This window comes from Trichoplusia ni, chromosome 1, assembly GCF_003590095.1.
Source record: "Trichoplusia ni isolate ovarian cell line Hi5 chromosome 1, tn1, whole genome shotgun sequence".
NCBI classification, from domain to species: Eukaryota; Metazoa; Arthropoda; class Insecta; order Lepidoptera; family Noctuidae; genus Trichoplusia; species Trichoplusia ni.
Genome location: NC_039478.1, coordinates 12,079,238 through 12,341,101, shown reverse-complemented (window position 1 = coordinate 12,341,101; position 261,864 = coordinate 12,079,238). Strand labels below are relative to the sequence as shown.

The 261,864-nt window shown below is 34.7% G+C and overlaps 7 protein-coding genes across 17 annotated transcripts; 3 read left to right on the top strand and 4 right to left on the bottom strand.

The window, feature by feature from the left end:
* Positions 1-82,172: 82,172 nt before the first annotated feature.
* On the bottom strand, positions 82,173-130,716 carry LOC113494973 (sex peptide receptor). Its single transcript, XM_026873525.1, has 7 exons — positions 130,557-130,716; positions 95,138-95,527; positions 94,568-94,726; positions 93,581-93,717; positions 90,836-90,938; positions 84,230-84,617; positions 82,173-82,719 (listed from the first exon to the last, which is right to left on the bottom strand). Exons 2-7 carry the CDS (start codon positions 95,405-95,407, stop codon positions 82,496-82,498), a joined length of 1,281 nt encoding a protein of 426 aa, XP_026729326.1. The 5' UTR covers positions 95,408-95,527; positions 130,557-130,716; the 3' UTR covers positions 82,173-82,495.
* A 14,802-nt stretch (positions 130,717-145,518) lies between these two features.
* LOC113494943 (tyrosine-protein kinase Src42A) lies at positions 145,519-190,796 on the top strand. 3 transcript variants are annotated; one of them, XM_026873492.1, is made up of 8 exons: positions 145,519-146,103; positions 173,022-173,143; positions 178,000-178,163; positions 184,439-184,766; positions 185,564-185,742; positions 186,637-186,793; positions 186,987-187,240; positions 187,353-190,796. In XM_026873492.1, exons 1-7 carry the CDS (start codon positions 145,739-145,741, stop codon positions 187,193-187,195), a joined length of 1,524 nt encoding a protein of 507 aa, XP_026729293.1. In that variant the 5' UTR covers positions 145,519-145,738; the 3' UTR covers positions 187,196-187,240; positions 187,353-190,796. The 3 variants fall into 3 exon arrangements, with proteins under 3 accessions (XP_026729293.1, XP_026729286.1, XP_026729302.1); XM_026873485.1 differs by lacking the exon at positions 145,519-146,103 and adding an exon at positions 159,296-164,934; XM_026873501.1 differs by lacking the exon at positions 145,519-146,103 and adding an exon at positions 167,148-167,631.
* LOC113494964 (uncharacterized protein C1orf112 homolog) lies at positions 189,922-197,709 on the bottom strand. Its single transcript, XM_026873513.1, has 12 exons — positions 197,336-197,709; positions 197,106-197,243; positions 196,800-197,014; positions 196,381-196,538; positions 195,843-196,033; positions 195,239-195,384; positions 194,499-194,628; positions 193,722-193,890; positions 193,148-193,373; positions 192,580-192,916; positions 192,060-192,287; positions 189,922-191,498 (listed from the first exon to the last, which is right to left on the bottom strand). Exons 1-12 carry the CDS (start codon positions 197,411-197,413, stop codon positions 190,833-190,835), a joined length of 2,682 nt encoding a protein of 893 aa, XP_026729314.1. The 5' UTR covers positions 197,414-197,709; the 3' UTR covers positions 189,922-190,832.
* Positions 197,710-198,410: 701 nt separating this feature from the next.
* On the top strand, positions 198,411-228,886 carry LOC113494871 (midasin). Of its 2 annotated transcripts, XM_026873378.1 has the most exons (42): positions 198,411-198,682; positions 199,622-199,878; positions 200,113-200,361; positions 200,805-201,100; positions 201,408-201,610; positions 202,138-202,301; positions 202,377-203,887; positions 203,965-204,130; positions 204,206-206,507; positions 206,581-208,315; positions 208,633-210,265; positions 210,498-210,709; positions 210,829-210,961; positions 211,047-211,671; positions 211,839-212,341; positions 212,614-212,790; positions 213,100-213,515; positions 213,763-213,899; positions 214,104-214,330; positions 214,752-214,951; positions 215,319-215,536; positions 216,013-216,186; positions 216,635-216,643; positions 217,225-217,425; positions 218,036-218,253; positions 218,689-218,851; positions 219,239-220,374; positions 220,746-220,875; positions 221,294-221,423; positions 221,827-221,905; positions 222,144-222,372; positions 222,570-222,671; positions 222,984-223,172; positions 223,384-223,743; positions 224,084-224,261; positions 224,528-224,676; positions 225,123-225,248; positions 225,688-225,872; positions 226,216-226,421; positions 226,682-226,887; positions 227,258-227,611; positions 227,915-228,886. In XM_026873378.1, the coding sequence occupies exons 1-42, from the start codon at positions 198,593-198,595 to the stop codon at positions 228,101-228,103; spliced, it is 16,167 nt and encodes a 5,388-aa protein (XP_026729179.1). In that variant the 5' UTR covers positions 198,411-198,592; the 3' UTR covers positions 228,104-228,886. The 2 variants fall into 2 exon arrangements, with proteins under 2 accessions (XP_026729179.1, XP_026729188.1); XM_026873387.1 differs by lacking the exon at positions 216,635-216,643.
* A 155-nt stretch (positions 228,887-229,041) lies between these two features.
* On the bottom strand, positions 229,042-237,980 carry LOC113494918 (pleckstrin homology domain-containing family F member 2). Of its 3 annotated transcripts, XM_026873461.1 has the most exons (9): positions 237,886-237,980; positions 237,629-237,693; positions 236,705-236,906; positions 235,035-235,169; positions 234,659-234,765; positions 233,817-233,988; positions 232,867-232,964; positions 232,268-232,343; positions 231,225-231,292 (listed from the first exon to the last, which is right to left on the bottom strand). In XM_026873461.1, exons 1-8 carry the CDS (start codon positions 237,899-237,901, stop codon positions 232,284-232,286), a joined length of 855 nt encoding a protein of 284 aa, XP_026729262.1. In that variant the 5' UTR covers positions 237,902-237,980; the 3' UTR covers positions 231,225-231,292; positions 232,268-232,283. The 3 variants fall into 3 exon arrangements, with proteins under 3 accessions (XP_026729243.1, XP_026729253.1, XP_026729262.1); XM_026873442.1 differs by lacking the exon at positions 232,268-232,343 and having other exon boundaries at positions 229,042-231,292; XM_026873452.1 differs by lacking the exon at positions 232,268-232,343 and having other exon boundaries at positions 229,042-231,292; positions 235,035-235,160.
* Positions 237,981-238,414: 434 nt separating this feature from the next.
* Positions 238,415-240,583, top strand: LOC113494932 (ribonuclease kappa-like). The gene is made up of 3 exons (XM_026873474.1): positions 238,415-238,574; positions 238,648-238,773; positions 239,680-240,583. Exons 1-3 carry the CDS (start codon positions 238,500-238,502, stop codon positions 239,779-239,781), a joined length of 303 nt encoding a protein of 100 aa, XP_026729275.1. The 5' UTR covers positions 238,415-238,499; the 3' UTR covers positions 239,782-240,583.
* Positions 240,584-242,805: 2,222 nt separating this feature from the next.
* Positions 242,806-245,834, bottom strand: LOC113494882 (testis-specific serine/threonine-protein kinase 3-like). 6 transcript variants are annotated; one of them, XR_003400687.1, is made up of 8 exons: positions 245,498-245,833; positions 245,213-245,299; positions 244,767-244,936; positions 244,387-244,536; positions 244,015-244,288; positions 243,661-243,837; positions 243,535-243,601; positions 242,853-242,920 (listed from the first exon to the last, which is right to left on the bottom strand). XR_003400687.1 is itself a non-coding variant. In XM_026873415.1 (8 exons), exons 1-7 carry the CDS (start codon positions 245,672-245,674, stop codon positions 243,576-243,578), a joined length of 1,044 nt encoding a protein of 347 aa, XP_026729216.1. In that variant the 5' UTR covers positions 245,675-245,833; the 3' UTR covers positions 242,853-242,920; positions 243,535-243,575. The 6 variants fall into 6 exon arrangements, 5 of the variants coding, with proteins under 5 accessions (XP_026729200.1, XP_026729231.1, XP_026729208.1 ...); XM_026873415.1 differs by having other exon boundaries at positions 243,535-243,584; XM_026873423.1 differs by lacking the exon at positions 242,853-242,920 and adding an exon at positions 243,123-243,141 and having other exon boundaries at positions 243,535-243,584.
* Between the last annotated feature and the right edge of the window lie 16,030 nt (positions 245,835-261,864).

Sequence of the window (261,864 nt, the reverse complement as noted above, 5' to 3'; positions counted from 1 at the left end):
CGTTATGCTTGCAGCATCGCCACAGAATGTCTGCACGTGGCTAATATTATGGTTTCATGCGCAACGACCCTAAGTTTGAAGAAGCTTCGGAGATTAAATTTCGACCGCGAATATCTAGCATTTTAGTTTGTATTATACAAGATTTAAAATATTTCCAAGTTTATTAGAGGAATTTTGCAATAAGGAGATTTTCACAACCCCACAATAAAAATACTTGCAAAATATCCTACTGATTTTATTTCTTTTCTTTAAAGCTCGGCCTCTGAAGGTTACTTGTAAAACTTTAAATTTGACCGGGACTACCTTGTATTTCCTGCTTTAAAAACAAAAATTATCATAGCGAAAGTTTGTTTTGCCTCTCACTCTTATAGGCTTTCTCAGTTTCAACAAAAGCACTCAACCGGTTTATTTTCGGTATGATTCTGAATTTTCAGATTTCGTGTGACTAAATCTAGAACAGTTTAAAAAATCCGAAGCTATTCGGTTGGTATGAAGTTCTTAAATAATTAAGTCAAAGCATTGCAACTTATTTTAAAGGAATGTAATTATCATACATTTTAGCGATTCAATTAACGCTAACGATTCTTTTTAGTTTTCTATAACTTTAACATTTTCTACTACAAAGTTAAATATTTTACTATTCCATGTTACCTATAGAATAACCATACTGGCATTTGTACATCCAGTGTCAGATAAACGTCGATGTGTCAAGAATAATCTCTTAAGAGATACCTCTTTGCTTTCCTAACAGTATTTTACTCAGGTGAATAAAATAGGAAAATAGGCTAAGGGCGAACATCAAGTTAATATTTGCAAATTGAAATCATATTCGATGCAATTCTATTACGTAACCGTTCATGTAAACGACCGCATTGTATGTGCAAAACCGAATCGATTTTTTTTAAAGAGACTTTTTTGCAATTTGCCGTAAATTGCACCGTGGTGACCGCAACCACTCGGCTATTTGTACAGTCAAATTTTGCAATAATTGTGCATGTTTTGCTATGACATTGTTTTTGCACGATACTTAAAACTGCCGCTGTTGAAATCAACGTACACTTACTTAGCGAGAAAACTCTGGCACGTGCCAAGAATCACTGCATAAATATAAGAATGATGCATTATTTTCATTAAATACTTATTTTATCGTACTGTTAACTAAATATAAATTATAATGTACAATTTATTTGGCTGCCATCATTTGTTCAGTCTTTAAATTCTTGGAAGGGATTACTATTTGCCCACATGAGTCATTGAAAAACAGCTGAATTTGTTGATAAAATAAAAGAACTGGAGAAAAAATCTGATACACGAGGCAAGGTTAAAAACCATTCGTACATGAGGTTACACGAGTATTCGATATGCAACAATTTAAATCTCCAAGTGAATCCCAGCTCTAATCTGAAACAATCGCCCAGCTACGCGTCATTGAACTCGGAGTGTTTCGTTCCCTCGTGTAAGTCTATCATACTCAGAAGAAGTAGATAGAAGTCGTACTACTGACTATGAACAACAATCTTTAACTTTAATCTGAGCCAACGTATAATATTCGAAAGAAAATTATAGTGCATACTAGTGTACGTGTGAAAAAAAAGGTTAAGTGAGTGTCAAACTCATGACACTGAAGATTCCGCAGTAAAACTGTTCATAAAGGACATGGCCAATTTATACAAGGACCTCTGCCTAGCTTGTAAAAGTTCATGTACATTAACGAAATTTTGCTTTTTGGAATTAAGTTTGTCCTAAAAAATATAATATATATGTTACATATTCCATATACTTCAGATTTTTTAGATATTTACATAAAAGGATGTTATGTTTTAATCCTTCTTATTCAATGAGTTGCAAACTGATTGGCTTTCATAAAAACTATAGGCGTTCGGAGCACTGAAAAGGTATTAAATTGATACATAATAATAAATATTCACACAAAAACGCAAGCGTAAATAATACACAGAGTAGGTACTTTTGTATAAATAATACAACGTGCGCAAAATGCCAACTATAAGAAGTGACAGATCCGCTGTCATGATCACATAGCATTACGTTTTGTTTAGCAATTACAAAGAAGTATAATTATTATGAAATAATAGTAATCATTTTTAATATTTTTATATATGTCCATATGTATCATTACTATATTGATTTTTAATCTTTAGTACTATTTTGAACCAACGTAATTATTTTTACATATTTACGCTGTTTTTATTAGTAAACATTATAACTTTTACTGGAAACACGTTTTCTCAAAATGACGCAGAGCCTGAAAGTATAGGAAATAAAAGAAAAAACTCTTTAATCTTGTGTTAACACTCGGAAGTTAGACAGAAATATGAAGGATGCCATTATTTATATATTTTTTTATCATTAGGCTGTTATTAATGTACATGCTACCAAAAACTAGGCAGAAACTGGTCATGTCCTTTGCGGTAACCTTTAATTTTTTGACACTAAGTATCGGTGCTTAGCCTCAATATTCACTAATAATGCATCAATTGTGAAAGTGTCACACTGTTTAGCTATCACAGTTCATGAGGTGTACCGCTACTAGGCTAGTTGGGTTCCAGTTTATCCCTCTGGGTAAAGAACCATAAAAATATTTATTTTGATTAGTTTTTATATAGATTTCGTTTCAAATCTATCTAAATGTCTGTAAGTCTAGGTCTCTGCATGTCCACAATAAGTGAGTTTGACGGCATTGGTTTCAAGCCTCTCATTTTCTTCATGTGCCATTTGCCTACCAAGTATAAAGCAAAAATAAGAAATTCTGTACCTCTGCCTCAAGATTAAATTACCTTCCTAGATAAGTACATTGGCCACCTGTAGCGCTTTGTTCATAAATATATTTAGATTGGATAGTTTAACAGGTAACAGTTTTGTATAAATCCCATTCATAGTTTCTGTGAAATATCCTCTCGGTTTAGCAGAGATTCTGGTACCTAATGGATTGTACCTGAGAAGATTTATTTTGACATCTCGACAGATGACATGTACAAAGGATAGAGCCAGGTACTGACTTGGGAAACTTGTGAGAATTAAGTGGTCAAGGTAGAAGTAAGGGGAAATTTGCAAATTATTAATATATTATATGTTCTGTTATAGAAATTGCATGTGACTTTTGACAAGGCACTTTGCTCAAAGCGTACTTAGGTGACCGCGTATAGTGTATGCATAAAAAAATAAACACCCTTAATTTAGATATTGCCTTACGCACAACGAAATGTTAAAAAAAATACCTACCTACGTTTTTAGCAAAATATTAAAACCTGTTTATTATTTTTAACATCGCCTAATTTACTTGTTCTTAAACGACTTCAAACAACTCGAATATTTTTAACGATGATCTATTTAATATTAATGTCTATTGCAATTAATTTAAAACTGTAAACTTAAATTTTATTTGAGACCAAGTCTTTTCATAAATCTTGCAGCAATCCCCAAGAGTCAGAATCCACAGCGAAAGGCAAAGCAATCGATTTTATGGAAGCACGAAATTTCGTCTCGTTAACTGTTTCACTGAACGCTTGTACACACAAACAATTCAATTAAAACGTAGTTAACAACAAACAGCAATTTCGTTAACTAAACACAGTAAACACTCGTCGATCGACTCTCTTTCCCTTCTGTTTTAAGTCAAGTGTATTTATCTCTTAGAAAATAAATATAAAACGTCATCTAGTAATTGCTATTTCTGCAAATCAAAGCAACTACGTTTTTGAAGACCTCGATAAACAATAGAATATCTGTCTTAATCAGTCAATAAAATTTAGATCAATATTTTTACACTCAAATGAGTAAAAAATTATGAAGGTAAATTGCATCAAAAATTCTTTAATGTATAGAAGTGGTTTATGACGTCCATGTAAAAAGTGTACTGGTAAATGACATCTTACGAGATTTCAACTTAATCTCTCATTTTGATACCTTGGTTACTCTATTAAAGAGAAAATACGTAGCCAATATTTTTTGTTAATCTGTCTAAGGGATTATTTATTTTTAGTAAAATGATCTATTCCCCAAAATAAATATTTAAATAAACATTTGTAGCAGAGTACAAAAATTGATTAATCAGAATAATTGCGTGGATCCAAATGCCATTGTTTACTAATTGAAATGGAAAAGAACCGGCAACAAATTCAAAAGTAACTCTTTTAAACAGATACACAATGTGTCATATATATTATCATTTATGGGTATCTACTCAACAACACAGCTACACAGGTCGAACGTCTTAAATTTCCTTATGACAAAGGGCAAACACCTGCATTTGTCTTTATTTTTCGTTGCCACTTTATATGTCTACGTTAGCCCATAATTCAGTACGACTGAAATACTGAGCTACTTGTCCGGTAGCCACGACGGGTGGTGTTCCGACTGCTTTAATGTCGCATTACTTATACGCGGGACACACAGAGAAACAGTGTGATAATGGATGAGCTTGTCCGACATAGATAAATAAAGTGATTCGATTGTTAGACCACTTAAAGGAACATGGAAGAATGGGTAAACAAATCGTTCCTGAGAGTGGGATAAAACACATTAGTGTACAGTTAATAAAAGAGTTCATGAGTATCTTAATTATTTTTGATACGCGAAAAGTGTGGCGATGGAGATATTATTTGCAATTGAATATAAATAATAAGACGTGTCACGATGCAATAAACAAATCAAAGTTTTAGCGACTATCTATCGTAATCGTATAGCCACGAGTTGCAAGCACGGGTCCAGTCTAAGATTTGGTACTAAATTGAAAAAAAGTTCACGAGTATTATTTGATTCGTAAAATTCTGTACACTAGTTCTTTTAGAAATATGTCAGACTAAAAAGATTTAGCCAAATACCCTATTCGATCATAACCCAATATTTTTATCAACCTGCGTTGCTGACCTTACCTATTATAAAAGTTTTGTGGGATAGTAATACTATGATTAGGTTAATGTTACGTTCTGGCACTCCCAAATTTGACGTAAGCCAAAGAGCCATTATAAAAGGAAGTTGTATAGATATACCACTCATCACACACGTCACCATCGACGGCTGCGGTGGGCGGCGATGGCAATTACATAAAGAATTTCAACACATTAGCATGGACGGACATAAAAACGTGGATTACGTTGCAAGAGGGTTCAGGTTTAATAAGTAACAGACGGATACGGCTATCCAGTATAGTATATTTCCTGCCCTGAGATCACCTTAACCAAAAAAAAAATAGTTCTGATAGCAAACAAAACAAGAAAACAAAAAAAATATCAAAGAGAAAAACAAAAAGATTGATCACGCACGATTGCTTGTATACTTGTGTTGGATATATTACCTACATGGATCCCTATGCAAAACTAGATCTATCTCTTACTACGGCGTTGCGTAGTGTCGTGTGTAAATCGCCTTAAACTTATACATTTAAGACAAGATAATACATGATTCGACAGTCGTCGATCACAAAATGAATTTCTGAAATTCCTTTAAGGGGCTCGGAATCTCATTTGTTGTCAAACATTTCATATTGCACAGTATATAAAGTCATGCGTACTTAATAAGGCTGTCAAATACGTATTTGGGGCATAAATTGCGTAACGTTTATAATTTGTTGCTCTCTTAGTATAATTATTTGAATTATTTTTAAATTCCTCTTGTTGTCCTTTACCTCATCTAAACTTTTGACTCAACAATCTTGCAAACCATTTGTTAACTAAATGGTTTCCAATACAGTATTTTTTACACCAAGATGAAGCATCTGGGTTGTATTAATAGTCGATCGTTGCTTAATTGAGAGGCTATATGTGGCAACAGACAAAAGCCCCTTATAGTTCTTAAAGTCTATCCTTTTTGGTAATTACGGTTTATGAGCATATAAATAAGTATATAAATAATAGCTTTACAAGTATTAACAGTTTTTTTTTTTTTTTTTTTTTTTTTTTTTTTTTTTTTCAGCTATTACAGACAGAGTGGAAGAACCTAGGGGAGGCCTTTGCCCTGCAGTGGGAAAGTAATTAACAGTTAACAAATAAAAATACTTTGAAAACATATATGTTATGAAATTGTACCGTCTCTGTTATGAAGTCTGAAATACTGCCTCGGGTACACCGGACGAACAAGGTTCGCTCATTCAAAGAGGCTATATAAATTAAATAATAAACAACGAAACTGTCGTCTGATGAACAAAACTAGCACAATTTATTTCAAAACTGTCGCTGCAATATCGCACTTAACATTCTGCCCGCAAGCGTCCACGCGAATAACTTGATCTCTCTAGAAATTTATTGTTGTTTTAGCTTCACGTTTGCTTGTTTAGATATATATTTAGCTTTATATTCAGCTAGACTTTACACGACAACTTTACTTGCAATTTTCAGGCAGTAAACACGTCATGCACTACCATGAAATATAGGTTCAGTGCATAAATGTTATCTTTATTCAAAACAGTTAGGAAAAACTTAAAAATTTCGGTTCACGGATTGACAACGAGTATAAGGTCTTCAGCCAAACCCACTGTGCGCGACGTTTTCCGGTTTTAATCCTCGCATATTTACAAACATGTTTTGTGAAACACGAATGTTTTTTTGGAGACTGGGCCTCTTGTAAATGCAAGACAAAGATTTAGTGCAAGGGCCGCATTTTCAAAAAAAATAATGAAAATACATTTTATTTTAAGTGTATTAGAAAATAGAGTAACGCCGCACTCTGTTGACTGCCAATATCAATTTGATCTATCGCGGCTTTCCAGGTAGACTAAGCAGCACTTTTGTACTCATTCTGTTTGAAGTTCTATTTTTTTTTACTACATATTTTACGAGTTCATGAAGTATTAAATAAACAAATTTTCATAAATGATCAAAATATGAACAAAAGAAATGTTTTTTTTGTGAATGCCTCAAGGCTTGAATAAAAAAAAAGTAGTTAGTTATTAAGAAAGAAGCGTTGTTTAAACGACGGGATCTGTTTGAATTCAAGTCTTTATTTTCCTTGACCTTGTTTGATGCAATTTTCAGGCAATACATGACATGTATGAACAAGCTTATTGCCCCGTGGCCTTGCTCGTTCGCTGCGAACGGCAATCTATCCTGGTTTCATATTCGATGAGCGCTTTCAATCATGTCGCTTAATGTCGCGCAAATATTGTTCTATCGATTTGCCGTTCGATTTAAATTTATTTATTTATAGCCAATGCAATTGTGTAAGTAGTATTTAGACTGCAATGCGCAGGATTAAATCCAAACACGTATTGGTAGGTATAAGAATTTTCGAAATTTTAAAAAGTTACGTTTGTACTAATCAAACAATTTTATTTAATCAAGTCCGCTCTACATTTTCAAAATTTGACTTTAGTCACGTTTTTTAAGACACTACTACACTACTACCCTTGCCAAGTTACATGCCTTTAGCCTTAAAAAAGAAGCGCATATATATAAAAATGACAAGAATAAGTCACGTGACTGTAATTTTCTGTTAACGCTATCAATTATCGATTGTTACTTGGCTAAAGGGGCTGCCAAAAAAATAAACAAACTACTACTGGACAAGAATGGTGTTCACTTCACGGTTCTTCAGAAGAGATCTTTTGTTTCTTTACCCTGAAATGGATTACGCGGGTTGAGCATTAAATTATTTCAAAGCTGACGTCCATTTATCAGCTATCTACAGCGATGCAGCGACCACTAAACCGACAGTTGTGACATTACTCTACTATAGTTAGATTAAATCACACGGCTAAGAACTCTGAAATCCTGTGCTTTAGAATAATTTACCTACTCATAATTAAGATTGTCTATCCTATTTCAATGCAAATGTTAATTAACGAGACATGTTTACTAATCAATCTTATTTAATTGTATTTCTATAACGTCTGCCGGCAAAGTTCTGGCAGGTTTGTAGCCAAGTTCAATGCATGACCTTGAGCGTAAACAAATATTGCCTGTTATTTTGTCTGTTCGTTTGTTTTGGATTGTTAATTAATAGTTTTGCTTATCATTAGGCGCCTTTCGTACACAGTTGAAAGGAAATGAGTAAAGCAAGGAAATTGTTAATTAATGAGATGATTTGCGTCGCGAATATTGTTTGTAATGTTTTTATTACTTTAATAATTAAGTAGGTGTAGGTTCTTTATAAGTAAGTAAAGTATTGTGTTTATAACATACTGATGTTTATTTTTTGTTATAATGTAGGTACTGCAGTTGCCTACCTATTTTTGAACAAAATGTAAAACACATAAGTATTATCATATTTTACGCTTAAACTTTTTTCAAGCAACATGATCATTTACAAAGACATAAAGCCTTAGACTTTTATTTAAGCAATATAAAAACAATGTCATAAAAAATTATAAAAAAAGATGAATTTTTGGTCATCATTGCTAACAGTATTTTCTGAGCCCTAAAACGCAAGATCCCCAAACTTGTCGGCCAGCCATACTTGAGTACACAAAAATGTTTCGTTAAGTACATTTTTGCCATTAAATACTGGTCGTTACCAACTTTATTGGCCATTCCTAACAACATCTGTTCTCATCGATCCATACAACATCCTGTATAACACTGAGCGCTAACATTTTCAGCCATTACCTAGGTATTTTACCAATGTTATTTATTTTATACTCTTTGAATCGATTTTTAAAGTAATTGCAACTCTATACCGGTTTGATAGAGTTTAATTTGGAGTGATGATTGTGTATCTGGTATTTTTCAGAGTTGCAGACATGAAAACAATGTATATACGTGTGCTTAGAAAAATATTGCATTTCACACTTGTATCTGAACTCGCAGAATAGAAGAAGATATGTACAAACTTACTTATAAATTCTTCTCTACATTTCTAAAGACTTATCAACACTTTGCAACAGCCAAAATACGTTGTGTACAACACATTTTAGCGGCAATTAGTCTATCTGTAATAATAATTCAAGATCACATTGTTTTAGTCCTTATAAGAGCATCAAAAAAATCTGAACTAAAAAGAAATTGAAAAAAGGTCGATAATAACTCAGTGATGCCTATAAAACATAGTACAAATCTAAAGTTATTGTTTTCTTTGGAGTGTTGACTTTTGCTGTCTGATTATCTTTTTGAATTGTAATCCTGATTTAAACATTCCTATTTTTACATGCTTTTAATAGGGACTTATAGTATTTTAGAATGTAAGTCAATCTAGTCGAGCAAATCAAAATTTTACGAAGAAGAGGGAAAAGATGATTTGAAATAAGATGTCTTTTATTATTTTTTAATTACATTCATTTGTTTATGTATAAACGACATAATTAATTTACGTTCTTTGAGGTACCTATTATTCGTAACATTGTCCTGTAGCGAATAACTGCAAAGAAGTACAAGTTTCAAAAATTTCATTAAAAAAAACATATCCTAAGAACTTGAAGAATTCGTAAGAATGCCTTTGTTTATCTTGGTATAAGATATCTCTTGAAGGCAGGTGTCTCGAAAGTATTCGTTGTTATTTCAATAAAAAGCTATTACATTTTTATGTTATTCTAACTAAAATCAACGGATTTACTCCAGTTTTTCTTTCTTTTTGAGTTAAAGCTCTAGCATAAATATTAAAAAATATCTATGCCAGGGCGATTTTCTTCGGTTTAAATAAGTTACGTAGTGATACAGCTAAGTATAAGTAGACCAAACCAATGTGGCAAAACTATATGAGGATATAAAAAGTAAAAAAAAAATAACAAAGTCTATGGCGATAAAATCAGCCATTAAAGGATTTGTGGCATTTTTTTTGTGTCTAATTAACCAATCGCCACTTGAAAAATCGAACTAGAAAAATTCGTCCCACAAAAAGTAATGCGGAGTAAGTACTGATGTGATTTTAATATATGGGGATACCTACATACTGTTACATTATGCACTTTTGATAATTTAGTTTAAATAAAAAGAGAAACGTTATTTTCAGAATGTAATAAAAGTCTTATTCTGCTGTTCTATAACTGTAATTCTTTTATTTTACGATCATTTTAGGTTATTTTAGACATTAACAATAAAAGTCACATGGTGCGCTCGTAAAATGCAACAACTGTGACAATAGTGGCAATTTTATAAAAGTAAATAAAGCTAGGGTATAACGAAAGCTACGTGTCTACTATGATCTAGTCAAGAAAGTTCCGCTATGCAAGCGAGACGCCACGACATGTAATATGGAGCGCTATCTCTTTTTAACAGTGGCACTAATTATTCGTTCGCCTTGTAATCCTTCATTGTTTAGAAAAATATCTTTCATCTCTATAATTCTACCCAGAAATATATTATATATAATTATATCAATATAGTATTTTTTGCAATTCTTAGTTCTTCTTTCTTAATTTACTTTTCTCTGAACTTTAACGGCGACGAATCAAAATAAAAAATCAGTCTTGTTGCACCGCAACCTTACTTCTACAAGATTCTTTTATGCAAGTGCGATAAGAATTATACCTAAGATAAACGTCTTAATACTAGTTCCCTGAACTTTGAGTTGGATCAATTAGGCCTCCCCGAAGTTGCGCCACAACAGCCACTTTTGCCTTTTTATTTAAAGACCTTAAAAAAGCTTTCATACCTATCATAAATTTATATATTAAACTAAGCCTTCTTCAACTGATGGAAATTACCTTTACCCAACGAATAGAAACTAAAACATTGAAACAAGATACTTTAAAGTAGCAAAACTAAAGTAGCAATGTACATACAAAGTGCTTCGTAACGTTCAAACAGAGCCAATACCTATACAAAAACAAGTCTGTCGTTGATGTGGCAGGGAGACAACGCTACGACCTGCATAACAGCTTCTCGCTCCCGCTAATACAAGAAACTTGCTTTAAGAGCTCAGTACGAGCGCAGGTGTGGTGAAGTGAAGAATAAATAAAGCTATCTACTCGCGTGAATCAACGAGACGATAGAACTTAAACCTTTTCACAAACGTTATCTGTGTAGCACTAAATCTGATAGCAGATAGGTGGTAATAGAAACTATTCGCATTATGACGGTGCTACACTTGAGCATTCGCTTGTAACGACGAGCTCGTTGAATTGTTATAGTGTTTTACCCTTTCACGAAGCGAACGTTTCGTCAAGCTTTTGTGTGAGAAGTTTCATAGATAACCTCTAAAGAGACGGAAGGATAGTCAAGTGGTTGAGATTATCATGCCAAACTCATACCTGTCGCGGGTGTGGTTCTCACGTTAAGTGTTTGTGTGATTCTTGAAGTCTGGGTTTCCTTGTGCCTGTGACTTGAATGTTTGTAAAACCATCCGCAACACAAAGATTGAATTACATTGTGAGGAAGACTTTTTTGATGTCACAACCATCTTAAAATTCTATGGAGCCGGCTGCACGCATCAAAACATGCGGCGTTACCTCGCTCAGGGACGTTTCACTATAATTTTCCAATGCATGAATGCAACCATTCCATCAGTATTTTCTAATAACGTTGTCACGTTCAACTATCGTCAGTAAACCGACTTTATAGATAACGGATTTTTTTGATTACGCTGTGAGCATTTTCGAACATCATGGGCAATTATTATGTATGTTTATTAATCCTCAGTGTATCACCACCATTAAACAAACCTACAATTGGTTAACTTAGGTATAGGTTACTTTTTCAAGGTCATGACGATCTAATTTACATGTTACATGAACAAGTAGGTACTTGAGTAAGTCTAGCAATTTACATCCTCTTATGCTTAATATTTTACAAAATATGCTTTTTACTCAGTCTTAAGTATAGCTTTGTGAAAGTAAGTGGAAAAAGTCCCTTTTTCCTCATTAGACACGAGGAGATTATTAATTATGTCTAACAAAGTCTGTTTCATTCCATATTCCGGGAAGATTCCTAGTCTCCTAACTAATAAGGTGTTGCCATTGAATTTACTTAACAGTGTTTATTCCTAGAAATGTCACTGCAATCTCCCAACCATGACTAATGTTGAAATGCTTCACACGCGCGTGCCTGACGATAGTTTTGCTTGCACAGTTTTTCCCGCGCACTGAATACTGACCGTTTTATTAATACAACTGCAAGCTTGGAATTACGGAATTATATTATTACTATTAAAAAAGAAACGACTCTCGACTAGCTGCATTAAGGAATTGTAATCCTTGTGTCGTTCACAAACATTCAATTCACATGGACAAAGACACCCAGACTCAAGACAAGCATACGTGCATCAAAAGCTTCTCCTACGTGAAGAATAAAGTCGCGAGATATCGCGCTCTGCAAGTTTAGCGTGGTAACCTTAAACATACGGCTATCCGTGCAGTTGTTAAGTTTACGACCCCATTAGAGATTGAAGTTAACGGGTTTCGACAACTTCAAGTTAAATGACTATTGTATTTTAAATCCGCAAAATAAGTCTAAACCGTTAGTCAAAATGATATAAAAAAGGACCCGGATCAAAAGCTTTGCCGGACGATTATACCTATCAATGATCGATAAAAAATAATTGAATTGCAAATGAACGAGAAAATGTGCCCTTTTCCATTTTCCGGCTTAATTGCGGCTGGTAACATTTATAAATGATTGATGGATATAATTATACTATGGTTAAAGTCCAACGTTTTTCCAAAAATAAATTTTAAATTCATTTTATCGTTCATTCCAAAATTTATATTGTTATCTCTGAGGTACCCTAAATAAAGTCACCCAAAGGTGGGTGACTCCATCAAATGGATTGGCAATATGACTGAAACTGACTTTGTTCAGTACCCTTTGGTGGTCTCATCAGAAACTAGACTAAGACAAGCATGATCAAAGAAATCACAAATCACTTAGTCGAAAAAACAAAAGAGGTCGAATGGAAAATGACAAAAAAAGCCTTTACCTACATCCATCTAGTGTCATTAATTTCATCATAGGTACGTACTGAAAGACTGAAACGGTAGCCATTTTGTTTTAGCTTGACCTTTTCATGCTTCATTAAATAAATCTTTATTTCAAACGTGAATGTCTAAATGGTACTTATTGTTTACAAGCGACCTACAACGTTTACTAGGTTGAGTAGCTGCTTACGACTTTTTGAGTAAAAAACCTGACTTAATACTCTATTTATAGCTGACAGAAACTTGAAGAAATTTCTTTATATTTAACATTTATTTATTATAGATTCTAACCATTTCATGATATTCAATTTTATCAATACTTGAGTCAATGAGAGAATAATAAAAGCCTGTATATATATTATTTAAAAAATATTTTTCTGGGCATTAACTCTGTCAAGTCGCTTAAAATTATTGCAATGTGCAGAAAACACGTCTCAACAATACAGTCATTCCTGTACAAGTAACACTTTATAACTCCTCAACTTAGCAAAAACAGTTAAATATTACTAACTGACAAGAATACAAAAAACAATATAAGAAATGTTACATCTTAAAAGCCTACAAAATTTCCACTCTTAGACTATTCCCTATATTTTCCACGATAAATGTCTGAACAAACAGTAAATAACTTAATGTGTAAAAGGATGTGGCGCCATACGTTCGTGCTTAACGTAAAAACAAAGCTAAATAAATAAAGAATTGTAGTAGAGCTTGATAAAAATACGTATATCGAGAGATGATCTTAACACAAGGAGAAAAAGTTCACACATTCCTTAAGTGTTAAAATTAGCCTATAGACTCGAACCTCCCACTGTTGGGCACAAGCCCCTTCATATATAGGTAAGGTTTGAGCATTGATCATCTTGAGCGTTGATTTATCTCTTTACGTTGAGATAAATGAATTGAGTGCGATCGATCTTAGTCTGTCATGTCCACATTGTACTAAAAATGTCCACTCAATATTTTTTGGGCTAAAAGTGTTGTTGAGATTTATTTGATAAATATCTCGTAGACGTGTTTAGCACTACGTGGCAAAATATAGAGAGGGTAATGCAATTAAAAATGTTGGAAGTTTCTATTTTATTAAAGAAGAGGTTTTTGGTTGCAGTGGGAAATTTAAAGGATTATTATGTAAAATGGCTACAAGAATATAATTCGTATTGTTGCCGTAACAAGAAATAATAAAATAAATATCCAATTTAAGCTACGCATGATAGCATTTTACATTTGATCTCATTTTGGGGATGTTTGATTGTACGGAATCAAAAGTGACGCGAGTCCAACTTGCAAGGGGCAAGTATTATTTGTCTTTGGTTTACGAATGCAATTAAAACGTCAAACTAATTTAGTATCATTTAAATGGTATAGAAAATAAAGCTGCAATAAAAATCAATGCCCAACGTCAGGCCTAAGACCTTCACTGTAAGACAGTCTTACTTAATTAAGGGCATTAGACCCATTGATGTATAACCAATAACGTTTGAAATAAACAATTCATAGGAATATCGCATTTATTGGTAGCGTCTACCGAATCATAGCATTCTAAATTGCCATCCATCCATTAAATATGGGCTGTGCTAGTCAAGTAAATGTCAAATCGATCAATTCTGAACATAAATTCCTGGTAATCACAAAACGGAACGTCAGCAAAAAGGTGTGTTGTTACTTACTCAATTTAATACGTATTTTATCCCCCGACTTCAGGGAGGAGGAAGTTCTGAATTCGTAGTTTTTTTTATAAATAGGTGCAGATATATATAGATGCAATACAAATATAATCAATGTTTAATTTATCATATTAATATTGATATTACCAACATATCAGTGACCCGTCTCTGAACACAGGCTTCTTGCCATTCTGCTTTTGAGTTTTGATATGGGCGCTTGCTAAGGGCTAACGACTTTACCACGACTTAAATTTTGCAGAGTCTGGACTTATTGTTAAAATTGCTTCTATACTCGAGATAGGTAACTTTAAGACTTTTGCACAGATAGCCGAGTGGTTGAGATCACCACGCACCATGGTCCTGGGTAGGACAAGCATTTGTGTGACCTACAACTGCCCGCCTGCCTTGAGTCGCGATGTCTTTGGGCATGTGACTTTTTTATTTATTTACACTTCTATACATTAAATGTACAATGGCGGACTTAATGCCTGAGACATTCTCCACCAGTCAACCATAGGGTGATGCAGAGATATCTAGAGGTAGGTGTGCCTATAAATAAAGGTAAGGTAATATATATATCCTAATTAAACATACATAATGTGCAATATGTAAACTTACTTATTTACATACTAAGGAAAATAATACTAATACATAAGATATAGTACATACACATACTTAGATTTAAGAATTAGGACGATGAAGGTTGTAGGGACAACTCAGCTAGACTTTCCAGTAACAGTTTACGAACCCTCACTTTAAATGCCAAACGGTTGGTGGACATCCTGATTTAAGGGGGAAGAGAGTTCCAAAGTGAAACGGCTTGTTCAAAGAAGAAATGTAAATGTTTGTGAAACGACCCGTCACAAACATTTAAGCCGATGCTACTACTTTCAGATGCAATAAAAGTAAGTAGTAAGTATGTATTATTAGCGATGAGGGGGTGTAGGGCGCTGTCACTCTTCGCAACTTCAAAATATTACTGTGGCTACAGAACTCTTGACTTCTAACCCATTTCACACCAATTTCTTAAGAAGCGATTGATATCATCCTTTCACAATTTCTCCAGGCTTGTTTATTTACAAGTTCGTGCTTTTGGAGTCTTTACATATACAAAACATAGTGCAAGTAGGCAAGCGAGTAATGATCTATCCTTTAAAGTATATTTTCCTTTCTGTACGGGTACCGTTTTTTTTTGTTTCGATCAGGTTATGACGTGTTTGGTTTACGCAACAGGTTTCTGGAAAATGTTTTTCCTATTTCAAAACCATAATTTTTCGAATACAAAATATTTGTTGGTACACTTCAGGGAAAAAGCAACTTTACTCAGAAACGTTGTCAGGACCACAGTAACATTATTTTTTCCTTTTTGATGTATGTTCACATCCTTTTTTCAAGGTTTTGATTTTCGTTTCCCGTAATACATAGTACAGTAAAAGGCATTTATCTCTTTTGGCTAAAATTAGAAAATCATTTTTTGGACCAGAGCGTGTAAATTTACACTTTGACTGGCTCAAATGCATTCAAGTGTCAAGTCATAGTCGCTTCTCTGAAATAGTACCTACTAGCCTATAAAGGTCGTACGGAGATGCACAGGCCTCTTTCCATACATGTAAGGTTTCAGAAATACGGATTGGCGATTTCAGATTCTACTATTTGGAAGTCAGGTTTCTTCACGATGTTTATGTGGCATGTTTTTAGAATCTTGTTCAACTATACCTGTGTATTAAAAAAATAGAACCCTTACTATCTTGCTATCAAATTATTGTTATTATTATAAAGATATGAATGGTGGAACATTTTTGTTTGTGCTAAAGTTTCGCTTCCTTTAAGAAAGTTGTTTGTTTATTTTATCCAAAAGCAGCGGCAGAGACAAAAGAAAGACAAGACGAAGACGCGACGACGAAGACGCCGTTCAGTCTGTATCTAAACGCAACCTACAAGCAATTGTCAATTGATGTTGTTGAATTACGTACACCATAAACACGTCATATTCTATTATTAAATTCAATAAACCTGTCTATCTAGTACACGAAAGCTTAAATCGTTCGAAAGTATGTTTGAACTCCTACCACAAAGGATGTTTCGCTGCCGAAGCTGCGTAGGCGTAGGATTTACCGGAGACGTGCAAGAGACGACCCAATTCCTCTGTTCCCGATGACATACGAATGTGTTGAGGTTGTAGTAAAATTGTTGTATCGTACACTCACTATAAGCGTTTTTTTTTAATCTGCCCCAAGCTCAGCTCATTTTCAGCGCTCTTTATTGTATTGTCTTGTCAAGCGATTTTCTTCTTTTGCAATTAGAGTAGGTGAAACGCGAAGATTTACAAAATATTTATGTTTTTCTTTTAAAGATTTTCGCAATATTCAATTTTATCCTTGTGTGGGAGTTTTTACAAACATTCAAGTCACATGCACAAAGACACCTAGACTCATAACTTCTATTCTAAGATTAATACAAGCGTGTAGCCTTGTTTGGCAGTAGTACACAGCGGAACGTCTTACATCAAATACCTATAAATGTAAATCTCAATAATTGATTCCCTCCCTTTTAATTAGTTACTCAATATACAAAGGTCTCTAAAACAATGAAAAACGATCGTTATATCGCAGTCTAGACGGCGAATTTTATTTAAATACAAATGAGTTTTTTCTATAACCTAATAATCCAATTTGAACTACACAAAAATAACTTGAAATTATAGAAACCGTAACTGGAGAGCTTTGTTTTCATATTTTCAATTAATGTATTTTCAAGCCATAGGAACGAAAGTTGATCGAAATGGGGTCTGGGAACTTTAAATGCTCATTCAGAATAAGCTGCTCAAAACGAGTAAGCCCAACTTAGTTTTAATTAAGATGTTTAATATTTATCTCATTAAAATTCTGTTAGCGTTGCGATTTTACCCAGAAATTATCAGCGTATGCATATAACTACAAGTACAGATTGTACAGATTAATAATTTATGAGAGTTAGATTTCACAATAAATACAGACAACGTTTGTATGTAACGCAAAATGAGACTCGAATATTCTAGAAATAATTGATTAATATTAGTCATTTCATGAATTTCCTCTTGCAAATCCTTGGGGCCTGGCCACCATGATGGTATAGTAATCTATACCAAGGGTTTACAGCCATTTTCCTTCATTTGCGAGTTGGTGATATCAGATACCCAATTTATTAATTTATTTCTGTTTAAGAGGCCAACAATAAAATTTTCAAGGAATTCGCAGGAAAATCGAAGTCTATTCTACAAAACCGTATTTACAGATTAATTGATTCGATTAACCGAACACTAATGCCTCAAATAGCCCCTTTACTTAAGTGGCACTTAGCTACTGCTCCATTACCCCGTCATATAGGTATCTAACGCTATCTTACAATGTCAACGTAGGAAGTTCATTGCAATACTTAAAACATTTGTCACGGTTCCTTTAAAATTAAACCGGTAAAGTGCGAGTCGGACGCGCGACACTAGAGCCTCCGTACAGAACATATCAAAACTTGATTACTCATTATCAACCGAGCAGATTAGATGTTTACTTTACCTGTAAAAGTTTCTATTGTCTTGCCATAACGGTCCGTGATATATGTCATTGACTGATTTCCGTTTTTACGTTATGAGGATGGAACGTCAAAAATGTTCAACAAGTTAGGGAGGAATAAACTAATCGTGTTGGTCAAACATTGTCAACAAGTGGTTATTTTACTGCATCTAAGTATAACAATACTAGATGCTCTCAGATCAGGCTCATTTACTTTTTAATATGTCTTCTTTTTTAGCATATTGATTTTTTAAAACCTAATGAATATAATATCCAACGTTGTGTATAAGGCTCCAAGACAAATACCATTCGAAAATTATTTTTTAATCGTTTAAAAATAAACACTTGGCATTGGCATTATGACAATCCACAATTTAAAAAACGAATTTCGCGAAACTGTTGCCATCAAAAGCCATGATTCTGTGACTGGTACATTTTACTGGCTTTTTTCACACAAAAGCTTTTGCAATTCTCACGTAATTGCTGACACGGTGGAAGAAAGGACCATGGCAGTCGCTTCACCATTGTTACTTGCCAGAAATGAGGTCTTTGTTGTACATTTTAATATGAAACCGGATTTATAACATAATATGCTAGCTTGACCTTGATTTTTGCTATTCTAATGTCGTCGTATTATTGTATGTCATTGTCATTACTCGGCTAGCTGAGTTTTCTTCGAAATCAGAGATATGAGAAAACGAGGTGAATAGAGGCATTTTTGGGATCTCTAGAAACTCATTTTGTAAAAGGACTTGAATTTGGACACAATGTGAACTTAGGTAGGTACATAAGGATATACTTAGCTTTGGAGCATTGTGGATTCTGTCGAGAATAACAAAAATAAAAGTTAAGGAGGAGGGCTATTATAGGTTCAGGCTAGGGAATCCTCGCGATCCGCTCCAAATGGGAGGAAGTGGTTAGTCTTAGACGCTTACTGACTATCTTGCGTTTTTTTGATGTTTAGCAATGAGTTGTAATTTGTCTAGGCTAGAGTTATGTACTGAATTATTGTAAAACCTCACCTATCGGATTTGAACCCATCGGAACTCTATTTAGATTGTTATTGTTCTCGACTATCAAAATACATTGGAAACGAATATGATCTGAGGGAAATAGAATTTATAAATTATGTTATTCACCTGTAAATGCGATTTAAGAGGTAAATCGTAACGGATATTATGACTTATAAAATTTCCAATAAATTTTAATTATATAGAATATCGATGTTTGACTACCGGTGTAGTATCGATATTTTGAAGGATAAAGTTGTGATAGCCTAGTGGCGAGACTGCAGGACTGCCAAATCCAAAGTTACCAGTTTGACCTCAAGGCACTGACTTCTTGAGTGTTGTGTGCTTTGCACCTGCACCTAATCTCTCTCCAGTCATACCAGATTGCTGTCTTATCGGGGTATGAGGTTAAGGGTACAGTAAGTGAGGAGCACCTGCTTGTGCACTATAATATTATATGTCCTCAGCTGGCTGTTGTCTTGCGGAACAAGCTGTTGTGACCAAAACCAACAAGTAAGGACATTATTATTATTTACGATACACAAATTTTGCTTATTCCTTAAATTGAGGTTTTCCTACGATGCCTCTACAAGCGCAATTTTTTGAATAGTATGTGGTCATATAAGGTGGCAGGTTCAAGCTCATATAGATAATTGAATAATTAAATACTTATCAAAGTATTTAAAATAATCGCATCAAAAATATTTAAATGAACTCGTCCTAATAATAGCTTGAGATAAAGTTACGGGCATTTCTTACGTACGCATGCATGCCAAACTTTAGAAGGTATAAGCTATTCAAAGTATGAACCATCTACCATCAGTTGTATGAGCGAACAAGTTTTATTGCAAACTTAAATTGGAAGCCTGCTTCTGTGCCCTGGGGTCATGAAAAATTCTTTCATATGAATAAATTCATATTTGACCTGTTGTTGCGTCACTTTTAACTCGGATTAAAATTAGATATAATTTAAGTTAGATACAACATTCAAATTGAACTATGTCTTTATCGTATGGAAATAATGTTAGGTAGATTTTACTTGATTATTTTAAGTATTCTATATTATATCTGCGTCTCATGAAGTGATTATGATGATGATATGATTCATCAATGCTATTAATCTGTATAAATTAGCAAGAACAACAAGCCTTTCTAACGTCTTAAAAAGCAGTCTAACCATAAATAAGTCAAAACTGTTCAAGTATTATTGTATAGTCAGTCTAACTATCACGTAGCATGAGATATAGCCTGGTATAGACGGATAGACAGACCGACAAACCTTTTAATAGAGACACAGCTGTGCTTCAGTGATGGTAATCCGTCTGAACGTTTCGTTTTTATAAAATTTCTAAAAATGTTACGCAGCCATCTATAAACTCATCACTACAGCTATTTCTCTCTCAAAATCTCAATTATTTCTGACCCAGTTTTAAAAACGAACTCCATCCAATACAAGCCCGTTCGTAGCGGAAAAACCAGGAAAACCGTTAATCTATTTTCATTGCACAGTAATAAATGCAATTAACCCTTTACACAAAGTTTCAGGGATTAAATGGACTATGTATTGGTGATTTAATCTGATTGGACAAACTTCAACAGCCTGACAGTAGCTTCAAAGTGCGATGGAGACAGTAATATCTCTCTTCCACAAATGCAATATCTGAAATCATTGAGTGTTTTATACAAAAAAATAGTTGTAATATTCTGATCTTTAGCTTATCTAAGGAAATTTCAAATGTGTAGCTATCGCAGTTCATGAGATATAACTTGGTGACAGACGGACGGACGGCAGCGGAGCCTCAAGGTTCTATTTTTACCTTTGGGGTATAGAATCCCAAAAAAGGAGCTACGGAATTTCAAAGGTTGTGTTCTAACTAACTACAAATACCATCAAGAGGCATCACCACTTTCCAAAGCAATATCATTGCAGTTGTGGGAGGGAGACGCAGCCATATACCGTGTCGTGTGCTGTCACTCTTAACTAGGCCTCCAAAACCTCAATTTGTCACTATACATATGTATGAACATTTCTCACAATCTTATTATCTGTTCGAATGCGGATCGAATTATTGGAACCCTTCATCGACCTTGTTGAGAGGTCAAACAGGATGTGCTACTGAAATTACCGAGAAAATACTGGCTATTTGTGTTGTATACATCTTGAGTTATATGTATACAACTGGGACAGATTGTTTTGATGTAGGTATACGTACCTGCTTGTTGCTTAGTACCGTCGACAACAGAAGTATGTCAACACATTGAGATATACAAAGCATTATAATTTTTCAGTGGCGTGTAGGAGAGTAATTTTTACCAGTTCTCGGTAATTTTCTTTTTTTTAATACAATTAAATGTGGTTATGTAGGTATGAATGTAGTTGTGTTAGTTAGGTGTGATGGTGCAACCGAATACAACTTACAAAAAATACTCATTAAATTTGAGTAGCTTGTTTTGAAAATCTCAAATGTGTTAACTATTTTTTACTGATTTGTATAATTGCATACGTATTTTGAAATATTAGGTAAATACACATTTTATATTATTTTTATTTTATTTAATAAAATCATAATATAAACACAAAAATAATGACATCAAGAGCTTGTAATAACAATTAACACATTTATTTTTGTTACATAAAATACAATTTTAAACACCAACAAATAACCTAATTCTTATCTCTGCCAGACTAAAATGTTAAGATAGCTTATTAATTTCGACTAAATGGAACGTTAACGATAATGGCCTTACCGTTAAAATTAACTGGAATTCTTTGACCTCATTTAGCCTCAGTAATTAAAGCCGTTCAACTACGTGATCTATACAATTTTAAGTTAACAAGTAATTGTTTGAGAAGATTACAATGTTATTAGATATATTTTCGGGATCCATTGACAAGGAAACCCTTTATAAATATTTTCTCTGATTGGTAGGAAGAACATTCATATAAAACTAGGTAATAAGGATGAAGATAGGGCATGAAAAATTAAATTTATTTTGTCAGTTATATAGGTTATTAAAATAAAAAATCTACGCACGTATTTTTGCCTTGAAATATTATAAATAATATCAGAATATTGATGACCCACTGCTGGCTTTCTCCTTAGGAAAGTCATGAATACGTATCATAAGCACGTAGCTAACTGAGGATACCCTTAAAATATTTGAAATCAAGGCTTTTTTTAAATTTTTCGTTTTTATTTTTTTTCTGTAAATGTTTTTATATTTTAGGTATCTTAATGGTTTTGACAGTCATCAAAATCGATTATATTAAAAAAGGTTTTACAGAGTTAAATAAATATTAACAAGTTAAAAAACAAAAAATTATTAAATTAAATTAAAGCATCAAAAAATTCATCGGCGTCGCTGCCAGCTGGGAGTGTTTTATACTTTTTTTTATTTATTTTTTTTCGTTTTTATTTATATTACATATAAAGTGTTATAGAGACTTATCTTACAAAGAATGTTTAACAAATCCGGGTCGTTCTTATTTGATACTGATACTTTACGTAAAGTGAAATAGGTTAGATAACATAAGCGCTTTAGTATTTGACTGCCCACATCCTAAGCAAATGAAAACTTTTCAGGAATACAGCTTGACCGAATATAACTTTCGCCTATAGTCGTCAATGTTAGATCTCAGCATGTGTGTCATACGTGTTTTATTATCGTCGAAAATATTGTAGTGTCCAGCCACAGTTTCACCCGACATATGTAGTAAATGGGAAAACCGATTGCGACGAATTGATGATAGCTGTCTCGTAACTTCTGCAAGGAACCTTGCTCACGTATAAAATTATATCGATATCGTAGTATTTCGATCATGGATGTATCCATCCATGCGAGAAGTGCTACTACAAACAAACTTGAATATAACTTAAAGCACCTTCTTTTTTGGATTACAATTACTAGCAAATAATAACATTCAATTCCAATTAAACTATTAAAAATATAAATCATATTTTATTTAATATCACTGAAAGTTACGTAGCAATGTAAAATGCTATTAATTTGCTGTTTGCGAAACAATACTTATATTGAATAATTATTAAGTTTCTGCTGGCATAGTCAAATTTGTCATTATTATTAAATCACTATTACTATTATATCAATATTATTTTCATGAGAACTTTAATAAACATCCAAATCAAAATTAATTTATTCAAACCAGGCATTTTGATATTCAAAAGTGCTATTTTTTTAAAATATCAAAATACAATTAACAGCACCTTTCACCTCGCAACCAACGCAATAAAAACTGAAACCAAAATCTTTAAATGTGGGTACAATTTTTACAGTCAATTTGCAGTCGCCCTATACTTAAGACTTAGCAGCATTAACATAGTAAAACACTAATTATAAAACAGTGTCACACTTCATATCAACACTCAATAACTGACAAAATCACATCATACTTTAAAACTTGAGTACTACCATGTTTCCCGCAGGTTATCAGGTATGCAGAAAAATATCAGATAAGTATTATATATTCTGTGCCCATCATAAAAAGATCAATGCACAAGCAGTCACTTTAAAATAAAAAACAAAACAATATAAACTTGTGACAATATATACATTTGAAAATACCTTCCTAAAGCACAAGATTTTCTTTCATTCATAATAATTTGTGAATCGGCTGAAGCAGTTAAAACTAACAGTGGATTTTATACTTGTGACATTTTGTTATAAATGAATTCTGAATACCTACAATTACAGCATGAAGACGCATAACATAGTGGCAGGAGACGTTCCACGGTGGTTCAGATTTAGTCAGTAAGAATCTTAAACTACCCAATTCCTCCCCCGAGGGAGTGAGTGTCCATGAGGATTCACCCGGCTTACCAAAAATAAAGGCCTTTTGGGCAGTCGAATAATAACAACTTACCTTCTCTAGAAACATAATTTCTTGCTAATTTCAAGGAAAACGGTGGGAAATAAAAAAGAGAAAGATAATATTTGTTTGTGTAATTTATAGGGTGTCAGCGACTTCCATAAAATCTAATCAAAATTGTTACTTTGTGAGAATTATTCGAAATTGCGAAACTATTTACCGAAGTCCTTAATCATGAACTGACTATCAAAATAGGTTGAACTTAAGGCTTGCTTGAACTTAAAGAATTTAAAACTGAAGGCCTGATACACATAAACGTTTCCTTTTATAATATTCGTGTGATAGCTTATTTATCTCTGTAATTTACAAAAGCTGTTAGTATGGAAACGATCAACTCTATCTGGTTCCTTATCTTGGTATTCCAATAATAAAGATAACACTTCGTAATAATATAGGATCGTGAAATCAGTCGGTTTGCTAAACTTATTGACAATGACTCGTTTTTACCTTTATTTGCTACATTTGTCGCAGCTAGGCTACAACTGCATAAGTTGAAAGATCACAGGATTAGCTACGGTTAATACGGCGGTCAATGGATGGACAACCACCTATGACAACGAGTTCCACCGTGTTTAGGAAGGCACGTTAAATTGTGGGTCCCAGCTGTTATTTAAGCATCTTTGCCAGTAGGTACTGATGGTCAGAAGCTAGAAAGTCTGACAACTAGTCTAGACTTTATCAACAGTCTAACTAGACTTTATCAAACTTGCATCAGGGTATCGTGTTGTCAAGGTTGAGGAAGTCAGATAGGCAGTTGGTCCTAGTTAAAAACTGGTACTTAGCTGCATCTGGTTATCTTGGAAGCTGACCCCGACATAGTTGGGAAAATTCTAGAATGCAAAGACGTCATACATGCAACTGAACAACGATCCGCCTGCGGAAAAGTTTTGGTGTTTTAATCTTTCACGAACCGAATAATTTGTTGAGCTTTTGCACGAGCGCAAGCGATGCGCTGTGAGATACGCAAGGTTCGATATTTAAACAAAAACGAGAAACGTTTCAGGTATCTGCTCCGTGTAAGCATTTAACCGAAGATCAAGCATTTTGTACGAACGCAACAATACAAAGAAATGGCATAGTTTATCACATGAAAGTTTGTGTTTGAAACGCATAACAATTAATGCATAATTTTAAATAAGTTATTGCTTATGAAAAGAGAACTTGATTAATATTTACTTTTATATATTTCAAAACTCTTTATAATCATTCACTCATTATAATACAGAACCGCCTCTAAAAAAATATTATAAAGAGTTCATCAATACCAAAGCTTAATAAAAAAGATACAAACAAATGTACCTACATATTGAATACTTTACTTTCAAGTAATTAATTATTTTTCCACTAAAAGACCATAACAAAAACGAAGAATAATTGTTCCTAATGTTTAAAATTCTGAGGATGTATATAGACTATTACTTTTTCTTCCTGCCTTTTAAAAGTAACCGAAAGAATATATTGTTTTAAAGAAAAATGAAAAAAACCTTTTAAAAAGCTTCATCTGCCTAATATTTATCTTTCTTTATATTTTTTTGTACACATAATAAATATTGTCACACGGTTGTTAAACAATGTTGTTATGTAAAAAGTTAATTATGTCAACTAAAACAATGTACATTAATTAATTAATAATGTCATTTATTTAAACAAATAAATTCCTCTTCTAACAATAATTATTATGATTTATTTAAATAATAGTAATTTCACGTAATCAAATATTTTGCAAAGCATTATAAAGTAAACAGTAAATTGTTCGCTAAAAAAGTACTCCATTATTTATCTATTGAAAATGAATTTGTTGTTGAAATTAAATAACATCATAGTATCTCATCTATAATACATAACTTTTACAATGATTTGAATGAACAAATTACATATAACAAATAAGCACATTATAATACTGTAATATTTAATGCCCAATAAATATTAAAAAAACATTTTAATTAAAAGTTAAACAAGTAAAAAGATAGACAAAACATTTTTAAAACTTACCAAAAAATCACTTAAAAAAACAATCACATCACAAAAACGCACATCTTCATTGTCAGTTCACAATAAATGATAAATCAAGTATTGTTTATAAGTTTCATAGCGGAAAACAGTCGACCGATACAGTCGGCGCGGTCGCGAGTTGCCGGCAAACTGAGAATACGAGAGTCTGGCCCGGTACATTTCTATTATTGATATATAACTGCCGTGTTATATTGCGTTTTCTTTTATTTTTTTTATTGTTATATTCAATATAACAATTAATTCAGAATAGATATAGATTTTGATTATAGAATGGTAGGTTTTATTTGTATTTTTATTTCACGTAGATCTTTTACTGTGATGTTTTATGGGACCAAAAAAAGGCCTATTTGGAATTTAACTTTTAATTTGTGATTATCATTGTATAACGTGTCGGTTTCATTAACTTAATGCTACTACAGGGTCCAACAACACATCTTGTGCTTATCTGTATTGTGTCCTATGTGCGATATGAGTCATGGCGGCAAATAAATGCTTTTTCTGTCTTTCTCCTAAAAGTATTTTTTTTTGTTTGCGGAAGCTAGACAAAGCAATACACGTAGACGGCATCTCTCTTTCACACCTGCCATAATAGAGATACACAGACTTACCTACTTTATATATATAGTTCCTTGCTTACATAACACCCACGCCATCCTAAGGTGGTAATTAGACCACGTTATACTGAAGTAGACTCGCTAAAAATAACAAAGTTAATTATCTTTTCACACATCCTGGCTTAAGATAAGATTTATAACCGTGTTGGTTAAGCTTAACTTGATATGCAACTTAACCGTTAGTTTAATTAACTAGCTGAGTTTGCAGAAGAGTTTATGAAAATTTAACGCAAGTTATGAATGAATTATGGTAAGTGATAACGTGACAAAACCCCTCATATGTACCCCTTGAAGATAAATACAATGTCTGTCAAGACTAAAAAATATAATAATATGATTTTGTTTTAAGAGGTAGATGTCTTAGTAAAATGCATTCTTTTTCATAAAAATTATAGTTAAAAGCTCCAAAAAGTTTTAAATAAACTTAAGAACTCATATTTAATACTTACTTACCTGAAATACTTGTATACTTGTAACGTGCCGTGTTATATATTTTAAGAATATTATTCGATATAAAAGGTGAAAATAAATAAATAACAAAGACGATGATTGTGGTAATTTCTATAAAACATACAAAATCATGCCATCAAACATGTAACTCATAATAACATTGTCGTAATAACAAAAACTTATAACCGAGTTCAAAATAAAACTACTGGGCCAAACCTGATGAAATTTTAATGGGATAAACTGAAAAATATCAAAATCTTTCCAACCAGGCCAAAGTTTTGTGATAAAATTTTTTAAAAATACAGACAAATTGATAACCTCCTCATTTTTGCAGTCGATTGAAAAGGCCAATATTCATAACACACTCACAATAAAGATGACGACTGGGTATAGAAATAAAAAATCTAATTAGTCCCTCAGATAATTGAAAAGTATGAGACACGTGTTTTTTCCTTTTTCAGAAAAACTAGAATTGACAAAGATTTAACTGCTTTAAAGTTTAGGAGAGGGCTTGTGACGTAACGATATGGTTAAATTTATACTCAATCGTGACGTCACGCGTAAGTTTCATTCACTGTAATTTGGTCAATTTATGTTTGCGGGACAAATTTTAAAAATACGTATCCATTATTATACAAAAAACTACGGACGGAGAGAGAGAGACGGACACTGCAAAAAAAATTGTCGTCATCCATATTAACAAAATGTCATCCATTTTGAAAATTCCATATTCAAAAGTTCAACTAATAAAAGAGTCGAGGCATATCTTTTAAATGATAGCTAACATTCTACGACATTGCAGTCTACGCGAAGTCTAGAAGCCCCTTAACAAAGAAGGTCGGAAATCGTTACCTCGCTTATAACATTTAATAAAACCTTTCCCGTGAAATAAAACCTCTTTATTCTTCTCTGTAATAAATAGAAGGTGAATTTATGTTTGCTTTGATTTTCAGTAATGAAAATGGGATGTTTTAAGTTATGAGTTGTATAGGTATACTAGCTGTTGCCCGCGACTTCGTCTGCGTGCTTAGAAGATATAAGTTATTATTTATACCTGCCCTACTTTTTTCACATTTTCCAGTGTATCTTCGCTCTTATTAGTCGCAGCGTGATGGTATAACCTTCCTCGATGAATGGTCTATTCAACACAAAAATAATTTTTCAATTCGGACCAGTAGTTCCTGAGATTAGCGCGTTCAAACAAACAAACTCTTCAGCTTTATATATTAGTATAGAGTATAGATTTGTTTTAATGTTATCAAGAAAATTGTTTTTCTTTCTTTGTTTTTTTTTTATATTAAAATCTGTTTTTTACTGTTTACATTATGAAGCTTTTTTAAGAGTTTTAAAAATGCAGGTTATTGTTTACGTTGTTTAACTCACATTCGTAAAACCGTTTAAACAACTCTGAAGGTCTATATCTTGAAATAGTTGGGTCGATTAATATAAATACGGTATACGAAAAAGTAGTACATGACAGTATAAGTTTCAAAAGGTTAAAAATTCAAATTTAAACTTTAAAATCATATCTTAAGCCACCCAGATTCAGAACAAGCCTTAGTGGAATGCGATTACTGGCTTCAGCCTATTGCCTGGGCAGTCCATTCAATCGAAATAAACGTAAAAGAAACTAGAAATATTTTCTAAGTTGAATGTACCAAATGTAAAAAAAAAAACATTTTTTATCATAAAAGCAATTTTAATTACAGTGCCACACCACACTACCACCTTTACTATATATTTGACTACGTTACGATACTCCGCAGGAAGCTTTTACATAATTAATGACACTTAAGTTCATTCATCCGTTGGATCATAAGACAGCACTTAAATTTGCTCTTCATCAATCATAAAAGCTAAGAGTATTAACGACCGTAGGTATATACGACCATGCCTTGTGAAAAATTCACGTAATTTTTCTCATAGTTCCGCCAGAGGGCCTGAACAATGTAGTGACTAAGTATATCTTCGTTTTTTGACGAGTGACGTCTGATTCACATAGGTAGAGGTTTGTTTTATCAAGGTTAAGGTTATATAGATTTATAATGTAATTCAAACGAGATTATTCATTTATTTACTACGTGAAAGTGTTAAAATAGCTATAAAAAACGTACTTTGTAAGTTTCTTATGTTTACTCAGTCAGTATCTATACATATAATAAAATTGTAGAAAAGGGAAAACTGTACATTGAATATTTTTTTAAAAGAATAATTGCAGGGTGGTCTACGAACGATTCCGAAGCCGAAAATATATTTTTTTGAATTTTTGTCTGTTTGTCTGTATGTATGTCCGGAAAGATCTCGGAAAGTACTGGATAGATTTGATTCAAATTTTCAGAGAATATCAACAAGAGGTCCGGTCAACATACTTTTTACTTATTATCTCGCTTTCCGTTACAGGGGGTGAGTAGGAGCCTTTTATATCTATCAACAAATATCAAATTATCTCATAAACTACTGAATAGATTTCATTCAAATTTAGCATGAACATTGTCGAACGCTTGATTCAACATATATATAAAAACCATAACGCTACTATGCGGGGGGCATGAGCAGTAAACTTTTAAAATTTTGGTCCCACCCGTAACATTGTGTAATATAATTATGAGGTGTATTTTCACCCGATTTGGTAGTGGGTAGTACGGTCATCAATTTACACAAAAAAATATCACGCTATTTATCTTAAGACTTTTGGCAGAGCAATAATATACTTTTTCGAAAATTAATCTTTTTCACAAAATTAGTCATTTTATTCTCTTTTAAGTCTATTATAGGCCTAGCGCGACTAAATCACGAGTAAAATAAAATAAACATAAACTATTCATACTTTTTTTATGCAATTGCTACTTTGTAATACATTCTTGAAACATTGGAACTTAAATTATTTTTATTTTTATTGAGCTACTAAAATTACTCAAGTTCAAACGTGAAATGCTGTAATACTGATTTTGTATTTATTTACGATAGGCAGACTCTTAACTTTTACTTTTACCTATATATTATGTTTAACTCAGCGATGTTGGCGATGCTACTTCAAGATCAAAACATTCGTATTCACACTCAACCCAAAGTCGCATGTATCACATTGATCTCATCTATACCTGTGCATAACAATAAATTAATGAACAACATAGTTATTACCTTGGTTTATCTGTAATAACTAGCAAAAATATAGGAACTCATTGCCTTTCAAAAAATAAAATCATGTTTTCTTAAATTAGCAACATTACATGGGCCAAAAGTATTCAGGATAAAAAACCCACAAAATAAAAATTTGCAAAAAAATCTGCATATGAATATGAAAGATATATATCTATAATAACGCTATCATTGAATAAGACGGTACGCTAGACGGTTTTTGACATGTGTATCTATTGAATTTCGTTAATTATATCAAAAACACACAGACATCAATAGAACAATGTCTACTGATAGGTATCTGGGTTTTTTCAATGTCTTACGGAGTTTATCAGTTTACTATATCCGCCATTATAGAGACCGTACACATGGTCCTTCCAAATATCCTATCCGTCATACACTGTCTGGAAAATACTTTTGGCTGTCTGTATCGGCAATCTTCGTGCGGTCAGCGTAACTTCATCACCAACCTCATGGAATAAACCAGACAAGTGAGGGGCTAAATAAGCTGAAAAGTTGAAGCTTGGTTAGTGTTAGCAATTCCAACAATTTTTTATATAATATATGAAACTCATTTTTACAGATCGATCGAAAGGCAACAACCTCTCAATATCTAGAAATGCTAGGAATATTATACTTGCATAAACTGCTAACCCTCTTTTTTTCGTATAGTTCTTTATTTTAATTCCATTTATGCAATAGGGATTTCGATAATGCACTTCAATGATCGTCAGGTAGGTTAACTTATAAAATACGTAATTTCTCTTCGTAAATCGGTACAGTAAATGGAACTCATGCATGAAGTCACTTTTATGTTCATATTTTGCTTAGTCCTAACATTCCACATCTCCTATTCTTCAGAATTTTGTCCCTGTCAATTTCAAAAAATGCGTGTCTTATATTTTTTTATTATCACGCTATTTATTTATCATGCTATTTAAGGGCAAGTCATGATCAGAACACCAGAGGGCCAAGATAATACGTGTAACAACTTTTCTATTTTGTAAATATTCCTCATGTTTGTTTGGAAGATCAGTTTTAATATTAAAAGGACTGTCAAACATAAAGTGTTTCACTTCACCAGTTCCGTACACAAAAATAATTTGACATCCCCTTTATATCGTCAGAACACATCGTGTGTAGAAATTACAACTGTCTGACTATCACCGTTCCTGAGATGCAGCCAGGTGACAGAAGAATAGACAACGGGGCCTCAGTAATATGGTTCCGGTTTACCTCTTTGGTTACAGAACATAAAAATTGAACGATACCTCAACTGTCATAATCCGTCCAGCCATTTGAGGTGTAGGGCGGGCCAAAGTACAGACGTGCTCGAAAATCATAACCCACCCTTGTACAGCTGTTGGGTAAATAAGAAAAAAATAAGAAATGGAAATCCCTGGAAAGTAAAAAATTTTTAGCAGAAGCGCTTATAATCTAGCTTGACAATCTGAGTTCCAAATCCATTTTTCTACCACCAATGTTATCATCCAACGAAACAAAGAACTCGCTTGATTAAGTCTTCAATATTCTATTTCTGTTATTCTTTCCTAATTACAGCATCAATTTTTAAAAAACTCGATTATTTCAAATATGTCTGAGAAAACTCGCTTTTAAAACCAAATGAACTAAATAAAAATTGCTCAATAGGTTCGAAAGCAAAGTTATAAACCCCTCTTTTTGACAGAGAAAAAAAAATCATTAAAACGCTGTAAAATATTTGACACCAGGATAGTATCGTAAACGATGAAACGTGTTTGATTCAAACATCTGTATTAAATAGTGTTTGGGGCTCTAGATTCATACAAATTTAGAAATAAAAAAGCAAGCTTAAAATGTAAAAAAAGATGTTGTCAATATTGCGTTACATTTTATTAAACTTCATTGTTTTCACATCTTGAAAATCACGCAGACAAAGTCGCGGGCAACAGCTAGTATTAGATAATGACTAGACCGTATAACATCTAGCTTTATATCAAATTGGATCAAAAGTAATTAATAACATTAAAGTAACAGGAAAACTTGACTTGAACGAACATATATTATTGCGGTATGAAAGCAACGCACGGTTAATGCGTGCGCATCAATCGCTGTTCTCAAGGACAGAATACCTTCAATCTCATATTAACCTTAGGCAAAGTAGATCTTCTCAAATGCGAATCGGAATCGCTTCCGAAGATCCGAACAAATTTTAATAAGTCACATAATTCGCTGGAGACTGGGCTTTACCTAAACCGTTATAAGACAGAGAGATATTAATTATTCATCATTTTTTTTAATCTAGCCCACTATGTCCCACTTCTGGGCAAAGGCCTCCCCAAATCCTTCCACGATTCTCTATTCTGGCCGTCATGAAACCAGCCCGCGCGGGTTATCATTCATCATTAGCCAATAGAAAATTAAAGCGTTTGAATCACAACCTAAACAACAAACAATAATTCGAAACAATATTTATAACTTTACTTATCAGTAAAGCTGCAATTTGACTACAATGTTGGAACACAGTCTATAGGATTGCGGAACATTTTCAATGTATTTTTTGTCAGACATTAAGAGAGATATTTTAATTCCGAGCTTTCGGTACAGTTTTAAACAACTGGGTTGCTGTATTGTTTTAAAGAGTTCTGAGTAACATCCCCTTTTATAGCTTTTTATTTTGGTTGCTGCAAATTCAAATTCTTTTAAAGTAATGAGGAAGCAAAGTTCGATTTAAGTCCGATTTCTGCGGACATTGGTGCTAAGTAAAGATACGCTGAAAACTCAATTAAACGTACCTACGCGTAGTTAAAGACATAACTTCTTTTCTTTACTTTTTTAAACACGCTCATCCCTGTTTCGTGACCTACTCGCATAATCTCCTATTTTCCCTTTCAGTGCATTCTTAATCTTCCCCTATCTTACCAAATACAAATTAGATAGGATTATTATTCTTCCGACCCAAAAATAAAGAGCAACTATTCTCCAAAAACAAAACCTACATTGATGCGGCTTGCCTTTCATAAAAACAACAACGGATTTTTGTACAATGCAACCGAGACCTACTTTCATGGAGGCGAATACAATTCAACATTAGCAACAAGATATTTATACAGTAGATGGAGTATTTACTCTAGAAATGCATTATATCTGCATACGTATTCGGTTACGTCGTCAACCCGGCGCCTCTGTTCCTATAATCATATAAATTAATGTGTTATGTACTGAAGGTTGTTACGACATGTGAGTGAACATGACAGTGGCATGGGGTTGTCGAGAATATAAGGCGATTAACACATTGCCACGCGTAATGCAATACCAAATACAACACAAAAAATATGTAATTGAGTTTGGAACGTAAAACGAATCATCCACTACATTTTTGATTGAATATATTATTATATTTTGGTAATAAAATGAGTCAGTCGTATATACTAAATAAAACATTAATTAAACCTACCCACCGCCAAAATGATTTCATGACTTTCAAGTTTTTTCGATCCCTTGGATACGCTAAGCTCTCTCATTCTATGTTGACCCTCTTGTTATAAATATTTATAAACTTTGGTGTCAACTTGATTTAGTGCACGTTAAGCTATGAAGGTCAGACATCAGGGTCCATAGCCACTGATTAAACAACGTTGTCAATATTGATGGAAGCTTAAGTTCTTACCAAATAAAATGACATTGACAAGGACAAACAAAAATAGGCATATTGTCCCTTAATCTATATTACCTAACTTACAATAGCTACGCGACAGCGAAAATTTTGCAGTATCGCGGTCAAAATGAAAATTGATGAACCTTTTTTTACCCGGAGAAATTTTAATAGGCTTTTTCTGCCCTGGGAAAGGCGACTCTTATCGGCTTAAACCGACGGAATGATTCATCCTTCCCTTGCACCTGAGACGGGAATGCAGTGCAAAGTAACGCGATCCCCGTCAAAATTAAACAACCTGTGCTAACTTAGGAGGTATAAAGGATTGCCAAGTCATTGTTATCAACTGACTTTTCAGATGTCTAACGTTTTAGAAATTTGTATCATAGCTTTATATTCTGGAAGACGTAAAAATTTAGCTCCTCTTGATCCCTCTTTGTTCGTGCCACGTGACCGACCCATCTGGCTAGGAGATAAAATCAACAGAGAGTGCACCAGCGTTGGCTCTTGAGCACTATACTAATACGTCCTGCGCGGCTGGCTGGTAACTTGCAACGCTAGCCGCCGTAGCTGAAAAAGGTATAACACAAATTATTATTATGAATGTAAATTTCACAAAGATATCGCTACTTTTTTGCCCTTGAATTGCTTTCGCAAATTATCTACTATCGCCAGCGGTTATCCAATCTAGCGTTAAATCTTAAATTGTCTTTAAAAGCCGGTAGAAAAAAATCGATTTCACTTGTTAAACATCACCGGTAGTCAATACCAAATGTGAACTCATTTTAAGTTTAACGAACACAACGTTTGAGATAAAGAGCTTTCAAGTTTTTCAAGGACAGTAATTTTTTAGGCCTTTCGCTTGTTTTGTGAAGTTTTAATAACGCCCATAGGAATATTATACACAAAGAAGAAATAACAAAGTTAGACGGAGCAGAGTAGATTTATTTACTTAGTTTGAAATAGTTACAAGTATTTGTTTCCAAAAACGGGTAGTTAGCGTTTCTTTTTGATTAAAAGAGATAAATAATAATCAGTTTATATTATTTTATGAGTCTAGCCTCCGTTGTTGTTGGTTGTTGACGTAAGGTATAATCGTGTTGTTTAAGACAGATAAAACCATGTCTCGTCCAGGATCGTGATCATGATCATGCTGGAAGGCGCGTTCTTATTCAATGGCTGAGAGAAATATCAGCAAACTTAGGGGGGCAATACTTGCCGGGGTTGTGGAATTGTCCGTGAGAATTATTTAGGCAAAGATTCACATATGTTTCTACCTTCCCATGTGGAAGGTAGGAACATAAGTGGGTTTTAGTAAGTAAAGTTTGACTCTTCCTCGAGCTGTGTCGCATGCAATGCATGTTAATGATTGCCCATCCGGGAAAAGATTAATTATATAATCTATCTCCTTCCAAATCACTAACATCCTCACAAACTTTTGCGCGTATAATTTAAGAAGTTTTTTAAATTAAATTAATTAAAGACTTTTATTTTCAGTTATAAACCCATAGTTACAGGTAATGACATACAATTATTGATGAAAAAAGAGGTTTTCTTTATTTACGCACAGTTTTCGTGTATTGTGTGCCGTGGTTTATGATTTGGGTATTATATGATACGCTTTTGACAGAATATATATTATCTTTTAACGTATAGCGCTTATAGAACTGTCAATCGACTCATGTCAGTCATACTTCTTTTATATTTTTCCGTTTGGAAGGAATATTACAATTTTCTATCCATGGTTGCGAAAAATAATTGGATTTTATACGAAATATATTAACGATCGCGTTTTTTACTCACAATAGTTTCTTCAAAACTACCAGCCAAGTGCGCCTAGCATAAACCGAATAAAAAGTCATTTTGAAAATCATTAATACTGTTTTTCTTCTCTCTGTTGCTATAGCAGCAATAGAAATATATATTTGAGAACTTTAACAGTGTAACCATTATGATCCACGAGATAAAGCCACGGAATCTTAGTAGAATCTAATTTGACGCTTGTTTTACAAAAGTCTAAAAAATAGGTTCCTGCTGTATTTAACACCGGTCCGCAACAGACCAGTTCATTGACCGCAGTTTCTCAACTCTCTAAGTCATATATCACACCCTATAACATACCGCAAGTGAATTATCCCTTTTCGTATTCAGCAAGTTTTGTGAAAGGCAAGGGTAGCACGCCTAGCGACAAGTGTAACTTGGTTTGTTGGTTCAAGGTCATGTTACATTTCGCGGCAGTCTGTGAAAGTATTCCCGTTAGGCACCCGACTTAAGAAGCAGACCTCCTCGCCTTCGGCCTTCGGCCAAAGAAATCCATAATAATCCACCATTCCACCGGGAAAAAAATAGTACATTAGATGATATGCAATATCTGTCTACCTATCAGTCGATCTAGTTGCCACATTATTTCAGTGCACTGCAGGTTCAATCCTCGCGTAGGACATGTGTTCGTGTGATCCGCAAATACTTGTTTTGAAAGGGGTTGTTGCCCACGTCACAAGGATTAAATACCGAGAGTCGTTTTTACATAAAATAAAAGAAAGTCTGGTAAGGTAATTTATCAAGCTCATGTAAATAACATGTAAATTTAAAATCAACTTTTACTTAACTTTCCATGGAACAGTGAACGGTATTTCCTAATGGCGTCGGTATCTCGGAATTTATCAATTGTTGTTATTACCAAGTAGTGCCATTAAAAGTTTCTGTTACTTCGAGTTTTGGTAACATAGGAATTGATACATTTCTTAGGTATTTTTTTTGGAAGAAGTTAATGATTGTTACGGACTATAATTATTTATGGATTATGTCTTAAACATCCCTTGCTGCCAACGAAAACTGCCTTCAAAATCAAAATCAAAAAGTTTTTATTTCAAATAGGCCGTATCTCAGGCACTTTTAAAACGTTATATTACTGACTCTAGTTGCACGGTTCCAAAGTGGCATTCTTATGGAGAAGAACCGGCAAGAAACTCCATAAGTTACTCTTTTCGAAATAAAATTTTACAGTAGCATTTTACATTAAAGTGAATGTCTGCAAAAACAGCGTAAATTAGCAAAACAAGTATCAAATAGCAAAATGTTAATGATTTTCTAAAGATTTTCAGACAGGAATGTCAAGGCATGTCATAGCTTCTATGAATAGAGCTGTGGCTAAACTAATAGTAGATAACAAGGAAAATAAGATAATGATCTAGTAGACCGCCAGGGAGACCACATGTACAGAGATAATACTAAGTCCACGCGCGCTTATCATTTATATAATCACTAATTTTATAATTCTCCTAGATCTACAATATGGGTTTGTCTTAGAACTCTCTACCTTTTCAATATTCCAAATAATTCCGTCTAGCAACAATGTATAAAAAATTATATTTTAAACTAGACACGGTCGATAATCATTTTTTGTAATTTAGACTTTAATTTGTTTTAGTTTGAAGCTTAATAGCTACAAATATAACAACAGAATGTTTTTAAAAGTGTTACATTTTAAAGCGCTCGTGTTACGAGATGCTACGACTAACTTAATTATGTTAATAGCTCTATAAGTTCTTCTTCATGAGTACGGAGTTAAGCAAATGTTATTACGTTGTAGGTCCTCCGAAACATCTGAATAAACTCCGTATGACGTCATTTCTAGTTAGGTAATAAACGAAATACTATTCGCTAGTCGCGGTGCCACCATGCTTTCAGCTCCCAGGATACAATGATGATACAATAATTCTCAGATGACAGCCGGAATATAATGAGTGGTTACTTCTAACAACCGAAACTGAGAGGCAAAAGTCACGTGACTTATCGAAAAGGTATTTTCGCTTATAGAAATGTCTGATTTGTTTCCTATTGAATTTCTTTTTTAAATGAAAGGCATTAAACCTAGTCACAGGACATCTTAATTTTTAAGAATAATGTAGGACCAACTGATGTTTGTTAAGATAATAATATCTAGACTATTCCCAGTAACATAACAAAATTTGGAAATGTTGTATAATACAAAGACTTAAATACAACGTCACGAAATAGAAATATTCTCTTTCTTTTGTTAAATATGAGTAAACAATGGACAAAATTTACAATGAAGCTGTAAGCCTAAAGAAACGAGGGATGAAACAAACAATTATCATAATCTAGATTTACATTCAGCATTTCTTTATTATGTAGGCCTCTTTCCCCATTTTCTACAGAAAGCTATATTTCAGAACCTTCCCAGTTTGCAAGAGACAGTTATGTGTGGGTTATCTATTCATATTATTTTATCTCTATTTGATTTTGCTAGACACGCCTTTTAACCCATTTGCATGATTTTCCAGAAAGGACGCAAGTTAAGTTTTTCGTAACGTGCGTTGGTACTACTCATACAAACATTCGAGTATCTTTTTTCCACCATACTATGCAGGTATGGTGGAAAAAAGATGCATGCATGAATTCCCGACTCAAATGGTATTGAACTGGCTCTAAAATACCCATATTTTTATTTTTAAGACTGCAAAAGTAGACAAGACTTAGAAACTTTAACACTACTTTTCAGAAAAAAAAAATACAAACGCAAGTGATTGAAAACAAAGAACAGGAGAACTAAAAAAACAAACTTTCATTGGTTTACTAAAATGTTGAGTTTCAATTCAACCATACATTTTCAAGGCCACTATAGATGCAAGTAGGTACCTATAAACCTAGAACATTAATAAAAAGAAACTTCTTTTGAAAATTCTCCGTTCAAGTTCAAAGACAAACCAAAAAAACTATCATTCAAAAATAGAATTTTAAACACAATCGCGAAAACTGTTTGATAAAAACGTAAACAGTTTCCAACCAGTATTTTTATCGTTTGTGTAGACTGACGTGTGGGTAAACAGTTCGGCTACCAAAGAGTATTAATTTATTAATAGATAGACTATTTGCTAGATTTATGATGTGTGCTCTTGTTCATGAAAAACTTCGTTATTTGTGTTTTGTTTAGGCACACGTAACTGATTGGATTTCCGTTGGGCGAGGCGGGTATGATTCAATGCGAGCTTTTTGCTATGAAATGTTTTTTTTTAGGATAAGGATAAAATTATGTAGATTGAAAAAGTGGACCAGTGAAGGCGAATTTCTGACATTATTGAAAATCAGGTTATCAATGTATTGCAATTTATTTCTCAATATTGTGCTTTCCTTCTTTAAAAGACTCATACAGTTTGACATTTGACTTCGATTGATGAATGAAGATTTCGATTTGAAATTTGAATTTAAAACTGATTTCACTCAAGGGGCTTCAAAAACGCAAAACAATCGAATGAATACATTTCACGGGTTACTGGTGATAAATGCTAGAATTATCTGCGGGGGAACATTCTCTGATCCAATCTTACTGAGTGAATGGGATTAGAGCAACAAGTCCCAAATATCTTAGACATGCCTGTTCAATGATGTTTGACTCCTTTTGGGATAAAAATAGATGTCATATTGATCTTTGCATACATATACCTAGGTAGGGTTAACCAAGAAAGTGGTTTATGACTTTGTTTCAAACTCATTTGTGTTTCTCAGAACAAGAATTATTTTATTTTATTTATTTAATTTTCGCTGAATCACTAACAATATTTAAGTAATCAAAAGGTCATCAAAGTAATCAAATATGATTGATGACCACCGTAGAGCATGCTAAAACTTATTTAAATAAATAAATAGATAAATGCGGACAACATCACATACATTGCTCTGAACCCAAAGTAAGTTGCTAAAGCACTTGTGTTATGGCATCCAGATATCACGAAGCTACCACAAACACCCAGACCCGAGACAATGTAGAAATGTGAATCTTTACATTGACCCGACCGGGGATCGAACCCGGGACCTCAGAGCTAGCGACACGTTGAAACCGGTGCGTACGCCACTCGACCACGGAGGTTGTCAATTAAAATAACTTATGACTGAAATTACTTTATCTTGCCGTCAACAATTGGTGTCAACAGTTATTTAATTTCCCAAAATATGAAAACTATATAAGTACAGTTCATTTTTATAAGCTAGATATGAATATGTATATCCATCATACCGATAACAAAGACTAACCCGAATTTCAAAGGATAAAAATATTAAGCTTGTCAAAGACTTCCTCAAGTCCTTTACTTTATAGTTTAATCGGGGAGCCTGTCCCGACCGGTAAACCATTCTGTCCAAGATACAAACATTTCCAAGAAGGACCTGAATCTCGAAGCAATTGAATTGTTTTCAATTACTGAATGAAATTAGACTCTTTGTCCCAAGGAAAAGAAACATACACCCCCGTACTATACGTTCTTAAGCCTGATAAGTCTTCGTAGTAGAGGGAGATGCCACTATATACATCATACGTGCTCCGTTACATTTCATTGTGAATAGAGTTATTTTGCTATGCCTTCTTATAAACTAATTTCCCCAGATACTTGAGACACTACTGTACGCCACAAAGCTTTGTATAAACAAATACATACTACATATACTTAACTAGAATATTGTGTTCGTTTGTGTAGGTTCATATATATATGGGTATGTATCAAAAAGGAAACCTATTTATTATCAAATCTCAGCCGGCAATCTGTATTCCATCTGTCCGTATGTCACCAGTCTGTCTCTTGAACCGTCACTGCTTAATTTCACACATGATGATTTTTTGTGTCAAAAACAATTAATAGAAGAGGCTTGAGGCTAAACCGTCGACGGGTTCATATTTTCATATGAAAACTTGTTTTTCTTTATCTATTTCTACGGAACTTGTATCACTTCTCAATTGCGCATTTTACCAATTGTTGTTCATGACTCCACTGGTGTGTTATGAGCGTTGACATAATTCCAATCTGTCTGTTTAGCGTCAACGGTAGTCAGACGCGACTTTATGTCGCGAGCTTGCCGGAGTAACAAAATTCCATTAAGGTACTTTCAAAATGTGAGACTAATTTTGACGGGCATTTTTACTTCCATCGAAGTCTGTTGTTGCTGTAAAAAGTATTTAATTATACACGTATGCTTTGACTCGGATTGTCAGCTACTTTTGTTACCTTTACCTGTGTCATCTGTATTAGTTCAGTTGTTTGAGTATGAAGGACTACCTAATACCAAAATATTTTTATTTTTAAGGTGAATAATAGCAAAACGGAACCTAATAGCAAAGGCTTTGCTATCTATTGTCAAATGTCAACAATGTCTGTTCGTTACCTTCCATCAGGCAGATCAAAAGCCAGGTTAACCAACGCTAGGAACGATCATAAATTTTACGTGATGGGTATAAAATAAAATGGTACTCTCCTTCGTTTTATTCGCAAGTACGGAACACCGTGTCGTGAGACCGAGTCGTACTTGATAATTTTTTGTATATTTCGATGGGCAACATAACATTTCTGATAGTTCCTCGCTACGATGATTTCAGAGAGTACAAACTCATATAAAAGGAAATGTTTCAATGGATAATGCTTTAAAAGCTTTTGGAAACCTTTCATTATTTGTGAACTATTTTAAAATCCGTGAACGTTTAACAGTGCAACTGTACAGAAAATCGTTTCGTTGGACGGTGTCACCTGAGATTAACTTTTATTTTTATAAAATGAATGAGTTTAAATCTGTAATCGTCCTACACGACCATGAGCAATTTTGAGAAATTTTTCTCTTGTTAAAAAAAATATGCTGTCTAAAAGTTGGATAAACATTTTTTACGACACTTTGACATATTTATATTTTCTATTACTGAAAATCGGGATACTCTATCATTTTATTTTGACAGTTGATGATAACTAACAAATGAATTTTGAAAACAAAGGGTTTCAACCTACCTCCCACAGATCTGTATTCATCTGTTATACGTTTAACGGCACCTAAGTGTGAAATGGGACCCTAGTACTAAAACTTGGCCGTCTGTCCATCTGTTAACTTAATTATTGAACGCCAAATAATAATGAACGAATCAAATGACTTCAAACTACGAAGAGATTAAGGAGTTTTAGAAGGATTGGAATCTTTTTGGAACATCGCAGCTTTGGAAAAGAGTACTGCCTCACCAACAACAATACTACTTAAAGACGTGGTGGTATGATGGCCCCGGTACATATAGGGCAAAGGAAGGAACATGTGTGGGTTTCAGTAATTGCAATAAAATTTGTCAGTAAATGGTTGATACTCTCTCCTCTCAATCCAAAGCGGGAGGAGTAATTTGATGTTGTCCACAAAACGTGGTGGGAGGCCATCAGGTCATTGACACTTGAAGAAGACAAACAAGTAATTTACACATCCCTCAGTTTTATGATGTTTTTTCTATAAACATACAAAATCAAACTTGTTATTACAAACAGATCCATTCAATATCTCTCTACCCGTGCTCTGAGTTTATTGTTGTTATAAATTGAAATGAACAACCTAATAACAGTTAGATTACATTTTTTATAACTATATAGTTATTTATTAGAAAGTAGATCTCATAAAGATATTGAAAGAAATATTCGTGTTTATTTATGACTATTTTGTTAGTCATAATATTCATAGCAAAGTATAAAAAAATACTTTCGAGAAGCGGATGCATATTTTTTAAAAAATGTTTACTCACATGGTTGTCAAGATCAGGATCACCCGACTAGTTTTGGACCAAACCGGAATCGTCAATGATGAGATGACATATCGGCGGGACCGCGAGTCTGATAAACGATCCCGATAACATCAACTTCCTAATACTGTTACATTTTTAAAGTGTGAGAGACAATGAGAAAATGACAACTGGTATTTTAACTAGATAAACGTTTGTGAAACACGTGTTTATCAGAAATCATTTTTTACCAAGACTACTATGTTCAACTAACCTTCCAAAGACCTCCATCAAATCCTTCCACAATTATCTATGATGCGGCTGCGCAATTCATCTCGCCACCGCTGCCTAGGCGGCCGAAAAATAACTTAAACTTTTTAATTCGACTGGACGGATAACCAAGTGGTATGGGTCATCAAATCCACTGTGGATGACGACTCAGTGGTTCGATCCCCACTTAGGACAAGGATTTGTGTGATCCCAAAATGCTTGATGTGAATGTTCATATCTTTGTATTGTACCTATGTATATGGCTTGAATTTTCGTGAAACTACATAACGAAACAAGGTTCAATTTCGTGTGCGGGAGCCATATTTTTAAAGATTCTTCTTTCAAAAATATATACACAAAACCAAATAAACAAAACATAGTTTTGCATTTAATACGTGCCACCTAAATAATATAGCCTACTTTAAACTTCACTGTAGCACCCTCATCCAATATAATATTTTGTTGTTATCACGGTCGAGCAACTCGGCTAGAGGTTACAGCTTAAGTCTCGTTTAGATGAATGGGAAATATCGTGCAAGTTGCAATCCATTGCCGGCGATGTTCTATCGTTTTTAGCAAGAGAGCCGCTCGGCTCCGCAATGTATGGCAATCCACGGTCTGTTCCCTTCAACGTTTAAATGAGGCTTCGGTCTTAATAATTCTGTTATCCAAGTAATTTAATTTAGAAAACTTGACGCTTCGTGTATACTTGAGATTAAGTAAGCAGCTCATAAACGTATTAAGTTGAAAGTCTTAAGAACTTAAGTGGTTAACATTTTTAAAACGCTGCGGTTTTATTTTTAATAGTAAAGAAAATATTAAATAATTAATGCGAAAAGGTTGCATAGTATTTTTTAAGTCTCCAAAGAAAAAGTCATTTGCCCTTTACGTGAGATTGAAGATTTCTGCTCACTCAGTATATTATAGTAATGTGTTTTATAACGGCACTGTATCATGCTTTGAATACTTTACCGGGACAAGAACCGAAGATGGAAAAAAAACTCGTAATCTCAGCGATAGCCCTTTCCATCTCAAAATAATTAAATTTTACGCAAACACTTTATTTGTTTAATCCTGTTTCCAGGTTGACAATTTAATATAGAGAAGAATTGTAGTTGCCATGCAAAACAACATTAATCTAGACCGAAAATAAAAATAGGTCGACAAAAGGAAAAATTACATCTAATAAAATGGTAGGAGGTTTCCACTGGCTTATCAAGTGGGGATAAGTTTACTTATTATACAGGCGCTGTGTTAATTTATCCTGGGCTGGTACTGAGAGATTCTGAATATGAATAACTACCGCTGCGGAAACGAGACAAAGCTACCGGTTATCAATAGCGCTGTCCCTTTTTCACAATGGCTATCGTCCTGCTTCATGAGCTCATAGTACAGGCACTGAAGTACTCACTAAAAGATGTTTATGTTCATTAATTTGTTATAATAACTGAACCCAGACTCAGTCACGTCTTAGTGAAGTTTCAAATATCTTCACAGTTTGACTCAGTCTTGTCCGTAAATTAACACGTTTAAAATTCAAATATGTATTAGAAACTACGAGTAGTTTGACAGGTCGTGAATAGTTAATTGAAGTAATTTATAGAGAAATAATTTTGTCTGGACTACGTTACCTAAGTGACGGACGGACGGTCAAATTGTTACAGGCACTTCTACTTGCAAAAAATATTTACCAGTGTACTCACACTGCTTGTTAACCATACTATAAAGATTCAATCTCTACAACTAAAGACATTACTCGACAAGATTTTACGATATATTAAAGGGTCGTAAGATTAATCTGCGGATAATGTCCCATAAAGCGACGGCAAAGGAGGGTTAAGTAATATCGTTAGACGTTACCTTAACATTATAGTTACGAGTGACGAGACTACCAGCGATTTGAGGGTTAAGATTATTGTTATGACTAGTGCAGACAATTTGCGTGGCATTACAGGGTTATAGGTATCGTTTTTGTTAGAGACAATTGGAGGATGGTTTATATTAGTAGTCATGATGGTGGTACTTGGAGAGAAGCGAGAAGTAGGAAGTTATTGAGGTCGATATTGGGATATCGATGTTGCGGCGATAGATAGAGAGACGCGATTGGCGTAAGTACATTTTTTTTGTATACTTGTCAGCATTGTAATCATCGATTGTAAGGCGGTAAGAGGTTGAACATTGAAGGTAGTAATAATACAAGACAAGTATATTTTTTATATCATACTGCAGCTATGATACCAAAAGGTATATGCATATTTTTTCAATTTTTCAGATCCCAGAACTATGTCGTGTAGTTGTTTGTTTGTTGTTAAAATAAGCTAAAAATAAATCAAGGAAGACAACAAACTTTTGTCTGAACAAATAGGCCGTGAAACGAAAATGTTTATTCACATCGAAACGAAGTCAAAATAATTTCAAACCACGTCTATGATTTCGATCACGAACAAAGTGAATTGAAAATGGTCGTAAAGAATACATGAATACTAAATCGAAATACACAAATTACAATAATTGGAAGCAATTTTCATGAATCTTGACGTCTTCTTAAGATTTATTATCTCTCGTTTGAAGATTTAACAAATTACAGGCTGAATTTTATCTTTATTCTCAGTAACATAAACCAGACTTTAATAAATATTATTAGCGAAGCGGTAATCTTATTTTTTCTAAGCAATTACCTCATCTTAGCCTCAAGCTAATTAGCGCGATTAACTGACTTAATTTCCTCTCCTGTATAAGATAAAAATTTGACAGACTAATTTGATATTTCGTGTTATTTTAGTATATTTACGTAGACGAATTATCAAGACTTTTATGTATCTTTTATACGATATTAGTGGTTAACTCTACAACAGTTAGTAAATCCCTAAACAAAATTACCCATACAAATTCAAGGTCGTAAGTTCAAACCGCTAATCATTTATGTGCTTATTGAAAAGTTAATATCATTTTCAAAAAATAGTAAAAAATCTTCGTGAAAGAACCATTACACCTGGGAATTTTCAGAGGTAGGTATAGTTAGCCACGTGGGCCTATGGGCGGTTACAAACTGTGACCCTAGGTTGTATGCAAACCATTGTATACGTCAACCACATTTTAATTTACAACTTCAAACTAAGCTTGTATAGTGATTACTAAACAACTGATAGACAGACTTATATATATCTAAATACATACACAATATAGATAAATTACTCCCAGACACAGAACGAATAATCGTGCTCATCACACAAACATTTGTCCTGGGTGAGAATGGAACCCACGACCCCTATATAGCAGTCGGAGTCACTAACAAATAGACTAACAAGCCAGTCTCTTTAGTAATAGGGTTTTGACTCTAGCCTAAAAGGAATAGGATAATATCTGCCATCAATCAAACTCTAAACTATCCCACAACATATTAACTATCATCATGTTACTAGGCTTCACAAGCTCGTACGTAAGTCACGCCGACGTCCACATGGCATAGAGTTATTAAATCCAGACAGCTTCACAAATAATACCTCTGATTTATGAGCTAACTCTCCAAACAACAAAAGGATTACAAACAGTTGAACAGATTTACAATCGTTACTCAAAGCAGTCAAAGCTGACTCGTAAATAAACAAATGAATAGCCATGCCTGACCACGCATACCTACATTGGAAGTTAAACTCCACTAGATATAGAAAAACACAGCCTATTCCGAATATATTTTTATACAAACATTGTTTTTAACAAATCGGTCGACTGTATTTTGTTTTGTTATACAAACATTTACGAAACAAGCTTTTATTTGTTTAAACGTTTAATTTTTACCTGTGCACTTATTATGTAGAATCGGACAGGACTGTTGGGATTGTGGAAGCGAGACAGAGTGCTGCTTGCATAGCGGCATCTCGCTTTAACAATAAGAGCTACCCTGATTAGCGAGATGGTACGGGGTACTGACGAGCGGTTGCTAAGCGCCTTCGGTGAGTAACTCACCGGTTAATTCCCTCAAAGGAGTATTAATACAAGTTAAAAAAGTTAGAGCTTTATAAATTACTGGGAGGTTTTTGCGTGGTTAAATTATTTTCATCATCAAAGTAGACGTACCTATTCAATTTTCCGTACACCTAATGTGAGTCTATGTCCTTCAGAATATTGTTTTAGTCTGCTACGAAATATATTTTGTGTCCAAAAATTAAGGCACATTTATTTATACAGGTCGTAAATTTTATGAATTCTTAGTATTTATTAAGCTGCGATAATATTTACAATATAATTAAAAAACGTTAATGGGAAAATTCAAACCACAGATCAATGTCTCCCATTACCCGTGTCACGATGTAACGACCTAGTTCGGATTTTGGTCAGTGGCTCCTCTTGACAGATTGATTGCAGCGTTCAGCTAAGTGTCGTAAGTTCGATCATGTCTAAGGTTTAAAATTAATTTATTTCTAATTTGTTAATAATTGAAAATTGTTAAAGACCTAATTTTCTTATTTCTGAAATATTGATGAACTCTGTCTTTATTAAGTAATGTGAAACGCAAACCACCGCCTTTACGGAGATACCATGCTAAAATTACTGCTGATTATTCCATTATGTTGATATAACTGGAGTTAATTCAATTATTTCGTTTGAAGAACTCGAAGCTCCTATTTCTATGAAAATCCGAGAGTTGAAAGAAAAACAAAGGCTGTGTACTCAACGCTAAGAGCTGCTAATTATAAATGTAAATTTTTCGTAAAAATTTTAACAGTTATTTAACAGTTGGTATGTTGTTTTAAGGTAATACTTACATAAGCAGGTACCTATATAATAATGTAAAACAATATTTAATAAAAACATTTGGAGGTAGGCAGATGATTGTTATACAACAATGTGTTATGACAACAATTTATCTAAAAGATATGTTTCGTAATATCAAAAATAGGCCAAAAATCGTATTTAAAAAACTCTTTAATGTCTTAATTATGTCGCGCATTACACTAGTGTTCTAGAGTTTGGTGTTGAAAATCGAATAGCAACTTTAAATATATCCAACGTTTTACTCCAGAAACAGGTACGTAATAAGCTAATTTGAAGCGACTGAAAGTTCCATCTTCCAAACGATTTGTTTGATAACAGAGCAATGAAGAACTTAAACGCCTAAACACTTTAAAATAAAGTAACTCCTCCCTCACACCAAATTCTTAAAATTGTTTCAAATAGTTATGCAAAGTCTTACCACTTGAAAAGCTGTAAAACTTTCTGAACAAAATACAAAACTACAAAAAAGGTTTAATAAGAGAAGATATTGCAAACTGTTTCTATTACTTTGCGGTTTACATTTGTCTGTTAAGTGAGATGGGAACACAAAATTGGATATAACACTACCACGTCTGCAAATGTTTGAAAACACTAGACATTCTGTGAACTGAAATAGCAAGGAATTGTCCTTTGTTGTCTCTCAGTAGGGGGTAAAACAAAACACTTTCGCGCGGTGACGTCATAGGACTGTAACTTTATTTGTACAAGCAGGAGGTAGATGTGCTTTGTAATGTTTTCTTGACAAACTATGTTTATCCTCTTTTTCGTCTTTGCAAGACTGGTGTAAAGTCTTCGGACGGGTTTAAACTCCTAGGCCTTTGACTCGGTTTACCATATCAACCAAACAATCAAATCATCATTTAAGAATTATTTATGTATCCATCATTTATAAATGTTATATTTATCGGTTTTGCCCGACTAGTGTCGGAGCAAACTGAAGTCCTTAATCATGAGCTGACGTAAATCATCCTCAAGAAACTTATTATAAAGCTATTCAAGATGTATCATTTACTCATGTACTCATATTAAAAAAGGTACCAAACACCCAAAAACAATCGCAACTAATTTACCTTAGAAGAAAAGAACATTTCAAAATTGGGTTATCCATTTGTGAACTAAGATGCCACAGACACTCAAATAAACCTACAACTGTCACTGAAAACTTTATTAGGTCGAGGGTTAAAAAAGTAAGTCGAAAGTACGTTCTAAATATACCGAAATAATCTAGCATTTAACCGTTTTCACTACTTAACATTTGCACAGTTAGACAATAACGTTACGTTAAGTGGACCGCAGTATGGCACAGGACACTAATACTCCATTACAACCCTGCAATGTGGACACGTGAACAAATCACGGCTCTTTTGTAATGCAAATTCAGGCCTATTTTGCAGGCCCCCGTTTGATACAACCGGTAATGACGGTTTTGATGTAGTAAACAAACCCTTTGTGATGTGTTTTAAAAAGGTACGTCTTTAACGCAGTTATAACCTTTTCAAAACACACATTTTTAGGATCTCGTATCGGTGGGTAAAATCGGAATCTGAATTGCTGTATGTCACCACCCGTGATAGCTAGAAAGCTGAGATTTGAATAACTTCAAATTGTTTTCGAACAGCCGAATATCCCATCCCCCCATCCCAATATTTGATTTGATACATATTTTCCAGTTTATTTGAAGTCCGCTTCATAAAATCATAATTATAACGGTCATTCTGTTCTTATAAAGTACTTAAATAACTTACTACTTATTTGGTTTCGTTGAAATAATCAGTCATTCAATATCGCTTTCAAAGTTGCATTTTTTGGTCTTCTCTTCAAAGTACTATTTTTATCAAATACGGAATGAATGTAGGTCAGTAAATAACGGTCCTTTTATGATATGCCAGCTTCAGAATCTTGCCCGGGGCGTGATGAGCAAGTGTACCCGCCTATCTGTCAGAACCACATCAGCGGTCAGCCTGAGGGTTAAAACCTTTTTGGTGCTACACCTGAACCTCTTTTCCACATTGTCTTAACATACAGCTCTGAAGGTAACTTGCTACCGTTAAAGTCAGACTGTTGAAAAAGAGTATTTGACTGAATAAAGCTAATAAGTCATTCGAAACATAGAATATTAAAATTTATAGGTCGTACGTTTGTTTCATTAAATCAATCGAATTATGAAGGTGAAACTCATCAAAGGTGGATTGACCTCATTTGTAGGTAAAATCTGTAATGGTGAATGACGTCACGAGATTTCATCTTACTGATTCATATGCAGTGTTGGTTGGCAAATTAAAAATTCGGGTCTGATGCTACTATACGCCGTTTAGAAAGCTTTCTCACTTCCAATAGTATACCTTCAAGAGGACAGGTGACTGCTAGTTCATTTTACCTAATAGGCATAGGTCCTGGATAAAGCTTCTACATTGCCGTTTTTATAATTGTCAATTGCATTGTCATCGGGGTTGAAGCTACCCTGTAAATTTCAGCCTGCTTACCTCAAAAGAAAAGTGCCTCAAAATTGAGTTACAAATATCCAACCGGAACGACCAACGATTATACAAACGACAAATAAGAAAGTGAGTTTACAAAAACTTGGGAAGAAAATAGAATTTTCTTTACTGTTAAGTCAATTAAATCTAAGTGTGATAACAATGTTAATAGCATTAAACGATTTAAATTCAAAAGGGTAACTATAAATATTTCACACGTGGATATTGCCAATTTGACACATGTCAAACACTCGATACGCAGAATCTGAAAGTTTAATTAAAATGTATACACGTGTTACATCCATTAAATTAATTGTGGTTTACAATATCATCGGTTCATTTTATTTTAACGATTACCTTTATTAGCTACGGAAATTAACAATAATCTCAATAAGACTGACTACCGATGATTGAATGATTTCAGCCTATAGATGGCCCAGTGCTGGGCTGTGGTCACAGAGCATATAGGAAAGGTTTGAAGGCATTGATCACTACGCCTGCTAACTGCGATTTCTGTTGCCAATTTTGAAATCCAGTTTACTCCACGATGATTCTCCATTACTGTTTTTAATGGTGTCTTAAAATATTAAGGATGGTTTGTATAACTTTAAAAGTCAAATGTGTACTTGCCTTCGTCAGGATCACATCAGTACTTCGTGGTAAAAACCATTATATTTATCTCCAAAATTACTACGATCTGGGCCTCAATTCCGCTATTAACAATACCAGATGAATGATTGAAAATAAGATTAAAATGTCACTACCTATTCGTATTCTCTGAAGCATTTTTACACCACAATAATTTGTAATTCAATACGGGGCTGAACACTTACGGTCAATACAATGAATTTCCAATTATTCCATCGGCGAAATTCTTAGAAGAATACGAATAGCTTCGAATTTAATCAAATTGCCATTGTAAATAGCAGAATTTGGGCCATGTTTTTATGTGTATTAAGTAAATTGCCAAAGAAAAAATGTTTACCTACTTAATTTATCTCTTTTTTCGTAAACAAACAGGCTGAACACTCATTGATTTAATACGTCACATGACGCCATGATTTTGTACTTTTGCAACGAGTTCGTGATGTCATTAACCCTGCCGAGTCCTGAATTTTGATTCACTTTATCTACTTACGAAGGGAAAAATAGAATAGTGGTGAAATGAAGTAATAAAAATGTAATTTCATTTTTGCTACTTGTATTTGTGTATAAAAAGAGCTTCGTATTATTTGTTAAGGAGTTAAGCGACCTCAAAATGTCGTGGAAAACATGGTAAAATCCTCACGAAAATTGTTTTCATTCATTCTATTATATCGAAACAAATAATCTAAGAATTTAAGTAGGTTTGTACTTTTCCTACCCAGTAAAGGTTACTTCTATATCTTTACCTGGAAAAACAGTCTATTGTTCATAAAACAACGAAATGGGAACAATACAAAAAACAAATGAGTACCGAATAATAAAGATTTATCAAAACATCCAGCTTCATTCACCTCTGGTTGACCGGCACGACGACACGAGTAATCCCGGGTGACAAAGCTCGTATAAGCTTTTATGACTAGCAACGATTACGGCCTACGCAATTCCTTTTATTAAAATGTAATGTGAAAATATCGGTGTGGGATTTCAAGCCTCCATTTCTATACCATTTGAAACAAGGTTATTACTCAAAGTGGCAACGATATGACATTACATTAAACACGAGGCCTCCTCATAGTATTAGAAAACATACTATTATATAGATATATATTATATTATATTGTCTTCCTGCCCGACTATGATTTAATTATTGTGTGCCTAAGGTCCAGTTTCACCATACTCTGTTTGTTAAATCATAATCGGTCATTTACTAATGGATTGTTAATAGTTAACGGTCTGTTATGTCGGCATGTGTCCCACGGCAAAAATTTAACAAGGCATTAGTAAATCTGCCATTTAACTGAATGACGGGCAAGTCATTCGCTCTTATTTTAAGCAACCAGATTGAAGTGCTCGCTTCCGACGTGTATTTATATGGAATTGGACGACATTTTACATAGTCGTATAATACGTCGTTTGATATGCTATGCGATCAATTTCAAACGTCGTTTGCTCCAAGAGGTTTCAATGAAAGCAACCTCTCTTGATTTTAGCCGAATGAAATGTCAAGGTATCTAGGTGTTGTTTACGTTTTGATTAGTTGTGTTCGGTTTGTTGCGGTGTAATTTTTTCGCGATTTTTTGAAATAAAAAAATGTCGAAGAAGACACGTGGACCGAATTTTACCACACACGAAAAAGAACTCCTGATAGAATTAATTTCACGGCATAAGGATATCGTGGAAAATAAAAAAACGGATGCCGTGACCAGTGCAACGAAAAATGAAGGGTGGAAGAAACTGGCAGAAGAATTTAATTGTTTAAGTTCTTTTCACGTGCGTCACGTTGAGCAATTAAAAACCTGCTGGGACAACATCAAACGCACCACACGGAAAGACAAAGCCGCTGCCAAAAAAAATATTTTTTTAACTGGTAGGTGACACAGCTATTTGTTTTAAAACATGAACTAGCTAGGCCTGAAAACAAGAAGAACACAATATGCTACAGCTAGGCACATCCAATGCTTGTACGGTATAGCCGAGTGGTTAAGGTCATCACGCCAAACCCACTGTGCGCCGCGTGTCGTGGGTTCGATTCCCGCGTAGTACAAGCATTATTTTGAGTGATTCACAAATGCTTGTTCTGAGTCTGGGTGTCTTTTTGCATGTGAATTGTATGTTTGTGAAACCCAACGACACAGGGATTAAATTCCTTAGAGCAATAGTCGTTTTTAAAAAGAAAAGTGTATAGATTTATTCCGAGAAGTCGTGCTAAGTATTGTGTTTCTTTGCAGGAGGAGGCAAGCCTGACATTCCACCACCAGGACCACTTCAAGGACAAGTGGAAATGTTACTTGGCCCAACTTTGGATGGACTTGATAATCCTTATGACTCTGATATACATTTCTCAGATCAGGAACTTCGTAATTCAAATACTGAAATTGAAGTTCTTAATAAAAAAGTATATTTATGTGTTATATTTTTATAGTAACTTTAATTAACATAATATTATACGAGGTAATTTTTTTATTTATTTACCAGGATGATATCGAGTCTGGGGTCGTTCTGGGATCACAGACAGTACTCAATGCCAATGCGCCTTCTTCACCAATATTTAAAGATTCCAGTATGTCTCAGAAAAACAAAGGCATTATTCCAACTGAGGTGGGTAAAAATATTTATGTAGGTACTGGCAGACAAGTGGCTTTTATGGCCATTATAATTATGAAATAATTAATTACAATAATTTTTCTATTTTTTTTTAGAAAGTGGAAAATAAAAAGTGGAGCAGTTGGACTCCAAGAGATTTGAAAACTAAAGTGTCGACTACACTTTCCGGCAATAAAGAACTTTCGACATCAACATGGCTGCACCGAAGAAGGCCAAAGACTTCTTTGCAGGACAAAGTCCTGCAAAGCAAATTATTACTTATTGAGAACATGTTGAAAAATACCCAAAAAGAAGCTGCCCTAAAGGAAGAAATTTTACGAGAACAGTTAAAACAAGAAAAAATTAGAACGGAGAAATTGGAAATGGAACTTGAAATGTTAAAAAAATATATATGATTTTCGACTTTTTATTTTATTTTACAAACGAATTTAATTAAACTAATACACCACATTATGTTTTTATTCTTTAGTTACATTTATGAATCATGTTTTTATTTGTACTTAAGATTTTTTCATTTGTACTTAAGGTACTAACTGTTTTCGGTCTATAAAATTTAATGCAGTTAAAATAAAGACATCATAACAACTAATAATTATAAATCAATTATGAGATGCATTTAAATGTAAACTTTTAAAATAATTATTTATTAGCTCTCTTCGCTTAGGATTTATATCTCTCATAACTCCATTATTTCTTTGTTCCCTGATATGGCCCTGACGGAACAAATCTTCCCATGGCATAATTAACTCAAGTTCAGGATCATCTGGTGGTAACTCTTCCTTTCCCTTTATTGCAATATTGTGCAGTATTCCCGTTGCAACAATAACAGCAAGACATTTTTTCACTTGTATCTGCATCCCCAAGGCAAGTACAGGGAATCTTCGTTTCCACACCCCAAACATGCGTTCAACAGGATTTCTGCTTCTGATTTGAGCCTCATTATATAGTATATCCTCTGGGGTTTGTGGATTGTCCAGTGGCATCATGATATAAGGCCGATTCATGTACCCACTATCAGCCAATAATACAGCATCCCTATACTTGCCGCTTTCGAACAAAGCATTCCTGTAGGAAGCGTTCCAAATAGTTTGGTCTTGGCTACTGCCAGGCCATCTTGCCACCAAATCTAAAATTTCTAAATTTGCACTGCAAATCGCTTGCACATTTATGGACATGTAGCCTTTCCGGTTCCTAAAATATTCTGCATTTACCCCACCAGGGGAACGAATCCGTACATGTGTACAATCTAGAGCACCCAAAGCTTTTGGAAATTTTGCAATATTATAAAAATTCAACTGAGTTTTCCTTATCTCTTCCACTGTGTCTGGGAACTTGATACAATTGCGGCTTAATGAGGCTATTGCAGCAGTGACTCTGTGTATGATTCTGTGAGATGACGATTTACTTATACCGCAATAATCACCAACTGATATTTGTTGGGAGCCAGTCGCATAGTATCTCAAAGTCAAAAGAAGCTGATTTATGGGTGAAATTGATTCGTTTCTGAAACAAAATAAATGATTAATTTTATAAAACATTCATGTATTGAATAAGCCTTATAAATCTTACCTGTATTATGTAAATCTGTGTTCGTAAAGTTATAAGGTTGTAGGTGGATATAATCAAAATATCACAATGATAAGATGGGTTGTATAAGTGCATAAAAATACTACTCAATGATTTCTTGCATTTCATAACGTACATGATGGTCTTAATTAATTAATAGACGACTTACCGATCTGATGGATATTCTAATTTATCTTCGATCAACTGGAGAATATCAAGGGTCATATCTTTTGATAAACGAAACCTGGTACAAAAATCGACATCATCGTATTCTTCGAAATAGCAATGACGATCTTTAAAAATTCTGGGACGTCGTACAATTCCATCTAAGCAATCTAAATTTTCTAAAATGTTATTTGCAAAAATAAAATTATATGCAGCGTCCATTTTGACGTGACTTTGACAATCTGTTAGTGTCTAACAGACGTCTTGACCGGTGATTAGATTTAATGCCTTGTTAAGCGAAGTTAACAGACGTTTAGTCGTGGTGGGACACTCGATAACTTTAACAGTCCGTTATCTGTCTTAACAGACCGTTAAATATTTAACAGAGTATGGTGAAACTGGACTAATAGGCTAATTGTAGTACTGGATTATTATTATTTAACACCTGTAACCTACTCAATCAATACAATAAAGATACTTTGACTTTGAATATAATTAGATGGTTCATGGTTTTCTATCAAGATAAAAACTACTTTATAATGGTATCAAATATTTGAAATCGGCAGTGAAAAGGACTATAAACATGTTATGAAAAAAAACACAACTAATCTTCCGAAGGTTGGAAAATAGCATCGTAGGGTAACCAGTGTTACTCAAACAAGTACAATGAAATTTTTTGCTGATTTCACGCCCATTAAACTTCTTTAGGCAAGTTATAATTACTTTGATTTTGATTCACATGAATACTATCGCAAATGAATTATATAAGTCAGGCTTGATGCTTAAGAGCCTTTGCACACGGCGTATTTTTAACGCGCCGACGACGCGCGTTGTACGCAACGCTCTATGGCAGCCAATATCTTGCGAACACTCGTAAAACTGCAACAAACAAAGTTTAAACTTGTATCAACAGACACAACTAACAGTACCAGATGTGGCCTCAACATTCTCCAGTCTCAGTGTTTTCTCCAACTTTCAAATCGCAGCCGAAATAACCACATCTGTTGGGAAACTAAAACTTTTGTTACAATACCGTAAACAGTTGAATTATATTATAATGTTATTTCGTTATAACGACTGCGCGAATAGCCAAGTGTTCACCGGTCACATTTTTATCCCCGTGTCCACCAAGCGCTTGTATGATTGACGAATGCTTGTCCTATGTCTGGGTAGCTTTGCGCAAGTGACTTGAATGTTTGTGGAATCCACGCGACAGAAAGATGATTCATTCGTTAATTGCCGAAATCGCTTTTTTAATAAATAGTGTAAGTATTTCGTGATAGTAACCCATTTATTTATCTAGGTACTAGCTGCTGCCCGCGACCTCGTCCCCGTGGGTAGAAGATATAAGTTATGTTTTTTTCACATTTTCCATTGTATCTTCGCTCCTATTCGTCGCAGCGTGATGGTTTATAGCCTAAAGCCTTCCTCAATGAATGGTCTATTCAACACAAAAAGATTTTTTCAATTTGGACCAGTAGTTCCTGAGATTAGCGTGTTATACAAACAAAAAAACAAACTCTTCAGCTTTATATATTAGTATAGATTATCATCATATGGAACAAAGAACGTAATGACACGGGGACAAAAAAATATTTTACGGAGTAGAATTCAAACTTAATCGATACACCTAGCTCTAAAACTTAGGCAGACTAAACAAATACAGAATTTATAACAAGTTCTGTTTTTGTTTAGACAGACCGTGCCTAGTTTTTAACTCGCTGTGAAAACTAAGTATTCTGATAGATATTACTAATTAATGTATGCATTTATGAATAGACATATTCATAAATGAATTAGAATTTGAAAGAAAAAAAAGGTAAACCAGGGAAAAAAAATCTCCACTAAAGTTACTAAGAATAAAGCATACATATTTTAATATTAAACAAACCAAGGGCAATGAAAACCTATCGTAAAAAAGCACACACTCGGCAATACATTCTCATTTAAAAAAATCCTTCAAGATGATATTTTCTTTTTAAATAGCAATGAGCCATAATTATAATCGGCCTGTCTTTAACATGCCACAAATTATGAACTCGCTTGGAATGATGAACTCTACTGAAAAACTCAGAAGTCGCTTATTCAGAATTTAATCAGAAGCAGTTTATTGCTTCATACAAGATTTTAGTATTTATTTCAAGAAAATAAGGTTTTAATATACGTTATTTGGCTTCAAGCGGTGTTTTCTTGTGTTGGAAATGTTTACTTAACACTGCTTCGAATTGTTATTAAAATTTATAAGACATGACTTATTAATATTTGGCCTGGTTTTTGAGTTTCCAGAGAATCATTTTTATTTTCTCTTTATATTGAATGAATTAAAACATACGACGAAACGGTCAGAAACCTTGTGTTAAAGTAAATCGTAGATACATTTGTGTCGATCCGTATATAACAATCAAAAATCATTTACATCAATTCACTTTACTTTCCGATAACATTCCGTATTCACAAGAACTCTCCATATTACATACACATAGTATATTAGATGTAAGATCTAAATTGTGCATGTTTTACAAAATTTATTTTGACATCTGAAAGTGAAGTATGGTTGCGAGAGCTTTGCAAAGTTGCAGACGACTGAATTTTTGTTGTCTTTACAAAACTGTACCGTTATTTACTGCTTATCCATAATTCATAAGTTTCCTGAGACAATTCGAAGTGGTTAGCATTATTTGCTAGAAAGGAGAACTAACAACATTTGTGTTATTTGAGTTATTTAAATATGGAAAAAAGTCATTCAACCATCAAACGACCTTTGACTTCTAATCTGAGGTAATTTAATCTTTGTGTCGCGGGGTTTTCACAACCATTCTAGTCACATGCCCAAAGATACCGAGACGCAGAACAGGATCACATAAATGCTTGTCCTACGCGGGGATCGATCCCGCGACACATCGCGCTCAGGGGGTTTGGCGTAGTAAACTATGTCCGGTACGCTGACCTGCGTTGATTTTATTATCACCAACCAACCAATGGACATCCGTCTCTATTCGTCTTTCCGATCCACGATATAAAATTTGATACGTTTTCATTTCGTTTCTCACGATACGGGTTTAGATAACTAAACAATAATGCCTGTACTAGTAGCTTTTAAAGCATTGATGCTGCCATTGTGAAAAAGAGACACCGATACTGGGAATATAATACGTTGTCTTGTTCTCACATCGGCTAAAATCCCGTCTTGGGATATCCTAGTACTGGTACAGTATTAAGTCCCTTGAACCGTGCTGCATTGTCCAATATAGTGCAAATCCTAAAACAGTGTTGAAGCGTATTTTCGAGAATCCATGTCTGGATAGAGCTCGGAATTTCGAACTAGATAAATAAAAATCTTACCGGATTTTTGTTCCTTGATACTTACCTACACGTTCTATATGTAACACAGTGATACAATTTTAAAGCATTAGGAATTTAAAAACCGTACTATTTAGGATGAAATTTTAAAGTGCCACTTGGAAAGAAAGTATGCTAACTATACAATCGCATCAAACGGACAAGAATTAGTGAAAATATCTGTACTATAATAACAAAGACAAGCGTCAATCATGGCGAAATAAATGAAAGAAAAATTAAAAAACCTGATATAAATTCGTTTACAAGGATCACTGCACTCCGGTGTAAAAAATAACTTCAATATTTACAGAAATGTAGAAGACCAAGAAGTTCAAACAGCATATGTATACCATGCAGCTACGAAAATGACAGAAATTTTCTTTTGTTTCCCGAAAGGTATACACCAATGAAGTCGGTTAAGTTTAGAATAGATTTCAGACGCATATACTGCTTATTTTTACCATTACTAATGTTTATTCGCTCGCACAACTTATGTCACAGTCTGAGACTTCGGAAGAATGGTAAAAATAATCGTATTCCTGGAGTAAATATGATTCACATCGTGAATTTTATGTAATTACAACATATTTTGAAAAAGAATAATAAAAAAAGAAAACAAAAATGGCAAAGAGGTTTGTGACAAAACGGCTTCCTTTTCGAACTTGTAGTTACCGTTGATCTGGCGTCATAATATATGATGACTTCCACAATTTTGAATTGAAGACTCAAAAAACAACGCTAAAGGCGACAACTGACAACATAAAATTTTGAATATTGTTTTCAACAAAGATTTTATACTTACTCATAACGTTTAAATTCCGCCATTATTGTGTTATTATTGAATTTACAGCGGCCATAAAATTATACTGACTTTTCTTACGTTGGGTAATAATTTAAATAATTTAATTCATAGCTCGTAAACTCATAAGGAGAAAGGTCGTAAGATTTCATGGCGTTTTCAATAATGGGAGTGAAAAACAAACGAAAAAAAAATCTTTATTTATTTTTACCACACTACTGTGATCGAATTTCCTTTTGGGCTTATTCAAAGTCTTTTGTCAGTTGTTGAATATATTCGGCAAAATACTAACCTATACCTAACTATACATTTACCACCGAACCATACGTCACAAACCAGGCCCCTTTAATAATTTTCAGTATTACAGCTAGCAGTATAGGTATGATACGACCCCCTGAAACAAAAACACTATTTTCTATTCACCCCTTGTAACACACCCTTTAGTACCTTATACGGTACTGAAGTTAAGAGGCCTGTGTCCAGCTGCGGTTCATATAGGTATATTGTTTAAATATAAAACAGATTTTGACCAACACCATGTATACATTTAAAGCTGACTTAAAACTGATATTATGTTTTTTAGTTAATGTACATTTCTCTCATTTTAATGTCTGAAGAACGTGATCTAAAACTAGTTTGCGAGCAGCGTAGGCATGATATTTGCACACTTACATGTAATTCTCGCTAACTCCTTAACTAACCGGCTAAGTTTGATCAAAGCTGAAAGTTCTTGAAATTCCATTTAAGCTACTTAGTGATTTGTGTGGAGATTTTAAGCATAATTATGATGCTTTGAGGTTGTACATTTTTATACCTTTTCATTTATTTGCAACAATAATGGTTAAAAAGTTTACATTTGTATTTCATTGCTGTAAGTAACAACATCCAAAACCTTGAGACAATCAAGTGTAATTAAAAAATGACGATAAACCTCTTAGGCAAACTATATACAATAACGTTAAAAACTGTGACTCTGAAATGAAATCGAAAATCATTAATTAGCAAGAGGGAAAGCAATACCTAAGGCAGGCAATTTATATTCAAATTGAATAATCAAAATTATTAATTATAATTAAGTCTAAGAAAGTAGTACATTTTGAAGGTCAAAAGACATTGGACAGCAAAAATAATAACCATATTATTCACTAAAATATACGACAATCGCTTAGAACACAACTTTCATAAAGAAAAACATTAGTTCAGCGATTTTAAAAGTATAACAAACAAAAGCACATTCAAAACAAACGACCTATTTTGTACTATACAAAAAAAACTTTCCTCGGTTTATTCAAATTGCCAGTCCATTTAACAGGCCCTGCTATAAAGCCGACCTAAGTAATGATATTTCACAATAGTCCTACATTTCGGCGACGATCCGTGACTGTGGCTTATAGTGCACCCATTCAACTCCCCCTTATAATCCCATTACGTACAAGATGAAAAGGTTTAACCAACATACATGGGGTTTACATATTAAAAAGTTACAAGAAAATGCTGCGGAAAATGGGAATGTTTTTTTATGGCGCTGGAATTTTTATTTTGACGTTCTAAGGCTACGTAACCAAAAGATAACAGTCACCATGCTTTTGCCATCGACTTATATAGCCCATAATAATGAGACGAAGAAAAAGAAAAGCAATGTTTACTTCTGTTTCTTTTTTTTTTATATAGAGGATATTCCTATATTTATTTTTTAACCGATCTATGCAATAGGCCTCAGTGAAGTAAAGTTCGTATTACGAGTTGCAAACAGTCGATGAACGTCCTTATATATTTCTAAATAGAAACATATCACACTAATGAATTACGTCCAGACACAAAATCAATGATGGACGGATTACACAAACATTTGTCCTGGCTGGGAATCAAAACCACGACCTCCGGGAGAGCAGTCAGAGAAACTAGACAAATAGTCTAGCCAAAACAGACTGTCACTGCAACCAAGTACAATTCGAATAATCCACTGTATTTGGATGCATAAATAGAAACATAAATCAAAACACTTGACACGGGAATTGACACCGGGTTAGCGTACGTTGCGTACGTTGATAAGCTCTACATAGAGCTAATGGCATTATCTGACTTTTAAAGTTGTATTCGTATACTTTCTTGTCGGATATAGCTTAAGCGCATTAACCCTTGATGGACTTAAAAATATGTATTAAGTTAACTACCTTGGAAATGTGCACAAATAATTGGATTAAAAAGTCTGTTTTCGATTGTCATTTGGCAACCCACTACGTCTCAATGCGCTTACTGTAAAGTACACCTTAATACACCAAAATTTTAATGGCAATCGGTTTAAATTAATACGAACCATCAAAGATATAATCCCACTTGAATAAATGGCTTTCATTTCGTTTTACTTATCCGTATTTATCAAGATCGATCGACTAGTTTTGGACGCAAACGATCAAAACTAGGCCGGCGATGCCCATATTTATACGTAAACAAACCGCTATAAAAGACCCAGAATCCGCCTCACGAAAGCTGATTAATTAATTGCTTTTATCGGAATCGCTTTCAATGGATCTTAAGCTCCAACTGATATTTTCAACATCAAAGTATTTTGGTTTTCCATTATCATAATCGAACTCGACGAGATTCGACTCTCACTTTATATTACAGTTGACCATCTCAACTTAATTATTATTATTTTTACAAATTTAGAAGACTAAAATTAAAACGAACGCGTCATTAAGTTTGTGAATATCAAGCGTTTCAAATAATTTTATAAACCTGTACCAAAGAAAAGCACAGATAAATGAAATGAGTTTTATGTTTGCCATTTTAGTTTAAAGCAGTGCGGTTTCCATACATTCAGAATGAATAAACGTTTTCTATATTTTCCCAAGCTTCCGCAAACAAAGAGAAAAATCTTTCAACTTCTTTTATTCAACAACCTCGTGTTTCCTAAGTTTTCCTGTTTTCCAATTTCCTAGTGTTTTTCTCAGAGTATTGTGTTCTACTATTATTAGTCTTAAGTAAGTCACATCTGGAAAAAGCACTTAGGTACAGGAAAACATCGGATTAGTAAATATAATTCACGTAGCCTGAAGAAATGTTCTTGAAACGAAGAAATACGAAAGAAATGTTCTCGGCTTTTGAAATTGTCTCGTTACTACAATAACACAAGACTGAACAGAGACTTAAATTAAAAGCAAAAACATTTATTCAAATTATTTAACACTTTTTAATCAGGGTAATTTTCCCGCTCTTTTCTGCTTTCAAAGTGCTCTAGCAGTGGAGATGAAATGGCGCATCAAACTCGGCGCATAATAAATAATTCCTAAATATGACCTATTTATAAAAAAATCGCGATACCAAGAGCCCTTTACAATTACTTGTAGCCGGTAGGTCATCACGAAAAACCCACTATTCGTGTTGCGGGTTCAATTCCTGCTTAAGACTTTTCATAATCGAAGAAACCGTTTTTTTTTGTCTAAGTGTCTTGTGCATGTGACTGGAATGTTTGTGAGACCCACGCGACATAACAATTAAACACCTCAGTGCTGGTGTCATCAAAAATAAAATAAAACGTTGACGTTACGTTACTTCAATATAATTGTATTGATTATAAAAGATCTTTGTTCTCCAAAAGAGCAGCTGTAATAATTTTCAATACAGCTATATCTATCTACACAAAGCAGGTGCAAAATCTCAGCGGTCACTCCTCGCTCGCAGTAAATACGAAGACTCGTACATTTTACACTATTTGCTTTCTAAAAATACTATCTATTTGTGGCGCTCACGTCGATAACCTATTATTTATGTTTCAACACAATATGTTGGCTCGTACGGTAACGGATACGATGTTAATATGAAGTTGTCTAGACGCTGTGTGTGGATGTTGCATTTTGAGGTAAAACTTTAAGGAATTGTTTTTGATAATAGAATTTTATTATTTTACACTACGGTTTTGTAGTACATGTCGAGGCTTTGGGATTAAAAATAGTATCTTCAGGTGACTTTATTGTGTTTGCCGCCATAAAATGTTAATTACTACAACCCACGTAGAGAGCACAGCGTGGGAATATGTCGGATTTCCGTCGACTAAATACACCCAATTAAAACGTATGGGACACAGTCATGGAATCCATCGCGTATGCTCTGCAAACCTCTTTAGGAGTTGGTGGCTAAACTACAACTGCGGAAAGTGATCGATTGCAGGTTGAGCTACACGGTGACCATCTATATCACAACAAGTTGCTCCGTGTTTCAGATGGCCGATGATGACACCGCATTGCACACTCTGGCCGTATGTCTGGCTTTTGCCGAAGCACGCTCCGAACTCTTGACGGCGCTAAATTTGACGAACCTTTCCGCGCTGACGGCTGTTGTCGCGTCAGCTATCAGCAGTCGTGCAGCGTGGAACGCACTGGCCTCCTTCGCAGAGACTGTCATGTCAGCGAAGGAGGCGGCGGAGCGCGCTCGGGAGGAAGATCCCAGCGCGCCCGCCATATGCCGACGTCGTGTGGGGCGGCGACGAGCTGCGCACGAGCGCAACTTGCCGCCCTAACTAGGGTCTGGGCGATAGGTACGGGGGCGCATATCGCTCGTCAAAACAGACCCGCGACGGGGGTCGCATTTCGGTGTGACGGGTGCGACCCCAGTATACGGCGAGGAGGCCGACGCTCTTTACACGTCGGCCTCCACAAACCAACGCGAAAGCGAGCCGCCAGCCCTACTCAACGGCCGGCGAAACCCCGCGGCCGGCACTGTGTAGTAATGCAAAGCAGCTCCACGTGCCGGCATCAAACGCGACTGACGTCACCCGGTTTAGTCAGTAAGGGAGGGCGGGTGTCCATGAGGATTCCCCCGCCTAAAAAAATAAAAGGTTTCAATTATGAGTCCCGGCTGTTATTCACACATCTTTGACAGTTGTTACGGGTAGTTAGACAATCAGTCTGAGCATGAGGTTATCGGACCTGACAGATAAGTAGTTGCTCCTCGTAAAACACTGGTACTTAGCTGCCTCCAGTTAAACTGAAAGCCTACCATTAACTGTTAGTCAAATCGGTTTTACATCGACCCTTCTCGCCATTCGTAACCCATACTTCATAACGGTCGTACGTATATGTCAGTACTGGGGTATCTAACTTTACCCCGTATATGAAGAAACCTAGCACTAATTCCAAAATATCCTGGTTTTATTAAATGAATCTACCTCACTCCATTTACGGTAACATTAAAAGTAAATGTCAGACCTTTATAAACTAAATGACTGCATTATACCACAAAAACCAGGTAATACACAATATTACTTCTACATTTTACACAAACGAGGGTTTGTATTCATTACGAAGAATTAAATTCAAGGCCTTGTGAAGTCGATTAATCATTTTCATTGTACACATCCCGAGCTATCAACTCTGAAAATAGGACAAACCTTTACATTGCTTTTTACTAACTATAAAAGGTACTAGATCACAGGTATTAGGTACAGAATCATTTACAAAGATACGTTACGTAATAGTTAGGTACGCTTACTAAATTAAAAGTATGTATACTAGTTGAACCCTGCGGTTTTACCCGTTTTCTTTGTGCTTCTATTGTGATGATGTGTTTATGGTGTAGACTGTAGATTAAAGAACTATCAAGCACAATAATATTTCCATTGTTTTTTTACTCATCCAACAAATATTCCTCAGTAAAGAGCCAATGTATACCGGTGGAAAAGTTATATATAAAACCTGTCCCAAAAATCATTTTATCCATTGGCGAGAACAGCATAAAAATTCTTAAAGCAGTTTTTAGTTTTTTGCCAACAAATACAGACGCGGCAGAGGATTTGTTTTATAAATGTAGTGAAGTAAAATAACACGGCAGTATCTTCATCTTCCATTGAATTTACAAAATATACTTTTCCCTCTGTCTGTGTGCACGTGAAACAAAACGCGACACCTAATTACCTTGTCGCGTTATCGTCAACAGCAAATGATGAATTATAATATTGTTAATAAATCTCCCACTTTATAAATACATATGAAAATTTATTGCTATTTTGGCGACCACGTGTTTGTTGATGCTTCGCTTTTGTACGTTATATTTTTACTACATTTAATTGAGGCCTGCCTCGGAATAGTCGATGGAACATCTGGCGTGAACTGTGAGCCACGGAAAATGAAACTGCTCCTGTAAATCAAAATTAGATTTTTGGTATTTTTGAAGTGAAAACCTCTTTAGCGGCGTTGTCCACTTTTTTTGTACTTAATGGGTAAAAAATGTTAACCTCACGTAAGGACACGTAACCTATTCGAAATTCGTAAAACAAAAACAAATGAGATAGACTTTTCAATCTATATACTAATATATAAAGCTGAAGAGTTTGTTTGTTTGTTTGAACGCGCTAATCTCAGGAACTACTGGTTCGAATTGAAAAATTCTTTTTGTGTTGAATAGACCATTTATCAAGGAAGGCTATAGGCTATATAACATCACGCTGCGACTAATAGGAGCGAAGATACAATCGATCACGTGGACAAAGTCGCGGGCAACCGCTAGTAAAATATAAATTAACATGTTATTAAACGATAGAGCAATTAATAAATAATGCATTCTACCACATAAATTATGGCACTTTTATATTGATAAATAAAGCAATTCAAAATGACTCTCTAAGCATTAATATTCTAGTTTTTACGAGAAGTAAAAACTCCCTGAGTTCAACCCGACAATTTTCTTTTTACAGCTGTAAATTATCCACAGAGCAATGACCCCTAAGCAAAGACATTAAAATATAATATACTAATTTAGTTGTTTAAAAAAGTCCTCCTGAATAACTTGTCTGTTACCTCTTATTGTATATTTAAATCTTAATTATAAAACATATTATTTTAAATGTGAATTTTTTTTCAAGTTAAATAAATCTTAATCTAAAATCATTCTTAAGTACTAGACATAAATTCATATATTTTAAATTACGAAGATTTTGGGACTCAAAGGAATTCTTAGCATTTTATAGTTAAAATAAATCAGAATGTCTCAGTCTAGTATTTAAGTGTCTTGACTTTCATGTAAATATGAATTCAGTCGTAGCGTTGCATAATATATGTACCTACGATTGAATTGATAGATAGGTAGGTACGCGAAGTCGCTAATGCTACTTGAAATGACTTCTATAAACAAAACATTTATATAAAAGTCGTGAAAACTAGATTTTGTTTGGCATGCCAATAAAACATTATTATCACTACCATAGTGGTGGGAAAAACAAGATATAAAACCTATTTTGAAATTCACGGAAGTTTCGATCACTCATAGTAATAAAACTTCCGAAAATAAATATTTTATCGATCGATTTTATTCTTCTACCTGTACCAAAAATATAAAGTGTCTGAGGCAAGAAAAACATAGCGACGTAAAAATATACTGTTTGTTTTTTTTTGTATACTTATTTCACGACATTCTCGAAAGCAATAAATCTATTTCAGTTTTTCTGAGCGTTGAATGAAAACTCGGCATTATTTATGTACCTACGTAAAAACGGATAGACGTTTTGAAAACCTTTTTCGCAAAGAACTCGTTTCTAGAACTGTTATTGAGGAATCTAGGTAGGCTAGTAAAGTAGCACAAACCCTTTGTAAAACGAGACTTTAAATGTAGGAAGGTTTTGATAGTTCTAATTTGAGATTCCATACTTTGGTATTCATTCGGTGAGATCGATCGGTGTTCTCAGAATGTGCTACGATTAGGTCAAACCTAAACTAAAAAAAAGACTTTCTTATCTTCACTCACACAATTAAGTTTAATTAATAACTTAGAACCTTACGACACTTCTGAAACTAAAACTGCTGTAGTTGTGGAAATGAAAAGCAGTCTGCAGCGTGTAGTATCAAATCTCGCTGTGACAACTGCAAAGGTGATGCTAGGTTACATTATCATAATCATTATTGCATATGAATGAGGGATAAGAGAAATGAAAAAACTATATGAAAGAGTTACCCTGCAACTTTGAACCTAATGCCAAATGACGTATGGTAAATATTGGAAAATTGCATTCAACCCTACAATGTATCTTTTCGTTAGAAAGGTTGGTTCAAGAACTTACTTTGTACATTGTGTACAAGTGTTAATTTACAGCTATTCTAAAATAGTATGCAAGTAATAAAACTGGAATTACTTTGACATGACAAGTGACGAGACCAATTGGTTGTTGGAAAAATACTTCTAGTTTTATTGACAAAATTGAAGTTAACATTGTTTGAACCAGCAGGTTTCCATCACCTTTTAAAGCATGTTATTGCGAATGTGGAAACGTGATATGACGTAAACACTCTTTTTTATTGCAACGCATTGCCATACACCGACACAAAAATGTGGATGACGTAGCACGGCGGTTCAGGTTTCGTCAGTAAAAGTTTGACACTACCCATTTGTTCCCCTGAGGGAGTGGGTGTCCATGAGGATTCCCCCGCCTTACAAAAAAAAAGGTAAACACACTTTGTACCATATTTCAATCTGAAAATAATATTACGGTTGGACAACTCCAATATTCTGAGAGCATATAAATTCCAACTCTTTAAAAAATAATCCAAAACTATAACTAGGTACAATAAGTACAGACTACAGCCATCTATCGACGATTTCAAAAACATAAAGACAATTCTAACAACCCCGATTTATGCCAAGATTAAAGTGAATACGCAAGTTGTGGGAAACGTTCGCAGTTCTCATGTTGCCGAGCTGTTAGTAACCCACCTGCTACATACAGACATACACAGCTATTACCACCGAACTACACGAAACTTTCTTCAAAGTAAAACTTTTGCTCAGGGATTACATTTGAGTCTTAAACACGCTGAGTTAAATCTTCACAAACAGCATCTTTAAGAACCGTGTCAGTTTTATCTGAAGCTTTATAATGTAATTTCGCATTTATTCTTATTATTTTCTTGTAATTCATCCTGAATATTTAATAGCATAAAATTTACGAAATAACACTTTGACCAAATATAGATTTTCGCAACGTAGAGCAATAACAGTTATCAGTAACGCCATCTATCATTATGGCTTTGTACTAGAACACACGTACAATGTACTACATTGTCCGTGATAGGCGCTTTCTCAACATAAAACATTTCCAATTCTACTTTAAGAGCACAAAAGGGCTTTTTATATGTTGCCAGGGAAAAGTGGTAGAATGTTTGCCTTTCTCATTTTTCTGTTTCGGTAGCTCTCTAAATTAGATTTGTCTAGACCAAAAGCAAGATCGACAGCAATTTGATTAGTTAGGATTATCCCTTTTAGGAATGTAAGCACCTAACCTAGAATTAAGTCGGAAAAGGTAATTACATTTCTAAGATATTAACACGTTCTTTGCCTTATCGTATGTTTAACGTAAGCCAAAACATAAACCTTTAAGTACGTAAGTAACTGTAAGACTGGCACGGCTTTAGACACACTTGAAAAATTCTGAGGGTGCTGGTTTTCTGACGATATTTTCCGTTATCGTTTTAACCAGTAATGATACTTTGTTTCTCGAATATTATTTCGAAAAGACATTGATGGGATTTAAAATTTTCATTCTTTTTACTCGATAAATAATTAACATTTCAATAAAAATATTACATTTCAAGATTGAATAAATTCTTACAGGTATTCAATATTTTTCATCTCTATCATATCTCGTAAAATTTATTAAAGGTATTAAAGGAAACTTCTGGTTATAATTAATTCCAAGCTTATCAAGTCGTACCCTATAAGTCCACCTGAAAATAACACAAATTTAACGTAATCTAAAATCTTTGGGAAAATAATTATTACGGTTCTCTCGGCCTATTTTGTCTAAATCTTTATGCCATCTACATTTAAATTTAAAGCTGTTTTACGTAATAAATATTATAAATAACCCCCAAATTTGGGTAAATGTTGAACTAATTTTATTTATTTGTAAAATGTTTTTGTTTATTAAACAAATGAAGTCCATCTTCTGTAAAGTTGCTGATAACGCTGAGAGTTAATATTAGCAACATCTGAATGCTAAGTTAAGTACCTAAGTTCATTTAAGTTTCGCAACTCAGGTAATGATATATGGATATCTTTCTTAAGAAATTGGCAATGTGTAATGTCGAAGGCGTTTCAATTATTCTGTTCAAGGTTGATCTTAACTTGTTACTACATATTTAAAGGTGATATAATCTGTTAAAATATACTTCAAACTAATATTGTAAAGGCAAGGACATGAGCATATTATTGCCTTATCAAAACTTCATAAAAGTCGGGTCAAATTTTGCCTTCACATTTTTTGCAAGCTAAGATTATTTATCCTTCGTGGAAGGATTTGGGGGAGGCCTTTGCCCAGCAGTGGGCCACAGTGGGCTAGGAAAAAAAAGAAGATTTTTTTGCAGTACCACAAAATATTGAATTATACTTCGCACTACGCACATTTAAGTTTAGTGCGGGTCGGGATTTGAACCTACGACGTTTGGTGCAGCCAAATAGCAGTGAAGTGAAGATTTGAAAGGCTGTTAGAAGAAATATTGCACTAAAATCGACAGTTCTTTTTCTGAATAAGACTTAAAGTTTTAAGCAAACGTTGAAATACGAGTTTATTGAAACTTATTGGCAGGGTGCCAGTTCATATCAATAGCAATTTTTCTTTGTGTTAAAATCGTTTTGTTTTAATACTGAACGCGGTATGACCGGCATTCCTATAAATTTAAACAGATCAAGCCGGATATTTTTCAGGAATTGATAAAATCAAATAAAAAACCTTTAAAATAAACTATCACCAAGACTTAACTTTGACAATACGCTACTACCGAGAGATACACAACCTCTTTAGAGTAAATAAAAAAAGAAATCACTTACCTAATATTCTTTATAAAGACATTGAATTTGTATTCTTCAATTGCTACTTTATAATAACGTCCAGAAATTAATTTTCCTTATAATATACCTGGAAATTTTATTTCTATTCTCAACCTTAATTACATCCATGTTTACACGTGCTGCAAATGAGGTTTATATTAACACCTCCGCACCAATGAGACGCTTCGAGGAGTGTGCTTTCGCTACGATTTGTAGTAAGATTCTGTGAAGCATCTTGAAGCTAATTTGAATCCTGCGGCGTTGATATTAGAGTTTATTATAATTAGGTTTATTGTTGCGGTGGTGGCGTAATTTGAAGATAACATTGTTCTATGATGCGGGAATGAGTCTGTACGGATAGTGTATTTTAAGTTGGGCATGCTGACGTCAGAGTGTTTGTCTGTCTACATCTCACGTAGGCATGCTAAAGCTTTGATTTCTAAAAAAATAATATGTTGTCGCTTTCATGATACAGCCATCTTTTGTCGCGTTTAGAGTGAAATGCTAACGTTTTACAGATGTGCACATTTCGTATTATACTGGTAGCAGTAGTATTTACTATTTCTGGTTAATTTTCTTTGTGGGACGGTTTTTCGTTTGTACACATCTAGCTTACACTGTTTTGTTTGGCAGGCTTTTTCTTATAAAGACAATAAACCATTTGAAAAATTCCAACTCCTCCTATTTACTTCAACTGATTAATTTAATTGCGATTTTCAAGACACTAAATTGCTGCCAAGCTTAAATTGTGTGTGGTTTTCGTTGTTTATCATTGTTGATCAAAGTTTTCCTAAATATACCTGAAACTAATTTGAAATGCAGCATATAGTTAGCTAACCATGACTTCAAGCACTCTTAAATCAACAGCTTTATTGACCTGAAAGTAACCTAAAAATTTGACATTAAAAGCGAACAAACGAAAAAATACAAGTCAATCATTTTCATATTACCTAAGTGGGTAGGTAGGTAATATCTACCTAGAAGTTGGGACTTCAGACGTAACTGAAAGCAATTTTGAGCATGAATTATTCACACAACAATTTAAGTCTCATTTTTACATCAATGTTTTATTGAGACTGACAATATTATAAGGTCCTATTGCCATATTCATAGTTTGCATGAGTTAAGAATGAAGAGTGATGTAATCAGACTATTGAAATAACATTGGAAGGCTTCGTCGGCTTCCCACAAACTTAATTTTACTAAACATGTTGTCACATTTTTTTGGTAAGAAAAAGTCACTTCCTAAAACATCAAAAACACTGTTTTTTTTTTATAGTAACTGTCGTGAGAATGATTGATGATTAAATGATTACTCACGCGTATTTATCGGGATTGCAAGACTAGTTTCGGACCTAACTGGAGTCCTTAATCATGAGCTGATGCGGCGGGGTCGCGGACAAAATCTCGTTCATAAGGCTTGCCACGAAAATATTCGAACTTTCCAACGCAGCCAGTTAACATTATATACATATTTACTTTTCATCATAAAAGAAAAGTGTGTTGAATGGGATTGGCAGTTCGAAATCGAGACGTGCTTCAGCAATGTCGGTCAAGGAATAAGACCGGTCCAGATTGAAGCACTTCTATTCTAAAAGAAGTTTTAATGCCTCACTCAATTTGGTGTTGAAAACTGGAGCATTTCTTTGTAAATGTTCTAAAAGAAGTCAATGTGACAGATGATTTTGTTTAGGGGAAGAGCTTTGACAAATTTGGTATTATTTAATATGCGCAATGGGTAAGTTCCACGATTTTTTTAAAGCGTCCCTGTGTAAGGCCTTTAATCCTTGTGTCCGCGAGGGTCTGCACAAACATAAAAATCAATTGCAACATAAATGTTAACGCTACCGCTCGGCTGCCATATGGCGTAAGAACACTTTAAGAATGTAGGAGTTGCATATATTTTTTTTTTCTTGAAAAAAACTACTCCCGCTGTAAGGGATTTAATCCTTGTGCCGCGAGGGGTTTTGCAAACTTACAAATCACATGTACAAAGACACCCGGACTCAGAACAAGCATTCGTGGATCACACAAATGCTTGTCCTACGCGTGGATCGAACCCACGACACGTCGCGCACAGTGGGTTTGCTGTAGTGACCTCCACCACACCGCTATCTGTGCAGTCATTGTTGATTATTAATATTACGTCACTACATGAATTAGAGTACCTAGCTTGTTTTGCACGAACAACAATTCTCCGAAATAGGTTTCAGAGCAACAACGGTGAAAGCATTTACCTCAAATCTACAGTTAATACTAATGCACTCCCCTTGGTTTTGGGTAAATGTTATATTAGTTAAACTTATATTGCATATATTTATGTACATACAATAGTACCAGAAGTGAGTAGCCAGATTTACGGTATATTTCGAAATGGCATATATTTTTTTACATTTATTTTTTTCTATTCTTAAACAGCCCTATGGGTTTTCAGACGAAATTGACGTCACAAGGGTCATGTCGTGATATCAAAAATCTTTTATTCGTAAGTTAAATGGAAATGTTATTTTAACAATGCTGCACCTATTCTTCTTTTAAAAACCTATCTTTTAGGTATAAATATTTAAAGAAAAGTTCAAAAAAGTTGTAGTTTAATATAATGAAAATAATGGAATTTGATTTGCCACTTCAAAGGATTGCAAATTTTGAGTTGACAGACTCAAAGGATCTGTAGATAACTATGTAGATCATAAGAATCCATTTCTGAATCAAATCTACATTCGATCTGATGGAACCGCCTACAACGATAAAATAAATGTACAATCTTTCTTTCTATTTGATACCTACTCATTTTTTGTATAGATATAAATTCGTTTGAATGTCTGAGATTCTAGTTGTGTGTACAAGTGCGATGCGTAAAGGTAGAGACGGACTAGAGTCTAGATATACTATGCATTATGATATCAGGGCTAGATATCATAGTCAACATGTAGTATTTCTCCAAGTGCCTACGGGCGAAATCATATTTTTTTTTTACAATTGACAATGCTTGTTTAAACTGGATTTCATTTTTTTTTATTTGTTGCTCTACGGCCTAATCTTATCGGATGTTCTAATTTAATCTAATCTACGTCAAAAAAAAAATACATCATCTGTAAGTATTTTAACTTTCCTTCTAGTAAAGGCTTATGACACAGCTCGGTGGTAGACGGATGGGAGAGAGGTACTAGCTTGCCGTTTTTCTTGTAGGAAAGAACCCTAAAAAATATTTGCTTAATTGAGCTTGCAAGCTTAACAGAAAAAGAACTCGCAGTTCCTAACACTTGAAATTTTAATGAAGATTTGTTATGCATATAATTGAGGATTGGATTAACTTACCTAAGTGACATCCAATCGTAATTTTATGAAGGTTGATCTGAAATATAATTGATTAACAGAGTAGTATTCCCATTCGCTACTGTGTGGCATCGCGAATTTTTTCAGAGAATAAAAAAAAAAAAAAAGTTTTTTAGTCTATGGCAACTCACAATTAAACGTCACTGATTTAGAGCTAACCATGATTTTGTGGGTCCCATTATGCCAGGGTTCAGCTATTGATGCTGGGGTTGGGGTGGGTGATTATATTTCAGATCAACCTTCATAAAATTACGATTGGATGTCACTTAGGTAAGTTAATCCAATCCTCAATTTTATTTCATGTTGATCTGAAATATAATTGATTAACAGAGTAGTTGTTCAGAGATTGAGGCATAATGGGTACATCTTATAAGCCTGGATATGATGAATAACGGTTAAGGATTTATAATTATTAAGATATCTATTTATAGTGGCATATTATCCTAATATTAGTATCTATATTTGTTTTTATCCATATATTCTGTCATACACATTGATTATTGATCAACTATTAATTTTCATTTTTTATAAAATTAGTCTGTAGTAATTAACAAATTTTTCTAAATGCCAAATTTGTAAGCCAAAAGGGCAGAACATGTTGATGCATATATTGTCCTTATATTTTCACCACATCAAAAAATGTTTAATACATATATTCTGTCATACACATTGATTATTGATCAACTATTAATTTTCATTTTTTATAAAATTAGTCTGTAGTAATTAACAATTTTTTCTAAATGCCAAATTTGTAAGCCAAAAGGGCAGAAAATGTTGATGCATATATTGTCCTTATATTTTCACCACATCAAAAAATGTTTAATACATGTTTTAGGCAAATAAATACTTCTTTATCTTTGTTCTATTACTGAGATTAATGTAATATGAGTTTTTAAGTGGAACAATGAACAAATTGTATGTTATGTTACACATGTTTATGCAAATAAATATATCTTTATCAATTGTTCCACATATTGTGGAGACTGTGTCCACCAATTTCATGATTGACTATTAATTACCAATTTGTGCTCTTTTTGACATCAATGTTACTATGACTTTTTTTTAAGTCATACAAATTTCCTGCACCTTGTGCAATTTGATACTTAACCATTAGCTTTTAACAATGTAACTATGGATTTTGAGTAAGACACATTTCCAATACATAGTGATATTGTGCAGTTTGATAATTAATTATTCATTATTAACAATGTAACAATAAATTTTTAGTAACAAATTTTCTACACATTGTGTTAATTGTGTCAAACAATTTGATAATTATTTTTAATTATTTACAATGTAATTATGATTTTTTTAGTAATACAGATTTTCTTCATATTGTTTTAATTTTGCCATAAAATTAGATAATTAGTTACTAATTTTTGCTCTTTTTTAGCGCAGTAATAATAAGAGTATTTAAGGTACTGCAAATATTTCTTATTTATAAGCTATTAATAAGAAATAACAAGATGATAATGAGATATTCCATTTACTGTCAGTTGCAGTTTGTAAGTCACTCAATTATGATTAAAATTAAATTAAAATTTTTGTCACTGCAGTTGTCGGTTCCTAAGACATGAGCTATAAGGCCTTGCAAAGGTAGTAGAACCTACAACCAAACCACCTTTTTCCCTGATTAAACTCAAGAGCATTCCTGCTGCTCTTGCAGATGTACTGCTGGAGTGTGGGATACAGCTGTCAGCAGGTATAAATTTGATACCTGATTAACTGTTTTGAAGGCCAAGGGTAAAACTTTTAATATGGTAAAGTTAACTTATTTCAGGTATTGGTTAAGGCTACAAAGATCTTTAAATCTTAGAAGTTAGCCATAATTTATGATCTTAAAAGTAAAAAGTACATTATGGTTCCTTTCCTTTTTTACTGAGAGTAAGGTTGGTTATCACAATTCTCATCTTATTAATTGTCAGGGTGTGACATGGGCTATGTTATTTAGTTTAATGTATGAGAGGGCGGCTAGTACCCATTGAGCAGCTATCCAAGCTAGGAGTTAGAAGATTTTTGTGTCTTGGTTCAAATAAATAACTAAATAATTCTGTGTCTTCAGATACAGGTGTATTGTATGTTTCATTAACATAATATATGTATGTTTGTGTCTATTGTCAACAGAGTTATTCCTGTGCCATATAATTATGTTCTAGCCTATTTTGTCATCATGTTGCTTGTAACCAGTTGTTGCAAGTTCTATTTAATAACCATCTATACTTTCTTAACCGATAAGCAATATGTTTATAATATTGTGTTTTGAGGCAGCTAGCAGATGAGTTAGCTGGTTCAATACAAAATATGGGTTCTGGCTTTCTGTAATACAGGCAAATCTCAATCTGAGTAAGCCTCTCAGAAATCCTTTGTTATCCATACCTAATTCCTCTCCTGTTGGCCCCCCTCTTTGAGGTTATGGATCAGTGTTCCATCGTTTATATTCCGTAATTTGGGGTTCCATCCCACGGCGATGAACCTAGGGCAAGGGCTGCGTACACGCATCCTGCATTAACTCCGCAGCGCCTTTATAGTCTCGAAGATCACTTTTAAACATCTTGGCCAGTATTTTTAAGGCTTTTGTATCACTTGGCAATACTTTTTCGACTTGAAATATGCCAAAAACTATTTAAATAACGTAATTAAAGTGTAATTAACAAAATCACCACGATGCCGTTAAGTCGCGAAAAAAGAAAGTGACGTTTAATTGTGAGTTGCCATAGACCAAAAAACTTTCTTTTTTTTTTTTTTATTCTCTGAAAAAATTCGCGATGCCACACAGTAGCGAATGGGAATACTACTCTGTTAATCAATTATATTTCAGATCAACATGAAATAAAATTATTTATGTAAGTCAGGGCCATGATAGGAATTTGTCGTTAGGCACAGATTTTAACCTTCACTTGAATTAATTACACAAGTTAATCAATCTTCTTCAAACGTAATTAATTAAAATCGACATTTTAATGAGTGAGTGTTGAATTTCATTGCAGAGCACCTAAAACTTTTGTTAATTAAATATTGCCTGTTATAAATTGCTTTAATTATGAATGCGTATTGCCGCTGAATGAAAAAGACATAAATGCTAGGCGCACGTGACTAGAAGTCAGGAATGAAAGAGAGGTCTGGAAGAAACAGAGAGAAGCCTTATCCAGCTGCTGAATATCGCAGAGGCTACTTATATAAAAAATAAATTGTATTAGTACCCTTTTAGAGAACTTGTAATTTTCACTCTAATTTCATAATTTCAATGTATTAAATATGTACTATAAATGCTTTATGCATTTTTCAGCATACCAACTTCGCGGCGGCTCGTAACTAGTCGACTAATATAGAGACATTTTTCAAACAAAAAAGGAGGAGGTTCTCAATACGTCTGTGTATATATGTATGTTGATGCCTCATCACTTCGGACTGTATGAATATGGATTGATTTCGTTGACTTTTTTAACGTGAAATAGCTGTCATTTTGCTCCAAGTTTGGCTCTGTATTATTTTATTTTCAGACCACTGTTCTTCTTAAAACAATATGAAGTATTTTTCGGTTTCATATCACAAATAACGTAGCTTTCTATTGCTAAAAGGTTTTCATTATCGTCTCTTTAGATCCTGAGATTAACTCAACAACGTCACACTTTCATACCTCTTCATAATATAGAATTGGATATATAAAACAATCAAGTGTATTTCAAAAAAGGAATGTATTATAATGGTCTAAGAGCCCGTGGACCCCCAACATACGTTATTTTATAAAAGCTAAAAGTTTGTCAGCGGATGCTCCCAACATAGGTAAGAACAATGATCTATTATGGAGTTTGGGTCATGGTGGCTTTGGCAGATAAACGGTACTGGGAGCATCCGCTGATAAACTTTCAACTTTTATAACATAACGTAGGTCTGGTGTCCACGAGCTCTTAGTCTATTACGTCGATGTATCCTTTGATCCAGTTGACGGAAAGCGATGTTTTGTTGTTTTTTGAAGTGGCCTTTGTGGCTTAACATCGTGTAAGCTACAAATCCTGGCAGATTATGACCTGTTACACGTGTGTAGGTATTTTGTGTGATCTTTTATCCTTAACCGTAACGTCAGCTGCTCTCAACACTTTAATAAACGCGGAATAAAAGATTTTATTTTGTATGTTTTTTGATTAAGTGTTTTATAGAAATTCTTTATATTACAACTTACAGGGTGATCAACAATATCAAGAATTGCTGGGTATAATTTATTTATGCTAATTATAACGATCTATTGTCTTCAAGGTGTTTCATCAGGCCTTTATAAGGATTTTGCTTACTTTGATTTACATTAAATTATATTCTCTACAACTTAGAAAAATATAGATTGCAAGTTAGGCCAAGCGAGATATCTAAAATCAATCACTGACCGCTAGACCGATCCAGTAAAATTCCAGCTCACCAATTACAATTACGGTAATAGCTATCTACTCAATTCTACCCTAACTTAAATTATGCAAGAAGTATGACGAAACGAGAAAATCCAAGCTCATTTACAAAATGTTTAATTATGAAATCATAAGTACGAAAATACAAAATCTGTTTAAGCCCTAAGGTAAAGCTGAAGTGTTAATATTTGATACTCGCAACCCCGCAGCGTCAACCCGTAGTCAAGGACTCCGGTTGGGTGCGAAACTAGTCGGGCACTCCCGATAAATACGCGTGAGTAAACCGTTGAATAGTATTAATATTAACAAAATATATTACATTTTTAATCATTACGTAGAAATGCAATACCGCATGATATACTCGTACGTCAAATAGTAATTTCAATTCCATGTATATTTAATAATGTAAATTGTAATAGCATTAAAAGTATACAAAGCTTACTGGGAATGATATTCAATGCTTCAAACAGTTTAAGTTTTTATCATTTTCCATTAACTAACTAATTCCTTTGAAACTATACCAATATTAAAGGTAAATTAAATAAACACATTCTCTAATAAAAAGTATAAGGGATGACAACTGGGTACAAAAAGTAAAAACCTATGTAGTCCCTTAGTTAAATCATCATCATCATCATCATCTCAGCCTCTAGCAGTCCACTGCTGGACTTAGGCCTCTCCATATGTTCTCCAGCGCGACCGGTTCATTGCCACCTGCATCCAACGGGACCCAGCGGTTTTCACCATGTCGTCGGTCCATCTGGCAGGTGGCCGTCCCACGCTGCGCTTGGTGGTACTTGGTCCGCGCTTGGTGGTTGGCTATGTGGCCCGCCTATTGCCACTTCAGCTTGCTAAACCTACGGGCTATATCGGCGACTTTCGTTCGTCTACGGATCTCCTCATTTCTGATTCGATCCCGCAGAGAAATGCCGAGCATAGCCCTCTCCATAGGTCGCTGAGCGACTTTGAGCCTGTGGAAAAGTCCCTTCGTGAAGCACCACGTCTCAGAGCCCTTAGTTAGATAATTAGAAAATATTAGACTGATACTTTTTCCTTTTTTGATTAACAAAAAATAACAAAGATAAATTGCTTTAAAGGTTAGGAGTTGTCGGCTTGTAACGTAACGATATCGTAAAGGTTATACACAATCGAGATGTCGCACGTAATTTTCATTCACTCCAACTTATTCAATTAGTGCTTGTTCTTCAATTAGTTCCCTCAAGGGAAGAAAAAAAATACGTGTTCATTATTATGCATTAAACTAAACTAATGAAAAATAATGTCAGCAATGCTTTTGAAGAATGCACACCAGCGCTTTACGAAACCTTCATTCTAAATGATTTCGAATAAACATAAACTTTTTACTTAAACTTATTTTTTCCCTGCCTGACCCTTAAGTGTCGTTACGTCATGATGTAATTAGATAACACTACTTTAATGATTACGTCACGCCCTTATCACTCTCACAAACTCAGTCGGTATCAACTACCAAAACCACCCCATAACTTTAATAGACCTCTCGGCTAATGTATATTATCTAATAAATTAAGGTCATTGGCCCGTAAAAGTTGGTGACCAACACCGCCAGCTTTTCTATTAATCTATCAAGTCATATCTGTTGTGAGTTGCGAGCAACGACCAATGTTGGTCATATGTCAACGTTCATTGATGGATTACCAACAACTTGGACCGATCCATTGTGTACAGGACTGCACATTAACAGCACACTGGTGACCTCCATCAATTCTCACATTTCTCTAAATGTGTGTAACTACTCTTCTTTATTTTGCACCGAAATTCCTAAACTGAAATATCTTTTATGAGATTTCTGACAAATTGATCCCGTCCGGGGTAAATTGTTTATAATATGTTCCTCCATTCCATAACGTTTGGGATATTTTAACCCAAATTCTTGAAGTATTACTGAGTCCTGTTCTGCATAACAATTGTTACCAAAAAGGGCAATATGCAGACAATGCTATGCTAATTCTATTGTAAGCGTGTCCTATTTTTGTTCGCTATTTTCGCCAAGGATACACAAATGAAGGCAACACGCGTGTAGTCCATATTACATTGTATAGTGATGGACGTTGGATGGATATTGACGTTTTACAGCATTTCATGATGGAGCCCAGTCCTGTTCTGGATATTGCTTGAAAAATACTAGCTTTCTTCAGGAATATCGGCCCAGAAAAGGAGTTTTGATCAGTTGATGATTTTGTATTAAGTAAGTACCATTTTTTCGGAATTGACTGACGGGTTTTTCGGTATTAGTACACAGAAAGTACAAGCATCCTGAGTCTGGGTATCTTTGTGCATGTGTCTTAAATGTTTGTAAAACTTCCCGCGACACCAGGATTAAATTCCTGAGTGCGAGAGAATTCTTAAAAAATAAGACTAAGATATGTTGTTAGATCCCTAGATCATACCTTTTAGTATAAAGTTTTAAAACCGAAACGTGTATTCCGTGTCTGATGCCAATATTCGTGGCCAAATGGCCATACAGCGGCCATTACAAAGCAATAAAATCCCAATACCTTGAATTTTAAGACTAATTTATGACCACAGGGCTAGGGAATAGGTTTATGATCATTTCATTAGTTATTTAGATTATGACGAACGAACTTTTGTTGAAGTTGATAATCATTTTCTTTCTAGGAAGGTCTATTTGATGACGACTACAGTAGCATATTAATAATCTACTGCTACTAATATTTTTGGATAAGTATGCGTCCTAGTGTCTTTGTCTTTGACGTTTCTTCCCTTGCTGAATCCCTTGAATTGAAAAAGATATTTTTATTATGAACAGTGTGCGTTCAAACAATTCCCAGTAACAGGCAAAGGCACAAAGCGAGAAATGACTTAGTTTCACTTACTAAGATATAAGTATAACCTCTTTTTTACGGTGAGAAATAGTTAAGAATAAGACCATGGCCACAGGATAGTAATATACATGTTTTCAAAGAGTTTATCAACTTCCATTATATGCGTGACCAACCTTGCACTGAACTAAACAAAGTTCCTAAGTATTATCCTTCCTCGAAAAGCTTTTCAGCTTCCTGCCTAGGGATAATAATGCAAAATAGATGCTTAATGCCTCCCCTGCTCTTATTTAGGAACCTTTGTTGGAATTAAGGGCTAGCACAAGACATTGAGTCCGGTAGGCACTAATAAACCCTTAGGGCCTCGGGTCTAAATGTTACTTGCATTAACGTTTCGTTTATGTGAATGTACCCTTACATTAGGGTTAACTATTGTAATTCATTTTTATTGTAGAAGTATTTAATAAAACAAATAATTATAAAAACATCTCTCATGTTAATAAACTTTCCTTTGGCTTTTCTCCGGCTAGCTGTCCTATTTAATTATTTGTTTAGGCATGTAACGTCACCAATATCCCATATCACAATCTTCGAGAAAGACCTATCCTTTTTAAAAGTATCACTCAATAGTATTCGCAGTTTCAAATATAGATAGTTTAGTGCGATAACCAAACTCCTTTCCTCATAAAACTCCTTCGTAAAATCAGAAATTTTCATTTCCGTACTTTGCCTGAAATACCTTTTTTGCCATAAGAGGTGCACGTTAAACATTCCAAAATTTTCATAATGAAAACGAACAGCTTAAAACTCGTTTAACTGTTATTAGAGTGCCTTAAATTCTCGCACCGGATAACTTTATTAATTAGACTAATTCGAGGTTGGATAATAGCGTAACTGAACGTTGAGGTTTGAGAGTACCATAATAAGCATTGAGTTATGAACTGAATATATGATGTGAAATTTACTTGTAATTTATTCCGGCTGTTCTGAGAATGTTACAGTGAGGAATAAGAGACCATGGGATTATTTGGTAGAGGAATAATTGTATGAATGAAACATTAACACACGTAATGTTTATTGGAAGTGTATTTGAATCTGATTGCGCAGCTGTTAATGCCAATCGGACAATCGAATTGAATATTTAAAATGAATGACACGTTTTTACTTCCAGGAATGAAAAGTGCGAGCCTAAATATATGGGACTGAAATATAGCTCATTACGAAAAACAATAAAAAATATCCTAGAATAAAGCTTTGGAAAACCATCTTTTTATATTGTTTTTGTCCTAACCTCACTGCTGGCAGGTTTGAGTACATTCCCAAAATCCTCGCTACAATTACCTAATTAAAATACCATAATTAGCATTTCAAACCTTGCTTTCAGATTATTCGCAACCAAATTCAAATTATCTGTTCTTCCGTTTGCCTTAATGAGTAATTCTAAATCCCTGAATACGCTTTCAGATAAAAGCCTCTTTGAACATTTGTGTTTATTTCGGCTTATTCTCCGAGTTCTTAATACGATGGGCTAGTTCGCTAATCTACTGAACCAGAGCCTTGGGGAGGGCTACCAACCTCTTTGAGTGAGATTGCTTTTGTTGTGGAAGCAAGAGGCAACTCTACGTTATCAAGTGCTCCGTCTCTAGCCTGCAGCTGCAACCTACGTTCTTTATTTTGTGATGGTAGGCTCCCTGATCCGATAACTCAACATCGCACTCCTCTAGTTAAATAAATCGTTGAATAACTTCATAATAACTCTCAGTAATCAACAATAAGTATAAGCTTACACTTTTTTTAGACTGGGAACTCGAAGCATTTTTTTCGTGTTTACACATTTTGCAATAAACGGGAAATAAAATCATACATTACCACAATAGTTTAAAAGATTTTATTTAATATTTGCGTATTTCTTAAGAGCTTAACTTTTGCAACAGATACTAGAGTTACATAGACAGACAAAATATTTTTACAACAATCTTTACAGCAACGAGATCTCCAAACGAAATCATTCGAGCTTTGAAAATCGCTTAAACTACTTACAAACACTAATAACTAACAAACATTACAACATTTTTTTCTTAAACTACACTTTGGTACGACACCAGAATTGTCAGTTTCACTTAAACACTTGAGTCACAACTCACTTAAATCTCCGTTTCGGTTCTTAGCCGATAGCAAGAACTTGCGTCACCTTTTCTATACGTAAGTAGTCTGTAGTTCTGTATGAGAGTTAGCCCTTTGGGCGGTCGCACACCGGTTCCTTATCATTTGGCCGAAGGTTGTTCTGAACTGGCGGGACATGGAGCAGTAGAGTACGAAGTTGATAGCTCCATTTAGAAGAGCTAGAATGTCCATCAGCTCTCCAAAGAGGTCGTAACACTGCTTGAAGAAGCATCTGCCAAGGATCCCGCTTAAAAGACCTGGGAAAGAACATAAAAGTTTTAGTATGAAGTATTTATTACGGGTAATGGGTAAAGTCACTTAAACTTCGTAAGGAGGTAAGTGAGTTAAAGTTGTTCTTTTGTTTTGCCCGTACGGTCTTAGAATGTATACGAACAGTACAGCTTCTTAGACAACTGACATTTGTATTCACGGCAACGATGATAGAACTAGCTAAAATGACCAAAAATCACATTACTCTATTTTCGATATCAACGCGACCCAGTCTTTCAACACTCATGCATCTGAGAGATTATATCGCCGTTAATTCTTGGACAAATAGCTCATCTATAAGAACAAATCTTTGTTAATATTAGGACCAATGACGAAGGAAAATAACGTAATGTGGGATTGCGTAGACCAACCACGGAAATGAAAAATGATTTGCAATACACACGTCCAATAAATAAGGTTGGTCAATGATAAATTGCCTTCGGGTGTTATATTTTTACACGAAAATATGTTATTTTATATTTTGTTTTTTTTTTATTTTCTATAATACAGGAACAAATATTAACATTGTTCATACAAATAACAAACATCAAATGAATGAAATTGAAGTAATAGTCAAAGTAAACATTTTTTTTAGTTAACAATCACTTTTTTCTTTTCAATCATTAAATCAGATAAGTCGATACCAACTGCACCTATTAATATAAATAATAACCTTATAAAGAGTACATGGTACCTAACTAAGAAAAAAACTTTGAAATCAGCAAGAATTTTGGAAAAAAATGTCAAATGGAAAAGGACGAGTACAAGTATCTCAGCGTTTCACAACAAAAACAAAGAAAAATGTTTCACAACAATAACTATATTGTTAGAAAAATGTAAGTGACAACAAGAACATTGCTTTACCCACATAGATAAATTAAATCGACTCAAGAACTAATTTTCATTTCTCAAAGTACCAGTCTTGAACGCTAAATCAAAATTATTTTATGAAACGGCTGTAAAACCAACTGTTTACGTTCGCTTTATAAAGTAGATTTATATCTAGAGTAATTACAACTGTAAGTTATTATGGCAACATTATTTTTATAGCAATAAAACCTCGTTTGTGTTCTATAATTAGGTCGAGTCTACCGAAACTATAAACACATGTAAATTCATGAGTTTTAGTACCTACTTACACTTTTTTCGGTTGTTATTTCGGTCTGCGCAATGATCATAGCTCATTTGGGATTAAATCTACTGTCTTTTTTTGAGCAATAGACCATTTCTTGGCAAAATAGTCAAAACGTAGCTGTTCTGAAGTACGTACCGTACTTTAGTAAGTCCCTACCTAATTCATGACTCTCCTTTATTAATTTACCTACATTGAACTGTTTCCTTCTATTTCTCGTTAATGTAATTGGATTTTAAACCTCTTTTGTTTTCGATCAAACCCCAATCCATTCTTACAAAAACCAATTCCAACGTTTGAATGGTTAACCGAAACAAACCGACGCGATGGATTGATTTCGTAACCCAAATAAATAAAACACTGACCTAGAATTCCTTGTGGAAACTCGGTCAGTAAGAAGAGTAGTAACACAGCGACCAGCATCTTGGTTGTCCTGTCCGTCCGTCGCTCAGCTTTCGATCGCTTCGTCGACTTCCTCGTGAAAACATTCCCGTTGCCATTGACAACGGTACTGGCTGGACAAGCGCTGTACCCCTTAAGCGCCTTCTTCCTATTATTCGCTCTATACAACGCTCTTATCAGCCAAGCACTGATAACCGTTAGTATCACACAAGGTAGCAGTTTAATGAGCACTGCGTGGACCCAGAAGTTTATCTGGTAAAGGCTCCCGTTGTAATTCGAATCGACGAAGTAGACTTTGGTGAGCATGTTCCCGCTTTTATCGAACGCGAAGTCTTTGTGTATTGTGAATACCTGAAATAGAAAATGAGTGTGTTAGTAGTCTGTTTGAACTCTTTTGATGTCAGGTCAACACTCCCGCGTTGTAACAAAAACCTTTTTTTCAGAGCTTTTATAGGCCAGTTATAAGTTTTCTTCTTTTTTAAAAAAAGTTGCTTGTAATTGTGAAGGTCAAAGGGGTTTAAATTTTTTATAGGCAAAATAGCTAAAAACATTATTTCTAAAAGGCTAACAAAGTCTTGTATTTTTAAATCGTCTTGAAGCAACATTTTAATTGAATTCGAAATTTTTCTTGAAACCTAGAAATAAAAGTGTTATATAACGAAATCTTGAATATACAAATCCATTGTGCGTATATCTAGAGTATAAATAGACATGGATATAAGGTATGTACCCACGGCGTACACATTCATGAAGTGAATTCGATTATCTCAAGAAATCTTGTACATGAATTTCTAAAACTTCGGTCTTTCTATCTAATTTGGTTACAAATCCATCGAAGCGTCACATTTCTGCATCATGTACGCTCACGTGGGTTTTTAATTACGTATTCTTCATTTACTAGTGACTTAGCTAATATTGAAACCACAATTTTCAGTATTTGTAGTCATAGAGGCAACAGAAACACATTCTCAATTCAAGCAATTACGGTAATTGACGGAGAGCCAGCAGACTGAGCCTCAGTTATAGAGTTCCAAAAAACAACAACAATTCTGCTTTTAAACAAAGCTAAATACAACAAATTCCGGCTACATTTTCAATGAGTATTAAAACTAAAACCCCTCTCGAAAATATCGCAGTATTCCGATTAGCAAACCAACGAGGCGATTATTTGTTATTCATGTTTCATACCGAACGGAAACATCAATCAGCTGAAACAATTTTGCGAAAACGTTCACATAGATAAGATAAGTCAAGCGTATCTTTACAACACCTGACCGTCACATAATTAGCAATCGAAGGGTAATACCGACCGATAAAACATTGCAATATGCGGTGAACAATGTGCATCGCTTAGAAGTACCTACTAGATTTCGCATGGCAACTATGTACCCAGGTGTGAGGTTCCCATGCTCAAACCCAATTTATTCGAACAAAGAAGGGCGTAAAAAGTATTTGTCCTTTTTTTATTAAGCATTGCACGTAAATGTTAGAGAATTATCGATTAGAGGTTAACAAGCAAAACTCCGCAAAGCAAAGTTCCTAAAAAAGAACGAAGTAAAAAAATTGCAAAGGTCATCTTCTAATATATAAAATTCCCGTGTCACGATGTTAGTCACCGTACTCCTCCGAAACGGCTTCACCGATTTTTACCAAATTTTATATGCGTATTCAGTAGGTCTGTGAATCGGCTACTATCTACTTTTCATATTTCTAAGTATGTAAGTATAATCTCAATATTCTGCCTCCACTGTGATCATCAACTGTTAGGCGGTACGTAGTTCGCCGGGAGTTTTAATACATAAATCCCATTACTAAATCGGATATAAACACAACTATTAGTCAAAGACCAAACCGATCAAAACAAACATGGCGGGTAGAACAGCAATGTCAAGGAAGTCCGGAAAACGCCAGAACATTAATTAATTTAGGGCGCGGTTAACCTTTGTAGCGATAATAGCATAGTTTCGTGTCATCCGAACATCTGTCCATCGCCAAGGAAAACACAAGGACCTTCTTGATAATTAAGATATACGTTTGTTTAAATGGTTTATCACAAATTATTTAGGTAATTAAATTAAAAGTATCTACCCATCGGATACCTCATAATCTAATTAACGGACTTTGGAATCCGGAAGACTCTCTTTACAAAACTTAAATATTTATATGTACGATGCAAGAATAAAAGATAACGCCAATTTAATATTCGACTATGGAATGCACGGCTGAAAAAATGTAATTATAGGCAAATCGAAAAAAGATATTCAAGAGCAACCCAAAATTTATTGAAGTTAAAATTTAAATCTATCTCAATATTAGACATCTAACTCAAAATCAAAAGGAATGGTAAGTATTGCAGTAAGACGTTTAAAATTCGAAATCAAAAAACTGACACAGCCTCCATACACCGCATAAATAAATATTGTGTCGATACAGAATTGAACATGCCATCAGTTTTAATACGAGGCGATGCATACAGTGGGATTAAACCGATAGAGAACGCTGCGGAAAATATGCTTTATGTATCACAAACAGTTTTGGATGCTCTCAAAAGTATTTAGATGCATCGTCAAACACGACGCTTTGAATATTTTACTTTTTGATATTTTTGGAACGCAAATAGAATTTATGCTGTGTCTGTACCACAAGCATTGAGCGATATCGTTTACTATAATTATTACAGAACGGTTATGCACGATTCTTTTCCTCATTTAAAACCGGGTTTCAGAGCTCATAGAAAAGGCACGAGAAAATGATAATTTGTTCTTGAAAAAAACTCATTTATGACTATTTTTTTTCTGCAGTAGGTAGTTGTATTATAAATATTTAACATGTATGGGTTAAAGAAAACAAGTCAGGAAAATTCATACATCGCTAGAAAAGTTCATTTTCTACCGGTACTGAAAAGTTTGTGAATTTTTTAACATACATGCCTTGTATTAAAAATTGCATAAGCTTTATAACATTCCTGATACATGACTACAGCAACAGCTGCAAATCTTGGACGTTAAGTCATTTTTCGTGGTACGGAATATTGCTTTGAAGACTTCAATTACATCAGCCTTTAGGGGGCATAACACCAAATTTTAGTATGACCATTCGTCAAACTTTCTGGATTTTGACCACAGGTAGCACAGTCAAAGATGTATGAATAACAGCCAAGACCCACAATCTAACGCGTCTTCCAAAACGTGGAGGAACTCGTCATGACATAGATGGTCACCCATCCATGGACTGACATGGTATGGAGCGTGGCTTGACATGTGATAGATCAACGTGTACAGTTATAGCTTGGCCAACTTTGCTCAATTCAAACAATAGAATAATCAGTAACATTATACTCTAGATATTAATGTAATTTGTATCTTGCTTCGTAAACTTATTGTTTGAACTTTCTCATATATCGTATTATTACATTTTGTTTGAACATGTCCAGAATATAAAAGGGATTGTATTACTGGAATTCTTCTATTGTTTAGTCTAACAAAGGCTTCAAATGAAATTCGTCCAAAATGGTATAATCGAAATTTGTTCTAATTCTAGTTCTTGTTTTTTCCTAGAATTTCAGGCTGGTATGACATTCAACATTATTTGTTGTGAAAGATACCGAAGACCTTATAATAACATCTTAGACAAGACAATGAAACAATATTTCGTTATAATTTTAGAAAGTAGAAATAACGAAAATCATAATTTTTAAATCGATATAATTTTGTTCAAAAATTGTATCGAATAGTAGTAGACTTGCTTAGAAGAAATGGAGTAAAATTAAATGATTTTAGGAAGCTACGCGGGACAATGTCTACGTAGCACTCAACGTAAAGCATCGGCGTAGCAACGTAGGACTTCTAAATGATGATTACACTGAAGTTGGCTACTCTAAATAAACCTTACCTTTCATTCCTTTCATCATTTCCTAGCTTTATTGACGAGAAAAAAACAACATTTAAGGCTGTAATAATGTAATACAACTTTTTTAATACATTATTACAAGTAAAAATCTACTTTCTTCCTCAAAACCTTACAATTATACCATTAACATTTAAAAAATGTTTGTACAGACATATGTTTAAGATATACCCTTAAAGATCTTATGCCTGAGGAGCGCCATGAAAAATTATCGTCTTCGTAACGTACGTCAAGCTTTTATGATGATAAAGCATTGTGTAAGTAATAGCCGAGTTATTTGAGCGGTCTTAACGCCTGGTAATAGTACCAGCTTAATTCAGCAAGGACCCACGAAAGTGCTTCAAATTCGAAGGAAATTCTACCCTAGTGCATTCGCTTTAAGGTTCTTAATTCATTGAAGAGGAGACTTTAAATCTTCTCACCACCCGTCCTTTAACTTATATTCTAGGTTATGCATGTCAGCAAATCCCTTTTATTGTTAAGTTCCTATATGAAGTAGGAAATTGAAGATTTTTTATTACTTATCGGGGCTTCTTACCCGTTTGTTGCTATGACATAATACCTGATATACCCATTTTCCATTTTAGCAAAGCTCCACCGAAATAGAAAATAATTTTCAACCTCCAATACTTGCTAATTCGACGCTGCGTTCGACAAGCTGACAGAGAAGCGCTGTACTAAGCCTTGTTAATATTTTACTCCGTAAATTTACATATAGGTGTAAATAGATTATTCTGTCTAACTGAATTACTCCTAATCGTTAATTAAAGAATATATATATATATATATATATTGGAGATGAGTAACATTTATGGATGCAAAGAGCTCGAAACGGTGGAATGAGAATGGAATAAACAAGCTTAAAAAAATACAATCTTTCAGATTGCTTTGAAATCAAAGCTGGTTCTCTAAAAGAGGGGCAGGAGAAACTAAATAAAAGCTTGCAACAAAAGGTACCCAACAGTAAGTTATTCAACATCAAAATTGATGATGTACAATCTTCTACTAGTCGGTAAAAATGGATATTATAGATAGCTAGCTAGTATTAACAGACGTAATAATACCTAATATTAAAATTTCCAACAAATATTTATTTCAAAATCTCTGAATAAATTAAACATAAAGAAGGCGTGACAATAATAACTTTTGGATGAAAGAAACATTTCTGACAGAATAATTTGTTTCCAATAGAAAGAACGTCAAATGTAAAAAGTGTACATTATTTATTTTAATGAGAATAGCACAGATGAAAGTGAATTTATAGTTAGATGTAATACAGAATGATATTATTATAAACAACATTTTGATTTCAGAAAAAAACACTAGCAGTAATTCTACAACTGAAAGACTACTGAAAATCACGAATTTTAACGAAACTCTATATTTTAGTGGATGAAGCAACAAACAATTCCAGGAGGAGCAATGATGGGCATGTGTATCAGGCTAACTTATTGCCTATGCATATCAGCATTATCAGAAAATTACATAATAAAACAGTTGCTGGAATTCAGACCTGCAACTATGTGCATAATAATTCAATCTTTGAAACCCTAGTTCACATAAATACTTTACCATTGTTTAGTCCTAGCTACCGCATTAGGTTAAGTAACCTGTAATGGTAGATTAGTGTGATAATTAAATAAATTTTAGAATCAAAGACAAATTGCTCAATATAAATAGTTACCATTTACAAACAAAAGTTTTGTAAATGGTAACTATTTGCAACCCAAGGGTAGGCTAGTAACTTAAGAATTCCCGTTAAAACTTATATTAATACATACATATACCACAGTACGTCTTCGTAGATATTGACTGTATTCCAAATAATCCCGTGATTTACAAATACCCCGACTTCTATGTACTCACATATTAAAAACGAGATTTGAATACTAAACATCGAAATATCTCCTATTAAGTTCAAAGCAATAGCCTGTATCATGCTAACACGATTTATTTTTAGATTTCAATCAAGAGAAACACATATTTACATTTCGTTAGGTATCACTCGGTTTTTTCTACACTAGCAATGTTTTTAATAACTCCTAGAATAATTCTTTATATTTTCGCATGATAATTTTATACTTAAACATATATTTTGTATATTACCTACAGTAGAAAAAGTTGTACATATGTTTCAAAAATGAACGATATATTTAAAATTCAAATGTTACGCCCAAACCACAATTTAGAAAAATAATCTATACTAATATGTAAAGCTGAAGAGTATGTTTGTTTGATTGTTTGTTTGAACGCGCTAATCTCAGGAACTACTGGTAAAAGTGGAAAAAATATTTTGTGTTGAATAGACCATTCATCGAGGAAGGTAATAGGCTGTATGCTATCACGCTGCGACGAAAATGCAGCAAAAACTGCATGCGATCAAAAATTCCTAGCTTATATCTTCTACCACGCGGACGAAGTCGCGGGCAACAGGTAGTATACAATAAAAACAAACTGTTTAGCACATAGAAACAGTAATTCTATACTTACTGCAAGAAATAACTCACCCAAGAGCTTTTGTTCCAATTTGTGCCATCAAACCTTTTTAGGACTGTGTTGATTTAATTGATTGGCAAAAGAAAAAGAAAAGGCACGGAACTGCCTAAGGCCTCAAGGAAAAGCAAAAAGGGATTGTCAAAGCATTTAATTAAAAGAATACTCACAAAATACGAAGGTATACAGAGAATAGGCGGCAAAGTGAAGCTGAGCAGTATAGCTATCGTACATCGACGATCTGTACACAGCGCTGGGCTGTATGTAGGATACCTGCAAACAAAAATAACTCTTATTCGGAGAACAAATAGAACTGATTATTGGTATTAAATAAGTTCATTGGTTGGCCTATTTTCTAAAGCTCGTGCCCAATGCCTATTGTGAGGTAACATGAAATGTTAGGATTACCTTAGCTATTTTTCGTTCAGTAAGAGTTTAAAAGTTTAATATTTACAGTAAAAAGGCTTAACATATAGTTTTGCAGAGAATACGAGAAGATTTTCTCTGGTCTCTAAAATTTCACACTCATACTCAGACTCAAAATAAATATTTGCGGATAACACAAATATTGATACAGTGAGGTCGAAATAGATCATTATCTTGGTCACGGAGCAATTGGAAATAGTGAAAATAATAATACTGAAATTGAGCTCTTGTCGGGAAAAAGCCTCTTTTCTTAATACTTAAAACGTAAATCCAGAATGGTGATTTCTGGCTTCTTAAATTGCAAATTGGTGATAAACGTTAGCTTAAAAACGTCCCACTGCTGGGCATCTCCCATCCAGGATAGTTCGAGTTCGTCTCACTTCAGGATCGCGATTTTAGATTCCAATATTTAGAATCCAGGCTACATACAGAAGGTTTTCCACCATCAATGTTGTCATAAAATATTAGGAAAGTACAAATAACTTTGAAAAAGTCACATCGGTACCTATATACTGTGATTGTACAAGGAACAATAACATAAACTGATCTAATTGCACTTAACAATTGTTTATTTATTGGATTGTTGTTATCAGTGCAATGCTTACCACCTTTCCTATTAACAGCGTGACTTCAGCAATTTATTACCTATCTAATGAATAATGTACCCAGTACTTAATTCAACAAGCAGAGTCAGCAAAAAAACTTATTGAAAAAAAAATAAGTACTTCTAAACATCACGTAAAAAGCTAAATAACCTTGAGGCCAAAAGTGTACTAAAGATTCAGTATTTCAGTGGTGTCATTTGACTTTTGTTGCATACTGTACTTGATGTAATGGATGCTGTTACGGCAGTTCTTTTAGGTCAAGGACCAACGACTAGCACAAGAGTTTTATTACCTTAGACGAAGCACTTTGTCTCACCTTCTTATGTCTTTGAAAGTTAAGAGAAAATTTAGGTGAAATAGAACGAAGTTGCCAAACCGGCGGAGCGTGATGACAAAAAAATTGTGACGTGTGTAATTTGCTAACACTAACTAGGACAGACTACTCTAAGTTAATGTACCTATCCTCAATTCAATGCAATCGCATCCAATCCCATAAGTTTTTACGTTTTTTAGTATTTCATGTGCAACCTATTGTGGAGTTTTTTAAACCGCTATTATATAAACAATAATAATAATCATCATCATCATCCACAGCCTTTATCCTCCCACTGCTGGGCATAGGCCTCCCCTTTCTCGTGCCATTTTCTACGGTCCTGTGCTCCAGACTCGACCCGAGACCTTTATTATGTCATCGACCCCTCTTGCTCCCGGACGACCGACGCTTCTTTTGCCTTGTCTTGTCCACCATTCTGTCACCGCCTTAGTCCACCTGCCGTCACTTCGTCTGGCCAAGTGGCCTGCCCAGGTCCACTTCAATTTCAATAATAATATACATTGGTAATAAATATTTATTTTCATACTACTAAGCAGCTAGGCTATCACCATAAAATTTTCGTTTTCAGGGTCCTTTTTAAAAACTTAACTAATAAGCAGTTCTTAGTAAATGTCTCTACTACTTCTGAGATCCACGAATGTTTGTTCTGAGTCTGAGCGTCTATGTGCCTCGTTCTTTTAATGTTTGTAAAAGCATTGCGGCACAATGAATAAAACCAAGACTCGTTTTAAAACAATAACAAAAAATACTGAAGTGGCAAGTACACCCTTATGAAATAAACGTCAATTCACTATCCACTGACATTCAAAATGGAAAAATTCCGGTTCGTAATGCTCAATTATTATAGCTAGCACTGTCCCTGAACTTGATATCTAGCTTATCAACAAAAAAACAAAACACAAGTTTTCCTAATGACAGACTATTTGCAGTTGACCTTATCAAACTTAGAAGGTCACAACTTTGAACTTCATGACAAAAGGTGAAATAATGCTCTGAATATCATTTGTATTATTGAGCTTTTCTTTCAATTTATAACAGCTGCTATATTAAGTACTAAGTGAGCTCTACTGTTTTTTATATATTTTGATCAAAGTCGTAATTTGTCTATAATTTATTTTGCTAGTGGAAAATATTTCGGGTTGCTATTTTTTTGCTCAGACGGTTAGCCTTTGTTATTCTTTCTAATGACTTGAAAATGGGCTTCGGTGAAATTTGGCCAAATTTTTAAAAGGTACCTTTTCTCTAAAAATACCTACCTTTCTAGAAGTTAGCACTCTTTGGACTGAAAAAATAAAATACCTCACGAATTTCGATTGGTTTTTGTATTTTTCATGATTCGATAAATTTTCACTACTGGGAAATTCAATTTTATTAACTACTTACGCGATAAAACTATACTACGAAAGTCCTTTAGAGGGTTGACAAATAGATTTTTACTTTACATTATCTGTGATATTGCTGTTTTGATTCTAAGCAGTGTAACTGACCTCTATCCTTCTGATTTTTATTCTAATACATAAATAATAACAACATAATTTCATAAGACTCACTTGATGGCGAGGTAGCGCCAGACAGCCAGTGACAACGTGAGCAATATAGAGGCGGTGTGCAGGATCTGCGTGAAGTGCATGTGGAACAGCATGTACACCGCCCAGGAGTACGGCCGCTCCTCCTGCCCCGGGAACAGCTGTTGACAAGAAAGCTGATGTACCCCGAGTGCAAATAGTACCGCTTTTGGTTTGTAGGGGCGTGTCTAGAATTTTTTTTTTTTTCTTTTGTTGGCTATTATGGACTCTGGATACAAGAAGATGGCTAAGTGAGACCCAACCAAGTATGTATGAAAAGCAATCAAACAAATAAAAAACAAATCTCCCATGTATTTTATTCAGGATTTTCCTGGAACATTCGTCAACTTTCGAATAAACTATGGCATTTTTTTTAAATTGATAGCGTCGACATAATAATATCGTGTTTTTTTTTTATTTCATTATCGTTTTTGATATTTTTCCGTATCAACTTCTATTTAGCCATCGTCTTTCTTAGTACAAGTAGGTGTTACTGAAAAATTGAAATAAAGTAAATTCTAAAGAGGTAATACTGGACATTTGCGTTTGCGTGGATATTTGTAACTCTCACGCAAAAATCACTGAATCGATTTTCCTATTTTATTGAAGCGTTACTGGCAATTTAGATTGATAAAGCTATTGTATACCACGCAAACAAAGCCGTGGGCAGAAGATACAATTGTATTATTTTATGATGCGTGTTGCCAAAGATGCCACTTATTGAAACTTCTTAATTGTTTCTTGAAAATTCCATGAAATCATGATTTATATGAGATATATTCGAACATCAACAGCGTTACCGCTTGTCAATTCACGATGTACGCGCTATTCTGCGTGTCGATCAACTTTTTTTCAACAATTTTATCCAGGGGCTGTCCAAACAAATCATTTGTGGGCCCTGGTGCTAAAGTTTGCAAGTCAGCTACATCGTCAAGAGGGGTTAGTTTCAAATGTGATGCATCGACAACTCACCAGGTACCTGTAGATCGCGAAGGGCACGTACTCCAACATCACGAAGACGTCAGCCACTGCGAGCCACTTCAGCAGCCGGTTGATGGGGGTCACGGCAAGGTCGCGCCGCGTCAGCACCGCTACGTTCAAAGCGTTCGCTAGACTGCCGAACAGGCAAACCTGTGGCAGAAAATGAATTTCGTAATGTGTTAACTATTAACAATTGCATATTTTGAAAACTATAACTTTCAATGGGTAGAATTTGTCAAAATAAGTATCTATTAAAAAGAAGAAATTAAATAATATCTTTATTTTGGACTAAAATTTTGGATTACCTGTCTAACGGTGTACCTATTTATAAGGACCAAGATCAAAGATGCTGGAAAACCATTTTGAGTGGCGAATTGTGACAAACTTGGCATTAATGCTATTATTAAATAAGCCTGCTTAATGCTTATTTGATTGTAAAAGTATTGATTATAAAATGACCAGTTTACTTGAATCCACATAATTAAAATTAGATTTCCTGCAAAACATTCGATTCGTGCTGAAATCAGCATAAAGGGAAACAAAACAATAATTCTCACTTACCAACAAACTAACATATCCATGTATACTATTATACGCGAGAATCAAATCCCTCAAATCTCCGGAACAGTAATCAGATCTCTCACATTCTTTCACTACCGATATATTATATTTGCTGCGCCAGTCTTCCAAAACCTTGATCACGTCGCCAATACTGCTCGTGTGATTCGAAGCTCTATGTTTTAATATTGAAATGAAGCGAGGATCTTCGAAAAAGAAATTATACGTTCCATTTGGGGCAGAGTAGTCGGGAGCGTCATTGTCCGCCAGCATTGTGACCGAGTCCTTTGTACATCACTTAAGGCCAACTATCTCTGCTACTGCTAACCAATTTCGACGGAACACGTTTTCGTAAAATGTTCTTTGCTTTTCTCATATCGTTCAATTTGAAAACTGAAACAAAGAGACGAAAATATTAGATAAAGTTGCAGCATTATGTTGTGTTAGTGTTTTCTGTTATCAAATCCTATATCATATTTGTTATCGTAGTAAACGTGGGTTGAATAATGAGTAGACGAGAAATCTTTAAGTAAATAATAGCCAGACAAACCAGAACAAATAGGATTGTTTCAATGTAGGTAAGTAACTAAACTTTGTTTAAACAATATAAAATCTTAGATTTATTATCATTTAGTTTTTAGAGTTCCGTAATTTCCGAGTGTTATTTAGTAAAGTCTTGCTTAAGTCATCTGTATACTGCATCGTTCGATTCTCTTTAAGCATGTTAAGTCATGTTTAACTTTCATAGAAGGACTTGTTTGTAATTTTTCAACAGGTTTAGAGCTTTCACCCTTCCAAAGTGTATATCCCTTATATTTTTGTTTACTTTAAAAAAACATATTATTTAGTTGGTCTACTATTACATTCCATGATGGATATTAAATAAGTTTTTGTGTAGAGCTATTGTCAATTAAAGAAACAGACATGAAAAATATACACTTTCTTTTGTAGATAAAATAAAAGTAATAAACATTTTATTCTGTACGGAACCCTTTTGTTCAATTAAACTGAAGATGTTTCTTACAAAGAGTCATTGTTTGATACTAGTTAAACCAAGTATTAACTCTACTTTACGATTCAAACAATTACGTCAAGGAATTTTTGATTTTATTATTTTTCCATAATTTCCGCATAAGAATGTAAGTAGAGTAATCACACACTGGATTTTAAAAACATACCACAGCGTTTTCCATTCGATTTAGCCTATGCTTGACGCGGTTGGTCCATAGATGGGTGACCATCTTTGTCATAAAGAGTTCCTACGTGTTTCGGAAGGCACGTTAAATTGTGGGTCCCGGCTGTTATTCATACAAGTAGTCAGAAGCTTGAAAGTCTGACAACCAGTCTAACGTACTAGAGTTTGACTTTTGATTTTAAATTCAAAATTAAAAGTCAAACTCTACTTCTTCAAGTGACAGCACCCGGTATCGCCCTCCCTTCACCGCATCCTTGCTCTAGTTCAGTTAAATAATGTTGAAGACAATTTAAATCCCCATAAATATATAGTGATTATCCTACAATATGTGGAACTAACTGGAGTTTATGTAATATTATACGAAACTGGAATAAGCAAAACGTTGTACGGTTTAATAAATTGTAGAGCAACTATCTGCACCCTGCACACATGAACTCATAAAGAAGGAGAAGGAGAAAGCGAGCTGGCGCACTACAAGAGCGGACAGTGCATCCAATGTAATTTGGCACTTCGGGATAGTGCTACAAAATATCACTGTCCTTGTTTCACTGAACTAGCGTGTGTACTTTGATCTCACTCTAACAATAATTTTGACTCTTTTCCGAAGTGCCAACTTAAATCAGTCGTACTGTAAAAGAGTCTTGCTTACACAGAGGATTAACTTTTGCATTAAATATTTATTATCTTAAATTAACCGTTTGCAGAGAATTCTGTTTTAAATAAAATTTTCCATTAACTTAATGATTTATCATTCAAACCAGAGAAAACATATGTTTCAGTTTACTTAAAATTGGTTATCCAAGGCAAACAACGAGAAAGAAGTAAAAATGATTGACCCAGAAGTAACTTGTTTGTAAAACCGTTTGATGCCCGCTCGACCTCTAAACCATAATTTACTCATAACGCATGCGGAATCCTCATCCCTTGCGGAAAAACGACACAAAAAAAACAACACATAATTGTATGTTTGACAAACTTTTCGAACCTGAGCTGCGAGAACGATCAAACGGGGTTGAGTTCAACTAAAACCTAAGTACCTATTTGGATCATACCGTGAAAGATCGGGGAACTATTAACAGAGTTCATTCACAATAACAGTATATTTGTCATTCAGAAAATATTGTCATAACAATAAGACTTCGTATTGTGTTCATTGAAAAATATTCTATTTCCTTTTATATTGAGGCCTCAATGCAATATGACTTCAGTCGTTGCTCGATTTCAAAATGAATCTGAAAAGGAATGCTTACAACTGAAGAAAACAAAAACCGGCAAAGACACAATCATTTCGCAAGACTAGGGGTTCCATACGCTAAAAAAAGTAATATAAATTTAAGGAGTAAAGTCAGCCATTAAGTTATTTCTTTTCGTTATCGCAAGGAGCTCGTGGCTAAGCTATAACCGCATATGTGATTCGATCACAGGTTAAGCTATGCTTGACGCGGTTGGTCCGTAGATGGGTGACCATCTTTGTCATAACGAGTTCCTCCGTGTTTCGGAAGGCACGTTAAATTGTGGGTCCCGGCTGTTATTCCTACATCTTTGACAGTCGATACAGGTAGTCAGAAGCTTGAAACGTCTGACAGCCAGTCTAACCAGGGGTATCGTGTTGCCCAGGCAACTGGGTTGAGGAGGTCAGATAGGCAGTCGCTCCTTGTAAAACACTGGTACTTAGCTAAAACCGGTTGGACTGGTAGCCGACCTCAACATAGTTGGGAAAAGGCTAGGCCGATGATATCGCAATTTTTATCTTTATAACAGCAACATAATTAATATGACACCTGTGAAAATTTCAAGTCTTGTTCTAACGATCTAGGTATACGATTCTAGTGACAAAGGTCAGACCCTGTTTACCCATTGAATATGGTAACCTAGTTTTTTCTCCACCAATTAACATAAAGGGTAAATATTTCAGACACGTTTTAAATAGAAAGAAAACCAGAACACAGTAACAAATCTTTCAGAAAAGGGTCGACGTTTAAGCAAAACCCTTGCTCAAGTTACCGCAAAGCGGAAAATAATTCTACAATTCCTGCATCGACAATAAATGAAAATGATATTACTGTTTTTTGCACAGAGCTAAAGGAGTATGAAATAAAAGCTGGTCAAGTGTGAGTCATACTCTCAATACTAAGGGGTCCGTACACTAAAGAAAAAAACAAACCACAAATGAAATTTATACAAGTAGAGTAAACAGAAATAAGTCACTTCCTGGGTTCACCCAACGTTTTTTGGTTTTTCAAGTAATGAACAAATTTATGACCGCAGCCATAAATTAACTCATTAATTTGTTCCCGAACAATCCAAGCATCGTTTAGTTGGGCGTTTTCTTCCCCTATATCCACATCCATACTCAACACCTTCCTCACCACATAATTTTCAGTCCTTCACATAGCATATACCATATACATACGCAGAAATACACCATCTGTCAAAATTACAACTGTATACCATCACGGATCATGAGATACACACTTATGACGAACGAACAGACAGACATTAGAGCTTCAGTAATGTCGTTCCGTTATTACCCATTGCGTACGTAACCTTAAAAAACAAAATGCAAGGCACCACAATAGAAGCACGTTTCTCATAACATGTCATAAAACGAAATATGAAAAGACCACTTAGCATTACTTAGCAACAATAATATAACAGTAGAAAATCCGTCGGAAAGTACCACTTTAGTACCTTTAAATAGAACACATAATTACAAAGCGGGGGTAAAATGGTATTTTTAGTGGCTAACTGCGAATTGAATTCACGAGCGTCTAGATTTTACAAATACAGAAACGGAAAAAAAAATATTTTGTTGTTGATTAGACGCGTACCCTTTTTCCCTCTTTCTGAGAATAATTTGATCTAATTTAATATAAAAAGACTGACCTGATAAACAGCCTTTTCATTAAAGGATTATTGTGAAAACATTGCCCTTTTTCTGATTAAATAATTCGAAGATTTTCTTTTCTAGCTAAGTAAATCAATATTTGATTAGAGTTGTCGGGTAGACTTTATTTGTCTGTTTGCTAAATACCTTTCTTTAAGGGTAAGATACCTAACGGATAAATCAGAACCCTATTTCTAAATCTCTGTTGTCTATTTGTCCGTCTGTGTCCCATGAACCGTTATAGCTAGACAAAATATATTCGCATGCTTTACTCTTTCACGCTAATGTATTTTTGTTGCTGTTATAACACTAAATATTTAACATCAAAATCGATGTCATGCTAAGTTGGCTATCATTAGATAGGTGACCATTTTCTTTATTATTAGGTTATTCTTGTCCCTCACCTCAGTGTCGTAAGTCACAAAACCTTGATTTTTTGGTATAAAATGCATCACTTTCAAAGACTATCTTCGAAAGGCTTACCATATATTATTGCCAATATATCGCACCCTATGGCTCAACATAAATAAGCTCAGTAGGTGTAAGGCCAAGGCCACGTATATCGAGTCCAGCGTCGCGTAAATCTCTCCGCGTCAGTCGGATGGACGGCGGGAATAATTCTTAATTTATCGTCAGCCGACCTCATAACGGTGACGCGAAAATCCTGTACGCGATGTTGACGTGACCTGTGATTGGACGATGTATTTTATGTGTGTATCTGGGACATGTGAACAGGCTTTTATTTTGAAAAAGACGACTCCCGACTTAAAGAATTTAATCCTTGTGTCGGGTTTCACCAATATACGTGCACAAAGACTCAGAACAAGCATTCGTGGGTCAGAAAATCGCTTATCCTACGCGGGGATTAAACCCGCGACACGTCGCGCGCAGTGGGTTTGGTGTGATGACCTCAACCACTCGGCTGTCCGTGCAGTTCAGTTTACCTAAAGTTAATTTATTGTTTTGATTATGAGAAAAACTTGCCTGTGGTAAAAAGGTAAGTTAATTTGTTGCTTCACTTTGCGTCTTTAAAAGAGAGATGTAAAAACAGATATAGTAAGTCAATTTTAAAGTGTTTTTATCTTTCCCTATTTGGTGTATAAGCCCTGTCGATTACTTGTTTCAGACAATGCGGTCTTATTATTCTTTAACTGAAACATGGTTCGAGGTTATAATGATTTTATACTGGTTTACTGCTATAGCAGCTAAAATAAGACAATGATGTTGATTTTTTACTGTTCATTACACTGCACTTGGTTTACAAATTAATTGCTTTTTGTACCTGCTTATCACGTCTATGCACTGTTAATCTGAAACTATTTTAAAGAAAACACTAAATTATATTCACTTCTTCTAGCAGTCACTTAACTATTGTATTTTTTTTTTAAATTTGAAACAGAAAGCACTTCTTCACATGATGGCCATATGCAACAAGAACGTCTCAACAAATACTGCTAATAAACCTCTAAAATTCACACTATATACTATAATTTAAAACGATATCAATGTGACGTCATAGACTCATAAATTACAATGTAATACGTCAACCTCATTTACAAATATACACTACTTAATAAAATAAACAATAAACGTTTTAAAGAAAAATATTATATTTTGAAGAAATTCAACTTCGTCACGACACGACGGGGATTTCAGGATTATCATTCGTTCCAAATTCAAATTAGCGTCATAGTTTTGAATGAATTCCATTCAATGGGTATTAGTCAGTTTGTTTGAATATCAATCAGTTTCTAGTCCAAGGTCAAGGTTGTTTCTTCAGACAGCATTTGTCATAATACAGCAGAGAAACATATAGGTCACGATCATTTTCCTATGTTTTTTATACACTCACTTTCTTGTTTGTATGTTTGTCTGTCGTTCTGGTTGGATTTTTGTAACTCCATTTTGAGGAACTTCCCGATAAGCTAGCGGGGTAAAATTTTCAGTGTAGCGTCTAACCCGATGAAAATGCAATTTAGAACTATAAAAAGCTGGACCGAATTTATATAATTTGATTGGAGTGACATTGAAAAACGTGGGTATTTTTAATCTATTAATTATGATAGTATAACAACGCGTTTCGAACCATGTGTTTTGACTAATCTCGGCCATCTTCTAAATACCTATTCTGAGCTGGTACCTGAGTAACTATCTAAGAAATCTCTAACATGCAATATTATCTTCAATCCGAAAGAGACATGTGAACTCCTTAAGATCCTGAGTAAGATATTGTGTAAACTTTATTTGTACAAAGATTGATAAAAGTTAATAGAAAGATAATACAAAAAACGAGCTTAACCAATAGTAGTTTTTCTTCTAGAAAAACTAATCTTTACTACTATATAAAGCTGAAGAGTTTGTTTGTTTGTTTGAACGCGCTACTCTCAGGAATTACTGGTTCAAATTGAAAATTTTTGTGTTGAATAGACCGTTCATCTAGGAAGGTTTTAGGCTATATACCATCACGCTGCGACTAATAGGAGCGAAGATACAATGGAAAATGTAGAAAAAACAGGGAAAATTATTCATCTTCGAGGACTTGCGTTAAAAAGTTCCTAACTTATATCTTCTAACCACGCGGACGAAGTCGCGGGCAACAGCTAGTACCTTATATGTTGAAGTAAAACAATTTGTTATAATTAATAATTTATGTAGGTACAAAAACAATGGTAAGACAATATACGCATAATTTTTATCCAAGTATAAAAATGTACAAAGGTACTGCTTATTTCTTAGAAAAACTTCTTCAAACAGATCTGCGAAATTAAAACTACTTTAGAAATATACACAATAGTGTATGGAAAAATTAAAAAGAAAAGAAATTATATTAAAACTGATATTTGTGATAAAGCAGACTATAAAAACAAAGTAAACTTTACAATACACAAGAAATTATGTAGTTAATACTAGCTGTTGCCCGCGACTTGGTCCGCGTGATGTAAAGCTATTAGTAGGACTTATAACCCGAATCTAATAACATTTTTTGAAATAACTTGAAAATATTGTTTTGGCTGTCAAAGAATAGTCAAATAATTCGAAATGAAATAATATTTTGACCAAACATTGAGATTTAAGTCCTTCCTATCCTCAAACTGCAAAATTAGTAAAAATCTGTTAAGTAGTTTAGGACGATTGAAAATGTAATTTTAGCCTGTACGAAAAAACTATTTGCCTTATCAAACAGTAATATCTGCTACACTGCAATTACACTATGTTTCTGTATTTTCGTTTTGTGGTATCAGAAACGCCTGGAGCAGTATTGAGGAAAAATATTTATTTGACAAACGTTTTGTTTTGTACCAACATCCACACTACATCCTATCAGCTATGTAACAGCGTTGAGGTAAATTGTTATCTAAAAATAATGCTATTTTGTTATGCTTATGAATTTCAATTTCCATTGCAATTTCATCTACTAAATAATCTAAATTTGAATGTAAATTGGTTTCACGTGATATCTTTTAAAACAATTTCATTATTAAAAAGTATAAGTTGGATATGCAAAACTGAGGATTCCGTACAAATGTACGAATCATTTTCAATAATGTTATTGATTGATTACCTTACCAATAGTTCGTGCAACCCGATTTATATTTTTTATTATTACTTGTTAAAGCAGAACACAAATATATCATTCTTGATTTTTTAATTTTATAGCCATCACGTAACAGACGCACCTACGTACAAAAGTCTTTAGTCATACAGTTCACATTTACTCCTTGGACACAGAACATAAAAAAAAATGTATAGGGCAGTTTGAAACCAAAGAAATGCCATTAGGGCTTCTATCTACTGTAATAACTCAAAAACACCAAAACACAGCCAAGACTCGCCAGGAGAAAAAGCTATCGTATTAAAAAAGGGTTAATATTTCATACGCCATTACGTAATTGTCTCACAGTGAAATGTCACTTTAATATTCGAGGGTTCTATCCTTCACTCGTAGCAGAATATGATGGTTTAAGGTCTTCTCATACTCCCTCAGCAACAATCGTAGTTCCCTTATCAATCTTACTTCATTCATCTTGTTTATACGTCCAGACCCTTCTCAAATCTCTCAGGCTATCATTCACTCTCGTTCTTCTGTCAGTTAAAATAATATCGCGTTTTAAGGGTTTTGTAGACGAAGGAAAAAAATTACACCCCATTACTAAGGCGCATCTGTTTGTCAGTACGGCTGTACCTTAGAAACCGTGATAGCTAGACAGTTTATATTACCTTAGGTTATGTGTTCCTGATTCTACTTTAGCAAGAAAAGTAAATGGAAAATCAACGTTAAGCAACGTTTGTTACGGTCATGAATGTGATGGATTAGTTTTTGGTAAAAAAAACCTTAGTGTTTTTGTTTTCGGGAGGCCGACTCATACATGACCTGCTTTATTTCTTACTCCACTTACAGTAGTTACTGACGCGCAAAAATACTCCGTTGTTGTAATAGCATTTTATTCGCTAAACGTAATAATGGCGTTTGTGATTTTAGATTTAATAGACGGTAATGAAAATAATCATCATTAATTTATTCTGGGATAACAAATATACCTTCTTGTTTGCTACTGTAGAGGGTACATTTTTAGAAGCATTTTCATAAAATATTTCATGAAACATTTCGCCAATGTAAATTGTTTTTTGCAGAAATATGAACAACTCCCTACAACTGCTGCCTACCACTGCCACTTAAAAAATAGCCTTTTTTTCGAATGAAAATACATTTATTCAGCTTAAGCTATAAAGCACTATTTTTCCGTGACTGAAAATCAAGAATACCATAAATAGACAACACCCTGTATAGTTCATCGTTCACCTGTCTTCTGATACGTCCTGGATTGAGACGAGTACAAATATAGGACTAGGCAACAAATCGCTGTCTCCCAAGCCCTCCCTTGAGTGTATAAGTCATGTTGATATACACCCATATAATTGTATAACTTTCCACAACTTTTTTTATGTTTACCAAAACTTTTTACAATAAGACTCCTTGTCTTAAAACTTTCCGAAGTTTCTTAAAGGTCCCTTATTTAAGTCCCTGTTACTATAACGTGTAGTCCCTCAGGCAGTGATCCGATAATACTTATTATTAAAAGTGAAGTTCGCACCTACAGGAGTATTTGTACCAAGCGTATATAAGTAGAGAATGGCAAAAAAATCGAGATAAAATGTTATTTCAGACGTGTATAAACTACATGCGAACATATAAAATAATGATTACGAAGCAATAATGAATTCAAAGCAAGCATTATAATTTTGATTTTCCATTTTTGTGATATAAAATCCAGGACAATTTCAGTTGTGTGTATGTCACCAAAACACTAATGAAATTACAGCTTCAAAGCGTCTAACAAGCAATAATTATATACATGTTTAAGCAATGCCAAAAGACTTTACCGATTCCCTTAACCTTTTTAAAAGTTAACCGCAAAATTAAGTAAAAAATCTAACTCTGTATTATTGAAATAAAAAGTTCTATTTTTAAATAAAAGTTAAATTGATTTGAAACCGTAAAAATGGTTCCCGAGCTTTCATCGATATCTGTAAATTATTTACGTTCAATAAAAATAAATTGGACCTAAACTTCGGCGAGTCGAAGAGAGAGATACCGAGAAATGTGAAAGTCTTTCTGTGGGTGCAGTTGATTTAAACATTAGACATCTTCATGGTACTTTTGTGGTAGTATAGAAAAGCGTAAAGAATCGATAAAAGTCTAGTTTAACGATATCGATAAATTTTCTGTTCCCATAACTTGGATTACATTCTATTTTTCTTGAAAATTCGAATTCAATCCATCCAAAATTTTAAAACTCATTCCATTTTTCCTTAATTGGCTCCTTCAATTTTGTAGGGACCTCCGTCCTACTCCGTAAAGGTTTATATTATGCAACCTACATGGCTTCAAACTCAATTCCAAGTTCAGCAAATCGATGTCATATAAAATTAGGCCTTTAAACACCAGTGGGACAATCCGACCTATCCCTGTATATATTACCTCTGAAAGCAGAACTTTTGCCAATGTGGAAGCAAGACAGCGCACTACACTGTTTTGAACCGTTTCGCTTACACAATAGAATAATTCCTTGTATAAAAGCTCATAGCAGTCATAGTAAGCTGACAGTCACAGCGATTACGATCGGAGAACTGGGACCGGCATCGGCATCGATATTCCGCAGTACGGAGTACGTGTAAATCGTCAAATATGTATGTAAATGAAGTTAAACGGTATTATCATTTCGCCTGATTGCGGTTCGACTGGCCGGCGCCGACTCTTTGAATATTCATCAAGACATTCCACTGACCTGTACCTACAGCTTAATGTTTGAATCGAAATCTTCCGTTTTGACGTGACGAAGATATAGAATGGATAACGACTAGATAGTTTAAGGCAGATTAAATGGTAAGTAGTCTTTTTCTTGCTAAGTTACTCTGACTTACTAGCCAGTATAGATACAGAGGCTCGGTTAAGAAACCGATTAGCTTAATTTATACAAATGTCAAAGTTTTAAACGTAAACACATATTTCACAATACAGGTTAAACTGCGCTCCGAGGTTTAAAAAATGCAAACATTTTAAATCTAACCCAGCTCTAATATAGCCGAGGAAACAGCTAGGCAGAAAAATATTCGGGAAGGTTTTATCTGCATAACACAAACGAAGCCCGAATGAGGTCGAGTCAGACTTTACTTTCAATTAAAAGGCATATTCAAGCACAAGGCAGAGCAAAAAATATAGAGGATGTTCTCAAAACAATATAACAATAAAAAAACCCTTTCCGTTCTAACATTGTGGTAACCCAAACGCATACATATTTAAATCTGCCAACACTGCGTTGTAAATCTATCCTTGCATATTAAACCTCCTTGATAAACATTTTAGAATTTACATGTAACACGATGTTAGCTACCCTTTATAAGTGACCGTTCGGTGCTGCATACATGGCTCCATTACTAACGGCTTTGATGGCCCCATTGTGTACGAATGTAGCGATGTACACGATACAGAGCGGATCGTTAACATGGAAATGCGAGATGGTTGAGATTACGTATTGTCTAAGTGTGATACGAGCTACGTGATTAACACAGTGTGTTATGTATGAAGAAGGTAATAAGAGATTACTGTATGATTGTGTGTTAAGTTGTTATAGTACGTTTGTACAGTACTTTGGAAGTGGTGAAGGGTGGTCGAAACCTGGTGCCGTCCAATGTATTTTGACCGTAAAAGTATGACTTAGCAGCCTAAGTTGAAATAATGACTTTTGATTTTGATTTTATAACAACCCTAGCTGACCCAGCAAACATTATTTTGCCTAATAAATTATTTCTAGTTGTAAGTATTTTTTAATGCCACATTAAAAAAAGTCGTCCAAAAAATAATATATTTTTTTTTAGTGTGAGCAACCCTTAACACCGAAGAGTGGAGGGTATGAAAAACAGATGTTACTCGATTCTAAGACCTACTGAATACGCATATAAAATTAGGTAAAAATCGGTTAAGCTGTTTCGGAGGAGTACGGTAACTAACATCGTGACACGGGAATTTTTTTGAGGCGGATTCAAAATGACTTGAGCAGTTTACTCAAACTGTATATACCTACTTATCAGGATCAGCCAAAACTAGTCAGGCGATTTTGTTAAATAAGTGTAAGAAACGTGTGAAAACGTGTGAAACGATGTGAAACGTTCATAATCATTTAAAAACTAAATGATAAAAACACACTCATAAAATGTAATGGAATCACAGTAAAATAAAATATAAATCAGGAGCCCAGACATCGTATACAGTAGGGCAAGTTTATTTTTACCTCGTAGGTGGATGTTGGCGGGATGCAAGATAAAACCAAACAAACGATAATCGGACTGACCATGACAAGGAATTTAAATTAACCATTGTGAATAATTGAATCGAAATAAAAATATTTCAACGCACCGAAAAAGGACAGATAGGCCGTAACAATTCGGGTGTGATCCTTCATTCACTGGAATAAATGCTCTATCTCGGTTGCATAGAAATCAAATTTCGTTGTTGACTGGAACACTAGTATAATGTTCTCCATATCGCTTGGACCACCGTGTATCGGAAGGTAAACGAACTATGCATACTTTATGAAACGAACTCATTTGTTTTATAGTACAAACATAAATGGCTACGTTGAAATACTTTGTAAACACTCAAAAGACCACACAGAATAGCCTAAGAATTTTAAAATAATACTATATTTCTGCTGAACGTGTGTATGTCACTTAATTCGTCCTACACGACTGGGATTCGAATGAATTTTTTGTGTGTTCCTGGAGATATATCCAAAACAGAGACGTGAAAGTAAAGTTCTAAGTACATGTCACACCTTGTTCTATCTCTCTCCACATAAACTTCCGTAATACCAGTAAACAACAATACCCTACAGCCATTAATCTGTAAGACATTATTCAAAATCCCTTAAGTTTCCTTAATCTTACCTTCGAGAAGTTTCGATACTTTAATCGGATAATTATCATTAACCTAGTTTGTAACAAACGGAACTTCTTCTTGAAATAATTATTTACTTGTAGATACAGGTAAAGGAATTGTATGAGATGTGCCATTGGCGGTATCGTTGTGGCTTGTGCAGCTCCCTCAAAACTGGTTGAGCTGTATGAGCTATTCGAAGTTTTAATGCTATTTCATAGTGCAGGCTTGCATAGACCCCTCTCTTTTTTCCAAAAGTCAGTCCAGGAAAACACTGCAGTTGTGTACTCATACTGAATGAACTGAATACTACATCGCCCTGGTTTCGACGTTTCTTCTCAGGGTAGGTAGTGAAAAAATTTCAACGAAAGTTAGCTAAAAAAAATCATTTTATTTTACAAGTGATAATATTTATCCCATTAGCAGAGGAAACAAATTAATATAATTTCTAAGTGTTTCAAAATGTTGATATACTTTCGCTCAAAGATAAAGATACACGGATTATGCCAAAGGTTCAAATCCCATCATCATCACGAATTCATGTGCGAGTTACTAAGTAATTAGCACTTGCGAAAAGGAAACGTCATGAGGAAACACTCATCTGAGAATGTTTTAAGGGTATGTAGAGCCGTAACAGAGGCATACGGGTGGTTTACCCTCTGATACCAGATTGCAAATAAGCTATACTATGAGAAGAAGATTGTCGAATGATCTCAAACCTGACTCACTTCTAGAAGGAGAGAGCAAGAGATAAATAAGGGCTACCCCCTTATTTCTGCAATCTTCCTCTTTCACTCTCTCTGGTATTAATAAAGCAATTATATAATTTAAACGATTGGTTTAATTGTTAACGAGTACTTATCTTATTAAAGTGATATTTTATAACGGACGTTAAAACATCTCCTACCATTTACATTCTATAGACGACGTCATTTGATTGGGATTATGAAAATAACGATGTTGACGGACCCACCGCATACAAGAAAATCCCCTGACACGGCCTCGGCAGAAACAAGGAACGACTTGAATAGCCGAGAAATAAGATTTTCAGGAAATATTTTCCATAAAATGTAATCAAAATTCGGACGAGACCGCCCTAAAAAATTAAAACAGAGTATTTCAATTAAATTGATCGGAAAAATCCAAGCTCTAGTTTTTTTCACGCAATTTTTGGATCGTAGGTCTTGGAGCGTAAAACCGAAATAGTTGTCGGGTGTTTTTAAATGTATATTTTTTTTAAAAATCAACTGGTACTTTGCGATTTTATCGAGCAATTTATAAAAAGCAACAATGTTCTTGAATATTTTTAGAAAATTTGTTATATTTGCGAACAATGTCTCAAAATAGAGAATTTAGAGACATTACAGACAGAGAAGATAGATTATCACTATAAATTTCATAGAGGATACATGCCCTTAAAATGGGACACTTTGGTAGCATTTTCCCTTCACTTGTAATCACTTTAGTGGTAGCTCAAGCCTTTAGAATAATTATTAAAATTGTATACCATGTCTCTATTGTCTGTATTCAAATCGGCGCGGTTTCCTTTTGAGATGAAACTTGCAGGATTAAATATTATAATATTGAGCTAAACTTAATGAGGACCTCATAGGTAGGTACTTGAGCTTCGCATTTGAACGATACGGTATTGACGAGAATTTCAACTACAGACGTAGAAATCAACCTATAAATGAAAAAAACATGTGGCTTTGCCTACCTGGATCTCTGTAATAACTGCAAAATTATCACCCTCCTGTAGCGAAGTCAGATTGAATGTACTCTATGCGAAAGTTTCATTGAAATCGATCCAAACCCTTAGAGAAGTACACGCACATCCAATATACTCACATAGGCTAGAATTTATAGACAAGTGTGTACATAATGATAAAATTATAAAGATTTAAGTCACTAAATCAATAAAAAAAAGTTCCCACCCCTGATAATTTAACAGCGACGCCCTTTGTGGTATGTTTAATCACTTAATTCCCGTACCAAAGCATATTAAACTCGCTTACAAAATAAACAAAACTTTCAATAGTTCATTAGATAAATTGCGTCACTGTTTACAATCAAACACTTGATAGTGATATAGTATTGTAGAAAAACAAGAATAACCATTAATTGTGTGACCGCGGACGAGCGATCAATCATTGTACCACAATCATTTTCACATCAATTGAGGCAAACATTATATTATGTAGTTTGTTATACACGCTGTTATTATTACACTGTAATCTTTAACTGTAATAATATGAATATTAGTTGTATTGAATAAAGCCTAATGCAACGAAAATATTTAATTCCGAAAATCGGAAAAGAAACTTATACTGGTACACACATATATATATAAAAACTTGTATAGCTATTCAATTTTGTCTTATATAGAAAACTTACTTTATTAATATTGCATTAATACCTAAAATAAAATGTTGAAAAGAGTTCGTCTCACGTCCCCGCCACGCGCCGCCGCCGTCAGCTAATGATTAAAGACTCTGGTTGGGTCCGAAACTAGTCGGGCATAAGGTATACGCGTGAACAAACCATTATTACATTAACCATTATTAATACGCTTTACGAAAGTCATCATAATAATAAAATGAAATGTCGCACAGACACTGCATCGGATTCGGCAATAATTACTATTTTAATTGCTTATCCGATGAGCTATAATTAGTTCTTTACTTTCGTCAGTGAAAGCAAATGAACGTAATTAAGGCAAAATATTTTTATTTATAGCCTCCCTTATTTTATAGCCTTTTTACGCGTGGAAAATTATGAATAGGACGTCCTAATTTTCGAGTGTCATAAAAAAGTTAATAAAATTGTTGGGAATTAATAATTGTCACTTGGGGCTTTATTAGAACCATTCACCAAAGTAATTAAGAGAATTTTGAGGTTTAAACAGGTGACCCATTTGCAAAATGTGGCTGCTTCGTAACTGTAAACAGTCATAATAAAGTTTATGTTCAAAAGATTTTATTAGTTAAGTTTTACTGAATTTATAATCTGACTCCAAAAATTATTTTGAATTTAGGAAGGGAAATAATGTGCTACGAGTAGAAATGGTCATTGCTTTACAAATTTTAAGTTGATGAAAATTACAGAATTTTGAAAAGCGAGGTTGTATTTCGATATCTTTTCAGTATCGCGTACTACACAATACTTCATCGATTTATGTGTCAGAAAAGGTCAAAATCTTAGAGTATCTTTTTAATAAAACACAAATTTTAGTTGCGTTTCATATTTCAAGTGAGTTTTTGTCTCTTCCAAAATACTGTTAACTTTTTTTAAAACCCAATCCAATGGAATAAATCTATAATAATCTATACTTCTATACTACTATATAAAGCTGAAGAGTTTGTTTGTTTGTTTGTTTGAACGCGCTAATCTCAGAAACTACTGGTCTAAATTGAAAAATTCTTTTTGTGTTGAATAGACCATTCATCGAGGAAGGCTTTAGGCTATAAACCATCACGCTGCGACTAATAGAATCGGGACCGAACAGAACAGAATCGGGTGGAATGGATAAATAATTCCAGTTATAAATTAATTCGAAAGAAAATTAATACGACTATTGTATAGGATATACCTATACAATAGTCGTCGCTAGTTCAAAATAACATTACATCATCTACACTTTAAATGATATTTGACCTAGACATTGAATTATGAGTGACCATTGTAGATACACAGGCATACTATTGACCATACAAAGCGCCTTTAACTATTGCATCGCCAAGAGGAAGTGAGTTCAACAAACACTTTTGCTTCTATAGATCTATTTTAGAACATTACACGTTTTCATACACACATCTTGTTTTATAAACAAGACTAATTAACACAATTTGTGCTACGAAAAGCTATTTCCAAGAACGAAATCGTGTAACTGATGAAATAAAAAAATCTGATCCCAACTTGATGAAATTGTGTGGTGCATCTACTTCACATTAAATGATAAAAGAATCGACAAAGTCGGTTCATCTAGTCCGAAATTCTGAGTAACCGAATTGAGAACCTAACCTTTTTGAAAAGGTTAATTACTTGCAAAGTGCAAAAACTAAATTACTATTGAAGGGATATTTCGTATTAACTATTTTATTGCGGTCTGTCTCATTATAACTACAGCGAACAAGTTTAAAATAAAGCTATCCTTTAATAAAGGTATTTGAAAAATTGTAAACCTTTTTATTCCTTCCTCAATTAATTACACATTAACAAATGAACGATATTACAGTTCATTCAAACTCACCGTAACCCATGACAATGTGACATAAACCGCAAAAAAAAACAAAGCTATCGACTGAGCAACGCTAGTTCACCACTATAGATAAGGCTGTCCAGTTATTATCAATCCTTCATTACCTATTCATAAACACTTAACATGTACAAGCCATTATCATAATAAATACAACGTTACATGTAGCTACGCGTTGTGGAAATACAAAGATACGACTAGGTGTTGACAAGGAATATAGAAGTATAAGGAAGTGGACGTGTCAATGTTAGATAAGGAAACAATAAAAATAATTAGTAAAGTTTTTTGAAACATGACAAAAGAGCTGTTATAAATTTGTCTGTCTGTGGCATTATTCTGGGGTTCAGGTTCTGTATTCTTTTTCGAAATTTGAAATTGGATCGACACTTATGGTCGGGGGTTGTTAAAAAATAATTTTATCCACACAGTAAAGAGAATCAGAAAGCGAATAAAACCCACACTGGTTTCAGTACTAAGGTAGCCTCGAGGCACTTCCTCCTACTCTCTACTTTTCTTTGTTTTTGTTTGTTTCTTTGTCAAACAAACTTGGAAGCCGAGTGGAATACATTTGAGGTGTAAGTTAGGTGACTGCGACAATGAATACTTTATATCCCTGCACTACTATCTTTTACTACTGTTTGTTTTAGTACTTTCACGACTGGGTTTATTGAATTGCAGTATTCATAGTGTACATTTTTAATGACGATTGCCCTAAATTCATTTCGTTTTGATATTTCTTCTCATAGAGTTTTTTTCTTAAATATTTTCTACAATGGCATCTTCTTATGCTTTTCGTAAGATTTCAACCCGATCTCTTGTAAAATAGTGTAGTGAAATTCCAACCTGCTCTCCTTTCCTGTTCTTCCTGTTCCAACAAAATTCAATCACTGCTTTCAAGTCATTAATAAGTTAAAATAGCATGTGTGTGTAACAGGTAGTAGTGAAGAGCCTACAACGAATTAGAACGAAAAAGATTCATTATATTTTTCTTCACCAAATCATAATAATGGTTTGAGGAGAACCCTCAACATATTATCAACTCTCACTACTTTTCATTTCATCACGGAAGTCCAATCACTGCTAAAACATAAGATCGATATTGCTGTGTGATTATAGTTCATCCAAGGAAAAATTTCACAAAGAGATTTGTTAGAGCCAATATTTCGCACTTTTCAAGAACAGCTTTCTAAGATTCCACAAATACATCACAGTTTGTTATGATTGGTGTGGCATGTATCCGGTACTAATTCGCTCTCGGTGAACGATTTCACAACACCATCCAAATCGTACAGATTTGGATGGTGTTGTTTATTAGTTAGTTTGTTTATTGTTTATTAGTTAGAGGTGTATTACAGAGTGCCTGTGTGTTACCCAAGTGACCATTATCATAAGACTCTTTTAATGGGACATACGAAGCAAAGGAATGGGATAAATGTCAATAACGAACATCGAATGCTTATCTTTAAAAAATAACTCGATATAATGTTTCAAACATACTTTTACAAAAGTGAATTTAATTAGGATAAGAATTTTACGTCATTCAGCCAAAATCCAAATGTAAGTATCACACCTGGTCATATGAATTTTTGAAAACTTTGTCCGGCTTGTGATCAAGCGGTTAGTACCCTTGACTACTAAACCGGGGGTCGTGGGTTCGATTCTACAAATATATTATCATACAAATGTTTTATCGACAAGCATGATCATTTGTTCTAAGCCTGTGTGTAATTATCTAAAGTATATATGCATTTATAATATAAGTACGTTTATCAGCTGTCTAGCACTCACACACAATACAAACTTTTCCTTAGTTTGAGACTAGATGGCGTTGTGAAAGTTGTGAAACAAACGAACATCCAAGGAAGTCGCTTAGTACAATATAATTTGTAAAATAAATACGCTTGTAACAACACCATTTGTAAACTTAATCCTTTACTCAGTTATATTACTAGTTAGCCGACTAATATTCCAACCAACACAAGTATAAGTTTTCAAATCATAACTCCAACATCATAAAGTAGAGCACGCTCGTATTTTGTATGTAGTACATGTACGAGGTAAAGATCTCTAGCGTAAAACAAGGGAGCTAAGTGAACAGTGAATTTAAACAGTTGCCCGTTCGTCGCTAATTAGAGAACAAGACGCGACTAGTATTCGAAATGAGTTCCATTTTGAATAAAGGGTTCGTTGGTCTATGCGTTTTATGTTTGAATTCAGAAGATGTAGAAACAACTTTTTTATCTTTGATAGTAATTGGTACCAAACTAGGTGCTTCAATGTGACTCTTACTAATTTCAAGGATTGTTCGAGTTATTTCACAGACAAGCAAAGCACCCCATTTTTACGCTTGTGGTTATAAACTGTAAGTTGTAGGAGACTGCACGGCTTCGATCCCCGCGGAAGACAGGCATTTGTGTGATCCATGAATCCATGTTTTTGAAGTCCCCGCGACAGAAGAATTAACGATCATTAATGAGAGACGGGAGTAGTTTTTTTTTTGAATATGCGAATTTGCAATTTGTCATAGATTAATAATACTTATCGTATCATAAGATATACTAGGTAAAGTAATTTACAGAAAATAAAGATGGCACTTTTGCCAGCATCATAAAATAGATTGTTCCAAAGTTTCCTTCACACCTGATCTTTCATCTGTAGCAACTATTTATTTTTAAACTTTGTATATTTTTGTTTCGTTAACTGGTTCTGTTTATGAAATTATGATTGATGGATAGTTAATTATACGCAGATGTCCATCAAAATAGAAATAGGTTTACTCTACTGTGAGTAAAAAATCTACTAATAAGATTTAACCACCATTTTTTTTATCTTATTTTAATGTTTTGCTAATAGTCATGATTAAGGCTTCTACCTTAATCATGACTAGGGTTGAAACAGGTTTATCAAAATCACTACAAATTGATGACACATTTTTGGAAATATAGGCAACGAGATGACATTCTAATCAGCAATATTTATTTACGATACAATGAAAATGACATTTCTCAGACGGAACAAAAACCTGCGACCCCTGATTATACGCGCCAGTCGCATTACCAACAAAGCTACTTTAAAGTCCAGTTAAAAAACTAACATTAAAATTGCTCAACCACATCATTCACAAACCACCAACATCCCCACAGTTCAATGATTAACACAACAAACCTCATACATACACACAAATGGGAAGGAAATCAACGAACGAAAATTACGCAGTTTGAACGAACTACAGTTCAAATCGTGACTCGGAAAAGTCAGGCATTCACGACTCAGGCGAACGTCGAGTAAACCGTGTGCCGTTGTGAATAATTCATCAGATGCAGTATCACTTGACAATAATCACTATTTTATTCAATTAACTTTATTTTTATTTGAACACGTGAGCTAAAATATTAGCTTAGTATCATTCCTTATGATATTTGCATAAGGTGACCGTCTACTGGACTTTAATACTAGCTGATGTCCAGAGGCTACACGCTACAATATAAAAAAGTCCCACGGAAACATACAACCAGGATTAAAACGATGTATTAGTCCTGGTAATAAGCTATCTGTACATCAAGTTTCGTCTAAATCCGTTCAGTGGTTTTTGCGTGAAAAATGAAAAATCTTCGCGTTAATAATATAAGTATGACAGTAAGATTTTATGATAAGGATTGTATAATAACGATATGCATATTTTTGGAAATTACTATTTTAAAAACTGAGTATACATACACATATATAAAGGGGATTGGATCCTAAATCGATATGGAAAACTATGTAGAATCGGTCTACAAGAAATAGTCTTGATCTTTTTCCGACTCAGAAATCCTTTTAGGGTTACTATGCCCTTGGGCAAACAAAGGGTATGGTTTCTTGCTGACTAAAATCTCCTAGGTCTTCAACCTTGAAGATTCATTCTTAATATTTGAACCCGGGTAAAGGTTTCCATTTACAATTCACGAACTGAATTGTTAATAAATGTGTGTTACTTTCTTAGCTATCTTAGAACTGATGTACATTCACTAGAAGACTATTACATGGTTTGATCTAATCGCTATTAGCGTGATAATAATCGACGGAATGTCCCTAGGCGATGTGGTAATCTTCGCTGGCTTAAACGCGAAAAACATTGTTAAAATGTCCATTAATATATTTTGACTTCGCTGAAGGTCTCAAGTCTGCTGCGTAAATACAATATTACATTTATTTGTAAACTTTCTCAATATAAGGTTGTAATATTTCGTTATTAGGTATATAGACATATTGACGTAAATATCAAGTAACCAATAAGTAGATTCGTACATCGAATTACATCAACGACTTCAACTAAAGTTGGTAGAAATCGTGAGTCCAAGTACTCGTATATCTATTTAAAGACGTTTCTGACGTCATTACGTCCTTCACGGGAAGTGCTCAACGGGGATCGTGATAGCCGACAACTAAATGAATAGAAATGTTCCTTCCCTTTTTCTTGGAGACCGCTAACAAATTCAGACTCACGCGAACTTATGTTTCCCAAACATTTAAATTTATCGCCGCTTCCATCGGCGAGGAAATCCGCACGCTTCTTATTGAAATTCCATACGTATGCCTTTAATGCAGTGTTATCTAGGACCCTACCAGTACTTCTTTAAGTAAGACTGTTGCCGTTGAGCAAAAGAGACGAAGCATTACGACTTATATAGTAGCATCTCTCTCCCTCACCCTATAACAGTATGATATTCAAAGGAGAGTCCCCGTGTCAAGCCTTGTAGACGTCATGCGTATATTAATACTGTTTCATATTTATTGCCAGATGTATTTGACATGGAACGCAGGAAAAAGTTTAACTATTTAATCTGCATACAAATTGTAGCAATAGACAGAAAATATATTCGAAGTCTATGTGGTGATAATGCATTCCGGAGATTTTTTCCAACATTTTATGTCGTTTAATGTGTCTCTGGACTTTTGTAGATCATGCTTTCAGTAATTTTGAAGTCTAATTTGTGTGTGTAAACATATTCATACGTGTGCAAACACAACCCCACTCACTGAACATTAACGTAATGAAGTTTCGAAAACTTCTTCATTGAAACGTTCACAGCTAGTCATTAAACTAAGATTACGTGTGTATTACCTGAACTGTTATTTCTAAAACTTTTCCTGTTCAAATTCGAGTACTTTGCCAGCTCTCGGAGCGGCTTTAAATCAAAGTGCAGCAATGCGAAACCCCTTGAGTTATCGATCGCCAATCGTTCGCCATTACTGAACTGCCCATAGCCAAGTCAATTAGTAGTCCTGGTATAACATTGCATGGAGTTGATAAGTAAGAATTCCTGGAAGACATGTGTTTCCCAACCAAACATTACACATAGCAGGGAGCGAGTTTAATGGTATTTACTTAAAGCTATCGAGCCTTTAGATACTGAGGGCCTACCGCTGAAAGTAATGTTATTGTGTGGAAGAGGGAAGCCGCTCTACAAAGTATAGTACGCTGTCCCGCTCCCACAACTATAATAATGTATATACTTATAAGACGAAGCGGTAGTGCCCCTGAAAATTTCCGAATGGAAAATTAAAGCAATGAGACACACACAGTTAAAACGAGCACAACATCAGTAGACGAGACTTTATAACGTTAAAATGCTAATATCATTAGTTATGGCGTCTATTTGATAGCGCTAATGGACATATAATTTACATATATTCTTCAATATTGGCCCACGTAATCGGTAACGGCTGACGTTGACAGGACAATAAATAGTTTGAAGCTACTGAGGTCACAATTATGTTGGCGAAAAAATCGACGCTTATTTACAACAATAGTGTGGTATGGAAAAGGCTTACAGCGCGGATGTAAGTGGAAAAACGGGTTGAAAAGGGGATTAAAGAGCCACAATACCCATTGATGTCGGCCTCGAAAAGGTTGTGTGTTGTAGTTAGTAGTACATTGCTCGCGTGTAGGGATTTTATGGGTGCAGCGGAAAAATACCTTATTTAAAAGGTTTTTGTATTTCATTTCTCTCGTGTTGTCACTGAATCTGTAAATTGCTTAATTGTGTATATCCAAAGGTGTGAAGCTACATAATCATGCTTCGAAATTCGAGTGAAATAGGTGCCCAAGTAGATCAAGCAGTTGTGTGATCCGTAAAGGCTTGTTCTGAGACTCGGTGTCTTGTGCATGTCACTTGAATGTTTGTGGAGACCCCCGCAACTAGGATTAAATTCCTTAGTGCGGGAGATTTTAATTAAAAGAAAAAGTAATGTGATCAGTTCCATCAAGGTGAATCGAATTTCAAGATTGATACCTACTTGACCACCTTTTTTGCAATAAATTCTTAACATCATTCACCAATGTCTTTCTAGTATCTTCATCAACTGATGTTTTTTTTTTTCTCAATGAAATGAAAACTAAAATATTTTCCCTCGCAAGTTGATATAAAATTGAATATTTTTGTACGGTTACGGTTCGTTTTCGAGTGTTTTTTTTTTCGTATTATTGGAGGAGATAGAATTTCCTTTCCTTGTTAGCCCCTTTCTTATTGAGTTATGGTAAACCAAAGAACGTTTACGATAACTATGTATGTATTAAAAGCCGTCGCGAAACAAGGAATATATTCCATAACGCATTACTCGTTCAACAAAACAACTATACTACATAACTATTAGTCTAGAGTATATAAATTAAAATCTATAATTTCGGTATATAAAAATAACGATATCCTCTAGACATAGTGATCATAGAATTCATTCATTTCTGTCTGTATTAAATGTCACTGTTCATTTCTAATCACATTTTGCTTGACCGACGTTGGCTGTGAGGACGGGTGACACCAACTCATAAATAATGTTTCATTGGGTTGAGGTTTACTATCTATACTAATATATAAAGCTGGAGAGTTTGTTTGTTTGTTTGAACGCGCTAATCTCAGGAACCACGGGTCCAAATTGAAAAATTCTTTTTGTTGAATAGACCATTCATTAAGGAAGTCTTTAGTCTATAAACCTTAACGCTGCGACTAATAGGAGCGAAGATACAATGGAAAATGTGGAAAAAAACAGGGCAGATATAAATCATAACTTATATCTTCTACCCTCGGGGACGAAGTCGCGGGCAACAGCTAGTCTATACTAATAATATAAAGATTTGTTTGTTTGACACGAATAAGCTTCGAAACCACTGGATCGATTTGAAAAATTATTTCACTGTTGAGAAGCTACATTATCCCCGCTGAACATAGGTTATTATTTATTTTGAAAAATATAAGGGTTCCGTAAGAAAATTTCAATAATGTAAGCAAAGGTAAAATTGGAAACCTATTTCTGCGTACACTGCTAAAACTATTGACAATACCAAATACCAGGACGAAGTCTCGGGCAACTGCTAGTAACATCACTACATAGTATAAAACAAAGTCGCTTTTTCTGTCATGTGTCATGTTGTATGTCCCTATGAACGCTTAAATCTTTAAAACTACGCAACGGATTTTGATGCGGTTTTCAACAATAGATAGAGCAATTCTTGAGGAAGGTTTTAGTGTATAATAAGTTTAGGTTTTGTGTAAACTGACAATATTACAACGATATTAGTTAAACATGTCGGAAAAAATTAAGCGATTCGAGAGCTTTCCTCGAGAACGCTGCCAAAACCTTTTGAGTTACAACAAAACTATGTATGGCGGGTTTGTACCTCTTTAATAAATCTACAAAAAAGTCCGCGGTGGTATATGTCTATCTTCCAAGGATAACCCACAATAACCATTTTTATGTGTTTTCTTAATACAGTAAAATTATGGGTTATTTACGAACCTATTTTTAACAATACAGTATTAATCCTTATCCAAATAAATAAGTTAGATATATTATACATGTAATATAGAACAAAATTGCCTTTTACACTACACCAAAAAAGTGAATAGGTAATGAGTTATCGTAATATTAAAATCTCCGCGCGAGAAATTAAAAATCGATGAAACGTAGCGAAGATATCGTTGGCATCTATATACTAATATACTTATACTAATATATAAAGCTGAAGAGTTTGTTTGTTTGTTTGTTTGAACGCGCTAATCTCAGGAACTACTGGTTCAAATTGAAAAAATATTTTTGTGTTGAATAGACCATTCATCGAGAGAGGTTTTAGGCTATATATCATCACGCTGCGACCAATAGGAGCGAAGAAAAAGTCATAACTTATATCTTCTAACCACGCAGACGAAGTCGCGGGCAACAGCTAGTATACATATAATTAAGACAAAGCTGATATCACTAATAGAATAGATCGAACACGTAATACAGATTCTGCAATATCTCATGAATATTATGTACATAGTTAAGTGATATTGTATGCCAAAGCTAATACATGTCAGCTTTCGCCCGAGCAATACATAATTAAAAATATATTGACTTTAGCATGTAATTAGAAAGAAACTTTCGAGCTTGTGTAAACGAACCCTTTATATTAAAATAAACACTTAAACAAATCAAAACTCATATGAGCGAACACCTGGCGTTTTATAAATATAGAATAAACTGGATTTCATCCGCTATTATTTGAAATGAGAAGCTAATAAAAAGTTATTGCTTCATTAATGATACAATAATATTTAATGAATAAAACCAATTCATTATATTAATTATAAGTTGTTCTTTGTAAAATCTATGCAATCAGGCCGAACGCAGGCTTTGAATTTATCATAGCAATGTATTTAAACCTATTTTGTGTCATCCAATTTGATGGCTAAAGATAAACTTTTTAATATAATTGAACTCTTTCAAACTTCACTAATTTCGGATAATCACATTTTAAAAGCTAACAGGATTATATTTAAAAGGGATTATAAAGTATTTATTTTGTCCCCAAATTACAGACATTTGAATATAGATAGTTAAAAGGTTGGTCCCAATAAATTACTGGAATCCCGGCCTACTACCCTAATTAACTCAGCAATTAATATACTTCGGGAAACAAAAAGGATTTAAATTAATCATGAACCATTCAAAGACGTATTTATATCTCAGGCCTTGCGTACGGCACTATGCCACTGTTAGTCCTATTTACAATGCATACGCGACAAATTCAGTTTTGAACAACGTATGCCCATATTTGTATGCAACTCTATAAATTTGTCACGTTAACGAAAATCGTTTAGAGATGAAATAACTCGAACATTGGTTTCTATTGCCGCGTACATGAAAGCTAATTTGTGTGACCAAAGTCTACTACAATATTACACTAGCAAATATACAAACATGCATATATTATTATTGCAGATGAGGGAACGTGACAGCGATATTCACGTAATATAGCTGTGTCTCCCTTCCACGTTTACAACAATACTTTGAAAGGTGATTGAAGGATCTCGCTGAACACACTGTATTTCAACCATCGATGCTGTTTCAGACTAGATAATTTTGTCGGTATAATCTGTTGCCCCACGTTATATATAGTAATTTACTTAAAGCATTGATACGTATTAGTAATATGTATGTTTCTACGTGTGATGCAACCAAATAGACTGACTGAGGTTTAGATACACGTGTGCCGTTATATTTCAGGTGGAAATTGTGCTGGAGACATATGTACTTATAAAGGAATATACATAGGAATGTATAGTTATACATTCCTTTACTTATATTATTGTTGTTTGTTCGTATTATATCGTTGTTTTGCCATACAAATTAGATTTTGAAAAAAGGGTAATTATAAAAAAATAGATTTTAAAATTCAAAAACCCACGATTTTTAATTTTATTGTCAAAATTGGTTCAGCCCTTTTTATAGTTGTAAATTGCATTGTCATCGGGTTTGAAGCTACCCTGTCAATTTCAGCCTGCTAACTTAGCAGGAAGCGCCTCAAAATTGAGTTCCAAAGATCCAACCGGAACTACAAACAAACAAACAAGAATGTGAGTTTATAAAAACGTGGGAAAAAAAGATGTTGTCCCATTCTGTCTTACCCATTACTAAATATTTTTTATATAGAATATAGAAGAAAGGTTAGTGTGGAAATATGAACATAGTTTTGAAACGCTCTAGAAAGTGAAAGAAATCCTAATAATATTTACTTGTTGCTGGTTTCCTTATCCGCGTGCCTACTGTAATTGGCCCAATATGCGTTGTTGGAGAAACCCTATATTATTTGGGAATTCTAAAAATATCCCGTGGCTACACACAAGAAATCTTAATTCCTGAAAACATGCTCATTTTTTCGACGATGCGACATCTGGTAATTACCTAAAGAACTACAAATACATCAGCTTATTAATTAAAGAACTGAAATATTCTCGTAAAAACTTCAACGGAATCTATCTCGCCTGAGTTCCGCAAATACGAAGGGAATAGGGATGTTACATCAACGTCTTGCTTAGCGATCGCAGATGGCACATGTTATTCAAACAACATTGTTATTACGATTGTGTAAGTGTGTGTACCATAAGTACCATCACACTGGTACGTACAGTACCATGTATCTTTTGACACTGATATTCAGTAACGATTTGTGTTTCGTGCGGTTAATATTTAACGTACGACGTGTATGCCACGTATACTGAAACACAAATTAAGTTTGAGACGTTCAGAAATGTGTTTTATTGCTCTCTACGTCAAGAAATAACTTGACGTTGAATAGAAAATTGCTCTTATAAATCAACTTATTATTTCTTGGATATTTTTTATTAGGCACTAGCTGTTGCCAGCGGCTCTACTCGCTACGAATCGAATATGATCCGGGATGCAGGAACGGAACTGGAACATGAATTGATATAAAAATATCTCGGTCACAGGACGAGTCTATGTGTTAATTCAGGTTTTAGTTAGATATCAGTTATTGCACGAAAAAGTAACAAACATCCATCCGTATTCGTATCCGTAATTTATCGTATTGATAATATTAGAAGCATGTTAAATTTCTTCGCTTAATTTTGAAAAGTATTCGAAATATTTAACCATGATTTGACAAATCCAGAAGCAAGCAAAACCTTTATCTTCTTAAAACAGTTTTCTTAAAAGCTTACTTCGATAACAAAGTGTGATTCAAACTTACAGAACTGTTTAAATAGCCCCAAGTATTTGTCATTGAAATTCGAGTTTTCTTTCAGCACTGATCATCTGACAGGAATCAATCATCGAGGGCAGTAGTCCATCTTCTTTCGCAAACAGTTGAAATAAATTGTTGATAGATTGAAATATTGTGAACTGAAACTATCAAGAAGTTCGGTTTGACTGACATCCGGATAGACCGAATAGGTTCAATACTATTGATATGTCGAAACCGGAGCAAGGAGGTTGTGATACAAGAGTATTGATGATGACGCTGTTTATCGACTTCTTCAGCTGATATCGTGGAAACCTTGTGGTTCTGAATACGGACTTATATACATGAAGGAGCATTTTCGATGCCCAATGCAAGTACCATATACCTTTCTTAATCTCTGGCAAAAGGTTAAGGAAAAAATCGTTAGGAAACCAAGATTCCAAATATTGGAATATGAAACTGCCAAACCGCATTGAACTAACGTGGAAATCAAATGTTTAAACCTTCCCTATATGGGAACCTCCCCGATATGGGTCGCCTGTGCCCGACAGTAGGACATTTATAGGTTAATATTAGCATATTTTATTAAACTATGCGCGAACCACCACCTCTTATATTTGCATGGAAAGATGCCGCGCAACCCTGCGCAAGATACTACGCCGTCTCCTTTCCACAATCATAACAATCTTACTATGAGAGCATTTTCTTATAATGTGTCTTGTTCTTTTCTACTTTTCAAATAGTTAATTAACACCCAGGTATCAGAGTATAGCTCGTAGAACTCTGACGTCTATTAAAAATTGTCAGGTGTGTTGCTTTCCCTGTCAGCTCTTAGTATGCAAAATATCACAAAACAACACAACCCACTGAGTTACGATCTCGCCCTAGTTTATACATTCAGAGATACAATAGCAAACAAAGATACGTACGGAAGAAAAGACAATGCTGCGCAAGCTCTATAATAAACTTAAACAAGCCGACGGATTCATTTGAACCTGTAAAAGTTTGGTTTTACAATAAGTAAAGTGAATTTTCATAGTAACTATTCTGTAAGTATCTCTGATATACTCACGCAGCTCTGATTAGGCTGTATGTAGGCCTCTCTCAAGTTTTGTTATTTGATAAAGGATTACTCACGCATATTAATCGGGATCGCCCGACTAGTTTCGGACCCAATCTTATGGCAATCCCGATACAAAGGTTATTAAACAATTTTAAATCCATCTCACGAAAGTTACTGCTCATTACCTTAACTCAAAAGAGAGTCCGTAAAGCAATCCGTGTTTTAAGTGCGTATTTACGTGAATCTTTCACTCGAACGCAAAATTACACCTCCTTTCGTTTCTTTAATAAAATTACAAGCCGCCTTGGCCTTGCCTCCTCGCTAGACGGCATAGATCAATCATTGTGTACACCATTAACAACAGTCAGCAAGCCGGTCTCTACGTAATCGGAAAATGTTTGTAAATACCAAACAGACGGCGTCAGTAGTAATCCAATAATAGCAATAAAAATGTTTGCAGAAAAATCAGTAGTGAGGGTTCCGTAACAAATGCCGTAAAGACGTAACAATATTAGTAAGGCTGCACTGTCTATTCGTCGTCTGTTAACAGTCTATATCACATGAATCTTGACATCCAGAGAGCACAAAAATATTTATCTGCTGTAACAACAAACAATAAAAATCGAAAAAAGTGTTGCTACACTTCTCACACACACTCCTCTCTGTTGGACACAGTTACTCGAAAATATTTTGTGAGTAACCTATAGTTGTTTTTTTTTGGTTTTAGGTACAGAACCCTAAGTGTAGCAAGTTACTAAACCGTTTTTATTTTTTGTTTTTCTTACATGAAAGCACTCAACACGCTTAAGACGGTTAATCCGGGAATACGCGATTGGTACACATAACGTTCAAATACAACTTCAATTTCATAACACCAACATTTTCACCATTATTTTTTGTGAAGTGAAATTAATTAATTCACGCAATAACGAAAACATCACATGATGAGTTTACTACTAGGGTGCTGTTTTTATTTATTTAAAGGTTTTACCTAAACCAGCGTTAAGTGTTGTCATCAATTTTCACTGTTTTGTTTGACAAAATTGTACGGACTATCTAAGAAATAAACACAAGATAAATAATTACGAATAATACAAAGTCCTGTCATTGAATATGGGCTACTAAGCTACTACCACTACTTTGAAGGAATAACTAGAAACCACCATATCGACCACCATTCACCTCCTTCCTAAGTGCTTTAATATAAACGTATTAATATTACATACAAGTTTGTAATGCTGCGTCGCCTACTTTTGGGTATATTTTACGTACTTATAGTAGACTGCACGGATAGCCGAGTGGTTGAGATCATAAACTCATACCAGCTGTGCGTGACGTGTCGCGAGTTCGATACCCGCGTAGGTAAAGCGTCTATGTGATCAACAAAGCTTATCTGGTATCTTTGTGTATCTGAGTTAAAATAGAATTAAAACCCTAGGAATGTTGACGATTCTTTAAGTATTTCAGAACACGACAGCCAAATAACGTTAATGAACTGAAAAACTTCGAAAGTATCCTACGAGGCGTATAATGTAGGTACTATAGTGATTTATTGACTGGAAGTACTATGTTTACAACTTATACTGTCTGATGTATTTGTGTTAGGGTGCGATGTATTAAACAGGCTCCTCTGAAAAACTTACTGCAGTTGAGGAAACGAGATGCCGATATTTCTTGTAGAGCACTGTCCCGCTCCCATAACTGCAACTGATTTCTCAAAGTCAAAGTATTTAGATTGTGCTTTTTGGTGATACGACAGGTCGTATGGCAAATTAATAGCTACAAATAGCTGAACAATGGGAATATGTACATGCTCATTATGCATATTTCATAGCAAAGAGGTCCTTGATTTAGTGAAAATTATGAGTTACGACCTCACAGGACCACCCAAGGCCCACCTGAATCCAGATCAACTGTAAGACTATGCCTGTTTAATATGGTTACATGCAACGAGATTTTATTTAAGAAATATTTCCATAGGTGTATTAGGTGTCTAAAACAAACTCTCCTAGCCGAAAAATAATCTAAAAGCATTTTACGGAGTTCAATGTTGCCCTGTCAAAAAAACTCGGCCTAGCGAAATATGAGGCCTTATTTTTAGGACTCATATTTCGTTAGGAAGATTTTTAGGCACAAAATTTATCTGTCAGTGATATGATGGCTTGACAGCTTTTGAGCATAAATATCAAAGGCTTTATTCCTGCGATTAACAATCAGTCTTAATAAAAATAAAGTGCCTTAAAACAAGAAACTTTTTATGGATATTGTTATGATCTCGGTGAAATATTGCTTTATATTTTTCAATTAATACAAAAAAAAACATTAATTTATAAACAAATTTCTTTTACGTCTGTATATTATGGAGGTAGGTGTATTTGTAATACGTATTACAACACTATTTCAAGAAAATTCTTTCGCCCGCATACTATTCAAATTCAAAGGGATATTGGCTAGCTGTCGACGCTGTTTACATATTCAAAATAATAAAGTATTTAAAATAACAGCTATGTAGGTGATACACTTGGAAAACACACCAAAATATATGATAGCAGATCGTAATTATATCCGCGGTTTTGGCTTGTGGATGCCGTGGTAAAAGTAGCCTTTGTCCTCTTTTGAGGTTTAAGCTGTTACCATACCAGCATCTAAATCAATTAAGAAGGTTGACCGTGAATCCCTAACAAACAAACTTATGTACATCTGCATTTACAATATTAGTTGAATACCTTTTATTTGCACACACATCTATCACGTTTCTACTTAAGAGTTTTTATGTCATACCACTTACCTTACGCGTCTAACTCTCTTAGGGAAGGAATAACAAAAAACATCAAAGAGGAATCTTGTTACAAGTGCATACTTACATAGTAATATCAGATAGTGTTTGCCAAAGGTTCTTCTACAGCGTATTGAAGTAATATTATAACAGTTGTGAAAGAGAGACGAGATGTCTGCGCCTTATAAACCAGCATCTCTCTTACAATAATCCATACTTTATTAATATATAAAGCTGAAGAGTTTGTTTGTTTGATTGTTTGTTTGAACGCGCGAATCTCAGGAACTACTGGTTCAAATTGAAAAAAAATATTTTAAAAAATAAAAAATATTTTTGTGTTCAATAGATCATTCATCGAGGAAGGTTTTAGGCTATAAACCATCACACTGCGACTAATAAGAGCGAAGATACAATGGAAAATGTGGAAAAAAACAGGGCAGATATAAATCATAACTTATATCTTCTAACCAAGCGGACGAAGTCGCGGGCAACAGCTAATATTCTAATATTACCTTACATTAATGTTGCTCCGAGACTATGCAACCTTGCCTCACCTACTCTACTAGCTTTCTCCCAACGGGATTTTAGGAGAAGGTTTATCATGCTACGACTAGGCAAGGATATTTTTGACTTCATTTATTTTTCTTTCCTGATTTATTCGTCTTTGTCTAATCCTTATCCTATCATTTGCGGTCGGGTCTCATGACTTTTTGGCATCAGGTTTATCTGTCCTGGGTTGTCATTCCAGACAAATGAACTTTCAAGAGATCTCTCTGTATTTTTGACCACCAGGTTAGGTGGCAGTCAGACCCTTTTTGTCTTCCGGCAGGTCTAGAGCAAGCTGTACCACATGGACCTCATTTGATCTTTTACCAAGTATAATCATGAACGGTCTGAGAGTAAGGTTGGTTTGTCCAGCACTCCTCTTCTTAAATCTTAAATTTTATATCACGGTGTTCGACACTGTTTAGCCTGTATTTTTTTGACATTTCAGTTTTGGTAGTATAGAATTTTAAAGGGTAGTTGGGTTTATTTTTTTTATGTTGAACTTATTGAAGCGCATTGATTAAAAAAAGAATTGTATTTCAAACGAATGAAAAGAATATGGTGAGTTCGATTTTTGCTTTTCAATGGAACTAGTGCAATGACCACAATGGCAATAGGACTAATCCCCTGAGGCCGCAGTTGTGAAACCAGTATAGTTCTATTTAAAAAGCAAGCTGTTTTATTTCTACACGTATTTCACCGGAAAGTTATGAAGCCTGGAGCGATTTTTTATTCCTAAATTCAATTCATATAGATTGTTATTTATTTCTAAGTATCAGCAATAATTGAGGGTTCCGTACAACTAAACTAATTGGTCGTTTCGATTATACTGATTTTTTATGTGTTTTACTTGCTGTTATAGCAACAGCACAAAATCTCTGGAAATTTCAACTTTCAAGCTATCACGAGATCTATCAGGCTTCATGAGATACAGCCTGATGACTAAAAGACGAGCAGACAGCGAAGTCATAGTGATATGGTTCCGCTTTTACCCTTTAGGAACGGAACCCTTAACTAAAACACTTTAGACGTTTGGTTAAAACACAGATCAATCTCATGTTATCAAGAAATCTCATATACAAAACTTATTCAATAAACTTAGGATACACGTGCCGCAAGTCCTGTAGACATCTCATACGAAGGTAGTTTGTAATCCGATATATACCATTCTTTAAAGAACTGTGTGGGATCAAATAGGTCCCAAAAATAATCTTTGCCTTTGAAAACCCTACGCAAAACCTGTGCTGAATAAATTTTATGCAAATGTCCGCTTGTGTGTTTCCTTGCGGTGGTTCTTAGACAGATTCCAAAATAAACATTGTAGAAGAAGCTGTTTCTAAACATTAACGACTGAAAAATGATTTTTCAAATATAAGGAAAGTTTTAGAAATTTCGATTCTTATATTTGTACCTCCTACATGGGAATAGGATTAATAGGACTACATTATTTAACCGCAATGGAACATACCTAATCCTGTGTTTCGCAAATACGTACATTTCGATGTGACGTGTAATCATTTAAATTTCAACAAACGAATTAAATGGATTAAATTTCCATTCAAGTACTTCCTAGATACCTATAATTAACAGTTTTCAATCAAGTCTGAAAGGAAAATCAGTTACTTTTGATGACGATAAATCATTTACCGTCATCAAAATGATTACTGTTCAATATAGAAGTTGAAACTTGAATTTGTTTTCATACTTGTGATTTCCCTGAAGTTTCAATAAAATTCATAAGGATTGTCGTCATTTTACAACAGTACCTAAATTACTACAACTGAAGTATTGTATTGTTTTGTTCGCAATTATTCATAGAGTATTTATAAATACAAATAGCAAATAAAAATGTAAATATAATATGCTTAATCGAAGCAAACAAAGGAATTCTGAGAAGCAATTATTTTATGGAAAAGATTCTTAGTTCTTTCTATTTTATTCTGCATTACCGATGCAATGATAACTGGAAAAAATTTGTACGATATTGCAATTTGTAGATATTTGCATTTTCTTATTATTCGTTATATCGGTTAATTTTATTCTGTGTGCCTTGCATGTTAGATAAAATAAATTTTTGACTCATTTTAATTTTCTGACTGATTTTAATTTTCAAAATTTTCAAATAGTTAGCGGTAACACGACGCTGAATTGACATTAGCAAAGTGGCAGAGCTTTCATAGTTATTATTTAAATCGATACTAAAATTAACTATTTCATTAATTTGTTTTTTGTAGGTAATACATTCAAGAAGCCGAAGAAAGATGGTTCTTTTCCTGCCGTACGACAAAATATTTTTAATTATAAATTAACTGGCCTAATGATCAAAAGTTTTTCATCCTGCAACTGGTTTCTAATAGAATGTATCTTGACTAACGAGCGCTTGTACAGCCACACGGTTAAACAATCCCCTAATTCTAAATTAGTTGAAGTTTTGTTTGTACTTTACATAATTTTCGAATCTGTTTTCCGAATTTAACGACTTGAAGACAGTAACATTCCAACACCATAACTCACGCACTCATAAAAAGACGTATCGCATATTTTGGGAGTTGTAAAATTTTAAATAGACCACTATGTATATTTGTTCACACATTTATTAAAATGGCTACTTCTTTTTTTCTTAACAAAACACCAAAGAGGTTTGTAATGAAAAAAAAAACAATTTCGAATAGGATTCCATTTTCCATCAAGACGTAAACCGTCAAAAGTGTACTACTTATGTGTTATTTTCAACTTCTTTTTAGTTTTCGCTGTACAGAGGGCGTTGTTTATTCTATGACGTGAATTTCAGTTTAGTTTGTTTATCTTACAAAGTGTTTATCATTACATCGGATTTTCCTAATATTCGCAAGTGGTTACGATTAGACGAATGATTTGTATAACATTTAAAACGAGTTGTATTTTTTATAACATAGTGATTGTGTGTTTATTTCGTCTATTTTTAAATTTAATTGATGTATGTAAAGCATTTGCATTGCAGATAACTAAACAATTAGCGACAACAAGTTTAATATGGAAAAAGTATCGGTTTTTAATTAAACTTCGCTCGCTAACTTTATACAAAACCGACATATTTAATAAAATTTATTAGCAGAAAACCAGATACGAAATTCTTATTTGTTAGCTTTACATCGTGTATCTAAAATTTCACTAACAAATACATTAAAGCCGGCTTCCCAAAAAATATTTGCATACGAAACAAGAACCGTAAAATCCAATGTTTACAAAACAAATAACAGATTATAAGATAAAAAAAGTACTTACAATAGTGAGGTGACTTGTTATCTATGTAAATTAAAAAAAAGAATACTGTTTGTTTTCAAATTGAGAACGCGATTTATTTCACACGGAGTGAAGGCGCGCGGTTCGCGGGTTCGCGGTCGTTCCGTGCGACGATTCAGTCCACACTGACAGTTCCACGCGGTACATTGGCACAGTGCTAACACTCCGGTAACTTGAAACTATCTTTATCGATACTTTATCATCGATAGCTTACAGATAGCTTTACAACAAGCTCTGATGAAACCTATCTATGATATCAGCCTATCAAACTGATACTCATTGATATATGACTTCTAGTTCACAATCCTGACAGGCCATTAATCTTTTTTGTATCGAATGATAGCAATATGGCCGCTATGATTAAATTATTAATTAGATTAAGTGAATATCAGATATTTAATAAATAATTGATTTATTAAAAGTTTACTGAAAGCATACGTGCGTCAATTCGAATTTATGTAGAATGAAAACGAATCGTTAATCGTCGTAAAATGTTAATGTTGCATGATTGAGTATAAATAAGAAAATATCATCCAATAGTGAAAAGCAGTTGTCTATTTTTTGTTTCTTTATTTCCTAAATTAATTATCAATCATATTAAGATATTGGAACGATTTTTCATGAAACTATATGAAATTTATATCGATTTAACAAGGATTCCGATAGCTATAAAATATAGAAGCCCTAAGAACGCAAATAATTAAAAAAAAATACAGTTTTTTCTTTACAATGCATAAATAATAATATAGTAATCTGATAATATCTGACATTAAATGAATAGACAATAGACTGAGGTCCATTTGAACAGGAGTACCATAAGTCTGAAAACTGGTGAAGATTGATTTCAGATTTTTAACCAAATTTTATTTAATGAAACTATATAGAGAATGCTTTTGAAGTCAAAATGTCCACTGACGTGATTTCAGCAAACTCTTTAATGCTATTTTGGACGCAAGCTGTTGCATGACATATTACTTGGCTTATCAGTGTATTGCAACTACCACAACATTTATCGCATCTAAATGAGCCTTTACATTTAATTGTCAAGTGATGTCGATAACGTCATTCAGTGGTACATATGTATATATTATAATACATACGATCATGAAAGTGCGTAAAAAGTGTTTATTTTTTAATGTCGCGGCTTGTTTGAGCAACGGCTGCATTTTTTTGTCTTATTTGTTTTGTAGCTCTTTATCCAAAGGTTAAAAACGGAACTCTTTCACTGAGCCTTCACTGTCTATTCGTCTGTCTGCCCGTTCATCACTATTCCTCGTGAACCGTGATAGCTAGACAGCTAAAATTTTCATAGTGTATTTTCAGGGTTCAGCAACGCTTGAAATAATTTGAAAAAATCAAGTTATCCATTGTGGTGCCCCAAAAAATTGTTTTTCATTCGTACTCGTATTATTCGTACGTATTCATACGGAACCCTTTTTCGCGAGCCCCACTCGCGCTTGACCGGTTTTTTTACATATCATTGTAGTAAAAAGGAATTTACTTGACTTGCAGTTTACTACTTAAATAATAAAATGACAGTACAATTTTTAAGCTGCATTAATGACGCCTACGCCAGGCTGTAGTTGACAATATCTCCTAATGACGATCAGGACTAAATAATGGCGATAGTGGGTACATATTATTTGCTTCAGTAAAGCTTTTTTTCCGGATTAGAAACCTTTGGAGTCGCAGACTTTTACAGATAAAAACCCTCCCTTCCATCTTTGCCTTTATGTCAAGACAAAGTACAGCAAATCTCATTTAGTCATTAATAAGAATTGTAAGAAATGTACGCCAAGGAAATGCACTGAGCATGAGCAGCTGAAATCATATTTTTTTATTCGGAAGTAGCATACACATGGAATGTATATAAAAAGTACAAAATACAGTGAACGAATACTAATAAAAACAGGTACATCCATTCAGAAATAATAATTACTTAACATTAATTATAGCTGTAATCCATCATCCGTCAACCGTCTGTGTCAACTTAACCTACCAAACATAGATACCTTGTACAACCGCGATTACACTTCGCTTATCTTTAATCAGCTGCTCCAGGCGTTTTGTAAACCTAATTTTCGCGCATGAATTTCTTACATAATGAAACGCATTTTGGTTAAAATACGTTGTGTACTGTACATGAGACAGAGTCAGCTTGATTTTTACGATTATGTACCCAAAGGGAAAAACCGGATCAAATTCATCAAACTTCACAGTCATAAGTTTGTCTGCACGTATAGCCGAGTGGTTGAGGTCAGCACACCAAACCCACTTATTATACCACGATTCGATCCCCGCGTGGGACAAGCGTTTGCGAGATCTACGAATGCTTGTTCTGAGTCTGGGTGCTTGCTTGCTTGCTTTGCGGTGATCTTTGTGGATGTGAATTATATGTTTTAAAACCCCCGTGCAAGGATTAAATTCCTTACTGCGGGAGCCGTCAAAACAACGTTGCCTAAACTTATTTTATTTATTATTTTTTGTTTTTGGCAATAGATAGACATCGTCTGTAAAAAAAACTCTTTCTTAATCGATACTGTAAGATGGTGCACTGTGCACCTGAGGACAGACGTGTGGAAAGACAGCGAAACCCTAGTAATAAGATTCCATTTTATCCTTTCGTTACGGAACGATAAAAAACATAAAACACCAGCGCTTAAATTTAAAAATAAATTAAGATAGTACTATTCCTGAGATACTTAAAAACTTGAAGCTTCTCTTGCTAGTATAGGAACGAGATAATAAAAAATACATAAAGTAGTAGTACGTCAAGATAAAGAATTTTCTTACTTACAACTAGGTGAGCTAATAACTTAGGTACTAAGAAAACTCTCCGCGATCAAAGTTTTAGGATTTTTTAATTAATTCTTCGTACGAAAGTTTTTATACCGTCCAAGCGAAATAAAACGTGGAGTCGTTACTTTTTACCTTTAGCTTCTGTTGTGTTTAAAAGCTGTAGGTGTTTATAAATTTCTATATTTAATAGGTTAAAAATACAAAAAAAAATTCAAGCTTCAATATTATTAATAAATTTTCATATTGTTCAGTAATTCGAAAAATACGATGTCCATTGAAAGGCTTAATATTGTTTACCAACCTTTTTGCAGACAATGTCACAACTGTTGAATCCAACAACACGTGATGTGACGTCACGGGTCTGCGGTTGATGACGTAAGGTATCAAAAAAATTGTTTAGTAAATAATAGTCTCTACAAAACCACTTAAGTAAGTCTATAGAATATTAACTAGAAGAATAGAAGGGAAATGTTGAATAATATTCTGGAATTCGGTACAGTCATCGTCAGTGTGTAATGTGTGAGTTATTATGGGTCAAGTGTCACGTAAAATGACCTCATGGTACGGTGAAGAGAATAACTCATATTGGGTTGGTCTGAGAATCGGACAGACGGACAACATATATTTTTCATCCCCCTAAATGTTGAGGGTAGACCACCAGTATTTAAGCTGGAACGAGTAATAGACAACTGACATAAAAATACTTGTTTTATTATAACTATCGTGAGACTCATTCAATATTAAATGATGTAGCGGTTTACTCACGCGTAATTATCGGGGGTGCCCGACTAGTTTCGGACCCAACCATAGTCCTTAATCATGAACTGACGCGGCGGGATCGCGATTCGCAGTATTGCGACTGCGACGATACGTGTAAACCGTTTCATCATTTAATAATAAAAATACTTATACATATTTTTGTTAATTCATACATAATACCAAATGACATGACACGAGCTCATTACGACAAATTAGTCCTGCGTGGGAATTGAACCCACGACCTCTGGTAGAGCATCCACTGACCAGTGACCACTAACCACTAAACCAATAGGCTAGTTACACTACATCAAACGCTATAAAAAAATTTGAATAATAAACGACTGTCTAGACAGACAAAATCTTTTGTATTGTAGGGATTTAACTAAATATGAAATATGGGTACGTCACTCATATTTGTATTCATAAAGGTGTGTATTTTTATACACAAATGTTCATTTTAATAAACAATACCAAAACCAGGATCCCTACTAATATTATAAATGCGAAAGTAACTCTGCCGTCTGTCTGTCTGTCTTTCGGTCTGTCTGTCTGTTACGCTTTCACGTCTAAAGGACTGAACTGATTTTAATGAAATTTGGTACAGTGATAGAGTTGACCTTGAGAAAGAACATAGGATAATTTTTACCCCGGACTTTTGAAGAGTTAGTTCTCTTGGAAACGCGATATAACCGACCTCGACGCGGGCGAAGCCGCGGGCGAAAAGCTAGTATTTTATCCAGCCTACAACTACCAAAAATCCAAATACTTAGTATAAACTAAGGCGTGAAAATGAAATGAAATTTTCTGATCAATTTTGAAAAACCTTATATTAACACCCGTCTCTTAATACACAGCTATATAGCTAAAGCAGCTAAGCTAAGCTCTAAACCTCTAGACCGAGAAGCAAATATAATAAAGGTCACATAACAGGAAATATTAAAAATATTAGAGCAATAAATTTAATTCGACATCTATTTTTAACCGCCGACGCAAAAAAATGGCAATAAGTTTGACTGCTACGTTCTGTCTTTTACAGGTGAACCGATTTTGACGCCTTTTTCTTTTAAAAGGGCTAAATTATAAATTCTATCTACTTATTTTAAAACTTCTATTCCCTCTTACCGTAAAGAGATGCATAAATGCTTGTATAATACTTAATAAGTCATCATTGGAAGTTTAATTAAGCGTAAACCAAACAGCTGACTGGCGACTGCTCTGATCGTCTAATTACCGTCCGAGGTTGACGCAGTAATCCCTGGCTATATTACGCAACTCCCAAGTAGCTTATCAGCACGCAAATTGCTACCTGTGTTAATTAGGCGCAACTTGGGCTTTAAGCTATGAGAGGTCTCTCCCAAATGAATATTATGCTCTATTGATACAGCTTTACTGTTGGTATTGCAGTGATAATGCAATAATGGTTAAGCAATAAGTACTCAAAAATAAATAGGATTAAATAAAAAACCTATATTTAAGGCACTGCATTGATCACGCTTGTGCGTCCTGTGATATGAGATTTTGCGGAAAAATGTGTTAACAATCAGTTCTTCTTGACATAAGTTATCACTAGTAAACAGAACCCGGCTGAAGTCTTTTTCTGCTTAGTATTTGATACCATAGCAAATCGCTTTATTATTTTATTTCAATTTGCACCGTAATAATCGAACTTCTTGTCAAGTTTTTTAAACACTCCCTCTATCCTCTTCAATCATTAAAATAATATAAAACAGTAACCTCCAACTTAAACATCATAATCAAAGTAACATTATCTGCGATAGATATTTACACATTGAACTCAGCGGCACATTGTTGGAGGTCAGTAGACCGCCGTGCCAATCGGCTGTCACTGCCGCAAGTATTCTGCATACATAATTACAAACATGAAGCATGCTAAAACGACACATAATACCATTATCTGCTATATAAAGAGTATTTGGCTCAGGCCCTGCATTCTATGTTAATACGGATACACAGATATTATGCTAATTAGCGTTGCTCATGCGTTCTCGCATACATTAATGCTGCGCAAAATTACATGGTATTCGAGTAGATATGTTTTGGTACATCGTGGTTTTGTGTGCCTTAGTATGAGGATAGACGACGAATTCACGAAATCATTTTCCGGTGCCCAATAGATGACTATCATTACTCTGAGTTTTAGAACTGTGGAAGGCTTTATATAAAAAGATACGCCATAGGACGTTATAATCTATTTATACTTACTGTTACTGACAAGTGTAGCAACTAACACGTCTGTGCATTACGCATAAGTCAAACCTTTGAACTCCTAAGTATAAATAAATATTTAAAATCCATTAATAAACTAAATAATATGGACGATTGGCAATTCCGATAGTATGCAGGGAATAAAAGTTGTGACACATGTGCGCTCGTATCTCTGCTGAAAATATTATCACATAAACTCTGTGTGACAAACATTTTAGTAAAAACTGTCTAAGTATGTCAGTAAGTACTGAAGTTCCAGATATTAATCACAATAGCCGACATCCAAAAAGCCAGAGTACTGCAACTAAAAAAACTAAAAACTAAACGCTGACGGTCTCTCACCTCTCTCAGCGTTCAAAATATTTTATCCGCAGTTCTGAGTGAATACGCACTACACGTAGAGCGCCATCCCTCTTCATCAACAGCAATCATATTACTGTAAAAGGTGACAGTAGTCCCCAACTGATCTTTTGTCTTCGAAAATAAATAAAATAAACGTTTTCATCGCCCGTTGTCGTCGTTAAGCATGAACAATACGAAGCTCCACAAGAATAAAGTCTACTTTATAACTGCCTGTTCACGCTTCTGTAACTTTCACACAATTGCAAATATTAATTTGTTTTTGATTGGCAAACGAGACTTCAAGGCCATCGAAAAATTTAACTTAATTAATATCATCTGGTATAAAGCAGCGAGATATTTAAATGGTACTCGAATAAATGTTGTCCATTTCTGAAAAGGGAAATTTTAATATTACGGAAAAGGTTTTATTTACCAAATCAACTCAAACTTTACCACCTAAACCTTATCTTCAGGATTTAATTAAATTATATTTTCTCCGTTTTCTTCTTATTTTGATACCAATGGTTTTTGTACACAAAAGAGAGTAGATATAACATTTAGTTTGTGAATCAATTATAATTTTAACGATTTGATGTCGGTAAAACTATTTTTTTTATTAGTCAAGTAATTGCGTATAAATATGCTAAATTGCCAGAACGGCAACGAACCCTGTAAATTAGAAGTCAAGTGTAAATCCGTTATTCAAATAGTTCTAATTCGTTGATAATCCTCAAAGTAGTTTATGGTAGTTGTACTAAAGCTCTTACTCCTACTAAATAACGATTAAAATGTCAAAATTTAAATGAGTTTTGGAAATAAGTCGTAACAGCTAACTCTTAAAATTGTACAATTAGAATGCAATGAATTTTTAATGCATCAAGATCCACAAACTCATATAAAAATGGATAACTAAACTTTTCAATTCAATATAACTTTGAATGCGTTATTCTTATTGACCATTGTACTTTACATTTATTTCACCATTTAGCGCATTTTAGTGATTTGATTTGATTGATCGGGATTCGAACCCACGACATTTGTTTTCCAGTCCAACAGTCATACCACAAAACTAAATACTTACTTAATGATTATTATTTACTATGCTCTCATACTCTAACGTGAAGTATGTACAGAATTAATTACTAAAACAAACTTAAATCACAGACGCATTCATAACAACCGTTCGACATTTAAAAATATGCGCGGGCGCCGGTGAGGTGTTGAAATCCTTAAATAATTCAACGCACGGGGGCGCCACGGTCTATCTAAATATTGGCAGTAAGCCTAAAAAACTATTTTGTATGCTGTTTGTAACTTAATGTGGTCGGATCACGTGTCACCTGCACTAATAATAATGGATAAAATGTGCTTTTAGCCTGATTTAATTTTAAAACACTGCAATACACTGTATTTTATTTTACACTAGTTGTTGCCCGCGACTCCGTCCACATGGACTTTAGTTTACAGCGTGCGGTGGTTAACCCTTTTCCGTGGGAAGTTTGGGATACAATGGCCCTTTGACCCCCTCACAAATGATCCACAAACGCGAGTAGGTGTCTTTATGCCTTAAATGCTTGTAAAACCTCCTACGTGCTAAAAAAAAAAAGAAAAAATATATATGCGATGGGAATACCAATAAAATCACCAAACCAACAGAAAGAATACAAACAAGTGAAACGAAGCCATTCATTTCAACATTTAAGGACAATAATTTGTAAATTATGTAAATAGACTGAAACTAGGGGCCCCAAATTAAATACGTGTTCTGTGGACAGGAAATGTTTCCTGTTCGCCAAAACAATAATTGTTGGAATCAAATTAAAATTTACTGAGCTATTTTTAGAATAAAACTGGTGAATTACGAGTCGGACTGGTGATACATAGAGTTCCGTGCAAAATGGCTAAAGATAAAGAGAAAGTTATTTATTAGTCTCTCAAATATATGACCGTAAACCTCGATGTTTATTTTTAGTATTTGTTGTTAGAGCGGAAACGGAATGGAATCTGTTCAAATCGCAATTTGCAAGCTAGGATGGACAGACAGCGGAGCCTCAATAATGATGTTAAATCTTTAGCCTTAGCTTTCGTTACCCAAATAATGTGCGTTACGACTTTTTGCTACATTTGTTGTGAAAGTTGAAAACATCATGTTTGAAAATTTTATACACGAATTTTACGTCCACATTCCCTGACAAGTGTGAAACAAAACTTTTTTGATTTTAGGTCAAGTCATGAAGCCTGGACCTCATCGCTAACGCACAATGTGGAATACAGTAAACAATGGAATGAAATAATATATGATTTAAATCTTCTGAAGGCTCCGGACCGAGACTGAGTTATTGTGAGTATTGGAAAAGAATAACTAGTTACTACAACACATTGCTATAAAGTTACCTTCAGGCGTTCTGGTTTTTAAAGTACAATCTTTTGCAGAATTAAAGTAAAACATATTTTTTTAGGAAATATTTTTGTAGTAGTAGTAACGTTTTTTTTTTTAGTTTGGGCTGACATTCAGCCGGGTCTCTTACCATAGCATGCTAAACTATCGGAAGACAAGCCTTCAACAGATAAAAAATCTATTGCCAAGCAAACAATTTTTATCCATACAAGAAAATTCCTAATTAAAACCTAGATTCTTTCCCCGATAGGTGACATTAATTTGAAAGCTTTCACGACAATCAGCTGATACGGTCAGCATCTCAGGTAAACCAGATCGGGAATGTGGATTCCCAGATAACCTCCTTTGCTGACTAACGTAATCCAATCTAGATTTCCTTCATTACTTTCGCCTGCATTCTCCCGTCCATTTTCTGAGATTCTGCCCCTTACTTTTTATGTTTGGTTTTAGTGGTCTTGTGGTTTCTTGTTCAAAATTGTCCTGTCCAAAAAAATGGGAAGATAAGATTGAAATCCAAAACTATACTCACCTATTAATATACTTACCTTAGAAATGATTACACATTTTTATGGTAAAAGTATGTCAACCTTGGATAATCGATAGGTAGATATTAAACTTCATAAATGGAAGAAGAATTTCTCCTATCTCCATAGTTTGATATTATGGCATTTTCTTTTGCTTTCAGAACTAGAAAGAAGTAACCTATTCACAAGTTATAGCCCCACAACTGACCGGAGGTATTTTATTTTACCCAACCTTTGTTTGTAAACATTATCGATAGGTATGTTATTATTTGTATCCTATATATGGAATACTCGTTATTTTTCCGCGTAAGTCGTCAGAATCAACAAGCGGAGTGGATTGCTAATGGTGTCCATTCGCAAAGGCCCTGTTACATGACAACGTACATACTTATGGTTTATCAAACAAATACCTATCGATAATAAGTGGTAATTGTTCAATGTGCTATTCAATACCTACTTCGATATAATATAGGTCCTCCCTTATGTAACAAAGAGGAAAATTTTATCGATAAATAAAGTGTAAAAATGTTGATGTTATATTTTGCTCGCATGATAAACAGGGGAATCAGGCAACAACGACTAAGTAAAAAATAAGTTTCTTTTGAATTTTGAATACAATTTTAAAGTTATTCCACACAAGAATTGCACACTTATTGTTTTCTTTAATTGCATAATATTAATACGAACTTATGTTGTTAATGACGCCTTCAGAAAGAATACGTGTATTAGGTTAAAATCTTTTAAAGTTTTACGCTGGAAACGCGAGTTTTTTGGGACATCAAAGTTATTAATTATAAGTTGCCAGTAACCAACTTTACGTCCCATCTCATCCAACACCCAATATTAGAAGATTAATTTAAATCTAATTCGATCTGACATTTCGTTAAAAGTTTTAAATCTCATCAAATGTGTTTCTGAACGAAGAGGATTAAATTATATAGACTAAAACCTTATTGCTAGTTTCCTGTACATCGGAGAAACGCGGATCGTCTTGGGAAATCACATCACGAGTCTCCTAGTCGAATTGCCCTGTAGTATCATAAATTATTAAGTTTACGTCACGTTTAGTTTCTCCTACGTTTAGAAGAGCAATCAGACTAATAAAACTTGTCCGTCAAGTGTCTGCATGATAAATAGGCTGCCTGGAAATTAAAATAACATTACCATATAATTGTGTAAACTGTGAAGTGTTTAGGGAAGGTATCGAATTAAACAACTTCAATAGCTCATAGTTCAACAGTTGATTAACAGACGAGGCAAATGTGACAGAAACTTGACGGCCATGTTAATGGCATCCCATTTTCAGAAAAAAAATCCTTGAATAACTTACGAAAACTTAATTGGCCATGAGTGGACCACATTCCGTTCTAAGCTTAAGGAAAAAGAATCGTCTGCAAAATACGGCAAGCTTGGAAGCGATGGTTCACCAAAGAAGGCTATTCACTGTTATAGCCCAGGCCAGGTTAAGCATGTTCTTGTTCAACCATGACAGGTGATTTACTATACACGTGGAATATATGACCCGAATAGACAAAGGAGGATAATACCTAATTATGAAATGGAATAGTACGTTTTAATATTTTTCCAAACTAAATATTGTTTCCAAGAACTTTATTAAACTTCGTCAGGGCGACAATCTCCGACTTTAACGGGACAGAAACAGTAATGAAATAATTGATAATAACATTTCCCAAAATTCCTCATTCGATTTCAATTAAAAACTATTTCTTTAGTGGCATTACAATATTCTTAATTCTTCTTTTGAAATATCGAGTATAATTAAAATGAAAAAACATAATAATATACATACATATCTAAATACATATCCGTTACGAATAATTGGAAACTATTTTTGGATGAGTAAAGTGATCGTCATTTTATAAAACTTATCTCCTATGAAATGTTACACAAAAACGTACAAAAAACTTAATAGCGTGAAGTTCCAATGACAACTACGCTTAACAAACAAGGCTGTGCAGACAAGTAAGGTAATTCAAGAAAGCATTACTTAAAGACTTAATTCTTGTGATTAAACAAACAACAATCCAAATTAAAGCACCATCTTCATTACTCCTCTCTGTTCCCTAAGGATTGTATTACGAGTGTACTAGGTACCTATCTCCAAACTAAAAGTAAGAATTTCTAATGTGTAAAAAAGAGATAGCGCTCTACGATATGTAGTGCGCTGTCTAACTTTATTAGCTGCAACTGAGCTTTGAGATGTGGTGGTAGACCCCTTGAATACAAAACACATTCTTCAGTGACACAAAACAATAACATGCTAAGTTTAAACATTTTATTTCACTCGTTTATTTACATTCTTGTTTTGAGTATTTGAATTGATCTCGTTTTGTTTGTGACATTTTTAACTTAAAGCGTTCAAAAAACTTACTATTAAAGTAAAACTAATCAAGAGCGAGTTAGCCCCAAAACACTGAGAGCCCTTTACCATTAGCCCCGTTAAATTTTTGACTGCAACTGCTGGACTAAACTAAGTTAGCTTTTTATGCCTAAATTAACGTTAGCGGTAATATACCTAACGTTTCATGAGATAAAGCCTGGTCAGGGAGCGGAGGCTTAGTAGTAGGGTTTCGTTTACAGTTAAGATAACGAACCTTAAAAACTTTTTTACATTTCAACAATAGCGGCGCTTTCAAATTATGTTCTTATGTCCATAATACTTCCAGGATGTCGATTCAGGAAACTGAAAGGAAAAATATACTGAAAAGTTACGACTTTCAAATTTAATAATTACCTTTATTATGAAAACAAACTTTGAAGTGCCAATTAAATAAATTTGGAAGTATTTCTATGGTTTGATATTTTCCTTGGAAAAGCAATCGTCGTAATTTTAAAATTCAATTTTGCATTGCATCTGCTGAGGCATCTTAAGCGTGTTGGCGTAAGCTTTCTGCACTAAAACCTCTTAAAATAGAAAATGTTACCGTTATGGCAGAAAGGCACGGCACTACAAGTTCAATATTTTATTAAGACGTATAGTGATATGGTTACTATGGTTAGCAAGCCTCCTGCACCTGAAGAGCACCTATCTGATCTTCACGGTTCATTTTATAAGGACTCCGTACCCAAAGGATAAAAACAGAACTGTATTACTTAGGATCCGCTCTCCGCCGTCCAGCCTGGTGGACGGTGTATCGGTGTGTTGATTTTTCACAAAGGTTGTATATCCCTTACACCAAAAAATAAAAATAAAGATCGGGGTATAGCAACGGGTGTGACATTCGTGAATGTATTGAAAGTATCCACCCTGAAATTCTGTCACCCAACAGTTATATTTTTCTATAGCCTATTTGTCCGAAACTGACTTTCAACCGTCGGTTATTGGGGTATCCAAACACTGCAGCTTTAACAGGTATGGTAGCTATACAAGTACTATGACTATCAATGTCATATAGTTGTACGGGCTTTCCAAAGCAAGAACGAGGTTTGCTACTGGTTTTAATAAATATCGGTAGTAATTCAAAAGAAGGCGCACTAAACTACATTAAAAGTTCCCCGAACTGCTGAAAGTAACATAAACTTTATATAATAGTGTCCGCTCGCCCTCCAATTCGGGATAGTTGGTATTCGTCGGGAATTCTATCGGCATCGAGAAAATCTGTACGAATGGACCAAATAGAAAATCTTTTTATAAAATAAATCAGAGTTACATAAAGCTTTTACTGATTTTGAAAATTAAGGCCAATTTATTGAATTTGGTACCTACTAACCAACTTATTTCAGTCTATCTAGTTTTATTACAATCTATTAACATGTTATTGTAAATTAATTTGTTGCTGTTGTTGCTGTATTGGATAGAGATTGGAACACCTCATTCACTGATTATGAAACCTTCCCACCACGCTGCGTGCCGACTGGCTTTATTAACATCTGTGGTGGCATCTTTCCATTTCATAACTGGAAAGCAAACCTACCCCCTAATCCCTATCCCCTTACGGGAAAAAAGTCCTCGCCCAGCATGGGAGCTATACATATAGGTTGTTATTATAATCCACTTGAAAAGGGCATTTGGAACAGATTTTCTCATACATATTGGTCGGTGGTAGTCACATCCAAAGTCGAAGTCAGAACAAAAAAAGTTTGTAAACACGTAGGTACAAACAGCCAACCAACTAAAACTAACTATAGTTGTAAATAGATCTGTATGTTCTACCATTATTACTCCATATTAAGTGGGCTTCAGCTGTTTAATACTCTCACAAAGGTCTGGGGTTTAGTTTGCCCCTTTTTTACGACTTTGTCTTTCGCAGCTCACTCTACCAAAGTTACGACTGCTTACACGGACTTTTGGCGAATCCGTCCGGTATTACATTGTTGGTACCAAGTAAGTAACTACTTTGGTACTTGACTCCGCTTGGTTTATTGTACTTAATACCGTCCTTTACGCTTTCCCAGCTGATTAGTGAAATGTGTAGGAATAATTTGCACTTCAAGAAAAAATCTTTTTAATGTGGTTTCCAAAATCCACGCGGATAAAAACATATCTAAAAAAATTATAAGTAAAAACTTATTCGTTTATTCGCCCTTGTTTATTAAAAGAAAATGAGTTATCTTTGTGGCGAAATAAATACACAGATATTCGAAGAATACATACATATACATGGTGATATTACTTGTTTAAGCAACCATATTTACCCATCAACATAAAAGAAAAGAGATGATAATTAACCAATTACACACAATACATATGTACATAAGTATATGCGACAGAACTCTGTTAGGAACAAAATAATCATCCCGCTTTATATTATGAAAAAAAAAACAAATCTACAAGTTCCCAGATAATCCCCATGAGGGGATGAATCGTAATCGTAATTGCAATCCAGTTAGATCTTACTTTAATTGAAGTCGTCTTGATAAGCGCAGCTTAAACAACGAAGGATTTTTGTATTACAGCAGATTACTGGGTCGACCCCACAATAACAAGAGATTCTAGCGAAGCAATTCTCAATGTAAATTAAGTACCTATTGGGACAGCTATCGGGTTATGTAAGACTGATGAATTTATTATCTACTACAATCTACTGAAGAAAAACTTATAAACAGTTACTTTAAAAAGAAATGACTAAATTTTAATTCTGAGGTTTCAAGTATACCTACACTCTCCATGCGATCCTGCAGCCAAGTTGTAGGGTGGACATGTACTTATTCTCAAAATGAGAAAACATTATTCGTACTCCAGCCGAGCAAATCCTGCTGGTGGAAATACGGAAACTCTAAAGCGGCGAAAATTGAAGGACGGTAATTATAGTTTTGAGCAGTATGGGGTCCAATAGCTCGGGTCATGGGAAAAGATGCAGGAGTCTTTTTTAAAGAAATCGCAAAACGCCTGTTCGACTCCAGTTGTCTGACTGGTTAATCTTTTTCGTACAAAGAATTGGCATTGCCATTCAAAGTGACAACTATTTGGACACATTTCCCGTTTTGTAAATATTTAGTAAATGCCTGCTAAATATTTTTCCGGTGATCCATGTTCGTTTTTACTCTTCTTAAACAATTTTTGCTCGTCATAGTACAGGTCTCAGACCAGTTGGATATTTTCAAATGGTATAATCAGAAATAGAACACTTCGCGACATCTACAATAAACAGTATAAACTGTACAACCACATTTTATATCTCAAAGTTTCAGCAGATGGCGCGCTCGCTAACGGAAGTTTGATTCACATTCACTAGATGGCACTACGCGTATCCTTCAAATTTATTCAATATCTCAGTTTTCTCGAAACATCATTTTACTCATAATGTAAAAACAACCTGATTTACTTTAATAGTCACGCCTACAACTCTAAACATTTAAAATACCCATTAAAAATAGTTTTCAATAAATTGTTACACCAGCTGTTGTAGTATTATCTGTGTGTATTTTTATAAATTGTCTATGGCGCATCAAAATGGCCGTTTGTAGTGATGTCCGATCGGAGTTTTATGTTCTTTGTTTACTTTAAAAACATATTATTCGTTTCAAATTTTTGACTTGAATGTGACAAAATAAAATGTTTATAGGTATAGAAACTTTGGACAATAGTTTGGGTTCATACAAGTGTGTGATTTGACATAAAACGAGTGGTACCAGACTCACCTTGTAAAGAGAAAATGGGGAACTGCTTTAGTAGTACAGGGGAAAAGGATTCTAAAAGCAAAAATGAAAGGGCAAACCCTCACGAAGAAGACCCTAGACAGTTTCAGACACCAGTGCCAACCCCTCCGCCTGATCCAATTAGATCTACCGTAAATCAAGGAACAGATACGAGCGAGGTCCCTCCCACCCGAATATTTGTAGCCCTGTACGATTATGATGCCCGTACCGATGAGGACCTTAGTTTTAGAAAAGGGGAACATTTAGAAATCCTGAATGATACACAGGGTGACTGGTGGCTAGCTAGAAGCAAGAAGACCAAACAAGAAGGCTACATTCCATCGAATTATGTCGCACGCCTGCAATCTATAGAGGCCGAACCGTGAGTAATCATATCTGCTTTTTATGCAATCATTTCAATAGTGAGCGGTTCCTGCGCGATTTCTTTTCCTTTACAAGCATTAACCAGTCTTACACGTTATACCGTGGTGCATGTACTAAGGCTACGGCTGAAACATCGACTGCCATACTTGTTTGCATCTAAATCGGTGTTTTTATGCCTCCTTGATTCATCAATAATAGAATATCCACTTAACTGCATTATATAAACACATGCCGATATATTTTCCTTGGAGCACATGATGGACCATGGTATAATTAAATAGTTATTTTAATAGCTCATTTATAAATATAAACAACTGCTAACTTTATCCTGTTTTGTAGACTACTGTACTGTCTGTAGACAAATGATTATAGTCATATTAAAAAATATTACAACTGCATACTGATTGACCTATTTTTATCAAGCTTGTAAAAAAACATAGTACACTCATACATGAATAAATGGTACCTATACATGTAGTAGCTATGTGGTTTTGTTATAAAGAAGTCATGTTTCATCAGAATGTAAAGTGAAAGCATTATTGGTATGCTCACATTATTACAGGCACTTACTCTCTTAATGGGCTGTGAACATGACATAGAAAGGTTATTGTTATACTAGAATAACACACAGATACTCTCTTTTGTTTAATTCCTATAAAATTAAATTATTTTAATGTTGTATTTTGTAATCTGTATCAGAAAATTATATTTTGTAATGTTAAAATATTCAGCTTGTGTTCAATTCCATCTATTTGACCTGAAAACTATAATATAAAACACTCAAAGATTGTTCCTTTGATTAGACATGAAACCAACATTTTTATAATGACCTATTTAATGTGTTGGAATGCTCTAGTCGCTATGTTTACAAACTAAATAGACAACTCAGTCTCACTTTCTATTGAAATTGTTACTCATTAGTAACATTTATTGGTCGCAAGGATATACTTCAAATATGAATACGCAAGATAGTGTATTCAAATACATGTTATTTACATTAACTGATAATATGATAAACCTTGAAATAAAGTAGTTGAAAAATACAATTTTATCTTATGATCATATGATTCATTAATGCAATATTTCTAGGTAAAAACTAAAAATTCTTAGAAATTTGTGCATGACTATTGTGAGTAGTACATTGCCGTCTCACAGGTATAGTCCCATACCCACCACCCAATACTACAATTCCACACCACACACGTAACCAGTAAAACAAAATTGCTTTTTAGAAAATCTAGAATTTTAATTGTGAAATGTTTTAGACTCAGGAATTAATAATACTCAACATAAGTGTCTCAATTTGGACTTTGCTTTGTACACCATAACCCTATTTAATGGTTTGGGTGTGGCATGCATGCAATGCATGAGAGCTCTATAGATAGTTCACTGACTAAGTATTCCATTTATTTAGGTACTTAAAAAAGGTAAACATGTTTGGTGTAACTTTTTGACAAAAAAAGTCAGTCAAACAAAAAACCAGTGTAAAACAACAAGAAAGATTACCATATTAAATATATCACTCATTTATTTTATGTGTTAGTATAAGAGGACACCAAGATTGTTGTCACCTAAATAAAGTAGTTGTTAATATTATATGGGAACATGTTAAGATAAAATACTACCCAAAAAACAATGAGAATACCAGAATGCAACCACATTGTCCGGCGAATAATATGCCCTTCGAGCAACATAGCCGGTACATAAACCCCTATTGAAATTTCAGTAATGGATCTTTAAATGTTTTGCAGTTATTTACTATATAAATTCTCCAGTTCATATCTAGCTTGTTTATGCTGAAAATAAGTTACAGTACAAAACAAATCCCCTTATATCCGAAGGCACATGAAAGTCGCAGCAGATGATGAAAACCCTCCATTAAATCCACAATCATTATAGGAAGCTAATAAAGACATTAAATAAATTAAAGTAGAACTATTTTTATTTAAGCATATTATGCCAGCATAAGAGGAAAAAAAGTTTAACAAAAAAATAAATTAAAAGCGCTTCTGGGAATAGACATGTAATGGGCTTATTTTAATGCATTCCCAGTAAAATGTCGCCAACTGCATAGTTTATGCTACTTAGTGGTATGAGTAATGTTATAACTAGACTAATTTAATAGGATATTAGAAATCTTGTTTTCTGTCATTACTGTGGAATTTCCAAAGCAGTATCTTGTTGAGCTTTTACTTTCACATGGAATTACCATTCTCATGTAACGTTTTTATCATTTATTTTGTATTTCGACTATAAGCACAATGGTCTGCGTATTTGAGATTTTTGATCATAATTTTTTCCACATATTTGTGCTTGACATTGTCTTATGCACTAATGATGTTCTCAAATCGAAAGGAAGTGACCAATTACTTTTTTGTTTTTGTTTCGATTGAATCACTTTTTTTGCTTGAGATTGACTCTTTAAAGTTCAAGTCTTGTGAGTCACGATTACAATCAAAAGTATCGCGTTTCAGTAGTTCTTTACACGTTCATTAATGATCTTATTAAATGGAGAAGCATTCTTTATATCTGACTTCATTAAATTCCGCCGTCACCGACCCCATTGCTATTTATATTGTTCAGAATTAATTCAGCTGGCTTACGCATTATTAGGTTAAATAGAACAGTACTCAATGGTGTAACCAGAATCTATTAAAAGTCAGATGTTGTGACAGAATCTTGGCACTCAATATATCCTTGTTGTGTCATACTCGAATGTGATAGAGGGTAGATAGTAGGTCTGACACCCGTTAATGTCCCCATTACCAAATCACAACACATTTGGCATCTGTCGTCGATTTTAATTGTTTGTAACATATCAACATGTACACATTATACTACAGATTAAGGAAAGTGTACCCAAACAAATTCCCGTTTACAGTATCGTGTGTAAATATGATACTAAACATTTTTTTTTGTTGATTATAAGAAAATACTCCCTGAATGCCAACAAATGGTTGCTACGCAACCAATACTGTGTAGTAATCATTAGCAAAATGCTTCCCTTTTGTTTCGCCTGCCAGTTAATTCATATGACTCACTGTGTGAATTTCAGTTCGAAGGTTTAAATTGGGCTAATTTGGGTTTAACGCCTAAATTTGGTGAACTGCACAAAACGGCTTATGATATAGCTTCCTTTGTTTTTCTTTTAGTTCATTCAAATTCACTTATCAACAGGGAAATATAATGACACTTCCTACATTTAAATAACTGTTTGTATGTTTAACTACTTCCGGCTGATGTTTGCTTAAATTATTAACATAATTTGGTTAAAAGTAGGTCGCTTTTCAGTTTCACAGTATTCACTACACTTTCATACTAGTCCAGAGGGCATTAACCTTTCATAGACTGTTGAACTTTTATTATTCAACCCCTTTCGTGCCGTGACCTACTGAAAGCACTATTACTTAAATTATTTGTGTATGTAGTCGCGGCCTTTTCCAGTTTCCAATTTCAATACAAAAAAGATCATAATTTATTTACTTATCTAATTTTATATAACGCGTGTATTAACACGCGACAAACTTATTGTAATAGAATTATAATGAATGATTATGTTTTACCGTCGCCATAAAGCAGCTATTTTGATGTTAATTTATATTAAATAGCTGTTGCCCGCGACTACATCCGCGTGGTTGGAAAATTTTCCACATTTTCCATTATATCTTCGCTCCTATAAGTCGCAGCGTGATGGTATATAGCCTAAAACCTCCTCGATGAATGGTCTATTCAACACAAAAAGAATTTTTCAATTTGAACCAGTAGTTCCTGATATTAGCGCGTTCAAACAAACAAACTCTTCAGCTTTATATATTAGTATAGATTAAGTACCTACCCAGGTCTCAATAATGATATGGTGTTAAAATTGCTATTGAATTAATTAACAGATGCAATAAAAACGCCTTAGTCACAAAGTGGTAGCTTTAGTTTAAGTGCATTGTACCATCATTGTTGACGTAATATTGGTAGCACTAACACCCCATTAACTCGTTAGGTATATGTCTTAAAAAGACATTTGATAGACACTGGTATCCCTAAAATAATTAATAATGTTGCTGAATGTATGTTGCCTTACCGCTTCGTAACACCTCGATGATTTCATGCGTGTTATTTGTTAATTACTGGCTATGCTAATGCGTTAAATAGAACATACAGTAACATTAGTTCTTTACGCTCGATTACTGTGTTTTGAAGATCCTTAGAATTTTATGAAACGGTCAATAAAGACAACTATTGCCCCCGATACTACGTCTATCTTTACGTGAAACCTTTACAAGTGCCTCTGAGAATCCACATTCCTAAACAAGTGTTATTTAGAAAATAATAGAGCCTGAATGATTCTTACATTAATAAGTTGTGCGAGTTCACTTATTTTTGTGATATTAGCTGAATTAATTAAACATTAATTTACATTATACACACTTTCTACTAACATTCCGAGTCGACGGTCCCCTATATTAGTAGCAGCTTGACCTTAATTATGTAGATTCACTTGTCATTATAAATAAATTTTGATTATACTATAAAAGTCGTGGAAACAGTTTGTACTATTTAATAAATGTTTTAATATCAATTTCTTAGTTATAAGTAAATGAAACCAGATGCATAGTCTTATATTTTATTATTTAATTATTTAGTATTGTGGGAATGTCCTACGAGGATAAAACCTAATGAACCGAACAGTAATAGGAGTATATTTTGAAAAATGTGACAAGCTTTTTCTCACAAACTTGTAATTATATCCCTTTAGTCATCCAAGATTGACCTCATTTCCAACCGAAACTTTTAAATGAGTTTTATTATGAAACCGATACCTTCGTCCTGTTTTTTAAACCGGATTTTACCGGACATCCCAACCTTAAAAAACTGTTGTAACTGCAACAGCGGTTGCTGGACCGGTAACTATAGATCCAATTACATACAAGGAAGGGGATTCGGGTTTCCACCTTTAAAACATGTGGATTAGTATAGTCTTTTTAAAACAAAACACGAAAATTCGAAAGAAAAATCACGTCTTAAAAAAGCTCATAGCCAGCCTATTTTTGGACAACTATAAATTCATAAGTGTAAGATAACAACTGGTTAACATTTGCCGATCTTAGCATAAAATGTTAAGTAGATAGTTATGGTAATACACATCATGGACATTCACCGTAACGGACATTTGAGACATAGTAAGCTCACAATCATCATCCTAGAAATCGAAACAACCGTTGGAAAAGCATTGTCGATAAAATACTCGATCTGAATGCACGTTAACAGTTTCATGAGGTTACCGATATCTTCTGATTGCACCGGTCGCCCCACTATCGTCCTTCTATCAGCCCATTTGTAGTAAATATTCATTGGTTCCGTAGATATTAGAATAGAATAACAACTGTTACTGGTTGTACATGTTCCTGGTAACAGTATCGAGTAAGAAACTCTCGTTCTGTAAACAAAGCTTCCATCCCAGAAACGAGGTGAATGTGGTCTTATCTTGTAGCTAAACAATAAGGCAATGTTTACAGACAATGCTGAAATAAAAACTCATTCGTGTAATTTAAGTATGTTTGGGGATCGATCATTAACAATAGCCATTACTGGGGGTTGGTTACTTGCGTATTAGTTATTTAAAATGACGCTTATCGGGCTTTTATAACCCCCAAAAAAACATCCTATCATCATATAAAATTAAAAGTCTTTAATCGTATAGTCACCACTTAGTATACTTTATATTTGATCCAAATGATAATAATCGAATATCAGAAAGCCTGTCTACTTAATTGGTCCAAATATTTTTATGATTACTAGGCACGATAACAATAGCCAATATCCACAAGATTTATACTTCTTTTCTACTAGTTTCTAAGTATTCAGAAATGAGAACGACGAATGACGTTTAATGAATCTACGACCTCAGGCATTTATAAGTTTGTTTATACTGACATAGACAGATATTATTTAATAACATTCATTATCAAGTTAAGAAAAACGTAACTTTTACGAGGTTCGTCCAAATTTCTCAAATAAAATTTACACAAGCGCTGTAAAAGTGAATGCTGTAACATCGATCGCGTCATTTATCCCAAAATTTATATTGTCAAAATAATAGCATCTAGTCTTGTTGCTCTGATGGGCCGTTACCGCGCTTTCTCGCCTCGCCGGGCACCTTGCACCTCGTTTAGATTAGAACGCTATTACAATAATAATTACAAGTGTTTACCACGCTTCTGACCATTACGCAACCAACCACTGGACTCGGCGTTGTACTAGAAAATTTGCAAGCGAAAGTAGCAACCTCACTGACGGACAAGACTGTGACAGATCACACTTATTTTACACCCGTTATGATTAATTGTTGCTCACTTAAATATTTGTTTTTATTTTTACGTCACGGCCGTAACAGTTACGTCGGATATTTATTGGATACATTTGTCTTGTAATGCACATCTTACCTTACTATAAATCAAATCAAAACTTTGACTCCATTGGTCACCGCTATTAATTTATACCAGGTACCCATCTCTTATTTATCATCACTCTTACATAAAGCTACGTATTTGAATGAAGTAGGTAACTAATCACGACTGAATTTATTATGAATTATATGCTATGCTAACAATACTTCACTCCGTTAATTTTTTAAAAGAAGCGATGTATTTAATGTTATGCAAACTGAGGATCGTCGAATTTACACAAGAGCCTTTATTAAAATTCACTTGTATAGTTTGGATACATATCAGAAAAAATACTAATTTAAATCGCAGGGTTTGTGACATTTTCATTGGAGACAATTCTATTTACGAGTGTTATTGTGTAAATAATTTGACACATCGTCCCAGACAGTTGATCTCACGTTTTTCACGATGTTGTAAAACCACAGAGTTGATATTGACGTCACGAACCTTTGTGTAGCGTTGTCAGTTATTTGTTTGTTGCTGCTTCATCCGATACCCCTGTAGCAGAGGTAGTGACTCGTGAAGGACAAACATCAATCATCGTGGAGCACACTATAATAACGCGTCTGACGGATATTTGCAAATCAAATCATTATACTACTTGCAATATTCACTTGCTCTGAAGTTTCTAAGATCTTTTTGTTACTTACGTCACAAGTCGCTATGATCTGCATCAATAAAAACCCAAATATTCAATATCAATTCACCGAACACTATCTACGTCAAGATTACGTAGCCCAAACTCTCAGAATATCGATATGTACATTCGTCATTCATAAGTTATAGTCACGGTCATGTTTTATGTTACGGCATCGAAAAAGCGCTATCAAGTGGAGAACCCAACTTAGACGGTTGAAACCGATTCATGTATAATTCAATTTATAGTCAGTGTTCTTCGTGAAAACAAAAAGCACCTTTTCGAACCTAGTACAGTAGTCAAAGTTGCGCCAAAGACTTGCGGCCTCGGTAATTAAAACTGCATCGCGTTCCGCACGAGCTGAACGCTGGCTTCACAAACGAGGTCAGCTACAACTACGAGCACCAGGACAGTTAATTACCTCTGAATTTTAAACAGTCCTTGAGTACCCTTGAGATAATATGAGATGGGATACTTGTCTTGCTTCATTACCCTGCAGTCTTCTGGATCGTTGTTACATACACGAAAATAAACAATACCTAATGCGGTCCGAGTAAACGCGGGGGGCTTACCGGAAAACGTTTCCTAGTCAAACATGCAAATTGTATGGCAAATATTAAAATGGCGAGGTTCCTACGCTTTGTATGTGGCTGTCGTACCGCTAACACACCGGCAACCAACTAATAGCTATTCCCTAGCTGCAGCTTACTTAACGGTATGCTTGATGACTTGAATAAAACCATTGGAACCAACAAAATAAACATTTTATCGCTCTTAAGTATTTGAGAACACTGCCACTTCCGACGTTGTCAAAGCTTTTGGCAAAGGTAGTGCATTATTATTTTGTGTGATGACGTTAACAAAGATATCGTTTGACTATATCTCTTATTGAAGCATTATTTCTTGTAATCGAAAATTCTAACAATGAATATTGGTGGAGGCCGTATTAGAAGATGTGTTTATTCATGGCGCATGCTCGTGCTGCAGGAAGTTAGCCGGTTCGTTGAATTGAGCACCGCGACGTCAACCGACATACGACACTGCGCCAGCCATTCTGATCGGCCATTATCAATAAACATTTTACATTTACGCACACAATAACCACTATCGACACATATTTCTGTATAAATTATTTTATTTATTAATCCTGCCATTTCTAGTTTTGCATATTATTGCGTATTTAGGTCCGTTCAAGATGGGAGATGATTGTGGATTTAGTGTCCTCGTAATGCAGTACAAATGTCATGTGGGTATATGTAAGGTTTATTACCCGTATGTTATGTTAATTTAATGTATGCCTATCGGGTATACTTAATGTAAATATTGCTGCAAAATGTTGAAATGGCAATGCAAAATATGATTCGTTCATACAGAATGAGGAGGTATGTTATTATTTTTAGAACAAGGTTCACGTTTAGTTGACGTGTAACCATAATGAAGAAATGAAACTGTGGAAAGACACAAAGCGACCAATTAACCTGACCATGAAGATGTGTGAGCCGGGGTGTGCCACTAACACTGGCTTCTAAAAACCCACATTTCCTAGTAGAGTTAGTTGGCCGACATCACCGACTTCGGATACAGGATGCGTTTGAGTTCACCGCCCTGCTCCCGTCCCTTGAGCGACGCTCACAACGTTGTAAACCTACACTAGGTGAACATTAATGTGGTTTTAAATGGATACTGTACATGGGACGTGTCTTTCTCTTCGGCACACCTTAAATACTTCAGTTTAATGCACACTTTTTCTTCCTTAAGTTTTCAAATATTTTTTAACTTCCTCTTCTGTTGAATTATGAAGAGATCGTCTATCTCATCGTCTACATATTACATCATTGATGTAATCAAAACATCGCCTTTCAGAAAACTTACAATCACTAGCAAGTAACAGTACATGAAATTAGCAAGTCCCTCATCACGAAATGCTATCATTGAATGAAATACAACACAAACAAGTTGAAGAGGTCACTGACTCTGGTTGCATAATGCACGTATGTGACGTTCACGTGCAGGGCGGATCATCCAATGTTTGTTGTAAGTGGGGTTCTAGGGCTTTTGAGTTTGATTTAAGAGAGAGCAGTGGCCCAGATCGTACGTGCAATTAAGGTCGGTGCAGACGATGTGTCACGTGTACGTTGCCCCTCATTCACACGTTGAACTAGACATACTGCACCTTAAGCCATGCGTGTATCGTGTGTACTTAACATTACAAAAACGAAAGCTCCCAAATAACTTCTTAAGCTAATGTTATCGGATAAATGGTATAGTTTTAGTAGTGGTTAGTAACGTAATGAAATTAAAATGCAATTTACACGTGACTATTAAAATGTAAACTGGTAAGCCGGTTGTAACGGGTGATCAGTCCTGTCGCCGCGGTAATGATAGCTTCCCTAATGGTACGAGTGCTGGGGAAAATTCGCATCGCACGCGCAGACGAACGATTAACCGGCGCCACTGATGTATTAGTCCACGTCACGGATATACTTAACTGCAGTAAAGTATTAGTGTCACCTCCCTACAATATATAATGTTACTTTATGATTATATCTCCCATTAACGTTTGTTTTGCAGTTCTTGAAACGAGTTCGATAAAATTTTCTTATTTCATGGAATTGAGAGTGGGGATCCTATTTTATTGATTAAAAGTTGGTTTTAAGCAGGCTGTAAGCACTGATGATAACTAGAACTAAATTATAAGTATAATAGTAAAATTAAAATTATTTTTATAATATAGTTATTTCGTTTAAGTTATTATGTATCATAAATCTTATTTTATATTCCGTTTTGATATCACAAATGCCACTTTGATATGAAAAATAATTGTCTTTACTTTCTCGTACGATCCCAGTGGCGCCGATGTCTGCAAAGCCTACGATTATTTTTAGATTAGAAATGGCTCAACCGCTTTACGTAATTGCACTAGTCGCATGCGCAGCTAGTTCCAGAGTGTTTGCTGCTAAATATAGTCACAGAGGTGGTGTGCAATTACACCTTATTATCGCATGTTTCCACTGGAAGCTAGGCTGCGTCTTGTCTGTCACAGTTATTACTTACATGTTGCAGTTTCTTTAGAAAGTGTCCAGATATGATGAAATTGAAATGACCATGTTGGGCAAATTACAGAATAGTCGCTAAGTAGTTTCCCTTGCATTCGAGTTCTGCGTAATGCCGCGTGCGTGCCTAAGGTACCTCCTCCCCATAGCGCACCAACACTCCATAACGTAAATTATCACAAATTAGGGCAAAACACCGTTCGAAATACATGAACTAAGTCAACCGTAAGTTCCTAGTACTTTTGCAATGAGCTTTGCGTGTTCAGCTGCTTCTTGTTGAATTTTATTTTAAATTATGCATCTGACCTTATCTGACCCTTATCGTTTGAAATAAATTCAAATGTATTATAACTATATAAATTTTGAACGGATGTTGTTTGAAGAAACCTTAACAAGTACGATGCGCGCCCATCCCAAGTCATGGTCGATTTTCAATAGAACACCGACAAGACCGTGAAAACGACTTGACACACATTCTATGTGGTACAGAGTGCCTGCAGGTGATGGCACTTTCAATTATCACTGCACTGATGTTCACACCCACACTTGATTATTGATCATTTCTGATGCAGTGGCTTGTTATTTTACGAATACTTTCTCTTGTTCCCAGTTTTTTTTCTCTTAAGCATACCTATCTAATGATCTTCAATGCGTCTGTCATTCAATACCTTTTCACTGACTCCTAATAAGTCTCGATATCGTCGTTGCTAATCATAATTACTAATTTAAAATCAAATTGAATGTGACGTTGCATTACAAATTAATATTTGACTGATTTTAAATATGTAATTTGATTTTGGTTGGCAAATCAATTCAAAAAAGTCATTCAACCAATTAGTGTGCGTGGTACGTCTCATACAGATCGGATCCTGGTAGTACCAGGTGTCCGACACCGAGATGTGATGTAAAAGCCTTTCAGTGAATCGTTCGCTTCGTAAATTTCCGTTGACCCAGATCTGATGTGATTAGAAACGTATGTACGTCAACGTACAGCGAAAATGATATTTTTTGCTAGTGCCAATTTATCGGTAATGGAGCGTCGTGCACACGAGATGCGATGCGACATCCGCAAGTGAGAGTTCTACGACTTGTCACCGAAACTGGTATGTGTACCGTGGACCACTCTAGCGCGAATGTAATTATTATCGCCTAGAGAGCTATTGATATGTCCGGTATGGCATGTCAGCAAAAGTGTAAGTGAGGTCGTTCATTAAACCCTCAGATATAAACATCACACTTCATACGCCATGAACGCTATACTCATTGCGTAGATTTCCATGTTTTTTTTAAGATAATCGTAATCAAAACATGTCTGCGGAATTTAATTCTATTAAAATATAAGCCTAAGTGATCGCACTAAGTCCAAGACAAGATTTATATTTAGCTAAGCTTACGTCTTGCAATGAATCAATGCAAGTTGAGTTCATTGCATTTGCTTGTGGCTGTTGCCTATCAATTGCCACCATCGACTTGTTAACTATTACCCGCCTATACGTGTATAAAAGGCAATGTGTTAACGATAAACTTCATATTTGAGTGTAAAAATGAATCGAGTTGTAAACAATATATTAGTTGTTTATTGTGTGTCGTGGCAGACGGATAGGGGGGCGGGTCCGCAGCCGAGGAAACTGCCTCACACTGAGCTAGGTCGTTCATCGACCCGCCGCGCCGCCGCCGCCGGCCCGCCGCGCGCCGACCGCAGATGCGATTGTTTATACACCACCATTATCTAAACACTGTTCTGCTGCTCACTTCGTGACATTCCTTTGTAATCATTTTGAAATGTAGGTTAAGGCTTCTCTTTCAAGTAATCGGAAGACTCACTTTTCACCTCACGATTGTCCTTTGTCTTGTTTGACAAAGTTGTACAATACTGATTTATTGTCGCATGTTTCCGTTAAATCAACATCCGATCGACAGAGTTACATAATTTTAGGTGTTTGACCTACACAGCTTAACAGTTATGCATTCATAAAGGAAAAAAAAAACACTTAATTCCCTTTATAAAGAAAGATTGGAACCTCGACAGGAGGATCGTAAGATTAATGACGCATGGTGAGTGTGCAGTTAGTTTTAATTTTAATATTTTATAAATTGCCCAGATAAAGATCGATAAACGGCACAATCGTTAAAGAATTGGGGCCCTACTTTTGTTTCTGCATAAAATAAATAAACAAATGCAAGCATTTAAGGCATAATCTTTTTGGTCTAATAGTCGACCAGTGATTTATTATTTCAAGTCGTAAGCAACTAAGCACTGTGTGTTACTCGTTATGTCCTCTGGCATTGCGAAGCCGTCTTCAAAGACTCGTTTTATTTTATTCAAGGTACGGCCTTCTCTATTCCCTACTTAATCTTCTAAAGTCATTACTCCGCGATACACTGTATTTTACGACGTTGCTTTTATTTTTTTGTTTTATTTTAAAGCTTGGAAGGGAGAATGCGGATCGCAGGACATGCGCGGGCGCCGCGGAGTCGCGCCGCGAGCAACTTTCTACAGCCGCGTCTAGAACGCTGTTAAACCGTAATCTGCAGATTGACGTACCTTCGAGATGGTTACGACAGGCAAATTAAATTGCACATTAGTGCTAATAATGTACAATTATCTTTGAAAATCTTTCTCTCATTCGTGAACTTGACCATGAATCTCTCTTTCTCTAAAATGACAAAATAATAAAATACATCGTATATAAACATTAAATTAGTGTAGATTTAAGTTTAAATATAATCGAGTTTAGCACTTCATTAACTTAGTTTTATGACTAGCTATTTAAAAAATTTCTAAATAAATTGGGAGTTAGTCATATACATGATATCCTTTTTGAAATGTCATTGAATTGAAAGGAGTGTGGCTTCAGTTTCGGCTAATCACTGGCAAGAAAATACGTTTTTACTTATTTTCCGTATAAAATAAATACAAACCAGTGTTTATTTTAAATTCATTTGTTTTTTATATAATTATGTATAATGAACATTATGAATTAATACCCTCATCTGAATGTTAATACTTAATCAGTTCTGACAAGCAAACTGGTTTTCCGGAAACGTTTTAACGATCGTGAAAATTCTGTATTTTCCTTGTTAAATATTCATAATTCTTTGTGGTTACTTTGTTCATCTTATCATTTCTGACTAAAATAACGATACATGCTTACTAATCGTAGTATTATTCTCTGACAAGGTTGGAAAACAGAACAGTAAAATAGTAATAAAGGTAACTAGAATAACATCAGTAAATACGAGCAGAACGTTCGTGAAATCCAAGCGATTTGTTACGGACAATTCATTGTCGGGCTTTGTGTTCGCATATGACTTACTTATGGTAGCTCTCCATTCAATGAACACCTTATTCTCGTTCTTCTTTACCAATTTAAAAAACACTAATTGAACTTTACGGAAAACAAACCTATTTTAGGTTTCACGTGTGTAACAATCTCACGAATAGCACGTAACTTAGTATTGTAAGTACCTAATAGTTATATTAAATACATACGTATCTAGCAAGTACATAAAATGTACCTCATGACTGGCTTGCTATAAAATGCACGTGTTCAGGCGCATGGTTTGCTGAGCAGCATGAAAATAGAACATTAGAACGACTTGCATCGTGCATCTTATGTAATTAACTTCGTTTCATTTGCTTGTAAAACAATAGTCTTGCTTCAAATTACCCGCTGGCCAGCCTGATTAGTTGCGTGCAAACGTCGTAGTCCATTATCAGTGCTATGAGTAATCAAACGGTAGCGTTATTACTTGTCTCGGGGGTACGGTTAATAATTTTATGATGTGGAGAAAAAATCGCGTCGCGAATACTCGGGCGGGCGCCACCTCATGGCGCCAACGTCGCGCCGGCGTCGCCGCTGACCGCTTGCTTCCTCGAACTGTGCTATCACTGGCCGACATTATACAATAAGTAACAAATTCGACAAACTTCACCACATTAAACTGTCTCATTAACACACTCACTAGCAGAGAAATTCACATTAAATGACGTCCTTGTTTATCGACCATCATACTTTTATTTGTTCATTCATTTTGCAAGTCGTAAAAGTTGTGCTTTAGCATATCAAAATGCTGTTATTAAATAAATACCTTGCCAGCTTAGTGATTGTTATTATTTTAATTAGCGCTATAATTTGTTTCTCTCATATTTATGCAAATTGTTACTTTCAAGGAATGCGCTTATAACCTAAATTATTTCACGTAGCAACCGGAGTTACTTCATACTAATGTGAATGAATTTTCATTTTACATTAAAATACAAAATTCGCTTGCTTCGGATTCTGTGCGGGCATGGTGGGTACGTGAGACCTACATTTCAGATGAAATAAATACATACTATCTTCTACTTATATGAATGGCCCAATGAGATATGCTCTGGTTACAACTGATTACTAACTTTCTTCCTTACCCTCAAATCTGCCTTTTAAAAATTTAGCTAAAGCATACCGGTGATCTTATAATGAAGTTGAGGTTAAATAATGTCCTTCGCGTTACAAAGCTTGCCTTGCCGCCTTGCTAAGGCAAAAACCCAAAATAATACATTTCGTTAAGTATGACACACGGTTTCGTCCTTGCCCTCCTTTCTGAATCGACATTAAAAATGTGTTTTGTAACTTTTCCTGATACGTAAAATATACCAATATTTTCATTTAAGCGCATACAGTGACAATGTCAGTGCATAAATAAATATCAATTTTCATTTCAATTATAAAACATATTGTCCAACTAGGAAGTAGCGGTTTCAAAATTGGAATGCCACGTAAATGTGCGCTAGACATGCAAACAACAGCACACAAATAATACAAGAAATGTGCGTATGTTCATCGCAACGAGTAATCTGGCCTAGCGTAGTTCATAACAAACTTAAAAAGCTATAGGTAGAAATGTGTGAAGACAAAGACGTAGCAGTAAAACGTAAAAACGTTTCGAAGTAGTCCTCAAAAAAAGACACGATAGAATAATATAAAAACCCAACAAAATTAATTTGCATATTGTTAAATTACACTTCCGTTTATATAACGCCTTGTTATAAACCTCAGTTGACGTTCTACGGATTTTTCCAGTACTCGTCTTCCGTTTTTGTCAATTCTAATTCATAGTAGCAAGTACTGCCATCATTAGATAAATGCAGCGTCCTACTCGTGAACAAGGCCTTTGTCTATGTATTGTTTGGTGCTGCAGCCTGATCATAACAAGAATAAATAATACTTTTTTCCTGTAGCCGTTATTGGACTTCCCCAAATCGAACGGAAAGCAATTCTTCGAAATTGATGCGAGAGTTTGTTTGCTATCAGCATCTGAGAGGTCATTCATGCCATGCCGGCTAACTTATGCCTTTAATATTCTTAAATCAAACTGACTCTTGGAATTGGTATACTTATTATCGGAACATTTTCTTGATCTCTTATTATAGTATTAATTGGACTTCGGTGCTTAATTTACCTTTCAAAATATTTTCTGGTATCTACCAGCTCTATGTAGTAACCAATTAATGATTTGCATACACTCTGGTTACAATGAGACCAAAAATAAATCTCGCTAACCCTAAATGATAAACTAGTGATTGGCCAATTTTGTTAAAAATATAATTTTAACCCAAGTTTAAATTGACCTAGGATTTTTGAGGTACAATCATTTATAAGGAATGCTTAATTGTCATCCACGTTTAACTATAAAGGGTTCATTAAGCGTCGTATGGGTAATTAATACTTGATTTGCCCGTCCCAGATACGGGTGGCGCATCGCAAGCTGCGCTGGCGCCGAGCCTAACTGTCCACTGGCATTTGCGCATGACAGTGTTACATGTGTATACTTGTAGCCACTATCTATGCGCATTTACTTTATTTATCTAGCAACTATTAATTACCTTATTGCTTTCTTAATGACTAGAAGACACATAGAATTAGAAAAAGCCTAGAATCTTATTACACTTCTTGTAATATAATTCTGTTGGCGTTTTCAATAATGTACCAGAATAGCAATCGTTGTATATCGTGACTAAAATCTAGGAAAACAATACTGAATGTAATTACCGAAGAAGGTCTGTTGGCTCTCTGTGAATATTTCAAACAAGAAGTTGGGCTTGCATAAAGCTTGCGGTATTACATCGGCCAAGCGACGGCAGAGTGATGGACCGTCCTGACACGAATAGGGCCAACACAAAGAAAAGTAACTGTACGCGACAGGATGACCCCACATCAGATGGGGTGACTTACGACTCTCTGCTCTCGATTGCCTACTTAACTTGCAACAATGAAATTCGATTCCATGTACAATATTGAAAACAGTTTAAGTTATTAATCACCGAGAATCTAAATTGTTGATAATGACTATAAACGACGTCCGTGGTCGACGAATGTTTTACTAATTTTGGTACGTATTCGTTACGTCACCGTAGCAAACCTACTTGGATTCCAGTCCTTGCATATTTTATGCAAATAAAATGAAGATTGCAAGACAAGAAACAATTGGCATCAGTCTTGGTCTAGACTTTAAAAAGTTATTCAATGGATGCAAACTTTGTTCGTGTAGTTACAAGGCTTTCATCTGGTTTACGACATAAACATTTCATCTTAGTAAACTAACTAAAAGCATAACCACAGTAACGCAAAATTAGTAACGATTACCAAATTTTGTTTGACTAGGTTGGTTAACGGTTAAAATGGGTTATCAATACCGTTACATAATTCCTCCGAGGAGTGCATCGGATGAAAATTGATGTATGATCGAAGGTGATGGTGCGGTGGTGTGGCGGGGCGCGCGGCGGGCGGCAGCAATGCGCGTGCGACTCTCACCGCCTTATCTCTCGCGACCTCCGCCGGACGCGCACGCTCGCCGCGCTACACAACCCGCTACCGCGCCGCGATCGCGCTATGCCGACTCTTCGACAACAAACTAATGTGCACGCTAACTTGTACTTTTTTTATTTTCGAAGTGTAGGACGTAACCCGGAAATGCGCCAGTGAATCAAAAACATTTTTTACATTGTGGCAGTTTATTCGTTTTTTTTTTGGAAGACAATATTTATATTGTAAAAAGACATTTACTAACGAACGTTGTACCGTAACGACGATGGTGTCTGAAGGGGCTTTGCCCGTAGTATGGTGTATACGCGATAATCAACTTGTGCCCCATCAAGTATCCGGTGTTAAGTTACAGGGTGCGGTAACAGGAGCGCATATTGCCGCTGTTACGGACTTTTTGCGTATGGTAGCAGGGACTCCCATTGTTCTTCCACATACGGCCGTTCCTGAAGATGTCGACAATGATATTAATCAAGAAAAAGAAAACTCTACTCGGAGACGGAAAATGTCTATGCAAGTCGAAGTACCATGTGTATTTCTCACTGAAAGCGCACTGCAAAAAGCCAAGAGCCGCAGTAATTCTAGAGAAGAAAAGGTAACAATTGAAAGATGTAATATACCCACAACCACAATGATCGACAGTCAATCCTCTTTTCTAAGCTCTTCAGATATCTTAGAAATGAAAGAATTAGAAAATTGTCATCAAGACGTCAGAGATAATTTGAAATCAAATACGTCTGACTCATCAATAACATGTACTGAAAACAATTATCCTCAGAGAATAACAAGGATCATAGAGCTGGATGACTTAAACCCTTGCTCCGTCAATATAGAATCTGAAACGGAACATCCACAAAGGAGAACTCGGATCATTGAATTTCAAAATGATAAGGCACCTTCACCAATCTGTTCTGAAGTAGAAAATGAGACGTTACAACGAATAACGAGAATAATAGAACTTAACGAAGATAACTCCTTTTCTACCATCACAAACAGTATAGATAACGAAAAAGAATGCCCTCAAAGATTAACTAGAATAATGGAAGTTGAAAAGGAAACCAACTTCCCAAGTATGACAAAAATTATTGAAATGGAGAATGACATATCAAATGAACGACGAATTTCCTTGACAAATGAACGTGAAACCGGAGGCGGAATTATTGAAAACTCTAGCGAGGAAGTGACTGTTAGGTCTAAGTTTGTGCATCGAAGTACCCCTAGGTTTAGTCTCGACTCTTCATGCTCCGAAAACTCTTATGTCAATATTGAGTGTATAAAGAGTTTGCAGGATGTTAGGAAAGAAGAAAGCACTGAAAGCTGTGCAACCCTAGATACTGCCCCCACTGGCAAATCTATCCGTTCTCGATTCCCGAGAAAAAAAACGTCCGTATGTTCGATAGGCTCCTCGGACTGCGACGATGAGGTAGATGTTATTTTCAAATCCAAGCCTAAATCTAGTCAATGGGTCAGTTTGGATTGGATACCACCGCCTCCCAAAGAAGAGCCAGTGATTATGCAAGTCTGTGATAAAAATGATTTCATTTCAAAATGGATAGCTGAACAAAACTCGCAAGAGTCTATAATTATTGCTGACGAAAGGCGAAAAAGCCTTCCACCGAAATCGAATGAAGTTTATCTTCAAAACATGAGAAGATTTAGTGACAGTTTACAAATATGCAAAGAAGACGCCGCCAGCGATTCTCCAGCTACAGTAAAATGGAAGTGGCATGATATTGTAAAACGGCACCTTCAACTACTAAAAAGCGAAAAAGGCTTCAGACGCCAAAAAGGCAGTTGGATGCGAACTGCGAGGCGTTTATCGGGAACGAACGTCAATCACAAAGACTTCGATTGTTTTCCTTTGGATACATACATGAAACTTCAGACCATGCCGTAAGTAACAATTTAGTACTTTAGTAAAATATTTTGTTAAATATACATACAGCTTTTAATGAGGGAACTATTGTTTTCTTACGGAGAGTGAAATATGAGTCTCACTTAATCTATTGCCTGTACGACACCATCGTTAAAACACATTACATTTTAATATTTATTGAGAAATCAATAAGTACTAATAAACAAACATTTAATTAATGCAAAGCAAAATATAATCTCTTTTTTTAATAACGACGTTTTCAAAAATGATTTGTTTTTTATAGGATCATATATAATTTTGAAGTATATAAAATTTACTCGTTCGCTAGATCATTTCTTATCGCGATGATATCTCACCATAACAATATTTTTAACACTACTTGATTATACCAAAGTATCTGCATATTATGCAAAAAAATAAAATCCTTCAACTTTTTTTTCGATAACTGGATAACACCTATTGTTACTCTGTCTGTTCTTATTTGACATTTTCTACCGCTTTCGTATTGACTTCTGCATCACGTGCGTTTGCAGACATAATTTACACATTCATAGACTTCCCATGTTCAAACTGCTATCTGGAGGTCACATTAATGTTTTACGAACCCGACACAACAGGCTTAAGGTTTCAACATAATATCCCAATAGAAAATGTAACGTGACGATAAATAAAATATGCCCTGTGTCCTTTTAATTAACTGTTTGCTTTAAACATTCCCTAAAATCGACACTACCGTTTACGCTTTTAAAATAACGCGGTAGGTATCTATAATACGATCTTTATATAGACAACAATGTTTTCAAGATCGTCATCTATCAGTTCCAAATATGCAAATATAATGGAAATTTGTAAATGCACATGTAAGAGGGAGTTATACAGTCCGAAGGTAGCAGTTTTGGTGGAAAACAAATTATCATGCATTCCAATTTGTCATACTGTATTTTTGGATGCAGACATCTGTGCAACAGCTATATCGGTCTACTTACCAAAGCTGACCTGTTCAGCGGGTGTAACAGGTTACCACTTCACGAAAGGCCCGCGGCCGACCACAGATTCGTGCTAATCATTCCCAATGACTTAAGAAGATGTATACTGGAATTGTCAATTTTCGACTATTCGAGGATAGTATAATGCTCCGCTCTCAGGAATCACTGCCATTAATTGTCACTTATGAGTAATTTCGTTACCGGTTTTCCTTTTGATGCTAACACGTCCTGGTTAAGATAAGTCGATATCTGACTATGTAGTGATTTGTCGAGTCTGTTGATAAGGGACCGTATTACGAGAGCGGGTTCGAGGCACGCGCTTCCGCAAGGCCGCTCGATTAGAATGCAGGGAGCTCGCGTCCAAGGCTACTGTTGCGCGGTCGGTCGCTGCACCGGTGGCCGCTGTCTTCCTCCCCGCAGTTCGGCAATTGGAAGCAGGCTCAGGAAGTGAGCCGTGAAGGTGACGCTCACAAAACTTAACTGCCTGCTGATCGGAAGCGACTGTGCTTTGAATTTTTGTCGTACCTTTGTTGCTCGGAAATTTACGCGCTTCCTCAATCCTCTTGAATAATTAGGACATAAATAAATCATGTGTTTTGTTTATGCTCAGAACATAATGATTGCCTGAATAGAAATTAACTTCGTCAGGAATGTAGTTATTCCGCAATAATGAACCAGGTTCTTTTATAAAAATAATTAACACAATAGAAAAAGTATTCATAAAAACCTCAATTAGGGAAACGGCAATTCTTGTGCTGAAGCGAGGTAAACGGATGCGCTTACGCCGACGTCAGTTTCACTGAGAAGCCTTGGAAATTACTCCACTTGCTCAATCCGCTTATCATAATCTATGAAATTGTTATACAAGTCCCTCTTTTTAATGGGATGAATTCTATGAGTTTATTTTTATAATTTTAAAATTAATTATCCACAAACGTGCTTAATAGTAATTTCTGTGCAAATCTTTATTATTGCTTGCCAAAACTTGATTTAACTATTTAAAAGACCTTAAAGCACCGTAAGGTTCTAGAGGGGTTTTTCTTTGCAATTTGCCAACTCCAGTTAACTTTTGTTTGTGTAGCTACTGTGTACTGTTCTGAAAACATGAATGTTGTGTTCAATGTGCATCAACACGGCTATTGTACCAAATGGGCATACGCGGTTCTTTGGTGGAAACAAACGCATTCACATCGAAATATTTGCTTGTTTTTCAGTTTCTCACAGTTCTTGTTGCGTTGCAAGAAAACCTTGATTTATTCGAAACTCGTATTTAAGAAAAAAGATTTTGAAAAAGTTTTACAAAAAAAAACCTTGAAATCATATATGTTCATGTTTTAAAGTACAATAACTTGTAGGTGTATCTATGTCTCTTATCAAACTCCAAGAAACCGTAATCTTGTTATATTATAGTTATGCTCCGATTAGGATGTGATTGAAAATTGTAAATGATGTTTATCAGGCATTCGTATGTAATTTCGTGGGCGCTTATGACGTCGAATACTGTGCTTGGCATATTTATTTGTTGTAATTATTATGTAAATAATTTCTCTTGTCTTTTAGTGCAGTGTCAGTGTAGTGTAGTTGTTGCATCCAAAATATGATACTTACGTTACGTTGCTTGTGTGAGTGAATCGCGATGCCGACTTACCAACTTCGAGAATTAGTGCATAAAGTCATGCACAATGACGTGACCTTCGAAAACAAAAGGAAAATCATTGCCAATCAAAAGTAACAGCATTTTCATTATTGTTTTGTATAATAAACAACATTTCGCCTACATTAACTTTATCGCTGCACCATCAAAACAATGTATTGCGTATTTGCAAACCTCGCGTAACTTGATACTGATAAAAAATTAAAACATACTAAAATTTGTTTTGTAACTTGAATTGCTTCTTACTCACTTTCACTATGTCGAGCATTTAGGTTCCGTTTCGTGACGTCTCACTTGTAGTCTCCGTAGCGTTAAATATTAACTTCTATATTTTTTTTTTCAATATCTTACATCTCACTTTCTATTCAAATTGTGAATCAGGTATAAAATTTTGTTTGTGTCATTCTCATACTGAGTGTCCAACAGTAATCGTTTTAGTCCGACTGCGTACCTACGACAAATGCTCTGTTTATCGAACAATAAGATTTGCATTGCAAATGTTTCTTTGTTATACAAACTAGACACGTGTTAGAAAATCGATGAAAATGACTCGTTTCTTATCAAAAGGCTTGAGGTCGTCTCTTGCGAAAGAACAATACAACTGGTTTTTATGATTTGTTTTTACTTTTTACGGCCGCGGTGCGCGCCGCCTGCGCCGGCCGCACACCGACCTCCGACGATAATTGTTACTCTTGCGGATGTTTTCGTGCAAGGCATTTTCGAATACGTTTAACTATAGCAATTGTACATCAACATATTTTACTGTTACATTGGTATATAACCGTTATCAATGTATCAACAACGAATGAACCTAAATCGATTTTAGAATTGGGTAACATCACCTAATAAGTCATAATAATGCTATATATTTACAACTGTTTATAGCGCCGCCATAAACTTCAACAGATTCGTCATTGTCCACTAAATCTATACAACGATTGGTGTCCACAAAGACTTTAGTTGTATTAGTAATTCGCAGTACTTATCATCGCTTGTTTTACGTTTCGCATCATGCCCTTACCTGATTAACAGGGGGCAGTAATATTTAACGACTCATTGTGAGCTTCGCTAATAGTTCTCGCTACGCTAACAGATTTCTAAATGTGTTATATCTCAAATAACAGTGCCATTTTGATAGTTCTGACGTAGTTACAATTACAGGTTTGTTTACTAATGCCTGTCGTTAAATTAAGATTTCCATCGTTCCTATGAACAAAATTTGTCGTATCTTTGATTCGTGTACGTAAACTGTAGTATCTGTGTCACAATGCTTAGCACCTTGCAAACAAGTAAGGTATCTGGGAAGTCCTATTGTACATTCAATCGGTGTCTCGGTTAGTATGACTGATATCCTTATCTGTCACTTGTCTGAACGGCTAACGGACAAAGCCATATAGTTCGTGAAAATACCGTTTGTAATACAATTATCTCGAATGGGGTTTTTAGTTCATGTATCTTGACTTCTTCCAACGTTTATCCGCGTTTTCATGCATAAGACGCATGCATTGTTATTTTGTCACTGTCACGATAATAATGGTGCAGAATAGCAAACAAATCATTTTTAATGAAATGAAACATCCTTTTGCCGTCAACAAAGAACACTCCCACGATATTAAAGCCTTTCATACAATGCAAGTTGTGATGTCGCGGGACTAAGTCTAATTTACTTGACTCTGAAGCCATGGAATATAACACGCACCAGCAATTACAGAACACTCAAAGTAAACGTTTAGTCACACGTGTCCTTTTTTCAAGAGATTTTCTCTTTACTATTTTATGATCATCATGTCATCGCTAAATGTACTTACGTGCCTTGATTCTGTTTTACTTATCTATACATTGTAGTCGCAACGCTTTTTTTACTGCATACTGCGACCATCCTGATGTTAAAATATCAAAAAAGTTGTTAATAAAACGGTATAGATCTATTTCTTAAAAAAAACTGGTATAGAACTTTAAGGCAAGTACGTGTCCATCGTAAGAGGGAGACCCTATAATTAGATTACCCATCTAGCGAGCAACCTGGAGCCAGGCGAGACTGGCTTAGCAAAAAAGTTGTGGCTACATTGGCACGCGAAGGTCGATGACCGGCGCCTCTGCTTAACTCGCTATATTATAAAACTCTGAGCGAAAGTCACGTAATTAAATCTTTTTTATTATGCCACTTTACGACTTTGTGTCAAAGGGCTATAACCTCCATATTGTTTACAAATGACTTTTTTTTTGTTTCTTTACATAAATCAACAAATTTATTTCAAGATAACGGTAGAAAATGACACTTTTGTTTATCGTGCTAAGGAATTCTAATGTCATTCAAATATTGATAATACTACGTTTGAATTTTAAGTAATACAAAACTTATGACACGTGGTTATGTGTTATTTTTCATTCATTCAATCATCATATATGAATTTGCATTTCCAGTTTTATTAGCTATCTGTGTTATCATACTATAGCATTATTTTAATAGAGATGTTTGCAAACCGGAAACACAGTTATATAAGAAACCCAATAATGATATTTATTAGGAATTTCCGTCCCCCACCTTGACTGGCCGCGACCTACCCACGACATTCTATTTCCAAGTATTTAATTCTTTGACAGTTACCATTACGCAAGCTATTTGTATTACTAGTCTTCGTGACGGACAATTATATCTTAAATCAATATTTTCATATATATCGAACATATGCAAGAATACACGTATTGTTACTAAAGAACTTTTACTTAACTTTTCCGAAATCTAGACAAAGAAGCTAGTCAAATTTGCGCAATGCGCTATTGACACTTTCGAAAATCTGCAATTGAAACGTATCTACTAGAATAAATATAGCGGCAAACGAGCTTGTCTAAATAAGCTTTATTCAAATCGGGAACATGATTTTCTAGCGTCGCCCGACATATTGTGCAAATATTATTTATTGATTTACTTTAAATACCTAGCAGTGTTTGCAAACAATGCTAATCTTCCCATTTGTAAGTATATCCTCATTGGTAAAGGTTTCCTTGCACAGCCCATGTAAATCCCCCGTTAATTCATAGAATTTGTTACAAATTCGACCTTTAATTTTTGTATATCGATAATATTATGATAATATCATCTGTGATTCTTTGTAGAGAGAAGGTCTTATAATATGTGGGCATGATTCATAATAAAGATGACGATTTCTCCGCCTATAGGAGGTCAAGGTCGTTCAATCCGTCTAACAAATACAACTTGTAAACGTCGACAGTTTCTAGTTCAAGCTTAAATTCGGGGATTTCACATGGCATCATGTAATAAACGATGGTCGAAATAAAAAGTAAATGAACGATCTTAATGATACCACAGGAAGCTTTTGTAATGATCTGTAAGTGCAGCTTGTTACTTAATTACAGCTTGCCAAGACTTTTATGAATTGACTTTCTAGATATTTTTCGCTTAGATAATTTCTTGATGTCTGAACCGAGATCACAGTTAAATGTTACCCCTCCTTCAATAAAATTAACTTTCCGTCTAGTCATGATTATTACATCGAAGTTTTGAACACTTTCTATTTTGTATTATTGAGGAAATTAATTAGTTTAATAAACATGTGCAGTATTAATCTATTCTGTATGCGTTTTCCACGGTGAGGCCTTCAACGGTATCTGCTAGTCACCGATCTATGACCCTAAGTATGCCCTTAGTGCGTGACGAGGTCTCGTCGAAGGCGTTTGTAGTTACAGCCTGTGGCGCCCTTTTCATGTCTCCATTTTATAGCTCCTACGACATTGTTCATAACAATTTTCCTCCATAGTATTAATACCTGAAATTGTTATTGGCTGGATAGCCTGTTTGACGATTATAGAATTTTAACTAGATCCAGATGCAGCTGGGCTATTGAAATGCCTATGTAACTACAAGTTATTTACACCCGTTTGAGCTTTAGATTATGTGTTGGCCAGCGAGATAATATTAATGCACATGTTGGTTAATGTATAAAGCAATATTTTAGTTACGCTTCACGACTTTAATGAGGTTTTATCAAATTTTGTTCACAACGAGACCTTCGTGACGTTGCTAAATTTTACATCATTCTGCTATTGCTGTAAGATTCAAAGTTATACAATAGTTAGAAGAGTAGGTTGTGTAAATGTTATTCTAGGAAGAATGACTGTTTTCAAACATTTTAATTTATTTGATATAAAATGATCTAGGAGTAATTTCGTAGCTTTCTTTTGCCAATTGGCGTTTAAAGTTTAGCGTTTTGTAATTTCTCTCTAAATTTCATGTTTTTGTAGATCGAGTAATTATACCTATTTAGAAAAGACTGAGCTAACTATCGTGCTTGAGTCTTATATTTAATTACAGTCCACGGGTCCATCCGTGACTCTGAGACGGAACCAACTGTTGAACAATAGTAATCAAAGATCAATCTGGTTTTCCAGTCACGAACAGATGAAATTATCTCTCATTCAGACGATTATGTCAGCATCGAACTGCTGAAAAATTATATTTTTTCCTCCATTAACTTCTTATAAATGGCAATCCGGTTGAATAAGTTAAACTGATTAATACATTATTTTGCATCAAGTGAAACGTTTGACATTGAGCAAAAATAAAAATAGTCACTTCATTCTCATTACTCGTTTGTCTGTTTCGCGTTAATAGATTAGTAATTGACACAGGTAATTGTTTCTAAACTCTTCGCTTACAAGGTTATTATTGTACTAAGTTGCGGCAATTCAAAAAATATGATCGTTAAAAGAGATCGCAGCCGTTTTTACAGCTCACAATCATTTTAACGTTTTACAGTTTTACCACTTCTAAGATACTATTTTTATATCAAGAGCTAGGCGGCCTTGCGAGTCTGTCGCGCGGGATTTGATGCAATACTATTGTCAGACCCCTACTGCTTAGTTTTGCAACCACCAACTGAGAAGTGAACCTGATTGAAACCTCTATTAATACAGCTGTCATAACCGTAACATGTCTAGACATCAAAGTTTGATTTCGGTTCGACAATGTTACTGTACAAGTTCTGTTATTTCTATAAGGTGACAAATTGTGATTCATTGTTAGCACCGGGACTCATGTTCAAAGCGGTTACTACAATGAGTTTGTCTCCGGCGTCGACGCAGTGAGCATACGTCAATTGAATGCAGAATACTGTTCATTCGTGCTCGTTGAGTCACCGACAAGCCGCTTTCTGTACTCCCTACGAGAGCGATACCGGTCGACGATTTCATTAGGTTGCCATCTAGTATTTAATTATAATGATCTGTTTATATTCATGAGACTTTTTCTTTTAAATAGCTTTTAGAAAAGTTTAAATGAGATAATTATCCTTAAATATCTACAATTAGATACATCCGCCTAGCTATAAACACTTTCATGTTTATGTTTTGACTACTTTAAATTTCTTTGGAACCTTCTTCTATGCCTTTATCTACGGCTTTCTTTTACAAACATCACAATGTACATTATTATTTCTTGTTCCAGATGGTACTTCCGCAAAATAAAACGAATCGAGGCGGAGAAGAAATTGCTCCTCCCCGAGAACGAACATGGCGCTTTCCTCATCCGCGACTCCGAGAGCCGCCATAATGATTTCTCGCTATCAGGTAACGTACACGTCATATAACGCATTCTCAATATTCTCATACGGATAATTTCCCAATAGGAAATCGTTTAGCAGATATACAGCAATATTATCACGGAAAATATAGTAGAATATTTATGCTATGTAGGTACTGGGTGGTTACTTGTTGGCGATGATTCATCTTACGTCCTGCGGCTTGCATAGTGCTAAGTGCTATCCTGTTACAAACGCATCCAGTGGTGCTGGACGATGCGATCACGACTCCAAACCGGTTGTAAGTTTTTCTAAGGCCTAGCGCAGGCCCCGTGGGAACAAAGACCGAACAACTGAATGACTACTTCGATATCTGCTAATTAGTATTGTTTTTAAATGCAACTAAGGCTCCAAGAACATAGTTTTTAGCAATTTTTTGTATTGACCAGAATGAAGTCGTTACGTGCCTAACAATGTGTAGAGACTTGAATGACTTGACCATTTCTTGTTTTCCCGACAGGTACGGTTCTAACCCAGATATTTTAATTATGTTTATTTAATATTGGCATAAAATACGATCTGTTTAGCTAGTAATTATTTTCTATATAATACCTAGGCTTTTTAAATACCTCGGTCAAGCTTATTAAAAAAACTGTTTGATTTAAAACTAAGCACTTTTTGCTTTGTTCAATTTCACATACCGTTAAATGAACTCGACTGTATAAATAAAAGCAAAAATGCAATTTTACTGTCGTGTTCAATTAGGCTAGCGGAATGTCTTCCGTTTAAATAAGTTTTTAATAAATGATTATTTTCATCTGGCACTTGTGCCGTGCGCTCAAATTTTTACCTTCAACACGGCCACGTAGATACCTGCTTTGAGAGTCCAAAACTAGTTGGCCATACCTACTGGAAAACTTGCACTCGAGTAAACCCGTATTCACATATAAATTCTATTGAATTCTTAGACATGTGTCTAACCTTGTAAACTAGAATAAATTTGCATTTTCCACAATTCAAAATATTATTTTCTAAAGAGGATTCAATTACTTGCTTAATATTTCGCTGTCACTCCAACTAATTAATAATCGAGAAGACAATGAAACATTTTCTAGAACAATTTGAAGTGTTTAAGAGGTATAAAAACGTGGGCATTAACCAGGGAAACACTGTAATAAATAACGTAAAACAAACAAATGGGCAAAAAATACAATTGTACAGTGTTCAGCAAAAACTGGCCAAGATTACGTCGCACGATATTTGCATGAGTTCTGTCGACAGCATTTATATTCTTTGAGGAACAAATGTTTGATTTTTTAAACTCCATGATTTAGTATTAACCGTCATTGATTTATACTCAGTCACATTACCGTGTTTTTTCCCTAATTGAAGATCTTCTGTAGCAATTTTTGCGGAAAACTTGTAGGTGTAAATTATGCAAGTTGACACATCCACAACATTAGGCAACTGTTATAAATTATGAGCTAATACAACAGAGGCTTATACCCTGTTAAGGAACCCTGAGCAATTTATTATTCTTTGTTATAGCACACTTTGCCTTTAGGGTTTTCCCTAAGCAGTTTTGTTGTAGAATAATGCTAATTTGTGCATCACAGAAGACGGCCATGACGATTTTTCATTTTTATAACTTTAATTTCCATCATTATTCTTCAATTGAATGTTCATGAAATTACCTTTACAGCATGTATTTCTCAATTTTCCTCTATTCTGGTCGTAGTTGTAATTTGAACTAAATAAAAATGTAATCACTGCTAAGGTGTCGCAAAACATAATAGCTTTGTTTTTGCTGGGGTATTTAATGGAAAAAATGTAAATAAATAAGAATAATTTAAAATATTCCTACAGCTCTTGCGAAGAATCTTATAATTTATTAATTAAATTTTCTAATAGGAATTATTGCGCATTGATATAATCTAGTGTGGTGGTCGCGCGATATTATTACATCATAACATTGTTGTGACGCCAAGGACGTTAATCCACCTTTTAATATAGCCGTTTCTTAGAACAATATTTATGTAATAACCAACAAATTCCTCTGCTGGATACCAACTTAATAGCTTCATGAAACAACATTGTATCCATAAAAAATCTTACTCCCCGTGTTTCTTGCCAACACAATTAAATTTTTCGTCAATTTTCCTGCTAAAAGTTCGCTACTGTAATTAAAAACCTTGCAAAATATCATTCTGATCATGTTTCAGATAAAATTAGATAGGTATCATATTAAATTACAAGACTAATCCGTTTAAAATAATGACTGGTGTACATGTAGGTATATGCGCGACAATTTTTCTAAGAAAATGTCCTGTTATCTTTCGATGCGTTTTAATCACGATGTTTAGGTGAAAGCAGTCTTATATATTTGCATACATATTATCGAATTCTTGAATAAAAATGTTTTTAACAAAATAGTCCGTTAAGCAATTTCTATTCGGCCCAATTGGCATTGTTCTTTAAGTAGAAACTTTTCCGTATCGTTGCGCCTCCATATTTGGGACAGACTATGGCCCACATTCCGGCAATCTGTTCTATTTTTAACTCCAATCAATACTTTGCCTGGATAAGGTGTGATCTAAGCGCCCTTATTAACCTACACGAACAACGAATGACCTTAAATCTTCATTCATTTACATTAATATATTTATTTACATGTCACTTTATGATCGTCTCTCGCGGCCACTAGAGAAATTTTAGTAAATTAACTCCGTATGAAATAATATAGGTTACCTATTTCTGCAGTAAAATGATAATATTAAAACAAATACTTCTTGTTCATTATAACAAATAACTTCAGTTCATAAGCACGCTTTCTCATATTAACGTCAGTTCTAATATATGTTTATAACCGGCCATTAGGGAAGGCAAACAAGTAAAATACTACCAGTACTCTTCAATTGTCTACGCGATGCCAAGTAATTGCTTCCTCGTAAAAACACGCTGTCCATGCACCTAACCTATAAAATTATATTTCTCAGTTACAATAGGTTGCGCATAAATTTTCCAACTGCTTTCTCAATCAATGAAAGTGAAGTTTCGATTCTTTCACTTCAACGAATCTATATTTCTCACGGAGGTTGTACACGTAAAGTAAAAAAAGATTTTTGATTATAAAAAGACTTACCCTTTCGTTTCCAGATAGTGTCCCGGACAAATATACGTCAAAACGTTTCATGTTTAAAAGTTAATTTATTGTGCTAATTAAAAGAGAAAAATGAATTAAATACTCTTACAGGTCACTGGTCAAACCGATTTAAGGAAATGACTTATCTAACGCTGTTGTTAAAGAAGTATTTAATTAATTCTGTGCCGTCCGTGATTTAACATCGTTATAGACAGAGAATTGCACCTTGCACAGATTAAAAGATATTTATAGCGTCATAACTAAGAATAAGGCTTATTAAGACGACTACAAGCAACGTATAACACCAATGCTAAAAAGTTCTTTGGAATAATGTATAGGCTTGCGCGCGCACCCGGTGTCGGATGCAAGAAGCATTCAGGGACTACAAATTATACATTACTGACTCAACTGCGAATTTTCGAATGTTGGAATGCCACGAGATATTGTCTTGTAATTTCATTACTAAAAATCTTTTTACATTCATTTAACGGATGACAATTAATTTTTATTCGCCTCGAAGCTTCTAAAAAGTTTTTAATTAGAATAAAAGTTTTCAATTAAAGGCTGTATTAATAGTGAGGGTATGTTAATCTGCTCTCCTTTTGAGCATTCTTTTATGTTGCATTTAATCTTCATTTCTTTCTTTTTTTGCCTATCCTATGGAGTTTTCTGTAGATTTTCAAAATCTGATTCTTAGAAACCTGTATGAGAGAAATATAGAAGATCTTAAATGTAATAAATCTTCATAACTCGGGTATCTCAAAAATATGATATATTTAATCCGAAACGGGGAAAATCAAAGAACAAAATAATCAGTATCGATGAAACTAAACCAACGACATAGAAGTTGTTATAATTTACGATTACAACTCAATCATATCACGTTTAACATCACAATTTTCTACGGCTTACTAGATATATTTCCTGATTCATCACGTTCGTACTTATCGAAAGATTGAAATTACTTCAGCAAAATCAAATCGTAAGATAGCAGTGTTGTAATAACAAATACATACGCGTACAGAAACATTATATATTTTCTGCGTCCGCAATAACATTTAGTTATTAAGGTATAAACTTACATAATTAACATAAGCATATGTATGTATGTCTTTAATCAAAATAGAATTTGCCTTCTGCTGACAGCTAATTCTGAACAAACAATCTTTATTGTATACGTGATTATACGTCAGTTAAATATTACCTTCATCAAATGAATGGAACTGTCAAAAGCTGACGCGACGATTCTGAGAACATCCATTAATTAAACAAAGTCTGTAGAACGGCTTAGCAAGGTCGACATGCAAGTTTCACGACCTAAGATGACAGACCGAAAATATGAGATCTGTGTCCCGATAAAGAATAACTTAAGTATGTAGTTTGTCTCTCTCACTTTAGTTCCTAGAATAAAAACTTTCTTTTTGAGACATTTTGATGGATATACTGTTCTTATTTCCGTGGAACCCGTTGGCTCGCGGCCGCCGTCGCCGCCTTCTCCGCCGCTTTGGCGCTAACATAATGACTGTCTCAACATTATGATGTTTGTTACCTACCTAACCATTGGCTACGATGTTAAAAGTATCTCATTCGTATTTATCGCTTCAGAGTACAATTTTGTTGTTTTGGCTTGTCATTAATTAATTCTCCACAATATAACATTACATCAAAATTGCGACACCTCTTAGTAAAGCGCTCATACTCCGGTTTTACGCAATTTAAATTGCAATAAAATGCAAATTCACGAATAATATGATTGTTCGCAGTGCGAGACGGAGATACGGTGAAGCATTACCGCATCAGACAGCTGGATGAGGGCGGTTTCTTCATCGCCCGGCGCACCACCTTCCGCACCCTGCAGGAGCTCGTGGAGCACTACAGCAAGGACGCAGACGGCCTCTGCGTGTCGCTCAACAAGCCTTGCGTGCAGGTACGCAGCACACATTATAACCATACTATTCCATACATGCCAAGAATGCGCATCGTAAATTCAAATACCAATAACCCACTTCCAGTTTCTTATCCATAGTTATGTTCATCACTAGAAGCTACATTACAATTTCAAATAAGTTATTCCAAGACCAAGAGTGATCTGAGACATTCCTTCCGTAGACACGAATGCCTTTACACTTAAACTTGACCCGACCTTCAACTACGATGCCATAACAAATGATTGAACTCAACATTTGACAGTAACGCACAATCATTGAATTAGTATTATCAAGTCAAGGTCACGTAACCGAAATAAATAATCAATATTATTTATTGTAACGGAGGCGCATAAATTGCAAAATTCAATATCGGGACGACTATAAAATTTATGGTTTTCGACGGTCAACCTTTGTGCGCGGCGTGAGAAATATTACGAGCCATTGAACGGGCTCGGGGATACTTTAAATTCACCGAAGGACTCTGCTTTTCTTGGACAAAGAACATCGTCATATTTAAGTTATTTAAACCGAGTGTCGAAGAGTGTGGGCCGTTAACATTTTACTTTTATTTATTATATTTTCCGGCATATGCAGTTCATAATCGAACGGTTAAACGATTTTAACCTATATCGCCAGTTTCTTCCAGCAACGTATGAATGCCTCGTGTCGAATTATAATTTAGCTTTGCGTCACTTGCGTATTAAAAATTAACAATGCTCCGCTCATTGCAACACGTGTAAATTCCGTTTCCATTATAGTTGTGTAGATATAGCGCACCATCACGTAATTAAATGCAATCCTTATTGGATTCTTTTTTAATGAGTGTTTGTTTAGCGTGATCATTTGTCGCCGTTTCATTGTTAATATGCTCTCTAATCACAGTTACAACAAACAACATTGCGATTTATGGGTTGTAAATGGCGGTGAAATATGATTACGTTACATAATTAGCATATAAAGCGTCAAAAATTCGGTGTTCCAGTTTCGCGATCGACCTAGCGCCAAGGCCGAGAAGGCCCCACTTTCGTTACGGACGATGCGTACATAACAGAAGACGTCCCGCTTGACGACAACTCTTTGTTGCCTTGTTTTCCTGCATTACAATACAATCACGTAAACAAAATTATATTTTTCCTCTTTTCATGTACCACACTGCGACGTCGCCTATTCTAAAAAAATGTTTAATGACGTAATTAAAAATTATCGGAATGTCCTTTATGTGTCTTCTGGCGCCTAATCGTTTAACAGCATTCTAAAGATTGCGAGCTATCTCATTGGCATTTTTATGTGGGAACATCAAGAGTTACCAGTATTTGATTGCAACATAAAACGAAACTATCCGTATTACTTCACTGTTTGTTAGTGTTATTAGTAATCTTGTGTCTTGGGTAAAGTCAAACTTAGCTCACTATCATAATTTTATATATTCTATGCTTGCAAAGTTTTGGTATAAATAAATCTTTCAAATACCTACGCAACGATTTGTTAATAAAAAAGAAAACGAATAATGTAATCAAACTAAAACAGCTTGAATCAAAAAGTGTTACAATATTAATATTTAGTTTTCACTGAAATTGTAAGAATATTCAAATGGTGCTGTAATAGCAGTACATTAATAAGTCGGTCTGCAATGTTTAGTAAAAATGCAAATTCCGACCTTGCAAGGTCGGTTAAACCTAAACTCGATTACTGGAACCTTCAGTGATGAATTGTTTTTCATATTCACATTTGGAGGTTATAAACCATTCAAATCCAAAAGAGTGCGATCGCTACAAGCTTCACGCTTTATGAATGGTAATGCAATTAAGTATAATGTAAGAAAATACGAACAAATAAAGTACAATGACGTCAACCAATTATAACGAAGTGTATTGTTCATTTTGTCTCGTTTAACCATTGTATCGGTGCTCGATTCTAATGAGCGATTTGTTCCTTTTATCGATACGTTGACTCCACTTGCCGGCTCGGATCGACGCAACACGTTTACCGTGCCATTACACATGCACTTCTAATTTATAATCTAATCAATTAAATTGTTTCTTGCGTCAAACGTTACAAAATTTCATAAATAGAAAGTTATGTAAAATACGTCATCGTTTCATTTCAAATTATTTATGAATGGACTTAATTTCATCCCTGTCATTGTAGTAGACAAAAAAGGTTATTTATTCTACAACGAAGCATTAGTCTTAGGGTAAAGTTCAAGGTTATAAACATGAACTTTAATTTTACAAAGACATATCAACTGCATAATTATATCTTAAATATTTATCACTGTACTTAGATTAGCCTCGACTACTTTACTGCTTCTGGCTTTGAACTCACATCTTTAGATACACAACAAATAACATTGTATATTAAACCTTCAGTAATAAAATAACTTTAATATTTAACTCAAGTACTTATGTTAATTAGCTTTTTGTATTAAAGAACTATGTGTGAAAATATGTAATGATTGACCTACGCAAATGATGTAAGCAAATTCTCATATGTGGATCTGCCCCCTTCACTCTCAGCCTTATCGGTGAACTGTTAGCATTCGTAGAATTTCATTGTTTCCATACGTTTATGAACTTTTTCTATGGATCACGCGCTTTTGTGATTTGGTACTGACCTAAAATAGAAAGCCTTAACGTAATCGCTCCAATTTTACAACTACCGAACAAAATCCGATTTAAATCACGCAGCGAGGAATTTATTGCATCTTGTTCAGATTTTATACTCGAATAGTTATTTTGTTCGCAGTGAGACAGTTAGCAGACATTATTATTTGCATGCATGACTCACGAGACTTCTCAAAACGCTAAGATAAAACTCGTAATCATAAAGCCACTATTCTTTATTATATTAACCCTACAATCCACAGCCATTACATGTACGCATTCTCAGAAATCCAATCAACTCCGTACCCCTACAACCTATTACGGCCTAATTCTTTAATAAATCATCCAAACTTTTTTCATAACAAGTAATGACTTGTTTTGACGTATGATACTTTTGCCCCTCGTTACGAGATCGCATCATTCAGTTGTGATTTCACTTCTAACTCAATTCATTAAAAAAAATCGGTTGTGTAATAATCATAAAGCACTTTCTGCAATAAAAGCTTATCTTTTCAACTATTACATCAACTTCGAACACATAATATAAACTTGTTGCCGTATTCCAATGGTTGTTATATTGCATTCCGAAACGTACATGTTTTTGTGGTGTTTTATTTACGGCAAGGCTCAAAGGAAGAGGTTTTATTTTAGCAGTTTATGTGTGTATTGTCTCGCATGTACAGCCACGACCAATCATCACGAAGCCTGCTCCTTTAAAGTCGAACAACCTCCTATTATTTGCCTCAAACTGTGTAAATATATGAAGTTCATTGCGGACGTTCGCACTTCATGCGCACAGGAAACCAACGCACGTAATTTCAGACTGAAGGCCGATACTTGCCTCAAACTGTGATGGCACTCAGGTGGCTAACAATGTCAGGTCTTACCGCTGATTTTGACCATGGCATGTCGTTTCTCGATAATTAAACTAATGACGCACAGTCTTGGGTAAAAACGTATTCGTTCAGCAGTTCAGCTATGACAATTACAATTTCATTGTGATAGATCTATGACGTTTCCGCCAACGTCTATGTAGTCCAATGACGGAAATCTTTTGCGCTTAACTCATACGTTCGTAAACAACTTACAACGCTAGACCTACCATTGAATGTATGCCTACTAGTGTACGTTTTAAACAATACAAGCCATCAATTGATATTTTTCGGTGACATTTAGTACGTACTAAGTTTGAATTTATACGTGGGAAGTCAACAAAAATGTATCTGAAAGTCTTGGCAGTAAAATTTGACACAAATATTTGAGCCAACCCAATTTCACGACACTAAAGTGGTGAACATCTGAATCGTAAAAGTTGTAATTAACTTTTATTGTTTAAAGGGACATAACATTAGTCTTTATGTGATTGTTATGGCGTAGTAATTAGTGCATGGAATATTTAACGCTGTAAATTTGTCCAGCGTAAATGACTGCAAAACTCCAATCGAAAAACGAAAGTATTTATATTCAGTATTAATTCTGGACAAGAAACATAACCATAGTTCTTCAGGATTTATAGATTCGAGGGAAGGTGTAGCTTTTTAAACGTGATCATGTTATGTGACTGTGCCCCACCCATTCACTTCGGTGGCAGCGCAACACCACTTGAAGTACAATCACCCCTAAGCACAAAACGGACGTTAACAAGTACGTCTGAAGTATGTATTGTATAAGGGTCGTTTCCAAGTATTTATCGAGCATGTATTGTATAAGCGATTGAGTGGAGCGTGACAGGCACACCAGACGGACGGTCGCGGTCTGTGGACAGCACCAAAGTCTCATGTTACAAACGCACAACGCGGTGTGAATTAAAAATCACAGCACTACATAATAACGGACGGATAATACCTTTTGGAACTGAACGCGTATTGTCTTCGGTGTAATGGCAGCAGAAAAAATAAATTTATATTTTATCGTTTCCATGTAATCCGCGACTTCACGTATTTTCGTAAAAGGTATTTTATGTCTTAGATAACGTCACCACTAAAGCATTTCAGTCATTAAAAAATGCGCGACGAATTTAGAAGACCATATAAAACTTACAAAAGTATATAAAGGATATTCCAAGTAGGCATTTACGCCAAATACTAATCGAGTTTGTGCGGTACTTTACAATGGGTTGTTACTGATTATGTTTTGATGGTTACTCTGAAAATCCCTGTATTTTTCTGTATCCATATACAAAGGTATATCATCATTATTTATGTGACTATTGTCACTTGTGTACTGTCGCGTGCATTAACCTCGCCGCCTCGTGTCGTCGAACAGTCTAAAAGTTTCCATAAAAACGACACCTTTAGAAATGCGCTGTTGAAAATGATAACCCTTTCACACATCATTACATTATACACATTTTACCTATAAAATTATTCCTAGACTCCATTGTAATCAAGAAAACAGTGAACAATTACTTCCAAACCCGTTTAGTGTCATGTTTATTTGTTACCATTTCTAGCCGCCATTAACTGACACCTGCTGGTTAATTCTATTGTTTATAGACGATTCAATGTATATTATCTCTCTATGATTGGATAAAGCTTAATAACTGTATCCGTTATTAACCATTTTTTCAGTTTTAATTTTTTTAACGATAAGTGGACAATTTAAAATATCACTTGTCGATGTAAGTGTTTCTATAAAATTTCATTTTTATCACAATTATTTGCCAAAGTAAGTTAAATACTTACATAACATAGCCTGTTTTGCTGATGGTAGGGATTACTCAGTCATGTCAATATAGTATTCAGATCTTGATCGAACGCGAATAATCTATGTGTGACTTCTGACTAATTTGTGTCGGGTGTGTTGGCAGCTCGAATTAACTTGTCCGGTGAATATGTTATGACTTGTATCTTTAATAAGACACAATTTTATAGTTTCCTTTTTAAGCTGATTTCAAACAATGTTTTTAATCATTCCTATTCAACTGATTTCCGCTGGAAAATAACACACGCACTGCGTTTTAATCCTAAGACGTTACGTAAAGCTATAATGGGATCTAAACACTAGTGAGAAACTGACGGATAGCTCAACCGGACGATCAGACTGATTGTATTAAACCAGTTTAATAGGATGATAATTGACATTGTTACATTAATGACCCATTGTTACAAGAAAAAAAACTTATTAATAGGCAGTAGGCTAAATAATATTATTATTTCGCTTCGTTGAAAGATATAAATCATGGTAGTGTTATAGGTTGAAGTCCTCAAACGTGAAAAAAATGTGATGTCCAAGAACACGTCTACGGTATCTAAAATGTTTCCTTTTATTTTATTTACAAGAATAACTGTTAAATATTCAATAGAATTCAACCTGTTGACGTAGATACACTTTTTATAAAACAATTTCAATGGCAATACGGAGAACTAAGAGCTTACATAAATGTATTTTATTTTTTATTCTTTAGAATATAATGGAGTTTCTACTGATATACCAATGGAAAGATTTCCTATCTCTCATTACACAGTTAAACAAACCAGACACGGTTTGTCTCGCTTACTACAGACTAAGCTTTATAATAATCATAAATTGTATATACAACTGATAACCAACTTGCCTTGTGTATACAGTTCATTATTGTTGAAACAGTGCACACTATTAGTAAATAAAACACCTTTAGGCTACAATAGTTATAACAAGCTTGTCAATATAATTTATTGTTTTGTTCATAGATCGAGAAACCTGTGACGGAGGGCTTGTCGCACCGAACGCGTGATCAATGGGAAATCGACCGTTCATCGCTCAAGTTCGTTAGAAAACTGGGGCACGGACAGTTCGGCGAAGTATGGGAAGGTCTTTGGAACAACACGACGCCAGTGGCCGTGAAGACTCTCAAATCCGGCACTATGGACCCCAAAGACTTCCTGGCCGAAGCCCAGATCATGAAGAAACTCAGACACAACAAGCTGATCCAGTTATACGCTGTGTGCACTCTTGAAGAACCAATCTACATCATCACTGAACTGATGAAGAACGGCTCTCTACTGGACTACTTACAAGGTAACTTTACACGCTTCTATTCCTATCATGAAAATCCTCGAAACATAATAAACTCGTAAAAACTTTTTTTTACGTCTTGCAAATGGTCGCCTGCCTGGAACATCCAGTGTCGTTACTTTTTTTTTAGTTCTCATAACGCGGTCCAAGTTTATGGGAATAAAACTTCAGTTATAAAAGCAATAATGCAACTTTCTTTATGTTTTCGCCGAGGTACGCATCTAAAGCAATTTGCAATAAATTGTAGGATCTGGATACTTTTTAGCTAATTAAAACCGTCCATAAATCATTTGTTTATGTTATCATATTTCTATTTTGTTTGATTAAGATTGTCTCTTTGTTGCCAATGTACCTAGTCTTTTACTTGGATCATCAATTATGCCGTATGCAGATTTTTCAATAGACGCAATATTGTAATTTAATTACAAGCAGCACATGATGTACTTTAACCTAAAGAATATATAATTTATTTACTATTTATTGTATTGCCCATACCATACACATGATGACATATCACTGTTATTTATTGATGTTTTTCTTTGTTTGGTTCAGCTAATTACATGTGTATTCCAAAGAAATTTTATATCAGATCACATTTCATTCAAAGACATTTGAGGTCAAATTTATATTAACGAGAGAACTTGACGCAACCATCTGTTATTACAACCTTAAACGTTTACACCTTAATGTTCCCCTTTGTTAAAAAGAGGAAGGAAATAAAATATAATAATATTAATGGAAAAAAACTACCATAAGCAAAAATTATAGAACGTTTTTTTAATGTGTTATTTTTTGTCTAGGCAAAGGCCGTGGGCTGAAGCTGCAGCAGCTGATCGACATGGCCGCTCAAATCGCCGCCGGCATGGCGTACCTCGAATCACAGAACTACATCCATCGCGATCTTGCCGCTAGGAACGTCCTCGTGGCCGACGCTAACATTGTTAAAATCGCTGACTTTGGCCTCGCTAGACTCATCAAAGTAAGTTTACTTAAGAACTAGAAAAAAGCAGGGAATATCCAGCCCAAGAGCATGCAAAAACTCAAAGACAATCATTATATCTAAACATATGTAAAGTAACATGAAGTGATTTTTTTTATATTGTTCATGTTAAGATTATCTGTTGTTATTTGATTTTAAAGTAACCGATAACGATAGTGGTTTCCTCACTAGATAATATTTTAATCTTGTAAAATATCGAATCAAACTTTTAATAAAAACTATATGTTAATGTTGATTAATGCAGCTAGAAAGGACACTTAATTAGGACCTATTTTTCTAAACCTTTATAATTTATACTCATACTTTTAACATCATTAATATTCCCTGACAGATGCATAATTGCTATCTGCAGTTTTATAAATGGCTTTGGCACACCTGACCACAGGAATTAGCTTGCTTGTGTTTTTTATGTGTCATCCGTTCTTATGTCATTTCACATTCAAACAATCAATTAATTAGTTAAATATGTTTGATTAGAACAATGAGTAATAAATAATCGCTAATGTTTGCGGTTTTTGAACAATTTCTCGTCAATCACATTGTCTTTTTCTAATGTTCAAATTCACTATTGTTACTGTAACAGAAGTAACATAACTTAAAATGTTTCAACACGTAATTAGTAATGTAAGATTACTAGACTGTTATATAATGAAAAAGAAAAGCCATTTATTCTTGAACAATGCATGTCTGATATTTTTTCTTAATCATTGAAATTTGCTGGACAATACCAGACTTGTCTTTGACATACATAGTTATTTTGTTTACTTTACACTACACATATTCCTACAGAATATATCATGATACATTGTTTCTATACTCAAAAGTGTTACAGTGTTAAACACACCTAATGTAATAAATGTGTGCCGTTAACAGGAAGACGAGTATGAGGCCCGCGTGGGCGCCCGGTTCCCCATCAAGTGGACCGCGCCCGAGGCAGCCAACTACAGTAAATTCTCCATAAAGTCCGACGTCTGGTCGTTCGGCATTCTATTGACTGAACTCGTCACTTACGGCCGAATACCTTATCCAGGTCAGTCTTATTACGAACTTGTACTAAACCTTGATGGGCAACCAATGAACTGTAAACTTTATTCGTCTTTGACCTCATTCATCTTGAATTAACTTCTTAACCTATGTAACCAATTGTTGTCCTAATTCTTTTTAATTCTCTTTAACATTTATTAGTAGTAAAGTACGTATTTTTACACTTACTTTTCTTGCAGGTATGACGAACGCTGAAGTTTTACATCAAGTAGAGCACGGCTACCGCATGCCGTGTCCACAGAACTGTCCCGCGGCACTGTACGAGATCATGCTCGAGTGCTGGCACAAGGACCCGCTGAAACGGCCCACGTTCGAAACCCTGCAGTGGAAGCTGGAGGACTTCTTCACTATGGACAACTCCGAGTATAAGGAGGCTTCCGCCTACTGAGCCAGGCCTTCCCTGCCGCCCCACCGACACGCACACTCGCATCATGTAAGTTTCACCAACTTTTATGGAGATTATTCATTGCTTATTCACATTTCGTTGTTTAGATATCTCGTTTCTCTTACTATTTTTGTTTATAACCCATTGATTTGTTTCGCAGACTCCAGGCCTGTACCACATGCCGCCGGAACTGCAGATGCTGCACAACAGCACGTCCATGCAGTACCTGCAGATGCACCCTATGGCGCAGACCAGCATCGGACAGATGCAGGCCGCCCACCAGGCGAGTATACAGCTGCAAGCCGCGCACCAGGCGAGCTTGCAGGCGGCGCACCAAGCCAGCCTGCAAGCGGCGCACCAGGCCAGCCTGCAAGCCGCCCACCAGGCCAGCCTGCAGGCAGCCCACCAGGCCAGCCTGCAGGCGGCCCACCAGGCGGGCCTGCAGCTGTCGGCGCGGCCGCTGTGCCAGCACCACGCGGCGCGCCACGTGCCGCCGCCCGCCGCCTTCCGCGCGCCCTGAGCGCCCCGCCGCCCGCCACACACCCGCACCCGCACCCTGGAGCTGTGAGCGAGTCATCAGCAGCGATGTGCAGGACACACGCCTTACGTTACATTCCCTTTGCATCTGACGGAGCTCCGGTCCCGTCCAGAGATCCTTCCACGTGACTTGTACTACATACAAGTGACTACATTTTACCCTCCTCGTAGAGAGGTCATGATTTTATTTTTGCAAGATGAAGCGAGTTCGAAATACGAGACAATGAAATGGCGACGTGGACGTAATTTTATTACTCTTCGATCAGTAATAAGTTTAGTTAGACTGCCTACGATTCTACATATTGTATTTAGCCATAGGTTAACTTTTACGATTTTTCAAGTATTTAATAAGCCTTTTTGTAGGGTGTTCAAGTACGACTAATCGAAAACGTTGAAGTAAGCTGTTAAGACTGTTTGCAGCGCCCTCTAATTAATTTTTCTGATATTGCAATAAGTGTGACATATCAGCACTTCTATAATTTTTCACGGCGTAGGAATCGGGCCCTCGACGTTACATTGAACTGTTTATTAGCGCCGCGTGGGTAGCTTGTTACGACATTTATCTTGCAATCAAATAAAATGTGTTCTCTGCTTCGCTGAATTATTTAATCGATTTGTAAATGTTAAGGATACATTTCAGGCACTTTAAAATCCAACGTCGAACAATATTGTATGTTCGAGGTAAGAGGCTATATCATATTACTATAATGACTACAAAAATTGGTTTAATTTGATAATGAAATTGGAATGCATAATAATGGCGCTAGGGTGTAGGTAGTAGTTGTGTAGCGGGCTGTCGGCAGCGGACGACGAGAGGTGACACTGTGCATGTGTGCGTAAATAGGAGGAAATTTAGGCTCGGCAGGGATTTAAATTAACTTGCGTTAATTACGCATTTTGTAAGGATTTATGTTCTGAAGAGGCGCATTAACAGATTAGGTATTTTCACCTTCGTATACCATGTTTAGTAGAATAACGATGTTGGTGATAGATGCCAAATAATCCTAATAAAGAACTGAATTTTATATACATAATTAATTGTTCTGAGGGTATTTAGACGTTAGGGTTTAATTTTATTTAAGCTGTTCTAATACATAATTAATGGAACGCTATTCTTAACTATTTATATAATTGTAACGATGACATTTCTTATCTTGCGGGCTTTTAGTTCTCTCGTAATCATTTTAATATTCATCATGCTCAAGAATTTTACTATTATTATTTGATTGTATCAAATTATTCATCCGAAACTGATATTTTATTTGTGCCAAGACTTTTAGTTTAAGTAGAAGTTGAAAGTGGCTACCTTGTAATCTAAATTGTATCAACACAAACTAATTACGTATTTAATCATTTACTTTAAAGCTAAGATATAATTGGCCTAAGTAAATAAGTATTTTTGAATGTGTAAGTTTTGTATCCTAACTTATTAGACTAACTTAGTATATATTAGATATTTTCAATTATAACAGAATGGCGTACGTAAATATTCTCATTTGTTAAAACTGCACATTTTATTGAAAATGTAAGTTTCTGTGCAATATTTATTGTTTCAATCCCGGTGCTTAGTGTTTTGTATGCTACAAAAGATATATGTAAACTTACATCCTCAGAACATTTAAACAAACTGTTGATGTAAGCTTGAAACGTTAATTGTATAATTTGATAATAAATACTAATACCAATAACAGTACAACAATGAATTGTTGTCGTGTACATTAAACTTTCCACAATTTTTAACTTTGTAAATAGTACCAAGTGTAGTATTGGTTATAATGGTAATGAGTGATATTAGAATGTTGGTATTATGGTATAACAGTGTGCTACATACTCAAAGTCCACTGACTCGATCATTCCAGTTGGATCAAGGCAATATACTAAAACAATCGACAAATAAACAAATTAGGCATTACAAAGTGATATCTTGGCATCACAATAATAACAAATACAACTGTATCGCACAAATATACATTCGTAAACTATTTGTAAGCCTGAAATAATTGCATTTGTACGTCACAAATATTGTACCGTCTGAAAATGAGTGAGCGCTTTGGTTTGTGTGCTATTGTGAAACTACCGTCACTTACTTGATGGGAAATATTTTATTTCCCGAGACCGATTGTGACACTCGTTATCAGATAGTATTCTCTCACTGCACTGTGGATAGAGCACGATTATGTAGGATCAAAAAGTTTGTATTCTATTTGGATTTATTGTAAAAAAACACAAACAGTGTTCACGATCAACACTACGGAAATCTGTCCGTCAAGTATTAATATTAACAAAGTCGTACGATCTTATTTCACGTAAATTAATTAATTAATTCCAACGTTATTGTTTACTCTCATGTATTATTTTTATAATTTATTTCATTGTAATACATAAGTTTTAGCTGTACGATATGCTTAGGCTTTATGCTTTATTGGAATGGCTACGTCCGCTATGTCTATCCATTTATGTATGTACATGTACGGCAATATTATCAGTGTATTCAATAATTTTAATTATTAGTTAGCCAATTTTAAGTATTTTCTTAAAAATATTTCGCCATCACAATTATGAAGAGATCAATAGAACGAATAGAGTTAAGCTATGTGAATGATGTATGTTAGATATAAATATTTAACTAGAATTTATTTAGTAACTGTTGCTGTGGTTTACATTTATACTTTGGTTTACGGTACTGTACAACTGTACCAAGTGTAAGTGTTTCGGCGATTTAGGGTGAAGTCATACATTTCAAGTGCGACTGATGATAGTTGATACTGTTTGACATGTGAACTAAGGTCTTATTACCTCCGAGTATCAATTAAATCTATTTTAGTTTATTCTCGAGTACCAGTATTGTTACACTGTCATAACTATGTAACTAGTGGTTGTTTTGTACAAATTGACTGCTGTTAAAATGTTATCCCCTTTAGATGTTTGATATCCAAACCTTTTAGAGATCTTTTATGGCAGTGTAATCTGAATACTGGTTTTAAGTACGGTTATTATAATGATTACTATATTTCACTTATTTGTAAAGATTTTTTTAACACAACAATAAATATAAATGTGAAATATCTTTTGTTTTATTTATTTACAATGAAACCAGTTAAACTCAGTCAATTATATTGTTCAAGGTATTACATACAATTTTAATCCTATGTTTTTGTTCGGACGAGAACGTATTCTCTTTTATAAGAGACGCTTCATAGAGTGACGTCACATCGTGTTCCAACCTACTAATAATTTGTTCTACTTCATTTGAGTTTAGTTTTGCTTTCTTGCACGCAGGCTCGGCATCACTATCGGCGTCAAACAACGAATCGATATCAACGAAATCGAAATTGTTACTGACTGCCTTTTCCATCGTCACGGATCCAGAATTTGTAACGGCGACGTTCTCTACACATTTATGACAATATTTAAAACTACTGACAAGGAGTAACTGCTCTTTTAACTCGAAATTTTCTCTCTTCAATCTCCCGTGAGTGATGAAACAGTCCCATGTATCTCGTAATGATTCGTCCCCATCAGCTATCGTAGACAATATATTATCAAGTACATCAGTTCTATACTTCCGCAACATAATAAATAATTTATTCTTTACATTCAAATCCGTGTCTTGAAATAATTTGCTAAATGTTTGCGTGAGAATGGAATCTGCGACATGTTTATTCATGACACTCGTTTCGAAATTTGCTAATTTACATAGAATATTTATCAACAGTAATTTCAATTCTTTATACCCTGACTGGACAATGTTTGATACGGAGTGTAGCACCTGAAACGGAATAATTCATTAGTTTTAAGACTAATGTTTATTTATGCGTTAGTGAGACAAGCCTAATGGGTTTCAATTTCTTTGATTTTCAATGGTTTTTAAATTAAAGTGTTAAGTTGTTGAAACTAAAATTAATGAGAAACGAATCAATTGTAAAGTTAAATTAGTAGGAACATATTCATCCAGCATTTTAATTAAGTCTTAAGGCCGTTTTGAGGATGTTAGTTTGAACTGTAGGGTTTTAAATGATTTGCATAGCACTCATGTGGCATTTTAATAAAATCAAAATAAAAGAAAATCTTATTTCTGCTTTTGGGTAGATGCATAATAAAATCAGAAGCTCAATAATATCGTGTGTGCTCTAAGCCTTCTGCAGTGGCGCTAACTTAAACTGGACGGTGGGATTTTGATCACAATAGGTCGTTTCAAGTTTAAATGACAGCAGTCATAATTAAAAGCATAGTGAAAAGAGAATTAAATATCAACGGACATATAAAAGCCCAAAGCACTAACATCGATTTTTAATTTCAAAACAAAAATGGCATAAAAATAGGACATTACCTTCATAACATTAGCACTATGTCCATGAAAAACATGTTCCATAGAATTAGTCAACTGAACCATTGCTTCTAAATACTTATAATACCATACAGTGCCTGCATCCAGTGACTTAATTAAGTGTTGCGTATTCTTAGGGCAAGCCTTCGTCCAGGCCTCTATAAATAAACTCTCCATTTCCTCCTCTCTATTCACTAGTGAACAAGTGCTGGCTGAATGGATTGTATTTATCTGAAATATACGAATTTAATAAAAAAATAAGAAGAATTTAATCAAAGTTCTTATTCAATTTAAAAAATGTTATCAACCATTGTCTGTATAAAAGCTTCCTTTTTTACATTTCAATAGGTTTATTTTCTATCAAAAATAGAGAAATGTATTTGAAAGTTGATGCTAAAGTACAGTTTTAGCCAGAATGTAGTATTTAGTGGTAAATAGTTTTTGGGCGGCTATACAAAAGGCTGATAGTTAAACAAATTAGGTATACCTTAAAAACTAAAACTACATATTGTTAATAACTTACCAAAAAGTTTACATCTTCAAAATTTTCAGTAGCTGTTAAGTTTCGGAGTTGCGTTCGAAATTTATCTAAAACAATATCTTCAGCGTTCATTTGTGCCTCGTTGGGCAAATTATATAGTTTCAAACAGGTCCATAAAGATGCATTTCTGTCCTCGTAAATTGAGAACATGCTGTATAGTTTCATTTTGTCTTCGTTAACCATTGTTTCGTATAGAGCAGTGATCGTATGTGTTAAATGAACTCTTTGGGGAGATTCGGCAAATGTGTTTTTCTCTAGTTTTTGATACAACTTGCATAGTGATACAACAACCCCTTGTAAGTATTGTCGAGGGGATATTCTGAAAAGGTGATTTCAATTTTGTGCTTTTTCTGTTAACTTATAGATAGATGATATATTTCCGCAACACTTAGTACAATTTTAAGGGACACTTAACTCAAAGGAGATTAGATAATGACTTTCAAGACTTAATGTTTAATTACTAAAGGCTTTTGGAAGCTAATAACTGTAATAATATGGGGTGTGTTTTTGCCAGTTATATTTAATTTAAAAAAGTGGTTTCCCATCTTACCTTGCTATCAATAACCATAGATTTGACGAAAACATAGCACTGGAACATTCTGTACTGAGAATTGCTTCCATCATCTTATTCTCCAAGAGATGAATTTCTTCAGTATTACATACAGCAGATAAAGCTGCTGTGTGTGTAAGTACATGTTCGTATAGTCCGTACGTTTGGTACTGTCGGCTAGGTTTGTCGCACTTGAAACGGAGGCCCAGGTTAAACCAAACGTAACCTGTAAAATTGTATTTCGATAAACTTTTCTTGTCAGTGTATCAAGAAATACTTTAAAAAGAAAACAGACATTGAAATTGATCAATATTGATTTTAGAAAGGGGTTTACATACACTCTGCAACGGTATCAAACACTTAATGACTACAGTCTTTGAAGACGCTTACCTTAGTAAGTATACTACGTAAATCTTTCTATGGCGATAGTCGCTTGAAAATTTGTCGTCTCGAACTTTGTACAAAAGATTAAAGAATTCAGATATTTTACAAAGATTTTTGTCCAAATTTTGGCAGGCATAGTTCAATGATTGTAATTAAATTATTGTCCCAACATAAAATAAGATATACTTACAATAAGGCAATAATTTGTATACAGCGTTGATCAACTTATATTTTTGCACATTTAAAGATTGATCAGTATGCTTTTGTAATAATATTCTAATTACTGCAATCACTAACAGTAATAAACCAAGTAATTTGTCGTCTCTTTCTATTTTGTTCACATTATAATTACAAATACACTGAAAAGCAACAAAAAAGTAAATTAAAAGGGGCGTGAATAAAATTAACAAAACAAAAAAAAAACAATAATTGAATAATAGAAAACGAAATAAATGTGGGAAAATATCGAAGCAATTGTTTTTGTTTATCTGTTTGAAATGTCAGGAGTGGGTAAACAGTTGTGAAACCACGCCCCAGTTACGCCCCTATACGCAGAAATAATGACAGAAATGTTTGAATGCCATCCATTTAGCATAACATTCTTTTGTACCGTGCAAATCATGTCGTTTACCTTGAAATCTTTTGCGCAGTTGTTTTGCATGCTCCATTGTTAATTACAAAAACCGTAACATTAATTCAGTGAGCTTATCAATTACTGTATTTGAATGAACGGTGATGATAACAAGACGGGTGCATTTGTCAATATCGTTACTTATCTTTTAATGAATTATATTTTTTATTCTGCCCAAAAGTTTTGTTTCATATGACCTTTTAAAATATTTATTTGAAATTATAAAAATGTTTATCTAATAACAGGTATCCTTTAACTGCCTTAAACCACAAAAACCTTCAGCAAAAATAAATTTCCGTCTACCCTACAAAACTATAAGTATAAAACGGTACTCACATCGACAAAATTCTCGTCCACTAAGAGTTCAGCAAGCAGAGAGTTCACTGGACTACTAACATTGTTATTGAAAAGATTTATAAACTGCAACGTTTTCCCAGCCATTGTTAGCAGATAAGCCTCGTTATAACTGTAACAAATAAAAAGGTTTAAACAAAAAGACATCGCCATCCTGTGACCGAGTTCTCATTTTGCGTAATGATAACATGCTCATAAAAGTGTGTAAATCTTAAATTGTTTGGCGCCTTTTTATTGCTTTCTTGTTGAGAGCAAAAGGAGTGTTCAGTTTTTTATTTTACTTACGGAATGTTCATTGATTAGGACTTTTTAGTGGGTCAGTATAGGTTTGTGTTTTAGCGTGAGTCATTTGATGTTAAGTGATTTTTGTGTTGATGAATAAATATTAGTTTAACTCTTGTTGTGGTGTTTGATTTATTAATTTCATTTCATTATTCTCGTCTGATATACAAAATGTATGGAAATATACACTGCGCAGCGTTCGACAGGTGGACTTGCAACAAAAGTTTGAGCAAGCCACATTTGTGCATCAAGCTGGATATAATATACATTCTCCGCGAAGTTTTTGTATCACAGGATTTGCTCTCAAGTTAATGAAACATTATACAAAACTACTATGAAACTATTGGCTATATTAACAACCATTAAGAAATTCTAAATTCTTCTATAAAGATACCAAGTTATTATTTTCTAGACATTTTGAAAAATACTTTAATACTTACACAAATACATACAGTAGAAGTTCCACAATACCCTGATGATCCTTAATGCTGGCTTGTCTAAATGTGTTACAAACTCTGATTAAAATCTTTATAGTGAAACTGCTCACTTTAAGTGACCGCAATGCAACTTTCTCTTCTAGATTTTCCTGCAAATATTAATATATTCACTATGTATGTATTATTCATTAACTTTTTTTGTCTAACACAACCTATATTAAGATAATTGAGTGTATAAAGACTATGTATGCAGATTTCCAAAAATACTGTTGGTCAAATATCTTATTTGAAATAAATAAGTGTGAGTTATTATGTCATGTGATTATCTATACTAATATATAAAGCTGAAGAGTTTGTTTGTTTGTTTGAACGCGCTAATTTCAGGAACTACTGGTCCAAATTGAAAATTTATTTTTGTGTTGAATAGACCATTCATCGAGGAAGGCTTAAGCCTATAAACCATCAAGCTGCGACTAATAGGAACTAAGATACAATTGAAAATGTGAAAAAAAACCGGGCAGGTATACCTAAATCATAACTTATATCTTCTACCCACGGGGACGAAGTTGCGGGCAACAGCTAGTTACATACTAAAAATACCAATTACCTCCAATGCAGTTTTCATATTACTTGTGATCATGGCACACAGTATCTTAGTACAGTTGCTGTATATCCTCTTGTCCTTCAGGCAGTGGGAGTACTTCTCACAGATCATGGTGTAGGCCTTCCATTGTTCAGCCATCGTCTTCACATCAAGGCTCTGTACAATCTCACCTATCTTCAAATTGATGTCTAGTGCTGGAATTATAAAGAAATGTATTAACTTATATAAAACATTTGTATGTAGGATGTTAGAGGATATAATTTTACTTGAAATACCAATTACTTCGATTTCACATATACTTTTATAAGGCATTTGGAAGAATATTAAATTTATTTTAGTGATTAAAGTGAATAATTAATGAACAATAAGACATAAGAGTGAATTAGGCAAACTTTATATACAATAAATGATTAATTCAGAAGCTAAGTTAGAACAACCTTTTTCTTTATGAACATCTTAGATAGAGCCCTACCACATCATCCTTTGTGTAAAGGGTCACTGGTATAAAGGAGGTTTTAATTATCCTTAAAAAACTATTTACCTGATGTAAGTATATCTTGTTCTTCTTTCTCAGTTAAATCAAAGATGATATGTTTCTCTAAAACCATAAGGTAAGTCAACTGCAACTCATGGCAAGATCGGAATAAGTCTTTAAGTTGTTGTTCCACATAGTTTAATTTGTTTCCATAGAGAGATTCACTGAGAAAAGGAAGAGGAAATTTTGTAAAATAAAGAATTATACATGGTTAATGGATGGTGGATTACAGAATTTTAAAGTTGTAAAAATAGCAAGTGCTGTTGAATTTTTAGAAAGACGTCAACAAGGTAGAACTTCATTTATAGTACCCAAAGTATTGGCTCTTAAATACTCCTCTATCTCTTTTACCATCTCATGTATGTCTAGTGATTATTATTATTGGGTATTACTATTTTCTAAAATAAAATAAATCCAACACTTACCTGTCCTTACAATGTGTAAATACTAGCTTAATAATATGCCCTGTGACAGTTGGAAAAGTCTTCATTGAGCAACAAGACACAGATATTGTCTCAATGACATGTTTGATCAAATCTGAGAGAGATTGTAACAAGAAAACCACATTATTCATGTACTCCACAAGTATATTCTGCTTGAAGCTCGTTCCACTTAACAATTCTGTAATTAAGTCTAAACTCTGAAAAATAACTCATAGTTTCAATTTACAATAGTACAATAATTAAGTACATTGAAGATAATAATGTAACTAGTAGTAATTTTTGCCTTACCTGAGTTACACAGGTACTACAATCGTCCAATAAAGTAGAAAATTTGACTGAAAATGATGTCCTCTTAATCTCCTTTCTAATACCAGAAAAAGCAAACTTCGTGCTTGTTACCTGAGATTTATATGTGTCGGAGTCCATCTGATGTTTTGGTCAAGGATTATTAGAGCTAAAAACTGAATCACTTTATAAGATTGTTGCTTTAAATGATGCGATTTGTTTTAAAAGGATACTGTTACTTCTTCAGTAGGACTATTGCAAAATATATCGGTACTTTCAGACAGAAAGTCGGAACTTTGTGAGTCGTCCATCTTATACAGTTTTCTCACTTTTTTGCTATAATCAATTGGTTTGGTGTAATTTAAAATTACTTAAAACGAAAAACATAACTTACACCAAAACAAATAACTTTACGTCCCGCTCAATTTTAACGTCAACTTGAACTCGACCACAGGTTATTATGAACAGCCAGCGCTTATAAAACTGATGCAAGGATAGATAAAATATTAACAAAAGAAGAAGCGAGTTGCACATTTCTCATGGACTTTTTATTTTGCACGTATCTCATAATCAATAGCAGGTGGTATATTCCAAAAATTTGGACCATACATTCGTTTATATATTTCAAACAAAAAATAAAATTAATAACTATTTCATAATTTAAAATACTGTTTTTCTCAAAAATCTGTGAAATAATTTAGTTACATATGTGATGATGATTTCCTCTTTGTCTTTAAATGTTCAAACCAACACTGATTTCTTTCGCATCAATAGAATCCATCTAAATTGTTAATAACGAAGGTTATGAAAGGTTTGCCGAGTAATATCTTAAAAGATTTTGCTGCTTGTTATTCAACATAAACGTGAATGCAAAGATCATTGCTGTCATTTAGATATGTTACTGACCACATAATATAATTTCATTTGTTGAAATCGTACCGTAATCAACCTGGATTTGTGCTTGGAGCTTCATTTTTGAACTTCACTTCATTTGAAACCTGTAACATTCACTATATCCATTTGGTTTACTAAATCTTAAAATAACTGAACGGATGTTAATGCGGTTTTTTTTATTAGATAGAGTATTTCTAGAGGAAGGGTTAAAGTGTAACTTGTGCATAATTTAATAGAGAAACATAGTGAATGTTACAGGTTTCAAATGAATTGAATATTTTTTACTCTTCATTACAAACGCTGCCTTAACCCTGCGAGATACATCGAAATAATTAACTAATTTTACACCATAAAAATGTTGGTAGCTTTTAAGGTCGACTCATATTCACCATTTTTTTCGTAGCCAAAGTAGCCAAGTGTCTGAAGCCGCATGTCTAAAGAAAGTTGTATGTCATAACAATGTCACTGTCAATAAAAGTCAAATTCACGTGTTGCTTTGTGAATGCAAAACACGCGGCCGGTTCGCGGTCTCATATCTAAATAATATTTTACTATTGGTTCTAAGAACATTATTCGTGGTTCGCCGGAATGATAAGATGTCGGCGGGCAACATGTTGGAGGCACTTAAAGCCATAGGTGCGGAAACCAAAACAAGTGAATTAATAAAAACGTGTAACGAACTCCAGGTTAGTAATTTAATTTATTAGTAATCTTCATTCCGTTTCAATGTAACAAAGGTCTTAGTGTAAATAAAGCTGACTAAATACACATTTATCTAAAAAAATATAAATGTCTGATGAACATTATATCGTCAAATAAACCCTTCAAATAAATTTTGCGCTTAAGCTTTTTTAACTTCACGATTCCATAGAAAAAGTAATTTCTAATACAATGAAGATATTTTGGTCAGTGGGTCTTCTAAGGGATGAATCCTTAGAAGTGCCTTAAATATTATATTTATTTCAAAATGTTTTTTATTCTGGTGTAATAACAGCAGCTTCATATTTACTATAGTTTCTATTTTTTTAATACTGTATGCTATACAAATTTTAACTGAGTCAAGTCTCAAGTTACTGGGACATCAGTTTTAAAAATATTACTGATAATATATTAGATAAAACATATTATGTTTTTATTTTTTATTAACCATATTATATTAAATTGAAGATACAAACAAAGTTCTATATAATTACTGAATGATATCACCTTGCAACTGCTATGTATTTATATAGATTTGTTAGATATAATATATTATGACTTACCATCTCTTGCTGGGGTCTGGCCTTGCGATAATATGCTAATTAATTTGTTTACTGTGCAGAATGTTATGATATCAGTGTTACTTGAATACCATATGTTTATTCAAAATGTGAGCTCTGAATTATAGTTTTTTTTGTTTATTTACAGTATAGTAACAGTTACTACACTAAAAATCTAACTGCAACTAAAGTTCCTTCAAAGAGTCTATTTTTATCAGATAACCATTCTAAGACAAATAATCATCATCATCATCTCAGCCTATCGCCGTCCACTGCTGAACGTAGGCCTCCCCCAAAGACAAATAATAATGTAATAATATTAAGATGTTTAAATTCACTTAAGTGCTTTTTCTTCTTTTGTTACAGAAATCAATAAACTCCAATAAATTCGATATTCAAGCTGCTATAAAGAAATTATCAGACTTTATTCTAAAAGTTGATGATGCAATACTTTTCAAGAAGTATCTATCAAATGTATTGCTTGCATTAGTATCTGCAAGAATCCCATTAAAACCAGTATTTTCTAATTTGGACTCGGACACATGCACTGACAATGAAAAGACCAGTCATATTGAATACTCTGTGGTTTTGTCAGCATTGAGTGATCATCCTGATATTTTACAGTAAGTATAATTTCTATAGACTTACTGCATTCCATTGGTTACATGTGGCTCAGGATATAGAAACCTGGCAAGATTTTGGGAAACCTTTGCCCAGCTGTGGGACACAGTGGGCTGCATGAAAAAAGTGCAATTGTTAATAATAGCTATCTTTATTTCTTTCTCTCTTCATGCAAACATCTTATGCATATTTTTCTCTATTCAAAACATAACTCAAATTAAGCAATTTATTTTTAGGTATGCCTTAAAATACCTAGAAATCAATCAAGTACCACCATTTGAGGTATTCATTCACCATGAGGACTCATACAATGTGGCTCCAAAGAAGCGAAGACTCATTGACTGCCGACAGAAGATTACTGACAAACAGATAGTACTGTGCTCCTATGCCTTGCTCAGCAAACTCCCAAATGAATTGTCTGCTAAATGGGACTGGACTAAGTTTGTTAGTAGTTTTAGTGGCCATGAGGATCCAGAAGTCAGATGGTAAGTTACACTTTTTCTCTCAATGCTCTGATGAAACATATGACTCTGAATTATATAAATTGTATAGGTTTTGTAAGATGCTAGTCTTACTATTTGATTCTCTGTTGCCAAGTGAAATGGGTTGAGGATGTCAGATTGGCAGTTATTCTATTGAAAGTAGTATAAATCTAAAATAAATCTGGTAAAATTGGCCAACTTGAGACAGGTTTAACAGAAATATTTAATTATGACCATAATATGATTGTTAAATCCAAGTCTATTGCAGACATTGTAATGGAGTATTTTTTACCTTTGAGTTTATCTGATCTTGACTAAGTTTTTGTGCTATTTAAGTTTCAAAGTCATACCTAAGTCTTCATAAAAACTTTTAAAGCAAGATGTCGATTCTAATAAACTCACTTAGGCATATATTTTGGTACTTAACAGTAAGTTTTTACCTACAGGATGGTCAAAGAATGCATGGCGATAGTAACAAACATGACAGAAGCTCAATCGAAGAAACTTTCGAATATTCTGGAAATACCTGACCAGGACTGTTTACAAAGCATAGAGAAAAGTAAAACTGAATCTATTCACACCATGGAAGTGATCAAAAGTGATCTTAATCCAGACAATATTGTGAACATTGATGGCATATTGCTACCAATTTATGAGAAAAGTAATGTTCAGAAAGGCATTTTAGTTCCAGTGAAATCTACTGTTAATAACTTGAGGAGTTTAGCTTTGGCTGTTGCATCAGGTTTGTAAATATTTTTCTTCACCATCATATTCTGCTTATTTATTTGGCTTTTGTGCCTCACACTGTCATACAATATGCTCACTTTTCATGTTTGTAGCTTCACGACTTAGAGCTACAAGTCTATTCCACCAATCCAATATTATAACTTTAAGATATGTACACCCTTTGTTTTCTTCCTTACACACATTCAAAATTGTCTGCTTTTTCATTACGATTTCTTATACAAAGAAATGAAAATATAATTCCTTGATCTTCAAAACAGCCTTTATATCTCTAAAACCTTGTCTAAAAATGGAACTTTTCACAGGTCAGGCCCTAAGTCTCATGGGTCCCGTCGGCTCCGGCAAAACGTCTCTCGTAGAACATTTAGCGTGCATCACTGGTCGTAAAGGTGCCGCCTTCAAGAAGGTGCAACTAGGAGACCAGACTGATTCCCGCATGTTGCTCGGTTCCCACCAATGTACCGACATTCCTGGAGAATTTGTGTGGAGCCCTGGTGTTTTAACTGAGGTAATAAGTTACTTAATATAGCCTAGTATAAAAGTGTAGACGTAAATAAGCTGTTTATTTGTACTTTTGTCGTGATTGTCTGTTCTAAACGTTGGTTTTTAAAACTACTGATGCTAATTTTAAATCTTGCTGGCACATTAAAAAAAACGAAAATAAACGACTCTGGTGGATAGCCTAAATAAAATTAAAACCTAGCTTCTAACTGACGCGTAAACCATTGACCGACTTAATAATGCTTCTTGGTTAGTATAATGTGGTGAATTCAACTTCGCACATGTTATAAAATGTTTGCATATTAAAATTTCTATACTAAATGATATGTTTGAACAGTTTGCTTATCTGTAGGCCGTCTTTGTTTGCAATTTAAATTTGGATGACCTTCAAAAGATATTAAATTGACTGTGTATGCATTGTTTCGTTCCGCTATTGCAGTTTGTAGCGTAGTAAAAATACGACCTTGTGTTTAATGCGAAAGTATGTGAAATGTATTGCTTTTGCATAATTTAATGATGACATATTAATTACAGGCTGTACAAAATGGACATTGGCTTTTATTAGAAGATATAGATTGCGCGGCTTTGGATGTGGCATCGACTCTTAGCTCCCTCTTAGAAAGAAACACCCTGTGTGTGCCGGGCTATCGCGATTCCTTGCCTGTCACACCTGGCTTTCAACTATTCGTTACACAACGGTAAGTAACAACAGCACAAATAAAATGAAACCTTATTTAAACGTAATAGAGTTCAATTTTATTTACTTGTTTCAGAACTTTGACTACCAATTATGGCTTTCAAAAGAAGATGTCCAGTTCAAGTACTTTACTTCAGAAGCACTTGACACAGATTAATGTAGAGCCACTGTCGAGGTCAGAACTCGCAGAGGTCATTCAAACCCTCTATCCACCATTAACAACTATCTGCCCGAGAATGATCGAGGTTTTTATGATGTTTTCTGTGGGTAGTCATGATACCTCCTTACAGACCACTGAAGCAGTTAAAAGTGATCAAGAAAAGAACCTCATTCTCTTAAGAGGATCAAGATTGATTTCTACAAGAGACTTGCTAAAATGGTGTTCTAGATCTGTTGTCGGGTTTAACGTGTCTAGTCCAGAATCCGCATTGAAAGTCCTACAGGACGCTTTGGACATTTTTACTTGTTCCGTCTCATCTCCGGAGCATAGATTGGAGTTAGCCAAAAAGGTTGGGTTATGTCTTGGTATCGTAGAAACCAAATCTGAGTTTTATTGTAAACACTACAAGCCAAATGTTTCCCTAAAACCTGACTTCCTAGAAGTCGGTCGTTCGAAAGTACCAAGGGTAGAAAAGAGCTTGGAAACCATCGATTTTGATAACAAGCAAACTGTGTTCTCGTTTACTCGACAGTCAGCTTGTTTATTAGAAAGGATAGCTTGTTGTGTTACTTCAAACGAGCCAGTATTGCTCGTAGGTGAAACTGGTACGGGGAAAACCTCATCTGTCCAATATTTGGCGAGACAAACGGGACATAAACTCGTAGTCGTCAACATGAACCAACAGTCCGACTCAGCCGACTTACTAGGTGGATACAAACCCGTCGACTTGAAATTCGTAATCCGTCCCATTCGACTCCAATTCGAAGAGCTCTTCCGAAGTTATTATAACACTGAAAAGAACAAAAAGTTTCTGGGGCATATAGAAACTTGTTACGAAACAGAAAATTGGACCGCTTTAGTTGCGTTAATGAAACAGAGTCATAAAGCGGCAGTTAGCAGACTGATGGCAGAAAAAAAAGAAGTCATTCTCAAAAAGTGGTTATCTTTTGGTTATAAATTAACTAAATTGGATCAACAAATAAAGGCAGCATCGAAACTGACTTTCGCGTTTATCGAAGGCTCTCTAGTCAAAGCAATGCAGGAAGGACACTGGGTTTTATTGGACGAAATTAATTTAGCGTCTGCTGAAATTTTGGAGTGCTTAGCTGGTCTTCTAGAAGACAAGAGTGAAACTATAGATTTGTTAGAAAAGGGTGATAAGGTTCCTATAAAAAGGCACCCTGATTTTACGTTATTTGCGTGTATGAATCCTGCCACAGATGTCGGTAAGAAGGACTTGCCTGCAGGCCTCAGGAATCGGTTCACAGAATTCTTTATCGACGAGTTGACGGAGCGAAATGATTTAATGTTGCTCATTGGAGACTATTTATACCATATGAATCTTAGTGGTGCTATTTTAGAAGCTATATACAGCTTCTATGCCAGTATAAAGAAAGAAGCTAAGTTGAACCTTGTGGATGGATCAGGTAATATAGTCTTTATCTATTAAACTTATAGTTGAAAGTCGCTCAAACTTGTTTTGTAAATTATTCGTATTTTTCAGGGAATACGCCCCATTATTCTTTGAGAACGCTATGCAGAGCGTTAACGGCCGCTGCTAAAGCTAAATGTGGGACTGTATCAAGATCTTTGTTTGAAGCATTTTGTCTATCTTTCCTTACACAGTTAGATAGCTCTTCACATCCTAAAGTAGAAGCTATGATTGCCAAGTATGTGTAAATAATGACATCGTTTTTTTATCAGTATTTAAATAGGCAAGATTTTAATATCTTTTTTATTTGCAGGGCGGTAATTGGCAAGAAAAACGTAAAATCTGTATTAAACCAACTCATTCCGGAACCCCAAGTTTTTGGTCAAAATTACTTACTTTTCGAAGGACATTGGATCCCTCAAGGAAAACTCGAAATAGTAATACCAGAAGGATATATCCTCACACCAACTGTAAAGAAGAATCTTCGTGATATTGCTAGAATAATATCACTCGGTCGATTACCGATTCTACTACAAGGTGACACGTCAGTAGGTAAAACCTCTCTTATTACGTACATAGCCAAAGCATCGGGTAACTATTGTGTCAGAATAAACAATCACGAACACACAGATCTCCAAGAATACATAGGGTCTTATGCCACAGACTCCAGTGGCAAACTAGTCTTCAAAGAAGGTGTTCTAGTCGAAGCTATGAGGAAAGGCTACTGGATCATACTTGATGAGCTCAACCTAGCACCAAGTGATGTGTTAGAAGCTCTGAACAGAGTACTGGATGACAATAGGGAACTATTCATCCCGGAAACTCAGCAGGTTGTTAGAGCAGATCCCAATTTCATGTTGTTTGCCACTCAGAACCCGCCAGGATTGTACGGCGGTAGGAAAATGTTGTCGAGAGCTTTTAGAAATAGGTTCGTCGAGTTACATTTCGACGAAATACCAAAGAAGGAACTCGAGACAATTTTACACCAAAGATGTCACGTTCCTCCAGCTTACAGTAAAAAAATGATCGCTGTTATGGCTGACCTACAAATCAGACGTCGTGGCTCAGCCGCTGTACAAGGCAAAGACGGTTTCATCACTCTTCGTGATTTATTCAGGTGGGGACAGAGGTACAAGAATGTATCAAAAGATTCGTTAACCTCTGACAAATTTTACGACTGGGATCAGCATATAGCTGATGAAGGATACCTCATTTTGGCTGGTAAGGTTCGACAGACAGACGAACGAAGTATTATAGAAGAAGTAATAGAAAAACATATAAAGAGGAAAGTTATTCCTGACAATTTGTTCAGTCTAAATCCAGCTACGTCACCTGTAACTAAACCTATATTAGAGACGATTTTAAATAACCAGCTTGAAGAATTTTCTCATGTAGTATGGACTTACAATATGAGGAGATTGGCAGTTTTAATCGCCAAATCTTTCAGCTTCGATGAACCAGTACTATTAGTGGGAGAAACAGGGTGTGGCAAAACAACGATATGCCAAGTGCTAGCTGCCTTAAAAAAACGACAACTGCTATCAGTTAATTGTCATATGCACACTGAAAGTTCTGACTTCTTAGGAGGGCTTCGTCCTGTAAGACATTACAAAAATGATGGAAGGCTGTTCGAATGGGTTGATGGTCCTCTAATTAAGGCTATGGAAACTGGTAATATGTTTCTGGCTGACGAGATATCGCTAGCAGACGACAGTGTATTAGAAAGAATGAACTCTTTGCTAGAACCAGAAAGACAGCTAGTCTTAGCAGAAAGAGGAATGGAAGAAAATAGAGATATTGTTGTTATTACAGCTGATAAGAATTTCCATTTTATTGGAACTATGAATCCTGGTGGAGATTTCGGTAAGAAGGAACTGTCCCCAGCTTTGCGAAATCGATTTACAGAAATTTGGTGCGACAGTGTCACATCTAGAGAAGACTTATTAAAAGTTCTAGAGAAGAGTGTTAACAAGGGCGTCTCGTTAGGTAATCAGGAGGATGGCAGCTCAGGAATTGGAACATCAATTCTGAACTTCACCGATTGGTTGAAGAACTCTGAAGTGACGAACAAATTCCCATTCAGTATACGTGACTTACTTTCATGGGTCCACTTTATTAATATAACTGTGTCCAAACAACTTTTGGACACTCCCGAAGCGTATGTACACGGTGCTTGCATGACCTTCTTAGATTGCTTCGGCACAGCCCTAACGGGCCATGTAGAAACAGAAACACTGGTCCTATTAAGAAAAAATGCAATTAACTTTTTGTTGAACCAAATCAGTGCTGTTGGTAATGAATATACTGAGAGTTTGACAGAAATGCTAAGCAGTAAACAAACTCAATTTGTCGCCGAATGTGGTCCAGACAAGTTTGGCATCAAACCTTTTTACGTAGAAGTTGGTGAAAATGTTAATATAACTGATGAAGACCAGGCATTTACCTTCACGGCACCTACGACGGGAGCAAATACATTGAGACTGTTGCGTGGTATGCAACTGAATAAAGCAATATTGTTAGAGGGAAACCCTGGGGTTGGAAAAACGAGTTTAGTGACTGCATTAGCCAAGTCTTCGGGTCATAAAGTTGTTAGGATCAATTTGAGTGATCAAACGGTAAGCATTTCACAAGCCCTGCTATATAAATATTCGTGAATTATGTGAGTTTAATGACTGTTTGTGTTTTCAGGATATAACAGACTTGTTCGGAACAGACTTACCTACAGAAGATGGATCATTCACATTTAAAGAAGGAGCATTTCTGAGCGCTCTTCAAAATGGTGACTGGATTCTTTTAGACGAACTCAATTTAGCGCCTCAACCAGTTCTAGAAGGTCTCAACGCGTGTTTGGACCACAGAGGAGAGGTATTCATTCCAGAGTTAGGTAGAACTTTTAAAGTAAAAGAGCAAACGAAATTGTTCGCTTGTCAAAATCCGTTAAAACAAGGCGGCGCTCGACGCGGCCTCCCTATATCATTCCTAAACAGATTCACTCAAGTATACATCGATACATTGACTAAAGAAGACTTGATATACATCGTGGAGTCACAGTACCCGACCATACCAAAAGATATTGCGTACAGAATAGTACAGTTCAATTGCAAAGTTGCTTACGAAGTGACAGAGATTCAGTCTTGGGGCCATAGGGGTGCGCCTTGGGAAATGAACCTTAGGGACATACAGAGATGGTGCGAAGCCCTAATTAAAGACCAGGAAGAAGGCAAGTCTTTATGTCCTGGTAAATTCGTCGATATGCTTTATGTTAATCGTATGAGAACGGAAGAGGATAAAGCTAAGATGACTCAGACTTATGATGAAATATTCCTCCCTGAATTCCCGAGAAGCGACAGTACTCCTCAATTCGACGTAAACGATAAAGAAATTATTATTGGAGACGTTGTATTGGAAAGAAATGCTGAAAAGGGATTCAAAAACCGTAGAGCTGTTGAAACTAATTTACTAGTATTACGTAATCACCTGCCAACATTAAAAGCGTTAGCGCAAAGCATCAAGATGAACTGGCTGTCCATTTTAGTTGGATCCTCAGCTACGGGAAAAAGTTGTATAGTGCAAGTCCTCGCTGATTTGACTGGCAATGAACTTCAAGTTGTACCAGTGACGTCAGCAATGGATGTTTCTGACTTACTTGGAGGTTTTGAACAAGTAGATTTTAATAGAAACCTTGAAAGCTTATTTGATAAAATTGAGACCTTAACCATACAGACTGTTAGAAAAATATGGTTGAACCAAAAGAACGAAGATTGGAAGTCGAATCAGTTACTAAGTGAATTGTATCAATACAAATCATTCCAGTCAGTTTCAAATGAGGTTTCGAAAGATAATATGGATAAATTCAAGGAAAAAGTCCAGTTTCTTCTCAACCATTGCGACGTACTACTCAAAAACAACGAGCCATTTGACACCATATCCACATTGTTACAAAGAGTAGTGAGTAGTTTGAACAAGTTGTTGAACAAAATTTCAAACCTCACTTCAGTGAATGCCGGAGGAAAGTTTGAATATATAGACTCTTTGCTCGTCAAAACTATGATTGAAGGGTCCTGGCTGCTTCTAGACAATGTCAACCTCACTACTGCGGCAGTTCTCGATAGATTGAACGGGTTATTGGAGCCAAACGGAGTTTTAAGTATACCAGAAAGGGGGGACGTGAGTGAAATCAGACCGCACCCGAATTTCCGAGTATTCTTCACTATGGATCCGAAGTATGGCGAGATATCGAGGGCTATGAGGAATCGAGGTGTGGAAATATCGCTTCTAAGACCAGACAATATGCAGAACTTGCGTTTATCTGACACTGAGAATTCCTTGGACTTGGCGGCTCTGCTGTCTTCGTGTGGACTGCCCTGTGAATACCTTGAGATTACCATCAAATGTCATGAGTTGATGCAATCATTTATACAAGGTATGTATGTATTTATATACAATTTTTTTTTCTCATGATGTTGTGGATATAAAACAAATTATAATGTTAAAAAATCGATTAGATAAGAACCAATGATCTTAACTCCCATTACAATATTTATTTGCCTTTCTACAGAAAGACAATATTGAGTATTATAGATACCTATTGCTACTGCAAATCCTTCTCATATTTTTTCTTTCTCAACCAGCTTGATAAATGATCAATCAATTTGGCAAAGAACTACTTTTAATCGCCTTACGTAAAAACTGTCCTCGTTACGCACTACACTCTCTAATCTAAATTTTTTTCTTTTCCAGTGTTCGACCCACCTGCAATTTCACATTTACTACAAGCCGCACATTTAACAAGCCAGCAAATTGTCCGTGGAATTTCAACAACTACGGCCTTCGTAAACAGTTTCTCTGATGTATACATCAAGCCACGGTGTGGCGGCGACTTTGCCTCCGACATCAGAGCTTCACTTGCCGAAATGAAAAACTCCATGCTTAAAGTCTTGGAAAAGCTAATGGAAGGAGAAAAACACAGCAATAAAGATGTAGCCAAACCAACTACATCACATACTCTGACTGTTAAAGGTTTATGCTCAAATTCGTCGGTAGAACTCGCTAAACAAATTGCTTATATCGCCTCTCAAGAAACTACTGGCAAAGACTCCTCCAACTTACACATCCTCTTTAGTCTGAGTTCTGTGTATCAAAAAGTCCCGCCATACCTTTGCCAAGCTGTCTACACCATTATCAAAGACACTTTGAGTAGAGACAAGAGTAAAGAAGTTAAATTGGCTCAGAAACTAAATGAAACAGCTTATGAATTTTACAAAGAGTATGTAGATTTGCAGTCTTACAAAAGATATTATCCGGAATCAAACAATTTAGATGACGAAGTCGTACATATATGTAATACGGAAGGATTGCTATTGCTAAACGGTCTAATGGACGCGTATCTACATGCCACAATACCTACAAATAACTTCTCCGTACTAGATTATTCAGCAGCTGTTTTATCCGGTACATTGACAGATGATTTCGTGGAATATCCTATTCTGAAATACTGTCAGAAATATGTTGAAAAAGTCAATGAGTTTATTGAAGGAGCTATTGAAAGAGCTCAAGACTCCTTGGATGACCAAACTGCTTGTAATGTCACACAACTCTTAAACTGGCGCAATAGATTCGTGAAGTTATCTAACGAGGCGATATTTGCACCAAATCAAGGAAAAAGACGACATATATTAAGGGAAGATATTATCCCATTGCTTTACGCTCACAGTAAATGGCTGCAAAAACATCTGATCCAGTTACTATGCAAGCTTTTACCTCAAAATGAAAATATAATCAAAGAGTTCAACACAGCAATTAAAAGTATAATACTCAACAGTGATCAAGAGAATACGGAAATGACTAAATTGAGCAAGAAAATGAGGAAAATGTACAGTCAACCGAAATTGTTTGTTGACCAAGAAGAATATGATATATCATGTGAAAAGACTAAAGTATACAACAAATTGACTCTAGATATGAACCAGCCAATTTCGAAACAAATGAACAAGCTATCTGTTAACAATTATGCTGTTACTGATATGCAGTTAGCTTTAGACGTACCAGATAAAGAAAAAATGGTTTTAATACAAGAGAATATCTTGAAACTTATAGACAGCAAAGAGGTTGACAAATTAAACCCTCAAGTCAAATTACTTCCTATAATATCATATGTAGTGCAAAGAATTCTAACGATACTACAAAGGGAGTTTTTGGAGGCGGTTTCTCAATTGTCGAAGGAAGATAAAGTTGTCAAGTTTGATTCAACAGAAGTCTTGTACAGTTTGGTACAAATAGGCAAAGTGATCAACGGTTTTCCACCTGCGCTATTGAATTTAATGGAAGTTTTGCTGAAATTACAAGAGAATAGTCAACAGAATCTTAGTGACCGGTAAGTTTATAAAGTTATTTTGGTGGATCGAATTAGTTCATAATTTTTTCAGAGGAAACTTCAAAATTTTGAGCCCAATATTGTAAAAAATACAAAGTAGTCCTCTTTTAATGGTGGATCTTATTGATGTAAATTTTTCAACATTATAAATGAAGTTTTAATCCATTTTGTAATAGTAGAGAATGGTCCCTCAATAATATTTTGAAAATATAGAATATCGAACCCTTTTCAGAATATCGTCTCTCCCAGTAAAGTTCTGGGACGAATACTACAAAGCCGTAGTATACGCTCCTGCCTTCTACCCCACGCCGTTCTTGACACCACTCAATGTGGAAAGTGAAGAGTCGGTTGAAGAAATTCCTGTCAACAGCAAGAGACTATCCAAGAATGTCCCACTACTGCCATACTACTTGCAGAAGTTTACTGTGTCCGCTAATAATACCGGTAAGTACAGCAAAAAGCGTAGCCAAAACAACGGAAAAGCTAATTAATTATTTCTGACCCTATTTTAATGGTGATAAAGTCGTTTATGCTAGAAACCTACATAATATGCCTTTTTGTAGATTCCAAACTGGTGCTTGCTTATGAAGCGGTATCAATGGAAGATCGTGCTGACTACTCAGTGCAACTAGGTACAATACAAAATATTCTATGGAAGAATATTGCTACACTGGATTCGTCAGTTTCCTTAAAATTGTACGTATATATCTTCTAAATTATTCTATAAATATTATTCTAAGTCGTTCTGAAGTTTGAAATGCTGACCGTTCTTTACTTTCAGATTATCAGACGCCAAATTCGAAATGAAGAAATTTGAGCAACTCGTTCATTACCTACACTCAACACTTACTCAAACAAACGGAAAATCATTTGAAGAACTCTCCCTACAAACGATACAAATGCTGCAGACTTACTTAAAACAAGACTCCTTTGTCGACACTCTAGCTCTAGCTAACAACATTTACAAAGAACTCAAAGTATTAATCGAAAACATAAATGACGTCACGAAAGTAAAGATTTTGACGTCACAGCTCTCTTTGCTTACCAGTCTTTTAGTCATTAAAGTGATGTCAGAAATGAACCAAATAGATCATGTGGAAAAATACCGTTTAAAAGTCAAATATATTCAAGAGGATATAGAAATGTTTGAGGCATTACTGGGTGCATATTACTTCCATGGGCTGGTCTCAGGCAGCATTAACGGTAGAGGGACTATTTCGAAACCATCGCAAGTACCAATAAATGTTATGAGGAATAGTGAGTTAAATGATACTGGATTGGGCAAGGTGCATCCACATTGCGGTGTTATAATGGAACTAAGAGAAACGACTGCTGAAAGGATCACTAAATACAAATTAGGGAATACTTTTAGACCAGCCGAGCCGTCTTACAACAGTTTTGTCAAAGTGAGTATAACTGTATTGCCCTTTATTACATACCCAAAAAAAGAAAGAAACTATCTTTAATGTTCCTTATAAGAAAATACCTTTTTCAAGCATTGATAGCCCAATTATTTTACCCGATTCTTTAGTACATATTTGGATGTTTCTGATTCTACTTTTATCATTTTCAGGACTGCAAACACTTTACAAAATCAGTTCTATCGCCAAAGACGACTAAAGATCTGGCTTCCAACCTCATATCAGCGTGTAACAACTTATACGACAACTTCAAAAGCAACTCTATAACCAAATCCGTGTTACTAAGGGGTCAAACAGTAGCCAAAGAGACTTCCTCCTGGTTATATTCAGTCAACGCCTTCTACAAGAAGATAGAAATATACTCAGACGCATTCCCAGACTTGGCAAAGCCTTTACAAAGTTCAATCTCCCAACTTGTCTACAGTTTCACCTCTTTAAGTGATTTAATTCGGGAACTGATTATCAAAATCGAACAAGGCCCGATGCTCAAGGAGGTTGTGACACATTTGATGGTATACCCTAATAGCGTACCAAGTAGAATGAATAAAGAGGTTTATATGAACCGATTCGTTACACCAAAGTTCGTAAGTCTGTTGAACAGAAATATCCTTGCGGCGAATAATGAACTGTTTACTGCAGAGTTGGAGAATATTCAGTAAGTATTATTGTAATGTTTTTTCTTTTTTAAATAGCAGTCCTCATGAATTCATATATGAATGAAATATTTACAAGGGTAACATGATTGTATCGTCATATGGCAAAAATAATGTCCTATCAATACATATCTGTAATTCAGTAAACTCTAGCGTTTATAAAAGTGACATTTATTTACATTAGAATGTTCAAAGAAAACTCGTCTTTATACCATCCGCTAAAATACCAATTTATGGAAAACTAAAATGTTAATTAATATTGTATTTGTTACAGAGTCCTAAAAATGAACTTGTCAGAACTGCAAATGCAATGCACAGCGTTGGATAAAATCGATAAAATGACAATGGACACAGTGTTGTTGACGCTGAACTCTTTGGTGAAGACCTGGGAGCAGCAACAGAGAGATATCGAGAAGAGGAAACAGGACGACGATGCGTTATATGTTACGAAGTAAGCTAATATATTAGTTATAAATTTGTAAATATATACTGCGATATGTCCATCTCAGTGCCTAGTTCATACTTGCTTAGAAGAGGTTGTTATTAAGAGTTTCATAGGAGACACCAGTGTTGTGGACGATGCCTTTATTTAACATTGGCTCATTTTGAGCTATAATAAACCGTGATGAAATCTTCCTTTTAGACCTTAGACTGGCCAATCAAATTACTTTAAATAAACAAAGGATATCTTTTAGGTTTTTTTTTGTCCTAAGATCGAATTTATGTTGCGTAAATGATTAACGCTAATCCTACATTTTAGATCAAAATGCGAGGACGAGGATGAAGATGCACTAGCCTTGTTAGAAATGCAAGAAATGTTCCCTTCATACTCCGACCAAGACTTCGCAGAATTCAAACCCGCTACTTTAGAGCAAAAACTGGTTAAACCTCAAACAACGGAAAAGAAACCAATGTTCCTAATTTCGTCGGAAGATGTCTCGCTCGTATACAAATGGCATTCGAGCTTAGTACGCAATATGACGTCAGCGGAATGGCTACCCGCCCGAAAGAAGTTGGTCGGTAATGACGTGACCAGTGCCTTCTTGCAGAGGTATCTCACATTTAGTCGGGTTATAGATAACTCTTGGGAGGCTTTGGATGCGGAATTCGAAGGAACTATTTCGCCCAGTTTGATGGTTTTGATATCGCAGATCAAAGCTAAGGTCGATGGGAATGGTAGGTTATGTTGATTATTATTATTAGTTAATATTACAATATAGAGAATCGTGGAAGGATTTGGGGGAGGCCAGCCCAGCCAGGCAAGAGAAAAAAAAATTACAAAGCTTGTATTTGTAGCGCGCTTGTTTTTTTTAACTAACTTCAAATCAGACATTTTAATAAAAGATTTCATAGATAACGATGGATATACAACAATTATGTTAAAGTGTATATAAAAAATACATGTTTCTTAATAATGTTTCAGAATCGTCAAGTAAGGTGGACTTCTACCGCTTGCCTTGGGTATCGGAGACGAGACAATGTGTGCCACTACTACATAGGGTAAAGGAAAGCACTAATGAACTGCTTGATCAATGGCCAGACTTCCCTACACTAAAAGAGGTAAATAACTTAAAATAAATTAGGTTAACCAATTCCTATAATAAAATTTAATATAATTTTATTCTTAGCCTTTTTCTTTTCTTAAAACTTGACAGTTGCATAGAAAATAGAAGAATATTCTTTATCCTACACTATGTTATTACATCAATGGAGCCTCTTTAATCTATTTATGTATATTATTAAAACATTTCTTTCATTTTTCAGATAATGGTCATAGTAAATAGGATCTTAAGTTTCTCTGTAACAAGTCCAGTGAGCCGCTTCCTAACTGGCTTGGAGTTACTTAGAGATAAGATCGAAGAATGGAACAAAAACGCCCATAAAGGAAATAATCTCATAGAAATATCACTTGCTGTGGGACAACAGATTATCAACTGGAGAAAACTAGAAATGGCTCATTGGAAAGAGTGCCTGAACAATCTGTATCACAGGTAATTTAAATTGTTCTTTTAGGACTGGACCAATAAGTTCGGTGAATGGATAAGTTTCCATCCTCTCTTCTTGCTGTGCCTAAGAGGGTTAATTGTTTCTCTTTATTTTACCCACCAACTTTTGTATACATTATGAGATGCAATAAAATTATTGGGCATTGATTAAAAAGGGGGTGTATTGTCATATAACGCGAAACCACGCAATTTGTTCATTGTTTTGATACTCTGATACTAGGATACTTCGTTGTTGCTGCTTATTCAAGTTTTTTGGTGATTTTGTACCCAATGTCTTGCGAAAGTAACAAATACGCTTTATTTTTTGCTTTTGCCCATGTACGTAATGTACGAATAGCTTGATATTAAGATACGTGTGGTGAGTTCCTTACCATAGAACACCATCTTATGAAGTTAGTACTTTCAGAAAACAATCAGAGGCTCACAGATACTGGTTCTACTTATACCCAGTGATCAACTCATATCTGGACACACAATCGGACAGACTAATCAACGTGCTTAAAGACTTCATGGAGACATCTAACTTGGCTGAATATGAAGTGAGACTGGACATCATATTTGTGTATCATTGTCATTTGATACATCTTGAACCTAGTGAAAAACGTGGTAAGTAGCACAATTAAATAAAATTGTGCGTAAACTGTGTCGCTACTTTTAGCGCTTTAGAGGTCTGGAGTGCGTAGATTCGGCATTGGAAATATTAAAACATTAGAAGTTCGAGAATTGTTTTTTTACTACATGGTGATGATAACTCATATAGTCATTTGCACTACCATTTCCAGCTTTTGGCCCAGTTGTTGTTTCCAGTTTTTACAACTAGTAGTTGTAAAAACTAACTAGTTAAAGGAATTACGCTTTAACAGCTACTTTAGTTCAGAAAACTATTTCGTAACTAAGAGTTTGACGATCACGTATTGGTTTATAAAAGTGATGAAGGTAACTCCTACAAACATTTCCACTGCATGAATTCCAGACGAGCTCCTCTCAATACTGTGGAACACATACAACTACTACGCCCAGTTCAGCGCGCAGGTGGCGGCGCACATCAAAGAGAAGCGCGCGCCCATCGAGAAGAAGTTGCGCGACTTCGTGAAGATATGCACGTGGGACAGAGATCTCAGCTACTGGAGTGTTAAGGATACGGTGGAGAAGGCGCATAAGGCACTGCATAAACATACCAAGGAGTTTGAGGTGAGTGATCAAGATTTTATAATACTATTGTTTTTAGTTGAATGAGAATTTGATCTGTTCTTAATCATTTAAATGTTTATCTTGTTACTTTATTTTATTACTGCACTAATAGCCGAGTAGTTTAGGTCATCACGCCAAACCAACTGATCGCTGTGTGATCCACGAATGCTTGTTCTGAGTCTGGGTTTCTTTGTGCATGTAAATTGTATGTTTGTGAAACCTCCACGACACATGGATTAAATTGGAAGTCGTCTAAAAAAGAACCTATTACTTGCTCTGTTGTAGAACAAAGAGATAGTAAAAAAAAAACATTATATATTTATGATCCTCTAGACCTAAAGATGCAAACGAGCCAGGCTGTGTAGTTCCCCCAATTATTTTCACAAAAACACCACCGCAATAAACACAATTTTAATCACTGTATTTCTATCAAACAAATAATTTATCCCAACTTCCTTCCTCGCTTAATCTTCCAGAACGTTCTAAAAGAGAGCGTAACAAGCTGTTTAGTAGACAAGACTACCGAAGTGATTGGTGACCACGTGGGCATATGGGACCGGCCCAAGCGGACCACCGCCGCCAGCGCGCCCACCGGCGGCGCCTACATGATAGACCTGCAGAACTATATTGTACTAGCCAGGAACATCAAGGTACGTTAAATTATATTAGACTATTCAGAGCAAGAAATTAGAATCAATTGTTAGAATAGAATACTTTTTTGCTAAGAATAATTGAGTAAAGAAAATACGATTAAAATATTCTTTTCATTTGGTCAAAATGCAGGTATTTATAATAGAGTGCTTACATTGGGTAATTTTACAAATTGTGTAAGATGTTGTGATTGTATTCTGTTTTAAGTTAATTTACACATCTTTATGCTAATTTCTTTGCTTATATTTGGGTTTTTTGCTAAATAGATTCTTATAATACATTAGTGTCGTAACTAACATTTTTAGGTTTGTAATATATCATACAATACATGTACATAATATTTTGGTTAAGAAAACTGCTTTACAACATGGGTGTTTCTTTTCTTTCTCTACTAAGTGTAATTAATTTTACTTATTTATTTACTAATTGTCATTTTTAATTTTCCAGCCAACCGAGGTAGTATGGATTCATCATAAGAATTATTATTCAAAATGCATCTCAATCAGTCTTGTATATAATGGTGTTTTATGTTACACATTTATAGTTCATCTATATTTAGGGTCATGCCCAGTGGGGTAAAACAGGATTCCTAAAACAGAAAATAAATATTCATGCGGGTTTTTATAGATAATGGTACGGATTCCAAGTTTGCAAAACCGAAGCCTTCTTATCATTTTTTGTAATTCGGCGCAGAATCAATTTAATAACTACCTTATTTGCTTTGAGTTTATATTCAAATTCATAAAGACCTAGTAAACATACTGCTAGTTATCCCAAAAATGAGATTCCGTCATACCTTAATAAATTTAGTGCATATTCAAAGTTAAAATCGTAATCTAATTTCGGTTATCCACCATTATGTACAGGACTTTATACATCCATATCTATTTACATAACAATATTGTTTGTTTAACTAATTTTAGAGGTGGCGGGGTAGTCGCATTATATGTTATAATAATTCATGACTTGTTTGTAAATAGCTAACATCACCATTTAAAATATTCAAATCAATTTAACTTTTATTTTCTTTGTACTAGAAATTTTTGGACGAATCAGAGCAGCCGTGCAAGATAATTGCCGAGGGTAGTCTGTTATCAAAAGTGTCAAGTTTACTGAACAAGGCTAAGACATTGTGTAAGGATACTATTGCGAATACTGGGTATCCGGCGCTGGTGCAAGCGTTGGATGACTTCGTGACTGTCGTGATAGAGACTAGTACTCATCTTGGGTCTTTGGAGGTGAGGATTCTTATTTTAATTATTATTAATTACCGGTTTATTGCAGGGAACAATTCTGTCTCCTGATACTTCGAGAATTTACCAAGTAGAAAAATCCCGATTTGTATGTGTTTGGCTAAGTTGGTAGCTTTGCGAAATATAATCCTTGATCACACGGATAGCTGAGTGGTTGAGGTCATTTCGGCAAAAACCGATTGAGCGGGTTTGATCCCCTCGTAAGACGAGCATTTTTTTGATCTGCGATTGTTTTTTTTTTGTGAAACCCCTGTGGTTTAATTTATTTAAAGCGGGAGTTATTAGAAAAAAATAAACTTAACAATTAATATGTTAAATTTTGTATTGTAAGTTACGTTTCAGACTACTGATATTTGCTTTATTGTCATTATTGGCCTAGCCTTTTCCCAACTATGTTGGGGTCGGCTACCAGTCCAACCGGTTTCAGCTGAGTACTAGTGTTTTACCAGAAGCGACTGCCTATCTGACCTTCTTAACCCGGTTACCTGGGCAACACGATACCCCTTGGTTAGACTGGCTGTCAGACTTTTATTTGCTTTATTATATACCCACTATTTAAAAAAAATACTTTAATAAATTATTTGCTCATTCTCAGGTCGACTCTACACTACCAAAAGAAAAACAGACGTCTCAAGCAAAGAACCACGTGCAACAAAAGCGGAAAGCCCTAGCTGATCTTTTCAAATACTTAACTAAACTAGGTCTGAACTACCGCACCGGTCTAGTCATACTCACTGCCTCGGAGAAGGAACTGTACGACTTCACTATACCGCCCGTCGATCTTGAAGCGGCCATCAGCTATTTGAAGAGCAGGTAATTATATGAATAGTGGTGTGTGTGTGTGTGTATGAAAAGCACAGAGGTGTGACTTATTATATCATGGTATCATGTTTTCACGCACACATGCGTGCGTTAATTATTTCTCTTTTATTCGCACACACGTGAACATACGCATACACTTAAAATAAGCACGTGCCCTTTTTTATCAAATATTATCTCTGTTTCCCTTTCAATCACAACAAATGAAGTTATTTAATCGACGATATAAATATGACCATTAAATGATGCAACGGTTTACTAATCTCGCGTAGTTATAATCATGAGCTTTAACGTCAGCTCATGATTAAGGACTCCGGTTGTGTCCGAAACTAGTCGGGCAAGCATGGCATTTAATAATGATTCTTCCTCACAATGGTATACTATAAACATATCTCCCAATACTCAGATTCATTAACATTTTGTTTTCAGACGTTGCGATGCCTCCCTATCCCTACTGTGGTCGGGCTGTGAGAAGTACTTCCAGAAGAACATAGCTCGCCACAGGATTCTAACTCTAGCTCTACAGGCGCCGCATCAAGACTTGGGGATGCAGAACATTGAGAGGTGTAAAGGATTTGCCGCTCAATTGTTGGTGAGTAGCAATAATATATTAGAAGATATATTTTCCATGTCATGATGTTCGATTCGTCTTGAAGAATCTTAATGACGTACCTTCTCTGGAGTTATCAAAGGCAAATAAGCTAATTTGTTCAAATATGATATGTAAAATTAAATTTTCGTTAGTAATAGGCTGGTTCCATGCGGCCCTGAATAGAGAGTCGTGGAAGGATTTGGGGGAGGCCTTTGCCCAGCTGTGGGACAGAGTAGGCTAGGAAAAAATAATAATAATAATATATTTAGACGAATCAAAGTTTCCGATATCAAATTAGGTTTGACCGATCTCATAACAGTAGAACGAAAGAGGTTTTGAACTTATTTTAACTTAACAAATTCTTATCTTTGATATTTTTTATTTCAGAAACTAACCAACACCCAAAAGAAATCCATATCAAAATACTCACGCTACCTTTGCGACTTGAGAACGTTAACAACAAACGTTACTAATGTACTAGAAGTCAATAACACAGACACAAACGTATCCACAGTAAATTCTAGACTAGACCTTCTAACAGAATGTTACGCAAACACTAGCATTGTTCTAGAACAATTCTACGTTGTTCTTAAGTCTTGTCCAGAAAGAGGTGTAGGCTCTGAATTTGAACCAGACTTTGACAACGTTCTTTCCAACTCCAAAGTTGTCCGATGCTACAAAAACAGCGATGAATGGAAGGATTTAAATAAAAAAGTCAACGCTTTAATATCTAATGTTAATAAACAGAAAAATGCTTTACATAAAGTCGCCAATATTATGCCTAAAGAATTCCATCCTGATGATACAAAAGTACCTATTATATCTCAAGCTCATATAGACGTTGCAAACGATTGTAAAGCTAGTTTGGAAGCCATGGTTAAAGATATCGACGAACTCTTACTTGAATATCAGTTTGAATTCAAGTCGTTAATCTACGATTTGAAACCACAGCACCCTCTATTGAAGAGTATCACAAACCTTAGCAGTTATCTGAAAGAAACGCTAAATGAATTGGAAAGCCTAGACAAAAACGATGACGTTTCTATGGACGGTGTTACAACCGATAAACTTATTGACCAATCTGAAGATTTGATAGCGACTATGCTTCTTATAATCCAGTCTGTCTATAAACAACATTTGCCCCTCGATTACTCAGAAAATGCTAAACTAATTAAGGATATTGATGAAATTATTAAGAGCGATAAAGAGGAATCGAAAGACATTATCGAAGATAGACATTTAAAGGAACATTTACAAGATAAATTGTCGAGTGATTCAAGACTATTGCAACTAGAATCTTTGATCAACAAGACCAAAATGCTGTATACCAATTACGGCCAATATTTGGCCAACGGCAATGATGTAAGTGATATAAAGAGTGTGATAATGAGGTTGGTGCCAATATTAGAGCAAACAGTGCTGTTTGTTCAGTACTTTGTGTCACAGAAGGTGGCGGTACACAGGGTTTCCTGCAAGATGCTATCAGTATTATTGAAGATTTTCTCGGATTTGGCACAGAAAGGGTGAGTTTCTATTCTTATTTCTATTCTCTGCGTTCCATGTCGATTTTTTTCATTTATTGTATAAGATAAAACCAGACCGGAATAGAAAAATCGTTTTTTGGTTTTCTTTAATTACCGTTGTATATCGTGGCTCACAGGAGTAGCAGTAATAGGCATGTCCCGAAAAAGATAATTGATGGCATTATGCGTAAAACTGAATGCCGTATAAGTAAAAACTAAATAAATGTTGATAAATCTGATTAAATTTTCGGTTAGCACTGCTGCCTTCGCACTACTACTACGGTCGCTAACTTTCGTAGCCTAGCTTAAAAATATACGATTATGAGTTTTTTTCAATCTACTTTTGTTACATAACATACTTCCGTATTCAGTTTCTGCAAGCCGTCAGACCTGGACATGGACGAAGGCGAGGGTGAAGGCGGCCCCGGCAAGCTGTCCGGCGGCACCGGGCTCGGGGACGGCGAGGGACAGAAGGACGTATCTGATAGAATCGAGAATCAGGTATATCATGTATCATTATAGTTATCGTGTATCATTATAGTTTTTAATGAAAATGGAGTAGAGAATATTGTGTGCTTTAAGAGCTAATGTAGATGAGTAAATGGATCATTATGATACTGCTTTATAAATTAATTATATCGAGGTAAAAGGGTTTTCGCCATATAGAGAAGGAAAAAACAATAGTCAATTCGATTAATGTATAGCTAATTTGTCAAAACACGAACTGACTTATGATCCGAAATGGTATTGGGATTATTTAAGTTTATCTCAACATATATACTCCTAGAAAATAATAAGTAGAAAATGTTGAGAAATTATAAACAAAGAAAAGAAGTAAGTTAAGTCTTAGAATATGAAAAAAAAAATATCATTGCGCTGTTAAAATTTGTTTGAAAATAATCTTAAATTTCTTGCACAGGACCAACTAGATGACGCTCACCGTCCAGGCGAAGAGAAAAAAGAAGAGAATAGAGATTGCAAAGAGGAAGAGAAAGGAGTTAACATGACTGATGACTTCGACTCCCATCTGCAAGATGTTGACAAGAAAGGTAACATTTGCATGATAAACTAGATAGACCTTTAGATATGAGAATGTATCCCTATTTTTTTAATGTCTGACCAACATAAGAATTGGTATGAAGTTGATGGCCTATTTAGCACCAGGTTGTCAACAAACAAAACAAGGTCAACAACTAACTACACGAGTACAAAACTTGATTGATTGTTAATCTTTTGGTTAACCAAGTTAGACTCAGTAGCTAAAATGATGCATCATTTTTTTTAGCTTTGCAGATATCAAGGTCTAGAGTTATTGATGCAATTCCAACCAACATTGTGACAGTTACAAAAAATACAAGTATATCAGAAAATACCTCTCATTAGGAGAGCCAGAAATAAAAACATTTCAATTTTGAGAGTTCAGTCCTGATAATTATTTACTTTTTGTTGTAGAAGGAGACCAGTCAGAACAAGAGGACGACGAAGATGATGCCGACAAGCAAATGGGAGACATTGACAATGCTGCTGATAAGTAAGTATGATTGTAACAGCCGATAATAGGCAAAATGTATTTGGTCAACAGTGGATTCAGAAATACCAGTGAGGAGCAAAAGTATTTATTTGTCCCTTTTTTGAACAACCCCCATCAAACCGGTCCAACTCTGGTTTTCTTCAAAGAGATTATCTCATATTTTGCACCTAGAAATGCCTATTCAATTATAATGAAATACAAACGGACCGTGAAATTGACAAATGTATCTTTCCCTCAGACTAGACCAGCAAATCTGGGGTTCAGAAGACGAAGAAGAATTAGACGAGGAACAAGGTCAAAAGAAAGACCAAGAAGAGAAAGGTCAAGGTGAAAGTACAGGAGAGAAGGAAATGGCCGCTAAAGATAAAGAACAGGAACAGGGCACGGATGATGGCGAGGATGGAAAAGAGAAGAAGAAGAAGAAAGATATCAATGAAATGGATGAACCTGAAGTTGATGATGACCATGTAAGTAATGATATATGATTGATGAATTTGTTATAATAATATATATTTATGAAACTAAAAGCCAATCTGCTGGACGCTCATAAAAGTATTTTAGTAAAAGTGAATATCATCCAATACCTAGATTCCACAAGTGACAAGATTGAGACATATCAGCTGTTTTCAATGTATTTTATAATAAAATATATTTTTATCCTTAGGTGGATCCATATCACGGAAACCAACAACCACTTCCTGAGCCAGAAGACTTCGAATTGCCAGACAATATGAACTTAGACGGCGAAGAGCCCGGTGAAGAAAATGTAAGTTTTGATTTTTTATAACTACTTGAAAAAAATGTTTTGGGACAATTTGGGAAAAGCCTATTCAGTAACGCCGCAATAATTGATGGTTGACTTAGTTAAAATCCTTTTTCCTAAGAAACGCTTGGTTTTTATTCCAGTTCCGAAGATACAATTCATACAAATTGCTATCCTTTATACTTGCTTATAGGCCGGGTATACTAGAAAAACTAAAATGACTAGACTCAAATTCAACTTTTTTTATATATTTGAATCAATATATTCGATTTATGTATTCGAATCAAATAATTAAAGCTAAGTGTTAACTTACAGGAAGGTGACACAGAAACAGAGAATCCATTCGACATCGACGTGATGAAGGAAAATATTGAGGAAGAACAGGATTGCGACGACAAAGCGGAAGACGGAAAAGACAATAAGAATGGATTGGACGTGTCCAGTGATGAAGAAGATAATGGTGATGAGAAAGGTGATGATGCAGAGGGAGAGGGTGATGAAAAGGTAAGCAACTGTTAAAAGCAAGTTAAATAAATAGTGCACTATATCAGCTTTTAAATTAGGGTGAGAAATAATATATTTCGAGTCTTGATTCCGCAATGGCAACTGTCTTTTACAGTTTTAGTAAACCCGCATATTACAATCAATATAAATTATATAGCTGACACTAACGCGATTTAAGTTCAGTTTACTTTATATGCCCATGAATTTCCAGGAAAAAGAAAATAATGATCAACCGGGCCCTGAGAACGAAGAAAACCCAGAAAGCGAAGAAAAAGATGGCGGCGAAGAAATAGATAATGAACAAGAAGCTCCCGACGAATCCAACACAGATGACCCTGAAAATCCTGAAAACGCTGAAAACCCTGAAAACGATCTTCCGAAAAATCCCGATCAAATAAACGAAGAGGATGAAGTAGAACAGAAGAATAAAGAGGCTAACCCTCAAGCGAACCCTTCGAACAATGATCCCACGGCTGATGAAAATGCTGAAAACGCAGAAATGGATCAAGGGACCAATGATAATGTTGAAACAAATGCGGAGCAGGCTAAAGATGAAGACGCTGAGCCTTTTGTAAGTACTAACATATTAGGAGTTAAATTGTTTTTGAAAATACATAAGTAAGTTAAATATAACCTAACCACATTTGGCGGGGTTTTCAATGAAGGTTGACGTGAGTCTGTGTTATGCCAAAAATAATTCCTTTCAAAAATGAATCTTCAAGGTATATTGCTTTTCCTTACTTTTTGATCTAAACCATATGTCTAATCTAATAAAAAGAGTTCGATTTTCAGGAACGTGGGCTTGGGGATTACGAGCTTACGATTGGGACTCACACATTCATATAATCTAATTAAAATGAGTAGAGTTACACTTCAAGTCTTAAGTAGTTAATCATTTTTAATCCATACAGGAACAAGCCCAAGAGCAAGTTGGCGAGGAAAAGCAGTCGACAGGTCGTTCGGAGTTAGACAAGAGCGACAAAGGGCATAGAGGAGAGAAACAGGCCGCGAGCCGCGCGGAGCGAACACAGGAGAAGCGGAAGAAACATGAGAATAAACCGGGCAAGACTGATCAGGAACGAACACTTGGTGAGTGAGAAAGTCTAACAGCCACATGCAAGACTTACGCACTGTATTTACTACTTCTGATTGGTTTCGATACGGGTTCCAAGAAGTAAATCCTTTCCCTGGGACACCCTGAGCTTAAGCGCTAGATGGCTTTCGTTGGTTATCCTGTTTTACAGAAATTTCAAGTATAGGCAAGTGTGGCTCGCTTGTCCCCCTGTCAAGTGGTATGTAGTGGTATGTCAAGTTTCTGACTACACTAAATTTCTATTTGTATCCTCAATAAACAGGTGACATAAATGAGAAGAAACACAAACAGTCGAAAACATTGAATGTGGAGCGCGAAGAGCAAGAGGAAGGAGGCGACAACGATGATGACGCCGATAAGGAAGCTGATGCTTACCAACACGTAAAGCAGGCTAAGAAGGATGATCTACAGGTAATATACACTGCTTTTTTTTATACGACTCCTGTGTGAAGGAATTTAGTCCTTGTGTCGCGGGGGGTTTGACAAACATTCGGGTCACTTGCAGAAAGACGGGTGTCCTTGACTCAAACTCAGGACAAGCATTCGTGGATCACACAAATGATTGTTCTATGAGCAAGCGGTAATCGAAACCGTGACACATCCCGCTCAGTCGGTTGGGCGTGGTGAGCTTGATCACTCGGCTATCGGTGCAGTAACTGCTATTCTATTAAGAGCCATTTCACATTTTCGCCCGAATAGTTAAGACTTTGAGCTTCTCTATTACCATCTTAGGTAGGTAATACCCAGAATTTATTGAACGAATATAAAAGTTGATTAGTTTGAAATTATTCGTAAGACAAAAAAACGGCAGGTTTGCAAACATTAATTATGTTAAAGTATATTCTATTAATTTGTAGGCAATAGATGCCGCCACTAAAGAACAGGCAGATCAACAGCCAACATTGCAGCAAGAAGAAGAAGACGCTGAGAAACTTAAAGAGGATGAAGAAGTTCCTATGGATGTAGACGATGATGAAATACAGGTTAGTTTTATTAAAATGATATTTTCAAAAGCGTTAGTTTAAATAACAAAAGAAAAACCTTAAAAAAGTGTGTATTTATAAGTTTTCAGTTTTGGTGCGAATAAAGGTTATTTAACTATAGCACTGATTCTTATTAAAATATTCTATATTTTATAAATATTATTTTTGTGCACAAATTGTTATGTTTCAAGCGTCTTTTATACGCCAACGCTATTAATATAATAAAATAAGGCTCAATAAAAAATACGACATTTTTGATTGAGCCTTATTTTATTTTAAGACTTGAAGTTAAGAGATTTTATTATATAACTTGATAGTTTTTAGAAGCTTTTTTAGCGCAACTTTATTAAAGTGCCCTTGCAGAAGAAGCCTAAGAGTAACACCAATAAAACAAAAGGTTTGTGTATATGTACCTACTCACAAAAACTCTAAACCTCAGGTCGAGAAATCAGAAGAATTAAAACCGGAGAAGATGAAGGAGACTTCAGAGAAAGACAGAGAGAAGTCAGGAAACAAGAAGGACGGCGGCGAAGAGCCGACAGGGGAAACTGGTATGGAAGTGGAAGGTGAGAAGGTGGGGACAGAGGTCGTGCCGAGAGGGAACGAGACTACGTATCATACGAGGTGAGAATTTTGATAGTAACTATCGTATCGTTCACATAAATTTAATGTGAACGTGTGAGTAAACCATTGCATCATTGAATGAGGTAAGAATTGTATATTAGAAAAAGATTTATTACTTTTGATCGGAGTCACAGTTGAGTCTAGTCTGGCTGTCTTAGGAGGTTATTGCTGCTGTGGTTAGATTTAGCTCAGTAAGTGCAGAAACTAGAATGATTAAGTTGACACTTTAAGACTGGCCGCGACCCCGTCTGGTTGAGGGCCCGAGGCATTTATTGTAAAGCTACTGCTAATTTTTAACGTTACAGTTTATTCCTATATAAACAAATAAATTCCTTGTACCCAGGATGGACGACTGCCAAACGCAATCAACAGACTTGACAATCGACGAATACATGAGTTTCCGCGAGTGGTTGAACAGCGGGCCGACGCCGAGTCACGGCAGCGTGGCCGTGTGGAGGACGCTGTGGAGGGACTCGTCCGCCGCCGCCAGGGCGCTCTGCGAGAGGCTCAGGCTAGTGCTCGAGCCTACTGGCCGGTCTAGGAGAGCTGGTGAGATTTCTACACTGTTTTATACGATTTTGTTCCTGAGCTTTGACTAAAACTGCAAAATTGGTTCTCATAATGATCTTTTTTCTGAACTAAATCTATTGAGTCAAACCAAGTGACAATTACTCCGTTAAGTATAAAAAAATCAACAAAATGGCTTCATTCAGTTTAGTTAGAAAAAACTACAATATTGGTAGTAAAAACTGCACATAGCCACGCTACTATTTACTATGTATGATAACTAAACATGTACCTCATAATAGGTGACTTCCGCACTGGTCGCGCTATCAACATGCGTCGCGTGATCCCTTACATCGCGTCCCACTTCAGGAAGGACCGCATCTGGTTGCGCCGCACCAAGCCCGCCAAACGAGAGTATAAGATCGCGATCGCCGTCGATGATTCTAGCTCTATGTCCGATAACAGGAGTAAGGAGTTGGCGTTTGAAAGCCTTGCTCTCGTGTCTCAGGTATGTGAAGTGGAGATTTATTTATATTAAGATGATTGTCACTCCAATTAATATAGGTCGACTGGGAGCGCTGGAAACTATGAAAGCTTTATTTACGGTGCTAAGATGTTAACAATCTTATATACTGTAGAGAAATGGAATTTATATCTGAAACTAAAATCGAAAACTTAGTGTTAGTTAAGGCAAGGCAAAATATTCTTGACGATTTCTATACTGGTATCCGGGCATAAAGGCAGCAGACCAGACTGGTATCTTGCGACGCACACTCCAGGAGACTTTCAATTTGGACAACGGAATGATTTATCTTTCTAAAAGAAATGTTACCTTTATACAATAGAGTTGAACTAAACCAATTTATTAAAAATTCCAGGCACTAAATCTCCTCGAATCCGGCGATCTGGCAGTACTAAGCTTCGGTGAAAAGCCAAACCTTTTACATCCATTCACGGAACAGTTCTCAGAACATTCAGGCTCGAAGATCTTGGAACAATTACGCTTCGAACAGACAAAGACAAGAATAGCACAACTATTAGACTTCTGCACAGTTTTGTTTGAGGAACAGACGATGAGAAGCGATGCGGTGAACGCTAAACTGTTGGTGGTGGTCAGCGATGGTCGGGGAATATTCTCTGAAGGGGAGACTAGGGTGCTGCAGAGTGTGAGGAGAGCGAGACAACAAGGCATCTTCTTAGTCTACGTCATAATTGATAACCCTGACAATAAGGTTAGTTTTTGATTGATGCTTTTTTGTTATCAATTTTAGAGCCCCCAGCAAAATGAAGACGATACTGATAGTTAGATCGGGTTGAATTGAAAGTGAGGTAAGATCCAACTAAGCTGTCGGGTAGGTTGGTGCAATATCAGAAAATTCTACCAGCCGCATAAAAATTGTTTTTTCTAGCTAGTTTGGGCTCTCAAGGCAGTCGCGACTGAATAATCTGTAGAAAGCTCTATATATAATCAAGAGCTACATATTTTGTTATAAAGTAATTCAAATTCAATTTAATAAATTGCTTGTTCTTTTCAGGACTCAATCATGGACATACGTCGCCCTCTACTGGACCCTACCACAAACACTCTAACTGGCTTTGTATCATACTTGGACACATTCCCGTTCCCCTTCTACCTAATACTGCGAGACATGTCAGCGTTACCCACTGTTTTAGGAGACGCCCTTAGGCAGTGGTTTGAATTAGCCGCTAATAATACAAGCTAAAATACTTCTTTAATGGTCGTGACTATAAGGTTTAATTTCCATAAAAAATGTTCTTCCATAGTATAGGATGTGTTTGTAAATGATAAAATAACGGAAGAGGTTGTCAAAACCTATATTTGTCACTAATGGAAACCTTTCATCAATACAAGTGTTAGGCTAGGTAAATTAATAGATTTTAGTTAGGTTCATTCGTAAAAAAAAAATGTTACATGTAAAGACTATTATAAGACTATTGAATCTGGAAGGGGAAGAAACTTAAAATCCATTGTTATTGTTTTACTCGGATTATAGTCCCTTATATCCAACTAATAGCATAGCATAGTTTAAGTAGTCATTTACTTTGGGTCAAAGATTTATATTTTTTAGCTCATTAATTACATATACAACTAAGAATATATTTTTCTATAAAATCGCAGCAATAATTAAATAATTAGGAATATTTCTGCTCTAATTCTTAGTATTTTGGATCTCAAGATACTGCTTGATATACTTAAAGATGTTTAAGACAATTCTAGCATATAGATATAAAAACATGCAATCTTGTTGGTTTAAATAGTTATTGAGTATGTTAGTAAATTACTTGAAAAATCGAAGAAGTAAGAAGTTATATTTGAAATCATCTTTGATTTAAAAATGTTTATTATTGTAAAGTTAATAGTTCACATGGTACTGTGATTTCTCGACTGCTAAATCGCTTTGCGAATAAAATAGACATAAGTTAAAATTGTTTTCATGTTTTTGAAAAAGTTAAATTGGTTTATATTAAATGCTTTTGAATAATAATAGTTTTTATTTTCTCAGCTTAGTTTCCTTTACATATTTAAGTTGATTATAAGGCTTGTAAAAAATCTTTAGCATTAGCATTTTAATTGAAAAAGCTTATATGTAAAGATAATATCTTTGGGATATTTATATAATTCATAAGAGAAACGAACAAATCATTTTAAAAAATATTATATTTGTCAACTGAAAATTAAACAATATCTTATTAACATAATTTTCACTTACCAGTAGTACGGGAATTAACACAACTTGTGTAAATCTTCAACATTTAGGCCTAAGTTAAATTAATAAATAAATTCTTACGAACTCTCTACATTACAGATGGTGTTGCAAGCTTCGTATTAAATACCTAAACTTAAAAACTGAGTTTCATATTGAAACAAACATAATGCACCTCTTAATACCTAGAACTCTAATATACATACAAATCTAAAATTATTCTGGATTGTATACAATTGATGAATGAAATGTGATGCTACCTAAAAATATAATAGCAATGACTTTGAAAGAATTTCGTTGGATAGAATATGTGAATAAAGACGATTAAATAAGACCCTTTATGTACGAGGAAACGCAAGTTAGTCACATAACGACTATCGCCACACTTACAAAAGACAGACAGAGGTGCTAAAAATTTACAAACTTCGTTTGGTCTTCCGGCAACTTGTGTCGCCTTCAAAGGGAAATGTAAAAAAATCATGAAAATTAAAGTACATATTTATTCTTCATGCTCGTCTTTAATCACATAAATATAAAAGCAAAAATGAATGTTTAAGCATCTGTTTCCTTTTGTTTTAACTGACTTCAGTTCATTTCTAGAAATCATTTCATGTCTTTTCAAAATATGCAACATGCGAAAGTAAAAGCCTTAAAAAATATGCCAAAAAACATTAATTTCACTTTAGTAAAATAATTTTAGGCCTTGTTTTAATGTAGTTAGCTTAAACTACGATGTAACACCACAAGTAATGATCGGACGTTATTATTTAGCGTTTTATAACTTAAAAAAAGAATATAATTACTAATAGCTTTTTTTACATTGTTACATAATGACAAAATGTAAATTCTTTACATTTCGAAGTATTTATTGTATCAAACTTTATGTGATAACACAATGCATACCGCTGGAATGAAACGAGGAGCAGAACTTTGAATTCGATGGGGCATTTTAAACGGCGAATTAGGTTGCAGATAAAGGTTTAATATTGCAAAGTTGTAAGAGTAAATTAAACAACAATTATAATTATTGTGATCACTAAAATCAATCAAAAAACGGTTAAACAGATATTGAATCCTTGCTTCTCTTTTAACAGCGGCAGTACCCAAAAATAGCAAATATAAACCGTGATAAAGTTTACAATATGATAAGCTTAACATAACATATGTAAAATATTAATATGTTGACATAACATGACTAAGCCTAAATATTGTTAAAAACGTCTTATAACCATGATGTCTTATTATCAAATAATAAATATGATTTAACTCTAAACAAAAAACTCCATCTCAGTTAACTTTTGAGCGGCTTTAAAGCTGTGGGATGTCCAGCGAAACATCAAGTAATTTTATTCATTATCAAAATCATATTACAGCGACCCTAAACGTCGGTCGCGAACAATTTGTATAAAAGGTTACGATTTACTAAAATAATCCACTATAAAGGATTTTTTAATCTAGCAAACTTTCTAATGTAAAAAAATTTTGAAGGCCATTGTGGTAAAATAGGGAGACCGTCCATTGTAGAAACCGAATACTGGGTCGAGACGCGTCGCTTTTAAATAGGACGAACGTAACTAATTGAATATTTATACAGTGGTATAAGGACTCGGACAACTCTATACAGGTGAAAGTGCTACACTCGAGTATTTTTGTATAATTTATTGACCAAATCGAGTCAGCTTACTTCAGATAGTTGTACATTCATCACATAATAAATGCAGTTATTATTAATTAACCATACTTAGTTGTTAGGCGCTATGGGCAGAAGACACATTACAACATTTACTCATGAAATATTTTGGAACCCTTATATAAATGATGTCATGTAGCACTTATCAACTGTACAAGTTATCTGAATTAGTAAACAGTCAGTAATCAGTAAACTGCATGAGTTCCATTCATAAGAAATTCGAAAAACATCACAGTATTGACAAATCTAATTAAAATTGATCCCGAAAAGTGTGTCTAATAAAAATATACACAGGGACGTTTGAAGGGCGTAGAACGCATGCAGTTTGTTTAAAGTATTTATTGATTAATATTAGTTAAATATTAATAAATTGTATATTTTTATTGTTAAACCTGTGATGGACAGTGGTCTCTTGAATTAGATTTTCACTTTGCGGAATCCTTGGACGAATGATTGTTGGTCTCTTCAGTCTTATCGCTGTCACCATAGAACTTTGGCTGTGGAAACATAATTAATAGTTTGTAAGGTAAATAAATAACATCTTTGCTTTGAACGAAATTATGAGGGTGCTATACAAGTATGGATAAAACCATATGATGTTGGAATTTTGTATGTGGATTTTTAAATTTGAATCAATACATTAAAAGATTAATTACTGCGATTATTTTTTCAAGGTAAACTAGCTTGTTACATAAAACAATTATTACTATAGATTTAAAAACGTGGGAAAATCTTGCGAATGTCATATAATCAAGGCTATGATAACGAAAATACAGATGAGTAAAAACAACACGACAAACGAATTAGTGAGTCTATTGACAATAATGAAAACCAAAACAAAATCAGAACAAAGAAACACAAATTTAGGAGGAAGATAATATATGTAGGTACTTGTAAAAAGAATATGAACAAAAAATGCTATCTACGTTATGCTGTCTAATGCGCCTTTATCAATGACAGATAATGCTGCTACATATTTTCTATATAATGTCTAAAACTTGAGTTTCTTTGCTAAAAGTAATTGTTGCTTGATGGAACTTTTTAGTGTATTGATAGGTTTTTTTCGTACAGCATTAGAAAAACTTTACAAAAAATCAGACTTATCCTCCTGTGACTAAGTCCAATCAAGCAAGAAAAAAAAACTATTCGAAAAAACAACACAAAATAAAACCGAATACAATTTTATTGAACTAATATTCTGTCAAATACTCAATATGTTAAGAAATCGGGCAAACCAAACTGTATCATGGGAAATGACGAATACAAGTGATTGTGAGTAAAAAAACAACACATCCATACAACCAGGGGTACTACAACCTCCTCTTAAAAGACTTGCAGGTGTGGAAGGGAGACGCACTATACGACGTATATCGGCCTCTCGCTTGCACACCTGCAGTGTTACTTTAAGAGGTTGTAGGCCCCAGTATGAAGTAAGCATGATCCAACGCCTATAGCATTTGTTCTAAACTTACACAATTTCATTTTGTACTATACTGTGGTGACTTTATTTCCGTATCCGTTTTTGACACCATTATAACTTGTAAAACCCTAGAAATAAATAACTTTCTGTACTAATTGTGCTAAATAATTCATTTGAAATATTCATGTGTGGTCGATAATGATATTATCTCAATATTATCTTGATGTAGCTTCATCAAATTAGACAACAATATGCAAATTTTTTGAGTATTAAGTCAACCTAATATTTCTCTAAAATATATAAGATGTGTAAAAGATTCAGCGCTTATCCAATAATTAAGATGAAAATATATACTTAAATATCGTAAAACAGATACACATATCATAGTTTCAGTCTATGATATAGCAATATCCTCATTCAATTTGCCTATACCCAGAAGGGTTACCGCCACTTTATAAAATGAGACTGTCGCAGTTATAAGAGCAAGATAGCGCACTACAAAGAATAGAGCGACATCTGACGTAAAACTGCAACAATCATACTTTCGGAAGCAATCGTAGACCGTCTGACTACCGTTGATGGCACGTATCTTTAATAGAAGTCTCTTAAATATACATATATCTTAGTAAATATTGATATCCATTTCCTCACCTCATCGTGTTTTTCCTCAGCGGTGACACGATCATCATCGTCGTCACTGTCTTCATCACCTGAAGAGTCGCCACCCGAACCAGCGGTGTCCATTTTAACTGGAATTAAAAAAAAAGTAATAACACTTAGTTTAGGGATGGTCTTACCATAACAGAATAGATTAATGTGATAGTCTTGTGGCTTAATACATGTTCAGTTAATCTGGTGTTACTGAAAGCTGAACCACTCATAGCTGAGATATGGCTGTACCCTTGGTACTTTTTGACTAAAAACGCAGGAAATAAAACGCTTCAGCTTGTAGCTTATTAGATTAACCTTGATCCAATAACGTCTTATAACTACGGTTGTGATTACACCGTGAAGTAAAACAAATCGTAATAATTAACAATGAGGAAAATAAAGGAAAATATAAATACAAAAATTTAACATGATAAGATTTATTCTATACCGCCAAAGTTTAATGGTCTCGATAAACATATCAATAAGCTTATCTAATCGATTTTAGTATCAGAACAAACATGGGTTCGATTCATAAAATATGATTGTAATATGTATCTTTAGTCAGCATACCCATTAACACTATGGATCTAACTTGCCTATGATAAAGATAACTTTTTTATTACTTCGTATTAGGCACATCACATTCAAATTTTTTCTTTGTATCTAACAAAGTAAGACTTAAGGATACACTTGGATTGGTTATTTAATAATTGTTATGAGTAATTTGCAAGGAATCGTATATTCAAGAGAGCGGCGAGATATCAATAATCTCTTCTCGAATGTTTGCGTTCAGACCGAAAATTCTAGTTTAAATTAGCAGAATTTAGACAAATTCAATAAAAATTCTTGATTGGATAACCATGTGTGTGTGGTAAACCGTTTGTGTAACCATTTTAATTCATTCAGTGACCAAATTCAACCACCCTCATATCCAACAGGGTGATACTAACCAGGCGTGATGTTAGCCGGTGTGGGCTGCGTGGGCGGGCGCGCGCGCTCGCGGTTGAGCTCGTCGAAGCACTGCAGGCACACGCGCAGCGGCTTGTCGCTCTGCCCGCGCAGGATGTAGCGCTTGGACGAACACGGCCCGCACACTACAGACCCGCACTTGCGGCAGTGGTGCTGCAAGAGTACAACAGGAAATAGGTATAAGATTCAAGATAGACAAGATCTAGTTAAGGTGACAAAAGCAAGTAAAGCCCTAGTGTTTGGTGATTCCTCTTAATGTAAAACTTGGTGCAGAAGGATGGTGCACTACATAGTGTAATATGCTGACTGTAATTAACAGATTTTTTTTTCTTTGTATAAGCCATTGTGGAAACCAGATAGTGATAGGTGTATTAAAATAAATAGTGTATGTAAGTAAATGACGCAGTTAGCTTGTAATAATAAATTATGATGGATTCTCAATTGTCTTAGGATTTAGTGCATAGAGCTTATGGCTGCGTGACACATTCTTGTCTAGGTCTGATGAGCAGGGAAAGTTACATCAATATATATGCAACTTAATAACTAGCTGAACATAGTCGCCGAAGAATATAATGGCCGTCGATTTTATAACAGAAATATTAAAATGAAAATATTAACTATTGCTCAATTATATTTGGCTAAAAAATCAGATAGGGTTCCATAAAACTATTGAATTCAATACTTTTCTTTTAACACGTTAAACAATCCCGACTTTACTGATCGGTATACTTTTACCGGTCCTTGGTATGGTTTATCCATTAATCTAAAGAAGGTTGATTTCAGCCGCAGTAGTTGCATTTAAATAAACGGAGTTATTTCTTACCCTCCTGTTGAGAACAGTGAACTGTGTCTTCTTGCAGTGCATACATATTGCCGCTTCATTATCTGGCACCCAGACAGCCGCGTGCTCTGAAGGCGGTTGTTTGCCACCTGACGAAATACAGATAAATAATTAATATAAAGAAACTTTAAGATATTTTTTGTGTAGTCTAGACTTTCACTTTGTCCATCCATAGGTCAATTTGAATATTCAAAGCTTGTGAGATCCTAAGACAAAATTAATATATCCAAGGTTACAATTTGTTACATTAAGTACTTGATACAGGATTTGTGTATACCTGATCTATTAAATTTATAATTAGAAAGGCTAAAACATGATTATTAATAGATAACAGTTGCCAGTAAAGAATACGCCTTACTTTTCCTTAGCAAATCCTCTATACATTTTTCTATGTGTGCCATCCATTCTTCTTTCTCGGTGGACGTCGCAGCGTATACGGCGAAGGACTTTGAAGCAGTGCGGATTAGCCAGCCGTTGCGGTACTCTGAAACAACTAGTCATTTTAAACTATGTCAATACGATACACACATTCTTGTGTAGGTAAAGATTATTTACAGCTAGAATAAAGGTCTACTATCATATAGATTGAACAATTTTATGTACCTTTTATTAAGGAATTATAAGTGTTTAAATTCATATTACAGTTCCTAGCTGAAATGTTCTGAAAGCAAAACTTGAGCATAAAAGTGTACAGGTGGTTTATGAGTAAGTTGCTATGCAAGTTTTGAGAATCTCAATGGAAAACTTTGGTATAATTGGATATATCACATCAGTAATGAATCCTACATAGTCTGTAATTAGGCATAGTCTTAGTAAAACAGATTTTAGATTGTACATAATTAGTTAACAAGGCTTCTGATTCCGTTATACATGTATGGTCAGTTTACACATTGAAATTAAAATTCTGTAACATACTAAAATTATTCAAGATAAATAACAATATGAAAACATTTTATGAATCATTCAAAATGAACATATCTGACAAACTTGCACTAGCTAAAACCACTTGATGCTGTCCTTGACATTGCTAGTGCTTTATTAACCGTTACACATAGCCATCTTATTTTACATGCTTATGTGTTTTGTCGATCACACATCTTTCACTCTCTGAGATGTGCTATAGTTTACAAAAATACTGCTTTAGGAGATTTTATTAGATCTTCTTGTACCATTGTATAATCTTTATAGTAACTTTCATGAGGATACTTGATGCTTGATATTGATGCTATTATACATGATACTTGCACATGCAACGGTTTACAGACCCATATTATTTAGGATAGGTAGTACGAGTTGCGGCCATGCTGCTGCATCTGACAACCGCATTAGCATGTTTAAGGACCGAAACCAGTCAAGCTATTTTAATTTTGAATTTTAGTATGTTCTGTAGGAACTAAATATTGTTGATATATATTTGATTCATTTTCAACTCATACAATTTAATTCATGGATCTGTATGCTGACTCAGAATATTTCAAAGATCAATGTCAACATATATCTAGCAATTTATTATAATAAAGATGAGTCACTGGCCATTCACACCCATGAGTCAGTCAACCAATGAAATATTATAATTAACTTATCATTTTTCAATACAAAGTAGGTATAGGTCATTTAAACTATATATGCCTAGTAAAGTATAACAACATGCAAAGTAAGCAATAAAAATATTTTATTGATGCTATTTAAGTACATTTTTTCTTCAATGTTCTTTATCACTGATAGTGCATATACTTTGTAATTGGTTTTTATCAATTGTGTAACATACCAAAACTGCATTATTTAAAAAATATGAGAGTATAGAGGTATGTGGTATATACATTTTTTATTTCTAATCAAATGATTACATATAGGGTCATCAAATTGGTAAAGTATTAACGGAAATTAACTATTTTATTTCATAAGTATGTCTATTGCCATTTCTATTTTTAACATGCTGAAGTCCAGATTTTACTTTTTTACTGTTCAGGCATTAACATTGATAGATTTGTGTGAGTTAAAAAAAAAACTAAATATAGGGCAACTTACGTCCTTCGTCCTTTAAAGACTCCAACTTGACCTCCTCTAGTGGAATAACATGTTGTTTGTTATATTTCTTCTTGTTTATAACAATGTTGCCATACACGAGGATGTCATTAAACAAAAAGAATTGTCTTGCTTTTGGTTTCTTGCGACACATTTTTGTCAGGACACCCTCTCCCACAAGAACCCTTCCTTGCTCCGCCAGAGGCTAAAAAAAAGGTTTGTTTACTTTTTAAACTGTTTGTATAGGTTATCTGTATTATCATGCAGATACAGCAAATAGTTTTTAATATAATGTCAACAAATACCATGTTTACTTAAATTTTGAGGGACTGATAGATAACAGTATACATTTATATAGTTATCAGTTATCAACGACATTTCTAGTAAGTCTATAGTAATAAAAAGAGGAAAAGTTTGTATTAAATAAAATATAGGCAGCCCAAAGAGTTTTGTACTTAAGTAAAATTAAATACAGAAAGATGTCTATGATTATTGTATAACAAGTTGTTATAAATATAGACAGTTACTTATTTTAACAACAAACACAATTTATACCAGAACATTATAAATCTACTCATAGAATTAAAAAAATCTAAAACCAGTTTTCCGCATATCTATACTATATCATAAAAACCTGATAATAGAATGACTAATCAAATCCTAATCTGTTTAATTAAATTAGACTTCCAAAAGTGATAAATGAAGTTATTTTTGTTCCAGCCAAATTAGAAAGTTTAATATGTATTCCCAAATAAAATAACAATATTAATATATAACATTGATAAGTGTTTGGTATCCGTAGTCAGCGCAAGCGAGCACAATGTACTGAAGATTTTATCTTAGTTAGTTTGTCGGTTGATAATACGACATCATTTGGCGAACTTCTGAAGTAATAAAAACTTATATTTCGCACAAAATACTGCTCACCTGTCCAGAACTGCCGAAGCAGCTCTCAACCATAGCAATTCTTCGAGCATTGGCCTCACTGTTCACTGAAAAAAGAGAATTACCTACTTAAAAATTGCAGTACGGTATAAAGTTTGACGTCAAAGGAAAGTGAGCGAACAAGCAAACAATGACAGTGATCTCCCACGTAACTACTTTACATGAATGCACACAAGTTACACATCTTAATTATTACTAGTTTGTTGTTGTTACACTGTTTAAAATAAATAATTGCCTACCTAAACGGTCCACCATTATCGAAATTTATTTTCTTGAAGATACGGCCAAGAAAAATGTGTCATTCATAGAAAGTATCGCCAGTTACAGAAAAATATTTTCTGCCATTCTGTCAACATGTTCTTCTTTTTATTATTTTAACTAAAAATATGCCTATGATATAAAACAGCAGAAAATGTTCATTCATATTAAGGGCACCAAAATGGTCTAGTTTTTAGAGAAAGGAAGTTTAAATTTAGGTTCTTTTTAAAATACTGTCCAGTGCAATAACGACATTTGGTATTTTTTTCAAATAGCTGGCAATACTGTTCAAACGTTCCATTTCACGTTCAAAGTTGGCTTATAGTTAAATAGTAATGTTAAAACTATGTGTTTATTTACAAGATCAAAACCTTTTGATACTTAAAACTTTGAATTTTATATAAAAAAATGAGAACTGGTACTCGAATAGTTATTATTTACCATAAAAAGATTTTTAAAAAACCTAAGTCATATTACAACAGCCATAGACAAAGTAATGATCATGTGAGTGACCATTTTTTGACACCAGCTGACAGCTAGTGGTCGATACCGTAATAATTTTGGTGTTCGTAATTCTGATAAATAAACCACCAAAATGGCCTGCAAATTCTGTGGCCCTAAGCTGTCGTTGTGCGGGCTCGTATTGAGCGTCTGGGGAATCATACAGTTGGTAAGTGGAAGCTTTATAATTTCGTATAAACCTTGGTTCTTCAATGCCATGATAACACTCGTGAATCTTTCAGACGTTGATGGGCGTCTTCTACTATATCAGAGCTGTAGCTTTGTTGGAAGATCTCCCTCTTGAATCAGAAACTGGCCACCACACCATCGAAGGTTTTATCGCTACTGTAGAAGCTGGATACACTCAGGTGAGTCATGATCTGGTCAATTAACCAATCTATTGTATAAGTAAATGCATTTTAATGCATGAAATCCACAATAATATCTTTTCCTCCTTTTTATTTATGGAACTTCCTATTTTTTAATACATCTTTCTTGATACCTATTCATCTCTATTCTTGAAACCATTTGTTTCTATGACACTTGAGATAAAAAATTATGCTTAGTTTATGCTTATTAGACAGGCAATTTATCATGAGATTTATTTGTCCGTATAATTTTCAAGAAATTACATACTTTTAATTATTTTAATTTAATACTTATTTACAAAATCAAATTTGAATTAGGTACATATTTCACTCCACCAAGATAAACGTGATTAATATGACAGTATTCCACCTAATTTACTTCATAGACCAGTCAAATTTGTTAATTGCACTAACCTTAACATTGAAATCACCTGACTAAGACAAACTTATCAGATGTAACAGCACTATGATGTTATCAGTTATGATGCTATAAAAGAAAGCTAAGCTAGGTTCTAATTTTTATGAGGATACAGAGGAGAATAATTATCAAGTAGCTATAGAAAAGAAAAATAAATCTGACTATGAAGTAAAAAATATTATTTGACAAGTACACTTTTTATCAACATGTGTCATTCCAGTGCTGGGCAAAGGCATTCCCTTATTCATTTTTATGTCTAAAGTATGCATGGACCAAAAAAAGAATAGAAATATCACAATAATATTACTCAACACTGACAATATTGTCCACAAACCTGGATTACCAAATGTTGAAATTGAACTCGTTGTCCTGCCATGAGCTAAAGCTAGGAAGAAACTAGTGCCCAGGAGTGATGTCTTTTTCAGATTGATACACACATTTTAAATTGATTGGACAGTAAGTAAAATATGTTATTGTTACATTTTCAGAATGCTTACAACTGCTGGATCGCCGCACTTCTCTATGTCATAACGCTTGTTGTATCCGGACACCAGTTCTGGATGAACAACCGTTCATCTGTTAGTATGTAAAGTGGTATTATCGACGTAATAATGGGTACTGACTCAGGAGTACATGTTGTTATGTTACTGTTGAATAATTCCATTCCATTATTAATTTATTTTTAATAGTTCGAGTCAGAGTTCTAAACCTTTAAAAGCCATATTCAAGAACAATGCACAGCAAAATGTTGTCCTTAGATGTCATGTTGTCTTTCTCATTGCTTAGTGGAGTGTAGAGTCAAATAGACATTTAGGATGACACTTAGCTGTGTGTCGGGTTTGTTTAGGGCTGTTAGTGTTGTTCCTCTAGTTCTAACACTCATGTTAAAAAAGTTTTTATGTAGAGGCACTATAGCAGAACGTCTTTCCAAAGTTAGAACTAAAGTATCAATCCATGATAAGAGCATAAAGGTTATTATAAATTAGCATTTGATTGTACAACCACTGTACACATTACTGGCTTCTATTTGAAGGTGAATAAAAAGCAAATTTCTTATAAATAATTAAATCTGTTAACAAAATGAAAATATGGCCATCTGTATGTTTTTAATGCTTCACCTACCTTACCTGTTATCCTGTAAAATTGTTAAGATTTAACCTATTGTAGTATAAATAAATCCATCTTGCTATAAATATATGTGAATGGTTTATAATTTAAGTTCAAGTGATTCAGACTTAAACAAATCTATGTATTGAATTGAGTAACAAAAATTATTGTGCATAAGTATTACACATATGAATGAATGCTATAAAATTGTACATAATATATCTATTATTGTAGGTACATTGTAAAATGCTTAGTTTTTTCTTGAAGTAAAGGTATCGATGTTAATTCTTGTTTTATTTTAACCGGTTTACCATTATTTCGATAACAGATATAATTATTACAAATCTCGCCAATCTCGTGTTCTCATATCCTGCTAAGCGCTGTAAGTTCCGCCTCTACCAATAATAGAGACACCTCATAATGACCGTCACAGAAGATTACAAAATTGAAATATATTAAAAGAATTGTCTGCATAGTACCTATAGTAAAAGTCTGTATTTTGATATGTATTCTTGTTGCCATGAGTATGACCGACAAAGTCCAAATATTTGCAAACTTTAAAAAGATCTACGTCATTTAACCTATTTACGCCATGAACGTTTATTGGCTGACGTATGTTTAGACATCTCGCACAGATTCTCAAATTGACAGCTAATGACATTTCCTATCGTTTTAGCGAATTTAATTGTAGTTATTTCATAGTTGGTTATTAGCTACACCATATAAGTTTATCTTGCAATGAGTTTGTTACTGCATTGCGGTATATGTTGTTTCCTTATAAGCATTTGGGGTATTATACAGTTGGTAATGTATTAATTGGCCTTATCCTTTTGATATCGAGTTAGCAGTCCTAAGAGCGGCTGCACATTGCTATTTCATTGTTTCAGGCGTTTCCTTTATTTATTTTAATTACTTTTTCAGACATCATTCTGATTGTAAGATTTTTTCTATAAAAAAGTTACTTACTATAAGCAACTTCTTTATAAAATGTGTTCTGCTGTAACAAATATGTTTTTATAATAAGTAATTAATAATGTTTTGCTTATGCAACAGTTATTCATGGGATTATTTTACTATATTGAAGCTATAGTTTTATTAGAAGATGTAGAAGCAGAAGAGTATGAGGATTATGACGATTTTATAAAAAAAACTCAAAATAATTTTAGAGCAGTAAGTATAACGATTTTGTTAGCAGTTTAACAATTTGCAAAGCAGACAACTTTTGGCATGGTTGTTGCGCCAGTACGTGTAATAACATAACAATATGTATACCTGTCGTAATAACGAGGTAACTGAAAAACGTCGCTAGAATTTACTTTCATGTCTTCTGTGTTATAGTCTTTTAATTTCCCTTAAGTAAAAGCTAACTGAAGTTAAGAGATTTTTGTTGTGAGTGAAAGTCACGGAACGCCGTGTGTATTTAAGTAGGTAGTATCAACATTGCTCTAAGTAACTAAAATAAATAGCAGTGATAGCCTGCTATACAACCGTTGGACTGTGAAGTCAAAGGTTCTAGGTTCAAATCCCGTCACCCATCAATGTCTTTTCGAATTAGAGTCTGTACTCTGGTACTCCATCATGGTTTCTTTCTCTTTTACCTATACAAGATTGAATCTAGAATGCATTCAAAATAAAAACCACCACATCGTGTCTCACTTTGCTATTTTATCTCCGATACTGCCGTCAAAGCCGATCCTGAAGTTGACCGCAAGCGCGTAGGACGGCAAACAGCTGATTTTAAAATTTGATAATAATATTGTTCAGCCTTCCAGAACCCATGAAGAGACAAGTGTATCAATGGTATAATCATATAATATATGGTATAATTATATCTGGCGCGAGTCGTATCTGACGTAAAATCTGGCGTTTTATCACGTGGCGATTGTTGACTGCGATTATTCATGATACATTTTTTTCAAGGCTGCTCTTAATTGCTGGATTGCTGCGGGCATATACGTTGCGGCTCTTGGCCTATCGTATTCGTGTATACTGAAAGCTAAAAACTACGATATAATGAGAGCCGTGAAGCTGGAGGATGATGAAGTCGCTTGTACCCCGAACGAAGACCGAACATCGAAAGATCCTGCTTTGTAAAACTTTTACAAGGGTATTTTTAACGTAGGCAACTTTTATTTACGGGAAAAGGTAACTATATCAATGGAGCTTATTTGTTATCAAAATTTATTGAGAAACTCTGTCTAGCAAGTGAATAGGCACAATTTTGAGTATTTTTGGTCTGTATATGTAACTATAGGCTGTATGAAAATGTATGATATTCCACAACTTTCACACAAGTTATATTATTTATGAATTTTTTTCTGTTTTAGCTACCATATAAGCACTAATCGACTACTTGCAAGAATGGCCGGTGTCTATCCTTGCAGCCATTGAAAGTTATGTTGACTGATCCTTCTCATACGTATTGAATTATTATTGTAACCATAGCTCAAGCCAATATGCCTTAAATAAATAAAACGTATATCACAACATAATTTGTTTATTTAAACTATTTCGTTTCTTAGTTTTGTTGCATTATTATTTCACTTCCTCTAATTTTCTGTCAAAAGTTACGGTGCCAATGTTCACGCTCTTAATTTCTTCTTTACTGACTTGCCCGTTTTCCTGTAAGTGCGTTTATTAATGAGCTTAGTTGTGATAGCTTGCGTGGGAGCTATAAAAATACACATTTGAATGGTCAGAAGGATTAAAAGATAAAATAAATAAATAGATTTAAAAAATCTATGTACCCACGTTTTTAAAAGTCACTCCATTACAATTTTATCAAAATCGGTCCAGCCGTTTATATAGTTGTAAATTGCATTGTCATCGGGTTTGAAGCTATCCTGAAAATTTCAGCCTGCTAGCTTATCGGGAAGTGCCTCACAATTGAATTACAAAAATCCAGCCGAAACGACAAACAAACATACAGACATGAAAGTGAGTGTATAAAAACGTGGGAAAATTACTTGATACTTGAATAATCATGCATTTATTCGGGTTAAATCTAGAAAACATGTATCAACAAGTTCATTTTCTAGCCTAGGCTTGTTATATTCACAAGTAAACAATAATTTCATAATTTATCATATTTATTTAAAATATACTTTTGAGATTTTGAGATGATCAATCGAGGTTTGGGTCGTCGACTTTCTGCCACTGACATAGGTGTTGCCAGGACAAAAATGCAAGTCTGGCGCACGGACGTATTTTTTTTGAGACATTACTTAAGTACTAACTTAGGGTCACGCCTGTTTCCCCTAGGGGAGGCAGAGAGGTATTATGTTTCCTGAAAAAATAACTTCACTATACTCGCGCTTGCGGATTATACAAATCTATAGAATTTATAGAATGTAGTTTGGCACCTGTGTTGTGTCCACCTCTTCGTCCTTAGCAGGTTGGTTCGGATTAAGCCATGTGTCGGCCAGGATCTGTGGGATCTTGACGCGCACCTTGAGTGGTGCTAAGATTTTTGTTATTAACTTGCGACAGTCAGTTGATACTTTCGGTTCACGAGGGAAAGACACTTTGTTTTGCACTTGCTGTTGTACCGAAAAATGAGGACTTATTTTAATTCTTATTAAACTTTAATGAGAATTATCGACATGAAAGAGGTACTACGCTACATTTATGGGCATAAAGTAATGCATGGATGCGCATATTTCTGTAATTCTAAGTGAATGTATGCATGATGTTAAATAACATTTTTAAAGCAGCACCTTTAACAACTGCGTGTAATTGGTGTCATCGAAAGGTAGCCTTCCATACACAATAGCGTACAGCACCACTCCCATACTCCAAATATCAGAATCCTGCGGCCTATACGGGACCCCTTTTAAAATTTCTGGAGAAGCATACGCGTAGCTTCCGCAGAAAGTTTCGCTCAACGCATAAACCCCGTTCTTTGGCTTCATGTGGCCTCTTGCGAAGCCGAAATCCGATAGTTTTATATTCAACCCATGGTCCATAAGCAAATTCTCGCATTTGATGTCCCTGAAATGGAAGGAAGTATGGGTAAGCGCTGTGAGGCGGGAATATCAGGGAGCTAGCATTGTTTTCGAAGACAGCAGAAAGGAAATCAAAGTGTTTACCGATGAACAACTCCTCGCTCGTGGCAATATTCAACAGCCTCAACGAGTTGTCGAAACCAGCGCCGGCCTCGAACCTCATCTATGTGTTGGTCTTTGCGAATTATGTCTAGGAGGCTGCCGTTTTCGGCATATTCCATCACAATGTACACCCTGAAACGTTCTCAAAATGTTGATTATTTCTGATTTGTAAAAGTTAGATTTCGTAATTGCCAGGTTACTTCCATCGATAAATGGGTGATTTATCGATGGAAGTAACCTGGCAATTACGCATAAGAAACATAGATATTAGACATTCATAGTGATGATTCAATTTGGATTTACGTCTGCGGTTGTAAAGGCAGGTGATGAAAGAACAAAAAGTTTTTAGTCTGTTGCATTACCTATGAGTAGTTTCTATAGCTTGTAGAAATCGTATTAAATTCTCATGTTTGAGACCTTTAACAACTTCTATCTCTCTTGGCAGAAACTTCTTTAGATAGTCGCCTGGTGCTTGAAACTTGCTTATTATTTTAATGGCCACTTGACAGTTGTGTCTGTCGCTGGTTGCAACCTAAAATGCACGATAGAAGATTAAGAGGAACGAAGGGAGAAAGAAAAAATGGCTCAGAACTTTGGGCATGCCTAAGGTGGGCAGCTGGGAATGAGGACCTTTGTGAATCGATACTAAGAATGTTGAATGATGTGGAACTGTTATCTACATGGCCAATAGGGAAAATTTTAAGAGCCTCTCCACATATACAAAGGCCATGAATTATCATAAATCTTCTACATCCAGGCATCTCTTCCAGACAGTTTCACTTTATACATTCGTGATTGTTGTGTTTACCGCAAGTGTAATTTTCGTTTGATTTATCCACCCCTCTTCTCGCTCTAGTCTGTTCCTCAATGATGGAAATCGTAACCTCTTCGTATGCTAGCAACAGTTACCTCTGTGTCAATAAATTTTGAAGAGAGAGTGGATAATAAAAAAAATGTGATCATTCTACAAAACCGCTACAGATTTTAAAATAATGATTTGATTTTGTCACTAGGTAGGCAGAAGCTTCAAAATATTACATTACTTTGAAATATGATTAATGATTAATGACAAATTATTGCAATCATCTGATACCTTGACAGTGGCATATGAGCCAGAACCTATAGATCGACCGAGTACATAGCCGTGCGATTCAAGTACAGTTAGTTTTCTTTCAGCTTTAGCTTCCACACCACTATGCACAGTCGCCGTGGGCTCTGTCGACATCTCGCCGAGAACATTTTCATTGGCTCTCACATCAGGCCCCGGCATATCACAGTAATGTTACTTTTATATAAAAAATAAGTTTAGTAAAAGTCACATTATATTGAATTTTGCCTCATTTTATTTTCACATGAATTTTTTTTATATTATACATGCTGTCATTTTTGTCAAAACCGATTCATTTTTGGTGACACAAGAACGTTGTTTCAAAAACCATCCTCTTTCCATAGATGATTTTAAATCGCCAGTACTATAACGCCATTATTATCAAATTTGGAATTATGAATATTGTGTGTACACGTATCCAAACATAGGTTTAATGTTGCCATAAAATTTATTAATAATCTCTGACATTCATTCATAATTTTTTGTTTGTTTATAGTGTCAATGTCAGAAATATTTAATTTTTATTTACGCAATCGATTTAATATTTTGGTAAATATATAAGATATATATGCCTTGTAAAAACAATATCCTGTAGAAATTAACACTGTTATTAGTGTAGTGTATTAAAAAATTGAGAATTTTGAAAAAATATTGTACTTTAAAAATAAATATTGTTCCAATAAATGCATTGACAATATGGTACTCTTATCAGAAATACTTTGGTTGATTCTGTGTAAGAAAGTAGGCTCATTTACGTAGACGATAATATAGTAAGATAGAATATTTTTTCATGTTATGTAAATATTTTAGATTCGAAGACTAAAACATATAGACTAGGAATAAGAATTAAATTTTATGACGTGGGTACCTTTTTTAAGCAAACAAACCATATTTAAATTTAAATTTATTTATTACACATAGGATCACATTTTAAATTTTATGTTTAGTGATGAGGGAAATGACTTATTTTAGATCAATAATTAATAAGTGATATTCTAGTAATTAATTAATAACCTTTTGCACAGCTATGGACAACAGCAAGTATTTTATTTTAAATTTAATTCAACATTGTTTCAGCGATTAAAAAAAACAAAAACAATTATATACCTAAGGCTTATGATGTCCTATGACTGGGAAAAATATTCTCCAAGAGGTTACTTATGTATGTCTAACATGGCCGGTCAAATCATACAAATAAACGATAGTAATCACAACCTTATTTTATTTTTAACAGGTACGGTACATAAATAAAGATTTTTAACATGGCCTGTTTGGCAAAGTACTTTTAACTAATTTTTCTTTCTAGTTATATAATTAACTATCTCAAAAAATAGATATGATATGTTAAAAAAGTTTTTTGAATATTAATTATAGGTATTGATTAAATGTTTTCTGTAAAATTATTCACAATCAATAACCCAGCCATGACAGTCGCCGGTGTGTAGAACCAGTGGCTCAAAAATCATTTCTGCACGCAAATACGAGTGTCAGTTCCCAGTTAAAACTGACGGTCTGTCATCGGGCACGTCGGGCACAAAGAAAACAATTGCAGCGATTGGAGAGCTCCCTCTAGCTGGTCGTGTGAATCGTACCTTGTGCGTTCACCCCACCTTCGCAACCACCAGCCATCCACGACCCCCATACCCCATTTCACACCTCACATCCACACTAACCTCGCTAAAATCTCAAGGGTCTTTTTACGCTGGTCGGCTGCATTATTTCATTCGATGACCCATTTTCGTACATCCACCTTTTTGTTTGTTTTCATTCATAAACCTTTTTTCAGTAGATATTCTCCTGTCCCCGTCTTTTGTTACCTTAATTGCGTATTCTGTTTACCCCGCGTATTGTTGTCTGAATAAAGCATTGCTACTTATTGACCTTAGAAAAATGTTGCTGTAATAAAAATCATTTCGAAGTGTAATTCTTATTTTGTCTTAAGTTATCGTAGAGATGATAAAGCTACTAGAATACTTTCTTTAGATCTTAAATATTTAAACAAAGGAGAGCCAACTCAATATCTGTTTAATATCCACCTATTATACGTTAAAGTTGCCAGGTAATTCTTTAAAAAGTTAAAATTTGTTCGCAAACAAGATAAAAGGTAACGAGCCGGCTTCCCCACGTCTCCGAGGCGCGGCGTCACATCAAACAATTAAGAGTTATCTCGGGAGTTAGGTGCGCGAGACGATATATCGCAGACTTGATTACTTTTTCTACTCGACGAAGTAATAAAAGTTGACCAGCAGACCGGGAACTGCAGTCTCGTTTTTAATTGAAACACTCCAGTTTTCATAGGAAAAAGATTGATCATTTTACGTCCAATTTTACTTTAAAATACGTCTCTATCGATGAAGCCTGAGCAATAAATAGAAGTCCAAAATCAAAAATAGTAACATCTAATTAATAAAACTGCAAATACTTGATTAGTCAAGTCTAAAAAGATTTGAAACACAACAAACACGAACGGGAATAGAAAAAAATAATTCGGCTTAACTTCCGCGGTCAGTAATTAAAAACCCATTAAATTAGCTGGGAAAGGCCAAAATATCCGCAGAGAATGAAAGGTTAAAAATATCGCGGAGCGGTTCCCTTCGATCTTAGCCGTCAATAATGGACGGGAAAGCAAAAAGTTTAGCTCCGGGCAAGTTATCAATTGTATCTACCAAGTTGGAGTCGAGTTTTTTATTCATTTATTGCACGCAGAGCGCAAGGAAATGCTTAATGGTTATTCTCTTGGTCGTATTTGATATAAAAGCTGAACTTTGTCGCTATCAGAAAATCTTTGTGGATTTTTATTTGTCTAAAAGTAAAGTGCAATTTTAAGAAAGTATATATTGTCTGTAACAAATAATTGTGTAAAAGTAATGTTAGGAAGTGAGTGCTTTTTCCTTATAAAGGTTAAAGTACAAATATTTTTGTTAACAGTATATTAGCAAACGACAAAAAGAATGTGTGAAGTCTACTGATTGATTCCTACCAAAAATAATATGATAGTTCAGTGGGTGCTCAAGTAATTTACTTCGCATTGTTTTACATTTTTAAATTAAAATAAAGCAGACATCGAAAAGCGTTCGCGGGAAGAGCAATACATTAATTTATTAGTTGTTTTCGAGCATCAAGCAACGCTGCAAATTGAGGATGAATAAATGAATGGAAGTAAAAACACATTTCTGTACTTTAAAAAATGAATTTCTTATCACTCGCAACGTGTAATTCAGCGAATGTGTTTTTATAAGCGTAGCCATTAAATATTATGCTTTCGTGAGATTTATCTTAATTACGTCAGTTTGCCCTGACGTCGCAAAATGAACAATTAAATCCATCCATTGTTATCAAAGTTGAGCCGCGTGCATTGGAGTTGGATGCAGCAGAGGGCCCGTCCCGGAACCCAGTTGTGCCATTGTTTCTCTAAACGGTCCTCAACAAACGTCCGTCGCAACTCACCTAGTTAGTTTTACGAGTTTTCACCTGTTGGGCTGTCATGTTGGTCGGTGGAACTGTTGTTTTGGTTTCGTTTGAGATTATGGGTTTCGGTTTTCGGTTTTCTAACTTTGCCGAATACATCACACATTCAAGCGTTGAAAACAAGTGGAAGTGTAAATTGAATCAATGTAACCAATTCTTGGAAAACATGCGATCTCTTTTAAAAATACTGCAAATTGCAAACTGATATTAATGTTTAGCTTCGTTTTAAGTTCACTTAGAATTTCAACGTAGAGTCAAAGCAAACTACTAGATATTAAGGTTGAATTTCCAGTGGTAACAAAACAAAAAGCGCCGCTATTTATGACGAGTATCAGCAATAACCCTGAAATATTTACCGCACAAGACCTGCGTGACATTAACCCAAAGCGGTGATGTTAACGTGAACAATGAAAATAACTGGGATTGTATTACATTCCTTTTTAAACACGGGCAAGGTAAACAGACAGGGGGCTGTAACACCTCTCGTCCCTTTTGTTATTTGCAGAATTTTAATAGAAAGGTCCGCGTCATCGACCTACGCCCTGAAAGCATTTGCTGTTAAACCAGGAAGAGAATCACTGTTGTAACAATGAGTTTGTATTCTTAACTGCTCGTATATAATTCATATGATTGAGTTTTTATAGGAGTTTAATAACTTGGCCTGAATTTGGATGTGCGAAAACTTATTTATTAAAAAAAAGGACTTCCGCGTCGCGGCGCATTTGACAAACTATGAAGTCTCATGTACAAAGACACCCAGACTCGTAACAAACATTGGTGGACCCGTACGACTCGTGACACGTCACACGTCACACGCAATGGGTTTGGCGTGGTGACCATCAGCTATCCGTGCAATCTTTTCGTTAGGTGAGAAAATAATTCCTAGGTCCTCTATCACCTCTCAGAGTAAACTGGAATGACCCGGATATAGTTTTGAAAGCGGGACCGCGCACTACACGGAGTCCAGCGACAAGACGTTTCCATACCTATTATACCTTAAGATAAGAGTAAGCTATTGAAATTTAAATAACATTATGTAGTTTCGAAATTCTCTTTACATAACAAGGTTTAGTCACAATTACCGTGGAATTGTACGTCATTGTAAAATTGAAGGCTCATCCGGATTAACCAGACCGTAAATTATAGTAATGGCCTTTTGTTGTAGGTATAACGATAGATTAGGGCTGTACCCTCGAAAATAGATTTTTGATGAATTATTCACACATATTATTCCTGAAATATTTGACGTTTCACAATCATTAATAAAGTAAAAGTATAAAGTTATATAAAAAAAGAAAACTTGAATTGTTTGTATTATGTTTTACAATAACATACTGTTATTAAGTAGAAATATATTTCGTTTAAATTAAATCACCGAAATAAAGCAGTCGCTACGACATTACGGTTTCGTAACCTCTACGTGAAGTGCTACGGGGGTACTACGTCCGTAGCATACCACGTAGCGTGTCTTTTGAATGGAAGTAAATATAATTCCTTATTTTATGTAGCTTACATTTTTAGTATTCGTTGTTAGTGGATTAAACAGTAATATTATAGGTAGGTAGATATTATATTTTTGGAACCGACGTTTTCTTTTTTCTTCATATAATAGGTGCTGTTTGACAGCTTTCTTACTCAATTTGATTATTTACTGTATTCAGATTTAAACTTCTGCTGAATTCTCTCCTCTGCTTATTCCGTATCTCACTCTTATTTGTTCTCACACACACATTCATCAAAAGAGATTCATCTTTGTTTACTTACTAAATGCAACCAATTTTGTTTTTCAATAAGAAGCAATTGATCAATATTTCGTATTTTTAAATTGAAATCCAATCAAAAACTGTTCACGTATCCGCTTATTCAAAACATGCTATTGTAAGTGTATGTATAGTAAGTGAAGGTACATCGACATCAACCTCCGTATTTCCGCAGATGGATAATACCAGGGACGGATTCCGTAGGACAAGGAGGCCTAGAGCGGAAAAATGTTGAATGATTGTTGTAGTACTTGTCGCGCCTTCAGGTGACCTTGAGTGGGTTACGTACCAATAACGTACATACGTGTCAAATCTCAAAAATGAATTAAGAAAGCATCGCTTATAAAAAAAAAAACATGTATCGAGATTACGAATTTTGAAAACTTTTGCCGATTTATTTTTACGTACATTTAATTATCATGATTGATTTTAAGTCTATAGTAAAACGGTACCCTTTCGTATGCCGAGAGAAGCCAATGTATCGAATTCACTCTTGGACCACTACTTATATTTCTGTACAAAATACATAACTAATAATACTCCATAATAATAATAATACTCCACAACTTACACACAACGCCATCTAGCCTCAAACTAAGCATAGCTTGTATTATGAGTACTAGACAACTGATAAACATACTTATATAAATAATAAAATAAATAAATAAATGCGGACAACATCACATACATTGTTCTGAACCCAAAGTAAGTTGCTGAAGCACTTGTGTTATGGAATTCAGATACAACGAAGGTACCACAAACACCCAGACCCGAGACAATGCAGAAAATGTGAATTTTTACATTGACCCGACCGGGGATCGAACCCGGGACCTCAGAGCTAGCGACACCTTGAAACCGGTGCGTATGCCACTCGACCACGGAGGTCGAGTATATTTCTAAATACATACATAATATAGATAAATTACACCCAGACACAGAACAAATGATCGTGCTCATCACACAAACATTTACCCTGGGTGGGAATCGAACCCACGACCTCCGATATAGCAGTCAGGGTCACTAACCACTAGACCAACAGGCCAGTCAACTATTCGTAACATAGCAGTAGGAAATTACGTGTGATGACTGCAATATTACGAAGGCCTAGAACAACCAACGTATCCAAATCCGTGCCTGGATGAAACCTATACTTCTCTCCCAGAAATATCCCAAATTTATACAGCAATATACCATGATGGCGGCACGTTTCCGCCAATATTGCAATGCGGACCTAATTGTCTGTAACCGTTTTAATTAGTGCCTGTCTGACATTTAAATGATAATGAGCAAAATGTATGAAACGTTGGCTTACCTGCTAATGCTCATGTTTGTTAACATTACTCTGTTTGCGTCGAATATTTGTTTATTGAACATTATTTACTGTAAGCTCGCATGTGAATCTGCATGATTATAGTTATGTTTCAAAATCTGTCAACTTGCACCTAAGTTTACCTAACTAGATATTAAAAATTTGAAAATCACGAAAGAAAAGCTGAAATAGAATGCGTTTTTGTCACTCGTGTTAATTAGATCAATAGATTTGAAATATATGAAGGATAAAAATCGATACCAACCTCAGAAACAGATATTCACGACAAACGTTGTGACTCAAATCGTAAGGGAAAGTAAATAAAACCGGTGAACTGAGAGACGGATTCGCGAAACCGAGGGTTCCGTACAGGATGCTGAAGAAAAACTCGTTTCTACAAATATCCATTAAACTTGTTTTTAAGTTTGTCTTTTTGCTCTATCGCGGCAACAGAAATACGTTATATGAAACAATTATTCAACTCTCATTCTCACATGTTCATGAGATTCAGACAGGTGACAGACGCTCGGCCAGATAACGGAGCTAATAATGCCCATTCATAGCCTATGATACGACACCTTTAGGTATATGAGGTAACTCACCATACCTATAAGTTAAGCACATAAAGATACTAAAGTTCTAAAGCTAAATATTTGTATTTTTAAAACAAAAAACATGTGTATGTCTAAAGAGAGCACTGTTGTTTTTTACACAATTTAATTGGCTCTAATGGCCTTCAGTATCCGTTAGCTTTTCTTCAACAAACATTTGTTCGTAAACAAGACGTCCATCGTCTAATGGAAAGTTCACTACTGTTTAAGATTGCATCAATATTTCGTTACTTCAAGAGGGTTCTGAAGCTTCAATGCTATCTTAAAGTAGTATTAAAGCTGTTGTGTGAGCGTGACGGCGCATTAGACAGTAAGATCGGCGTCTCTTTTCCACAAAGCCATAATATCACTTTAAGAGGTCATGGTAGGCCCTCTGCCCACCCCGCAGTTATAAAGTTAAGTAGCGTGAAGTTTGTATGTTGATCTCTTGATAGCAATTTGTAATCCCATTTTTCAAGTACTGTGTAAAGTTTCATCTCGTTACTCTTAATTCATGTTTTTTCAGGTCTTTGATTTAAAAGGTTTATAATAAAGTGGATGAAGCAACAAGCAATTCCAGAAGGAGCAATGATGAGCATGTGTATCAGGCTAACTTATTGCCTATGCATATCAGAATTATCAGAAAATTACATATTAAAACAGTTGCTGGAATTTAGACCTGCAACTATGTGCAATCTTTGAAACCCTAGTTCACATAAATACTTAGACCTTCGTTTAGTCCTAGCTACCGCATTAGGTTAAGTAACCTGTGATGGTAGATTAGTGTGATAATTAAATAAATATCATTTCATCTGCAGGAATCTTCTTTTTAAATAGGCTCATTTTCACAGTTCTGGGAATGACATAATGCCTCTAACCTGTAAAGCTTAGGGTAGCAGAATGTCTAGTGTTCGAAGAATTGATCACTTACTTATCCCTTTATAAAGGGGAATAGTTCAAAAAACCAATTTGTTATGCTTTTATCATAAAATTTATAAAATGCCTTTTTGCCTTCGATTGTCTTTTGCGTATTAATGGGCCTTTATAAAAATACGGGATTGTCAATCGGGAAGACAGTGTGACATCGCATGACTTGTATTTATACTTCTCAATTTGCTTAGGTACATTAAAAAGAGTTAATATAATTATAATAGAGAATTTAAAACTCGTTGTGTTTTTATGTTACGTAAAGAAATAAATACTGTATTCCAGTGGCATATTTGATTTGTTAATCTTTATTCCTGTTTACTATTTGTTTTTAGTCGCGTTTTATGTTTTACTGAGTTCCTAGGCAAAGATCCAAACCAATATCGTGTACCTAAACGGAGTGTAGAGAACTAATTCTTTGATAGATGTAAGTATTCCAATATCCGAAAAAATCTATAGACTATTATATACTATTATTTATTTATAGTAAAAGTTAATTCGAACAAAGATTAGGCTAACATTAACTATCAGGCATGGAAATTATAGAGCAAAATGTTACCAGTTACAAAACGTTTTGCGTACTTTAATTAATTAGCTCATTAATTATGTAGTTAGGTAACATTTGTGGCAAACGTTTCTATGTAGACACGTGTATTGATTTGTAAACAACGATGTACATATTTAATAAATATGAGGTCTCGTTTTTGATTTACATACTACAACATATAATATTTAAATACCATCATTGCCTAGACTTTTTCCCAACTATGTTGGGGTCGGCTACCAGTCCAACCGGTTTCAGCTAAGTACCAGTGTTTTACAAGGAGCGACTGCCTATCTGACCTCCTCAACCCAGTTACCTGGGCAACACGTTACCCCTTGGTTAGACTGGCTGTCAGACTTTTTCAAGCTTCTGACTACCTGTAACGACTGTCAAAGATGTAGGAATAACAGCCGGGACCCACAATTTAACGTGCCTTCCGAAACACGGAGGAACTCGTTATGACAAAGATGGTCACCAATCTACGGACCAACCGCGTCAAGTATAGCTTAACCTGTGATCGAATCAGTTACGCCACGATCATATTATTATTTAAATACCCTCGATCATATTATCAATATCAGTCTAGGGAAAACAAATAGTTCCTTAAAACATATTTAGATTTTTATCCTGCGTAAAAATGTTAACTGTTTAGCTATAACGGTTCATGAGCTCTACTCTGGTAGCAGATGTACAGACTTACATAGCTAGATGTACTTATGTACAGTCTTTAAAATATCGTTACATTATTATCGTTTGAGTAAGGCATCCAAAAACTGACAATAAAAAAAAAGCAGTTTTGAGCGTGAACAAGCGAGGAGTATACACACGCACACACACACGCAAACAAACACACTCATACTTCTGCATTTATAATATAGGTGTGTGATAATTTTGCACAATAATCCGACTTCCAAAGTTAAGCCTTGGTACGAGTTAGATTTGGTGGAGATGACATGATAAATCGACTGCAGCCACTAAGTTTAGTTGCTTTTAGGATAGTTTAATATCGGTAACAAGTCAATAGTCATATGTTCTAATGTCTTCATTGTAACAAGTGTCGTTTCAGAGCTATTTCGATCATTATAATACAAAAAAATGTTTTATAAATAAAGCCATTAAGAACCTAGCCAGAGATGGTAATATATTTTAATGACAATATCTACATTATAAGTAGAATGTGTTCAAAATTATATAAAACCTGGTTCACGTCGATATCTGAATGTATATGTTCAAAAGCCAAAGCTTTCCTATCAAAAACAACCCTCCAAAAAATCGTAGCTGTAAAAAATCTTATAAAAAAGCTAAAAGCATTTTATATTCGTTTGCTAATGACTGTCATACGTCGCTAATGCGAGCAACACATTATTACCTAGTACAGGTGCGCCGCTAAGCGCACTTTAATAGTAATTGTTAATTATCTTTTCATTTCATAAATGGCTATTAAAAAAAAAGGTAGAGGCGGTAGATGCTAGGTATATTACATTGTAAATGATTGTTAAAGAATTGTTGGTCATGGTATTTCATCTTGTTTAATTAATAAAGACATTTTATAGTTTCCTGGCAAGTAAACTATAAACATGAACTACAGGTTTATTCAGAAAAGTCTCTCACATTTGAATTACGAAGATGAAACGTGTCTAGTGAGTGCAAGTGACAGCTAATAGCGTCACTTGTTGGTAAAAACTGATAAGTGACGTCATACGAAGTTTAAACTTATCTGTCATCTTCATTTTTCAGTCAAATTCCAAAATATTTTGGCACTTTTACTTAATTTGCACCTATCTAGATATATTTGACTCATGACTGGTGATTTCTTTATTTCTTGACATAACATTTTTTCTCTTCTATCGAAAAATGCACGTTAGAAGTTGCTATAGCATATGGTCTTTCAAAGTTACAGTACTTAGGTGACAAGTTGCTAATCCGGTTCCTTTGAGTATCATTTTGACCCAGTTTCTTTAGTTCTTTTTAAAACTTGCAGGCTAGATAAGTGAGCAATACGCTCTTTCTCTTTCTTCACTTTAAGTGAACATTTTCGTCTTGTTAGAATTATCTGAAGCAAGTATTTAGTTGACGAAGTTTTTAAGTTTTACTGTAGATGGAAATGTAGGTTTCTTAGTTTAAGGCGATTTTTTGCTGGCTGTATCTAAGTTCTAATAATACACGTTTTAAAATTAGGCACAGTCAAGATTTGTCTTTTTTAAGTATATTTGATTTTTAACTTCAATTCTGATTGCGCAGCCGAGGATACGTCACTACGCAAAACCCACTAAGCATGAAGTCTGTAGGGTTCGATCCTCGCGTGTAACAAGCATTGTGCACTTAACGAATGCTTATTCCGATTTTCTGCGTGTTGTGCTTGTGCCTTGTATTTTGCAGTTTGCTGTTTGAACCCGCTTATCATCACTTCTTACTTGCAGATTTTTTATATCAATTACCTGCTATTAATATAACTATAAAAAACAAATTGCAATTGAATTCCTGTGCCTAAACTGGCCATATCGTCATCAATTTTTTAAAAAAAGCAGTTCATTTTTTCCTTTCACAATACTATTTTGAGATTTAAAAAATACGATGTTCACGCCTCTTTGGACACCGCACCAAAACTAATCTTAAAGCACGCACTAATGCCGGACCCTTGCTGGCTACGTGAAAACTCATTTTATGGTGCGTGCGCAAAAAATCTTTTAATTAAATTGCCTTTGGGGGTTAGAACTGAATGTATAAACAGTTTTTAATTTGAACTACTCGCTGGAATATAAAGCAGTGTTCTATTTGAGAATTGTATGTATATGTTGTTAAAGATAAATATTTAAATACCAAAACTATTTCGGCAGCTCTTCCAAGTGGCTTGACTGATATCTGCCTAGTGCTTTAGTACTCTGTTATGTCCTTAGCAATGGTTGTATTTGAATCCCCGAATATTTCACTTCTGAGAGAAATTTCGGTAACTGGTTTTCTGTCATAGTTTTGTTTTGTTTTTGCTATTGCTTATGTTATCCCATACTCTCCATGCGCAGGAAGTATGTTTATCGCTGTCGAAGAAACGAGAAGATCACTGTCTTGCTGAATTGCCACCTCTTTAAGTAATTTTTTCACAGTTGTGCAGACTAGGGACCGCATTCACAGCGTATTTGTGAATTAATATCTCAAATAGGCACAGTCAACTACAACGTAGGCAATTTACTATTACAATAGCTTTCGAACTTCCCATAACTATTTAAGAACCGATACATAGTCTTAAAACCGTTCTTTGACAATTACGTACATTTAACGATACGTCAAAATTCCACAGTATCACAATAAAAATGTATCAAGAATCGCCGTGACGGTTTCAGTTGTGTTAGCGGGCATTAATTTTTAAGCGGCATTGTGTCAGGACGTCCATCGCCCACTCGAGTTATGATGATTGTAGTGGTTTTTTATGTCTCCTACTTTATTAGGGAAAGTGGTGGGGGTACGTCTCCACCAATTTGTTGCGATGCGAGCTGTATCTTTTATAAGAACGCCGACATTTGCGGACAGGTTTATTACTTGTACTTTTGTAAAGAGGGTTATGTCCGAGCTTGGGTTTAACGAAAAGTTTACAGTTATTCTTGATATAATGGGTTTGCTTGTCGGTTAGACATGTTTCGACTAGCAAAAAATTTAAAGCTTTATATTTTTCAATGTTTTAAAATAACTACATCAATGTCTCATGCAATTACCTATCAATTACTGGATCTAAACTGAACTAAACTGTGTTTGACAAGCGGCCCTCTAATAGGATCCTTGTTGATATTTAAAAATGAAATTTTAAAAAGTTACTTTTTTAAATTTGTTTTAGTTTGTTTGTTCTCATCACATACACTGAAAATTCGCATCATCTCAAATGTCCAGTTCAGCGAAAATATCAACAAGGATCCTATTAGAGGGCCGCTTGTCAAACACAGATAACAGCATCAATCCATTGCGGGCCAGCAATCGAATGTAAAAGGGTTGTTTGAACAGTATAATAATAGTCGCAGTTCAAGGGCGGCGGGCAATTTCAATATAAATATTATTGCAGTAGCAGGCTAAACGCAGAATAATATTTGCATATTTATAAGAGAGCAGCCCTTAGCAAACATGGAGGGAATTGGCTACGAGGTTGGGTTTGTTTTTGACATAATGGGCCCTTTGTCGATGTAGGCTGCTCCTTACAGTCATTACTCAGGGCCGTATGAGTTAGCATATTGAGGGTATGCTCCGTACATAAGGCGTAGTAAATTGAAATTAATTGAAATCGAATGTGGAGGTAGATGGATCGCGATTGTTGGAGCCGTATTCAAGTAACAATACACTGGTTTATAAAGGATTTGCTTCTGAAAAATGTATCTGGGTTATTTTAACTTTAATAGTTGTTTCATATTTGACGACCTCCGTGGTCGAGTGGCGTACGCACCGGTTTCAAGGTGTCGCTAGCTCTGAGGTCCCGGGTTCGATCCCCGGTCGGGTCAATGTACAAATTCACATTTGTACATTGTCTCGGGTCTGGGTGTTTGTGGTACCTTCGTTGTATCTGAATTCCATAACACAAGTGCTTTAGCAACTTACTTTGGGTTCAGAACAATGTATGTGATGTTGTCCGCATTTATTATTATTATTTATTATATTAAACTACTTCTTGTTTTGTGTTTTATTGGTTTATGGTGGTGGTCGTTTGCCAAAAACAGCTTTGATAGTCACCTATTAATTATGAAATGTATAATGCAGTTACTTGTTTCAATCCTGATAAGTCGGTTAATTTCTCAGTTTGTATTTATCCTTATAAAGAAATACTTAAGAGTAATAGTGAGTTTATTTGCTGAACAAAAATTACTAAAAAAGTCACTGGCAAAAACAATTCTGAAATAAAAAGAAAAATTACTAACATTCTTACAGAGCTAACACAACGAAAGGCTCATAACGTAGAAAAGGATTATTCAAACACACGTGACAAGGGATTATCGCTCTTATTCACTCCAGCTTAGTTCAAACGCTGTCTAAATTTGCTTGAATAATCACTTTATTTGGTTAGCACTTCATGGGTTCAGACTGCAGACCTGTGAGCAGATGATCTACTCAATCAAACTTGAATTAACTGGAACGTATTCGTCATAATAGAATTGTCCTATGGATGCACTGTCGACTTGATGATAGCTTATAGAAGTAAGTATACCTTTATATCTATACTAATATATAAAGCTGAAGAGTTTGTTTGTTTGAACGCGCTAATCTCAGGAACTACTGGTTCAAACTGGTCAAAAATTATTTTTGTGTTGAATAGACCATTCATCGAGGATGGTTTTAGGCTATATATCATCACGCTGCGATTAATAGGAGCGAAGATACAATGGAAAATGTGGAAAAAACAGGGTAGATAGGTAGACAACAGCTAGTGTATAATAAAATAATATCAGCCTATGCATATCACTCCTTATAATATATAGGGAAGGCTGAAGCATTGATAACCAAGAAACTTCCAGATTCCAGATTTAAATATTTGGAATTCATGTAGGTACTCGTGAGAGGAGCTCGTGGCTAAGCTATAACCGCATAAGTGATTCGATCACAGGTTAAGCTATGCTTGACGCGGTTGGTCCGTAGATGGGTGACCATCTTTGTCATAACGAGTTCCTCCGTGTTTCGGAAGGCACGGTAAATTGTGGGTCCCGGCTGTTATTCCTACATCTTTGACAGTCGTCACAGGTAGTCAGAAGCTTGAAAAAGTCTGACAGCCAGTCTAACCAAGGGGTATCGTGTTGCCCAGGTAACTGGGTTAAGGAGGTCTGATAGGCAGTCGCTCAGTCGCTAAGCAAAACTCATACATTGAAATAAGAAGACACCGCCATTCAATTATAAATTATATCTAACAAAATATAACTGAACTGACAAAAGCATTTCACAATTAACCACTCTATATTCTACAAAAAAAAATGAAGAACCATCCAAGTTTCGACGCAATTTAAAAATAGACGCGTCAGCCATACTTAACAAGACTTTCACATTACCCCCTAATTGTCTAGAAACAAAAGAAAGCATAGAATAATAAAGCATACGTAGGAATAGCTTGAATAATTCATTTAATAAAAACGCGAAGATAAATGATGTGACTGACGCAGAATCGCGACATATCACGTACATACTGCTAACATATGCATGTGTGAGTAAAGTATGTATGTGTGGGTGTAATACGTGTTTATATAAGACGCGAGTCTTGCCTAGTCGCATTAATTTGAGATGAAATTAAGGGTTTGCGTAAACAAGAGATATTACCAAATCATTGCTGAGTTAAACTACTTTAGTGTTTACTTTGAGGATTTGTTTTGTTGTCATGTTGCTATACGCTCAGGGTTCTATTTAAAAATAGTAATATGAAAGTCAAAAGGATTCTATTTCACGTAGGCCTTTATCGATCGAATATTTTTATCTGGTTTCTTTCTTTGTAGCTTATAATTGAGTCTTGTTAATATGCTGCTGAGTTTTTCTTTTTTAGATAGAGAGTGAGAGAAGAAACAGGCATTGTCCACCACATTTAAGTACTTTAAGGAAAGAGTATAAGTTTTGAATTATACGAAAAGTGGAGGGCAGGTGAAGAAACTTGTGACTTTTGTTTCACTTTAATTTTAAACTTGGTAATCTGTCTCTAACACAACATTAAAAAAGAAATATGAAACATTAAAATGACCTCAGAAATATGAATAACCTTAACTTGAACGTGAACGTGCCTCTTATATAATTTAAAATACGAACTATTTTTCACGCAGAACATTTGAATATGCTCAGTTAAATGGATTTAAAGGCGTGCAAACCATTAAGAATAATGCAACACGCAAAACTGTCACTTATCTCAAAACAAATGTATCCAAATTACAAGAATCCACATTTAAAAACGCAAATTTTAAACAACAACCTATCCCCGCTAAGTGAGACATTGGTGGCAATTTAAAAAAGAATGAACCATGACATTCGTTGAGTTTAAAATTCATGTTTTGCATTCTTGAAATAAATTCCCTCGGTCCCGCCAAACGGTGGAGTGTCACAAGTGGAATTATTCGTGAAATTCAACACTACATTTACACCTGGAATGACCATTAAAACTTGGTCTTCCCCTCCCCCGCTACATGTACAACAGTTGCACGAAAATGGGGTGTTAATATGTGATGCGGGAGGTCGTTGTATTCTGGTTGTGTTGTTCAGTTAACGTTGGTAGGTAAGTACGTGGTATTTGAAGCTAGCGCCCTGAGGTGCCGACGTTCGCATTCTGAAGACGTCTGTTGCGTTCTCGACATCTATTCAAGTGATCACTGTCAACTAGATATCAGACTCGCCCCTAATAACATTCCTGATATATCAAACTAATGATAATGTTCATGAATGTATTGTTAACTATTTGACTGATAACTACGTAAATGAAATTACAAATTATGTTTAATGCTTAAAAAGTATTATAAATTTGAATTTAAATTACCTAATCAAATTTTACTATTAATATAAGCAACGTACTAGACAAAGGATATTATGAAAACCTAATTTTCACGAAACGTGCGCCGCCTAACAACTGTGAGATAAAAATTTAAAATAATAAAATTACGGTTACTATTTTGTAATAACATTTCTTGTTTAGTTTCAAAAACATACGTGTCCTTGTCAAACTTGATGAAATTGATATGATAACAAATGACACCTATTCTTGGTTCAAAAAACAATCAACAAAATCGATCCAGTCCGAAGTTTTGAGGTAATAACAAAAA

Bases quoted from the DNA above. Each gene is read 5' to 3' on its own strand.
- LOC113494973 (XM_026873525.1), bottom strand. From the start codon at position 95,407: ATGCTGGCGGACAATGACGCTCCCGACTACTCTGCCCCAAATGGAACG. The intron at 94,727-95,137 runs GTAAGTGAGAAT...TTTCTGCCACAG, and splicing joins ATGGATATGTTAGTTTGTTG to GTTTGCCTGTTCGGCAGTCT. The intron at 84,618-90,835 runs GTGAGTATTCTT...TTTCTATTTCAG, and splicing joins TCTGTATACCTTCGTATTTT to GTATTCACAATACACAAAGA.
- LOC113494943 (XM_026873485.1), top strand. From the start codon at position 163,310: ATGGTGTCTGAAGGGGCTTTGCCCGTAGTATGGTGTATACGCGATAAT. The intron at 178,164-184,438 runs GTACGCAGCACA...TTTTGTTCATAG, and splicing joins TCAACAAGCCTTGCGTGCAG to ATCGAGAAACCTGTGACGGA. The intron at 186,794-186,986 runs GTCAGTCTTATT...CTTTTCTTGCAG, and splicing joins CGGCCGAATACCTTATCCAG to GTATGACGAACGCTGAAGTT.
- LOC113494964 (XM_026873513.1), bottom strand. From the start codon at position 197,413: ATGGACGACTCACAAAGTTCCGACTTTCTGTCTGAAAGTACCGATATA. The intron at 197,244-197,335 runs GTATCCTTTTAA...CCAAAACATCAG, and splicing joins GTCCTACTGAAGAAGTAACA to ATGGACTCCGACACATATAA. The intron at 194,629-195,238 runs GTAAGTATTAAA...TATTTGTTACAG, and splicing joins CTTCTACTGTATGTATTTGT to TTATAACGAGGCTTATCTGC.
- LOC113494871 (XM_026873378.1), top strand. From the start codon at position 198,593: ATGTCGGCGGGCAACATGTTGGAGGCACTTAAAGCCATAGGTGCGGAA. The intron at 213,900-214,103 runs GTAAATAACTTA...TTCATTTTTCAG, and splicing joins ACTTCCCTACACTAAAAGAG to ATAATGGTCATAGTAAATAG. The intron at 224,262-224,527 runs GTGAGTGAGAAA...CTCAATAAACAG, and splicing joins TGATCAGGAACGAACACTTG to GTGACATAAATGAGAAGAAA.
- LOC113494918 (XM_026873442.1), bottom strand. The intron at 232,965-233,816 runs GTTAGTATCACC...TTTTAATTCCAG, and splicing joins ACCGGCTAACATCACGCCTG to TTAAAATGGACACCGCTGGT. The intron at 231,293-232,866 runs GTGAGGAAATGG...ATGTTTCCACAG, and splicing joins CTGAGGAAAAACACGATGAG to CCAAAGTTCTATGGTGACAG.
- LOC113494932 (XM_026873474.1), top strand. From the start codon at position 238,500: ATGGCCTGCAAATTCTGTGGCCCTAAGCTGTCGTTGTGCGGGCTCGTA. The intron at 238,575-238,647 runs GTAAGTGGAAGC...TGAATCTTTCAG, and splicing joins TCTGGGGAATCATACAGTTG to ACGTTGATGGGCGTCTTCTA. The intron at 238,774-239,679 runs GTGAGTCATGAT...TTACATTTTCAG, and splicing joins TAGAAGCTGGATACACTCAG to AATGCTTACAACTGCTGGAT.
- LOC113494882 (XM_026873399.1), bottom strand. From the start codon at position 245,674: ATGCCGGGGCCTGATGTGAGAGCCAATGAAAATGTTCTCGGCGAGATG. The intron at 244,537-244,766 runs GTAATGCAACAG...AGAACGTTTCAG, and splicing joins GCTATAGAAACTACTCATAG to GGTGTACATTGTGATGGAAT. The intron at 244,289-244,386 runs GTAAACACTTTG...CTTCCATTTCAG, and splicing joins GAGCGAGGAGTTGTTCATCG to GGACATCAAATGCGAGAATT.